Raw genomic sequence first — 218484 nt, 5'->3', positions numbered from 1 at the left:
TCTGATAAAGTAAAAATAAGAGGGAAGAGAAAATTATAAAGCGAGCAATTGAAAAACGGAATAATAAATAATTTTTTAAGAAAAATAATTTCATTATAGATTTCTCTATGCTACGAACATAAATGCAAACGCGATAGAGTTGTTGACATCTGGGAGACTGACTTGTTTTTATCAACATCGCAAAACAGAAAATTTAGTTTGCAAATTTTCAAATGGCTATCACGTTCAGAATCCAATCAGGTTCTCCTTTATTACTTGATGACTTCTTTAAAGATAAATAAGCCCGCGGACCAAGAAGTGGGTACACTGGCTCGGTTAACTCTCTCTGTCCAGAAATTTCACTACTGAAAATTTAAGATTGTTATTTGGGGGCGGGGAGGAGGATGCAGAGGTCTTTAGGACCCAGCAGGCGGCGGCAGGCGGCAGTTGTGTAGATCACTGAGAGACTACGAGGGTCCGGTTCAGTTTTAATTCTGTCTCTAATCTCTGCAACAGCGGCGCTTCCTGGGTCCCGCGGCTCCCGCGCGCGATCTGCCGCGGCCGGCTGCTGGGCAAAAATCAGAGCCGCCTCAGCCCCATCACCCATCATGGAAACCCTCCAGGAAAAAGTGACCCCGGACACGCGAGCCTGAGGATTCTGCACAAAAGAGGTGCCCAAAATGAAGACCCTGATGGTGAGTCAGTTGTGGCAACTCCACTGGGCAAAGAAGGGGATCCCCGGGCTCAGGGTCCGCTGGACGCACCGGGGAGACTCCGGGACGCCTAACCCTGGGCCGCGAGGTCGCCTGTTACAAAGGGACAACTTTCTACCCGCTCCGCGTTCCCTCCCGATTCTCCAGCTCTGCCTGGCTCGGAATCCCAGAGCCAGGATGGGAACCCGGGTTGCCTCGCCTCCTAGATCTCCGGCGAGAGGTCCGAGGGGGTGGCAGAGAGCTGCAGGTGGGATGGAGGAGTGGGCAGATTGCTCCAGGGATGGGGGTACCCAAAAGCAACAGCCTGCCAAAAACTAAGAGGGACGGGGAGGAGGGACCTTTGCAGACTTTCTTCGTTTTCTTGGATTTCAAACTTGCAAGGATTGCCAAGGGAGAGCCCCAGGGCCCCAGGAAAGGAGAGGTGTTAAGGACTCAAGATTCCAGCAGCTTGGCTGGGGTGGCTGAGGCAGACGGACCCTTCCCCAAAGTGCAAACCCACCCCTGCCCTCGGCCCCGGCGCGCTCCCTCCCTTAGCCTGGGGCCGTACACCACCTGCCCTCTACCGAGAGATCTGGGCGGCGGCGGCCGAAAGCAGCGACGCGCCCGGAGCATCCCTTGCGGTACGCAAGGGTACGGTGCTTTCTGTCCCAGTTGCGTGCGGCGGGGCTGGGGCCCAGGCCGTACCCCGCGCCAAATCTCCCCCACTAGTGTGACCACCGCGCAGGTGTCCCCGCTGGGCGCGCTCCTCCGTTGTCTGCACTCAGCCCCTCTCCTCTCCTCTCTCCCGCCCGCCCGCAGCGCCATGGTCTAGCAGTGTGTTTAGCGCTCACCACCATGTGCACCAGCTTGTTGCTCGTGTACAGCAACCTCGGCGGCCAGAAGGAGCGGCCCCCGCAGCAGCAGCAGCAGCAACAGCAGCAGCAACAGCAGCAGCAGGCGTCGGCCACGGGCAGCTCGCTGCCGGCGGCGGAGAGCAGCCCCCAGCCGCGCCCCGGGGTCCCCGCGGGACCGCGGCCACTGGACGGATACCTCGGCGTGGCGGACCACAAGGTGACAGCATGCCCGCCAGCCCGCTGGCCACTCACCCTGGGGATCCCACACACCTGAGCCTTTCCCCTTTCCCGGGGCTGGGAGGCGCTGTGAGTAGGTGCCGTTCGCAGGCTGGAGGGGAGTGGACCTTCTGGGGTAGGGTGGGCTAGTTCCAACTTGGTATGAATTCTTATTTAGAGAAAGACACAAAGTTTTGTAGAAAATAGGGGTGAGGTGAGTGGACCCCAAAGTCTAATTTCCCATCAGAAATCGGCCCTGGAACTAGAACTCCCTGATCCCCAGAATTGCAGCTGTGGATGGAGGTCCGGTTCCTGAAGCCTCGGGTTTGGCTGCCGAGTCGCTCCCTGGTGGGAGAAAACTGGGGATGGCGCGGGTACCAGCCTGAGCGTTCCTCTGACCCGGAACCGGAGGGTGAGCGCAGCCAGCCCGCGGCCACTGCTCAGGATCCAACGTTCCCCTCTAATCTCTCCAGCGCATTGCTTTGGGCTGAATTCTCTCAGCCCTGGGGAGCGGTGCCCAGGCACGCATGGAAGACTTGAGGCACAAACTCAGCTTCCATTGGTTTGAAACTCATCGTTGTGAGCCTGTCTTCCTCTGCCTTCCGGGAAGCTGCTGGATGGCGTGGCTAATAATTAATACGATGAATCTTTTAAAATTGAGCCTCTTTTCCCTGGAATAATAAATATCTGGTTTCAGTGTGTGAAGCCTCTGGGAGAATCCTAATCAAGTTGGCTGATTCTGAAGATATTTTAATACAGTTTAAATGTATCCCTCATTATTTGAAGTTGCTCATATGTTTTTATTAATACACAATTCCACTCAGCTTTATAAAGCTAGAGGATTTCTTGAAATCTCCCAATTATTCTTTTTATTTTACTAAATTTTATGGTTGTGAACCGAAGTAATATATAGTAGATACTCCTTTTGTGTGAAAAGGTCGCTCTAACCATGTGAAAAAGCCAAAGTTTTTAAAAGTGGCATTCAAAATATTGCCACACACTTGTTTAATGCATAATGCTAAGGATTTGAAAGGTATAAAAGAATTTAAGGCAGGACCCAGTCTTACAGATCTTTAAATACCTGAGGACAAACAATATACTATGAAATGTGTGTAGAGAGATAAACCGATAGATAAAAATGTATAATAAATGCTAGAGATGAACAGTACTGTAGAGGTGCAAAAATGAGAACGATGACTTCCCTGGAAAGATCAAGGAAAGCTGCTTTGAAAAAGTGGAATTTTGCAATGGGAAGAATTCAGGGAAGTAAAAAAGGAGGAATCAATTTCATCAGGAAGCGATTATTTATTTATTTATTTACTTATTTTTATGGCAGGAGTAGAGGTTGGGGGTGTTAGTAGACTTAAAATCCAAAAGTAGATGGCTATCAATTTTACAGTTACGGCTTTCGTTTCCTCTCTTAGTTGTTGACTTATTATATGCTTTGTATCTGCATGTGGAAGCAACCAATAAGGGCTGGAGTTCTAGGAAAGTTTAGACATTAGCTTCTGACTGTGGATGGCTGTGGTGTTTATGTGTAACTGGTGTATGATGGATATACTGAGCTCATGGATTTCCATGGCTATTGTTTGGTGGAAATTACTATCTAACACTTGAGAAGCTTTGATTAATGGCAGCATCAAAAGGTAAATTTGCTGAAAGTTTTGATCAGCTTTTGGGAAGAGATTTCTCATACTTTTCTTCTTGTGTTATTCTGCTGGACAGACACCAGCTAACAATATTGATAGCTTAATGCAAAGTATAATACCCTAAGGTTTATGTTCAAAACAATGTTTATTGACACAAATATATTTGATTTCAATTTTTGTTTATCAGAGCCTTATTTTACTGAAACAAAGAACCGTCCTTTTCTATTTAGTGGGGGGGGGATGTTGATACTCTACATGGGAAATTGAAATGATATGCAGTAAAAGGGTTTTACGAATTGTGAAGTGCTATATGAATGATAAATATTGTGTGACAGTCATTGGAATTCCTAGTAGAAGAAGGTCTTTGGAGATAAATATGAATATCAATGAAATTATTTCATGGAACACCAACATCTCACAAAATTCTATACCCAAATGTTTTGAGGGAGTTCACGTCACCACAAGCAAAGGAACAAAGGCATATCTTAAAGTGTATGTCTTCTGTTTAGACATTATCCCAATTGTCCCACTGAACTAAATATAAACTTCTCAGAATGCATTAACTGATTCTCTTTACTGCTACTATTTAGCTGACAGGAAATTGGGCAGAGTTCCCTTACGGATGGTCATATGAAGGTGCATATGTAAAATGTTGTTTATATTCTCTCCAAAAGTTGCTGTTTAATTAGATTTATTTGAGATCTTTCTATAGTCTTGCAAAGGCAAAGGTGGAAGACATTTGTTAGAATATTGCTAGGAATTTTTTTTCCAATTAGCACAGGACAGAGTAAGAAATGAAAGCTTTTATATTCTTATTATATTGCCAGATGATACTCAGATTGCTTATTTTTCTTTTACCCTCACATCAGGCCTCAGAAAAATGATGGAATATGCTGGATGTGATGACCACCAAGCCATATGCTGCTGCATATTGAATCAGAATTTCAACAGCCTTTTTTATCTGCCATTGATTTACAGAGTCTGGAGAGAGTTACAGATATTATTTAGGAAAATGTTCATACCTCTATAGCTGGAGGCCCCAAAGACTGATAAATATGTAGTGTTTATGCTCAGTTACATGATGTGGTTAACATTAACAGTTCCAGGATTAAATTCAACAGGTGGTCCTAATCCCCAGCACCTGAATTTCACAAATTACAGCCTGTCTGCAATGATGGTCTTGTCTCATATGGCTGCAGACTGAATTACTGTTGAGATTAAATCACTATGTGCTTTTGTTGAAAGATATGCTGCAAGTCAAGTCAGTGATGAGCAGCATGTGTTGAGGCTTAAAATATCACTTTTCATGGTCATATTCTCTACTTCCTCTTTCACAAACTATGTGAGCTGCAGTTGTAATTTCAGTATCACTAAATGAAGGCTACATGGAGTTTCTTGTCATAATGAAGGCATTTTCTGTTAGAGTCTTTCTCTTCTTTCCCAATCCCTCTCCCCAGACCTCTTCCCACAAATGTTCCACCAACTCATTTCCCTCGTGTTACATGTCTGTCTCTTCAGGTACTATACCTGTATTCTAACATTACTCTCTTGGTCCCGATTTTTGGAAGCCAATGATAACAAGATTGCTTAGGTACAACTGAAGAAGCCAATTTTCATGGCTTTGGGAAACTTCTGTATTTAGAACTGCAGCCTAATGTATAACCAAGCTCACACACACACACACACACACACACACACACACACTAAATCAAGAAATCCTTAGAGGAAAGCTCCAAGTCTTATAGCAGAGTGGAAGGGAACTTGGAATGCAGTTCAGTTTCCAGTCCGGATCTCGTTTGGGTAGATGAGGTCATTTGCCATCTGGTGGACCCTGTAAAATGAAACTGTGAGCTAATTCCCATTTCTAGAGGATAGGCTCTTATCACAGAAGGCCCACTATCACCCAGGCTACCCTTTACTGAAATGGCTTATGAAAGGGCAGTGATCAAGGGGGTCTAGAGCTGAGCAGCTATCTCTTTGCTTCAGAAGTATCCCCCAGGGATGGATTTTACACATACCAATAACATACTTGTCCTTGGTTCTTTCCTTTTTTAGGCACTCAGTTATTCAGACAAATCAAAATTGCTTAGTTGTAATAGTACTATTACTATTAACTGGTAACTATCCAGTTGGAGTGGTAAGACAAGTCAGTGCAAAAATTGAAAAATAATAATCCAAAACCAGAATTTGGATAAATGCCATCTAACTTATTTTGAAATTATGGAATGAGTATTCCTCCTTTAGAAAAGTGTATAAATTCTCAAATACAAGTTTACATAATGTATTTGACCATATATTATGACATTTGAGTTGTGAATGAATGACTGAAATGAATGCTAAATCATTTGAATCTCAAGGAAATTCAAAGTGAGCTAATTTTCAATGTTCAGGTATTATAAAATGTAATTTGCCAATGATAATGAAACCCTGTTACCACAAAGCATCAAACCCCCAAAATCAGAAAAAGAACACTATTTCACAGGTGAGGAGTTGCAATAATGTAGTTGCTTTTAACAGGATAATTTTTTTTATAACATTTATTAAAATACTTAACCTTCCTTAAATATGTGACAGCCAGGATAATTTTTCCAGCTTCCCACGGGATAATTTCAAGATACCACTATTCTCCTGTAAATGGCAGATGAGTTTGACCTGGCTCACTGTTAAATTCCAGGTATGCTGACTTTCCTGCTGATCTGTGAACATTCATTCTGCCTCAGGACCTTTGCACATGCTCTTCTTGCTTCCTGGAAAGCTCTTCCCCAAGTCTTTTGCATGGTTGATTTCTTCTGGTCATTCAGTCATCAGGTCACATGTCATCTTCTTGTGAACCACATTCTTTAACTAGCCCCCTCTTCAACAGTCATTCTCTGTCATACTCGCCTGTTTTATTTTCCTTATAACACTTAACAATATCTGAAATAATCTTAAAGTTTACTTGTCTATTTTCTGCCCTTCCCCCAACTGGAATCTAAGTGCTGTGACAGCAGTGTCTTTTTACATCTTGTTGAACAGTTTAACTCCAGGACCTAGATCAATATCTAAAGTTTAATGGGTGCACAGTAAGTATGTATGGAAAGAAAGAAGGAAGTGAAGGTGGAGGAGAGAAGAACAGACCTACTTACCTATGTCAAATTTTTTCTCTACAAGAATCATCAGTGCAGTCTCAAGACCCTAGTGTGTCTCATTTTTCCTAAATTTGTTCTGCCCACAAAAGTAATTCTAATAACAGGAAGGCAGAGGAGGTAATGATTTAAGAGGAAAGACAAAAGAATCTTTGGGAATGAGATTTAGGTATCCATGTTTAACAAGCTTCCTTTTTAAATATTGCACACATTAAACTTTGAGAAACATTGTTTGAAATGTTTTTAATCATCACAATGTGTAGCTCTGCACTAATTCATTTCTAGGTTTTTGAACTAATCATAGCCTTTGGTAAATACTTGTTGAAGGCCTAATAGTTTCAAAATTGGGCATTCTTGAGGAAGAACACAGTCCCTACCCTCAAAGAACCTTTGATCTAATAGTTGCAGAGAAAAGACAAAGAAGCAAGAAAAGTTCAATAATAAGGCAAGCAATGAATAATAATTTGAAATCAGGAAGCAATAATTCAAGGCACTGACTCTAAAAAGAAGATAATTTCTGTGATCTTTCTCCATCTATAAAACAAGTTAAATTATATTATTACCTTAGAAGTTTGCAAAGCTTTCAAACTAGTATTCCACACCTTATTAGCCTCATATCTGTTCATGCATGTGTGCAGGATATCCAATGAATAATAAGTGAACAAATTGGATATCAAAGCAACTTCAAAGTGGATTGATTTTAAATTCAAAATATTGTCTCTTTATGATTTTCCTTTGGCATGACATAGGGTCTTCTGCACTCATGAAGTTAAACCTTCTTAAATGTCTCTGTAACATATGGCGACCACCTTAACCAAGCTAAATCTCATAACTGATTCGATTAGTCAGGGTTCTTTAAGGAGACAGAGCTAATAGGATATGTATACACACACACACACACACACACACCCCTGGGAGTTTATTAAGTATTAACTTACACGATCACACCTTCCCACAATAGGCTGTCTGTAAGCTTGAGGAGCAAGGAGAGTCAGTCTGAGTCTCAAAACTGAAGAACTTGGAGTCCAATTTTCAAGGGCAGGAAGTGTCCAGCATGGGAGAAAGATGTAGGCTGGGAGGCTAGGCCCACCTCGCCTTTTCACGTTTTTCTGTCTGCTTTATAGTCCCTGGAAGCTGATTAGATGATGCCCACCAGATTAAGGGTGGCTCTGCCTTCCCCAGCCCACTGACTCAAATGTTAATCCCTTTTGGCAACATCATGCAGACACACAGGATTAATACTTTGTATCCCTCAATCCAATCAAGTTGACGCTTAGTATTAACCATCACAAGTCCACCCCTTGTCAACTTGAACCCATACACATCTCCTGAGATCATACACAATCTTCAAATAAAGACAATAGTGAGGTCATAATAATGCCTAATATAATATAACTATCCTTCATACAACTGGAAACACACCAACCACCAACCCAAATACTATTACATAAAGTTAATACTTAACTGCTGATATGTGGTCAATACATCTTATGTCACATGATAAAGGAAAAGGAAATAAAATGAAGATCTTTTCTTAGTACAAGTGTATACATGCACAAACTGTTTTTAACAGAAGAAGGAGGGAATACTCATGACAGTTACAGTCCTCATTTCTGCAGCTGCTCAAGTAGCTAGTAATGATTACTACCTTCTTCTACTACCCATTCTCTATTCCCTTTGCCTTCAGCAAGCACCTCAGCAGGTCACGGTTTTTTTCCTGGTGGAGTGACCCAAACCTTCATTCCTGAAGGGTCATTTGTAGTCCTACCTGGATTGGGCAGTTGTAGTTTCCCATTGACTTTAGTCACAAAGCATGATAATATCCTAATGGACACCCTAATGGATCTCCTGTATTCCATGCATACTCTTCCTTACCTCTGTTGTGGAGTAGTGGACTGATTTCATCTTGATAGTCTGGATCAGTCACCCTAGCCAACAGTGTAACTCCCTTCTTGGCCTGTTGACTTAAAGGTAGGAGCAGCCCAAGGTGTCCAGGTGGCAATCTTAACTTCAGTTTAATGGAATCATTGTGTCTCCAGGTGGCAGCGTTCCTGTTTTTGTAGCTAAGACCTCTAGGACAGCAGAACATAATGTTGCAGGAACAGGAAGCAAAAATTTTGCTAGTGGATCACTAGGGGTGATGGTGAGTTGTTCCGCTTCCACTTCCACCCCTTGATTCCTAGACCCGTGAATCCTGGCTATGGGAGAAACAGTACCATATATGGGACACTGACGCAGAGCATACATCCCTGCCACCATGGCCTTCTGGAGAACTTTGCCCCAGCCCTGCAAAGTATTGTCACCTAGTTGGCATTGTAATTGTGACTTCGAAAGGCCAGTTCACCATTCTATAAATCCAGCTGCTTCAGGATGATAGGGAACATGGTAAGACCAGTGAATTCCACAAGCGTGAGCCGACTGCCACACTTCTTTAGCCAAAAAGTGAGTGCCTTGGTGAGAGGCAATGCTGTGTGGAATACCATGATGATGGATAAGGCGTTCAGTGAGTCCATGGATGATAGTCTTGGCAGAAGCATTGTGTGCAGGATAGGCAAAACCATATCCAGAGTAAGTGTCTATTCCAGTTAGGACAAACATCTGCCTTTTCCATGATGGGAGAGGTCCAATATAATCAACCTGACACCAGGTAGCTGGCTGATCACCCCAGGGAATGGTGCCATATCGAGGGCTCAATGTTGGTCTCCGCTGCTGTCAAGTTGGGCACTCAGCAGTGGCAATAGCCATGTCAGCCTTGGTGAGTGGAAGTCCATGTTGCTGAGCCCATGGTTAACCTTCATCTCTGCCACCATGGCCACTTTGTTCATGGGCCAATTGGGCAATGATACGGGTGGCTGGGGAAAGAAGCTGAGTGGTGCCCACAGAATAGGTCATTATTTAAATCCTCCTCTGCTGAAGTCACTCCATGTGAACACTGACATGGGATACAAATATCTTCACATTTTTTGACCCCTCAAAAAATTCCATCCACATACCTCTTCCTTAAATTTCTTTGTCACCAATTTTCCAATCATGCTTCTTCCAAGTCCCTGACCATCCAGCCAAACCATTGGCTACAGCCCATGAATCAGTATATAATCATACATCTGGTCATTTCTCCTTCCATGCAAAGTGCACAACCAGATGTACTGCTAGAAGTTCTGCCCACTGGGAAGATTTCCCTTCACTGCTGTCCTTCAAGGATGTCCTAGAAAGGGCTGTAGTGCTACAGCTGTCTACTTTCAGGTGGTGCCTGCATACCATGCAGAACCATCTGTGAACCAGGCCTTAGTCTTCTCTTCTCTGTCAACTGATCATGGGGAACTCCCCATGAGGCCATCCATGGAGGCTGAGGGAGAAGGCAGGGTGGTAAGAGTGGAGACCATGGGCATTTGAGCCACTTCCTCATGTAACTAACTTGTGCCTTCAGGACCTGCTCAAGCCCGATCACATATATACCACTTCCATTTGATGATGGAATGTTGCTGTGCACAACCCGCTTTTTGGCTGAATGGGCCAGAAAGCACTCAGTTCATGATGGGCAATTCAGTTTGCATGGTGACTTGATGACCCATAGCCAAATGTTCAGTTTCTACCAAAGCCCAGTAACAACAAAAGGAGAGTAGTTATCCGCAGAAGATGGCAGGGCCTTCCTCTAAAATCTTAGAGGCCTCTGCGGTGATTCACCAAAGGCTCCAAACAGCATCCCTATCTGCCACTGACACCTCAAGCACCATTGAATCTGCTGGGTCATATGGCCCAAGTGGCAGAGCAGCTTGCACAGCAGCCTGAGCCTGTTGCAGAGCCTTCTCCTGTTCTGGACCCCACTAAAAACTGGCAGCCTTTTGGGTCACTTGATAAATGGGCCAGAGTAACACACCCCAGTGAGGAATATGTTGCCTCCAAAATCTAAATGGGCCCAGTAGCTGTTGCGCCTCTTTCTTGGTTGTAGGAGGGGCCAAATGCAGCAACTTATCCTTCACCTTAGAGGGAATATCTCGACAGGCCCCACACCACTGGACCCCTAGAAATTTTACTGAGGTAGAAGTTCCTTGAATTTTAGTTGAATTTATTTCCCATCTTCTGGCACGCAAATGTCTCACCGATAAGTCTAGTGTGTTTGCTAATTCTTGCTCACTGGATCCAATCAGCATGATGTCATCAATGTAATGGACCAGTGTGATATCTTGTAGAAACGAAAAGTGATCAAGGTCTCTCTGAATAAGATTACGACACAAAGCTAGAGAGTTGATATACCCCGAAGGCAGGACAGTAAAGGTATATTGCTGGCCTTGCCAGCTGAAGGCAAATTGCTTCTGGTGGGCCTTATGGACGGGAATGGATTTGCCGAATCAATGGCTACATACCCGGTACCAGGAGATATGTTCATTTGCTCAAGTAGTGACACCACATCTGGTACAGCAGCTGCAGTTGGAGTTGCCACTTGGTTAAGTTTATGATAATCCACTGTCATTCTCCAAGATCCGTCTGTCTTCTGCACAGGCCAGGTGGGAGAGTCGAACAGGGATGTGGTAGGACTCACCACCCTGCATCTTTCAAGTCCTTGATGGCGGCACTAATCTTTGCAATCCCTACAGGGATGCAATATTGTTTTTGATTCACTGTATTTCTAGGTGGAGCCATCTCTAATGGCTTCCATTTGGTCTTTCCCACCATAATGGCCCTCACCCTACCAGTCAGGAAGCCAATGTAGGGGTTCTGCCAGTTACTAAGTATGTCTATGCCAATTATGCATTCTGGAACTGGGGAAATGACTACAGGATGAGTCTGGGGACCCACCGGACTCACTGTAAGTCAGACCTGAGCAAAACTCCATTAATTACCTGACCTCCATAAGCCCCTACTTTAATGGGAGGACCTCAATGACATTTTGGGTACCCTAGAATCAACATCAGCTCAGAGCCAGTGTCCAGTAGTTCCCGAAATGTCTGATCATTTCCCTTTCCCCAGTGCACAGGTACCCTGGTAAAAGGCTGGAGATCTTCTAGGGGAAGGATGGGAAAAAGAGTCACTGCCTAAATTGTCGGTAATGTAGTAGGGTCCTTCCTCAAGGGGATCCAAGCTCCCCTTCATTCAAGAGGTTCTGGGTCTGTAAACTGGCTCAAGTTTGGAAATTGATTAAAGGGTGATGATTCTTTGTTTTTACAATTCAAATTAGTCTTTTGTCCATTTGACTTTGAAATTTTCTGCTTGTATAAATTAAGTAGAAATGCAGTAGGCTTCTTATAAATTTCACTTCTAGGAACACTTTGATTAATTAGCAAATGCCAGAGCTCTACATGAATCGGGCTATTCTGATTGTTGCTTTGCCTCTGCTGTCCATTACGGTAGCTATGCCCACATTGCCTTTGATGGTTGAGTGCCGCCACTTGGCCCTCAAGATCCAATTATTCCCACTATATTTAAATTTTATAGTTGACTGACTTGGTTCCCACTGTTAGATCTGACATACAGAAAAGACCAATTATAGGACTCTTCAAAAATGCGGGTGCTGCCCTCATAAATCTATTTCACAAGGCATTGTTCAAGGGTATATCTTCTGGACCCCCCCAGATGGGTCTAAAGTGACAAATCCACTCCACCATCCCAGTCTCCCTAAACCTTTGGGTCCCTTCCTCTCCATTAAATCAGGGGAGATCAGACATTTCCAGCTCACTCACAGTGAGTCATCTTTTAATCCCTATTTCAGCTAACCAAGCAAATAAACTATTAGAACCTTTTTTAACTCCCGGAGCTGCAGTATTAAAAGCAGAGTGGGCCCAAATCAATAAATTCAGCCTGATCCAACTCTATGTTCCTTCCACCATAGTCCCATACCCTTAATATGCATTCCCATGCCTATTCTCCAGATTGCTGTTTATATAAATTAGAGAATTCGAACAGTTCTTTTCAAGTGTAGCACACCTCCTATTGGGTCACACTCTCAACCTCATCTCTAGAGGCCCACTGGGACTTTAGTCTAGTTATAGGTCTAGAAGCAAACAGGGGTGTTGGGGGTGGCTCCTGAGGAGAATCAACACTATTTGGCCTGGCAGCTGCCTCAGGGGAGGCCATCACTGTTGCCTCAAGCAGTACAGGGTTTATCTCCTCAGACAGAAGTGGAAAGGCTGATGGCAGCATGGGTCTGGGAGGGGATGTTGCCACTACTGCGGATTGGGAAGCTGTTCCTTCTGGCAAGTAAAGGTTCATCAGAGTTTACAAACTCAGTGTCCCCAGCTTCACTGGGGTCTTCCACATGTCCCCATTCCAAGTTGCAGGGTCCCATTCTTTTCCAATCAATGCCTCTAACAGTAGACACCTGGTGAGGCTGTGCACATACCTTTTGTTGCAAGTCAGCCACTTGCATAATAAGAACTTGTGTCTGTTTTCCACAATTTCAGCTCTTTCTCTACAGGAGATAAGACTTTCACTCAGGGCAGTCTTATCAGATTTGAGGCGCAGTATCTGCTTCTGAAGCCAGGAAACAGAATCCCTGAGTTCATCATTTTCTTTCATCACTTTGTCAACTGAACTTAGGAACAACCAACCAGCTTCATTATGTTTCTTGGTTCTCCACATATGATCAAAATTATTACATATAGAGTCACTAAACTCCTTGCCTCTCACGAGCGGTGAATCAGGAGTGTCAAATGCATTTATTTTGCATAACTCTCTAAACAGTTTACACCAAGGACTATCAGTGTTCTCCATAGTATTAGAAGTAGAGTCCTTGGCATTTTAGGGTCTAATCATATTAAGCAGCCAACTTCAGAAACCCCAAAACCAACAAAAGAACTCCATCCTTAATATTCTTTTCCTCTAGAACCACTCCTGCTAACAAAATCTGTATGAGTCAGCATTCTGTAGAGAGACAGAACTAATAGGATATACATATATATAGGGGAGTTTATTAAGTATTAACTTACACAATCACAGGTTTCCACAATAGGCTGTCCGCAAGCTTGAGGAACAAAAAGAGCCAGTCTGAGTCTCAAAAATGAACTTGGAGTCCAGTGTTCAAGGGCAGGAAGCATCCAGCATGGGAGAAAGATGTAGGCTGAGAGGCTAGGCCAGTCTCGCCAGCTTCGCTTGAAGCTGATTAGATTGTGCCCATAAGATTTAGGGTGAATCTGCTTTCTCCAGCCCACTGACTCAAATGTTAATCCCTTTTGACACACACATACCCAGGATTAACACTTTGTATCCCTCAATCCAATCAAGTTGACACTCAGCATTAACCATCACACTCATGCTATGGTGAATGTGGATATAATTGTGTTGGCCCCACAAGACAGAGTATTTGCAATCAGGTCTGTCTTAGAAACATGATACCTGTTACAAATGAGAATTTCCATAACCTCTAGGGTGAAGTGTCAGTATAGTATAATTTCTGCTTTGCAAATACTAGGATTATGGAAGATTAAATATGTGAAAGGACTTTGAAAAATTAAAGCATATCATTAATCAACAAGTCATTCCTTAAAACCTCTTATTCACCTATTATATACTCTTTGGACAGCTGTGTAGGGCCTTAAGTATAGAATGACAAGGAGTGATTATCTCTTAAATAATATTGTCATCCATACCCCAGAACTTGATCCAATGGAAGAACTCTCATGGGAGTCAGTGAATTTATGATCAAATGATTGGTAAAACTCGGAGAGGTATGTGCATTTATGAGATGTGTTAAAATTCTTCTCCATAAGCTCTGAGTCTTAAACACTTAGTCCGGGCCTGGGACAAATAAATATTTTTATTGCATGCTCTATTCAATATGTCTTTCCAAATAAAAATCACAGGAATGCATATTCTCAGCGTAGACAGCCCATCTGCAGTGAAACCTTCCCTGACTTATAGCCCAGGTTTGATCTGAGCTGTATGTTTTGTCTTCATAGTTGAGATCCCATGATAATACTTATTCCACTTTATTGTTATTTCTTGTCTAAAATTGTCCGCCTTCCCTACTAGACAGCCAGCTCTTGGAGACCAGGCATTTTTTTCTCTCTTTTTCTGTCATTGTATTCCCAGCCTTTAACATAATGCCTGGTGTATAATGAGTCTTCTATAAATACTTGTTGAATGAATGAGTATATCTACATAAAGATTTTGTATTTCTTCTAAAATAAGCCTACCTCAAGAGTTTCTAACCATTTGGAGTTACTGAAAAGGAATAGCTGCACGTCATAAATATCAATTCCTCCTGCCACAATTTGTAGGTCTTAACTAATTCATTTCTACCTTCTTGTACTAATCAGATCTCTTAAAACATACTCAGAATTTCAGAGCTAGAAGGAAAACTTAAGAATTATCAAAAGGAATTCCAGAGTGGTTGTGTGATTTGCCCAAGGTCGTGCGTTAGTGGCAGAGCTGGGGTAAAATGTCGATCTCTGATGTGAACATCATTACCATAAGGGAAATTCAGTGCCAACATCTTCTAAGGAGTGACTCAACATTATTTGGACAGAATTTATTAAAATTAGGAGCCTGGGCCTACCCAGTTATTGAAAAGTAATAAATTTTTAAACACCTTATTATTCTGAAATGAATATGAGAATATGCCTCTGGATAGTTAAAAAGAGTCTTTCACCAACCACCAACTTTGCAATGGTTGTTTCAGAGACCGCATATAATGCATGGTACTAATTAATTGAAACAATTTTCAAATCAGAGTAGATTTTTGCCTTTAAAACATAAACCAAGCCAAAAGGAGTGTCATGTTTAATTATTTGCACAAAATTTTCTGACCAGAGCACTCATTTAGCTGAATTATCTTCTCCACAGTGGAGACTTAGTTAACCAAGTGTTTGAAGAACTACCATTCTGCAAATATCATTGACTCCCCCTAAATTCTGAGATGTAATACTTACTCTAGGCTGGAATTACTTTAGGCAAATAAGAAACCATTTTACCTATCATAGGGAAAATTAACCTTGATCATTGCTATAGCTATGAAAAGGAAACTTTTTTAGTATATTCACTCTTACTGACTAAGGAAGTGTCTGTAGAGTTCCTGGGAAACTGCACAGATTCTGAGTATTCTCTGGCAGACTGAAATGCAGTGTCAAATACTTTTTTAATAAGAAAGCATATTCTGGAAATTGATTGCACATATGAGCCATCTCCACTGACTGAACTGCAAGCATGACTGCATTTCCAACTTACAGATCTTTTCATGTTCCTTGCATGTTTCTTATGGCTTCCCATTGCCTACAGAATCAAGTTCAGACCCTCAGGAAGGCTTGCAAGGCCCAACAGGATCTTGCTGGCCTAATTCTCCAACCCTACCCCCACCGCTGCCCTCAGCCTAGGCACCATGAACCCAGGGAACATACCTTACTGTTTTGTTCTTATCTGCTTTTGCTTCAGCACCTCCTTTCTAAAGTTTTCCCAGATACAACATCTCTGCAGAGTAGACCCAACATTCTCTTATGTCAGCTACACATCAGTCAGTCAATCACATATTGGCTGAGAACCTACCATGTGGCAGGCACAAGGGAGGAAACAAGATAAAGGACATGGTCCCTGCCCACAGGAAAATCAGTGGAGTAAATAAATGTTATAATTACTACACCTTGGTAAGTACTAAAATATTCTCTGTATCTTACACATGCTTCTAATCACACAATGTTGCAATTATTTTCCACATGCATGTCTCCCTGACTAGGTTTTACCTTTCTGAGGCTAAGAACATAACTTATTTATCTCGGTATCCACAGAATTGAAAACGGTATCTCAGACATATGAAAGCTAAATAAATATTTGTTGGATGTTGGGTAGGCAAAGTTCTATTTTAATTATATGTAGTATGAAGAGATTTCACCAAGTCTGGATAATAGACTCTTAATTATAGGAATGGACAGAAACGATAAGTAAGGGCAGAAGGGCTTCAGGTATCTGACATATACATCTTTAATTTCTGTTTCCCCTTTGAATACAGAGCAGCATCTCCTGACCTTTCCAGAACAGTTGACCAGATGTGGAGATGCAATGATGCCCATATTTGAAAACAGTATAGTACCATGAGAGGCAGGCAGGCCCAGGCTGTTTATTTGTTGTGAGCTTTTTCAAAAGTCATAACTTCTAGGCTTGATCCAGTTTATAGAAGAGGAAGTTAAATTATATTCATTCATTCCCTCATTTATTAAATAATATTGTGTTTCTACCACATGCCTAGCATTGTGTTCAGGACCCAGGAAGCAATGAACAGTGAAAAAAGATGTGATCCCCAACTCCATGAAACTTACATCTGTTGGGAGAGGCAGAAACACACATAAAATTTCAGTGCAGATTTGGAGAAGTGTTATATGCTGTGGAGATTGAATTTTATCCTGAAAGCATTGAGGAAGTCTTTAAAAGGTAACTTAGAGGAGTAACTCCATCAGATATGTGTGCCAGTGGATCACCCTGGCTTCCGTGTGGCATGGGTTAACGTAGCCATAGGTTGTAGGAAGAGGGACCAATTAGCAGACTGTTGCTGTGGTTTGAGTAAGTGGCACAGCCAGAGGATGATGAAGAGACCTCAGGTTTCTACCTGCTAAGTTTCTGTGATTGGCCACCCTCCTGTGTCTGTGCAGACAGTCTGAATGCAGCTCCTCCACCAGCAGAAGGTTTGTGGTTCAAGATTGCCTCACAATAGCTGGTAAAGAGAGCTGAGGATGATCCCAGATGGCACTTCAGCTTTGTCTAATTTTGAACCTTGCTGTGCATCTGAATACCACATACTGACTTGAGCAAAACAGTAGTATTATGGTGAGGGCTGAAGCAAGCTGTTTGTCAAGACTCCATAATGCATACTGGTGGCAACAAGAATTAAACTCTCCACCTGCAGGAAAGCCAGCCAGTGGGGTGTAGAGTAAGTGTGCTGGCAGAGACTTTAGTATGTAAAAGTGCCACAGGGAAAGGGGGCATACTTTATTCTAGAATAATCTTGTCAGAGAGATTGTTACATAGTAAATTTTACCAGGTATAGATCTGTTGGAAGTATAGGGTAGAGAATGGTTTTCTCTCCTTTCATTTCCTACATAGCTATAGACAGAGCAGTTATCATTCTTTCAAATCACTTAAGTTTGTTAACAACTTCTAAGGAAAGTAAAGTTTCCATTTCACTTGCATCAGAAGGAAATTGGCCATAAAGTAATGTAAAATTTGTCAAGAGGAGCCTGGTTCCTAATTCATTCAAAAGCATTTGATTGGGAACACAAATGTATACATCTGAATGAACTCCAGTTTTATGGGGCATATATTTGGAGTTATATGGCAATGTCTCGCATCTACCAGGCTGCTGTCAGGGATGTAGCCAAGTTGTCTCTCTTTACCTGAAGTGGTATCTGTCTCTGCTCTGTACTGAAAATCATAAAGCTGGTTTATTTCATTTTTATTCCGCTTGTACGAGATTTGAACAATCAGAGCGCAGGAAGTGATAACGTGCCACTTGTATTCCAGAACACAGAAAAGGGAAAGAGCACTGTAGGAACTTGTATGTATTCCCCACTACCAAATCCCAGCCACACTGACTGAAGCTCCCACCAACACTGATCCCTGGAAGAATTATGCTCATTACTCTCAGTAGAAACTGTGTACGATTTGGGGCTCAGGTTGAAATGTGATGGGCTTTTAATCCAAAAGTTCAGAAATAAAAGACAAAGATGTCATGGAGAACAGGGTAACCCAACTGAATGAGCCTGCAGCGGTGAAAGCTTATCTTAGTTCATCTTGTGTTGCAATAACACAGTACCACAGGCTGTGTAATTTACAAAGAAATTTACAAATTTACAAAGAAGTTTATTTCTCACAGTTCTGGAGGATGGAAGTTCAAGATAAAGGTGCCGGCATTTGCTGTCTGGTGAGGGCTGCATCCTCCAGAAGAAAGGAACGCTGCATCGTCATATGGCTGAACTCAGAAGGGCAAGAGAGAACGAACTCCCTCCTTCAAGCCTTTGTAAAGACATCCAATCTCATTCACAAGGAAAGGAGCCCTCATGGGCTAATCACCTCTTAAAGGCCCCTCCTCTTAATATTATCAGATTAACAGCATCTGAATTTTGGAAGACCCCCAATGAAACCACAGCAGGTAAAGATATTATAATTAGAACCAGAATCAAGAATAAGTACTAGAGTGAGAAATGACACCAGTTTCCTTCTTCCCAGTATTTGAGAGTGTCTCTTTCTGGCTACACAGACATGAAATGTTGATTGGGTTCCAGAAAGGCAAGAAAGGGTGGCTTGTCATGGGCTTTTCAATGTCTACAAAGGACTCCACAGAGATATAGACCAATGTAACAGAACAGAGCCCTCAGAAATAATACCACACATCTACAGCCATCTGATCTTTGACAAACCTGAGAGAAACAAGAAATGGGGAAAGGAATCCCTATTTAATAAATGGTCCTGGGAAAATTGGCTAGCCATAAGTAGAAAGCTGAAACTGGATCCTTACCTTACTCCTTATACGAAAATTAATTCAAGATGGATTAGAGACTTAAATGTTAGACCTAAAACCATAAAAACCCTAGAAAAAAACCTAGGTAATACCATTCAGGACATAGGCATGGGCAAGGACTTCATGTCTAAAACACCAAAAGCAACGGCAACAAAAGGCAAAATTGACAAATGAGATCTAATTAAACTAAAGAGCTTCTGCACAGCAAAAGAAACTACCATCAGAGTGAACAGGCAACCTACAGAATGGGAGAAAATTTTTGAAATCTACTCATCTGATAAAGGGCTAATATCGAGAACCTATAAAGAACTCAATCAAATTTACAAGAAAAAAACAAACAACCCCATCAAAGAGTGGGCAAAGGATATGAACAGACACTTCTCAAAAGAAGACATTCATACAGCCAACAGACACATGAAAAAATGCTCATCATCACTCGCCATCAGAGAAATGCAAATCAAAACCACAATGAGATACCATCTCACACCAGTTAGAATGGCAATCTTTAAAAAAATCAGGAAACAACAGGTGCTGGAGAGGATGTGGAGAAATAGGAACACTTTTACACTTTTGGTGGGACTGTAAACTAGTTCAACCGTTGTGAAAAACAGTGTGGCAATTCCTCAAGGATCTAGAACTAGAAATACCATTTGACCCAGCCATCCCATTACTGGGTATATACCCAAAGGATTATAAATCATGCGGCTACAAAGACATGCACATGTATGTTTATTGCGGCACTATTCACAATAGCAAAGACTTGGAATCAACCCAAATGTCCATCAGTGACAGACTGGATTTAGAAAATGTAGCACATATACACCATGGAATACTATGCAGCCATAAAAAAGGATGAGTTTGTGTCCTTTGTAGGGACATGGGTGCAGCTGGAAATCATCATTCTCAGCAAACTATCTCAAGAACAGAAAACCAAACACCGCACATTCTCACTCATAGGTGGGAACTGAACAATGAGATCACTTGGACACAGGAAGGGGAACATCACACACCGGGTCCTATTGTGGGGAGGGTGGGGGAGGGATAGCATTAGGAGATATATCTAATGTAAATGACGAGTTAATGGGTGCAGCACACCAACATGGCACATGTATACATATGTAACTAACCTGCACGTAGTGCACATGTACCCTAGAACTTAAAGTATAATAATAATAATTTTAAAAAAGAGATGTTACATTTGAACATGATTTTGATGTGCTGTTTGATACAAGAACATCAATGGGCAAAAGAATCACTTAGTCAAAAACAAGTTCTTCTGACTAGGACTTACGACAGCTAGGGAAGAGTAGCAACTAGGCTTTTTTCTGGCATAAGCACTATAGTGTCCCTCTATGATGAGCAAGATCAGGTCCTCCAAGGAGTTATACATCACAATATGGACTGGTCTGACAAGTAAAAGACCATTCTTAGTGCCCCCACAGAGCATGCTGTTGGTATCCCAACCTTTGGAAGGTTTAAAGGATGGAATGGCACCCAGACCTTACTTTATATCTCTTCCAGGGTTTTGTGCCAACCTATCAATATGAAAACTCAGCAGTGTAGCAAACTATGCCTGTAGACCATATATAAGAGTATGGAATGGTTCTCTCTGGGAAGAGTTTCCTCTGCCTCATCCCCAGTATAGCATGTCGAAAAGAAATAAGGAAGAAGAAATCCAGGATGCTAGTTTTGAAAAAGAAATTTTGCTCCCTTCCCAATTTTAAATGAATGTATACTCATTGTCTTCTCAAAATGACAAAAGGAAAAACAAAAAGAGGAAAGTTAACAATTATTCATAAATCTACCAACAAATTGTAATTACTGTTGATACATTAATGTATTTTCATACAATCGACATGTGTATATATGACATTTAAATATATTCCTTCTAGTTTTTTATGCATCTATGTTGGATATGTGGGGTCTATGTGTATATTAATTTAGCAGTGCTAAATTAATATTTAGCGTGATCAGTGGTTTAAATATAGCATGATCAGTGGTTTAAAGGAAGGATGGCTTTGCTGTTAGATCCCAGTTATAAAGAGTTATCTTGTTTAATAGTTTGAAACCAAAATCTATTTCAATTAGAGTTGGAATAATTAGGAAATAGTCTTGATGCTTACACTAAATTATCCATTTACTAACCCAGAAGATATATTCATCCCTCTAGTAGCTTAAAAACCCCTTTCTTTCCCTGCTGTTTACAACCCTTAGCACTTTTCAGTTGTGGCATGCTTCCATCTCTTTCATCCCCTACCTGTATGCTCAGGCACAGAATGTGTTCAGGCAATTTTCAAGTTTTGTAAATCATTCCCAATAGTCCCTTAATCCTTCTTGCCACTTTTCTCTAAATCCCTTTCAGTCGATCAGTAGCTACTTGGATGGTATGGCCCGCGATAACCTCACACAGGCTTCCAGGACACTGTTAGAGATGATCGCCATCTTCATGGGCAGTGGGGCAGTCCTTTGTACATATGCAGCCTCACATTTGCCTTTATTTTCCCGGCTTTTGCTCCGTGATTCAATTTCCTCTCCATAAATGGTGCAGATCTAATTCCCTGACCACATATAGTAAAAGTTTACTTCGACATACTGTCTTTCCTAAAAAGAAATTGTACAGCACAAATAGCTATAATTATCACATTTTTCTTAACAACCTCTTTTGTATTTCTTTCTCATCTTCCAGTTTTATAAAAAATTTTCTTTATCTTATTTTAACCCAACTTACTGAATTCTATGACCATCTTCTTGATTCCTTTTTTTGTACTTGATAAGATCTCTGAGCTCCTCTTTATTGCTTAGATTTTTCAAATATGTGGTATTATATCTTAATTTTGGTGTAATCTCAGAACTCTAGCTATTCTTCCAGTCCATGGGTAGAATAATTCCATCATTAGAGACACTGGAGCCTGCCTCTCCTGTGATGGCCAGCTGGCAGGGGATGTATTTTCTATGTCTTGGTTGATGGCTTTCAAGTAAAAGGGTGAGTCTAAGAAGACCAGTGCTCCTTGCCAACAAGCTCTTTATAAAATCAATTATTTTATTTTGCTGCCTGAGCTCTCCTTTAGCCTCTAGATTGAACAATCACTGGAAGTTTCCTAAATTTGTCATCAGCCCAAACAGAGACTCTGTAATATTAAGTAATAACTCCTTATTTTCCCCTTCTACCAGTCCCTGGTAACCTCAATTCTACTTTCTGTTTCTATGAATTTGGCTATTCTAGATATGTCCTGTAAGTGGAATCATTCAATATTTGTCATCTTGTGTCTAATTTTATTTAGCATAATGTTTTAAGGTTCATCTGTGTCATAGCATGTATCAGAACTTCGTTCCTCTTTAACACTGAATAATATTCCATTGTATGGATATACTGTACTTTGTTTTTCCAGTCGTTAGATGATGGACACTAAGGTTGTTGTCACCTTTTGCCTATTAAAAATAATGCTACGATGAACACTGGTGTTCCCGTTCATTTTTTGAAGTAACCCCCTCTTTTTTTCTTCCTTCTCAGCCACATGGTAGCACTTGAGTCTCCAACTGTCATATCCATGGAGGCTGTCCTACTTCCAGCTGTTCCCACCTCCACACACAAAACTAAAATAGAAATTTTTTAAAAGGGAGAGAAGAAGCTATTAGTTGCCCTAATTGTATTTATTTGTTTAAAAATTATGTATATTTTTGAAAAATATAGAAAAAATAGGAGAAGGGAAATGTTCCCATACTCCTACCACTTTGGTGTAAGTAATGATAGAATTTTGGTTTATTTCTGCCAGTTTTTGGTATTACATTCTTTTTCATAGCTAAATGTGAGCATGTTATGTGTTCAGAAGTCTAAGTCTGTTTTGTTTTTGTTTTGCTGAAATTAAAATAGCCATTAAAATTTCCTTTGGTCAGTGTTTGCCTTTTATGTCTTTTTCCATCCTACAATTTTCAGTCTTTCTGTGTACTTATATTTCATGTATGTCCAAGTCTGCTCATAATATTTGCAGAGCCTGAGGCAACAATACAAATAGAGGCCCACAAACATCCTAATTGCTTTATTCAGTAATTATATCTTCATTTAGGAAAGATTTTTAAATTACAAAGGTCTCATCTGACCGATTCCAGTTACAAATTAGATCAGAATAATTCTCTTGCTCACTTTTATTATTTTGGCTAGTAATTAAATCTTCATTAAATATAAAATGTGTTGTTTGAAAATTTTTTATGATGAATGCTTGACAGAGATTTACCCACTTTCATTATTTCTAGTTTTTAAAAATGTCAGTAGACTGCTTGTCTATTTTATTTTTTTGGCTTTTTTCCTCCTGAGATTTTTTTTCATAGGTTCTCTTTTATCATAATCTCAAATTCTTCTTGTTCTATTTCCCCTCCCACCATATACACTGTGAAGCAGTGACTAGCTCCTTCTTAACTGCAGTACAACCTACAAATCTTTATGGCATTTGAACACAGTGACCATTTGCTTCAAGGATTTAGGGCAAGGAAATGTGGAGAAGTACATTTTCTGGAATGTGAATGGTATTAGACACAACCATGGATGTTTAGGATTATAGATCATGCTGTGACAGAATGAGAAAGGTGTCAATGTGGTCTTTAATATAATTTGTGTATTATAATCTGTGATATGATGTGCCATTTAAAGCAGTGCTTCTCAAACATTAATGCTACATATGCATCACCTGGAGAAGCTTCTTAAAATGCAGAATCTGAATCTTTAGATCTGGGATGGGGCCTGACAGTCAGCATTTCTAACAGGTGCCTGAGTGATGCTGTTGCTGTTGGTCCAAGATCCATCTCTTGAGCTTTAAGACTCTGAAGCATAGAACCTAGATCAGGGGTTTCTCTCATCTGATATTAAGAGTAATACTGTGTATGTCCTATATGAATACTATATAGCTGGAATTGATTTTTGATTTAAAATTATAATCATTGCCTTTTAAGGGTCATGTTTAGTTTATTTACATTTATTGTAATTTTCATTGTAAGTTATTGATATATTGGAATTTTTTTCCCCTATTATTTAAACACTGGCTTTGCATTTTATTCATTCTGTGCTTTGGGTTTTTTTTTTTTAACTCTCCTTATCCCCTGGACCATTTTTTCCCCTTCTCTTATTCCATTTTTAGCCTGTACTAGTTTAAAAATTAAATACTTGATTTCTATTCTTTCAACGGCATTCTTAAAATTTTAACGTGCATACTACCAAAGTCTTAAATGAATTAATTTAATTTTAAATTTATTTTTAATTGGCAAATAAAAATTATGTATATTTATTGTGTACAGCATGATGTTTTGGTATATGTATACACTGTGAAATGGCTGAATCAAGGTAATTAGCATATGTATTGCCTCACATACTTATCTTTTTTTGTGGTGAGAACACTTAAAATCTACTCTGTTAGCAGTTTTCAAAATACAATATATTGTTACTAACTATAGTCACTGTGATGTACAATAAGTCTCTTGAATTTATTCCTCCTGTCTAACTGAAATTTTGTATCCCTTAACTAACATCTTCCCAGGTGCATCCCCACCCCTCTGGTAACCATCATTCTACTCTCTAGTTGTATGAGTTCAACCTTTTTAGATTCTACCTATAAGTGAATTAATTAATATCTTTGTCATCTTTCCAGATAATTCAAGGACCTTAGCATTTTAACTCTAGTCAACTCCAATCTTACATTCCATTGTATCGCAGCATTTTAGTCCTCTTCTATTAAGCCTTACAAACTGGATATTAGCATTATTGTGGTGGTTGTTTCAGATAGTCAATATTGGTACAGATTTACCTGAATATTACCCATGATTACCATCATTCCTTCTTTCTACTTAGATCTCCATCATTCTTCCTCCTGAAATATAATTTTTAAAAGGTCCATTGATGAAGTTCTGTTGATGGTAAATACTGTTTTACTTTCTTTGAAAATATCTTTATTTTGTCCACATCAGTTATTTTCTTGTTCAGCATTAAGAAAACCTAATTCCCGTGTTTTCTCCCAATCATTGTTAATATTGAGTTGTTTGCCATCAGGTGAATGTCATTACTTTTTAGGTATTCTAAACTGTTGTCTCTTTAAGTAAGTACATTGTCTCCCTTTAATCTATTCTCTTCATAATGTTTTATTTATTTGTCTCACTATGATGAATTCTGGACAGTTTCTTCTGATCTTTCTCTCAGTTTGCTAATTCTCTATTCAGCTGTATCTAATTTGCTATTTAATTCATCCATCAAGTATTTTTTCCTTAGTATTTTATTTTAATAATTTTATTTACTCTTTCTAGATTTTTTCCTAATCTTCCTGGTCTTTGTCATAGTATCTTCTTCTTTATATACATTTTATTTATGTATCTGATGACATTAATAACTTAAACCTTTGTAAGTATAAGTATGTTTTTAGTTTTTGTGCTGATTTCGTTCAAAGGAACATATTTTTTACGTGTGTTGTTTGTGTTCATGCAGATGTGTATGTTTATCATCACTCTATGTTCATCTGGACTATATCTTTGAGAATTCTTCATATTCTATATTGAAAATGCACTCCTTCAAAGAAAGATTGCATTTGCTTTTGCCAAGCCCCTAGAAGCTCTACTAACTAGAACTAAAGCTTTACTAAAATAAGCCCAGACCTTGTGCACACATGCCAATGGTATGAATGCAAATCACAAATCTATATCATTTTTGTGAATTCTAAACTTTTATGAAGCAGAGAATTTTTTTTATTCTTCACCCAGAGCCAAGGACAAAACAGACACATTTTCTTTTACTTTCCCTGTGCTGGCTGGATTTTCTTTTTCTAGTTTACTCATTCCTTAGGGTCATGGTTTTTCAGGTCTTCCCTCATTGCTTAGGCTCAAGACTGTGCCTCTTGTCCCTCCACATGGCTGTTGAAATGCAAAACTCTAGGTTAAAGGATCAGCAGTTACACTTAGAGCAGCCACTGTCTGCAATGCTCATTCATTATGCTAGATTTTTACTTCAGGTTTTTTTCTTTTTCTTTTTTTTTTTTTTTTTTTTTTTTGAGCTCTATGGATTTCCCTTACTTAACTGTTAACTTGCTTAATAAAAACAGATTTAAGAAACATTTTGAATGTTTAAATACCAGCTTTTCTTGGTGTTCTATAATGTGAGTGCTTGTATCAATGACAAATTTTAAAATACTATTTGTAAATTAAGTGGTTAATATGGTTGATTTAGAAGTGCAGAAAAATCGAAAAATAAAATAAAAAATTTTAGGAATTTTTTAAACTAGAGATAGCATAGCCATTATAAACATGTTAGAATTTAAGATTTTTTTCCATATATGTTTTTACATAAATGAGATTACACTACATTTATCGATTTGCGCATAAGATATTCTCAAGTGAGAAAGTGAATGATTATATTGAGAGGTTGGCAGCAAATAATATCAAGTCTTTCCAAATGAAAACCTCAATTATCATATCATTAAATATAAATTTTTCAATGTAGTAATAATTCATCATGTATATTTTTAACAATAAAACTTTCCCTTAAGCAATCCTCTATTTGTGGAAGTACAAGTTTGACTAGGGGACACATGTTTTCACCTTTCCGGGGTATATACCTAGGAGTAGAATTGCTGTATCATATGGTAACCTGAGTCTTAACCTTTTATGGAACAGTCAAATGGTTTTCCAAAAGGCTGTACCATTTTACAGTCCTGCCAGTAAGAAGAGGACAATAGGACACAAAGACCACGTGAAGATACTTTGCCAACACGTTATCATCTGTCTTTTTAAATTTTAGCCATCCTATCAGGTATAAAGTAGTATCTCATTGTAGTTTGAATTTGCATTTCTTCAATGAAGAATGATGTTGAACATGTTTTTATGTGCTTATTGTCTATTTGTATATCTTTCCTGGATTATGTCTATTCAGATTCTGGGCCCATTTTTATTGGAATTTTTTTTATTTTTGAGTTGTGTTTTTAATATATTCTGGATACAAGTTCATATAAAATACATGACTAGCAAATTATTTTCTCCCATTCTGTAGGTTGTCTTTTCATGGTGTTCTTTGAGGCACAGAAGTTTTTAATTTTGATGATGCTAATTTATCTATTTTTGTCTCACTTATACTTTTGGTGTCTTATCTAAGAAACTGTCACCTAATCTAAGATCATGAAGAATTACTCCTACGTTTTCTTCTAAGAGTTTTGTAGTTTTTGCTTTTACATTTAGGTCTACAACTCAATTTGGATTAATTATATACATGATGTGAAAGAGAGAGTCCAGCTTCATCTCTTGCATGTAGATATCCAGTTGTCCAAGCATCATTTGTTGAAAAAACTCTGCTTTCCCCTATTCAGTTGTCTTGGCATGCATTTTTATAAAAAATAAATTGCATATCTATGTATTTTAAATTCAGTTATATATACTGTCACTAGCCACACCAGGCGTCATATGTACTTACAAGCTTAAGACTAGCATGGAAATGATTATCACTGGCCCTGGCAAAGAATAATGATCTGTTATTTCCAAAGATTCTGTGAAGATGACTGTGCAGCTGAGAATTTATTTGGTTTATACAGACTAATATTCCATCTGCTTTGTTCACTATTGAGTTAGTAGCTAAACGGTTGTAAAATTTCTCAAGTCTCTCAGAGCTCACACTTGCAGGAAGCTTGATTTCACAACTTGTACATGACAGTCTCACATAAAAGCACTCTCGTGAGAGTGTTACTATGGACAGAAAAAAAGACTATACCTCTTTTATGACTGCTGTTGTTATTTAGGGCTTCTTTTTTCTTGATGTTGTTTCAAAAAGTTGCATTTTGCAATAAGCAGCAACACCTTAAGATAGATCTTAAACAGAACCATGTTTAGGGTTTTTTTTTTTCTCCCCTTCAGTCACAGTGATTTTCCATTTTCCCTGGAAGGCATTCAGCATTACTTGTAAACAGCAAAGATAAATGTGAATTCTGATATTCATCTTTATGAATAGTTCATATGTTTATAAATAGGAATAGAACAAAAAGTGCTGTCCCAAACTTTCCTTTAAATTCTAACCAGTATTTTAAATATTCCACCGCATTAATCTCACTTTTAAATAAAACATTGCATGTCTAAGGTGAAAAAACAGAAGACTCTTTGGCAATGCCACACAACTGCATATTTTTGAAAATAGGGTGGTCACTTTTAATTGATATAGAGGAAATTTGGGAAAGAAGAAAAGTAATCAACTTTCCTATATCTGGAGTCCTTTAACCAATAAACAGACAAACCAACATAAAGGACACATGGTAAGCTCAGCACACATAACTGAATTTCTCTTTTTAAGTTTTTGCACCTCAACCTGTCCAGTTGCACAAAGAAGGCGAGGAGAATTAAATACGCAACTGAGTAGCCAGGGCCTCTAGCTGCTGGAAGTTCCTCAAAGCTGTACGTCCCTCCCTCACCATAACTTGTTTGTTCTCTCCAGGAAGTATCATTTACTAGGGTGCCCAAATTCACCTCTGTAGGCCCAAGACTGTGAGGTTCCTAGACAACAGAATTTTGCTCTAAATATCATCCATATATTCACTCTTTCATTTAGCCCCATCTTGGCAGGCATAAGGTGTAGCACAATGAAAAAATGTAGATCCTGCCCCCAACAACTGTGTAAGCTGAGGAGACCAGCACTCAGAAGATATTTTAGCATAGAGTAAGTGCTCAGTAAAAGTTTGTTAATAAGGAAGGAAGGAAAGCAAGAGGAAGGGTGTGCAGGAGGGAGGAAGGACAAATTTGGATTTCATAACTCATACCAGAGAAAGATGAAAGCAGCATATTGAGATATAGAAGTGGTGTAAAAGACAAGAAGAAATCAGTTTAGGAAGGCATAGGAAACAGAAGTGGAAAATTATGGTATAATGCTTCAGTGTCTTTGGAGACAAATCGGATTTGAATCTTAGATTTGCCATTTGCTGGCAGTGGTTTTGGGCAATTTACTTTATTATGTTTGATCTTCAATCCACTCTATGATGTGTAAGGAGTAACAGTATCTACGTCATTGGAATTATTAGGAAGATTTAGTAAGATAATAAGTGTTACCAATTTAGCACAATACGCAGCACATAGGAAGGACTCAGGAAATATTAGCCATCAATAGAAGACACTATTTATTTATTTATTTATTTATTTTTGAGACACAGGCTCACTCTGTTGCCCAGGCTAGATTGCAGTGGCATGATCTCGGTTCACTGCAACCTCTACCTCCTGGGTTCAAGCGATTCTCCTGCCTCAGCCTTCTGAGTAGCTGGGACTACAGGTGTGTGCCACTACATCCGGCTAATTTTTGCATTTTTAGTAGAGACAGGGTTTCACCATATTGGTCAGGCTGGTCTTGAATTCCTGACCTCGTGATCCATCCAGCTTGGCCTCCCAAAGTGCTGGGATTACAGGCATGAGCCACCGCTCCCAGCCTAGAAGAGATGCTATTTATATTCGGGTTTTCTTTAACCCTGAGATGTGGCCATGGCACACAAATGTAAACATTTTCAAATCAGTCCCAGGTGGTAGGCTTCTAGATTTTTGTTTTTTACCTTTGAAATTGGTTCAAGACAATGCCATTATGGAAAGCCTCTGTAGAAGAAACTATTTTAATTGTACCAATTGCCTTTCTAAAATCTGTCAAATCTCTTAAGTTTCTCCCTTGACCTTTTGGAAGCTTAAACAGAAACTGAATCATCGTAAAATTTTTTAAGTTTGTCTTGAATCTACTTGGGAGCTGCATGAATTGAAATCTCTTGGTAACTGACCTTGTGTTGACCCAGATAGGCCTGTTGCTGTGTACACCGCCCACCTGCCACCGCCCCTGTGGAAGCAGTGTTCGCGAGCCTAAAGAGTTTTGGGTGGGGAGTTATGCCAGAAGTCAGCCAAGTGTAGGTAATGATGTCAGGTAGCATGGGAGGTTGGAGCGCAGGAAGAGGCAGGGGGGAACTTTAGGCAAGGAACCCTTGTATCCAGCTGTGCCAAATGGGCCTTCCCTGAGGACTTAATAGGCACCCTATTGTCACTTGCAACTCAGCAATTGAGGTCACAGTCCAAGAAAAAAACCTTTATTTTTCACAATGTCATCTTTCAGCAGTGCGGCTTCATAAGCGAAGATGGTGATGTTCCAACAGTTCATCTAAACTCTTTAAAATCCTACCAAATCCGTTGCAGGTGGTTGGTATGTAGGAAAGGTGGATAGGAGGAGGGTAAATATTGAAATCTGTTTGAGATGTGAAATTACATGAGTAAGGTTTGGTGTTTTCACCACAACCATTCATAATAACCAGAACTTTATATTCTTAGCTACAATTATTAAAGATTTTATAGGTTACAATACACTGGGATATTCCTTTCTCAAAGAAACCTTTAATGTTATCCCAGAATTAAAATATACTTTTGCAAAATAAAATGTTTATCAAGTCTGCCAAAAAGAGAGCCAATTATTTGGGTTTCTCTCTAGAATTTTAATAAATTCCTTTGATACCCAGTCAAAGCAGTTGAGCATCCTCACATTGAACAAAATGAAAGCAAGGAAGCGATCAATCTCATTTCAAAAGTGAACACACATAAAAACCATTATATTTTCAGATTTTTCATTTTTACATTTTGCAAATAAGAATAACCTTTCTTATGTTTCTTACATGTTTCTTATTTCCTCAGTAATTTAAAAATCATATTTAGATACATTTATTACTAGTGAATATTTTTTCATAGTTTAATCACATTGATTTGTTTAGAATTATCAGAATATATAATTATTGAGATGAGGAACTGTGAGATAAGACAGTCTTATGGATTAATATGTTCTCAGAACATCAGTGTTTTAACAAATAAGATGTTATTTACAGTTAGCACATTGTTAGCCTCCCTAGATGTCAGTGTAGTTCTCACGTAAGTAAATATTTTACATAGTTCCTCAGTAGTGTTGAATGAGAAGATGTTTTGCTTTAGAACTTACAGATTGAGGAGATGGAATAGTTGCAATAAGCGTTTGTGGTACATTAATTCCAACATCCTTCTCTGATGAAAACACATAATTGGTAAATTTATACACATCAATTCAGAGCCACAAAATATTCCAAGGATGTTAATAATTATGGATTCATAGGATACATTGTGCTTTCTTAGTCACCAATGTATTCTCTGTAGAATGAAAAGTCTTACTACACATCACAACATACTGGTCAGCCTTTTAGGGCTTTTCCCAATTGCAAAGGGAGCGTGGTTACTCCTGCCAATACCTACCTATGCCCTCTCAGCATCTGCCATGAGAGGGCAGCACTGAGATTGTCTCCAGCCCAGGGAGCAGTGGGCACTGTTTAGTATGGGTTAGCACTTAGGTTTTTATGTGGAAGCATTCAAGTCAGGTTGTGGTGATACATGTTCTTAGAGTCTACTGTAGTATCATTTTAGTGCTTTTATTACAAGTCATCAAACAGTGTATCTGAGAAACATGAGGATAAAATATGGTACTTTCAAAAACTGCTGATAAATAACAAAGAAGAGAACAGGATACTTTGGGAATATAAGGCCTTTTGCATGAGAAATGTTTTGTGCTACCTATGAGTGAATTTTCTACATGCGGAGAAGTTCCATTTGGTCCTCTGAACTGGTTAACATTTTCTTGATTCTTTGCTTAGTGTAACAAATAAAATTCTGTTTATTCTTTTTGAGAGTTCCCAAAGTATCTTTATTGATTTGGATTTTGCTTTTTCACTTTATTTTATAGTTGATTTTAAGTTTCTCTTGAGTGTGTACATGAGATAGCCATATAAAATGGGACAACATATTTGTAATAGCAAATATTATGCATGATATCTTTTTGGACAGCCCAGTTGCACAGTCAACTCTGAAAGTGGAACGTATCACTCTCCTCTTAATTCCTTTTTCATGTTTTTCCTCTGGATCAGAAAATGCTACCTTCTCATATCCAGAAAAGTGTTATAAAATGATACATTGAGATCATCTGATTCCCTCTTTATTGTGATTGTTTCTTTAAAAGAAAAAAAGCAAAAAGGGGCCATGAACTTATAAAGAAAGTTTTAAAGAATACACCAAAAATTGTTAAAACAATAAATGATTTCATCAAGGTTGCAGGGCACAAGATCAACATACAAAAATTAATTATATTTTTATATAATTGAAATAAATGATCTGAAATGAAGGAAATAATTCTATTTACAATAGCATCTAAAAGAATAAAATATTTAAGAATAACCATAACAAAAGAAGTGTAAGACTTATACTCTGAGAACTATAAAACATTACTGAAATAAATTACAGAAGATCTATATACGTAGAAAAACAGCCCATGTTCCTGAACTGGAAGATTTTAATCTTGTTAAGATAATAGTGCTCCTCAAATTGATCTACAGATTTAGTGCAATCTCTGTTGCAACTGGGATTCTCTAGGCCAGTTGGCTTCTTTGTACAAATTGGTGAGCTGATCCCAAAATTCATATAGAATTGCAGGGAACCCAGAACAGTCAAAACAATCTTTAAAAAAAAGAATAAGTTGAAGGCCTTTCAAATTTCACAACTTCCCAATTTCAAAACTTACAATAAAGTGACGATAATCAAACATATGTTACTAACATAGGGATAAACATATAGATTAATGGGATAGAATTGAGAGTCTACAAATAAATCTATATGTCTTTGGTCACCCAAATTTAACAAGGGTGCCAAGGTTATTCAGTAAAAATATTTTTTAAACAAATGGTGCTAGGATGATTGTATATCCACATGTAAAACAATGAAATTGGACCCTTACTTCACACAATATAGAAAAATTAACTCAAAACTGATAAAAGATGTAAATCTAAAATGTATGTACATATAAATCTATAAAACTCCTCGAAGAAAACTCAGGGGTAAATCTGCATGAGCTCAGATTTGACAATGAATTCATAGGTATAATTCCCAAAACATGAGCAACAACAGCAACAAAAAATTAGTTTTCACCAAAATTAAAATTTTTTGTGCTTCAAAGGATGCTATCATGATGTAAAAAGACAACCCATGGAATAAGAGAAAATATTTTCAAATTATATATCCCCTATGGAACTTGTATCCAGAATATATAAAGACCCATACAACTCAATAATAAAACAAATGAACTCAATTTTAAAATGGGCAAAGAATCTCAATAGACATATCTCCAAAAAAGACATACAAATAGACAAAACACATGAAAAGATTCTCAACATCATTAGCCATCAGAGAAATGCAAATCAAAATCACAAAGAAACAACTCTTCACACCCCCTAAGATGGCTGGATTCAAAAGATACAATGATAACTTTTGGCAAAGATGGAAAGAAATTAGATCTCTCATACATTGCTGGTGAAAATGTAAAATGATGCTGTCACTTTGGAAAATGACCTGGCAATTCCTGAAATGGTGACACATAGAGTTACATGCGTCCCAGTAGTTCTACTCCTAGGTATATACCAATATAAATGAAAATATCTAGCTACAAAAACTTGTAGACAAACGCATTATTCATAACAGCATTATTCATAACAATCATAAGGTAAAAACCTAAATGTGTGTCAACTGTTGAGTAGATAAGCAAAATGTGGCATAAAATGTGGCGTATCCATACAATTAAATGTTATTTGGCCATAAGATGCAATGAAATACAGTAGTTAGTGATAGATGCTACAATACGAAGGAAACTTGAAACCGTGAAACCATTATGCTAAGTTAAATAAGACAGCCACAAAGGACCACATATTATATAATCCCATTTATATGAGATGTCCGGAATAAGCAAATCCATACGAACAGAAAGTAGATTAGTGATTGCTCAGGGCTGGGGGTGATGTGTGGATAGAAGATTGATGGCTAAAGGGCAAAAAAAAGTTCTGAAGTTGATTGTGGGGGTGGTTTCACATATCTCTGAATAAACTAAAGTCATCCAGTTTAGTGAATTTAGTGGGTGAATTCACACAGCTGTGAATTTTATCTAAATTGTAAAAATGAAACAGGAATGTGATGCTCTAACCAGCATAGGCCCAAGCTGCATGCTTCTGGGGAAGAAATTTCACCTGAATACTTGGGCTGTAAATAGGTAATTTTCCTGGGAAAAGGATGAATAGACACCAGATGGTAAGAAGGGTGAAAGTCTACTACACATGTCTGTGAGGTCAATAAGGGATCTGGTCTTTGCAGAGGAAGGTTATATTAGAGCTCAGTTGAGAAGAGAAAGAGAAAGGGAAAGGGACTCAAATTCATGGTTAAGGGTGCTGTGACAGGAATCCATACCTTTAATAAGAGACATGTACAAGAATGTTCATAACAACACAGTTTATTAGCCCCAAATATCCATCAATATTTGGACAAATAAATTGTGTTATATTCATAATGGAATACCATATGGCAACAAGAATGAACAAACTACAAAAGCACACAATATGAATGAATCCCACAAACCTAATATTGAGTGAAAAGAGTTATTCGGCCAGGCATAGTGCCTCAGGATTGTAATTAAGCATTTTGGGAGGCTGAAGCGGGCAAGTCACTTGAGGTCAGGAGTTTGAGATCAGCCTGGCCAACATGGCAAAACCCCGTCTGTACTAAAAATACAAAAATTAGTTGGGCAGAATGGCTCATGCCTGTAATCCCAGCGACTTTGGGAGGCTGAGGCAGGAGAATTGGTTGAACCTGGGAGTCAGAGGTTGCAGTAAACCAAGATTGTGCCATTGCACGCCAGCCTGGGCAACAAGTGACACTGTCTAAATGAAAAAAAAAAGAGTCATTAACAGACATACAAACTATATGATCCCATTTACATAAAGTTCAAAAATAGGCTAAATGAATCTATGCTGTAGGAAGACAGATTAGTATATGTCCTTGTGGGGGGTTGTGAATGGGCGAGTGGAGGAGAGGAAGGACTTTGGGGTGCTGACAGTGTTTTGTTTCTTGATCAGGGTGCTGTTTATATGAGGTGTTCACTTTATGAAAATACTTTCAGTTGTGCACTTGTTATTTATGCACCATTCTCTATGTAACTTAGACTTTGACAAAGGTGAAATGAAAAAGAAACTAAATAGCCTTGTTGTTGTTTACTTTCCCTAAAGACAGCGAGCACATCGTGTTTATTTCTAATGCTTATTCAAAGGAGTAGAGACTCTGAGGAAGGGTGAGGTGGCAGGATAACCCCTTACAAGAGTCAGAGTTATGGGGCTACGATTTCCTGGGCATGGAAAGAGCACACCCCTTCCAGCCTAGCCATTTCGTTCTTATTATCTTGGAAGCAAACTGTCCAGCTGTTCTTCCTAATGTCAGGTTAACGATGATTGTGGCCATTCCCTGCTGCATGGGTCAGGCTGTGAGACACCCTCCCCTCAAATTTACTTAGAGACAGAAGGTATAGATGGGTGCAAATGGGAAGGGAACAGTGTATTTCTCCACTGTATGCTTATGTCCAAATCAGAAACCAGCCTTATTCTTGCTTATTAATTATTAAGGAAAATAATTTTAACTATCAGGGCACTGTTCTTCAAATGGTGATTGAGTGAAGGGGATTTTCTTTGAGTTCTGTGAAATACTAAAAATGCTATGTGTTGATAATGACTAAAAATATATTTTCCACTCGTAAAGACAAAACTTCCGTATTGCAAAGTTATTTTCATAGAATAAAATCTTAGTTTCTTGAGTCAGTCTTTTGCAAATAGGGGTCCATGTATAAACTATCAAGAAAATATTTCCAATAAATGCACTGGGGTATATTTAGGTTTATTTGACATATACAGGAATATTTGAGGGAAGGGAGCAATAAATTCATCTCTTTAATTTGCTGCAGGCTTTCTTAGAGGGAGTGCTTTTTTAGCTGGTGTTAAGATGGAGAAAGGTGCCTTCTATCGTGCTATTGCTGAATTCCCTGCTCCAGAAACATGCAGAACATTAGCATGACCCAACTGCTTGAAAGCAAACAAGATGCTCTTGTCTTAAAGAGCATCATTTCGGAGGAAGAAAAGCCATAATGAGCCCTTCCTTTTTCTTTTTCTTAACTGAGGAGTAGCAAATGGTATTTAAGCTGTTATCTGGCAACAAAATATTTCAAGTAATGTTTTTTTAAAAAGCCTGCCAACACTTCTTTCTGTTGGGCAGTGATATATCTGAGTTAAAAGCCCTTTCAAGATGGAGAATATGACAAGAAAAGTTGCATACCCCTAACCAAAGTGGGCTTTCCAAGAGCTAGAATAAAGCCACTTCATTAAAGTTTCTCACACTGGTGTTTTTTGGCAGCATTTTTCAAGAATCATTTCCTCTATGGGGGAAATGAAGTGGCAGTGTCTTTCCTGACTGTTGCTAAAGGTGAAGTAAGCATTTGAATTGAGAAAGGTGGTTAAAATAGTATCTGAACTTTTGAACTTCCTGATCAGATAATTATTCTTGAAAGTCTGTATAAGATGGAAAAGAGAATTAATGCCACTTAAAATGTTTAATTTTAGAGGGATATCATTATTAAATAGTAATCCTTCTATAATTTTTTGATTGTTGAGTACAGGTATGACAAGAATTAATGAAGATACTTCTGATTGATAACATGGGATATAAACAGAAAGTTCTCTTAAATAGGAAGGTGTATATGTTTGGAAATTGAACTCGTCTCTTTTGCTTAGAAGTGTGTATAAATTAATGCAAAATATTTGTCTATATCTCAACCCCAGGTCTCCCTCCTGAGCTGCAGATCTGCATATCCAACTACTTACTAGACACTCCCCTTGAATGCCCCATAGGTACCTTATTTCAACATATTCTAAGTAAAACTCATCATCTCAGCCTTCTCCTGCTCACCCATCTTGGCCCTTTACCACTATTTTCTCATTATTTTTTCTATTAATCATTGTTAAGCCAGTTTCCAAAATCATGCATCTAGTTGTCAACCTTGGATTCTGCCATCAGTGATGCCACACACCCCAACAGGCCACTTGCGATTTATTTCCTAAATCTACTCACTTTCAGCAATCCACTGTTGCCCATATAGAGGGACCACTATCATTCTACCATTCAACATTCTGCTAATGAGTCTTCTTGTAGCCCTTCACTCTTTTGCCTCCTTCAAGCTGTTACCACGGGAGGGATCCAAGATTCAACTCTCATTTTTTCCATTTCTATACCAAAACCATTCTTTGGGTTTCTGTTCTTAGGATGAACTCCTCAACATGGTTTGTAAGATTCTATATACTCTGATCTTGACCCTGCTTACTACTCTCGCTGATGTGAAGCCTCCTATTCCTATTATCTCTGAGCACACCCAACCCTGCTTGTTGGCAGTAGGGGACAGAAAAAGCACTTGAGGCAGCAGGCTGTCACATTTGCTAACAGTGCAAGCCAACTTAGAAAAACCACTACGTCCAAGACAAAGGCTCTTTCTGTGAAGTAACAATGACAAGTAGAAGAGACATTTAGTCAGTGTTCACTGGCTGTACCTGTACTAGTGACGGAAAGTCCTGCTCCACAGTTTCTTGCATCACTACACTCTGGGAAGCCGCTGTACTTTACCATGCAAGTGTAGGCCCACATCTTCTCACTCTTTGTCCTGAGTTTAAATTCCTCCAACTCTACCCAAGGGTCCACATGCCCCTATCCCTGGATTCCATGTGTTTCATTGACATGAGGTTTCCTCCTATTAAGCAAGGAGGAGTCTTATAAATGGCGCTGTGAGGACAGATACTTGCACTTTGTCTTGACCTCTGCTTCACCTAGTGTATTCTAGCTACAGCCTTAGCTCACTTAAGTTTTAGTCTCAAGATCGTCCCAGTCCCCTCCTCTATAGTTGGTTCATGTTTTCATATATTGTTAATCAGGAATGTTAAAAATATTAATTTGATGAATTATATTTATGGGAACACTTGAGATGTTTCTAGCACGCAGAACCACCTGCAGAATCTCTGGAAGGGTTTATTTCCTACATTCACAATTAGCACAAAACCTTTTTAATAAAATAGATTTTTTTTGATGATACTATCTATTACTTACCTTTTAACATTTTCCTTTTCCCACCTATGGCTCCAAGCAGACTAAATTTCTCTCAGGTTCTTATTTTTGTTGTGCTCTCTGTCTTAGTCTGTTCAGGCTGCTATAACAAAATATACCATAAACTGAGTGGCTTATAAACTATAGAAATGTATGTCTTACAGTTCTGGAGGCTGGGAAGTCCAAAATCAAGGCAGTGGCAGATTTGATGTCAGGTGAAGACCTGTTTCCTGGTTCATGGATGGGGGCTTCTCACTATGTCCTCACGTAGTGGAAGGGGCAAAGCAGATCTCTGGAGCCTGTTTCATTCATAAGGGTGCTAATCCCATCCATGAGGACTCTGCCCTTATGACCCAGTCACCTCCCAAAGGCCTCACCTCGTAACCTCATCACATGGGTGATTAGATTTCAATATGTGGATTTGAGGGGGACACAGCATTCAGATCATAGCACTTTCTTTCAAGACTTTTACACAACAGGTTGCCTCCAGATCACAAGGCTGTTAGCTCTCTTTTGTGCTTGGCTACTTTATAGCATCCGTTTAGACCTCACTTCCTTCAGGACACCTAGGTTAGACCTTTGCCTGAGTGCTTCCCTAGCACTCCCTTCACATAGCACCTAACACAGTCTGTTGGGTTTCTCTGAGGTAAGCTCTGTAACAGCAGGGCTCTTGTCTTTGTTGTTCATCCTCGCGTCTTCAAAGTCTGCCACATCACCTGGCCCAGAGCAAGTACTTAATGATCATTTGTTAATGAATTAATAAATAGATTTTTCCATTAATCATCTAATCAGTGAATTTACAATTCTATGCAATTCTTTGATGCTCTAAGAAATTGAAGTTTTATTTTCTGAAGTTATATATTAGTTTTATTTCCTAAGGAATTTGATTTATCCTTACTTGAAATCATCACTACCCAGTGGTTATTATAGCTATGCTGCCATATGGTAAAACACATGAAGCATCTAATATTGCCTTAAGAAAGCTGTTTCACAGTAAAAACTCTTCAGGCCTTTCTCTCAACACTTTTCATTTTATGTTGAAATTATTGGTGTTTGTATCTCTCTTACCTGTAAGACATTAGGTGCCTCAAAGGCAGTGACCATGTGTTATTCACCTTTGTATCCTCACAACGTTGTATCTAGTGCAGTGTTGGAAATCAGAAATGTCTATATAAATGCTTAAGATAGGCCAGAATCCACATCTTGGCTCAAAAACTGTATAACTGCCAACACCTGTCTCTGTACTTACACTCTCAAAGCCTCAGTTTCTACACCTGTAAAAATGAGGATTCTGCTGTTATAAAAGATCATCTTGCAGGGTTGTTATGAAGTGTTACATAAAATATAACGTAAATAAGGAACTCAGCATAGTGACTGAAACATAGGAACTATGAATAAGCTAGGATGGGGACAAATCTAAGTTCTTTTGTGAAGACGTATGGTGTGTCAAAATGTTAATTTTTCACTGCCACAGGCTGGCAAGACACGGTCGTAGATCTAGTAAAATTGTTGCAAAAAGAAAACAACGAGGCAAACTTTCCAATTTTTATGTTAAGGATATTTGTCGGGCCCCAGAGAAAGCCAAGTGGCCACCGAGCCGGCAGAGACGGGCGGAGAGCATAGGCGGAGGGAGCAGCGCCTGGGCGCATGCGGGCACCATGACCCAGACGCCTGCCTTCGACAAGCCCAAAGTAGAACTGCACGTCCACCTAGACGGAGCCATCAAGCCTGAAACCATCTTATACTATGGCAGGAGGAGAGGGATCGCCCTCCCAGCTAACACAGTAGAGGGGCTGCTGAACGTCATTGGCATGGACAAGCTGCTCACCCTCCTGGACTTCCTGGCCAAGTTTGACTACTACATGCCTGTTATTGCGGGCTGCCGGGAGGCTGTCAAAAGGATCACCTATGAGTTTATAGAGATGAAGGCCAAAGAAGGTGTGGTGTACGTGGAGGTGCGGTACAGTCCGCACCTGCTTGCCAACTCCAAAGTGGAGCCAATCCCCTGGAACCAGGCTGAAGGGAACCTCACCCCAGACGAGGTGGTGGTCCTAGTGGGCCAGGGCCTGCAGGAGCGAGAACGAGACTTCGGGGTCAAGGCCTGGTCCATCCTGTGCTGCATGTGCCACCAGCCCAACTGGTCCCCTGACGTGGTGGAGCTGTGTAAGAAGTACCAGCAGTAGACCGTGGTGGCCATTGACCTGGCTGGAGATGAGACCATCCCAGGAAGCAGCCTCTTGCCTGGACATGTCCAGGCCTACCAGGAGGCTGTGAAGAGCCGCATTCACTGTACTGTCCACGCTGGGGAGGTGGGCTTAGCCGAAGTAGTAAAAGAGGCTGTGGACATACTCAAGACAGAGCGGCTGGGACATGGCTACCACACTCTGGAAGACCAGGCAGGCCCTTTATGACAGGCTGCGGCAGGAAAACATGCACTTCGAGATCTGCCCCTGGTCCAGCTACCTCACTGGTGCCTGGAAGCCGGACACAGAGCATGCAGTCGTTCGGCTCAAAAATGACAAGGCTAACTACTCACTCAACACAGATGACCCGCTCATCTTCAAGTACACCCTCGACACTGATTACCATATGACCAAATGGGACATGGGCTTTACTGAAGAGGAGTTTAAGAGGCTGAACATCAATGCAGCCAAATCTAGTTTCCTCCCAGAAGATGAGAAGAGGGAGCTTTTCAACCTGCTCTATAAAGCCTATTGGATGCCACCTTCAGCCTCTGCAGGGCACCACCTCTGAAGATGCCACCCCTCCAAGCCTTCGCCCTGTGGAGTCATCCCAACTCTGTGGGGCTGAGCAACATTTTTACATGTATTCCTTCCAAGAAGACCATGATCTCAATCGTCAGTTACTGATGCGCCTGAAGCCTGTGTGTCCATTTCTGCACACACGTATACCTCGGCATGGCCGTATCACGTCTCTGATTATGTGCCCTGGCCAGGGACCAGCGCCCTTGCACATGGGCATGGTTGAATCTGAAACCCTCCTTCTGTGGCAACTTGTACTGAAAATCTGGTGCTCAATAAAGAAGCCCATGGCTGATGGCATGCAAAAAAAAAAAAAAAAAAGAATATTTGTCTGCAATATAAAACAAAGTGAGAAATTCAATGCAAATAAAATACACTACAGGAAAATTTATAGAGCTCTCAAATGGATGAGTTGCATAATTTGTCTTACGAATATTCTTAACTAAAAGCAAAATAAATTGGACAAATAACATTCTTAGACTGTGAATCATTGAAAATGATATATACAGTTGGAGAAAAGGACAACAAAATCATAGCAGGACCTGCTCTTTCCTAATTACAACTCCATAGAGTTGTCTGTAGTGTGTTTGCTTTTCATTAATTTTGTGATTATCCTTCCCTTTTCTTTGAAATAACAATAAGAAAACACCAAGGAAAAAGGTTCTGTAGTCATAATATGTTTAGGAAAGTCAAGACGTTAAACATTCACATTCTAGGACTGGGAAACAAATTTTAAGGGAAAAGAACTTTACCCTTAAGCCTTAAGCCTCAGGTCTCCCAGTGTAACATGTTTCAAGTTGTTGAGACTAAGGTGTTTGGCTGGATTGTTTGCTGTTGTCTGGTTGGGTTCATCTTAAAGTAGTTTCTAATCTTGTATGGGTTTGTCTGACAATTTTCATATCATTTAGTGAGAATTTGTATTTTTTTCAATTGTTGCCTATTCCTCTGTAATTATTGTAATTGCATCTTATTTATATAATTTGTGTAAATATATGCAATCATGAAATTAGAAAACGCGGGTGGTGATATGCAGTGTCACAATTGCAGTGGTTAAAGATGTGTGATTTTTTAATCTTTGAAGAAAAATAAAAGCTAAGTAAATATTGTAATTTCAGGGGAAAGCATTTTAGCTGTCTAAAACTGATTGCCCAAAGAAATCAACCAAACATTTTTATTTAGACATAGATAAGAGGTTTCATATTTTTGACTGTTCTAACTCAGAGATTTGGAAATCTTGGTTTTAAAATATCAGTTTGATGACTGCTCAAACACTTATAAAGTTTCAATATTAATTTTAAACTATAAAATACTGATCATATGCTTCTAATGATACCTTTTCTGTAGGTTGTTATCAATGTGAGTGTGAATAAGCATTTATTAATACCGTGAATAGGATGCGTATTATCAGTATTAACATCTGTATCCATACAGTTGGAGATATTTATGTTGATGTAAAGACACAGACAGTGGTAATTTACATGCCTTTCAAAATCCCAGTGATTATAAAATTCTGCTCCTCTGACTATACATTAGGTAAATGGTATATTTAAATAAGTGGTCAAGGCCAAAAAAAAAGAGCATAATTCAAGTTCAGCACCCACTACAATTGTACATGATAAAAATGAGGCATTCATCAGGCTAATCCTTTCGCCTCTAGAATTTCATGTGCACTGAGAGAAAAGTCCATTGATCTACATTCAGCTCTTAAAAACTGCACTTTCTATTAGAAGACAGAACATACGCTCACTTAGGAAATACTTCAGGCTGATACTGCTAAGATTTTAACACATTTATAAAACTTCCTTGGTGGTAATAATAATCATTTTTTCTACTTGAGAATTTGGAATGTTAACAGAAGACATGTTTTCTACCAAAATAAAGGCAAGATTGATCTAGCCATCTGCATTTTAAAAAAACCTCATTGAAATACTCCTGTAGAATAGATCGCTAACTTTTCCTTGCTTTTGTAGTTCATAGTTTTTAGGAAAAAAGTATCTTTTACCTTTAAACCAAGAAGGGAATCCAAATTTTGATTGAAAGCACTCCTGTACCTGTGTTCTCATAAGTATTTCTGAGACACGAGTTTGCAAGTAGGAAGCTGGCACGGATGACACAACTGGGAGGGACGGGACTAAGCCAGCCTCATCCAGCTACATGCAGCTGCTTCACCTTTGTCTCCAAAGGACTCATCCCTTGTTCCACATTTTAAAAGCAACCACACATTTACAAAGAAATTCTCAATCTTCTTGTTTTCTCTTTAATTCTCTTTAAGGAATGAAAAAAAAATCTGTATGTCCTATTCAGATGCTATACATTGGTCTTAGGGACTAGAACTGAAAACTTTTATGATCAAAAAATTTTCTCCTCCAGTTGTCATCCTGTTCTAAATTTTACTTTATTTTTTGATGTAGGGATGTTTCTTTAAACATCAAGATTTTAGTTTCCACTAGAAAACTAATGAATTATTAAAGGATGGGAACTTGAAACAATCTTTAGTGCTCAATAAGGAGAAACCACAAGGCTTGAATAAACTGTTCCATATTTCTCTTTTAATGCTCCGTTTAAAATCTAGACAGTGTGTCATAAGCCTTTAAAAAAAAAAAGGATTGTGTTTACCAATATGGAATATGAGGTTTTTGTTTCTTTTTAGGTACTTTTCTTGTAATTAGTATATACCTTGATGTTACCATGGCTATGGCTTCATGTTCCAAACAATGAGTTTTTTCTTATGTTTGGTTCAACCAAAATAATGTTAGTATAATTTCCCTGTAAATAATTCTTTGTTGATAATCAGTGTTAATGCCACTAAAAATTGAGTATAAATATCAACAGAGTACATTGGTAAATGATTAACAGGACAAATGAAAAGAAAAATAGAAATTCTAAACAGAATTGCTATACTTCTCCAGAATTCGTTCCTCCTAGAATAACTCCCTCACGGTGAATGAAAAGTCAGGTGGGCAAGGCTATGAGTTCCACTTCCTTCAACTATACAGGTTTTGATTTGGAAAAGGAAATTTTGACCTCATTATTTCATCCTGCCTTGAACCCAGTTTTTATTCATCTACTTTATTATTGCTCTTTGCATGTACATTAAAACAAATATTTTATTTTGACTTTAACCTAGAATGAGCATTACAGTTATAAGCAATTGACACAAGATAAACCTAAAAGAACTAAAAAAACACATAAGAGTAAGGTTCATGATAGACAAAAACTGACTTGCTAGCAATATTAAACATTGCTAAACTCAAGCAAGGAAAAATTAGGCTAAACATTGTCAATATTATCAAAACATCTATTCATTCATAATCTATTATTGATCTAGGATAACTAATAAATCTGTACACTACGATTCATTTTTTTGGAAAACTGAACTCCCAACTTACACACAATATTCTAGTTGCCTCTGAGTAATGAGGTTATAAATAATGTAAAATTTTGGTGTCTTGTTTTTCTTTAGTAGAAAATTTATTGCCTAGGTATAGTAGTGTATTAGTCAGGGTTCTCCAGGAAATCAAAAACAATAGGCATTATATATAAATGTATATTTATATTTGTATGTGTGTATTTATTATAAAGAATTGGCTTATGTGATTATGAGGCTAAGAAGTCCTAAGATCTACAGTCTCCAGGCTGGAGACCCAGGCAAGCCAGTGGTATAAGTTCTGATACAAAGGCTAGCAGGCTGAAGACCCAGGAAGAGCCAGTTTTTCAGTTTGAGTCCAAAGGCAGGAAAAGACCCATGTCCCAGCTCAACAGTCAATAGTAGGTGCTCCCTCTTACTGGGCCTTTTGGTGCTATTCGGGTCTTCAACTGATTGGATGGGGCCCACTCACATTAGGGAGCAGAGTAAGCTTTACTCAGTCTACCAATTCAGATGGTTATCTCATCCAGAAACACCCAGAATAATGTTTGATCAAATGTCTGGGCACTCCATGGCCAAGTCAATTTGACACGTAAGTTAACTGTCACACTAGGTAACATATGAAGAATTATTTTTTAAAAATGTTAATCAGCTCGGTGGAAATTACCATCTTTCTAGAAAATAGAGTTGGAGAAGAGAACGAAGCTGATAATGTGCCTGACATCTTTTTTCTGGCTTCTATTTCAGTCTGAGAGTGAGGAAAAGAAGAGATCTCTAATGAAAATGCTTCTAGTGTGTTGGTCATTTTTACCACAACATCAGTAATAGAAGAGAAAGTCAAAAGAATGAGGCTCCAGGCCAGGTTTGGTGACTCACACCTATAATCCCAACACTTTGGGAGGCCGAGGCGGGCAGATCACGAGGTCAAGAGATTGAGACCATCCTGGCCAACATGGTAAAACCCCGTCTCTACTAAAAATACAAAAATTAGCTGGGCGTGGTGGCACATACCTGTAGTCCCAGCTACTCAGGAGGCTGAGGCAGGAGAATCGCTTGAACCCCGGGGGGCAGAGCTTGCAGTGAGCCGAGATCACACCACTGCACTCCAGCCTCGCAACACAGTGAGACTTCATGTCAAAAGAAAAAAAAAAAAAAAAAAAAGAATGACACTCCAAGCTAAGCACCTGGGCACCAGGCAGTCCTCATCCCTCTCACTGCTTTGGAGTTTGCCAGATTTGGGTACTTTGATCCCTAGGGAATAAACACTCCTTAGCTGGACAGCAACATAGATAACTCTTAAATGAACTGTGTCTGTTACATACACACAGGCGCACATAGAGTTTCAATGAGGTTTACTGAAATAAAGTAGCCTCTACACTGAAGAATTGTAAGGACTGTATTCTATCCATTTCCTGTTTACTTCTCCATTTATTTGTATTCATAGATAAGGTTTACTAGCACATCACTAAGATACTGTAAAACAGCATTAAAATCCTACCTTTTAATTTCCTCAGGTAAGCATCTCTCTTCTTGTCTTAGCAATGCCTCGGTTCTCAAGCCTTGGTTATCTTACTCTGTAATTGTGAGTGAAGAACTTTCTGAACTGGATGACTGCCTCTGATTTTACCCCTTCAAATTCCTCTTCCTTGCAGCTGATTGACTGATCCCTCTGGTGAACAAATATGATCATGCCCTCCCAATTTAAACAGCTTCCAGGCTGCCTCGATAACGTGAAGATTGAGGGAAAACGCCTCAGCCTGGCTCAGACAGTGCCTCCTGTCTTGGGCTGCTTGGCTCCTCTCTTCCCATTCAGCCTTGTTACTCTCCAGAAGTACCAAGCAGCTTAATAGGTTTTCATATGCCCCAAGGAATGTGTGCGCCATTGTTCACACTGTTATTGCTCCTAGATGGCTCCCCCACTCGCTGAAAATCCCCACCTTGTTCCCTTAATGGGTGTCGATTTAGTCTTCAAGGCATGACTCAGGCATGTTCCTTTCCCAAAAGTTTTCTCTGACACTCCCTCTATTAAAGGACAAGGTGCCTTTCCTCTGTCTTTCAGAGGAAATTTACCAGTGATCGCACTGAGCGTACATCCAATAGTCTCATCTCCTCGGCTATAAAGTCTTTGGTTTTAGAACCTGTATTAATTCATCTTAACATCCCCTGTGCCTAACAGAGTATAAGTGCTGAGTGAATGGGGGCTGAGCTAAGCTAAATTCCAAAGATCAAGCCAAGAGTTCTTAGTTACTTTAAAAATAAAAAAATAAACTTCTGACTTTTCTTCATTATAATCTTGGCAAATCAGAATACCCTTGCCCTAAAATAACTGTAATCAGGGAGTTGACGCTAAGGTGATAATGAGAACTGCAGTATTACTACAGTAATGAATTACTACACTAATGAATCTTTTAGCATTGTACAAAAAATAATAGAAAAGATCCATAACCAGTTTCACAAAGAACTGCTAATAAAAATCAGAGAAAACACTATAAATATGGCATTAAATAAGGTAGAAAGCTGGGCTGAAACTTAAAGATGGAAATATTTGCAGAAAACTAAGGCAGTGAGAAATAATGTCCTGTATCATGTTTTGATGTGTTATATTCATCTTTCTGGTGATGACTTTATTTCACATGTAAATTAGGAAAAAGGGAAAGGGAAGCGTATCCATATCATTCATGTCCAGGGAAGGAAAGTCAAGTATCTTAGAACAGCTTTTCAAGTCAGCTCTACATAGCTGGGCTTTTGAAGTGCTGGTGAATTTTTTTAATCTCACCTTCTACAAAGAAATAACAAAACTTAGAAATTTAAAAATCCAGGCTACTGTCAATTCTGTGACTTTCCATGAATCAGTCTCATTATTCTTTGACATATTAAAAGAAAACAGCCATATGACTGATAAAATTTGGTGAATTTCAGATGCATATGCCATAGAAACTGTGAAGAAATTTAAATCTTAAAGTACTGATCTTTGGGCTTTTTAAAAAACCTTCCAGTTCAGATATAATGTCTGACACTGAATAATCAACTTATCTACTTTACTAAAAATGGCCAGTACCCCAAACTAACACTGTAAGTATACCCAGTTGGGAATTTTAAATTGTGGTATACTCTGAGTGCTTCATAGAAGTTCCCACTCTTACCTCCTTCTGAAAAGTTTTTTATGCATAGTCACATGCTGTGTACCTGCATTACCTTCTTATACTGGTCACAACGGATTGGATCAGGGAACCGTGGCTGGCCCAAAGTCAGCCTATGGGCTAATCTTATAAGTAGATGTGGCCAATCTGATATTTATGCTGGAGAGTAACTGACAAGTCAATCAGATACTCTCTTGAAGAGTTTGAATATGGAAACACAAATAATAGAGTAATGCCCAAGTCCCCAAACAGAAAACATACGGTAGAAAGAAGAATAGAGAGCTCAGGGTGGGTTGCTGTAGTGTAAACCATCATTTAATCATAGTTAAGGCATGGCCATGAGAATAGGAAATAGCCATAATGAATGAGAAGTGAACTGCTAATGGCAGAGAATGTAGACTACCTGCTTGAGAGATTTGGTAAAGGAAAGAATAAAACAATATTTTAGTGAGAATTATGCCTGAGAGACTTTATTTAGGGTAGACTGGTAGTAGGAACAAATTTAGAGTCTAAGGCATAGCTTGAAGATGAAAGAAAAAAGAAAGTTACAAATGTGGCATGGCCCCAGAGGAGAAAACTGAAACCAAACTGGGAAGACAGAATTTATCCTTGGAAAGAGGGAAAAGCACCCTTTCTCTAACACAGAAAGAATGGAGAAAAGATAGTGGAAGACACTAAGAACTGGAAAGAAAATGAGTGAAAAGGGGCTCTTCTTTTCCTATCTTGGGGATTGATCTTCAGTACAAAGAAAAGTAAGATATATAAAACAAGAAAACAATGGAGAAAAATCAATGAAACAAAAAACGGATTCTTAAAAACAAGTCAATAAAACTGATAAACCTCTAGTAAGACTCACAAAGTTATAAAACAAGAAGACAGAAATCACCAACAGCAAAAATAAAATAAGGATTTCAATACAAATTCTGCAGTCATTACAAGGATAATGGGAGACTATGAGCAGCTTTACATTCATAAATTTGGAGAAATAGACCAATTCTTTATAAATTACAAACTACCAAGCCTTGGCCAGAATAATTCTATAACCATTAATGAAATTGAATTTGCAATTGAAAAACTCCAGAGGTATGCAATACTAATTCACCATTTGGAAGTCAATAAATCATTAACAGAGTAAAGGAGGAAAACATGAGTATCTCAATTGACACAGAAAAGCGTTTGACAGTATCCAGCACCCATTCATGAAAAAAGCTCTCAGCAAACTAAGAATGAGAAGGGAACCTACTCAACTTGATACAGAACATCTACACAGAAACCCATACAGCATATATCATACCTAACAGGGTAAGACTGAATACTTCCCTTTAAGATCAGGAACAATGAAAGGACATTTGGTGTCATTCTTATTAAGTATGGTACTGGAACTTCCAACCACTAAAATAAGGTAAGAAAAAGAATATAAAAAGCATATGTATTGTAAAGGAAGAAATAATGCAAAAAAAAAAAGAGTAAGTGGACAATGAGGAACAGAGAATGGAGACCTACAGCAATTGGACAGGGTTTGGGACAGTCCATGTGGAAGGTAATTGTTTGTCAACTGGAGATGAATAAAAGGATTACCCACAGCCAGGCACTGTGGCTCACACACTTTGGGAGGCTCCCAGCACTTTGGGAGGCTGAGGCTGGTGGATCACTTGAGATCAGGAGTTCAAGACCAGCCTGGCCAACATGGTGAAACCCCGTCTCTACCAAAAATACAAAAATTAGCCAGGCGTGGTGGCAGTTAGCTGTAATCCCAGCTACTTGGGAGGCTGAGACAGGAGAATCGCTTGAACCCAGGAGACAGAGATTACAGTGAGCCGAGATACACCACTGCATGCCAGCCTGGGAGACAGAGCGAGCTAGACTCCATCTCAAAAAACAAACAAACAAACAAACAACAAAAACCAGTTACATCACTAGTCCCACTGAGGTTAGATCTCATGGATTTGCAGCAGAACAATTAAGTGTATTTGGAAAAGCATGATCTCAAGATAGGATGACTTCATATCACATCTCATACATACTATATAGATATTCACAGAAACTATAAAGTATCAGCTCCAACATCTTAAAAATTAATGGCCATTCCAAAGAAAATATACTGCATGCACTTTCCTGAGCTTTTGCAAATGCATCAAATGAAAGTTCTATTGAAAATATGGTCAAATAAGTACAGCATGACGGTACAAAAATGTGATGCCAAAGAGTAGGAGGGACAGATTTCTGCTGGATTGTCTTAATCTGTTGAGCGTGTGTGAGTGGGTGAGTGTGTGCATCTGTGTAAGTTGAAGTGTGAACAAAGGACCTTTACCTCCAGATAAAGAAGTATTATTTCTATCTACAAAGCCCACAAACCAGATTCTGTTCAGTAGCATTGTTTTCCCATTCCACTAAGCCGTTCCATTCCAATTTCAAGTGCAAGACATGAAATGCAGCACACTGAAGAGATACTCTGAAAGTATCTAGAGATCATGCTTCTATTGGGAGGAGAAGATTAATTTGAATTAAGTTTCTGGAGGGCAGGTCCATTTCATGCATCTTAATATCCCCTCCACAGTTACTTTTATGTAAGAACACACAAGTATCTTCTGAGTGACTGGATGAATATACTCCTTTTAATGAGCTCAAACTTTGTGTCTAACATTTATTGGACTTAATGGAGGATACCAAGGCATTTAATATGCTGTTCTTTCCTTAAAATATTCATAACCAGAATTTTTGCCTCTCCCCTTTTCTCTACAATGACAACTTGATGGAAGAATTAGTTCAAATGTGTTTCTTTGTTTCCTCACATACTTTCATATATGTACCGAAGTTCCATTTACACCATATCCTTGGTGCACAACGACTGGAGCATCCACAGTTCTATGAGCTCAAACACCTATGGTTTCAGACCAAGGGCAATTTCAACTAAGGTAACCAAAAGCTTCTAAGAAACCCTGAAGAAATCTGTAATCCTTTGTGTCCAAACATTCCTGACCTGTACAGACCCATGAGCAGCAATTAGATTTATTATTCAGTGTTTTGAAACTAAGGAGAGTAAGTAATTCCAGATGGCCTGGTGTGTTAGTTTGTTTTTGTAATACTATAAAGGAATACCTGAGACTGGATGATTTATAAAGAAAGGAGATTTAAGTGACTCACAGTTCTGCTCACTGCACAGGAAGCATGGCACTGGCATCTGCTCCTGGTAAGGGCCCAAGGAAGCTTACAATCATGGTGGAAGGCGAAGGGGGAGCAGCACATCACACGGCAAGAGCAGAAGCAAGAGTGAAGGAGGGGAAAGGTGCTACCTACACTCTTTTAAACAACCAGATCAGTCTCATGAACTAACAGAAGAACTCACTCATCACCAAGGGGATGGCATTAAGCCACTCATGAGGGATCTGCCCCCATGATTCAATATCCCAGCAGGCCCCACCTCCAGTACTGGAGGTCACATTCCAACATGAGATTTGGAGGGCACAAATACCCAAACCACATCACCTGGTTTTCTTAAAGCAATCTATTTGAATTTGCCAATTCAAAGCCAAAGACACAGTTTATTATTACCATCAGAGTCACTCAATCTTGAAGACAATAGGGCTGACAGGATCAGAGCTGAGTCCATTTTCCTTCCTTCAGTCATCACTGCACTGAAATTAATTCAGATTAAAAAGAGTGAGTTCTTTGCTTTAAAATTTCAAATGACAGAGTCTCTCATGGAAATGCCTTCAGGAGTTTCAAAGCCTCCATCATTAGGTGCAGCCATCCAAGGCAAAAATTTGATACTTAATGAAGAGAACAAGCAATAAGAAGATATGTGTGTCCTACACGATACATTCCATAATGGATGATATGTTTTAAAAATATATATACAAATAAAAACCTAGATTCTATTTTTTTCTGGTATTTCATTAATAAATATAAACATTTCTTGCATCTCTTGAACTGTGGGAAATACAAATTTCCTTTTCAAAAAGTCTGTTTTGCAGTTCTCAACTTTAAAGAGGCAATATTTTAAAAGGTAACTAGTGACAAAATTCTCTAGAAGCGATGGTTGGGACCTAAAAGGACATTTTGATCCATAAGCCAGCAACACTGAAACCAGGACTTTCAACCCACATGCAGCTCTTTAGGTACCACATGCAGATTTGACGGGCTCTCTGGTTACAGAAACCTGGCCAAGTTCACAGAACTCTGACAGCTCCGTGCCTCCCACTCCAGCTGACACACTTGTGGGAAAACTGAGCAAATGGATCTGCCTTGCAGGATCAGAGGAAGTAGGCACCAGCAATTCCATGGCTCTTCTCTTCCTTGTTGTTTTATTTTTCTTGTTATGAAATAAAGCAAAGTCATACAAAATGTATAAAGTACAAAGCAAAGAAAATGTTAAAAAGTAATGAATGCTCTAAAAGAGAAGTCACTTATAATTCCACTATCAAGTGTGAATCACTTTTATCTTTGCATATAAATCTTTTGCGAAAGTTAAAATAGCATGCTTATTTAGAAAATTAAACTATCACCCAGCGGCAACCATTACTAATCTATTGGTAATTACTCCGTCATCTCTTTATTCATACCTACACACACAGATGTCTCTGTAATTTATGTAGGGGTCACGCTATATCATGCCTTGCATCTGGCTCTTTTATTCAGTTGAATTTCAGAGAGATCTTTCGATTATCAAGAAATATGAAAAAAGTATTTTTAATTGTTGCAGAGAATTTCTTCAAATGGATAGATAGATATTCTAGAATGTATTCAGCTAATCTCTCATTTATGAGTATGTAGGTTGTTTCTAGGTTTCTTTTCTCTGAAATAATGCTTCAGTGAAGCTTCTTGTACATGCATTCTTGTGCTTAACCTAATAGTTCCTTGAGACAAATTTCTAGAAGAAGAATTACTGGTTCAATTTTGATATGTATTTCAGGATTGCCGAAATAAAAGTTGTGAGAATGTATGCGCTCACTAGCAATACAGGAAAAGATGGATTCTCCATACCTTTATCAGTATTACTAATATTTCTCTAGGAGAAATTTACTAGGAGAAAATGAAATATTAACCCCATTTGTTAGGTAAAAATGATGGGCCATTTTTACAGGTAATTTTTCATTAATAGTACAATCAAACATCTTTTTGGATATTAATTTACCATTTTATTTCTTTTGTGAACTGCTCATTTTTAAATTGTGATTTTTATCTTATTTGAAATTGCTTTGTAAAGGTTTACTTTATATTATACCTATACACTTCATGTCTATCATGTATTGCAAATATTTCCCCAATTTGTTATTTGTCTTTTGATTTCTGATGTCCTTTTACTGTACAGAAGTTTTTAAATTATGTATATATTTTAACACCTTCAAATAACACATAATACATAATTTCATATCTGGCTTTTGCATTTTTAATATTGTATTGCTTTTGTTTTTCCTTGTTATTCAGAGTTCTAAAAAGTATTTTAATGATATATAAAATATATTTTAGGAATGTACCATTATTTTCTTAACATTGGCTATATTTATATTTTTTTCATTTCTCAACACTAATAGTGCTGTATTGGAGGACAGTGAGGCGATGAAGAGAAAGAGAGGGAGAAGTAGCTGTGATTCAAAACTCTAGTAAGAAGAGACAAAAGCAAAGTGAGACTGTTTCCTTTATCACTATTGGGAAAGGGACAAAGATTTAGCAAAGCCCCAATTTTGATATCTCGAAAAAAATGATGAGAGGCATGTTAAGAAAAAGTAGCCCTAGGGGAAAATAAATAATTCTTTCTTCTGAGTGGCAGAGAACTATAACACATTTAATTTGTATGTTTTAGTAGACTTATAATTTTAATTAAGCCTCTGGGTTTTGTCTTTGTGCTTGTCCCTTTTGTTTTAATGGGACATGAGGTCTTTTCTTTTTTTCCTTATCTGTAGAATCCCCAATGACCTCTATTGCGTTTTGTTACTCTTGGCAACAATAAAATGTATCTATTCTCTTTAGGCTTGTCTAATAAGTGGCATTATTGCATTATTCAAGCATTTAAATTTGATTGATGAGTTTATCCATAAGGTTGTTCATAAATCTGTTAAAGTCATTTATTTTTGATTCTGATATAATTGTGCATGCCATTATTAATGCTGCTTTCCAGAAGAGTAACCATATGTTGTAGGGCCTAATTTCGGATTCAAAATGGAAAGTGGTGATCTTCTCAATGTGTGATTTATTGGAGGAAAATGGAGCTTGATGGGGACAATCTGGGAGTACATGGTTGGGAGGGAACCCCCAAATAGACCTCATGTTACTTTGCTGTTACTCAACAGTTTGCATTGTGGGACTTCCAGCGCCAGTCAGGGTGAAATATAGTTCCATATTTTACTACCACCTCTATTGTTCCTCTCTATTTTCTCTACTAAGACCAGGAAACAGAACATAAAGGTCAACAGCTTTATCCTAATCTGAATTGTTTTGAATACTGCGCTTGTATTTTCATCCTTCATTGATTTTTAATGCCATGTGATGTATTATAGCCATATTCATTACGGTGTGCTGCACCAAAATTATGCTTTTGGAAGTGTGGCTTTTAATAAAAGGAAACACTTGTGATTATTTGGGCCATATCAGCTGTGTCACATCAAGTCCTTAATATACGTAATTCAGTAGGGGTTCTTTTCCCAATTTCATAGCAATAAAGGTAGCATATTGGCTCCATTGCCTTACTTAGGTTTCAGAGTTGTTTTGAAATATTAAGGATTTTGATTTTAGTTTCTATGCCATTTCATTTACATCAGATGAGTAAGTCCACCCCAAAAAATGAGTTGGGTACATATTTGGACAGCTACAATAAGTGAGAAGGCTGCCTTATTTTGCAAATGGGCATGTCTACTCCTGCCTAGCCTCATCATCTGTCAACTTTGCTCTTTAGAATGTGGCTTCTTGCCGCCCTCACTCTACTATCCCCACCCTCTGCCAGAAGCTGATTAATCACTCCCAAGGCTGTTTAGGTTCTGTTCCATACCTACACTGTAATGTTAAAGTATCTGTTTCCGTTATGTGCACCTTAAGTTCAAGATCTGGGCCTGTCATCTGCATTTCCTTCAGGGCTTGGTGCTCACCATAGGCTCCAGCACAAGGTAACATTTAATGGATTCAATTGAGTGAGCCTAACGTCACCATCTTAACATATTGAGCCATTAATACATGCAATTGATTGTTAAAATACCAAGTCCAGCTTCCTTCAAGCCTTCCTTTCTTTCAAAAATATTTGTTGAATACTTGCTGTTTTGTGGATGCTGTTTTGGCACAGAGAACATAGTGGAGAGATGATAGAAATAACCCCTGGCTTCAGGGAGTTGCAATCTCATGAAATAATTCATTAGTCTTGTTTCTCCAATTCACATCCTTTCAAGTTTCAGGTTGAGAAAACAAATCAAATATCCCCTTAAACTGAAATACTGCATCTGGATGGCCAGGTGCAGTGACTCGCACCTCTGGTCCCAGCATTTTGAGAGGCCAAGGCAGGAGGGTGGTTTGAGCCTAGAAGTTGGAGACCAACTGGCCAAGACCATGAGACTTATCACTATAAAAAAAATAAAAAATAGATAGGCACTGTGTTGCATGGCTGTAATCCCATCTACTTGGGAGGCTTAGACAGGAGGCTCCCTTGAGCCAAGGAGTTTGAGGCTGCAGTGAGCTATGATCATGCCATTGCACTCCAGCCTGGGCAATAAAGTGAGACCCCATCTCTAAGAACTAAAAAAAAAAAAAAAAAACCTGCATCTGGAGCTTTGCTACTGAGAGCATAGTGTAGCAAAGATGCATGGTAGAGAGCTATGCTGTGCATTACAGTAGCTGCTAGCCACATGTGGCTGTTAACACGGCAATGTGCTAGGTCTGAATTGAGAGGTGCTGTCACTGTAAAATACATAACAGGTCTTGAGGATTTATATATTAAAAACTATTCATCATCTCAATAATTTGTAGATTGATTATATGTAGAAATAATATTTTTGTAGTTTGGATTTAATAAGGTATTATTAAAAGTGGGGCCAGGAGTGGGGGCTCACACCTGTAATCCCAGCACTTTGGGAGGTTGAGGTGGAAGAATCACTTGAACCCAGAAGTTCAAGACCAGCCTAGGCAACATAATGATACCTCATCTCTACAAAAAATAAAAAATAAAAATTAAAAAATTAATTACTCCTGGTTCTTTTCATATTTTTGTGGGATTACAAGATAAATTTTAAAAAGTAGATGTAGCTTGTGTTTGTGGCTTGAATTATTTTGCTATTCAAAAGTCCAAGTCTAGAGTGAGGCACAGCATAGATTGGAAGCACATTGCTTCACTTCAAATCCTGATCCTTCCCCCTACTCATTTTGTGGTCTTTGGTAATTTATTAAATGTGTCTTTTATTATTTGTCTTATCATCTTGTAAAATCAAGATAGTGATAGTACCTAACTCAAAGTATTGTTATGAGAATAGTTTATATGTCTAAATCATTTAGAACAGTATCTGGCATAGAGTGCATACTCTTTAAACGTTTGTTGAATAAGTAAATAAACCCACTGGTCATGTGCACCTTCACCCCAGTACGAAGAATTATCAAAGAAGTAATGCAGCTTTTAAATAGCAGTTTTGTGAATAACCTGTATTTTTCTAGAAGCAATAGTAGCAATTGTAGACTAACATGGTGAACATTTTTTATGGTTTATTAGTTTAATTCCCTTCTCCCCACTTTCTTCTCCCCCTAGAACAGGTGGAAGGAAAAAAGCAAAACTCAGATAAATTAATTACATTACTCTCTAGTAGACTCTTTGGGAGAATGATTCTGAAAAGGATGGCAAATCCAGAATTTTTTTCTTTGCATTATGGCAGTTTCCTGTTACATTATGTAGGGTACCTTGAAAGAAATCTAATATATGAAAATCAAGCTTCTACGTTAGGGAGTGGATTCTTTGGATCCAATGAAGAGCATTGTCAGCAACTATCCAGACACCTCCATGTATTCAAGTATTCATTAACTAGAGAAGAGACACTATGAAGTCAATCAAAATTTAAAATATTTATGACGCCTATATATAAAGGGAAGATATATTGGTTGTGGCAGAGATACTCTTAAAATGGCCTCCAATCCTTGTCTCCTGGTGTTCACACCCTTGTGTGAGACATTCCTCTTGTGAGTAGGCAGGACATGTAACTTGCATAACCAGTACAATATGGCAAACAGGATGGAATCTTCATGATGACACATATGCAATAACATGACATAAGATGGTAGCACCCATGCTTCTGGAGTTTCTCCTTTGCTTGATGGCTTTCAGAAAGTATGAAGCCCTGCTGGGGGACCTGCATAGCAGGAGACTTCTGGCAGCTTCTAGTGGCTGAATGTGGTCTCTGCCAACAGCCAACAAAACACTGCCAAGAACTAAGTTCTCCTAACAACTGGATTAAGCTTATAAGTGAATCCTTCCCCAGTCAAACCTCTGATGAGACCACACCCTGCCAACACCTTCATTTCAGCCTTGTGAGACCCTATCAGAGGACTAGGTATAGCAGTGCCAAACTCCTGGCCCACAATAAATATGTGTTCTTTTAAGCTGCTAGTTCGTGGTATTATTGTTATTCATCAATAAATAACTAATATACTGGGCATTTTTACTTGCCCAAATTTAGCCTCCAAGCATATTTTATGGCAAAAGAAAGATATATGCATTGAAATTATTGGGTGATTGCTCCTTTTCTTCTTTTTTCTAGCATCGGAGGGATTTAAGTGTATGATACTTAGCAATAGAATCAGTCACTATATTTATAATATTTCACAGCATTTAAAACAGTATACACACAAAAGACTTTAGGTTGGCAGATGATGATTCAGTTATTCATATGTTGGTCTGATATAACTATGTTGTTAGGAATGTATGAGGCACATATATTTGGGTTTCTGAAGACAGATATGAACTGAAGATAATTTTTTCAAGTTATTAGCATCTTCCAGATGGTAGTTGGAATACTGAAATGGATTAAATCACCTGATCATCTGTAGACATTAAAGAAGGCTAAGGAAGAGTCCCCAAAGTAACAGCATTTAAGGATCATGCAGAAAAAGAATCAGCAAAAGAAAAAACAAACCAGGAAGGTAAGGAAGATTTAGGAGAGTGATGTCAGAGATGGAAAGAGTTTCAAGATGAAGAGAATACCAAAAAGGAGAAGCAAAAATGAGACCTGAGTTAATTTAATTTAGGAATTAGGAAGTGACTATTGACTTTAGCAGGGTGGAGTGGAAGTTGGATTTTAGTGAATCACTAAGTTAGGAATAAAGAAATAGAGGTAAAATATTCACTTAGGTAATAACTAAAAGGAGACATTGAACTAAGGAAAGAGTTGTCCTTAAATGATGCAAGAGATGTTTATGTCTGTTGGCCTTGACAAGTTACTAAAAGAGGTTATCACATGGGAAAGCAAAGGAGTAATTGTTAAAGTGAGTTCCGGGGGTTTGAGAGGGAATATGCTGAGTGGTGTCATAAAGAATTAGCCTGAGATGGAATAGAATACATCTTTCTCTGACTAGAGGGGAGGAAACTAGCCTACATGGGGAAGTAGATGAGTTACAGGTATGGGGGATAAGTCAGAGAATGCACATGTCTTCAGTTTTCCCATTTGCTGAGAGTAACTGTCATAGGGTTGAGTAGGGCTTTCAGTAAGCATGTAAGTAGGTAAAACTGCTGATGGCAATTAGAGGGAAAGCTCACTAAACACAAATGAGAGTCTTGCTAAGTAGAAATGAACTTCTAAGAGGCATTGAGAATTTCACCAAATCTGAAAATAATATCATTATGAAATCTCCCTTGGAATTAAAGGTGAAGGGATTTTGGTTTATGTCCAGCGAAGTGAGATAACTGAACTTGGGAAGTACCTTGCATCCCCACTTCCAAGCTGTTGCCAAGGCCATCCTTCTTGCACACATGCAGACTATGCTCATGCTTCTTGGCTGACAAACTAGGCCTGTGTTGTATTTTACGTTAGCATAGTTAGAGGAAGAAAAAAATTAGGATTACGTCTTCAGATTTGAAGTAACAAATTCCATATGTAGGAGATGCTCTTTGCAATGGGGTGTGGCATGCCCACTTTCTTCACTAGAGGGTGTATTGCTGTTTTGCTCTCTTCTTCCTACTGGAAATATATTTTCAGTCACCATCCCTGTTTTCCCCCAATTTAAGTGAAACAGGTAAGAGCCATCCCTCATCATTCTCTCAGACTGGTTCTTTTGGAAACTGCACACATTATAATTCCTAGGGGTAACTTTTTTTAAAGAAGAATCTAAGACCGTAAAACTGGAATTGTTGTCCATTTAATTTCGTAAATGGAATCCTGAAATTTTGTGTCTAGGGAAATGTTCTATAAAAAAGGCATCCTCTATATCTAGATGATCTGTGTATGGGTGGAGCTTTGGCAATGGTTACTACAAGAGTCAACATTCAGATCTTCTGAAATTACTACAGCAGTTCATTCTTTCACTTAGTGTAATAATCAAATACCTGCTATCTGCCTGGTGCTATTCTAGGCTCCAGATAAGGACCCCTGCTTTAGGGAGCTAACACTGTTGTATGCACGCAATGGGGGAAAGGAACGAGAGTGAACCTGAAAATAAACAAATATAATATGTTTTTAAAAAAAAAAGATACATTGAATCATGTTAAGTGATAAGTATGAACAAATTAAAATGAAGAGAGGTGATGGACAAAGGCTGGGAAGAAGAGGTTGGCTTTAGACACCTAAAATCTACAGATTTCAGAAGATTTTTGGGTTGTGACCAGACAGCTAAACAGTCTGTGAGTACCTTGGCAAGAACATGAACTGCTGTATCCATATTTTTGAAAAGCTGACTCTAAGTCAGGAGAAATAAATATCTTCTGTGAAGCCGGGAGAAGACACGTATCCTTGACATCAGCTGAGGTCAGTATGGTCAGTCAATTCTTTTCTCTGCCCTCCTCCCCGCCAAAAAAAGCCCAGAAAGCCAGGAAAACAAGAGGGCAGGAGCCTCATAGATGAGGAAAATCATATCTTTAAAACACAGTTTCTTGTTGATGAATAATCCTCTTACTGCATTGGCAACCAGGACTCTCTCCTGCCGCTCCCCCTTTGTCTTACATTCTTAATCAGTTGATTACATACCACTAAAAATACACATAATGCCATTCCTCCTTTCCTGATCACAGCCACAAACCTCCATTTTCCTTTTTTGTTGTTGTTTAGGCTTTTGGTTCTGAACTTTGTGTTTTTAACTACATTTAGACTCTGGTAAATGGAGGTTTCTGAGGTTACCTTTGAAACATCTTTGAGTGACAGGCTCCCTTTGGCCACACAGAATTTCAAAAGTGGAATAAAAAATGTGGATTCAGTTCAAACTCCAGTAGCTTTTTTCGGCTCAGAAATGGAATGTGGCTTTGACTAGCCCCAGGGAATGTAAACAGAACCCTACCTGTAATTAACCTAGGGCTTCTCTTGTTCTCAAAGCAAATGGAGTTATAATTGTATTTCTTTTAGTAGAATAGAAAGCCTGTGTTTCAGAGGGGAGCTGGCAGTTGAATAGAGGACAAGTTATCTGTCTAACTGTGACAGCTCTCTCCTATCTCCTTCTAGAAAAGCTGAATGATAATAAAACTGGAGTTGCATTTGATGTAAGACATATGGTAATTACTATAATAATATTATCACCCGGGTTCTGCAGTGGCTTTGTCAGTGAGGTGCAATTTCACATATTGTCTGCGATAAAATCCCCGTTTTTGGTTATTGATAGCCATGCCTTTCTCAAATGCTATAGGTATTTTGTGACAGCTGCGAAGTTCCTGCTTCATATCCAGGTAATTGGGTTGAGAATAAGGCCTGCATGCTAAAACCTGACGATGTGAGAAGCAGTGAAAGCCCAGGGAGTACTGTGAATATTTTGGTAGTTATTAACAGACTAAACGGGAAGCCTTTGCTAGTCAGTGCTTCTGAAGCAATCCTAGAGAAAAAGAAAGAAAAGAAAAGAAAGGCAATCTCCTTTAGAAAGCCTCTGTTGGGTCTTCAACAACGATTTGCAAATTTTGAGCTAATCAATTATATTATGAATCTATAGATAATATTTAAAAGCTATATACAGATTCACAAATTAATTACTTTCACATCATTCTGCTATTGATTGTTTCATAAGTCAAATTTTACTTGGCTTAATTATGGTTTAATAGAAGTTATTTCAGCATAATAAGTATGTGAGCATGTAATAAACATTTTTATTTATTTGTCACAGAAGGAATTGGTCCTATAGTATATTAGCCTGAGCTTAGCTGTATATGTTTAATTTCATGGCTGTTTCCAGGGAGCCAAATTTTGAAGACACTAACAGCATGTTAAAATGGACTACTATAAATCCTTTTTTAGAAATATGTGGGAAATAAATAATAAATAACGACAGTGTGTCAAAGCGATTTTATTGCTTAGATTAATAAAAGGAAACTAATACAATGTCTGGATAGGGGAAAAAATCAGATTATGGATTTTTTTTCCTTGTTAATGTTATCCCTTGTGCAGAATTCATTTTTTAAAAATCCCACCAAAGACCCATAAAACAGTGAGCTCTATTCCAGAGTTATTATTTAGGCACCAATAATCAGTAGTGGCAATATTCAGTGAGTATGGCAGAGCATACTCTTGTTGAATCAAATAGATACATATATGTAAAGGTACAGATTGACAAGTTAATTCTGCTATGAAGTGCTAAATAACTAGAAATTATGTTATTAATTTGGGGATAAAATTGGTATTTTACTGGTTTGTTGTCATGATTTACATTCCTTGGTTAATTCCTTTTTTTCCTCGTAAAGGGGAAAATGCCCAGTTTTTGAATAATTGAACTGCAAAGTTAGCACAAAAGCTGAAGACCTTTGGCCCTAGATTTTATGGAAAAACACTTGGGATTTCTATTAAAAACCTATAGCAATGTGGTAATTTAAATCATCTTGATGCAATTCAATTCAAGGATTACAATTATTAAACGCCTGCAAAGTCCAGTCACTTTCTAGCCCTTGGGATACAGCAATGAACAAAATTAAATTCTACTTCCATGAGCTTACTCTGATTAGGCATGGCTTCTGTGCCAGATTATGTGTGTATTACAATATCTCAGGTATACTTGCTAATCACACCAGATGAAGTTGAGATTCTGAGTGGCCATTTTTTAGTAAGAGAAAGAACCAAGAATTAGCTCCTGTTTGACTCCCCAAGCACTCTGAACCCTAGTGTAGCAGAAAGATTATCTTCTGCAGAAGTAAAAATATTCTGGATTTCCCAAGAGAAGTTTGCTAACAAAACAGGCAATAGATACCTCTAATTGGGTGGCACAGTTTGCACACGTTTGGTAACTCACTGTATTATTTCCTCCTCCAAATTGTTCTTTGACCATTTTCCAGGGGTTTTAGCATTTTTACATTCATTTGAAGCTCATTGTATAATTAAGGTATTAAGCCTTTTTCATGTGTACCATAACTAGTGTTCCCACCTATGATTTTCTTTATTTTGTTGGTGCATACCTTTTTAAAGCAAATGTCTGATTTATTGTCTTTAATTTGGAGCAACAGACTTATCTTCAGATGGAAGTAAAAACTCAACTTGTAGCTTATTTGGTTGTTCATAGTCTAAAATGTAGTAAGAAAAAGGTAAACCCCGAGAATACTGGCCAGTGTGAATTAGCCTTTCTTCTTGGAGAAAAGATCACAGGTCAGTTTCACAGAAGAGCATTCTTTCTTTGAGATTTTATACACATGTGCTACTGAAATCTGAAGGAGAAGAAATATTTTCTATGGCATAGTTCCCTTTGGAGGGTCAACCCTTAATTTACAGATCATTATTATTAGATAATTCAATAGTGTTTGTGAGCTTGTCCAAAGGGAATAAATTTTATAATCACTTATCTTTTGAAATTGCATTAATTGTTGAACTACTGATAGTAAAATTTAGATACTAAAGATTTTTTCTAAGGCAGAGATTATGTGGTCACATGGTGGAAAGAGCATTGGACTTTGGACTTTGGACCAGAGGTTGTGGATTTTCACCTAAAAATGAGGTGATCATACTAAGACTGAAAAGACAATTCAAGTCAGGAGACTGGAAGAGAAGCATGGGGTGTGTGTGTGTGTGTGTGTGTGTGTGTGTGTGTGTGTGTGTGTTAGAAAGGGGAGCTATAAGAGACATATTTTGGACATATTCCTCAGAGATGCCATGTTGAGATGTTTTGTAGATAACTGAACATCATCTACTTCTCAAGAGAGTGGTATGGCCTAGAGAATATAGGTCTGTTAACAACATAGCAGCACTAACAGAAGCCAAAGAGAAAAACAGATGACTTAGGGAGAAGGTGTGAAATGTAAGCCCTAAACTGACCCTGCAAGTGGTTTTTATTATTTTCCTTGTTGTTTCTTTTGGTTTTTGATGTTTGAACATAACATCTTTTCTCAAAGACAAAATTTTGCAAAATCACACAATATAAGACATACTAAGTCCAATAAATAATAGGACTTGGGGGAAAATTGGGATGTGACGGATCACTCAAAAGTCATAGATGTGTAACCATAACACTAACAAAAATAACAATAACCTTATTAAATTATCAGCATCGTCAAAAAGCATGTTAACTTCCTGATGAATTTTTTAGAAGAAAAATATTTGACAACTTGCTGGAAGATGGAGTAAGGAAGGGTTGAGGCCTCTGAGTTATAGAGGGAAGAGCAGAGGCAAATACTCAAGGCACTTCCAAGTCAGAATACACACACACATAAAGGAAGGATGGAAAACGAATGTAGTCAGCTGGCTAGTGCACTTTGTGCTCAGCTTCTGTTACTTGCTGGAGCAAGATGTAAACCACTGTGAACCTGTACCTCACACTGATGTTAGCACCATTGTTACCAGAGGAGCACATGGAAGAAACACACTTTTCTTTTCCTCTGACCTGCCTGGCCAAATAATATTTATAATTCATTACTTTCAGTAAGGCCAAGAGAACAGAACTTTCTGTATTCCAATCTATTTGCCATGAGATCCACCATGCCCTATTGTCTTATATCCCCTCATCTCCTATCCATTTCATACACGTATGTTTCCTGTCTTTTTTCTGTTGGATTTAGTTTGCACACCCTTGTGTAGGGAAGAAAAGAACTTAGAGGAAAAGGTTGCATTTAAGGGCAGGCTCTAAGAACTGATCATTAGAGAGATAGAAAGAGCATCGAGAAGAAAATGTTAGATTGGAAACAAAAGGAGGAGAGAATTTCAGAGTAGAGTTGTGAGTATAAGATCCTGCAGAGAGGTCCATTGAGATTATGGTGTCTCTCCAGTAAGACAGCACTGGTACCTTTGGGAAGAAAAGTTTTTGCATGGTGTGGTGAAGGCAGAGCCAGGCTGCCATACCAGGGAAAGGGAGCAGCAAAGAGTGAAGAAAGGAATGTGCTCCACTCTTTAAAGAAGTTTGATGTGGAAAGAAAAGAAAAAGGAGGACTGGCTGCTTTTTAGGGAGACATGCTGAAAGAGTTTTCTTTGTACGGCAAGGAACACTTAAACGTATCATTTGTAGATGGAAGAGAAGTAGCTACTGGGGAGGAAAAGGAAAATGATTGAAGATGAGAGAGCAAGAGTAAGAGAAGAGACTAAATAGAACGACTCTCCAGGGAGCTTATTTCCATTACATAATTCACTCTACAAACGTGGGCTCATCTTTGTTGCATTTCTAGCTCCTTCTGACTGGAAGTGTGATTTCTGGCAACATATTTATAGAATCTCCTCTGCCCCCCTTCAAACACTTTTCAATAAATGCTCCATGTGGTTCACTTGTAGAGCTATCTCTACTATAGCAGTTTCTACCAGAAGTCATCTGCAGATAATGCAATTCACCAAGTCGGCAGGAAGGGTTGAATCCCTGGAACAACTAGGAATTGTTGCAGGCTATTTCTGCTGTGACACAGCCCTGAAGTGGCTAGCAGATATTCAGCCTGAGTAGACCCCCTTTATTACTGATCTATTGCCTGCCTAATTGTGCTTAACATTCCAAACATTATTAATTTTTAATTATTTACATTTAATTATCTGCATTGCTTAAGCATTCGAATTCCACAGCTAATGTTCTCAATGAAATAGTTACTAAAGAGTCAAACCTCTTGGATTCCACAGAATAAAATGTTTTCGATTTGCAGCAAACCTTTCCTCCAGGAGGCATGCTTGGCAGGCACTGTAGTGTTCTGGAGGTGGCTGCAGTCTGGGTGGTCATGGCTTCAGCCTTACCAATCCTTTTCATCTCAGGGACACTGTCAACTCTAATGGGATGGATTGCTCTGCTTGGCATTAGCATTAGCAGGTTGAGTGCCGTTGGGACACTCATGCCATCTCTCTTCCCATTTCTCTTCTGTTAGGTTCAGAAAATGCATTAACAACGAGCCAGTTCTGGTGATAGGAAAGCAAAACAATATTATCGTGGTCAAAAGGCAGAGGCATGATGAAAACTAATAATAGCTCCTACAAGAGATGATTACTCACAGCTGATCAGCCAGAAAGCTTTTCCAGAGCAAAATCGGGACCCACTGTCAATGGAGATGCTGTTTCCAGAACAGAGGCCAAGGAAACAGGATTATTCACGCCAGCATTCTTGACATAAATATTTTACACCTCCATTATCCTTTGTACAGAACGAGGGGTCCCATGGTCAACAAAATGTGAATTGGTTTCAGTTCATTTTCTAGGAGTGGAGATGGATGGAATTGTGCTGATGTACCTATGCTCACTAATGGTACATCTCCCTTGCCACCAACTACAAAATCACTGGGAGGGTTGATGATGTGATCTGTACGCATATAGTGGTTAAGACTGAGGGATATACACTGGACCTTCCTTCATTCCACAACTATTTACTGATCACCTGCTCGATGCCAGGCACTGTGCTAGGCACCTGAGAGATGGAATATAGCAAGACAAACATAGTTGTTTCCTTTATGGAACTTATAGTCCAGTAAATACAAGACTCCCTGGATTTGAGTCACAATGGCTGCCTCCTAGCTGAATGACTTTGGGGAGCTTACTTAACCTCTTCAGACCTCAATTTGCTTATCTTTAAAATTGGAATAATCATAGTGCTTTCCTCATAGGGCAGTTATGACTATTGAATTGTTGATATGGGAATGCATGTGAAACTCATAAATCGCAAGACTGGCACTTACAGGTTGTTTCACTGGGTTGTTGATTAGGTGTGCATGTATGGTTTCACTAAAAGCTTGTACTTGAGGCCTAACAAAATTAGCAATTTAATTATGAGTATTTAATACATGCTATAATTACTGGACACAACTCTAAGTAGCAGAAGATATAGCTGGGGTGAGCAGGCAGATGTTAGAGAGTACAACTTTCTGAGTTTGGGTAACAAGTAGACACATTAGTCTTATTCCTGGTATGAACTAAGTGTTCAATAAATGTTTGTTGTTGTTACAGTTGTTATTATCATTATTAGGCCTTCATATGAAGCTGAAATTCATGTGAGTTTGTGCCTAGTAAGTAAAACTGACAAAATGGAGCACTGGCGTGGTACTTGTACATGTCAAACAGTAACTGTTAGCTGATGCACACGTGCACACCCACACAAGCACATACATGTTAGTGTGCATTTTTATTACAGGCTATTAAAAGCATTTGTTAACCAGAAGGGACCTTAGATATGATATAGTATGGTTCCCTCAGGATGATGAAACTTGAGGCCTGGAGAAAGGGAAGCAACTTGCCAGGCCACACAGTGAGTGGTAAACCAGGGACCAAAATCTGGTCCTTTGTCCCAGCTAGAGAAAGTCTGCTGGACCCCACCCTGCCTCTCTTCTAACTACTTTACATCATGTACAATAACAGTGACAGTAAGTAATATCCACACCCTGCTGGCAGTCTGCAAACGCCTTTCTCTTTCATGGCAAGCTGAATTAGAAGCTTTGGAGTATACTGATTTTGCCTTCTCTGTCTCACCACCTTCCTGCCACCTGTCTTTTTGCATTCCTAATGAAAATAAAACCCAAATGCATAAATCATATGACTGATAGTCATAACTGGTTTTATTAGATTGCTGTAGCTAAGTTATGCATGTATAGATTCACTGAAAACTTTTTTTGACACCTCATAAAATTAGTATGTAAATTGGAGGTAAAATTGAATACCCCTGATTTAAATTACTGGGCACAGTTCTAGTTAGGTAGCATTTGGAGACAAGGCTTGGAGACAAGACATAGAAGATGTGGCCAGGGTGACCAGATGTCAGGACTGACAACTCTGTGAGCTTAGGCAATGGGTTCAATGTTTTTAAATTCCTTGTTCCCACAAGCCTCATAAATACTACCTTTGTGCCTTCTTAAATATGCAGTGTTTTGCTTAGCTGTGTGCATGAGGCATGCGACAGACAGCAATATTTAGAAAGTTAGGGGGCAGCACCTTCCAAAATGGACCTGGATTTATCTTTTTATCGTGTTTTTCTCCTGCTGAGGAGTTCACATTATCATCAACATAATAAGCACCTCATCACTGATTATTTTTGTGTGAGGTAATCCACAGAGTTTTGTTTGAACCCCAAAAATCGAATTAAGAGAACTAGCTGCTGTTCTCACTTGCTACAGTGGGTGTGTCCCCAAAAAATATCCCACCTCCTAATCACTGGAACCTATAAATGTAGCCTTTTTCAGAAAAACGGTCATTGCAGATATAATAAAGTTAAGGTTCTTCAGATGAGATCATCCTGGATTACTCAAGTAGACCCGAAATCCAATGATGAGTGTCCTTATAAGAGACAGAAGAGAAGATGACAAGGATACAGAGAAGAGGAGAAGAGGCCATGGGAAGACGGAGGCAGAGATTGCAGTGAGGTAGTCACAAGCCAGTTATGCCTGGGTCATCTGAAGCTGGAAGAGGAGCCTTTAGATGGGGCAAGGCCTGGCCAACAACTTGATTTCTGATTTCTGGCCTCTAGAACTGTGAGAGAATAGATTTCTCTTGCCTTAAGCCACAAGGTATGTGGTAATTTGTTATGACTGCCTCAGAAAACTAACATACCTGCCAGCTGCAAGGTGGCCCTCTGAATGCGAGGCATTAGAAGGGACAGTGTCTCTCAGAGTCAATTCTGAAAAACACTAGTTGTGTGGGTGAAGAGATAGGTGGGCCTTAAATGGCAGAAGGAGTGAGTGAGATGAAAGTATGAAGAGACCAGACACCAAGACACCGGAGGGGGGGATTATTTTCTGCATAGGTGCATCACTTCTAAAAGTATTGTTTGTTTGCTTGTCTTCACACACATGCTTCCATTTATTCCCTCTTCTCATGTATGTGGTGGAAGAACACTCAAAATTGGCCTTTTGTCTTCTAACCTGTAACATAAGAACAACTTGAACTTCAGAACCAGCCATTTCAGCATGCAGTATTCCTGAAATTGGTTTTAGTTATTTCAATTAGGTATTTAAATCAGCATTCGTTTCTCTTTTACCATTCATTCTCACACATTGGTCACACGAAGTGTCAATGTTCTTTTAGGTTTGGGAAGTTCACTTGCAGTAGATAAATCAGTCACCTAAAAGGTTACTGCCCCAAATCACTGGAGCAGTTGATACCACCAGTATCCATGACTGAGTGCATTCCTTCATTTGGTCTATGGAGATACTTATCAAGCCCTGTGTGTGCCAGACACCGTGTCTGGCATGAAGTGAAGAGTGGGGCACAGAACAAATATGATTTGGCCCTTCTGGAGCTCTAAGTACAGCAGCACATCTTCTAGATCTCGGCTGACTCTGGACTTGGTGTTGCCCAAGATCTCTTCAGGATCTAGCTGAGTTGGTTTTGTCTTAGACTCTTCTGTCTCCCAGGCTGAATTAGAGAAACCAGACTCGAAAAGGCAGCTGTATGTGGTCATCTATCGGTTTCTGGGGACATGGGATGATGTGTTTGGCAGAAGTCTCCTCTCCTGTCATTCTCCACCTCCACAGACATTTAGAAGAGCTCCGTCCAGCTACATATCTAGACAGAACTTAACTTGACATCCACAGTATCTGATTTGTACTGAATTTGCTACAGATACATAGAATCTGAAGCTTCCCTTCTAAAGGGGTATTTTGTGCCATAACAAATTCCATGAAAAACAACTCTATGTCCTCCCTAAGTGATAACAATATTAAGAGTGGAAATTGTCACCCACAAAGAACTTGACTAACAAATTCCCATTGTTTCTTATAGGCAACTTTTGTCTCCTCTCCTTCCTCTAGCCACAGTTAATGTTTGCTGAGATGTAAATTCACCCTCCACTGCTCTAGATATATTAGAGGTATCAATTCATTTGTTCTTCATACAACCAGAGATAGGTGCTATTGAGAGGTGACAATGTGCTAGCAGCCCTCACTCTTGCCACCTCCTCGGCCTCGGTATCCACTCTTCAGCCCACCACTGCACTGTGGGAGCGCTCTCTGGGCTGGCCGAGGCCGAGGCCGGAGCCGGCTCCTTCCGCTTGCCAGGAGGTGTGGTGGGAGAGGCGCGGGCGGAACCGGGGCTGTGAGCCCCACACGCGGGCCAGCGTGAGTTCCAGTGGGCGCAGGCGCGGGCTCCGCCGGCCCCCACACTCGGAGCGGCCAGCAGGTACCACCGGCCCAGGGCAGTGAGGGACTTAGCACCTGGGCCAGCAGCGGCGGAGGTTGCGCCGGGTCCCCCAGCACTGCCGGCGATGTGCTCAAAATAATCGATGGGCCTCAGCTGCCTCCCCATGGGGCAGGGCTCAGGACCTGCAGCCCGTGTGGTGCAAGCCTCCATGATGGGCGCTGCCACCTGCTCCATGACACCTGGTCCTATCCACTGCCCAAGGGCTGAGGAGTGCAGGCGTGGGTCAGGACTGGCGGGTGGCTCCGCCTGCAGCCCGGTGCGGGATCCAATGGGTGAGGCCAGCTGGGCTCCTGAGTCTGGTGGAGACTTGGGGAACTTTTGTGTCTAGCTAAGGAATCGTAAAGGCACCAATCAGCACTCTGTGTGTAGCTCAGGGTTTGTAAATACACCAATCAATACTCTATGGCTAGCTCAAGGTTTGTAAATGCACCAATTGGTACTCTGTATCTAGCTAACCTAGTGGGGACTTGGAGAACTTCTCCGTCTAGCACTCTGTGTCTAGCTCAAGGATTGTAAACGCACCAATCAGCAATCTGTCAAAATGGACCAATCATCAGGATGTGGGTGGGGTCAGATAAAGGAATACAAGCAGGCTGCTGGAGCCAGGCAGTCGGCAACCCACTCGGTCCCGTTTCACACTGTGGAAGGTTTGTTCTTTCGCTCTTTTTAGTAAATCTTGCTACTGCTCCCTCTTTGGGTCCACGCTGTCCTTATGAGCTATAACACTCACGGACTAGGTCTGCAGCTTCACTCCTGGCAGCGAGACCACGATCCCACCAGAAGGAAGAAGCTCCAGACACATCTGAATGTCTGAAGGAACAAACTCCGGACACACACTCACTGCGAGGGTCTGCAGCTTCATTCTTGAAGTCAGTGAGACCAAGAACCCACCAATTCTGGACACACTATTATTCCCATTTTACAAGTGAAGAAACTGAGGTAAAATTACTTGCCCAATTTTCAAGGACATTATGTGTAAGAGTTGGGACTCAAATTCAGATCGTTTGGCCCTAGGGTCCGCAGTTTGGGTCCGCAGTTTTTACCATTATGCTAGACTACCATCACAGAATCAGATCAACATGCATTGTTAACCTCTCTGTGACTGATGGTTGTTTAGCCAATGAGTAACCAAACGGCAAAGAACCTGAGTTCTTCGACTACAGGTATTAATGTCTCTACTCTGAGCCATGTAAAAAAATAATTGTAGAAGAGAGGGAAATTGAAGATTAAAGTGTGGGGGTATTGCACTGAAGCCGCACATTTACATGAGTTAAGAGTCCCTGATCACAGAGCACCCTCTCCAAACCAGCCTCCCATCCCCTGAAGGATGAGACCCCGCTGACTGACTTCTACCACAGAACATGCAACCTTTGAAACATTTCCAGAAACAATACAACAGTCCTTCATAACAATGTAGGAATGAAGCTATCTAATTCCCTATATCAGCCATCAGAGGTACAAGTGACGTGAAAGTTTAACTGGAATCTTTGTTTCCTTATGTCTCAATGCATACTTTGCACTTTTAATTCAGCATTGTGACAAGTTCATACATCCGATTCATGGAAACTACTTATAAAATATGAAGACACGTTAGCAACTAAGATTTGGTTAATACACATTTCAAATGTTGTGGGATTTCTTTGGAGTACAACAATACCTAAATGTTGCATTCTTTAACAAATTTTGGGGTATGGGTTTGTGCACACAGGGTGCCCAGCAGGTAATTTATTTCGTGATCATTTCCTGATGAGCACAAGGACCCGATTACAGGCAGATCAAAAGAGGTAGGACTATGTCCCAAGTGTTGCTTCTCTTACCCCAAGGTTGTCCAATGCAATAGTTTTCATCCTGGTACATGCAGACATGTTTCCTCTAAGGTGCAATGCCAGAAACCTAGAGGAAAATGTGTCTTGGTTTTGTCTGAGAAAACTGGCAACAATTCCTTTGGAACTGATTCCTTTTTTTTATTATTATTTTAAAGAGAATAGATGGCTATTATACCACTTCCGCAGCTAATAGTTTGTAGGTCAAGATGATCTAGTGCCAAGAAATGTGACTCGTTAAGATACAGCATGAAAAAGAGAAAGTTTTGTTTGTAAAGGATGTTTTTATTAAGTCACAGGCCCAAGGGAGTACAGAAAGCTATTTAGGGTACCAAGAATAAATTGGATGGCCCCTCTCTATTCCCTTTTTTTAATCCCCCTAATTATTTATTCTGCAACTTCTCCCCCAACAAGAATGTAAGCCACATTAGGGCTGGGGTTTTTGTTTATTGTGGCATCCCCAGTGGTGGTACGTATTCTGTATTTAAAATATATTAATGAATAAGTGAATGAATGAATGAATGAATTTCATCTGAAGAATGAGTCTTCCAAGAGAATTGCTTGTTAAAATAAGCCAGTGCGTTGTCTATAAAGCAGCTTCTTTGATTGAGGGGCAGGCTCTCAGGTTAATGTGAGATAAGAGTTTCTGATTTCAGCATCCAGCCAAATGATACTGTTCTTTGAAACACACTCTCTTCTTCCCTCCACTAGTTTTTCTTCCCTAGGATTTGTTTTGGATCTGTAGTTACAGCATTTTCTGCTCAGAATTCACCCAAGGAAAAAAAAATGTGTTTTGAGTTATACTCATTAAGGTGAAAATCTGACCATATTTTGAGAAATAAGGGGTTTGGAAGCTCAGGACAGACCATCCCACAGCTCTCTTAGGGACATTGGGCCGCTGGAGCCTGGCCTAAAGAAGGTCTCCTGGGAAATCAGGACTGAGTCTGGGCACTGCTAGAGTCATTGGGTAAAATCGCTTTGGGGTGTGGCACACATAGTAAGGGTCTGTAGAGCCCTCCATATTGACCTGAGCCTGGCCTGAGGTAGGAGTCATCTAAACCTAACAAAAGGTGTCTAGGGGACTTGGGGTTAAGGCCGAGTTATTCTTCAAGTACGCAATTATGGTTGCCAGTAGAATGAATTTCATGCTTGAGGTGATATTTGTGGGAGAAAAAAAAAGGAAGATTAAAAAGGCTGTGTCAAAATAGTGTTTTGATTAGACCAGAAGCATCGTTTTAGAAAATGCAAAATAGGAATGCAATAAAACAAACAAAACCCAAACAAACAAAAAATGCTTTGGGCATGTCTTTCAGGGATGAACGATGAACCAAGGTCATAAATCATCCCCCTGTATTCTATTTTTCTATTTTTCAGGCGTTATGTTTCTCTATTTTGTAGACTTTCATGTTCTACATTGTGAAAAAATAACTAATGCACAATCCCTTATATATTTAAGCTTGTATGATTATATTTGTCATCTTTTTAATTTGTAGAGGATATTTAATTTACTCTTTTCTGGAATATATGATAATCCTGTGCTTTACTTTCTCATGAAGGAGAGAGAGTAAAACAATATGCACCTTGGTTTAAAAAGAACTAATTAGCAATTTCCCTCCGGTTCTCCAGGCTTATGGCAAATAACTTTCTTCCTGACAACTGAACTTTACAGCCCAACCTCCATTAGTCTTAATAGAAGTCATGCATTCTCTCCCACTTGCTGTGATATAAGAATAATTTTTCCTCTGAGTAGAATAATGGTTGTGTAGTCATTTAGGTAGTCTTAGAAAAAAATAGCCTTTTATTGTTGTTGGGTTTTCTTTGATTCTGGGAATGAGGCTAAGAGAAACCTTGTTCCATTTTACCGTAAATACTATTAATCCAGAGATGTGTCCTTAGTTTTCAGAAATAATTGATTTGCATTTAATGAGTGAATATTCAGAGTTTCTAGACTCAGATAAAACATCAAAATTATCCAGTGACCATGACTACATTTTAGAGTTACTACTTAGGTGGCCTAAACAAAAGCTTATATTTTCAGCACGACTACCATCTGAAAAAAAGAATGAAAGCTACCATCCACCATTCTGATGTAAACTAGACACTGAAAGTATACAGTTTACCTCCACTATTATTGATTTATTCATTTCTGACCTCATTCCCAAGACAGCTTACTCATTTCCTCCACCAGGTCCAGGACCAATATCTTACTTTAAGTAAAAAGTTTTCACTCAGAAAAATCTGGTTGACTTTTATATTTGATACAGTAGAAAACAGAGTTATGGTGCTGTTTTAAAAGAACTGGAGAGGTCTGATTCACAATCTACATAATAAGGCTGTCTTTAGCACTGTGCATTAGCAGCAAGTAATTACCTCCAACTAGAATGAAATGAGGGTCAAGAATGGTTCCAAGTAATCCAGTGGAAGTGTTACTTGCTTTATTGAACATGCTAATACAAAGCTGTATTTGGAAGAGTCAAAGAAGAAAAAATGCCTCAAACTCAAATTGCCTTATGAGCTTTTTCACAAGAGCAGTCCAGAGTGGTTTGTAAATGATAAATCTAAGAGTTGCGGTTATTTAGTTTTACCACTTTAAATTAATTCACCTAAGAATTTAAATGATTTTGGGTTTCTGTTTTTGTGTCTAAATTTAATGATGCATTCTGTGAATATAAGGATAAGCACACCCAGATTTTTATACATGTAACCAACCTACTTTCAAATAGGTGTGCCTATTCCTGAATAGATAGATTGGTGTCCTACCAGATTACAAATTAAGTAGACATGATTTATGTGGTTTTAGTACGTGAAAGTATTAGCTGATGCTAATTTCTTCTTTTGAAATACTAAGCAAATGAAACATATTTACTAGAACTCAAACAAACTATTATTGATGTATAGTCATCTATAGTTCTAATCTGGATGGGTGACAATTCAAAGTCATAACAATAATTTATTTATTAGCAGCAAATTAGCTTTGAGAACAAAAATGCAATCAGCTCCAGAATTCATGCATTTTTTTCTTTCATTAGACATTAATCAACCAGAGTTTAGGGTGAATATATTTTATACATCTAGGTCAATAATAATACAAAGAATGCTGACCTAACAGCAATATCTTGCAGCTTTTTTTCCCTTCTAACATACAGCAGAAAACACGTAGAAAATAAGCTCTTTCAACGAAATAAGTAATTAGAAATGATGGATTGTTCAGATTTAAATTAGAGGATGATTATTTAAAAATGACAGAAGTATTGGAAGTTTATCATTCAAACCACCTTAAAAGTTTTTCCTAGTATACACTACAACAATAAAAAAAGGAACATTACAAAAAACTAAGACTTTGAGAGGCCAGCCATGGTGGCTCACACCTGTAATCCCAGCACTTTGGGAGGCTGAGGTGGGAGGGTTGCTTGAGCTCAGAAGTTTGAGACCAGCTTCAAACTTAGAGAGACCCCATCTCTAATAAAAAATGTTTAATTAGCTAGGTGTGGTGGCATGCGCCTATAGACCCAGCTACTCAGGATGCTGAGGACGCTGAGTGGGGAGGATTGCTTGAGCCCAGGAGTTTAAGGCTATAGTGAGCTATGATCATGCCGCCGTATTCCAGCCTCAGTAACAGAGCTTGACCTTGTCTCAAAAAAGGAAAAATAATGATAATAAGACCTTGGGAAACTTTTAAAGCAGAAGAGAAAATGTGGTCATATGTATAACTTCTCCTCAAATCCCTCTATCCTATGCTGACACATTCATATTCTTAAGAAAGATAGCCGGAGAGAATTGCCAGACAAATACAAACTTTTTTTTATCCTGCAGAAGTTTCCCGTCCTGCATTCTTGCCTTCTTGTCATCTTCAGATGAGATGAGCTTAATAGATCAGAAAAGTCAGGATACAGTAGGCTATGTTCCAGTAACAAATAAAACCCAAAGAGTGAATTGTTTAACACACTAAGTTTATTCTATACTCAAAAGTCCAAAATGAATCAGATGGCCCTCTTCCATCTTATAGCCTGCAAGGGTGCTGTATCAAGAAAGAGAGAGCTAAAAGTTTCCGTGAGATGTGTCTGTAAGGGCCAGGTTTAGAAGTGCCTTGTGAAACTGCACCCCCCGCCCCCTCCGCCCCGCCCCCCTGCCCCCCGCCACCACATTGCATGGTTCAGGGCCTAGCCTTGTGATACCCTCCTAAGGCAAGGGAGATTGGGGAGTGGGTGGCCCCCAAGAGGATGTGAAGTGGATCTTAACACTGTCCCTGCTGCAGGAGACCTTCTAGCTCCCTTAAGCTCATCAGGCTTAGCAGCCAATTCTGTTTTCTCTCCTCAGGGCTGTGCTGTGGGCCCTCTGATTCTCCAGAACCAACATCCCTTCAGAGAAAGAAAACGTTCAGTGAAAGAGGAAGAGAGAGAGATGGAATGAGAGCACTAACTCCCAAAAGCACAGGATTCCAGAAAGGAATTCATTCTGCACATCATTTTCTTCAAGGGGGGAGAGAGAGAGAGGTATGGGAGTGGGTACAGAGAGAGAGAGAGAAAACTATTGAAATAAGAATACACCCTTACACTTGAAATCAGTAAGAATATAAATAAGAATATCCTTCTCACTCTACTTTTCTTCCTCCCATGTAACTACTCCCACCATAGTGAATATGATAAAGTATATATCTGATTCCTTTACTCCAAAAAGATACCAAGAACCTTAAGCTTTCTTTCTGAGCCACTCCTCACCAACCTTATCTTCATTTCATTTCTTTTTTTTTTTTTTTTTTTTTTTGAGACAGAGTGTCGCTCTATCTCCCAGGCTGGAGTGCAGTGGCGCGATCTCGGCTCACTGCAAACTCTGCCTTCCAGGTTCACACGATTCTCCTTCCCCAGCCTCCGGAGTAGCTGGGACTACAGGCGCCCACCACTGCGCCTGGCTAATTTTTTGTATTTTTAGTAGAGACAGGGTTTCACCGTGTTAGGCAGGATGGTCTCTATCTCCTGACCTTGTGATCCACCCGCCTCGGCCTGCCAAGGTGCTGGGATTACAGGTGTGAGCCACCGCGCCCCGCCACCTTATCCTCATTTCTTAAAGTATAACTATAGCTGGGCCATTTTACATTCTACTGAATATTCTGTCACACTGTGGTCACCAGCATGAACGACACTTTGGGAACTCATCTAACCAATATTTTGGATGTCTCCCAAGTGCCAAGTCTTGTGCTAACTCCATCCTGAGGCTGTACTTCTCTCAAAGATCTTGTGTGTTCTAGCTGTTGACATCTGAATACTGACATACATTACAGGAAACACAGCTACTGTTGCTTGTAACCCACACCCTGAGGTGTGTTGCTGGGTATATGCCCAGCCACACATCACACACAAAAATGCCTTCTGAGATACCAGTTGTGCACTGCTCTAGAGTAATCACATCCAAGATGGGATGGCACATACATTAAAGACCAAAGCTTTGCTCTTCTCCTGGGTGTTAAGAACTGGAAATTAGTTTCTTCCCAAGGCCAACTCTCACAGTCTTGATCTGTCAGAACTTACTGGGGTTGAGGAAAAAGGCGATGTTCTGTTTGGGCCTATTTGGGCCTGTTTGGGGCTCAGTTTTGCCATCAGAGATGTTCCTTGCAGGCAGTGGCACTGGCCCACAATGGATAGAGCTGGCATGAGGAGCAGAAGCTGTAAACCAGGACCCAGAAGTTGCCCTTTTTAGACCCAGCTCTTCTACTAACTCACTCTGTGACCTTGGAAATGTCCTTTTGGCCTCTGAGCTCCAGTTTTCCTCATGTGTAAAATCAAATGTTTGGACTAGACAAGGGCTTATCCAGCTGTGACACCCTGTTATTCTGGGCATCTATGTTCCTGCCTCTGTAATTGAGGTCATCAGTCCTATGTCATACTGGGTCTGCAGGGAGGATGAATTGGAGCAGAGTCACCAGGTTGATCAACTCGAGAGGCATCCCTCCCACAGTGACTCACCAGGAGAAAAACCATTAGACCCATCACCTCTGGAACTTCTTCACACTGATTTTGGTTTTTTTCTATAACTTCTAAATGCTCACAAACTGAAGAAGGCAATAACCCTTTTTCAGTCAGTGCAACTACCAAAATGGAATGCAAGTACCTTTGCACCTATTGCTGAGCTAGCCTCTCCAAAATGTACTTAGCCCATTGCTAAGGAAGTCTGTGGGTTTAGAGGGAGGACTTTAGAGAAAACAGAGCATTGCCTGTCACTGGAAGCCCAGCTTAGCATGAGGGGACTTGTCACACAGTACTGTGGTATTATGCACTTTCAGAGCTACCAATAAGCTCAGCCTTCTCCTTACCTTCACACAGATTTCTTCACACACACTTTACACACAGGGAAGTGAAGCCCAGAGAGGTTGATTAACCTAAGGTCATGCACGGTAGGAAGGACTGAGATGAGAACTGGCATCTTCTGACTCCTGACTGTTCGGCCAGTGCTCTTGCACTCTACTGCACTACATAATTCGTAGACGCACTCACCGACACAGGAATCTGGTATCAAGAACAGTGACATGATAACGGTATAGCCAATAATGGTACTTACATATACCACATATTTATTTTATATGTATATAATATGTACAGTATATATAATACATATTCTTTAGCCCCAACTTATAGGTAAGAAACTGAGACACGTAGACATGAACTAATTTATTCATTTGCTTACAGCTGACATATAGCTCAGCTGTTCCACTGAAGCAATTTTTTTAAGTGCTTGTCATGAGCAGGCATTAAACTAGTCACTATGATGGAATTTAGAGATAAATTAGAGCTCTGCCCTCAAGGAGATGATAGTAATGTATAACCTAAACCACAGACATGGGTAACAGTTATGTAAGGGAGAGGTGGGACTGATGTCAGAATAGAGAGCTGGCTAGATTTGGGGAAATTCAAAGAAAGGGATGTATTTTTTTTTCCAGATTGAATGGATTAGAGGAGGAAATACAAGGGAAGAGGTGACTCAACTGAATCTCCAAAGAAGAGTAGGTTGTAGGGCATAGAATAGGGAGTGAAAAGCCAGAATGGGACTAAAATCTCTGCATGAAGCCAAACAGCACATCAGTTGAGAAGTCTGATCTGTGACAAGTGCGCAGCCACAACCAAGGGATAGCAAGTGTAAAATGTTTAGTAGTAGGTGAAGACTGGGAATGTGACTAATCTCATGAACCACCTGTGATAAAGAAATCTTTGCTTTCTGATTTTGTTACACCAAAAAAAAAAAAAAAAAAAAGAAAAAGAAAAGAAAAAAGAAAGAAAAGAAAAGCCATTAGAAAACTTGTAAACCTGGTGTCTAAACTACAAGCAAATTGAAACTGACCCAGCTCACTGTTAAGAGTCTCTTTGTGAGAGAAACTAGAGCATTTTCCTGTAAAGTCGACAGGGTTTACAGTTGTAATAGGCCATTGATTCTGAATACACAAATCTGAGCAAACCAAGGGTCAAATCAGTCTCCCTGAAAGACGGCAGCTGCAAAAGGTAAAAGCCAGATGCAACAGAGTTAACCTACATCACCACTTTAAAGAGGAGCAGGGCTGTGATTGTCTCCACTGAAGAACAAAATGAAGATTGGGTTTAAACCAGTGTGTGCTGGTAAATATTTGAACACTAGCTCTGTTTAAAAATGTGTGTGTGTCAAGAACAGAAAACCAAACACTGCATGTTCTCACTCATAAGTGGGAGTTGAGCAACGAGAACACATGGACACAGGGAGAGGAACATCACACACTGGGGCCTGTTTTGGATCTGTAGTTACTGGGGGCCTAGGGAAGGGATAGCATTAGGAGAAATACCAATATAGAATGACAGGTTGATGGGTGCAGCAAACCACCATGGCACATGTATACCTATGTAACAAACCTGCACATTCTGCACAGGTACCCCAGAACTTAAAGCATAATAAAAAAGATAATATTTTAATGAAATATTAAAATTAAACTGCCAAGAATGTATATTTTTAAAAGTGTGTGTTTATTATTAGTTTTCCCAATAAAGAGCACATAATTTACAAATAACAATAAAATGTTCAGTGTTCTTTGTTCTAAATTCCATGTACCCAATTGTTTCTTTAAGAATGTTTTTATTGATTTTTGCCAAATTATTGTATCTATAGCTAACCTATGGTGCAACTTCTGAATGAATATAGTCCCAAAATAATATGGTTAGTATTTTTGGTTACCTTAGTAGGTAAGAAGAAGGTGAAACCAAAAAGACCTGTGTTGGAACCTCATTTGCTCCTCAATAATATGAGTAACTTCCTTACTGAATCAAATAACAGTTTTCAAAGAATAGACCACCACTATTTTTCCAGTTTTGTGCTTCTCATGATGTAATGTCTACAAACACAACACACTTTGAAGTTTAATCTGTAATATTTACATTTTCTCCATCTGTTTCTAATAATCAACAGTATAGCAAATCAAGTCCTGATTGGTGGTGTTTGCTTATTTCTGTGGTACAAATACTTCCTTATAGCTGGTTTCCAGCTACCCATCAGATATCACTGAATGCAGAGCTGGGAAGAGAGGTACAGTAGCAGACCTTACATTTTCACTATTATGAATATGTGCCTGTGTGTCCCCAAGTCTATGTGTTGAAGCCTTAACTCCCAATGTGATGGTGTTTGGAGGCAGGTCCTTTGGTAGGTAATCGGATTTATGTAATTAGGTTTAGGTTAGGTCACAAGTGTGGGGTCCCTATGATGAGATTAATGACATTATAAAAAGAAACCAAAGTATTCTATAACACTGTAGTTAAATATGAACAGAATTAACAGTAATACATATATTTAAATAGCTAGAATGAAGATATTGAATGGTCTCAACCCAAAGAAATGATCAATGTTTGAGATGATGGATATGATTACCTGATCTGATTTACTGATTTACCTGATTACTCTGATCTGATCTGATCACTATGCATCCATTACCCTGATCTGATCACTATCCATCATGTATATTGCAACATCACTATGTACCCCATAAACATGTACAATTATTATGTGTCAGTTTTTTAAAACTAAAAAGTTTAAAAAATTAAAAATAAATGTAGAAAATAAAAACACCACGGTCACAAAAAAATAAAAACTAAAAAAGAAACCAGAGTTTGCACTTGTGCACTCACTCGCCTGCCCCATCACTATAAAGGAACGCCCTCCCTGTGCTTCCTCTTTCTCTTGTTACCACTGACTCCCCATCCTGTCACAACTGCTAATCTGTTCTCCATATCTATAGTTTTATTTCCAGAATATTATAAATATAGAATTATATGTACATTAACTTTTGAGATGACTTTTTTCCACTAAGGATAATTCCCTAGTTTCATCTACATAGTTGCATGTATCATTCCTTTTATTTCTGAGTAGGATTACATTGTATAGATAAGCCAGAGTTTGTTTAACCACTCCCCCATTGATAGACATGTGGGTTGTTTCCAGTTCTTTGCTGTTATGGATAGAGCTGCCATAAACGTTTGTGTATTTTGTACATAGATTTTATGCGAATGTAATTTTTCATTTTTCTGGGATAAGTGCCTCAAACTGATTGCTGGGACATATGATTGGTGCAAGAAACTTCCGAACTATTTTCCAGAGTGCCTGTATTATTTGACTTTCCCACCATCCTGTATGAGAGATCAAGCTTCTCTGTATTCTTGCCAGCATTTTGTGTTGTCACTGTTTTCCATTTTAGCTGTCCTAATTGCTATGTGCTGACATCTCATTGTGGTTTTAATTTACATTCTCTAATGGATAACGATGTTGGACGTCTTTTTATGTGTTTATTTGCCACCCATATCACCTCTTTGGTGAAATGTTTCCTCATGTCTTTTACCCATTTTCTAACTGGAGTTTGTTTCTTTACTGTAGAGTTTTGAGAGTTCTTTATATATTTGAGATGTAAGAACTGTGTCAGATATGTGGTTTGCAAGTTTTTTCTCCCAGTCTATAACTTGTCTTTTCGTTCTCTTAAAAGAATCTTTGGCAGCATAAAAGTTTCAGATGTTGATAAAGTTCAGTATATCAATTTTTGCTGTCATTTCTAAGAACTCTTTACCTAGATTTACATCCTTTATATTTTCTCCTATTTTAAAATAAAAAGTTTTATAGTTTTATATTTTCATTTAAATCCATGATCCATTATGAATTAATTTTTTATGTGGTGTGAGGTTTTAAAGCAAGGTTCATTTTTTTGCTTGTGGGTGTCCAATTGTTCCCGTGCTGTTTGTTGAAAGTTATCCTTTCCCCAATGAAATTTTTGTTTTTAATATAATTCACTTCATTATATGTTTTAAAAATAATGCCTGTGCTTAACAACTGGCTCACAAAATTCATAAAAATTTATCAAGCAGTTCCGGGAGCCAGCACAGGATGGCTCCAGCACTTTATTGGTTTAAACTATATTGTATGTTACTGATTAGGAGGGAAAAAGCAGTCATAGGGATGATTAGAAATGATGAGTGTTTACCTAAATGCCCATCAGTGAGAGACTGGACAAAAGAAATGTGGTACATATATACCATGGAATACTGTGCAGCCATAAAAAGGAACGAGATCATGTCCTTTGCAGGGACATGGATGGAGCTGGAAGCCATCGTCCTTAGCAAACTAATGCAGGAACAGATAACCAAACACTGCATGTCCTCACTTATAAGTGGGAGCTGAATTATAAGAACACATGGACACATGTGGGGGAACAACCCACACTGGGGCATGTTGGAAAGTGGGAGGGGAGGGAGAGTATCAGGAAGAATAGCTAATGGATGCTGGACTTAATGCCAAGGTGATGAAATGATCTGTGCGACAAGCCACCATGGCACACATTTACCTGTGTAAAAAAACCTGCACATCCTGCACATGTACTCCTGAGCTTAAAATAGATGTTGAGAGGAAAAAAAGAAATAGTGAGTGTTTGTAAATAAATACATATTTAAAACATTATAAAAACATAAGGGCCCAGAGGTAGCATTAGTATCATCTTGTAGAAAATTAAAACTCAGGTTTGAAAGTCACATTTTACTAGCCTCAGAGGGAGGAACCAGGAATGGGATGTAATTCATGCTATTACTTTGAAATTGCTTAATTAATAGATTGCTTTCAAACTAATTGGGTGGCCAGGAAACTTAGTAGAATAATCATGGCCTCTGTGGTCAAATGGAGCTGGGTCTGAATCTTGGCTCTGACATTTACCAGCTTTGAGGAAATGCCTTATTCACCATCAGTTTTCCTTAGTGTTAAAATGGAGAGAATGCCAAGAATCAAAAGCTGTGTTTATTAATTCAACAAATACTTGATGAGTTCCAGTCTATGGAGAAGGGATTGGGGATACAGCAGTGAGCAAAACAGTCATGATTTTTACCCTCAAAGAGTTTACAGTCCAATGAAGAGGTGGACAGTGGACAAATAAGCACATTAGTGAAATGGTATTACCATCGTGATAAGTGGCATGAAGGAGAAAAAGCAGATGTAGTGGTTTAGACAGACAAACCCAACACTTAGCACTTTTCCCAGCACACAGAGTTTGCTCAGAGGCAGCTATTCGTATTGTTGCAGATTCGGGTAAGATTACTGTGGCCCAGGCAGAGGTTTGGAGGCCTGTCTGGGCACCTGACCACTGTCATCTATGTTGCATATTGTAGTGCTCATTTTGCATATCAAGCTGAATTGGATGTGCCTCAAGGTGCTCCTCTTACTCTAAAAATCTGTGTCCCTTAGGTGTATCAAGCAGGGATTAGTTTAATTTCTTACAAAAGGTGAGGGTAAATTCAGCAATCAATATGGTAGTCATTGAGTCAGTTGCTATATGTATTTACATTTTAATAATGTTTTTCTGTTATATTCCCTACTCATTATGCCTTTTTAAAAATGGAGTAAATTATGAAAAAAGACTTAAGGAGCTAGAATCCTATGACAATGAGATGACTGCTGAAAGTGTTTACCAACTTTGCTTCCAACTATTGGCACACATTGAGTTTTGTTTGGACGTAAGTTATTGTTAGTCAATGTTTTTTTGTAATGAAGTCCATAAATCCACATTAAATACACATCCAAACTTGTCGAGGTCCTTTTGATTTTGCATATTTCATCAGAATAATTCACTAAACTCAATCCGAGTCTTTTTCGTTTTAAATTTTTGCGATTTTCCACTAAGTGTCCTCTAACTTATTGAGCAGCAAGTGCAGTGTTGGCTGCCTGGGCAGGGAAGGGAACAGCAGGGGCTATGTAGGCATCTGAGTGATTCAGCTTCTTGGCTCTTGTTCTTATGGTTTAAAATAGAAGGAATAATCTTTTCACTACTGTCTCCACCACCTCCGTTTTTCAGTGGGAAGATGAGGAGTAAGAGCTATATGGTTAGTTATTTTCTGTTTCCTTTCTCTAATTTCTTTTATTATCAAATTGATACTGCCTTATTGTAGGAAATTTGGAAAATAAAAACTACAAATGAGAAAATAAAACTTATCTATAATGTTACTTTTAGGAGTCATCGTCTCCCATACTTTGAAACCAGATGTGATAATTCCATAATTTCAGGGTTAGACTCTATTAAAAGTCCCTACTTATGCCTCTACAACACTTTGAGACTAATGGAGGAAGCCATACACCTAAGTGAGGCCCAAGATCCAGAAAAGAAAAAAAAAAAAAAAGCCTGGGTAAGAGCCATATAATGCTGTGTTACAGGAACTATTCTAAATACATTGCAAATATGTTTCTTACAACCACACTCTATGGGTACTATTATTACCCTCATTTTTCTATAGTCACAAAAGCAGTAAGAGTTAGAACCTGAATTCAGGTCCAGCAAGACTGGCTCCAGAGTCCACAGGCTGACAAACTTTGTAATAATACAGAAAGCTGAGTAACCATTTCCCACTTCCCTCCTCCCCTCGCTCATTCCCTCCTGTAGGAAGTCAACACTTCCATTGTTTCTTTATCTCACTCATGGCCCAGTATTGACTTTGTTCCTATTTTGACTTGTTATGTGATGTTGTCTGTCACTCCTGTGAGTGGAGGAACTGTTTTGTCCCATTATCCTCTTTCTAGAACTTTCCCTCCACTCACTTTTACTGAAGGCCAGCTGTATTTCCGTGACCTAGCAATATAACTCACAACTATCTCCTGTGAAAATCTGGCAGTTTTACACAATAACCAAAGTCACATACAATCCTTAGCATAGATTTGGGAAGAACGGAGGGAGACGATTAAATGCAGTGTTTAACATGGGGTCGGGGAGGTTTTGTGAGGTCACTGAGGGGCCGACAACTCCTTCAAACCATCAGGGAGATAACCTCTATTGATTGGTGTATTTTTCTTGAATTTTTTTCTATGCATACACTTTTCTGAAGTTTATTTTATTTGTTTTTATTTTACCCACCTTGTGATTTTGAAATAACTCAAACCTGTAGAAAAATGGAAAGTATTTTCACTGAAGACTTTTTACCTTTACCTACTCTATTAGTTTCCTGGGACTGCTATAACAAATTACCACAGACTGGGTAACTTAAAACAATATAAATTTATTGTCTGACAGTTCTGGAGGCCAGAAATCTTAAATGGAGGTGTCGGCAGGGCCATGCTCCCTCTGAAGGCTCTAGGGAAGAACCTTTCCTTTCCTTTTCCTACCTTCTGGCAATTGCCGGCAGTCCTTGGGTTCCTTGGCCTGTAGAGGCGTTCCTCGAATCTTTGACATCACATGGCCTCCTTCCTCATGGTTCTCTCTGTACCTCCTCTCTTCTTATAAGGAATGCAATTGTGTTGGATTTAGGGCCCACCCTAATTCAGTATGACCTCATCATAATTTAATTACATCTGCAAAGGTCCTATTTCCAAATAATGTTACACTCTGCTGTTTTGAGAGGACATTACTTTTAGTGGATATTACTCAGCCCAGTACACCTGTAGTCACCAATTATTAACATTTTGACACATTTGTTTTATTTTTAACTCCATCTGTCCACCCACCCACCAACCCACCCACCCATATACACACACAGATTTTGTTGATCCATTTGAAAGTACTAGACACGACACTACAACCCTAAATACTTCAGCTGCTGGTATCTAGCAGGCAAAATAACATTTTCTCTACATAACCACAATACTACTATTATCTCATATTTAATATGAATACCATAATATCTGATATAGAGATCATAATCATATTTCCCCATTTGTTCTAAAAACATTCTTTATAGCTGAAGGATTTTTTCTCCACAAATCAAGACTTAATAAAGGATGAAACATTGCACTTATTTATTATGTTTCTTTATTCTCCTTTTAGCTAGAAGAATACTTCCCCCCCTTTTTTTTTTCATGATACTCATATTTTTGAAGAGTCTAAGCCAGTTGACTTTGAGAATGTACCATATTCTGGGTTTGTCTGATTATTTCTTCATTATTAGATCGAATGAAGCATTTTTGGAAAGAATTCCCCGCAGAAGACACTGTCTACCCCAGTTGCCTGACATCCTGAGGCTCACGATGCCCGTTTGCTCTTCCGGTAGTGATGCCACATACGACAGCTCTGCTGGGGTGCCGGCAACTGCTTCTCTGCACAGTCATGCACATTGTTTCCCAGTTCTTTCAACTCCGGCTTCACATCATCTTTTTATTTGTCCTTTTTTCTTCAGAGCTTTTGGATTTCTGATTAGAAGTGTTTAGAAAATATATATATTTTTTGTAGACATTTAACTCAGTCCAGCGGTAGTGTTAGTTTTCTTCTGCTATGTAGTTGTTTGGAAGAAAAGAATTTTCACCTGCTGAAATGTTTTGACTCTCATTTTCTAAAGTTTTATAGTGGCTTTGTGGGGATGTCATCTGCTGTTTTATGTTTTAATTGTCTTGCATTTTCCTGTACCAACAAAACCAGATGATTCTGTGTAGACAGCAATAAAGTTTTGGAGAGACTTAATTGATTTCCTGGGTCAAGAACACTGTCTTTTGTTGATATAGTGAAGTTTGTTTTTTTGTTTTTTAGTAGTAGATAGCACATTTTGTGTGACGGGATGGGGATGGTAGTGTGCTGTCTCTTCTTCCTGAACACCTCTTAATTTCATGACCATCGTATCTCCCCTGCAAGGTAAGTATGATGTCATATGGCCTCCTTCCTCATGGGTCTCTCTGTTTTGAATGCTTACTTTCTTCTACTGCTTCACTATTTAGGCTCCAAGGGCACGTCCAATCCCAAAAACGCCATGCCTGGACGTGCATTCTCAAGCCTCCTCCCTTCATGCCCGAGTAGCTCTGATTCACCAGGTCTTTGACTTTTCTGTCTTTACCCTCTTGGGTGTAACATTTTCTCACCGGGAATGATTTTATCTGTGCTCTTCCACTTGCTAGGCCCCACTGCCTCCTCCTCTTTCCCAAGCATTCTCTGGCTGACTTTCGGCTCCAGCAAGGCCTTCAGCGCTGGCTCTGCAGGTGTTAAATTTTTATTTCCCCACCTCTGTGTAAATTGAGATTTGTAGCATTCTCAGTCTCTTAGTTATGTTGTAGACAGGGGTTATGGGTGGTTTTATTTGCTGTCCTTGTTCATCTCTGTAGGTTTCAGAAAATATGTGTGGAGAGATCCATATTTAGTTAATGTCTAGAAACTCCAAGCCTGCGTATATTTATTCTTGCTTCTTTGATGTTTTCATGTAAATACAATTGTATATTTCACGTTTTAAAAATCTGACATGCTCCTATTCATAGTGTTGGAAGTTCTGGCCAGGGCAATCAGGCAAGAGAAAGAAATAAAGCATATTCAATTAGGAAAAGAGGCAGTCAAATTGTCCCTGTTTGCAGATGACATGATTGTATATTTAGAAAAACCCATCATCTCAGCCCAAAATCTCCTTAAGCTGATAAGCAACTTCAGCAAAGTTTCAGGATGCAAAATCAATGTGCAAAAGTCACTAGCATTCTTATACACCAATAACAGACAGAGAGCCAAATCATGAGTGAACTCCTTTTCACAATTGCTTCAAAGAGAATAAAGTACCTAGGAATCCAACTTACAAGGGAGGTGAAGGACTTCTTCAAGGAGAACTACAAACCACTGCTCAATGAAATAAAACAGGACACAAACAAATGGAAGAACATTCCATGCTCATGGATAGGAAGAATCAATATTGTGAAAATGGCCATACTACCCAAAGTAATTTATAGATTCAATACCATCCCCATCAAGCTACCAATGACTTTTTTCATAGAATTGGAAAAAACTACTTTAAAGTTCATATGGAACCAAAAAAGAACCCACATTGCCAAGACAATCCCAAGCAAAAAGAACAAAGCTGGAGGCATCATGCTACCTAACTTCAGACTATACTACAAGGCTACAGTAACCAAAACAGCATGGTACTGTTACCAAAACAGAGATATAGACCAATGGAACAGAACAGAGGCCTCAGAAATAACACCACATATCTACAACCATCTGATCTTTGACAAACCTGACAAAAACAAGAAATGGGGAAAGGATTCCCTATTTAATAAATGGTGCTGGGAAAACTGGCTAGCCATAAGTAGAAAGCTGAAACTGGATCCCTTCCTTACACTTTATACAAAAATTAATTCAAGATGGATTAAAGACTTAAATGTTAGACCTAAAACCATAAAAACACTAGAAGAAAACCTAGGCAATACCATTCAGGACATAGGCATGGGCAAGGGCTTCATGTCTAAAATACCAAAAGCAACAGCAACAAAAGCCAAAATTGACAAATGGGATCTAATTAAACTAAAGAGGTTCTGCACAGCAAAAGAAACTACCATCAGAGTGAACAGGCAACCTACAGAATGGGAGAAAATTTTTGTAATCTACTCGTCTGACAAAGGGCTAATAATATCCAGAACCTACAAAGAACAAGTGAAAAACAAGCAACCCCATCAAAAAGTGGGCAAAGGATATGAACAGACACTTCTCAAAAGAAGACATTTATGCAGCCAACAGACACATGAAAAAATGCGCATCATCACTCGCCATCAGAGAAATGCAAATCAAAACCACAATGAGATACCATTTCACACCAGTTAGAATGGCAGTCATTAAAAAATCAGGAAACAACAGGTGCTGGAGAGGATGTGGAGAAATAGGAACACTTCTACACTGTTGGTGGGACTGTAAACTAGTTCAACCACTGTGGAAGACAGTGTGGCGATTCCTCAAGGATCTAGAACTAGAAATACCATTTGACCCAGCCATCCCATTACTGGGTATATACCCAAAGGATTATAAATCATGCTGCTATAAAGACACACGCACATGTATGTTTATTGTGGCACTATTCACAAAAGCAAAGACTTGGAACCAACCCAAGTGTCCATCAATGATAGACTGGATTAAGAAAATGTGGCACATATACACCATGGAATACTATGCTGCCATAAAAAAGGACGAGTTCATGTCCTTTGTAGGGACATGGATGCAGCTGGAAACCATCATTCTCAGCAAACTATCACAAGAACGGAAAACCAAATACCACATGTTGTCACTCATAAGTGGCAACTGAACAATGAGAACTCTGGGACACAGGAAGGGGAGCATCACACACTGGGGCCTGTTGTGGGGTGGGGGGAGGGATAGCATTAGCAGATATACCAAATGTAAATGATGGTTTAATGGGTGCAGCACACCAACATGGCACATGTATACATATGTAAAAAACCTGCACATTGTGCACATGTACCCTAGAATTTAAAGTATAATAAAAAAGAAAAAAAATCTGACATGGCATAGTATAATTATATCTATCTTTTTTGTGGTTTGCTTTTTACATTTAACTCTTTAATTCTTCTGGAATTATTCTTTGCTTTGGCTTGTTTATCTAGACCTTCTGTTCTTGCCTATGGGCACAATAGAACATAAGGAAACATGGCCTAGTTTGCTTAGCAATGGACAGATGCTTAGAGAAATGAGGGGCAAGCTCGGGCCTTGTGCAAATGTGATCCAAATGTGGTGGATGCTTGCTGAAGCACAGAATGGACAAGACCAGGGATGACCTGACTGAGAGTTTCTTAGGAAAGTTGAGTGTCGGTCTCTTGGCACCTGAGGCTCTCATTTCTACAGAATTTTTCAAGGACCAACTGTCCATCAATTCTGGCTGCTCTTCAGATGCCTCAAAACAGCTTTATGGCTTGTCACATTCTTAGTCACTTACTTATGCCCCAAATTCTCACTAACATTTCAACTTCTCATGAGTAGTGACTACTTCCTTGTCTCGGAGGACATCCAGCTGGAGCCTTGCCCAAAGTGAGTTCTCAGAGACAATTCAGTCACCTTTGAAAGCTCCTATCCTGAGATCACAAAAGGTGTTACAAGAAAAGCAGTGTATTTTTCTTTGGAGACGGATAAGAAAAGAAAGACACCTGGGCAGGAGTGAGTAGAAAAGGTGCTATGCAGCCTCTATGAGGCCTGACCCTGTGACATCCTCAGGTCCTCTCCATTTTGCTCAAGAAGAACTGAAAAAAAGGAAGCCTGTCAATACCCCACTTTTAAATATACACTATGTTGGTATATTCACCAGCAGCCACCCAGATCCTGCCCGAAGTTGCCCATAAAGCACTTTTGGAGAGGCTGATTATGGATCCAATTAAGAATCCGTGTACTGCAAATTCTAAAGGTCTGGCATAGAGTCCTGTGAGCTATCCTGTTTACAATTGTTACTAGCAGCACACACATGTCTCTGGAATGCAAAGAAGAAAGAAAAAAAAAGACAAGGAACATGAAAATTGGGTGATGTTAGCCTCCCTTGGATAAAGCCCATCAATGATTTTTGTTGTCTTGGGGTGAGGAACAAATCCTTAACAGAACTAATATGATCCTCCATGATCTGCCCATGCTGGCTTCTCCCGCATCATTTGCTACTCCAACTCCCTTGCTGCCTGTGCACCAGCCCCTGGCCTCATTTCAGTTTCTCAAACATTCTGAGCTTCTTTCCACCAGAGGGTGTTTGCATATGCTGTTCCCACTCCCTTGAATGCAGCTACTCCCTCTTTTTCCTGAGTTAATGCTTGGATATCTTTCATATCTCAGGTCAAATTTCACTTCTTCAGAAAGTCTTCCTTGATTGTCCCTCTTACATACACTTTCTCATAGCAACTGGTATTTCTTGCAGTTGTAATTTTACATCTTTTGCAGAGTCCTTTCACTAATAATGTTCTTCTCCCTACCCCACCAGGCTACAGTCTCCATGAATGCAGAAAAAGAGTTTATTTTTGCCAACCATTGAAATCCATGTGCCTAAAATAAAGACTGGCCCACAGAAGATGTTGAATAAAATGTTTGTGGTGTGCATGAATGAAGTGATTAATGTAAAGCAACTGGTGAGGGCTAAATGTCCAAAGTGAAATGAACACTGAACAATCATGTAGGCAGATAAACAGTTGGCTGATTTTTTTTAAGAAGTCATTCTTTGGTAATCTCTGACAAAGATGCTGAAACAACTGAATATATACATAGCTGAGAGACAGATGGAATAACTAAGACAAAAGTTGAGGAAGAAGACTGAAGAAAACATGAAAAAAATTCAGAGCTATTTGCTGGTTGTGTCTGAAAGTAGTGTTCATTTCTAGTTATATCACTGCCATAAGGAGTTGAAAGACAGTGAGGAGAAGAACCTAAGAAGGGCAGCATGGATGACCCCAGATTAAATGTCAAGCCACTCACAGAAAGTTTAGAGACTTACAGTAGAAAGTCAAAAGGACTTGAAGGAGATGTAATTACAGATTCAAAGCTCCATGACTGTATGTGATAATGTCACCTGCTTTCATTTTTACAGAGACCTATTTACACAACACAGATCCTAAAGCCAGATTTGGAAAATTCCAAGTAAATTTATGAAGGGTTTTTTCAATAGCAACAAAAGGACCTAAAGGCATAGGGTAGTGGAAGGTATTAAAGTTGCTATGTGAGAAGAAACACTTGAATCTGTGAATGAATTCTCTTTCTTTTGCCCTCACTCTCTGTCTCTGTCTAGTGCATGTGCACACGCATTTATATTTTAAGAAAAGTATTTTTAAAAGGAATCTAACAAAGAGATGGTGTTAATTTGGATCTTTTAAACCAAAATACTGCATATTCATTTTGCATTTTAATCAGATTTTTTCATAATCTGAAAGAAACAGATATATGGCTGCTGTCTTCCACTCATTAGTATATTCTATTGACTCCAAAAGTAAAGGGAGATTTATAATTCTTTACTGTTTACCAAGAGCATTGAAGGAAAAAGCTGAACATTGACTTTTTTTATAGAGTTGTTATATTACACTTCATACGGGTATGGAGATGGAATTGGCTTCTCAAAGCATCATCCGTGATATTTATCTCTTCCCTCCCTATAGAAAATTTGTGCACAGGATTATTAGGGACATTTGTGGAAGGTCTGGTGAGAATAGAAAAGCAGGGAAGTGGGAGGATGACTGGGAACAGACTGAGCTAAGGCAGGGTTAAGTGAGACCCTGATAGTAAAGAGAGATTGCCTGTTAGCTAGAAGTTATTGAATTACTTATCACATTAAAGACTGTGGCTAAAGGCTCAAATAGCCGTATTTTTTCCAGCTAGAAAATAAATCAAATTTAACATGACCAGCCAATGCTTTATTGATAATAGGCTAAGATCACACAGCAAGTGCTCTGGCTAATAGGATTGCTATGCACTTACAACCATTGCTATTACAGCAGATACAACTCTGCCTGCAAAAGCACCATGGAATTGTTCATGACCAAAGACTTGAGTTGTCCTGAATATCTTTGACCTTGAGAAGAGGAGATAAATAGGACTGAGCAACATGGGGACTAAGAAAGACATTCAGGACAGACCTGAATTGAAGAATGGGGTGTCCAAATCACTAGCCTGGTCTGGTTTAGGTGACTATCATATACAGAGTGGATTGGGAGTCTTAATTTAGTAGGTAGGTGGAGGCTGCCAGAAGCACTCGGGCTGTTTCTCAAAAGCAGGTGAATACTTTGATTATGTCCTCTTTTGTCCATTTTCACCTCCACATTTGTGGTAGACAGAACAAAGGTCCACAAATATACCCATGTCCTAATCCCCGAACCTTTTAATGTGTTACCTTACCTTACCAAATAATTTACCTTGACTTACTGAAAGGGACTTTGCACATGTGATTAAGGTGAGGGGCCTTGAGATGGGGAGATAATCTTGTATTATTCCATTGTGAACCCAACCTAATCATATGAATCCATAAAAGGGGAGAAACCTTTCCAGCTGAAGTTGAAGTCAAAGAGAGATATGCCTACAGGAAAATGCAATGTTTTTGAAGATAGAGGTGGGGGCCATGAGCCAAGAAATGTGTGTGGTCTCTAGAAACTAAATAAAGCAAGGAAATGGATTCTTTTTTGGAGTCTTCAGAAAGGAACACAGCCCTGCCAACACTTTGATCTTAGCCCAGTGAGGCCTGCTTTGGACTTGAAACCTGTAGAATTTTAAAATAATAAGTTGTATTGTTTTAAGCCCCTGTGTTTGTGGTAATTTGTAACAGCAGCAATAAAAATAATAATAATAATAATAATAAAGTCTCTTAATCCAAGTTGCCAACACCACTTGTCTGAAGTACTTACTGCAGTAATCTTCATACGGGTTTCCCTGCTTCCAGTTCTGTCCTTCCAAAACCCACAATTGTTCAGAGTTGTCCTCTTGAAAAATACCAGGTCAGTGATATTTCCTGGCTCAAAACTATCCAATGAATCCATGGCCCATAGAATAAAACCCAGAATTCTAAATGGCCCCTTTCAACCTCTTATCACACTACTTTCTCTCTCATGGGCCCAGAAGTTCCCCTCAGAGATAACATTTCTGACTTTTATGATTGCTTTCTTGACTTTTTTTCATAACATGATTGCCTATGTATAATTTGATTTTGTCAGGTTCTTAAAAATTATGTAAGTATGATAATACAGTAACTGTTTTTATTATTATACTTTAAGTTCTAGGGTACATGTGCAGGTTTGTTACATAGGTATACATGTGCCATGTTGGTTTGTTGCACCCATTAACTTGTCATTTAAGTATTTCTCCTAATGCTATCCCTCCCCCTGACCTCCACCCGACAACAGGCCCTGGGGTGTGATGTTCCCCACCCAGTGTCTAAGTGTTCTCATTGTTTAATTCCTACCTATCAGTGAGAACATGCAGTGTTTGGTTTTCTGTCCTTGTGATAGTTTGCTCAGAATGATGGTTTCCAGCTGCATCCATGTCCCTGCAAAGGACACGAACTCATCCTTTTTTATGGCTGCATAGTATTCCATGGTGTATATGTGCCACATTTTCTTAATCCAGTCTATCATTGATGGACACTTGGGTTGGTTCCAAGTCTTTGCTATTGTGAATAGTGCCACAATGAGCATATGTGTGCATGTCTTTATAGTAGCACGATTTATAATCCTTTGGGTATATACCCAGTAATGGGATCACTGGGTAAAATAGTATTTCTAGTTTTAGATCCTTGAGGAATCGCCACACTGTCTTCCATAATGGTTGAACCAGTTTACGCTCCCACCAGCAGTATAAAAGCGTTCCTATTTCTCCACATCCTCTCTAGCATTTGTTGTTTCCTGACTTTTTAATGATTGCCATTCTAACTGGTATGAGATGGTATCTCATGTGGTTTTGATTTGCATTTCCCTGATGACCATTACCATTGATGATGACCATTTATTCATATGTCTGTCAGCTTCATAAATGTCTTCTTTTGAGAAGTGTCTGTTCATATGCTTTGCCTGCTTTTCGATGGAGTTGTTTTTTTTTTCTTGTAAATTTCTTTAAGTTCTTTGTAGATTCTGAATATTAGCCCTTTGTCAGATGGGTAGATTGCAAAATTTTTCTCCCATTCTGTAGGTTGCCCATTAACTCTGATGGTAGTTTCCTTTGCTGTGCAGAAGCTCTTTAGTATAATTAGATCCCATTTGTCTATTTTGGCTTTTGTTGCCATTGCTTTTGTGCTTTAGTCATGAAGTCCTTGCCCATGCTTATGTCCTGAAAGGTATTGCCCAGGTTTTCTTCTAGGGTTTTTATGGGTTTTAGGTCTAACATTTACGTCTTTAATCAATCTTGAATTAATTTTTGTATAAGGTGTAAGGAAGGGATCCAGTTTCAGCTTTCTACATATGGCTAGCCAGTTTTCCCAGCACCATTTATTAAATAGGGAATCCTTCATCATTTCTTGTTTTTGTCAGGGTTCTCAAAGATTAGATGGTTGTAGATGTGTAATGTTATTTCTGAGGCCTCTGTTCTGTTCCATTGGTCTATATCTCTGTTTTGGTACCAGTATCATGCTGTTTTGGTTACTGTAGCCTTGTAGTATAGTCTGAAGTCAGGTAGCATGATGCCTCCAGCTTTGTTCTTTTTGCTTGGGATTGTCTTGGCAATGCGGGTTCTTTTTTGGTTCCATATGAACTTTAAAGTAGTTTTTTCCAATTCTATGAAAAAAGTCATTGGTAGCTTGATGGGGATGGCATTGAATCTATAAATTACTTTGGGCAGTATGGCCATTTTCATGATATTTATTCTTCCTGTCCATGAGCATGGAATGTTCTTCCAATTCTTTGTGTCCTGTTTTATTTCATTGAGCAGTGGTTTGTAGTTCTCCTTGAAGAAGTCCTTCACCTCCCTTGTAAGTTGGATTCCTAGGTATTTTATTCTCTTCGTAGCAATTGTGAATGAGAGTTCACTCATGATTTGGCTCTCTGTTTGTCTGTTATTGATGTATAGGAATGCTTGTGATTTTTGCACATTGATTTTGTAGCCTGAGACTTTGCTGAAGTTGCTTATCAGCTTAAGGAGATTTTGGGCTGAAATGATGGGTTTTTGTAAATATACAATGTCATCTGCAAACAGGGACAATTTGACTTCCTCTTTTCCTAATTAAATACCCTTTATTTCTTTCTCTTGCCTGATTGCCCTGGCCAGAACTTGCAACACGATGTTGAATAGGAGTGGTGAGAGAGGGCATCTTTGTCTTGTGCCAGTTTTCAAAGGGAAGACTTCCAGTTTTTGCCCATTTAGTATGATAATGGCTGTGGGTTTATCACAAATAACTCTTTATTATTTTGAGATACATTCCATCAATACCTAGTTTATTGAGAGCTCTTAGCATTAAGCGCTGTTGAATTTTGTTGAAGGCCTTTTCTGCATCTATTGAGATAATCATGTAGTTTTTATCATTGGTTCTGTTTATGTAATGGATTATGTTTATGGATTTGCATATGTTGAACCACCCTTGCATCCTAGGGATGAAGCTGACTTGATCATAGTGGATAAGTTTTTGATTGCTGCTGGATTCAGTTTGCCAGTATTTTATTGAGGATTTTTGCATCAATGTTCTTCAGGGATACTAGTCAAAAATTCTCTTTTTTGTGGTGCCTCTGCCAGGCTTTGGTATCAGGATGATGGTGAACTCATAAAATGAGTTAGGGAGGATTCCCTCTTTTTCTATTGATTGGAATACTTTCAGAAGGAATGGTACCAGCTCCTCTTTGTACCTCTGCTAGAATGGAGCTGTGAATCCATCTGGTCCTGGACTTTTTTTGGTTGGTAGGCTATTAATTATTGCCTCAATTTCAGAACCTGTTATTGGTCTATTCAGAGATTCAACTTCTTCCTGGTTTAGTCTTGGGAGGGTGTATGTGTCCAGGAATTTATCCATTTCTTCTAGATTTTCTAGTTTATTTGCATAGAGTTGTTTATGGTATTCTCTGATGGTAGTTTGTATTTCTGTGGGATCAGTGGTAATATCCTCTTTATCATTTTTTTATTGTGTCTATTTGGTTCTTCTCTTATCTTCTTTATTAGTCTTTCTAGCAGTCTATCAATGTTTTTGATCTTTTAAAAAAATCAGCTCCTGGATCCATTGATTTTTTCAACGTTTTTGTGTCTCTATCTCCTTCAGTTCTGCTCTGGTCTTAGTTATTTCTTGCCTTCTACTAGCTTTTGAATGTGTTTGCTCTTGTTTCTCTAGTTCTTTTAATTGTGATGTTAGGATGTCAATTTTAGATATTTCCTGCTTTCTCTTGTGGACATTTAGGGCTATAAATTTCCCTCTCACACGGCTTTAAATGTGTCCCAGAAATTCTGGTACGTTATGCCTTTGTTCTCATTGGCTTCAAAGAATATCCTTATTTCTGCCTTCACTTCATTATTTACCCAGTAGTCATTCAGGAGCAGGTTGTTCAGTTTCCATGTAGTTGTGCAGTTTTGAGTGAGTTTCTTCATCCTGCGTTCTAATTTGATTGCACTGTGGTCTAAAAGGCAGTTTGTTGTGATTTCTGTTATTTTACATTTGCTGAGGAGTACTTTACTTCCAACTATGTGGTCAATTTTGGAGTAAGTTTGATGTGGTGCTGGGAAGAATGTATACTCTGTTGATTTGGGATGGGGAGTTCTGTAGATGTCTATTAGGTCTGCTTGATGTGGAGCTGAGTTCAGGTCCTGGATATCCTTGTTAACCTTCTGTCTTGTTGATCTGTCTGATATTGACAGTGGGGTGTTAAAGTCTCCCATTATTACTGTGTGGGAGTCTAAGTCTCTTTGTAGGTCTCTAAGGACTTGCTTTATGAATCTTGGTGCTCCTGTATTAGGTGCACATTTATTTAGGATACTTAGCTCTTCTGGTTGAATTTATCCCTGTACCATTATGTAATGGCCTTCTTTGTCTCTTTTGATCTTTGTTGGTTTAAAGTCTGTTTTATCAGAGACTAGGATTGCAACCCTTGCTTTTTTTTTTTCTTTCTATTTGCTTGATAGATCTTCCTTCATCCTTTTATTTTGAGCCCATGTGTGACTTTGCATGTGAGATGGGTCTCCTGAATACAGCACACTGATGGGTCTTGATTCTTTATCCAATTTACCAGTCTGGGTCTTTTAATTGGGGCATTTAGCCCAGTTACATTTAAGGTTAATATTGTTATATGTGAATTTGATCCTGTCAGTATGATGTTTGCTGGTTATTTTGCCCATTAATTGATGCAGTTTCTTCCTAGCATCGATGGTCTTTACAATTTGACATGTTTTTGCAGTGGCTAGTACCGGTTGTTCCTTTCCATGTTTACTGCTTCCTTCAGGAGATCTTGTAAAGCAGGCCTGGTAGTGACAAAATCTCTCAGCATTTACTTTACTGTAAAGGATTTTATTTCTCCTTCACTTATGAAGCTTAGTTTGGCTGGATATGAAATTCTGGGTTGAATATTCTTTCTTTAAGAATGTTGAATATTGGCCCCCACTCTCTTCTGGCTTGTAGAGTTTCTGTGGAGAGATCCACTGTTAGTCTGATGGTCTTCCCTTTGTGAGTAACCTGACTTTTCTCTCTGGCTGTTCTTAACATTTTTTCCTTCATTTCAACCTTGGAGGATCTGATTCCATTCCAAGATGGCTGAATAGGAATAGTTCCAGTCTGCAGCTCCCAGCGTGATCAATGCAGAAGATGGGTGATTTCTGCATTTCCAGCTAAGGTGCCTGGTTCACCTCACTGGGACTGGTTGGACAGTGGGTGCAGCCCATGGAGGGCAAGCCAAAGCAGGGCGGGGCATCACCTCACCCAGGAAGTGTAAGTATGCAGGGAATTTCCCTTTCCTAACCAAGGGAAGCCATACCTTCACCAAAGGCGGTACCTGGATAAACAGGACACTCCCATCCAACTACTGTGCTTTTCTATGGGTCTTAACAAACGGCACATGAGGAGATTATATCCTGTGCCTGGCTCAGGGTGCAACAGTCCGAGATCGAACTGCAAGGCAGCAGCTTGGTTGGGCGAGGAGCATCTGACATTGCTGAGGCTTGAGTAGGTAAACAAAGCAGCCAAGAAGCTCAAACTGGGCAGAACCCACCACAACTCAGCAAGGCCTCTGCCTCTGTAGACTCCACATCTAGGAACAGGGCCTAGCTGCACAAAAGAGAGCGGACAACTTCTGCAGACTTAAAAGTCCCTGTCTGACAGCTCTGAAGAGAGCAGTGGTTCTCCCAGCATGGAGTTTGAGCTTGGAGAACAGACAGACTGCCTCCTCAAGTGAGTCCCTGACCCCCATGTAGCCTAACTGGGAAACACCTCCCAGTAGGGGTCAACTGACACCTCATACAGGCTGGCGCCCCTCTGGGACAAAGCTCCCAAGGAAGGATCAGGCAGCAATATTTGCTGTTCTGCAATGTTTGCTGTTCTGCAGCCTCCACTGGAGATACCCAGGCAAACAGGGTCTGAAGTGGAACTCCAGCAAACTCCAACAGACCTGCAGCTGAGGGACGTGACTGTTAGAAGGAAAACTAACAAGCAGAAAGGAATAGGACCAACATCAACGAAAGGACATCCACACCAAAACCCCATCTGTAGGTCACCAACATCAGAGAACAAAGGTAGATAAAAGCACAAAGATGTGGAGAAACCAGAGCAGAAAAGCTGAAAATTCTAAAAACCAAAGTGCCTCTTCTTCTCCAACGGATCACAGCTCCTCGCCAGCAACTGAACAAAGCTGGATGGAGAATGACTTTGACGAGCTGACAGAAGTAGGCTTCAGAAGGTTGGTAATAAACTTCTCTGAGCTAAAGGAGGATATTCAAACCCATTGCAAGGAAGCTAAAAACCTTGGAAAAAGATTAGACAAATGGATGACTAGAATAAACAGTGTGGAGAAGACCTTAAATGACCTGATGGAGCTGAACACCATGGCATGAGAACTACGTGATGCATGCACAAGCTTCAATAGCCTATTCAATCAAGTGGAAGAAAGGGTATCAGCGATTAAAGATCAAATTAATGAAATAAAGCGAGAAGTTTAGGGGAAAAAAAGAGTATAATCTGAAAGTGACAGGGAAATGGAACCAAGTCAGAAAACTTGGTTTTATCCAGGAGAACTTCCCAACCTAGAAAGGCAGGCCAACATTCAAATTCAAGAAATACAGAGAACACCACAAAGATACTCCTCGAGAAGAGCAACCCCAAGACACATACAGTAACTATTTTTTTTTTAGTATGACTTTCACTCAACACTATCATTGAGAATCATGTGTTGCATGTAGCTGGAATCTGTTCATTTTCATTCTAATGACTCATCTTTGAATTCTTTTGGATGTGTTACATAATTTGTAGCACTACATAATTTGTAGATGATACAATTTACAGATAATTACATCATCGGTAATAAGAAAATATTTGTTTTCTTCCAAAACTACTTGTATTTCTTGTTCTTTCTTGATTGCACTGTAAATTAACTCAATTATTATAGTGAATTAAAATGGTAATAGCCACTGTTTTTGTCTCGTTCTCAATTTCAGAAGGTCATTATTAGGTACGAGCTTTATTGAAAGTTACTTTTTGTTTTGTTTAGATTTGTAGATAGCATTCCTCGGAGTAAGGAATTTCTCTCCTGTATCTAATTTGCTAAATGTTTTGGCATGGATGAATGCTGAAATTTATATAATGATTTTTCTATATCTATTAAGATGATTATATCACATAATTTTTCTCTTTTAATGCTATGATCTTACAAAATGGTTTCTCTTCTTTCCAATTCTATATTTTTCCCTGTTTTTTGCCTTTTGTTCAATTGATTGCATAGTTTTTATTACTCCATTTGGTCCTTCTCTGAGCTTAGAAATCATATACTCTTTCAGAACACTCACATTAGCCTACAGTTGGGCAAAATAATCCAACACAAAGCCTGTTTTGTAATAAGTTGTTGAATATCTCATGAAATTTATTGAATACTGTACTGAAAGTGAAAAAAAGAGTTCTATGAGTAATCGAAGTATAATTTCCACTGACTCAGTATCACTTTCACACTATTGTAAAGTCAAAAAATCTTAAGTTGGAGACTGTATACACATTGTTCAAATATCAGAAAGTGTAAAACAGTATACAATGAAAAGTGCTTTTCCTGCTTTAGACCTTCATTCATCCAGTCTCCATCCCTCTCCACATAATGTGTAACTTTTGAAAGTTTTCATACTGATCTTTCCCAAAACATTTTATGCATATATAAGTCAATATAAGAATATTGTATTTGTTTGTTCTCACAGTGCTAATAAATAAATATCCAAGACTGGGTAATTTATAGAGGAAAGAGGTTTAATTGACTCACAGTTCCACTAGCTGGGGAGGCTCACAATCATGGTGGAAGGTGAAGGAAGAGCAAAATCATGTCTTACATAGCAGCAGGCAAGAAGAGAGAGTGTGCAGGGGAACTCCCCTTTATAAAGCCATCAGATCTTGTGAGACTTGTTCACTATCATGATAACAGCATGGGAAAGACCCATCCCCACGATTCAATTACCTCCCACCAGGTTCCTCCCATGACACGTGGGAATTATGAGATCTACAATTCAAGTTGAGATTTGGGTGGGAACACATCCAAACCGTTTCAACTATGTTACAACTCTTCCATTTTTATATAAGCGATGCACACTTTACACATGATTATGCATCTTCCTTTTTACCTTATATCTTTAAAGCATTTTATAGCTACACATGGAAAAATCTTTATTTTTTCAATAATGTATAGGTTTGTCCCATATTATATATTATACGTAATTCAATCAAGCCCTTATTTATAACATTTTGTGTTGTTTCTGATCTTTTGTTTTTATATACCTGCAAACATAGTACAGATGTCATTTTGCACATGAGAATTATAATCTGTAGAATGAATTTCTGGAAGTGAAGTGCTGAGTTTACAAGCAGGTGTCTGTCATCTTGATAGATAATGTCACTTGCGCTCCATATGGGTTGTACCATTTTGCACTCCCATCATCAATGACGCAGGACACTGCTTATCTTCACCTATCCTCACCCACAGTGCCTAATACATTTAGATTTTTGTCACTCTGAAACTAAGAATGATAATTCTGTGTAACTTTATTTTTTATTTGTAATTACGAGTGAGAGTGATCATATTTTCATAAGTTTAAGAGAGATGTGAGACTATTCATCTCTTTTGCCCATTTTTCCATTGGTCTGTTGGTCTTTATTGAGCAACAAATGATTATTCTGTAGCAAGGATATTAGTCAATTGTCTGAACAAATGTTTTTCCTACTTCATGAAATGTATTTGAATTTTTTGATGGGTAGGGTTTCTCCTGTTTTGTGTTATTTGCTTGTTTCTGGTTTTGTGTGGTATATAGACCATTTTTCTTTGTATATGGTAGAATTTTTCATAATTGCTACAGTGTTTGTCAGTGTTCCTCAGACAAACAGAACTAATAAGATATATATAATTATATAAAGAAACTTATTTAAAAGGAATTAGCTCATACAATTAACGAAGTTGGAAAGGCCAAAATCTGAAGGATGGTCTAGCAGGCGAGAGGCCCATGGAAGAGTGGATGCTGCAGTTCCAGTCTGAAGATTGTCTACTGGCAGAATTTCCTCTTACTCAGGGAGCAGTCAGGGTTTATTATTATTATTATTATTATTATTATTATTATTCAGGCCAAGTAATTGACCCATCTACCTTATGAAGGTTAAACTGCTTTACTTGAAGTCCACTAACTTAAATGATAATCTCATCCAAAAACACCCTCACGAAAACATCCGGAATAATGTTTGACCAAATATCTGAGGACTATGACCCAGTCAAATTGACATATAAAATTAACTATCACACTACCCTTTATGGTTTCTGAATTTTTGTGTCATTTTTGGAAGATCCACCCCTACTCCCAAGTTATACAAAAAATCTCATTTTTATCTCTAGTGCATTATGATTTCATTTTTAATATGTATATCTTTAATTCTCATGAAATGTTTCTTGTATGTGTAACCAGACTCAATTGTCCAAATATTGTGGATTGAATATAATCATGATCATCTTCTCCTGATTTAAGATGCCAACCTTTTCCTAAAGTTTCATGTGCATTTAGATCTCTTTCCAAGCTTTATGTTCTGTTTGGATTGATTTATTTGCCTTATTATGGAACAGAACCAGACTGCTTTAATCACTGAATATTTATAGAATATTTTAATTTCTGATAAAGTTAGTCCTTGCTCTCTTATTTGGTTTCTTAACTATTCTAATATATAAAAATAAAAAAACCAACTAATTTTATTACATGAAAATGTCATGTACCATATTGGTGTTTTTATTAGATTTGAATTAAAATTACAAATTAGTGAAGATTGACACCATTTTTAAATCTTCATTTCTAAAAATGTAGTATGTCTTTTCATTTGTTGAAGTATTCTTTTGTATTTTTTTTCGCTTTTTTTTTTTTTTTAAAAGAAATAAGGCCTCACTCTGTCACCCAGGCTGGATTGCAATGGTGCAATCACAGCACCTCAAACTCCTGGGCTCAAAGTGATCCTCCACCTGGGCCTCCCAAGTGACTAGGACTATAGACATGCATCACCACACTCAGTTAATTTGTCAAATTTTTTTGTAGAGAAGAGATTTCTCTATGCTTCCCAGGCTGGTCTCAAACACCTGGCCTCACACCACCTTGGTCTCCCAAAGTGTTGGGTTTCAGGCATGAGCCACTCTGCCATCCTTCTTTTGTATTCTTTAGACCTGTTTCAGAAGCTTCTTTCTTCTTAATATAAGTCTGTAAATTTTCTTGGTACATTTTTGCATAGTTATTTTATTATTTTTGTTGCTGTCATAAGCGTGGGTCTGGTTGAAGGTTATTGAATTATGTATGGTAGTTTATAACCTGATACATTTCTGCATTTTCATACTGCTTGTGTAAGTTTTTAGATATACAATCTTATAATTTCTTCTCCTTTCCAATTTTTATATCTGTAAGTTTTTTCTTTCTCTCTTTTTTTTTCCTTAAAGACAGAATTTTGCTCTTGTTGCCCAAGCTGGAGTGCAATAACATGATCTCGGCTCACTGCAACCTCCACCTCCCGGGTTCAAGTTATTCTCCTGCCTCAGCCTCCCAAGTAGCTGGGATTACAGGCATGCACCATCATGCCTGGCTAATTTTTTGTATTTTTAGTAGAAACGGGGTTTCACCATGTTAGCCAGGCTGGTCTCGACCTGCTGACCTCAGGTGATCTGCCTGCCTCAGTCTCCCAAAGTGCTGGGATTACAGGCATAAGCCACCGTGCCCGGCCTTTTTCTTAAAATTTCATGAGATTCTAAGTCTAGTACATTGTTAAATAATAAAGTTAATACTTAATATCCTTTTCTTATGAGGGTACTTCTAGTATTTCTCCATTAATTTTAACACTGGCTTTGGGACAGAGGTGGATACATTATCCCATAGTTAAGCTACCATTCATTGATGACTGTTTTCTTGAGTGTTTATAAAGAATGGATTTGGATCATTAAAATGGCTTTTTGTATCTATGGAGATTATTGTATTACTTTCCTTTTTGACCTACTGAAATAATAAGTTATATCTATAAACTTCTTGATATTGAACACCACCTTTCCGTATCTGGAGTAAGCTGCACTTGGTGAGAGTGATATTTTTAATTCAGCAGGGTGAGAATGTTTAGTGCAGCATTATACATTCAAAAACTTGAAATAATCCAAAAGTTCATCAACAGATAAATTGAGATACTTTAATAGGTGGATATATGTAAGTGGAATTAATATTGTATGTGAATGGAAATTAACAGATTATAAACATATGTAGCAAGGTAGATAAATCTTATAACTTTGCATTCTCTGCCCCTTCCCAAAAGAAAACCAGACGCAAAAGAATACGTACTGTGTGATATCATTTGTATAAAGTTTAAACGTGAGAAAATTTAAATGATAGTGTTTAGGAATGCATATTTTTAAGGAAATAATTATCATAAAAATCAAAATATTAGTTACTTTTAAAAAACAGAGTGGGACTGGGCACGGTGGGTGGCTCACACCTATAATCCCAACACTTTGGGAGGCTGTGGTGGACAGATTGCTTGAGTTCAGGAGTTCCAGACCACCCTGGGCAACATGGTGAAACCCTATCTCTAGTAAAATACAAAACTTAACTGGGCATGGTGGCACATGTTTGTAATCCAGCTACTTGGGAGGCTGAGGCATGAGAATCGCTTAAGCCTGGGAGGTGGAGATTGCAGTGAGTTGAGATTGTACCACAGCATTCCAGCCTGGGCGACAGAGCAAGATCCGTCCCCCCACCCCCCCAAAAAAAGACAGAGACAGAGAGTGATTGGGCAAATGAGGGACTTCCAGGGTGCTGATATGTTTAAATTCTTGATCTCAGTAGTATTTGCAAAAGCATGTGCTTTATAATAATTCATGGAGTTTTACATTTATATTTAATGTATTTTTCTCCATATGTGTATGTTGTATTATGAAAAGAATTTAAAAATTATTTGCTTATAAAGATTTTCATGTCACTATTCAGGAGTGAAGATGTCTATAGTTTTCTCCTGTTTTTATTCTTTTTTTGCGGTTTGATATGTTGATTATATAAAAAGAACTTGAAGATTTCCATTATTTGTCTTGGCTCAGAAAATGTTAAAAATCACTGTATGATTACCCGTTCTTTAAAGATTTAATGAAAGTTCCCTGTGCCTTCATCTGAGCTTGTTGCTTTTCTTGTTCATTGAAGAGATAGTTGCTTCACAACTATCTGTGCTTTGTTTGTAAAATTTAGCCCATTTAGGTTTTCGCAATACTATCGGTCACATTTGGATAAACTTCATATTCTTAGAAAATTGTCTGTTTTATCCAGGTTTTGTATATTTGCATCAAAATAAATAAAGTAGTCCTTTTTGATCTTTTAATTTCCTTATTTTTATAGTACCTCCCGACCCCCCATATCATTTACTAGTTGTGAATTTGTACCTTCTCCTGTTGCCCCTTGATTAATGACACTAACAGTTTTGGGATTTTTTTTTTTTTTTTTTAAAGAACCAACATTAGCCTTTCTTTATAATTTAACTGATGATTCGTCTAATTCAATCCTTCTCGAACTTTGATCTCTATACAAATCACCTGGAGACCTTGTTAAAATACTGATTCTGATTTAATAGGTCTGAGCTGGGGCCTGAGATTCTGCATTTGTAGCATGTTGCCAGTGATCCCAACATTGCTGGTCCATACTTTGAGTATTAAGGTTCTAGCACATCTATTTATTCTTTTATATGTTTATATCTATGTTACTCTCTTTCTCCATTTATTTTTCTAATTTCCTGAAATCGATATTTAATACATTTCTTTTCATTCCATTTTATTTTTCATTACTAATAAGTTTTTTATTTATAGTTGACACAATAATTGTATATGTGTATAGAGTGCAGTGTTATGTTTTAATGCATGTATACCTTGTATAATGATCAAATCAGGGTAATTACCATATTTGTTACTTTAAACATTTATCTTTCTTTGTGGAAATATCATGCAAAATCTTCTTTTTTGCTGTCTTGAAATGTACAAGGTATTGTTATTCATTATAGTTGCCTAGCTGTGTTATAGAACACCAGAACCATTCTTGTCTAACTAAAACTTTGTACCCACTGACCAGCCTCTTCTCATCGTGCTCTGCCCTACACCTACCTTCCCCAGCCTCTGAAAACCTCTACTCTCTATTTCTATGAGGTCAACTTTTTTAGAGTACACAAATGAGTGAGATCATGCAGTGTTTGTCCTTCTGTGCCTGGCTTATTTCAATTAACATAATGTCTTCTAGGTTTATGCTGCCACAAATGATAGAATTTCATTCTGTTTTATGACTAAGTAGCATTCCATTGTATACTATTCCATTCTATATACCACATTTTCTTTATCCATTCATCTATGGATAGGCATTTAGATTGATTCTATATCTTTGCTATTGTGAATAGCACTGCAGTAAAAACAGGAGGGTAACTATCTCTTTGACACAAATGATTTCATTTCCTTTAGGTATATATAATAATGGGATTGCTGTATCATATGATAATTCTATTTTTAATTGTTTGAGGAACTTCTGCATTCTTTTTCACAGTGACTATATTAATTTACATTATTACCAACAAGGCATAAGAGTTCTCTTCACATTCTCTCCAGTGTTTGTTATTTTTTATCTTTTTGATAATAGCCATTCTGACTAGGGTGAGGTAATAGTTATAGCAGTTTTGATTTGCATTTCCCTGATTATTAGTATATTGACCTTTTTTTGTCACATACCTGTTGACTATTTGTATGTATTCTTTCAAGAAACATCTCTTCAAGTCTGTTGCTCATTATTAATCACATTGCTTGTTATTTTGTTATGCATTGAGTTCCTTATATATTCTGCATATTAACCCCTTGTTAGATGCATAGTTCACAAATACTTTCTCCTATTCTGTAGATTGTTTCTTCACTCCAATGTTTTCCTGTGCTGTACAGAAGTTCTTTAGTTTGATGTAATCCCTTTTGTCTATTTTTGCTTTTGTTGTCTGTGCTGCAGAAATACTCAGCAAAATACTAGCAAATCAAACTCATCAACACATTAAAAAGATTATTCACCATGATCAAGTGATTCATCCCAGGGATGCAAGAATGGTTCAATATATAGAAGTTAGTAAATGTAATACATGACATTAACATAACTAAGGATAAAAACTCTATGACCTTTTAAATATATGCTGAAAAAGCACGCAGTGAAATTCAACATCCTTTCATAATGAAAACTTTTAACAAATTGGGTATCAAAGGAACATGCTTGAACACAGTAAAGGCCACATAGAACAAATACATAGCTAACAACATACTGAACAGGGAAAAATTGAAAGCTCTTCCTCTAAGACCTGAAACAAGACAAGAATGCCCACTTTTACCACTTACATTCAACACAGTACTGGAAGTTCTAAGCAGAGTCATTTGGCAAGAGAAAGAAATAATGGACATCCAAATCTGAAAGGAGGAAGCCAAATTGTCCCTGGTTGCAGATGACATGGTCATATTTATAGAAAACTCCAAAGATTGCACCAAAAAACTGTTAAAAACTAATAAATAAATTAGGTAAATTTACAGAATACAAATCAACATATAAAAATTAGTAACATTTCTATAAACCAATAGCAAACTATATGAAAGAGAAATCAAGAAAGCAATTTCATCTGCAATAGCTAAAGGAAAAAACCCAGGAATAAACTTAACCAAGGAGGTGAAATATCCCTATAGTAAAAACTATAAAACACTGATGAAAGAAATTAAAGAAAACACAAAAAATGGGAAGGTAACCTGTGATTAGGGGTTGGAAGAATTAATATTGTTACAATGTTCATATTACTTAAAGCTATCTGCAGATTCAATGCAATCCCTATGAAAATACCAAAGACATTCTTTACAGAAATGGAAAAAAATCTTAAAATTCATATTGAAATGCAGAAGATTCTGAATACTCAAAGCAATCTGGAGCAAAAAAATAAATAAGTAAAGCAAGAGGTATCACAATACCTGATTTAAAAACATACCACAAGGCTATAGTAATCAAAACAGCATGGTACTGGCATAAAAACAGACGTATAGACCAGTGAAACAGAATAGAGAACCCAGAAATAAATCTATGCCTTTACAACCAATTGATTTTCACAAAGATGCCAATAAACATACATTGGGGGAAAGAGCAGCCTTTTCAATAAATGGTGCTGGGAAAAGTGATTATATTCAGAAGAATGAAACGAGACCCCTACCTCTCATGATATGCAAAGATCAACTCAAATTAAGACTGTAATGTAACACTGGGCATTGTAGCTCACACCTGTAATCCCAGCACTTTGGGAGGCCAAGGCGGGCAGATCACCTGAGCTCAGGAGTTCAAGACCAGGCTGGCCAACACGGCAAAACCCTGACTCTACTAAAAATACAAAAATTATCTGGGTGTGGTGGCAGGCACCTGTAATCCCAGCTACTCAGGAGGCCGAGGCATGATAATCACTTGAATCTGGGAGGCTGAGGTTGCAGTAAGCTAAGCTCGCAACATTGCACTCCAGCCTGGGGGATAGAACAAGACTCCAAAAAAAGACTGTAATGTAAGACCCAAAACTATGAAACTACTAGAAGAAAAAATAAGGGATATGCTTCATAAAATTCAACTGAGCAAGGATGTTTTTAAGAAGACCTAAGAAGGACAGACAACAAAACTATTTTATTTATTAATAATTTATTAAATAAGATTAATTTTAAAAAGTAACTTATGAAATTAATGATTTCTTAATATAAATGTTTCTGTGAATTTCCACAAGTCCTACTTTAATAGTATGTAGTAGGTTTTGACCTACATACTCTGGTATTTTTACCATTTCTTTTTCTAAATATTTTGATATTTCAGTATTTGTACCCTCTCTGAACTAAGAGTGGTTATAACAGAAAATTTTTTAACATTTAGGTGCTATTGACCATTGTTTTCTGAATTTTGTTAATTTTTCATTTTTTGCATTGATCATACTGTTTCTACTTCTTAAAATTTATTGAAGTTCTCTTTGAGGCCTAGTGGGTGGTTAATTTCTGTGACTGTTACACAAAAAGAAGGCGTATACTTCATCTTCAAGGTATATTTTGAGGCATATCAATTAGACTATCTATGTTATTTAGCACTATATATTTTGCTACTTAGTACTTCTGCACCTTGACTAATTTTTCCCACTGGATGTGTCATAAACAGAAAGAAGAAAATTAAATTCTCCTTTAAATGGTGGGAAGAATAGGTTTTTCAACAAATGCTACCTGGACAACTGCATATCCATATGAAAAGAAGGGAATGGGACGACCTTTCCACACCATACACAAAAACTAACTCATAATGAATCAAACAGCTAAATGTAAGAAATAGCACTATAAAATTCTCAAAAGAAAATGCAGGTAAAAATCTTTATGACCTTGATTAGGTAATAGATTCTTAGATGTGATACCAAAAGCACAAGCAATATAAGAAAAAATAGAGAAAATGGAAATAATCAAAATTTAAAACTTTTTTCCTTCAACAGATAACATCAAGAAAATACAAAAATAACCCAAAGATTCAGAGAAAATTTTAACAAATCATATATGTAATAAAGGACTTGTATTTAAAATAATATGTAATGCAAAAGGGGGGCACATTCCAAGACGCCCAAATAGGAACAGCTTCAGTCTGCATCTCCCAGCGTGACTGACACAGAAGACAGGTGATTTCTGCATTTCCAACTGAGGTACCTAGTTCATCTCACTGGGACTGGTTGGGCAGTGGGTGCAGCCCATGGAGGACTAGCTGAAGCAGGGTGGGGCATCACCTCACCTGGGAAGCACAAGGGATCAGGGGATTTCCCTTGCCTGGTCAAGGGAAGCCGTGACAGACTACCTGGAAAAACGGGGCACTCCTGCCCAAATACTGCACTTTTCCCGAGGTCTTAGCAACTGGCAGACAAGGTGATTCTCTCCCGTGCCTGGCTCAACAGGTCCCGCGCCCACAGAGCCTTGCTCACTGCTAGCACAGCAGTCTGAGCTCAATCTGCGAGGCAGCAGCCTGGCTGGGGGTGTGTCACCTGACATTGCTGAGGTTTAAGGAGGTAAACAAAGCAGCCTGGAAGCTCAAACTGGGCAGAGCTCACCGCAGCTCAACAAGGCCTACTGCCTCTAGACTCCACCTCTGTGGGCAGGGCATAGCTGAACAAAAGGCAGCAGACAACTTCTGCAGAGTTAAACGTCCCTGTCTGACAGCCCTGAAGAAAGCAGTGGTTCTCCCAGCATGGTGTTTGAGCTCTGAGAATGGACAGACTGTCTCCTCAAGTGGGTTCCTGACCCCCGTGTAGCCTAATTGGGAGACACCTCCCAGGAGGGGTCGACAGACACCTCATATAGATGGCTGCCCTTCTGGGACAAAACTTCCCAAGGAAGGATCAGGCAGCAATATTTGCTGTTCTGCAATGTTTGCTGTTCTGCAGCCTCCACTGGAGATACCCAGGCAAACAGGGTCTGAAGTGGAACTCCAGCAAACTCCAACAGACCTGCAGCTGAGGGACCTGACTGTTAGAAAGAAAACTAACATACAGAAAGGAATAGCATCAATATCAGCAAAAAAGTCATCTACACCAAAACCCCATCTACAGGCCACCAACATCAAAGAACAAAGATGATAAAATCACAAAGATGGGGAGAAACCAGAGCAGAAAAGCTGAAAATTCAGAGCACCTCTTCTCCTCCAATGGATCACAGCTCCCTGCCAGTGACGGAACAAAGCTGGATGGAGAATGACTTTGACAAGTTGACAGAAGTACACTTCAGAAGGTTGGTAATAACAAACTAAAGGAGGATGTTCAAAGCCATGGCAAGGAAGCTAAAAACCTTGAAAAAAGATTAGATGAATGGCTAACTAGAATAAACAGTGTAGAGAAGACCTTAAATGACCCGATGGAGCTGAACACCTTGTCATGAGAACTTCGTGATGCATGCACAAGCTTCAATAGCTGATTCTATCAAGTGAAAGAAAGGGTATCAGTGATTGAAGATCAAATTAATGAAATAAATTGAGAAGACACAAGTTGAAAAAAAAGGGGGAAAAAGAAAAGAACAAAGCCTCCAAGAAATATGGGACTGTATGAAAAGACCAAATCTACATCTGATTGGTGTACCTGAAAGTGATGGAGAGGATGGAACCAAGTTGGATAACACTCTTCAGGATATTATCCAGGAGAACTTCCCCAACTTGGCAAGGCAGGCTGACATTCAAATTCAGGAAATATAGAGAACACCACAAAGATAATCCTTGAGAAGAGCAACCCCAAGACACATAATTGTCAGAGTCACAAAGGTTGAAATGAAGGAAAAAATGTTAAGAGCAGCCAGAGAGAAAAGTCAGGTTACTCACAAAGGGAAGACCATCAGACTAACAGCGGAGGTTTCAGGAGAAACCCTACAAGCCAGAAGAGAGTGGGGGCCGATATTCAACATTCTTAAAGAAAAGAATTTTCAACCCAGAATTTCACATCCAGCCAAACTAAGCTTCATAAGTGAAGGAGAAATAAAATCCTTTGCAGACAAGCACATTCTGAGAGATTTTGTCACTACCAGGCTGGCCTCACAAGATCTCCTGAAGGAAGCAGTAAACATGGAAAGAAACAACAGGTACCAGCCACTGCAAAAACATGCCAAATTGTAAAGATCATCAATGCTAGGAAGAAACTGCATCAATTAACAGGCAAAATAACCAGCAAACATCATAATGACAGGATTAAATTCACATATAACAATATTAACCTTAAATGTAAATGGGATAAATGCCCCAAGTAAAAGACACAGACTGGCAAATTGGATAAAGAATCAAGATCCATCAGTGTGCTGTATTCAGGAGACACATCTCACATGCAAAGATGATGTGCATAGGCTCAAAATAAAGGGATGGAGGAAGATCTACCAAGCAAATGGAAAGAAAAAAAAAAAAAAAAGCAAGGGTTGCAATCCTAGTCTCTGATAAAACAGACTTTAAACCAACAAAGATCAAAAGAGACAAAGAAGGCCAATACGTAGTGGTAAAGAGATCAATTCAACCAGAAGAGCTAAGTATCCTAAATAAATGTGCACCTAATACAGGAGCACCAAGATTCATAAAGCAAGTCCTTAGAGACCTACAAAGAGACTTAGACTCCCACACAGTAATAATGGGAGACTTTAACACCCCACTGTCAATATCAGACAGATCAACAAGACAGAAGGTTAACAAGGATATCCAGGACCTGAACTCAGCTCCACATCAAGCAGACCTAATAGACATCTACAGAACTCCCCACCCCAAATCAACAGAGTATACATTCTTCCCAGCACCACATCAAACTTATTCCAAAATTGACCACATAGTTGGAAGTAAAGTACTCCTCAGCAAATGTAAAAGAGCAGAAATCACAACAAACTGCCTTTTAGACCACAGTGCAATCAAATTAGAACGCAGGATGAAGAAACTCACTCAAAACTGCACAACTACATGGAAACTGAACAACCTGCTCCTGAATGACTACTGGGTAAATAATGAAGTGAAGGCAGAAATAAAGATTTTCTTTAAAACCAATGAGAACAAAGACACAATGTATCAGAATCTCCAGGACACATTTAAAGCAGTGTGTAGAGGGAAATTTATAGCACTAAAAATGCCCACAAGAGAAAGCAGGAAAGATCTAAAATCGACACCCTAACATCACAATTAAAAGAACTAGAGAAGCAAGAGCAAACAAATTCAAAAGTTAGCAGAAGGCAAGAAATAACTAAGTACAGAGCAGCACTGAAAGAGATAGAGACACAAAAAAACCTTCAAAAAATCAATGAATTCAGCAGCTGGTTTTTTGAAAAGATCAACAAAATTGATAGACTGCTAGCAAGACTAATAAAGAAGATAAGAGAAGAATCAAATAGGCACAATAAAAAATGATAAAGGGATATCAACACCTATCCCACAGAAATACAAACTACCATCATAGAATACTGTAAACACCTCTACAAAAATAAACAGGAAAGTCTAGGAGAAACTGAGAAATTCCTGGACACATACACCCTCCCAAGACTAAACCAGGAAGAAGTTGAATCTCTGAATAGACCAATAACAGGCTGTGAAATTGAGGCAATAACTAACAGCCTACCAACCAAAAGAAGTCCAGGACCAGAAGGAATCACAGCTGAATTCTGCCAGAGGTACAAAGAGGAGCTGGTACCATTCCTTCCGAAAGTATTTCAATCAATAGAAAAAGAGAGAATCCTCCCTAACTCATTTTATGAGGCCAACATCATCTTGATACCAAAGTCTAGCAGAGATACAAAAAAAAAAAAAAAAAGAGAATTTTAGACGAATATTCCCAATGAACATTGATGCAAATATCCTCAATAAAATACTGGCAAACCGAATCCAGCAGCACATCAAAAAGCTTATGCACCACGATCAAGTCGGCTTCATCCCTGGGATGCAAGGCTGGTTCAACATATGTAAATCAATAAATGTAATCCATCATACAAACAGAACCAATGACAGAAACCACATGATTATCTCAATAGATGCAGAAAAGCCCTTCGGCAATATACAACAGGCCTTCATGCAAAAATGCTCAATAAACTAGGTATTGATGGAACATATCTCAAAATAATAAGAGCTATTTGTGACAAATCCATAGCCAATATCATACTCAATGGGCAAAAACTGGAAGCATTCCCTGTGAAAACCAGCACAAGACAAGGATGCCCTCTCTCACTACTCCTATTCAACATAGTGTTGGAAGTTCTGGCCAGGGCAATCAGGCAAGAGAAATAAAGGGTATTCAATTAGGAAAAGAGGAAGGCAAATTGTCCCTGTTTGCAGATGACATTGTATATTTAGAAAATCCTATCGTCTCCGCCCAAAATCTCCTTAAGCTGATAAGCAACTTCAGCAAACTCTCGGGATACAAAATCAATGTGCAAAAATCACAAGCATTCCTATACATCAATAACAGACAAACAGAGAGCCAAAGCATGAGTGAATTCCCATTCACAATTGCTACAAAGAGAATAAAATATCTAGGAATCCAACTTACAAGGGATGTGAAGGACCTCTTCAAGGAGAACTACAAACCATTGTTCAATGAAATAAAAGAGGACACAAACAAATGAAGAACATTCTATGCTCATGGACAGGAAGAATCAATATCGTGAAAATGGCCATACTGCCCAAAGTAATTTATAGATTCAATGCCATCCCCATCAAGCTACCGATGACTTTCTTCACAGAATTGGATAACTACTTTAAAGTTCATATGAAACCAGAAAAGACACAACCTTGCCAAGACAATCCTAAGCAAAAAGAACAAAGCTGGGGGCATCATGCTACCTGACTTCAAACTATACTACAAGGCTACAGTAACCAAAACAGCATGTACTGGTGCTAAAACAGAGATATAGACCAATGGAACAGAACAGAGCCCTCAGAAATAACACCACACATCTACAACCATCTGATATTTGACAAACCTGACAAAAACAAGAAATGATGAAAGAATTCCCTATTTGATAAATGGTGTCGGGAAAACTGGCTAGTCATATGTAGAAAGCTGAAACTGGATCCCTTCCTTACATCTGATACAAGAATTAATTCAAGATGGATCAAAAACTTAAATGTTAGACCTAAAACCATAAAAACCATAGAAGAAAACCTAGGCAAAACCTCTCAGGACATAGGCATGGGCAAGGACTTCATGACTAAAACACCAGAAGCGATGACAATAAAAACCAAAATAGACAAGTGGGATCTAACTAAACTAAAGAGTGAACAGACAACCTACAGAATGGGAGAAAAATTTTGCAATCTACCCATCTGACAAAGGGCTAATATCCAGAATTCACAAAGAACTTAAACCAATTTAGAAGAAGAAAACAAACAACCCCATCAAAAAGTGGGCAAAAAATATGAACAGACACTTCTCAAAAGAAGACATACATGAAGCCAACAGACACATGAAAAAATGTTCATCATTGCTGGTCATCAGAGAAATGCAAATCAAAACCGCAATGCAATACCTTCTCACACCAGTTAGAATGGCAATCATTAAAAAGTCAGGAAACAACAGATGCTGGAGAGGATGTGGAGAAATAGCAACACTTTTACACAGTTGGTGGGAGTGTAAATTAGTTCAAGACAGTGTGGTGATTCTTCAAGGATCTAGAGCTGGAATTACCATTTGACCCAGCAATCCCACTTGGAATCAACCCAAATGTCCATCAATGATAGACTGAATTAATAAAATGTGGCACATATACACCATGGAATACTCTGCAGCCATAAAAAAGGATGAGCTAATGTCATTTGCAAGGACATGGATTCAGCTGGAAACCATCATTCTGAGTAAACTCTCACAAGGACAGAAAACCAAACACCACATGTTCTCACTCATAGGTAGGAATTGAACAATGAGATCACTTGGACACAGGGCCGGGGAATATCACACACCGGGGCCTGTTGATGGGTGGGGGGCTGGGGAAGGGATAGCATTAGGAGAAATACCTAATGTAAATGATGAGTTGATGGGTGCAGCAAACCAACATTGTACATGTATACCTATGTATCAAACCTGCTTGTTGTGCACATGTACCCTAGAACTTAAAGTATAATAACAAAAAATTACATAAATAAACAAAAACAATAATAAGAAAATTTTTAAAAATAAGTAACTGTTACAATTCAATAATACAAAGACAAATAACTCAATTTAAAAAATGAGCAAAGGATTTCAACCGACATTTCTCCAAAGAAGATACGAAATTGCTAACAAGCATTTGGGAAGATTGTCAACACCATTAATCATTAGGGAAATGCAAACCCAAATCACAATGAGATATCACTTGACACCAATTAGGTTGGCTATATTCAAAAAGACAAAAAATAACAAGTGTTGGCAAGGATGTGGGAAAATTGGAACTCTCATACATTGCTGGTCGGAATGTAAAATGTGGCAACCTCTTTGAAAAGCAGCCTGGCTGTTCCTCAAATGATTAAGCATAGAGTTATTTTATATCTACCCAAGAGAAATGAAAACATGTCCACACAAAAGCTTGTGTATGAGTGTTCATAGCAGCACGATACACAATAACCCAACAGTGGAAAAAACCCAAATGTCCATAAATTGATGAATCGATTAATAAAATGTGGTAACCCATATAATGGAATATTCTTCAGCAATAAAAACAAATGAAGTACTTGATGCTTTTGCCTCACAACTCTTAAGATTATTTCGTTTGTCTTGACTTTAGATAATCTGATGACTATGTGCCTAGGTGATGATCTTTTTGTGATGAATTTCCCAGGTGTTCTTAGAGCTTCTTGTATGTGGATGTCTAGATCTCTAGCAAAGCCAAGGAAGTTTTCCTCAATTAGTCCCTCAAATATGTTTTCCAAACTTTTAGATTTCTCTTCTTCCTTGGAAACACCAATTATTCTTAGGTTTGGATGTTTAATATAGTCTCAAAGTTCTTGGAAGCTTTGTTCATTTAAATTTTTTTTTCTTTGTCTTTGACGGATTGGGTTCCTTTGAAAGCCTTGTCATCAAGCTCTGCGGTTCTTTATTCTGCTTCTTTGATTTTATTGCTGAGACTTTCCAGTGCATTTTGCATCTATTTAAGTGTGTCCTTGATTTCCAGAATTTGTAACTGTTTTTTATTTATGCTATCTATTTCACTGAAAATTTTTCCTTTCTTATCCTGTATCACGTTTTTGATTCTGTCACTATCTTCTGTGTCTTTGCCAATATTTTAATTAAATTATTCACTCTGTGGTCAGTTATCTTCACTTTATTTTCTCTGTGAAGTTATATTTTGGTGCTCTTATTATTAGTTATCTTTATAGCTATAAATTGATCTTAGTCCTCTAGTGTTTGTTTATTCTTACTAGTTATAACTGTGAATATTATTATATTTCTTCCTTTTCTCTCCTTTTATCTCTGGATCCAGCAGCATACTGTTTTTAGTCAATAATCTCTTTTCTAGTGTTTGCTTTGATATAATTGTGTTTCTGATTTATGACTTGATTTGCCAACTTTAAATGAAATCCTTTGACTTCCAGCTCTTTTAAATTAAACAGTAAACACATTTTCTCATCATTCCAATTTCTTTCCCTCTTTCTCAATGTTTCAGTTATGTTGTTTCTGCCACTCTAACTCACATTTTTCTAGTTGTAGTGATATTATTAAATATATAGTCTCCCTCAGTCTTCTCCCCAAAGTTATTGATTGACTGAATTCTGTCTTTTATTGGTTCCCACAAAAAGACATCAACAAAATAATATTGCTCCAGTTTTTGAACCTTATTAAAACTATTGTTTGTAGCCGTTATACTTCAAGAAGAGTTTGCATATATATTCTTATCTCAAACTCTCTTTGCTTGAGAATCTCATGGGATTGTATCTGGTATTCAGTGTTGCTGTGTAAAAATAGGAAGGCAGCCTGAATTCTTCCTTCTTATAAAATTGACCTGATCTTTTCACCTGTCTGCCCAAAGGATTCTTTATCTTTGAAGCCCAGAAACTTTATTGGGATATGTCTCATTAGTCATTCTGGGTCTTTCTTTACTCTATCACACGAACTTACTCATTCTCATCCTCTGTGAATCTACTGTGCTTTTTATACTGTCTGATTCTTGTGCCCCATTTTGTTTTTATTTCCTTAATTCTTCTATTTTTTTTTCTTGGACTATGCCTTTCCTTAGTTGTGCAAGCTCATATCTTATCTCTTCCTGCTATGCCACCATATTTTCCTTGAATTATTCCGTTACTGCATTATATATCGTCTTTCATCCAAGTGATCACTTTAATTTGAAGGATTTTTTTTTCCTCCAAATTCATGGCAAGACATTTGTTCATAACATTCACTGCTATGGTAATATTTTATAGAAGGATGTACTTTATTAATAAATTTTTTGCCTTTTTTCCCTTTGTCTTGGAATATACATATAATTTTTATTATTCATCTTTGAATGGTTTTCATTTTCCTAAACTCTGTATTTATAAGGGTTTCCTTGAGGCAGGACCAGTTCAGCTTTCCTGTCTAGCACGCTTGCCCAATGCAAAGGTTCTTCTTGCCACAGTCTCCACAAAGATAGAACGCTTCTCAAAAAAATGTGCCTTGTCTTTCCAAATCTTTATTTGGCCTTGCTTCTTCATTTTTATGAAATTAATTGTAGTCCCACTGGGGTAGAAAGTCACCTCCTGCTTCTGCCACACTTTTGCCAGCAAGGGGTACAGCTTCTGACTGTCAAGGTATACCCATCACTTTCGGGAAGGAAATTGTTAGTGGTGTGTTCTACGATCTGTCATGGCTGGTCTCCTACAATGGAGGTCTTGAGGTCGCTCTTTAGCCTCTCCCAAATTCTTCCCAGAAGAATTCAGTTGCTTTTAGAAAATCTTAAAAGTATGTTGAGTTAGGATAAATACTTAAAAGTATTTAAACTCTCTCCTGAAGTTTATTTAACAATTGAGTTTTTGTTTTGAGTTTTCCATTCTTTATTTGCCTTCGGGTGGTTCCAGGGAGAGAAGTCTGGAGAAGGCTGCATGATGCAGCCATGAGTATACACTGGGAGTTTCCACTCCATCCCCAATCTCCACCAAAAAAGACGGTGCTTCTAAAGGTATTTTTTCCTTCTAATGCCTTAGTTTCTTTATATAGTGGCCTAAAATAGTACAAGAATATCTTCATGGCAACTACAGGCATTGCTCATTGTATGGCAAGCTGATTGATGGAACTTTTCCACCACAGAATTGATGGTTCTGAGCATGAACTCAAACAGCAGTTACCTGAAAATCCAGACACAAGAGGTCTTATCCCCCAATCTGTCAGTTTTGTCAGGGTGAAATATGCGCCTTCTCAGCCTTCTGCCGTCTTTGGTGCTCATTGCTAAATGGGTGAGTAGAAATGCCTCAGAGGAATCATCTTGGTGCTGGCTCCAAGGCTCTGTGCAGTCAGCCAGGCTACGAAAAAAGGCAGCCTGTGCCTTCTCCAAACTGATTCCTGCTCCCTCCTCAACCTAATCTTCTTGAATACACTCTCCACTCAAGAGCTGATGGAAAAATGGATCACTGACAAATAACGAATTATTGTATGAATTAACCTCTTGCTGGCAACTGGACAATTTGATAGTAGACTCAAACTGGGTGATTTGAGAATTTAATAAAAGGACTACTAATTCATCCTATGTGAATATGAACCCTCATTTAGAGTTGAGAGAGAGTAGCCAAGGGATAGTGCAGTTAGTTGGGGATTTATAAATGGCAGAGAGCCTTTACCATTTCTTGACCTGGAGGGGCTAAATGGCACAGGAAACTCCCAAAAGTATTGCATAGCGAGGGCTTCTGGAAAGGAGCTTTGGCCTTCAGTAGCAGGTTGTAGGCTGTATAAGGAGGGAAGTAGGGAAAAGAATCTCACCCTCTCTGTGTCACCTTCTCAGCTCCTGCCAGTGCTTCTCATTGGCCAAACCAAATCAAAAGCCAGATAGCAAATGGAGCTACTTGATCAAGTCCTTCTCCTATGATGCGGGGAAGACAGTGGATCTGGAGGGGCAGAATAAAAATAAACAACCTTCCAGGGATCCAGCAATTGCTTGAACAAAATTTCAAAGCTGTTTTATTCTGTACCAAACACATTGCAAATATTGTTGGCTTGCAGAAAGCAAATATAAGATTATTCTAAAGAAAACATTAAGCCTGAGGCCATATATCAATTACAAGGTGAATTTTAGGGCTCAATACAGTTATATATCATCATGTTCAAACGAACAAATGCCTGGATTTGAATGCTAAGGCATAGGATTATTTCAACATGCACACACTGAGCATTTTCTGAAAAGTATCAAGCTTTTATTACCATTTTGTCCTAAATCCCCTGACCACTTCTCATTCAATTTCCACGAACAGGCCTCCTCTTTCCACCCTTACTTTAATCCTGGGGTTTCCTAACTCAGCCTTCTTCTCTGCTAATTCTACTCCTTCTCACAGACAGGTATTTTTTTTCTGTTCTTTGACATCAGTTTCCACGTCTTCTTTAGTGAGATTTCATACTATTTTTTTAGCTCAGCCCTCCCTTATGAATTCCCAGCTCGTAGACCGTAGCTGCCAACTGGACATTTTCACCTGGATGCTTTATAGACATCTTAAATAATGTTGAAAAACTAACTCATTATCTTAAGCATTCCCAAACAACCTCCTAACACACGCGTGCATGCGCACACACACACGCAGACACCCTTCCTATTCCTGAATTCTCAAACTTATTTAATATTTTATGGCCTTCATTTTTGTTTTCTACCAAAAATAGATAAATGTATGGATGGAATTTCTTTCTTGGCAGAGAAATAAGTAAATATTTAAAACATTTCTTCAGTGTTTTCTACAATGAAAACGAAATCAACAATTTCTATAGTCTATGTAAGAGTCAGTTTCCCAAAGCTATGGCCCATTAGTAATCATCAACACCTTCTCCCTCGTGTCCCATATCCCGGTGGTCATAAATTCATGGCGAAGACACATAGCTTATGTCTTCCTTGCTAGGAACTGTATGCCCATGTCTGGCATTGAAACAGCTATTTCTTGAATGAATAACTCTATGTCTTTTAGCTCTACCCTCTAACTATCTCCACTGCCAGCCCTGCTTCATCTATTTTAGTCAATAATTTCTTTTCTGGTGTTTGCTTTGAGGACCTATGTCAAGGTCTGCTGCCAACACCTTGACATAGGTTCTCAGTGTCTTTGTCCTATAGCACCAAAGGGCCTTCCAGAGGCTTTCCTGCCTCCAAATATTCCCTTTCTAATCCTTTCTCTTCACTGCTGCTAATTACCTTTCTAAAGAGCAATTGTGGTCCCTCTTTAATTTTATTTTATCTTATTTTCTTTAAGACTGGGTCTGGCTCTGTCACCCAGGTTGGAGTTCAATGGTGCAGTCTCCGCTCACTGCAACCTCTTTCTCCCAGGCTCAAGCTGTCCTGCCACCTCAGCCTCCCAGGTAGCTGGGACTACAGGTGCATGCCACCATGCCCAGCTAATATTTTTATTTCTTTGTAGAGATGAAGTTTCACCATGTTGCCAGGCTGATCTCAAACTCCTGAGCTCAAGCAATCCACCCACCTCGGCCTTCCAAAGTGCTGGTATTACAGGCGTGAGCCACTGAGACCATAAATAATAATAATAATAATAAAATAAAACTCTACTTCTGCCTTGCTGGCTGGGCCACAGATGATTCCTGTGTATTTGCCAAAACAGTGTGCACACACTTGCATTTGCAGGTTAGAGACAAAGTATGTCCACTCTAGGTTCCTGCTGCCCTTGAGCTACCTTCCAGTTTGCTACCTCCTATCTACAGGACTAAGACCCAAGTCCTTAGCATGGAAATCAGTTTTCCGTTTTAGCCTCACTTCCTGCCTTACCCATCCACTCACTTAGAACTTGGATTCTTCAACTTCTTACAGTCCTCAAAAATGTTTTCTGTGTGCCATGCCCCTTTTTGCTTCCCAGGAGTTCCTATTTATGCTTCGAGAAGCATCTCAAATATCATTCCCTCCATGACGCCTTCGTGAACTCTCTAGCATTAGCTGCTGCATCCTCTGATGTTGTCCTATTTTTGTCTATCTCTATGTTGTGCAATAATTACATCTTTACATTTCTGTTGGCCCAGCACAAGCCCTACAGGCCAGGACTGTATTGTAGTTTTTCTTTGTCATCCCATCCACCAGTGCAAAATTTGGAAAATAGCAAGAACTCAATCAATAGATGCTAAATTAATGAACACTTTATTAGCCTACATTTATGGAGCATTCTTGGTACCCATGAAACACTTTCATCTCTCTCACATGTCAGTGTTATGTTTCACTGCAGCTTTCTCTAAGGAATTTTGTGAGAAATATGGAGTATTGCAGCACTATTCTTTGGTCATGTGGGGGTTTAATTCCTATTTATACTTTTCTGGTATTACTAGAAATAATGACTGTAACTACTTATCTGGCAAATCTCTGAAATTTCTTTTTAAGGAAATTGTTATTGTTGGAGAAATTTGCAAAGCTTGACTCTGCCGGGGCTCTATTCCTCTTATCTAAGCAGTTAATTCTCTACTACGTTATGTTTAGCTTTTGGCTCTGGAAAACACTCTTTGAACGCCTCCTTTGTGCAGATTTATCCAACTGTCTCCTCTTTCTTTCATTAAGCTTGCCCAGTAAAGCCATGTTCCTTCTGTTTTCAACTGCGAATTTATTTCCACTGGAGCTTTCTGACTTAGAATCTATTTGAACTTCTATAGAAACTTTGGTTGAAAAGGAAAAAAAGAAAAAAAGGCCTGTTTTTAAAGGTTTTCTCTTTCACCTAATATTAGAGGGGATTTCTTTGTGATTAAACAAGTTTGTTATAAAGTAACACACACTGTGAAATATCCAAACAACTACAATGTCTTTATAAATATATTTTTCTTATCGGAGAAGGCAACAGGCAGATCAGCCACTCTTGCAAGGTCATATTTCACAGAGACAGCTGAATTCACCCACCGTTGAATTATGTTATGCAGCCAGTGATTTAGCATTGTCATCTATTTTGATTGACACCAAAAGCCTTCCAGGACAGTAAATGTAAAGATGTTAGAAGAAAATCACTTACAAAATGGCTTGATAGTTCCTGTTAATGAGTTTTAAAATGCGGTATAACAACTTAATCAAATCAGACAGCTCCATAAAAGAATTAATCTGGTCATTGGCTCTCTTTCCAAAACGACTTTGTTGTACTGAGTAAGGTGAGAATTTTTCTGTGGCTAAAACATTCACAACTAGATTCTAAATGACATGACCTGGAATAAGTTATGGATTACCCAAAGTTTCTCAGGAGTTATTTATATTGTGGCCTCTTGTTAAATGAGATGCATGTCTTTTCTAAAGTTTCATTTTAATGAAAAAGAAGAGTATGAATGACATGTATTAAAGACCCTGGGCCTACACTTAAAAATCTCAGTTTTGGATAACTTGTGTGTTGCTGTTTAGAAATTAGAGTGACATTGAGATGCTATTATGGGTTGCCAATGGGAGGGGATTCAGGAATATCTCCATACTGCCCCAGACCACGGAAATAATTTTCTGCAATGTCAAGAGAAAAACACAGGACAATAACCAGTTGAAAGCAGCAAAGTTCTGCATTATTTTTTGCTGTCCTCTTGTTCAAGCTCTAGAGGAGATTATTAGAAATGTAGTATCTCTCCCTGTAGAATTATGGGCTTATGCCAAGACTAGAGACCTAAGGAGACTCGTTTCTTGTCTACCTGGGCTCAAACACCAATCTCTTTAGTGCACCTCCAGACTGAAGCTGTTTCTGAGGTCAGCTTTAAGGAGAAAATTACATATAATCAGAATTACCCTCCAAAATTCATAAATCACCTTTCATTGGTATAGATCACTGTCTCTCGGATTGAGCAGCAGATTAAGTAGTCAGATTGCATTTAGGTTTACATTATATAAAATTTATTATGTTTTGGCTGGGCTTGGTGGCTCACACCTGTAATACCAGCACTTTAGGAAGCCAAGATGGGAGGATGGATAGAGGTCAGAAGTTTAAGACCAGCTTGGGCAACAAAGCAAGACCCCATCTCTATAAAAACTTTAAGAATTAACTGGATACAGTGGCACATGCCTATAGTCCCAGATACTGGGGAGGCTGGGGCAGAAGGATCATTTGAGCCCAGGAGTTTGCAGCTGCAGTGAGTTATGATCATGCCACTGTACTCTAGCCTAGGTGACAGAATGAGACCCTGTCACTTACAAAAAAAAAAAAAACAAACAAACAAACAAAAAAAAAAACCCTAGTATCCTTAAATACTAGGAATCACCTTCAGAATGGCATTGAAAGGCAGGAAGTCTGCCAGGCAGTGCATGAGGGAAGAGCAGAGTCATAGACTCTCCCTCAGACTATCTTATTGACAGACAAGTTACGGGCACTTTTAAAATCAGTCTCTCCTTTCTTTCCTCTCTCTCTCTTTTTCTCAGCTTTCTGTCTCTCTCCTAGAGTTAAATTTTAATGAAAAAGAAAAATAATGTGAATTATTTGTGTGTTAAATATGTATAACATTTCTATATATTTATATTATTAATATGATATAATAGTATAATATTTGTATTATTAATATTTATTTAAAACCATCAGCACACACTTAGAACCTCCATTTTGGGTAATGTAGTTATTACCACCATTCTTATCTGACATTTATTTGTGTATTTGTTCAGTGTACATCTGTGCATTCTATGAGACTGTGGGGTTTATGAAGAAAGGGACCATGTCTCTTTTGGGTCACCATTTCATTCTCAAAACTAGCACGGAGCCGAAGAGGAGCTGAAAACATTTGTATTAAATGAATGACTAAATGAGAGAGGCCATTAGACATTACTGTCTTTGGAAGTTCTCTTAGTGACTGTGGCTTAATCATGTTGCAGTGTTATAGACACCTTTATAATTTACAAAGAGCTTTCACAAACATGGCCTTATTTTAAAGGTGACAAACATGATTGTCCCCCACCCCAGCTTGTAGAAGAAGAAACTGAGACTTGGAGAGACTAACCAACTTGTCCAAAGTTGCACAGCTAACCTGTGGCAGAACTAGGTCTTGAACCCCTGTCTTCTAACCCTGAGCCAGAACAGTTGGAGTTCCCCATCCCTAGTGACCTCTCCTACATTTATGGGGACTCTTGTGTATCAGAGTTTGTGACTCTCTGCCCGCGTAAGGCAGTGGTCACATCTTGTCCCTCATAACAGGAATGTATTAAGTGCCTACTATGCACCAGACAAAATTTCCAGGACACAAACATGAATGAGATATAGTTCTTGCCATCAAAACAACTCACAATCTAATGCAGCATAGTACTAAACATGCACATTTTTAATATACTGTTGAATATGTTTGTGGATGAAATCCTATCCTGCGCGTGCAGTTGCAATAATATGCAGGTTAAATGAAAGGAAAAGCAAGCCTTGCTGGTTTGCACATATGTTAACAACTATTAGTTCAAGTTGGAAACAAGAATTTAACCATTCTGCACAAGTGTTAAGGAGTGCGTATTTGCAGAGCTGAGGCCAGGAGGCTTAAATTTTAGAAACAGCTGTGGAACTCCTTTTAGTATGTACAGTTGGAAGGAGGCTGGCATTGTCAGGGAGTTGCTCTGGAAAATACAGGCAGTGAATATATTTTATCTTTTCCCTTATTTCAGTGTTAGTCTCCCCATAGAATTCCAAGTGAGAAAATAACCTGCAAAGGTGTGAGGTGGGAATCATATTACAACATCGAAGCAGGTGAGATCCTCAGAGATGAAAGGGGAAGAAAATGGCACTTTATTGCATGAGAGTAATCTTCCAGGATTTGTACCATGATGTGTTATATTTTAACAAGAAGAGTACCCAGAAGGGTCAGTTTCAGGAACATCACGTGAACCCCTGGAGAAAAGTAAATGGTTGATTGGCTGTCACACTTACAGTTTCAATATGCTGGGTAAAGCAAAGCAAGGAAAGGTGAGGTCTCACCAAGTGCAGATTACAAAACAAATGCATTTTTTGTGTGCTTTTTTCATAGTAGATGACTTTGAAACAAAAAGAGAAAAATAACCCTGTAAGTAAGTAGAAACTCTGGAAGTAACACTGAGTGATAGAGGATTAGTTTTCACATGTAGGTGATACACAGAGTTTGTACAGTTTTCTAGTTACAAGACTGGGTAGAATTAATACTCAAAGAGAAGACTGTTACAAACAATGGTTCAGAAGGAAGAATGAACTTGATGAGGTTGTGAGGGATCGAGAAGGAATGTTTTGCTTGAAACATGGAGTATGGCAACAATGAACTAGCCTAGTTTTGAATCAAAATGACCTGAAAAACTTCTGTAGAAAGCTTCCAACCAAGCATTGCTATATTATGGAAGAACCTACCATATCCATATGGATTGAAACTTTTCTAGAACTTTTAATAGATGAGCCCTCGTAAGTAAGATCCAGGCTACCAAATTACTCCTCTTTGAATGCTGTTGTGGGTATCATGTCAAGATCCAATGTTTTCTTTCCATGTTATACTAAAGAAATAAAACTTAATATCTATAGTTCAAGTTATAATTGAAACTTACGGTTCTTGATTGAAGCTAGTATAAAAACACTCTGTAGGCTGAGCATGGTGGCTCACACCTGTAATCTCAATGCTGTGAGAGGCCTAGGCTGGAGGATCACTTGAGGCCAGGAGTTCAAGACCAGCCTGAGCAACACAGCGAGACCCCATCTGATATGGTTTGGCTCTGTGTCCCCACCCAAATCTCACCTCAAATTGTAGTACTTCCCATGTGTTAAGAGTGAGACTAGGTGGAGATAATTGAATCATGGTGGCAGTTTCCTCTATGCTGTTCTCATGAGAGTGAGTTATCATGAGATCTGATGGTTTTATAGGGGGCTTCCCCCTTTGCTCAGCACTCATTCTCCCTCCTGCTGCCCTGTGAAGAAGTGCCTTCTGCCATGATTGTCACTTTCTTGAGGACTCCACAGCCACGTGGAACTATGAGTCAAGTAAACCTCTTTTCTTTATAAATTACCCAGTCTTGGGTATTTCTTCATAGCAGCATGAAAACAGACTAATACAGTAAGTTGGTACCAGGAGTAGTGGATCACTGCTGAAAAGATACCCAGAAAATGAAAATAAAAAATTAGCCAGACACGATGGCATGCTCCTAAGGTCCTAGCTATTCAGGAGGCTGAGGCAGGAGGATCGCTTGAGCCCAGGAGTTCGAGGTTACAGTGAGCTATGATTGTGCCACTGTACTCTAGCCTGTGTGGCAGAGTGAGACTTTGTCTCTTAAAAAGTATAATTTAAAAAAACAGAAGGAAAGACTCCATGAATGACATTTTAAAGGGAAAAAATGTTTAGGACAATTACATTGTGTATTCGAACAAAATGTATTCTTATGTCACAACCAGTGAAAATCTGCACTGACTGGAAGAGAGATGAATTATGGTCACTGAGAAACAGAATGTAAAGCATTATTTTCGGGAAAAGAAAACCTAGTTTCCTTTACATGCCACTCACATACTGATATTTTCTCATTATTAGATCTTACATTTTTTTAAGTTCAGAGTTTTAAAATTCCCCAGAGACTTCTGCAAAACCTGAACCATCATTGAGTAATCCATCAAAAATCCAAAGGCATTAAAAATTCCATGACTAATACGTGTGAAATGTTTGAAGATGAAACTCTCTTTTGTAATTATAGACCGCGGAATGTGGAATAGTTTCTGCCGTTTGAATTACCTACCTGAGGATACTACTTGAAAGTTCCATCTTCCGTAAATAACAGTCAGCCTCTTACAGAAGACAGGCAGTGTTTTCATACCTGGCATAGAAATGATTTTAGAATCATTTCCATGCAACATTTTTTCATTATTACCGGGATCTGGTGACTATGAAAGGGAGTAAACTTACACAGCTGGCTCTTTTCAGACAGAGCGATTCAATTTATTCTTGCTCCAGTACTGTAGGAAAATAAAAAGGTTAAAATTACCTTTTGGATTCAATGTGGTATTTTCCCTAGATACCTAAACAAATGGAAGACAGGCAGCTTTCCCAGCTTTGGAATAGGGGACAGTAAGGGATTTCCCTTGCAGCGTGTTGTGTTTTATCTGAAATCTGGTGCTTTTCCATAATTAAAAAAGGGATTTAGATACTGAATTTCATCCTTAAAACAGTCAATATCTTGTAAATTTTCCAGGTATTTCCCTGGTTCATCACGAGGGAAGAGACTTACTTTAATTCTGATCTAATGTGCACATACCTTTTAATTAGGTGCTAAAACAATTTGGGAGATGGGATGGTTTGGTACAAACTTGCTCCTGCCATGGAAATGGTGACTTGGTTGATCTGTGTTCTGGTTCAAGAATGTGCAGGTTTGGGTTTTTTTATGATGTATATTTTTATATCATAAAATGTACATATTATAAAATGTACCTCTTTAATTGTTTTTAAGTATACAATTCAGTGGCATTAAGTACACTCCCATTGTTGTGCAACCAATATCACTATCCACAGGCAGAACTTTATTCTCATCCCTAATTGAAACCCACACTCATTAAACAGTAGCTGTCCATTTTCCTCTTCTCTCAGCCCTTGGTAACCACTATTCTACTTTCTGTCTCTATGAGTTTAACTATTCTAAGTGCCTAATATACATGAAATCATACAGTGTTTGTCCTTTTGAGTCTGGGTTGTTTCATTGAGCGTGTTTTCAAGGTTCAGCAATGTTGTAGTTTGGATCAGAATTTCATTCCCTTTCAAGGCTAAATATGTTCTACTGTATGTTATACACATTTTGTTTATCCATTCCTCCATTGATGGGCATTTGGATTGTTTCCACCATTTGGCTTTTGAGAAGAAAGATGCTATTGACATCGGTATACAAAATTTATTTGAGCCCATGATTTTAGTATATATATATATATATATATATACACACTAAAATATATATAATATATATATTATATATATATGAATTGCTGGAGGATATGGTAGTTCTATGTTTAATTTATTGAGGAATTATCATACTATAGAAATGTGTAGATTTTTGTTGTTGTTGTTTGTTTGTTTGTTTGTTTGTTTGTTTGTTGAGACAAGGTCTCCTTCTATTGCCCAGGCTAGGCTTCGGTGGCATGATCACAGCTCACTGCAGCCTTCACCTCCCAGACACAAGCAATACTACCACCTTAGCCTCCCAAGTAGCTGGGACTACAGGTCCATGCCACTACGCCCAGCTAATTTTTTATGTTTTATTTTTATTTTTTTTTTTGAGACAGAGTCTCACTCTGTCATCCAGGCTGGAGTGCAGTGGCGTGATCTCAGCTCACTACAACCTCTGCCACTCAGGTTCAAGCGATTCTCCTGTCTCAGCCTCCTGAGTAACTGGGATTACAGGTGCCAGCCACCAAGTCTGGGTAATTTTTGTATTTTTTTTTTTTTAGTAGAAATGGGGTTTTAACCATATTGCCCAGGCTGGTCTCAAACTCCTGAGTTCAAGCAGTTTACCCACTTCAGCCTCCAAAGTGCTGGAATTATAGGCATGGACCACCACACCAGGCCAGAATGTGTAGTTTTTTTTTGTTTGTTTGTTTTGTTTTTGTTTTTTTTTTTTTTTTTTGAGACAGAGTCTTGCTCTGTCACCTGGGTTGGAGTGCAGTGGCACGATCTCGGCTCACTGCAAGCTCTGCCTCCCAGGTTCACGCCATTCTCCTGCCTCAGCCTCCCGAGTAGCTGGGACTATAGGTGCCCGCCACTACACCTGGCTAATTTTTTGTATTTTTAGTAGAGACGGGGTTTCACTGCGTTAGCCAGGACGGTCTCGATCTCCTGACCTTGTGATCCGCCCGCCTTGGCCTCCCAAAGTGCTGGGATTACAGGCGTGAGCCACCGCGCCCGGTGAATGTACAGCTTTTAATCAGCATTCCAGGTAATGTTATAATCAGATAATCTGAGAAACATTTATTTGTCAGTTACCTATAGCTATGCAACAAACCACTCCAAACAATTAGTAGCATATAACAACAACCATTTATTTAGCTCACAATTATACTGGGTGGCTCTTCTGGCCTGGGCTGGGTTCCTCTGGGTCTGTTGGCCTAGCTCATGTTTCTGTGGTCACTTGGCTGGTCATTTGGGTGCTGGCTGTCCTCAGATGGCCTCAGTCATGTATCCAGTGGTTGCTTGGCTGTAGGCTGAGGCAATGGTTTGACTAGGCCTAGAACCTTTCCTTGTTTAGTAAGCCAACCCCAGCTTGCTCTCAGGGTGGCAGGGTCCCAAGAGCAGCAAGTGAGCAAGCTCCACTGCATAAGCTCTTTTCAGGTCTTTGCCTATATTACGCTTGCTTGTCTATTGGCCAAAGCCAGTCACCTGGCCAAGCCCAGTGTCAGTATAGAGGACACTACCAAACGATGTGGATGCAGAGAGGCAGAAAAGGAGCTGGGACCATTACTATCATTATTCCACCACAACTTAACTGCTTAATTCAGTATTCTCATGTGAACTCAGGGTTATCTGAAAACTTTCTCCTGCCATAATAAATCTGTGAATGCAGCATAATCATGTCTGAAGTTGCATAGAGCCCTCTGAACCATATGCCCCAGCACCTCTATGATGCTTTCCATTTGAGGGTTCATTCGTTAATTTAATAAATACTTATTGTGAACCTACTGGTGTCTGGAACTCTTCTAGGACCTGGGGATATAGCTATCAACAAAACAGTCCAAGTTCCTCTTCTCTAGGGACTTACATTCTACTGCAGGTGGAAAAGTTTTAGGAGTGAGAATAAATGTCTGGATCCCTGGCACATATCCAGGAAGTTTTGTGGTTGTCATTGTTGTTTAAAGAAGAAGAAGCTTGGAGAATGTTCTTTATTCCCTATTCTCCACCACTATGTGCTTTTACTAATATTTGAGTAGAGGAAAATATTTTCGTTAATTAGAATTTCCAGGTATTTAAATGCCAGAAGGCAGATGCAAACCTGTGTCAGGACATGAGAATTGACTTTTAACTTGTAATCCATATAACTTGGTGCAAAAGTAACCGTGGCTTCCTGTAACAGTAAAAGCCGCGATTACTTTTGCACCAACCTCATACAAGACTGATGGATTCGCATCTCACTTCATTTATGCTTTCTGCAAGGCTCTGTGGCTAATACTTTTGGCCCCTTAGCTACCTGAGGAAAGGCTACTGATCTTTACCGCTCAAAGGGCACTGAAGAGTCACACTCAGCCGAGTAGTGATGGATGGCTACAACAGACTGGATACTTCTTTATTTTATTATTATTATAGTGTGTGTTTAATCCTATGGGAGTAGACCAGCATTCTATATTTTTAAAGTAGCACTGATTTGTTGGAAAACTTGACTTTTATAAACTGAAAGTGTATGTCATCAGTACCTGGAGATGAGATGGGTTTAATGTCCAGCTGATGCTCAGAGGGGCTGCGACTCTCTGCATGGGTTAGTTTGCCAACTAAAACTCACTTCATGCACAAGAGCTGTCATTGAATAACAGTCAAGCTTTGCTTCAGTGTAAGCAGATATTCCAGTGGGGGAGAATTAGGGGACAGCGTGTAGGAGTATTAAAATTAGGATCTTTAGAGTCAGACAGATGTGTCCGTTACTAGCATGGACCTTGGGCAAATGACTTAACCTCTCTGAGTCTCAGTTTCTTTTCTACAAAATGGGATAATAGCACTATCTGCCCCATGAAACTGGAAACACTAACAGAAAGCATGCAAAGCTTGTAGCATAGTGCCTGCAGTGGGCACTTGATTAAAAATGTTAGCTAAAAGTTGTTATCTTTTTTTTTTTTTTTTTTTTTTAAGATGGAGTCTCACTCTGCCTCCTAGACTGGAGTGCAGTGGCACAATCTCGGCTCACTGCGACCTCTGCCTCCCTAGTTCAAGCAATCCTCCTGCCCCAGCCTCCAGAGTAGCTGGGATTACAGGCGCCCGCCACCACGCCTGGCTAATTTTTGTATTTTTAGTAGAGATGGGGTTTCACCACGTTGCTAGGCTGATCTCGAACCCCTGACCTCAGATGATCCACCCACCTCAGCTTCCCAAAGTGCTGGGATTACAGACATGAGCGACCATCCCTGGCTTAAAACCTGTTATCTTAATAAATGCTGTTCTGATCTACAGTTACATCACCACAAACAGGTGCCTTTGGCCTGGCTCACAGTACCAGAATGTGAATTATAGGGGAGTTACTCTTGGGACCACCCTAGCACAAATCCAAGCTGAGAAAAAGACATTTATGAAACTGATTTGCCATTTATGTGTAGCCAGTCAGGAATTCCTACTTGGACTCTTGGCCACTATTTGAGCAACTTTTCTGTAACACTGAACCATAGAAGCAGTCCATCCACCACCACAACAATAAAAACTAGCACTTACCTGGAATGATTTTAGGGGTGTTAGAAAGAGAGACCCAAAATATCTCCTGTGTAACTTTCCACCAGACTTTATGGAAGAGCCCACTACCAACCTGTAAACTGATTGAATATTGTATTTTCCTCTGTGGACTTAGCTGAAAGTAGCAGCTGGACCCAGTGAGAGTTTAGCTGGGAGTAGATTTTGATGGATGGGAACAGGAGTTTCATGAGGTAAGAGGAGAAAAGAGAGAGAATTTTGGTTCATGGATATAGGAGCCATGCAACTTGTATAATTTCATCATAAACATGGCACGCAGGGAGAGGGTGAAATGCCCCCAGGTAGCCAGAAGAAATTGCAAGGCTTTGGTGTTGGGGAGACCAGGGAGATAAAGAAATTAGGGGTAGGAGAGGGATCCAAAGGGGAAATATGAAGGAGAGTGAAAGGCAAACTTTTCAGCTGAGTTACATGAGCAACATCATCTGTAACACAGGGTGGAAAAATCCTATCTTCCTGTCCTCCCCCATGTGACAGGAAGCTGATCTGCCTTCTTGGATTTATTTCCTTCTGGGGCTGTATTTCTCTCCTTGCGCTTTGTCTCACCTCCTTACCTTGTTATAGGCGATCTTTCTCCCCCTGAGGAAATCATAATTCTATCACTGTGGAAATTGAAGTGTCTTCAGCTTTCTTAGCAGTCTTAGAGTATTTTCTTAGGACAAATTGCCAATTTCCTCTTTTATGGAAAATACTAAAATACTTTTTTTTTAATAGAGTGACCTTGATTCTTTCCCATTTGCTATTCTTTCTAATTTCTAGACTGGAGCTAGAAAAATTGAATGAAGTTGTCAGCCTAGTGGCAATAACCACATTAAAATGTTTCTCTGAAAGTCTTTGGAGCAGAGTCCTTGGGCATTTTTACCAGTGACCATCCATGAAGTGACAGCACTATAGACGCAGGGTTTTATTGTGCCCACAGAACTTTCCACCAGCCCTTCTGGTATGATTTACTGTGTCTGTCTTATCCGGGCCCTAACACAGGGCTTGGAGCACAATCAGTGATCAATAAATGTTAACTCAGTGACAGGACAGATGGTCACTGATTTAAAAATAACAACCTTGGCCAGGCGCGGTGCCTCACACCTGTAATCCCAGCACATTGGAAGGCCAAGGCAGGCAGATTACCTGAGGTTAGGTGTTCGAGACCAGCCTGGCCAACATGGTGAAACCCCATCTCTACTAAAAATACAAAAATTAGCCAGTCATGGTGGCATGCACCTGTAATCTCACCTACTCAGGGGGCTGAGGAAGGAGAATCTCTTGAGCCCAGGAGACAGAGGTTGCAGTAAACCGAGATCATGCCACTACACTTCAGCCTGGGCAACAGAGCAAGACTCTGTCTCAAAAAAATAAAAATAAAAATAAAAATAACCTTGCCTCATACTGTTGGGGTACACACTTCCAAGAAGTGGCCCTTGGCAGCTCTGGGAAGCTCTGAGACACTGTTCTTCCTTGGAGTAGTCCCTCTCAGCCTGAGACACTGTCCATCTAAATCTGCGGCACAGGTTCTCCAACTCTAGGAGGCCAGGAGGCGCGGTGTCTGACAATCGTTTGACCTTGTGGCTCCAGGACACCCCAACACTCTGGACTGAACACTGGAACACTCCTGTCCTTAAAGACATTAAAGATTGTGCTCTAATTAGTTTGGAAATGGAATTTCTTAAACTATTTCTAAAAGCAGTAGCAGCCTGCGGACAAATTGATTAAATTCACCAGTTCTCCTGAAAATGATATTTGAAAGGAAAGTTGAGCTGCTTCTATCTTCCCAGAGAAATCGACATGTCATTCAGATGTTGGAGACCCTCAAGAGGCAGAAATGTCTTCATCTCCTGCTGTTCAGGTGCTGACTAAAACCGTTGATCCTTTTCCTTGAAGTATGAGGTTCAGAGGTTGGCCTCAGAAAAGCGGGGGACAGAATATTCTGGAGACTCTGGCAAGTAGAGGACCCCTTGCTGGGAGTAAGCTTCAGCCTCTTCCAAGGTCTGCCACAACAGAAGCAGTAACATGAGAGCGGCACTCAGTAGGACAAAGACGACGAGGCTAATGAGAGCTTTTGGCCGTGAGAAACACTGCCTCCAAGCAGCATTTGGATATGTAGAAACAGTCTTGTTTTACGTGCCGTGGTGCCTCGGGCCTGTACAAGGTCACCAACACATTCAAACTGGGGTGGAGAATTGGGGATATAAAAATGTGATTGCTGAAGACAGCACCATCTTAACCCCTGGAGTCGTCGAGTGCTCATTTGCTGCTACGGGACAGAAAAGCCATTAGAGATATTCCCTGGGTATGTAGCCCAGTTATTTTTGTTTTTTAACATATACTCCAAGTGATTCAAGAGCATGGCAAGGTTTGGGAATTACAGTCCTTAAGCACAATCTCCCATTGGAGGTTACAAGGTTATACTTTAGACTAATTGAACTTGTTTTATTTTTATTTTATCTGTAATAATATTTGATATTCATTTTGTATATAAAATAATTTTGTTTTTATATTTTGTATATGTGGTATGTAATACAATATAATTATTTTGTTAGTAATATTTTTATTTTGTAATATAGTGATAATAATATAGTAACTGCATGTAAGTGCTTATTATATACAAGATATTGTTCTATTGTAATACAATATAATTATTTTGATAGTAATATTTTTATTTTGTAATACAGTGATGATAATAATATAGTAACTGTGTATGTAAGTACTACTTCTTATATACAAGATATTGTTCTGAGTGCTTTTACATACATTATCGCAATTAATCTTCGCAATGACTTTTTGAAGGAGATGGTATTATTAACATCATTTTACAGATGAGAAAAGAGAAGCACAAAGAAGCTAAATGATTTGCCCAAGGTTCCATAGCAGTCAAGTGGTAGAGCTTGAATTTACACCTAGACCTGGCGATTCTCAAGTCTGAGACTTTTAACTACCACACTGTGATGATCCAAGTGACCCAAAGCTTTAGGAAATTTGATTAGAGAGAGTTGCATCACTAGGTAACAGAGAGATATAAAAAGTCTGTGGGAAGGGAAAGAAAGATGCTTCTCTGCAGAAATAACGTTTAAGAGTTTTTTGAGCCTTAAGTAAATTAGACCATCTGTTTGTGGCCAGGAACATACTCAGTGGAATAATGTCCCAGCCAATAGAAAAATAGATTTTGCAGAACCCCAGCAGTCAGTTGCTGACATGAGTATGAAATCCACAGGAATTCCAGGTCACTCCTTGCTCCAGAAATAAGGAAAAGCATTAATACAAAGCAGATCTTGGTTTCACCCAACCTGGGAGTGGGAGTATGTCTGCCCCTGAATGCCAGAAAAAAACTATGGGTAGTAGGGGACACGCAATGCAAGCCGATTCCTCAAATCTCCGCTTGAAAGCCGGAAAGCTTCACTATGTATTCTGCACTGACAGGGAAAGACGGGTCCTAATTGGATTGACTGATCCTTCTCTTGGTGGGAGAGGCCTTGGCCTTTGTGAACCAAGGAAAAGATTTTTATGACAAACTGTTCTAGATGCTTTTTAGCTGATGTTAAACAAGATTATGGGTGAATTAGAAAAGGGATTTACAGTAGATCTTTGGATTAATTTATTCATTCACAAACATTTATTGAGTGCTTTGGCTGAATTAGGCAGTACTCTAGGGGATACAGAAATGAAGAAAACAATGGTTCGTCCCCAAGAATCTTACAACTGAGTGGTAGAGACAGATGGCAAAACCAGCAAGAGCTTAATGTGGTGTTTCCATAGACATGTTTGAGAATTCCTATCGTTTACGAGGCAAGGGCACTTTAAACTTCTTAAGGGTGGGAAAATCAAGTGCAAAAAACTCCCCCAAAGAAGGAGGCCTTGCATTATGTCACAAAGTAGTTGCAGTTGCGCAGGCTGATATGCGAAGACCTCCCTGGCAGAAGGAGCAGTGTGTGCACAAGAGGACAGAAGGCAAGGGCACCCCACGGTCCTGCAGGTGCACGGTGAGCAACCAGAACTAGCCAGCTGTTCACCCAATTCATGTCCTCTTTTGGTGGAATCTCCACATCCAGCTCTATAACCTCAAGAATCCCAAGCCAGGGTCTAGGTCTCAACAGGAAGTCAGACTCTGTTTCTGAAGCCTACTCTGTGATTCTGTGCAGTTTCATGCTGATATTCACCTGGACAATGGAAGGCATGAAAAGTCATTCAGCCTCTTTTGTGAAATTAGAATTGTCAAGGAAAGCAGCTGATACTTCTCAAGTAATCAGGCATGGGGCTAAAGGCTTTCTGGGTTTTGGCCGGGAGATTGTTGTTTGATTTTACGTATCGTCTTTATTATAAGCTTTCTCACCCAACTGTTGCTGTCTGTCTTAATCACTGAAAAGCGTCCTCTCCTAATCCGCAGTCATGTTATGATTTGTTTTCTCCTAGTCTCATATTTTCTCTGGATGCATTTCATCCCCCCCGTGTGAGGAGAAGCCATCCCTACATCCTAACGCTACATTGTATATTTCTAAGCACTTGCCTCAAGGCCCCACTCCCAGCAGCTATTGATTCCTGAGAGACTATTACTTTTATTTGCATTGACACAGTGGCTTACCACCTTAAGTGAAAGGATAAACAATTAATGTCCCAGCTCCTGGAAGTTGGATGGCCTTTCTGGGATGCCATTAAGACTTGTCTTGGAGAGGGCTATTTAAAGTAGCTGCTCAGACTGAACTTTAACTAATTATTCAATCAACGATTTGGCAGGTCAGTCAATGGGAAATGATGTACAGTCTGCTGAAATTGATCACACTTCATTTCCCATCAATTGTAAAGCCAAATTGTGGATAAAGTCATAAGTAAAGGATCATTGCCTGCCATTCTTAGGACCATGTTTCCCTATCCCTTCCACTTACTTAAACCCTAGCCTCATCCATAAAAGCAAGAGAACTTTGCACTTACAGGGGGAATCAGTATAAAATGTTTACCACCTTCTGAGATGGAAGGGGAAGGGAGAGTGTTTTCTATTTCATAATTGATGTGTTGCAGCCACATAATCCTCTAACCTTTTCAGGCAGCTCGGATGTGGAGGCTGGATTTTAAGTCCCATGATCCATTATGCATCACTTACTTCCACATCTATTACCATTCCATCGGCCAAATGACAGGATTCCTCATCAGGGCCTTTGACTGTGTGGGGCTCTTCAATTTTATGCTGACGGATAAGCATGTGGAACTTCATACATGGGTGATTTACAGACAATTAGCAGGAGGCAATGGCAGATTTAGTGTAGCTTTTCTGAAAAGTTATGAAAAAAGGATATAAAAAGGAAGGTCCCCTCACCCGGCCCCTTCCCAGGAAAAGGCTTGGAATGATCCAAGCAGTGGATTTTATGACAGTAACTACCACCCTCTCAGAAGATGCAAAATGGAATGTGTGCTTGTCCACATTGATTGACAGCTTCTGAAAGCAGTCACTGGCCCAGGTCAGCAGAGCCCCAGTGGTAGGCCAATAGATCATGAAGGAAGCAGAGACATAGACTCAGATTTCCACATAAGCTTCCTCACCAGCTCTGTTCTCCCAAGCCAACTGGCCTTTTTTCTTACACACTGGGACCTGATAAAAGCCTCTGGGATCTGAGATGAATCACTAGAAAATAATCAGAGTGGAATTTTCGGGGAATTGTGGCTGTATGAAAAAAAAAATGATTTTCCTCACAAGGTGTTGCAAAGTGGAAAGAGTAGTATTTTAAAATCTGTATTTTGTAGCAGAGAAAACTAAGGTTTAAAAATTTGAATGACTTCCTTAACAAATATTTATTGAGAACTTACCACGTGCTAAGCACAGTATTAAGCGCTGAGCTTACTCAGTATTAGTCAGAATTCTCCAGAGAAACAGAACCAATAGGGCACACACACACACACAGACACACACACACACACACACACACACACACACACACACAGAGCTTCATTATGAGAAGTTGGCTCATGCAATTACCAAGGCTGAGACATCCCGTGATCTGCAGATTGCAAGTTGGAGACTCAGGAAAGCCAGTAGGGTAAGTCAGTCCAATCTGAGACCCAAGGGAGCTGATGATATAAATCCCAGTCCAAAAGCATGAGAAGATGAGATGAGATGTCCTAATTGAAGCACTGAGGCAGAAAAATGGGTTGTTAATCCTTTGCTTAACTCTTTGTCCTGTTCAGGCCCTCAATGGATCTGATAATGCCAGCCACACTGGGTAGGACCAGCTACTTTATTGAGTCCACCATCTCAAATGCTAGTCTCATCCAGAAACACCCTCAAGACGCATCAAAAGTAGTGCTTACTCTGTGAATACTGTAGCTCAGTCCTCAAAGGGCTCACAGTCCACCCGTAAATATGTACATATATTATGTATCAATAAAAATGGTTCTAATTGTTTTTATTAAAAATAAAGAGCTTGCAGACCTGAATGCAGGCAAAAATGATACAATATGGACAGAGCTGAAGCGGTTGAAGTGGAAGTGCTTTGAGGGTTCAGAGGAGGGGCACCTGCCTCAATCTTGGGGTGGCAGAGGTTCCGGCAAGGTCTGTGCTGAGGAAATGACATAAGGCATCAAGGACAGCAGGAGTGAACCAAGTGGAGAGGGCGTTTCAGGCAGAGGGAACAGCATATACAAAGCCCCAGAGGCAAGACAGGGCTTCACAGGCAAAAGGTTAGAGCCCCAAACACAAGGAGGAAAAGAGGAGAGGTGGGCTGGAGAGACCCAGGGGCCTGTTAGGGGAGGCGTGTGTGAACTTGTAAGTTGCTTTCTTCTCAGAACCAGGCCTCTGATCCCAGCATCCTGAAAGGTACGGGGCTCAGCTTCAGCTCTAGCCAAATTCACCCTCCTCCATCTCCTCCTCCTCCCCTCGAATCTCCTCCACCTACCCCCGCATCCCCTCCTTCTCCATGCCTCCCCCTCATCCTCCTGTATCTCCTCCCTCTCATCCTCCTGTAGCTCCCCCTCCTTCTGCATCTCCTCCCCCTTATCCTCCTCTATTTCCTCCCCCTCCTCCTGTATCTCCTCCTCCTCCTGTATCTCCTCCCTCTCCTCCTGTATCTCCTCCTCCTCCTGTATCTCCTCCCCCTCCTCCTGTATCTCCTCCTCCTCCTGTATCTCCTCCCTCTCCTCCTGTATCTCCTCCCCCTCCTCCTGCAGTTACCCCTCCTCCTACTCCTGTATCTCCTCCCACTCCTCCTCCTGCAACTCTTCCTCCTCCTCCTTCTAGTCCTCCTCCTCCTCCTTCTCCACTCATCCTCATTCTTGCTAGAAGGAGAAAGATTTATTTGTTTTTTATTGATACATAATAATTACACATATTTGTGGGGGGTGTGTGCTATTTTGAAATTTTCCTTTCAGTCACTGTCAAGCACTTCTGGAGGTAATGCCTCTTCTACAAAGTGCACAATGGTCACTGCACACTCAAACATCCCCCAGCCCCCTGCCCCCTGAAAGAAGGCCATATGGGCTAAGTGATCTGATCAAAGTCACTTGGTGCTAATTAGAGATGGAGCCGGGATTTAAGGCCAGGCTCTCTGTCCCAGCTGCTTTCATTGTGTAAACTAAACGCTGACTTGGCCTCTTTGTATGTCACTCAAAAAACTCACTGGGATGCACACCCTTTTAAATGACATCTTTTTCTTTTTAGAATTGTTTCATGTTGGAGAAAATAACATGGTTCTCAAGCCTTTCAACGGTCCTACATCCACAAAAGGGGAAAGGGACACTGCACTGAAATTAGAATCTTCAACAACTTCTTCAGTCTTTCCTGTTGAATTTCGTGAAAGTAATGTACTCATAATTATTTGAGAAATGATGTGATAAGCCCCATTATTAAGACCTCTTATTTCTGAGTGACATGAGCAATTTAAAAGGAAAGGAAATTAACAATGGCATGAATGGTGCATTGTGTGCTCCAAGTTCGGGTACAATCATTGAACCAAAGGAGAGGGGGCAGGGGAATGAGACTGGGCTTTCTCGTAATATTTCTGAGTTGGTGAGCATGAAGGGAGAAAAATCCCTAGTCCTAGCTTGTGTTACAGACTCTGTAATCAGGAAAAAAAAAAAAAAGTAAACACACAGTATCTTTCCTTTCCTTCTCAAGCAATAAACACTGGGGGACACTTGTAGTGAGTGCATCTGACATCAATTTCTATTTCTTCAGCATCGGAATATCAATGAAGTAGAACAGGGGATGTTTCCACAAGATATGAAGATGACAGACAGTCTTACTCTCTGTTCACTGGAGAGTAGAGTTGGTAGCTTTCCAACTGGTATGATTTTAGGGGGTGCAAATACGAATGCCTTGGGGAACCAGGGAGGAGCTATCCGTGTGCAAGGCTGGCGTGGGTGAGGGTCAAGGGCATGGGCACGTGGCCTCTCTGCACATCAGGGCTGCTTCTCTGCTCTGCATGACTGTCATCATAAGCAAGAGGGACCCAGGGATCCAGGTCCTCTGAGTTTTCAAGGGAGGCCAAAGAATTCTAGGTTTTATGTTTATGTTTTTAAATGAGAAACCTCCTCATTTTGAAATGTTGCAGTGCTGTTGACATGTTACTAAATAAGGTTTGTGTTCTTATGTTGTAGAAGGAAAAGTAATGGTCTGCTGAATATTATTAAAAGTTCTTATGTAGGATTTTGTAAATCTGGATAGTATGAGAAAGAATGAATGTGAGATAAGGATTTGGTATTAAATATTGAAAACTTCAGAATATGGAGGTCATATTACAGAGATAATATGTAAAGAGACATAATATGGTACAATGGAAAGAACACTGCACATGGGATGAGAATTACTCAGGATGTCCACAGACAAGGGCTTCATTAGCCCTGCCTCAGTTTCTACATCTGGAGAGCCAAAGATTCGATTCGCAATCTATCTAAGCTCTCTTCTAACCTTAGCCTTGGTGACACCCCTGGACCCACACTGAAATCCATCAGAGATCCTCCATTTGTGCTGAGCAGTTTTTGTTTCATTCTGAATGATGGAGTTCTTTTCCATTAGGCAACTTCAGGCAAGAAGAAGAAGAAGATTGTATCAGAGGTTCACAAAATAAAGACAAAAGAAAGAAGGAAGGAGAGTTCTAGAAAGAGCCACCCTTTAGAAAAATTCTGGTACACCTTCATCTTCTCACCATCATGATACCCCCATTTTTGCTTCTGAGTCTTTATAGATCATAAGCCAACTTCCTATCAACAGTTAAGAATCTTAACAACAGTTAGAAATTCAGAATCCTAGCAACACAGCCATCTTCTGACTACTCACCATGCACGAGGCACTGTGCCACTTACAAACATTCATATTCTTCACAACAACCCCAAGCGACAGGTTTCTAGAGAACTGTTACTGTACACATCTTGCAGATAGGAGAACTGGGGCTGAGGAAAAGCCATTTGTGCAAATCCACACAGCGAGGAGGAGGCAGATCACCCAGCACTGACTCCATAGCCCTTGATCTTAGTCACTCCCAAGAGGCTGAAACATGTGGTACACCATTTGGGCTCTGGGAATCTGGCCTCAGTTTAAATCCTGCGTCTGCCACACAGTGAATGTCCTTGAAAAAGTAATTTAACCTTTTTAAAGCCTCAGTTTTCTGACCTGTCATTGAGAGGATGAAGTAACTGCCACAAGTTTTGAGGATTAGTGAGCTCTACATAAGGAATGTCAGGTACATTATAAGTGTTCAATAAATGGTGATGATTATTGTCATGAGTCAACTATCATTCTCAAATGTCTTCTTTCTTACTGAACTGCCAGGAGTTGCAAAGCCATCCTGTTAAGCAGGAAAAGCAAGGAAACCACCTAACAGATGCCCATGGCATTTCACAAGGGAGTCAGACAGGGGCTGAGAAGGGACTCAGGTGGCTTCAGCCCAGCTCCTAGCTGACTGGACAGATCACTTCCTTGAAGCCTCTAGAGGAAGCAGTGAAATGATATCAATTCCCCTGAGCTTTCGGGAGGGAAAAAAAATTCAATCTCCCTTAAACTGTTCCACTGTATAGAAATCACATGCTTTAGATGTCAGGGCAGTGGGGAAATACCCCTGCATCTTCCCAAAGGTCATTTTTTGCAGGCAGAGGGATTAAATACGTCCCACTGCTTGCTGGCATGGAACACTGAGAACACATCTTCTCTCTAGATAGAATACATGAAACAAAAAGGAGCCCCCTTCTGCCGCCTGAGTGAAATTGTAGGGCAGTGCACTTTGTTGTCGCCATGGAAGTGCCTGGTAGAAGAGGTGACATTGGGCAAGAGAAAGCCCTTCAGTGCCAGGTTTGTTTTCATCACTGTGTTCTGTTCTCAACATATTGTGGTGTGAGACTCGCAAAATCTCATGCATTCTCACCACGGGAGCCTGCATCTTCATTGCTGAAGGGAAGTGGAGAGCTCAAAGTAGTTCATGCAGGCAGGAAATTCCTCCAAAAAGTTCCCCAAACTATCTGGAGCATCATCACATTCTCCACTTCAAGTTAATTCCACAGGCTGGCCTGGAGGAACTTCTGCACAGAATTTATCATTAGCCCAGCTTCATGGAACAATCAGGCCCGAGTCCTTTGTTCACACTGATATGAGTAGCAGAAGGGTTTCTGCAAGTTCTTGTCCAGTTGCAATTGAAGTGTTTAGGCGGTTGGTTCTTTCTGCCAGAAAACTCACCTTGGGTGTGCCTGCAACTCTGGCACATGTCTTCAAAAATGTGCTTTGTCACATTTAAATATTGATGTTTTGCTCATAGTTATGGAAATGTAGGAGTGTCTGTCTGATGGTTCATTTCTAACCCTCAAATTCCTATCTTACACTTTAAACTGCCCTGAAAATTAAAAGCCCTTGGAATCAAACTCCAGATACCCAGCCACGTTGCCAATACACTACTTTAGCAAAAGATCCAGAACATGTGTTACATGAAAACCTGTCAGACTGGTTTTTTATTGTAAAAATAATGTAAAGAATTGAGCCAAGCACCCATGTTATTCTGACCACGAAGAAAACGAATGGTGCTAATAACACGAAGCAGAGTCTTCAGCAATCACTCTGAGCTGTAAACTGGGGATGCTTTTTCAACTGTGGAGCCTCCTTATGAGGTATATGAAGATAACAAGCACACTTTTGAGGGGATTCATGTGTAATTGACATTTTTAAGTGCCTAGAATGTGGTTCTAAGAGACATTTGAGACTAGGGTCTTGCACTCATCAGGCGGTCCAAAGTATTTCTAGCTTCCTTCTCATTGGAGAGCTAGCATTTGGGGTGTAGGGAGAATGACGCTTATGCCATGTTTTTGTTTTGTTTTGTTTGTTTGTTTGTCGGGGAGTGTGGGGATACAGGATCTCACTTTGTCACCCAGGTTGGAGTACAGTGGCACAATCTCTGCTCACTGCAACCTCCACCTCCCAAGCTCAAGCAATCATCCCACCTCAGCTTCCCAAGTAGCTGGGACCGTAGGTGTGCACCACCACACTCCTCTAATTTTTAGAGATGAGGTCTTGCCATGTTGCCCAGGCTGGTCTTGAGATCCTGGACTCAAGACATCTGCCCACCTCAGCCTCCCAAAGTGCTGGGATTACAGGCCTGAGCCACTGTGCCCAGCCTTATGCCATGCCTCTTACTGAACGCACCTAGTAACAAACTACCCTAAACTTGGTAATCGTTTATGATTATTATCTCTCAGAATTCTGAAATTTGCAGTTAGATGGAGGCTGAGGCGGGAATCATTAAAGGCTCCCTTACCCCTCTGGGGGCTGATGCTGGCTGGTGGCTTGCACCTCAGCAGCAGCTATAGGCAGGAACACCTACAGATGTCCTCTTCATGTTACCCGGGGTTCCTCACAGCATGGCTGCTGGTTTGCAGCATGGAGCGTCCCAAGACATAGAGCCAGGCAGAAGCCACATCACCAATTCTGATCTAGCCACAGAAGCCACACAGTGACACTTTCCACTGCATTCTGTTCATTGCAGGTGAGACACTAAGATGAGCCCATATTTAGGGCAAGGGAAATTAGGTTCTACCTCTTGATGAGGGAAGTGTCAAAGAATTTGAGGAGATGAAAAACTTCAAATCAGTCTTTTTAAAAAATGTAGTCAAACCAGTCTCTTTTTAAAAAAGTATTCAAACCTTTCTTCCATCCCCTGCTTATAAACTCACATCCTGAGGAATAATGACTCGAATACTTCTACCAGAATCCAAGAAACCAAATTGGTTGGGGGCAGGGGTATGTTGTTTTTGTTTCCAAGATGAAGTTCTCTGTGAAACTAGAATGCGGTTCCTCTTATAGAACCCTGTGGAATTAGCAAATGATTCCCAAATAGTACAGGTAAGACTCCTGAGTGTTAATGACTTCATTACGTTTTGTTACCGCCATACCTCGAGTCAGGATGCTTGATGGCTTGATGTGATATGTGTGTGTCTCCTCCCATTCTCCTTAAGATAAGCAATAGGCAATATCCAATTGTGTGAGAACCTGCATTGTTCACATGAGCCTTTGTCCTGGATAACAGCTCCTGTTCATCAATATGATACATTGCACTCTGACTTTCTACTTCAGTATTTCTTTGTGGATATTCCTTTCTCCTCTCTGATTGCTTTTTCTTCTTAGACCATTACTCTAGTTGATAGTGCCAGGTTATCATTGGATCCCATCTCCCTCTCCAATAAGCCTGTGATTGATACTAATCTTCCTCATGGGACACATTTTATAGGATGCACATTGGAAACCACTCTCTAAATCTTAGCTTTCTATGTGCTGACAATTTACAAGGTTGCACCTCACACACATCTCAGGAGGCTTAAGGGGAAATTTGAGAGCCATGTAATCAGACCGCCTAGTAAGAACAGAAATGCCTTTCATACACAGATGCTGTCATGCCATTCAGCAGTCTGTGTTATGCCCCCGTTTGTCTTTTTTTCCCCCAGCCAACAAAATGCACATCTAGGTAAGTGCTATCTGGGATGTCACCAGTTCCTAGAAGCCCAGCATGAATCATTTCTCTCTTCTGCAGGAGAGTAGTGTTTTAATTATTCTAATGAAAGCTTTCACTTGCCATGGAATCCATAAAAGCAGAAAATTAAGGTGGTTGCAAACACCTCTCTGAAGCAGAAACCTTGCTTTATAATTTATCTGCACCTTTCCTAGCAAAACTGGGACCCTGAGAAATTTATAGACACAGGATGTTACCCTTCCAGTTTAACATATGCTTTGGGGTTGAAGTTGTACCTTTCCAGACGCAAGAAAGTATTTTGTGAAAAGTTTTAATTTCTCACGTGAAGTTTGTACCCTTAAAATATGCAGGCCAAGAAAGCCAATATAATGCAGTATTTGCTTGCAACAGTATTAGATTCAGTGTGTCCTTTAAATGAAGGCTTGTGTCCAGAAAATAGAGGGAATCATGGGACTCAAAACTTTTAAGCAACCTAGGTTAGATTCATGATTCGATTATTAGTTTACAGGAAACTCAAAGGAGGACGCTGTGGTCTCTCATACCTCAGTAAGGTCACACTATGGACCAGTAAAGTTTAAGCATTAAGAAACCGTGTTTGTTTTGCATTTTAACTTAAAAATTCAGACCCAGTTATACCTATTGTGAAAAATAAATATTTAAAAACTTGGGTTTTCTTGAATTGCTAGACTTCATTCCCAATTTTGTTCTCACCTCTGAAAATGGGATACTCCTTGTATTGGCCCTTTGAGGAGAAGTGACATCTCAGAACCCTTCTGTTTTTCTTCCTCTATCGTCTGTGTTCTTTATGGATATGTATTTCTTGGCAAATTTGGTGTCATGGGCCAAATTGTATCTCCCCAAATTTGTATGTGGAAGTCCTAATTCCTATCACTTCACCATGTGACTGCATTTGAAGATGCAGGATGTACTTAAGGAGGTAATTAAGTTGAAATGAGGCCTTTAGAGGGACCCTCATTCAATATGACTGGTGTTCTTATGAGAAGGGGTTGGGACACTGAAAACACAGGCCAAGGGACCATATGAGGACACAGCGAGAAGGCAGGCCCCTGCAAGTCAAGGGAAGAGGACTTAGAAGAAACTCAATCTGCCAACACCTTGATCTTAGACTTCAGGCTCTGGAACTGTTGCGGGGAGGGATTCTGTTATTTAAGCCACACAGCCTGTGGTATTTTGTTATGGCAGCCTAGCAAACCAATACATTGGGGATTTCTCCTGCATACAGTAGAAACTCATTTTTCCATATAACAAACTAAAACTCCCTTGCGCATCCCTAGGTACAGCTCTGTCCATGGTGACAGTGGATTAAAGCTGTAATACTCTCCATGACTTAGCTTCAGGGCCACCGGCACCAGGCAGAACCTGGAACCCGATAAGAACAATTGAAGCTCTTCCAGCACGGGTTCCCACTGAGAGGCAGGCAGAGCAACTGGAGGTTTGTGCTGACAAAGCAGCATGGAGCTATAACGTCCAAAGCCACTCAGAACTGCAGGATGGCACAAGTCAAGAAGGAACTGTGTCAGAGCAGAGCTGAAATCTGGGACAGCTCAGAAATCTTGGCACTGAAGGAGGCAGGAGCCTTCACGGTTAGATTGAGAGTGGGCAGTTTTTTCTTTGTCTGCTGCACTTTATTACGTTGTGTTTATTATTATTATTATTATTATTATTATTATTATTATTATTATATCCAGCGCCACAAGGAAGGGTGAGGCTGAGCACAGGGACCTGGTGGAACTGGGCCATTGTAGAGCCAACTAGAAGAGTGTGAGCTACAAAGCAGGAAGAACAGTTTCTCAAAGGGCCGAATGGGGGGAGTCACTGGGGTGCCATGGGCAGGTGTCCTGTGCTGATGCTGGCAGATTAAGCCCGCATGGGTTTGCTTTACATTTTAACTTCAAAATTCACCCTCAGTTATATCTACTGGAGAATATACACATGAATAAAAGGGTCACTGTAAAGGAGACAGATCTGAGAGAGCCCAGATAACAAGCTGCAGCCAGGCCCCAGGCAGCAGAGGAAAGGGCTGCTTGGTTAGTATGGGCCTGGAAGCTTGGGAGCTTCCCAGAAGCCAGGACCACAGCTTTATTCCAACACCCCGCAGCTGACCCAGTGTGCTCCCCACAGAGAATGTTCTCATTACACCTTGTACTTTTCTTTCATAGCGTTGGCTGCAGTTGTAATTTTGCATTTGTGCAATTCTCTGGTTAATGTTGGTCTTCCCCACCAAACCGCATGTTGGTGAGGGCAGCTGTGGCTGTTTTACTCTCCACCGTATTCCCTGTACCTAGGTGGTCCTTGGAAAGAGCTGACACTCAGGATATTTCTTGAATGAATGAATGAATGAATGGATTCATGTTAATATCACCTCCCCTTCTCCAAGTACTCAGAGCCTTGCTACTGGTACAGGAACTTGTAAGATGCACAGAAGGCCAGGGACAGGAGACAGCGTCTCCCAGGGGCTCACTGAAAAACCTGTGCCCTTCTCCAGCTTCCAGGCTTCAGATGGCAGGTGCCTCCAGGCAGGCTGGGAAGCATCTCACCTCTGCCTAGCACTGTGTGCTCTGGTTGGCCAGGGAAGGTCTCCAGGGCAAGACCTGATTCTAGGGATTTCACAAGGGACTTTGATATGTGAGACCCAGAAGCTCCCTGCAGAGAACAAAGGGGCAGTGTGGACTGCCTGTGGAGTCTGAGCCAAGATATGATCTGGGCCTAAGGAGGCACCATGGCATGGCTATTCAGCAGTCCCCCGTCCTGCTCTGGAGCAAACCAAGACCTAATCATTCACAGAGCAACAGAATCCCCAGCTAGTCAGTTCAGGGATTTAGAGAAGCTTCCTTTCTCCCAACTCCATCTGCTGTGACCCACCTTCCTTAGTCAGCCCCTCACCAGGCAGGTCTTCTTTCTTGCTTCTGCCCTTTCTACCTTCTTCTGTATCCTTCCCCTGGCCCCAGCTCTCTCTTTCTGTGGATTCTCTTTGTCCTGGGCATAGGCATAAACATAATAGGTATCAAGAGGTGCTAGAAAGACTCATCGATTCTGAAGTCTTGCACTCCCCCGCCATCCTATTAAAAATTTTTAAATGCCTGATATTCCACCACCATTATCCCTTTAGGCCTTAGAAATTACATTCTTACGCCTGGACACAATTTACTTTGTGAGAATCAACTCTCTCTATGACCCTGAAATAGTCTGTTAAAAATGGATCATGGAGCCTGGGTGCGTTGGCTCACTCTTGTAATCTCAGAACTTTGGGAGGTCGAGATGTGTGGATCACCTGAGGTCAGGAGTTTGAGACCAGCCGGGCTAACATGGTGAAACGCCCTCACTACTAAAAATACAAAAATTAGCCAGGTGTGGTGGCAGGCGCCTGTAATCCCAGCTACTCTGGAGGCTGAAGCAGGAGAATCGCTTGAACCCAGGAGGTGGAGGTTGCAGTGAGCCGAGATCACAGCATTGCACTCCAGACTGAGCAACAGAGCAAGACTGTCTCGGTGGGGGGGGACAAAAACAAAAGGATCATGGAGTAGATCAATTTTGATCAGAAAATGTCATGAGGAAAGGTCTGAACCAGGCGCGGTGGCTCACGCCTGTAATCCCAGCACTTTGGGAGGCCGAGGCGGGCGAATCACAAGGTCAGGAGATCGAGACCATCCTGGCTAACACGGTGAAACCCCATCTCTACTAAAAAAGTGCAAAAAATTAGCAGGGCACGGTGGTGGGTGCCTGTAGTCCCATCTACTCAGGAGGCTGAACCAGGAAAATGGCTTGAACCCGGGGGGTGGAGCTTGCAGTGAGCCGAGATCGCACCACTGCACTCCAGCCTGGGCAGCAGAGCAAGACTCCGTGTCAAAAAAAAGAAAAAAAGAAAAAAAAGAAAGGTCTGGAACATGGGTGCATCTGTAGCCACACGAGATCCTTGGGTAGCCAGGAGGCTGTGGTGGGGTGACAAGTTGGGGGTCACATGGGAAGGAGGCTTGGAAGAAGAAAGTGAGAGAAGGGGGTCAATGGAAAGACATAGGTCAGTGGGCTCACAGTGTCCACTGTGCTGGGTCATCAAGGCCCACTCAGGCTCCCTCCTTCCTGCTGCCCCTCCTCCAGGCAGTCTTCTCCCCTGCAGCTACAGGGCCCCTGCAGCCAGGCCACAGAGACCCACCTACCCTCCACAGGCAGGAAACATGAACACAGGCAGGTCAGCTCAGTCTTCTATTACAAAGCTCACATACGTAGGGAGACCCAGTCTCATCCAGGGCTGATTTCAGGAAAGAAGATTATTCTTCAAGATTTTCTCTTAGGAGGCAGCACCACAAAATGGAAGGGGAACTGACTGTAAGTTCTAACCTGAATTCTAATCTTGGCTTTGGCAGTAACTCACTGGGTGACCTTGGGCAAGCTCCTTCGCCTCCCAGGGCTTCTCTTTCTTCTATGGCACTTATGTGGTTTATTTTAAAGGTCGTGCATGCTATCTTTGACCTGTTTGCTGCCATTTTCACTGGAAAAAAAGAGCCCTGGGAGATATGATTAAGGAGAGACTCCTGGCCTGTTAGCCAGGGGAGCCCTCCTGCCCAGACCCTGTAAGCACTCTGGATCAGCCTCTGCTCCTCTTATGTTAATTTCCTCCTCTTTCTCACCTATCCTGCTGTCTCCATATAAGGGCACAGCACGGCCAGTTGCATTTAAAATTGCCTTCTAAAAGGCACACACATGCATCCTGGCTGGGCAGCCTTTGTGTGGAGCTGGGACTGATTCATCTCAGGGGCCCAATTCCAGCTTTTGCACTGGCTTGTGGAGGTGTCACTGAGAAGGGTTCAGAGGGCTAAGCTTACCAGCCCTCCAGAACCGGGTAAACGTAGCCTTGGCTACACGTGCCAAGCAGCAGCATAACATGCGGGGCTCTGCAAAGTCAGCAGAGAAAGGATGGCAGGTGTCAACCACTGCACGTATTTTACTTATTTATTGATTTACAGTCCATCTTCCCAGTTTGTATGTAGCCTCCTTCATAGTAGAGATTCAGCCTCATTACCTGTCTCTGGTATCCTTAGCCTGCAGAATGGTGCCTGGAACATAGTGGACCACTAAGGAACACTTTTTGACTGAATGAATTAATTAATTAATTAATATGTGTTGGGTACAAGTGTTGTGCTGTGGAACACACTCCTGGAGTCTGGCTCCTGCCCCACAGGCTTGTCTCTAAACTGATGAAGAGCAAGGCAGGCATTGGGCACAGTGGTTCCAGTCATCAGCGGCCCAAGAACGTTATCCCCAGTGTAGGTGCTCCCCCCAGTTGATGGGAATCTGGGAGAGGTGGTACTGACAAGAGAGTTTCTTCACCTCCACTCCAAAGACAGAAAGCAATGAATGTTAATGACAGAGGCAAGCAGCAGGCGCCAGTGCCAGCTCCACTGCTCAGTGCTTCTGGATCCTTTCATGGTTCTGTAATGTACTCAATCCCCAAAGGTATATCTCCTGCCTTCTAATCACTTACAACAAAATACATGTTGCCCTTTACACCAAAGATAAATTGAAACGTGTTCAGGTTCCCTTCTACCTGGGTTTATGACCCAGTCTCAGAGCACCTACATTTGGGGGCAGGGGTGAAGTATGCTTTCCCATTGGCCTCTTCCAGTTGCTGGAAGTGTGAGCTTACGATGGGTGACCATTTATTGAGCGTCTACTCTGTGTGTTGAAAACTGTGCCAAGCTCTGTAAGTAAGACAACATCCCAAGGCAAGGCGACTGTAACCTCCTGAAAGATGCTGGCAAACAAACCACCATTATAATTGAATTGGAGTCATTCAGGGCAGAGATGGTGGAGGGCTGGACTGAGGAGCACAATGGGAACTGGGAGATGCAGAGTTGAGAGAAATTGAGTGTTATAAGACTTAATGGTTGATTTGTTGCAGAGAAGGAAATAGACGGTTTTTGTGACTCCCAGGTTTCTGGCATGGGCAGCCAGGCGGGGTTGCGACCTTCACTGCATGGAAGACAGAGTGGCAGATCTGGGGAGACTGAAGTTGAGTTCAGCTTTAGATGTGTTGGTGGTGATGTTCTGATGTACCATCCAAGTGGAAAAGTTCATTAGGAAGTGGAATTACTTAATACCAGGTATCATTCAATGAATGGGGGAGTTTTATTGTTTTTAGTATTTTTAACTTCAATTATGTTTTAGAGAGGCACGTCCTCTTTGTGTTTGACAAAACACTGATTTGCAGTTCTGGTATCCCTCCTGAGTAAGTCTTATTTTTGAGATAAACATCACATCAGCCCTGAGTGCAACTAAAAATGAGCTGGGCCAGGGCAGTGGGGACTGCAGTCTGTCAAGGCTCTGTATTTAACAATGCCTTTCTCCAGTGGCCTCTGCCCTGTACCTCCCACACTGTCAGCTCCAAAGGATATTTAGTCCTTGCAGCTTCAAATTCTTTAACCCTTCTTTGGCCTCTCAAGACAAGCCCTGGGTGTCACCGAAACCTCAGGCATGTCCAGAAACAAGCACAAAAGAAGAATGTGACCGCTTCTGCTTAACCTGGCCAGAGCAATTCACTAAGCTTTGCACCTGAAAAACTGAAACAAAACTTCCTAGCAAATCAGGTCCCCACAATCAAAGGGTGGAAAATTTCACTGAAGGTTGGAAAAATGATCAGAGCCTCTTCAAAACTTCAGGACATCCACAGACCTCACTGTACTCTTATCGGAATTCAAGCTGGAAGGAAACATCATAGTCCTCCAAGTGACGCATGAATGAATGGAAAGCTGAAACCCACTTTCTACAGCTTCAGAAATTCATATTGTTATTCATTCAACCAACATTTATGGAGCATCTTTTATATTTAAAACACTTTGTGGGACAGTGTGGGACACAAAGAAAAAGAAAGTTATTCTGCCTCCCCATGAAGTGACATACAAATGGCTGAGTTTGGTGAAGAAATAACTGCAAAGAGTAGTGGGGTTTGCTAATAGCAGTGGAGGAGGTGGAAGCTCCTCTACAGATTAACTCATTGAACCCTCACAGCTTTATGAGCTCGGGTCTAGCATTACCATTATTTTATAGGTGAGTTAACCAAGACACAGGGAAGTTGAGAGATTTTCCCAGAGTCAACAGTTGGTAAGTGATGGGATTTGAACCCAAGCAATCACTATTAAAGACAACTCTGCTGAATAAGTAACCTTTACATGGGACCTGGAATGTTGGGTTGGCTGTCAAAAACTGCAGCTGGGACAGCAGGGAGTGCATTCCAGAGGAAGGCTATTCTAAGGGGAAAGGCAAGGACAGGGTACATTTGGACACGTGGATGGTGGTCCAGTGTGGGCATGTGTAGAGTTCTTGAAATGAACTCTACACATTTTACAATTTTTTTTTTTTTACATTTTGAAAATAAGCTATAAAGTGGCACTTTTGGAAATGTAGACATCCCTCTTTAGGGAAGAGAGGGTTACAGAAGATCATTGCGTTGGAGTGACATGATCAGAACTGTACTTTAGAAAGAACATATGACTCCTGCACTCTAGCTACTTAGTACAAAAAGTGGAAAAAAAGAGAAAGTTTCTTGGCTTCTGAAACAATGATTGTAGTTGCATTGGCTGCTGTCACAAAGGGATCCCCAAACGTGTAATAGCTCCAAAATGACAGCTTTTGTCTTGTTCACATGGTCAAAAAAGTGGGAGTTTCTACTATGTCTCATCCAAACCTGCTGTTTATTTGTGTGAAGTGCAGGGATGGCTGCTAGAATAAGAATAGATAGCAGGAGGGCCAGTACGCCTCCTAGTTTATTAGGGATAGACCGTAAGATTGCATATGCGAACAAAAAGTATCACTCAGGTTTAATGTGGGGTAGGGTATTTAGGGGATTGGCTAGGGTGATTCAGGGACTTGGTCTCCTTCTGTTCTTTGTCTCTGTCACCTTCTATGTGTGGCTTCCAATGTTACTGTGCCATGCGTATCAACGTGTCAGAAAGGGTAAGACTGGAGGAGACACCTGTTTCTGAAGTTTTCCAATGACCTCTGCTCCCGTTCCATTAGGAGGCACAGGGCTCTCCCGAGAGGCATGGGGACTAGAAACGAAGTCCCTGACTGGGCAGCCACTTACATCTGTGACTTCATACTGTGAAAGGGAAGCATGAATTTTGGTGGAAAGTGAGTCATCACCATCATACCTGAGTGAGGAAAGAAAAACATACTTACCCTTCAGCAGTAACTTTTCAAAGTAGTCTGGCACCTCATTTTGAAGCCTGGTTGAGAAATAAGTTTTACGAGCAAATGAGGCTTAAAATAACATAAGCACAGTCCCGTTTAGCACCAAAGCTTATTTGTCTAAATTATTGTTGAAGGCTCCAAATTGATTTTATACTTTCCTACCTAAGTGAACAAAACTTAATTTAAGCTTTTCTTGATGACTTAGGATCACCATTATGAATGTCATTTATGGGAATGCAGTGTGTTGTATACCAACAGCTTCTGAGTGGTGTGGAAATGTTAGTTCCTGGGCTGAACGCCTCCCGAATTCTAGGCTGCTCACTAAGTCCCTTTGTCAATCTCTTGGGTCTCTTAGAATTTTTACAGTCACTGTGTGTTCTCAATACCTCCAATTTCTATGTTTTTCTGCTTTCTGATTTCTTCTGCCATTTTTATTATTTACTAACCCATTTATGTAGGTTTTCTTTTTTCTTCTTTAAGACTCCCCAGGCCGGGCACGGTGGCTCAAGCCTGTAATCCCAGCACTTTGGGAGGCCGAGACGGGCGGATCACGAGGTCAGGAGATCGAGACCATCCTGGCGAACACGGTGAAACCCCGTCTCTACTAAAAAAATACAAAAAACTAGCCGGGCGAGGTGGCGGGCACCTGTAGTCCCAGCTACACAGGAGGCTGAGGCAGGAGAATGGCGTAAACCTGGGAGGCGGAGCTTGCAGTGAGCTGAGATCCGGCCACTGCGCTCCAGCCCCGGCGACAGAGCGAGACTCCATCTCAAAAAAAAAAAAAAAAAAAAAAAAAAAAAAAAAAAAAAAAAAAAAGACTCCCCAATCCTCTTTTCTTTCCAGTCCTTCCACTGATTTTGTTTTGCATATTATGGTGGAAAGAGCATGCACATATGTGGGAGTGGCTTTGGCCTCAGTACTGACACAAGCTGTGCCGCAGAAACTATGACCTTGATCAATTTAACCCCGAGCCCCTGTTTCCTCAATATAAACTAAGGTGGTGATATGGATCTTACAGGCTTACATTGGGATTAACTGAGATGCTAGTAATAATACAAAAATTCATCTGTAAAAATTGATAGTCATTATGACTGTTATTTTGGCACTTGGACTTGGTTTCTATTGTCATCGTCAATAGAAATAGAAAGAGTTCATAGGACTCCAGGGAGTTGGAATCCAGACACGAACAGGGGAAGAGCTAGAATGCTCGAGACATCTCTACAGAGTGGACAGCTAAAGCCATGAGTCAGGCTCCTGAAAGTCTCCAAGAGGTTATAGATCTACTAATGTGCTTAAGCAGAATCTAAAGAAAGGTCTGATATAAATGGATGAAGCCATAAGAGGAAAATCAAGAAAAGAAGACTGGATAAAAATGTTCCCTGTTTCTAAGAAAAGAAGAAGTTTTCTAAACCTTGAAACTCTTTTAAGCTATCAATCCTATCTGCCTTCATTCACTCCCAGCCTTCTTGAAGGAGCAGGGGGCCTCCATCTCTTCTTGCTAGGAATCTGCTTCTTGTATTTTACAATTTCTTGCCAAATCTGGGCAGAGTCAGCGGAGTGAAGGCAGTTGTGTCTGGGCAGTCTGCCTAAGAGGTTCCATTATATAAACAGTAGGTGCTTAATAACTTGCATTGTGCACATAAAAGGGAAAAAGAAGAAAATGTGATTTTTCACTGCTACAGAGCAAACCATTCTGTGGCCCCAGAGGATGCATCATGTTTAGCAAGATTAACGCAGGTGGCAAAGCGCCTCCCCAGTGGGTATATCACAGCTAATGTCCATCAATGGTTAGCAAATGAGTAGACGGTGCCTGTGTCAATAATCCTGTTTCTACCCTCATGCTTTATTTATTTAACTAATGGCTGCCTCACTGGTAGCTCATCAAGATGGTGTTTACTGAGCTTGGCAAAGTGAAAAATTATGATTTTGTTTACTCATGTGTTTCCAGCTGGGGTGCTGAGTTGTTATCCAGGCAGCTGATGACCGTTCTTCCACTCTCAGAGCCCCTAACACAGGCAGTTCAGTAAACAAACCATCAGCCTGAGAACCAGAGCGTCAACACTGCCACAATCTGGTTATTTGCTATTTGGCAGTCGTCAGTGTCCAGAACCTCAAAGGATGACTCATTCTGGAACCTCCCTTATACTTAGATATTAAAACAAGTATAAGTCAGATTAAGTGTAATCGGTGTAGTTTGAGCTATTCAGTCGTTTCTGAGAAAAAAAAATGAGTATTTGCTCCAAATTAAATATTTGATTTGGGATAGATTTGTCTCTTGCTCTATACTCAGGCATGTAAAAATAGAATGAAAACCCAAATAGAAGACCTGAGAGAGGTCATCACTCTGGAATGGTTCTCACACCTGCATTAACTAATTTAGTTACTTGTACAGCAAATATTTAGTGAGTACCTACTGTGTATTAGGTCCTGGGGATATTGTGGTGACTTAAACCCAATACAAACATGAACCTAGTTCTTCAGAACCTAGCAACTTTGTAGGAAAGAGAGACATTGAATCAGTGATTGTCAATATGATGAGAATTATAAAGGGAGAAACAGGGTGCTACACTAGTCTTGGGAGTTTAGGGAAGGATCCTTGAGAAAGGGATACTTTGAATGGGAGATGAAGGAGTTCCAAAAATCATAGACAGGGAGAGGCAGAGAGGGTAAGTTTAAATATTATTATCTCAGTTAAGTCACAAAATAACTCTGCGAGGTTGGTATTATTTAGCTGTGGTTTACAATTGAGGAGACTTGGGTTCCAGAGGAAGCATGTGCAAAGACCTGAGGCCAGACTTTATGAATAGTGCCACCTGGAGCTACAAGGTCGAGCAAAGTCAGTGTGGCTGGAGTAGAGAGGAACCATGAGAGGCATGAGATACAGAGGGACTTGCCAAGGAGTTCCTAATTAAAAGTGCATTTTAGAAAGCCCACTCTGGCTGGTATGGAGAATGGATTGAGGTGGATGTGGGAGGACTGGCTTTGAGGCATGGCAGTGACTGGGTGAAGATGATAGTGAGTTGAACTAGGGGTGGAGTCAGGGGAAGCAACCTGCAGGAAGATAGAAATGATTAAAGTCAACAGACACACAGGAGGTTGGGTCAGCAGGGTCACTGAGTGGCTGGATATGAGGGGAGAGGTACTGGCAGGTTATTCCACAAGGCTCTCTTTATATCTGTAACAATTAAGCCATAATAATACTAATAGCTACTGCTTACTGAGTGTCTACCATAGTCATTTTATAGACGAGAAAACTGACACTGAGAGTAGGGAAGTACCTACCAATAGATGACTGAACTGAGATCTGAGCCCCAGCCTGACTCCCAAGCTAGTGCTCTCTCCACTCTAATGCTACACTTACAATTCTGGTCAATTCAATATTTTTCTCATTTGGTTGACTGAAACCTCAGCTTTTTTTCCCAATTTAATTCAGCTATATTTACGACTCCAAGTTCTCATAATTCTTTTGCCTTTGACCATTAATTCTCAGTTATCCTCCAGATTTCGAGCCATGCTATGTTTATCTTAGGGACATTTCAAACAGCGGAGGCCAAAGAAGCCAGTTTCGTGGAATCGGGCTCGTCGGGCCACATTAAATATCACCTCACTCTAATGAAAATGCAGCTCTTTGTTTGTTCTAATGAGCGCAGGGGGCCTTTATGTCCAATCTCTTCCTAGAGGAAGTAATTGCATACGAGTGACCTTTGAAGGAAATCACATCAGGGAGTTATTTGAAGGCACTGAGGTGAGCCAGTGTGTAACATCAACCAATGTACTAGCGTCCCAGAAAAGAAACAAATAGGCTTGTCCCACTGACAACTCGTCCATGCCCCCTTTGGACAGAGGAAAATCATCTACTGCTTGCTGAGAACGTGAGGCACTGAGGCACAGAGCTTTCTTTAACTATTTCTTGAACACCTGCTGTATGCCGTGCACTGTGCAGAATCGCTGCCTCATGGTGCTCCTGTGGCAGGGAACAGACAATGCAGAAATTAAAAAAAAAAATTTAAATCATTAAAGATTTTGATAATTACCAGGAAGGAAACAAATCGGGTCATGAGAGGTGGCAAACTGTACCTCAACTTCCTCATCTAGTTAAAAAAGAGAGAATAGTGGAATTTGCCTCTCGGGGCTGTCTTCAGGTCTAGGTTAGATAGTGTAGGTATTGGGCTCGGAAGGGGTCCTGGCACATTAGTTGAACACTTAGTCAGTGTTATGCATGGTTAACATCTTTATTATAGAATAAGTGGGGGAGGCAGTCAGGAAGGGCCTCATGGAGGAGGGGACATTTAAGCTGAGACCTGAGAGATGAGAAGGAACCAAGCTTATGAGCAACTGGGAAAGCAAAGGCTGGAGACCAGAGAAGGAATGCCTACTGTCTCCCAGGAACAGAAAGAAGAGGGAAATCAGCCAGGCCAGAGAGTAGAGAGTAGGGTGGGGAGTGAAATGGGTGAGGGCCATGAGGCAGACAAGATCCCAAACAGGTAATTAACTCAGTTTTATTCTATAAGCAAGAGAAGGGAGTGGTGTGGGCTATGCTTTGAAACCACACTCTGGCAGGCGTGCAGAGAATGAACTGAAGGGTGAAAGCTGCAAGACAAAGAAGGAGAATTACAAAGTCGAGGCACCAGAGGGAGGGTGTTAGGCAGAGGGTAGCGACCTTGTTGGTGGCACAGTATTAGTTTCTTAGGGCTACCAGAACAAATTATCACAAATCGGCTGTGCTAAAACCACAGAAATTTACTCACAGTTATGGAGGTTAAAAGTCTGAAATCAAGGTGTTGGCACAGCCTTGTTCCCCCTTCAAGCTCTAGGGAAGGATACTTCCTTGCATCTTCCAGGTTCTGGTGGTTGCCAGCGAATCCTCCACGTTCCTCACCTGCTAGACGCATCACCCCAGTCTCTGCCTCTGCCATCAAGTGGTGTTCTCTCTGTGTGTCTCTGTGTTTTGTGTCTCTTCTTATAACTTCACCAGTGACTGGATTGAGAGCCTGCCCTCATCCAGTATGACCTCACCCTGACTTACATCTCAATTACACCTGCAAAACCTCTGTTTCTAGATAAGACCATATTCACAGGTACCAGAGTGTAGGGCTTCAACATAGCTTTTGAGGGAGGCAGAAAACCTACAACAGCAAGTTGAGTCTTGACTGTCCCACCTCTAAGGGGCTGTGCTGGCCTGACAGTAACCCCCCATGGCCCAGCTTCTGGGGCAAGAAAAAACCCCAGCCATGCACAGAGGTATTCAGCATCTTTCCTGTAATTGGGAGTTGAAATGCTGTGTAGCTATTCCCAGTTGCTTATTCCAAATAAGCAGGCAGGTGGTGGAGAGGAAGGCAGCCCGCTGTGTGAGGGCAGCATATTAAACAAGGAATGTTCCTCCTTATTTATCTGTTTCCTTAAAACCACTTACACTTTTAGGTTGCAACTTAAGTGTACTATTATTTAATGATTCCTTTTCCGTGAGTACCCAGTGACTTTGAACAGTCTATGAATACAGGTGGATTGTCTTGGATTTTTGGAAGTGAGGAGACTTGGGGTTCATCCCAGATGCTATCTTTTGTGTATGGTTTTGGACAAATCCCATAGCCCCATGAGCTTCGGCTTCTTCTGTAAAATGAGAATGTTGGCCCAGCCCAGTGCTTCTCAACCTTGAGGATGAATCAGAAGCACCTGGAGGGCTTAGGAACACACAGATTGCTGGGCCCCATCCTGGAGCATCTGATTCAGAAGGTCTAGAGCAGTGCCTGAATATTCGCATTTCTGGCAAGTTCCTAGACTTTGTTGTTGCTACTGGCCTGAGAACCACACTGTGAGAATTACTGGCCTAGATCATCTCTGAGATTTCTGCAACAATATTATTCCATGAGTCTATGAAACTCATTTTAATGTAAATGACTAGGTGAAGTGAATTTTCTAACCTTAGCTAACAAAATTTGGATTCAGTATAAAAATATGTCTCAGCTACTGCTCACTCTATTTTTCACTTTGGGTTTATCTCTCTAGACTTAAGAGTGTTGTACAGAGAATAGAAAAAGAGATGGGCCATTTAAACAACACCCTTAAGTGTAGAGAGGTACCCAAATTTTGCTAGGTAACATTAGAAAATTCACTTCATCTCCTGTGTCTAGTGGGGCCTCCACATACAAGGCTCCCAGAGAAGTCAGCTGAATGTTGGCTCAGAGCTCAATAGAATCACTTAGCTTTAGTCGCACTTATTTAGGGTGGAGGGTGGGGCACAGTAGATGCAATTGAAAACCTGAGAATAATGGCATAAATAAGCCCATGAAAAGATGTTCATCATTAGTCACTCAGAAAATGCAAATCAAAAGCACAATGAGGTACTTCTTTTCACCCATTAGAATAATCAAAAGAGACAGTACTAAGTGATGACAAAGATGTAGAGAATTGGAACATAGTGGGTGGGAATGTAAAATGGTGTAGTCACTTTGGAAAGAAGTTTAGCAGTTTTTCAAAATGTTAAACAAAATTGTCATATGACCCAGTAATTCCCCTGCTAGACATCTATTCAAGAAAAAATGAAAACATATGTCCACATACAAATTTGTATGCAAACGTTTATAATACCGTTATTCACAATAACCGAAAAATGGAGACAAATCCAATGTACATCAAGTAATGACTGAATAAACAAAATGTGGTATGGACAAAACTAAAGTACTGACACATGCTAGACACATATGTATATATGTACAAGATGATGCAGAATTTTGATGAACCTCAAAATTATTATGCTAAGTGACAGAAGCAAGACACAAAAGACTCTATATTGTATTATTCCATTTATGTGAAATGTCCAGAAAATGCCAATCTTTAGAGACAAAAAGTAGATTAGTGGTTGCCTAACGCTGGGCATGGAATGGAGAGTGACTATAAATGGACATGAGATTTCTCTTCAGGATGATGGAAATGTTCTAAAATTAGGTCATGGTGATGGTTGCCCAACTCTGTAAATATACAAAAAAAAATTTTAATTCATGTTTTAAATTGAGGGATTTTATGGTTTGCAAATTAATCTCAATAAAGCAGTTAAAATAATTTTAAAAATAGAATGGAATTAAATTTAAAAAACTAATGGGATTTCCTGCATCTCCCTCTGAAGGTCATTTAGTGCTGAAGGTGGTTATGACATATGCAGATTCCAAATATTGGGCTTTAGAAAATATTATTCTAGTTACCCAGTGAGAAAATAGCAGGAACTGCTTACTGGAAGAATGGGGACACTTAAATACAATAAACACATCTATTTCACACTCGTTATGTGCCAGACACTGTGGTGAGTGCTTTACATGGCTTATCATTCACTTCCTCTTTGCAAAGTGTATTTGTTGAACGCTATGCGCTGGGCACTGTCCTTGGTGCTGAAGATACTGTGTGAACAAGACAAAGTCCCTCCTTTCAGGGAGCTTAAACATGTAGACATATAAAGATTATTTTATGTAGTGATACATGAATTTAAACAAAAACCTGGATAATGAGAGGTAGTTATAGTAGGTGGGAAAGGGGACTAGTTTAGATTGAGTGGTCAGGGAAAGCTTCCCTTGGGAGGCTGTCTGAGGTAACACCTGAAGGACGTGGAAGAGTCATCAGGCAGACATGAGGAGAAGAGTGGCTTGGGTGGGAGAAATTGCTAACATAAAGTATATCAGACAGCAAGGAGTAGAGAAATGACAGTGTAAGCAAGGGAGAGTTCTTTACAGGATGATGTTGAAAGGATACACAAGGATAGAAGCTGCAGATCTTGAGAGTCATGACACAGAGCTCAGTATAAAGTTTGTCTTTTCATGGAATAGTACACAACCATGAAAATGAAATCATGTCCTTTGCAACAAAAATATGGATACATCTGGAGGCCATTATCCTAAGTGAATTAGTGCAAGAACAGAAAACCAGATGCCACATGTTCTCACTTATAAGTGGGAACTAAGCATTGGGTAGTCATGGACATACAGATGGCAAAATAGACACTGGAGACTACTAGAGTGGGGAAGGACTGATAGGGGCAAGAGTTGAAAAAGCTATTGAGCATTATCCTCACTATTGGTGATAGGATCATTCATGCCTCAAAACTCAGTATCACACAATATACCCATATAAAAAATCTGCATGTGTACCCCTGAATCCAAAATAAAAGTTGAAATTATAAAAATAAATATAAAAATAAAGTTTGGTTTCTTATTCCAAAAGCAATAAGAAGCAAACAGTAAGATCTAAGCAGATGAGTGACATAATCTGATTTACATATTAAAGGGGATCCTGGGATCTACACAGGAACAGAAATATAAAAGATGGAATAAAAGAAGTGAACTTAAGAGCTAAGAGTGCTGCAAGAACTACAAGACAATGGTGGCTTAGATGAAGATGGTGGCAGTAGGGACGGTGAGAAGTGGTAGGATCAGGGGCATATGTAGTAGGATAGACCCAATAGGATTGTATGAGTTGTAAAGGGCAGAGAAAAAGAGGTATCAAGAAAGATCCTTGAATTTGGGCTTGAGCACCTGGGTAGAAGGTGCACCATTACTTGAGATGGCAAAACTTCCCTTTGAGTTTGACTTTACTATCTTCACGTCACAGATTAAAAATGGGGCTCAGAAAAGCTAAGCAACTTTGCTCCAAATTATCTATCTAATGAGTGGAAGAAGCAGAGTCAAAGCCAGTGACTCAAGAAAACTATCTTCTAAACCACTCAGTACTGCCTTCTGCCCGCGGATTTCTTGCATCCTTAGCCAGCCAGTAGATGGAAATCAGATGAGGTGGCATTCACTGGGTGGAGACAGGAAGACTTCTTGGCAGTGAAGGCTGGTGGGTGGGCTTGTCATTGAACAAAAAAGAAAGGAACAACTTGGAAGAGTAACATTTTCCTAGTGAATCACATTAAATAATCAGCATGGCTTATACCCAGTGTCAGCCTGAACTGAGATTGACAGCTAATAAAAGCATAGTAATTACAGAAAAACATCAGATTGGAAAGTGCAGAGATTCTTGAAACACCTGAAGCCATTTAATATGTCTTATGTTTGCTCCAGACCAACAGGCAGCTCCCAGAGCAAGACCGGTCTCATTACTGAGCTAATGGACATTGTGCTCTGAGGTACTTTTCCCTCTGCCAAATAAATCAGAATTTTAAAAACGGAAGCCTGATATTGCCATGCTGCAAATGTTTGCAAGGACATCGCTGAGTGGTTTAGGTGTCAAGTTTAATTTGAGTTGGCCTGGCCTATTCTCTTAAGGAAGGCTCCAGAGGCATCAGCTAGGTCACAGGGAGAATTCCTTCTGCTCTTGCTCTTCAGGCTGTGACAGATACCAGACCTTGATACCCTGAGCACGCTTCCCAAGAAGGGATTGCTCCTGTCGTCACAGCCCAAAGGAGTTAGTTGTGATGAAAGTTGTCATGCTTCCCTATTCCATGATGTTAGGTTTGTTTGGGGATTTTGTTGATGATGGTGCTGGTGCTGGTTTTTGTTGTTGTTGTTGTTGTTGCTGGGGGCAGGTGGGGGTGATGGAAGGAGAAACTCATTCACACATTCTAAAATATTCATGAGTCCTCCTCTAAACTGCAGATAGTGTCTTAGATTCTGGGATGATGGCAAATACCTAAAATTATCAAAGAACAAAAGAGACAGCAAAAATAAAATGGTAAGCTCTGAGTGTGCATGCGTGTGTGTTTCTGCACACTCTCTCTAGAGACCTGCCTCCCACTGGCTCCTGTACAGCATGCTGCTCCTGGGGGCCCAGGCTGTAGCCTTGAGCATCAGCAGCCTGGAGAACAGTCACTCCTCCATGTGCTGTGCATTTTCCTGGGCATTCTTCACCTCACAACAGCTCTAATGACCTTGGCATCAAGCTCTTACTGGGGATTAATAACTGGCTGGGCTTAATGGCCCTTACTGTGTCCTGGGCCATTTTCCCAGCCAGCCATTAATTCCAGGCAGTGCCCTGGACTCTGGTCATTATGGTTCCCTGGGCTGAGACGCTGCCCAGTGGCAAATGGCCGCAGCCTCCTCTGCAGACAGAGGTTTCCATAGCCCACCACCCTTTCTCTTTGTGGCATCTTTACCAAGGCCTGGGGTTTACAGACAAGTGATTGGTTATGGCACCACATTATATCTACTTTGTATGTGACAGGAGGTAGGTTTTGCAGAGGATGGATAAGGCAGGAGGTTGGGTTTCATTCACTCATTTATCCGTCCACATATTCAGTATTAATTAAGTGATTTTTTTAATGAGTCAGGGTGGAAGAGAGACTACTAAGCTAGGAGTGAACTAAGATAGAGACCTATGTTTCCTAAGAAGGAACAGAGTATCTCACCAATGAGGCTTTAAGGAAAATGTTCCAAAGAATGGAGGAGGCTGAACACTATGAGGAAGAAGTCGGAGAGAAGGCCTTGCTCGGCAGAGAGCCCGCTGGAGCCACCTCCCCTCTTGTGTCCTTGGCAGTGCATCATCTCCCAGGCCTACGGGCAGAGCTTCAAGTTCACCTCCCCGTGTTCCACTTAGTGATTCATCAACCCAGCATCTGAATGCTTAAGGGAAGAACATGTAAATATTACGTCAGGAATCTTGACTCACCAAGGCATGAATATTTCCACCCATATGATTAAGATGCTAAAGGTTATAATGGTACTGAGAGTATGGGAGCACACTTCTCTCACAGGACTGTACCAAATCATGAGAAACACAGTCACACAATTTGTACACTTTTTCGCCATTCTGCCTTCTAAAGTATCATCAGTCCCCCTGAATACAAGAAACAGACTTCATTTTGTCCTTTGGAAGTGGGTCAGCCTTTAGCACATGATCTTCTCAGCTGCTGGAATTGTAACATTATGTTTAGAACAGCTATTGTCATTTTATTGGCACCCCTTACCAAAAGCACCTAAGGCATAATTCAGACTTCAATCTTTTTTGCATCGTTTGATGCATCTGCACAACTCAAAGAATGGGTGTTAGTGTCTGAGGTAATCAATACCAGAGCTCAGATTTCTCAGGTAGCAGAAATCATGAGGGTGGCTTTTTAGAACTGGGCTGACCTGGCATGTTCTGGTGGTGCCCAGTAATCACAGAGGGTCAGTATGGCAAGGTCAGGAAACTTGGCCTTCTCTGAAAGAGTGTTCAGTTGGCCTTCTGTGGGCAAAGAGAAAGAAAAAGCACCAGGTCCTTGGAAGACCCCGAAGGCGATGTGCTTCACCTGCTAACCAGTCTCTGTTCTGAGAATCGAAGCAGAAAAATTAATTAAGGGGAAAGAGATGCTTCTGGGACCTTTCTTCAGAATGTTTTCCCTAGTAATAATGACTATAATAAAATTATAGATCAAACCGGAAAATTCAGGATAATTCTAGGTGAGCATGATGAGAAAAAGCAGCTTCCCATGGCCTTAGGGTCCACTGGGATGAATTTACAAAGCAACCTTATTAAGCAAATGTGCTGAGTTACACAGAACCTCAGGGGTGTATTGAGTCCTCAGTGACAGTCTTTAGAATGAATGAACAAATCAATGTTGTCTGGCCACAAGTATTTAGTGTCAAAGTCAGTCCTGCCATGCTCCACTGTCAACCCTCTATCAACTCTTTGCAGTCAACTGTAGTCTGTATTTCCTCAATCCAACCACAATCAGACTCTGTCACTTCTGTTCAGCTGAGACTATTTTGGCCAAAGTCACCAAATCCAAAGCCCACTCCCCAAATCTTGTCCTATGACACTGTTGACTACTTGCTCCTTTTTAAAATCGTCTCTTCTGCTGGTTTCCATTACGTAATCCTTTCCTGGTTGTTCTCCCACCTCTCTGGCTCTTCTGAATAGGCTTAAATGTTCCCTCCTCTTTGGTCTCATGGCCCCTTGTGCCTAATTGCATTATAGCACTTACAGCATAGTCCTGTCATGGTTTTTCTGGGGGCACCCTCAACCTAGACTGTATGTTTTGGTTTTTTTGTTGTTTTTTTTTTTCGAGAAGGAGTCCCGCTCTGTTGCCCAGGCTGGAGCACAGTGGCACAGTCTCGGCTCACTGCAAGCTCTGCCTTCCAGGTTCATGCCATTCTCTTGCCTCAGCCTCCCAAGTAACTGGGACTACAGGTGCCCACCACCATGCCCAGCTAATTTTTTTGTATTTTGCATAGAGATGGGTTTCACTGTGTTAGCCAGGATGGTCTCGATCGCCTGACCTCGTGATCCACCCGCCTCGGCCTCCCAAAGTGCTGGGATTACAGGCATGAGCCACCGCACCCAGCCGACTGTATGCTCTTCTATTGTGTTATTAAGGTTGGTGCAAAAGTAGTTGTGGTTTGGGGCATGCTTTTAATGGCAATTAGTTTTGCACTAACCTAATATCTGTAGCACCAGGTTCAGTGCCTGGTACATAATAGGAATTTCACCATTGAATAAATTATCATGGAACTCTTCCCTCTTCATCATTTATGTATGGGATGTGCAAGTAAAATAAGGGAAAGGAAAGTTAAGCATTTCCTCCATGTTTTGGCCACTGAAATTGCCTCTCATCCCAACAGTTCGCCCAGGGATTCAGGACTCCTTACTCCAGGTTTCGGTAGTTTTCTGAGGGGAACAGGGGTCACCTTCTGGACATCTGGAATGTGGTTCTTCCTGAAGAAGGTTTGGTCTCAACCACATTTCAGCACCATGTACTTAATGTTGTAGTTAGATGAATCTATTTCAAATGATCCTCAAAGGAATGGAGGTATTTGGTAGAAGATTCTTGTCACTTTACTGCATCCCCTGAGCCCAGTGTCCTCAGAGTGGTAACAACACTACTGATTAAAACATAGCATCACTGTGTTTCTAAGAGGGAGGAAAGAGGCAGGGAGGTGAGAAAACATCCCATCACACTGATTCTGCTTATTCTGCTGTACTACTGTGTTGTCATAACGGTGAATCCCTTTGTCTCTGCCGTCGGGGTTTTGAGGCTCAAATTTCAACACTGCCACCGCCTTACAGTGTGATCTTGAGCAAATTGCTTCATTTTTCTATCTTTCAATACTCTCGTTTGTAAAATGAGAGCGATAATATAGTATCTTAGAGTATTAGTTGAAGGATTAATGCAATGATATTTATAAAAAATCAGAACAGTGCCTAACACAGTTGTGGCCGAAAAGCACTCAATAAATATTAGCTGATTGGCCACTGTTTTCCTTTGTGCCCCCAGCTTTGCTGAGTTCTCAACAGCCCCTTACTCAGACTTCAGCAGGGCCTCCTGTCCTCATACTGTGTCACACTGTATTGTCCTCCTTTACTGACCACTGTCCCTCACTAAAGTGTAAGCTTTCAAGGCTGTTTGCCCCATTTTTGCATTCTGACTGCCTAGCACAGTGCCTGACATGTAAGAGTAATTAGATGTTGGGGGAATTATGAAAATTTGCAATGGTAGAACCTCCATTTCATAAGCCCTGCATCAATTATAAACCCTAAGTGTTCAGTGCTGATATCATGAGTACTTATTGTACAATTACTTTATGGACCCCTGCATTCTCTTCTAAATGGGTGATAGGGAACACTGGACAGGAGCAAAAGGCTCCACACTGACCAATAATCCTGATAGCACCTATCATTTATTGAATGATCTCTGTGACAATCCTATGCTAAAGGTTCAATCACATGCAGTTGCTATTTTTGCAGGCCAAATATTGGCAGTTTCAAAGGGCTCAATCTAATACTGTATGTATCTTAATTTTTTTTATTCTACCATAGTAGAGTGAGGTTTTAACCTCAGTTAGAGATGAGAAAACTGAGACTTGTCAAGGTTAGTGACTTGCCAAGGTCCCATAGCTAGTAGGTGGTGGAAGCAAGGCTGGGCCCATCCCAGATGCAGCTCAAAGCTACATCCCAGAGCTGATGCTTTGAGGCACCACAAGGCGAGGGAAGCTGGCTGCCCTGAGGTGCTCTCAGTGTAGTTCTGAAGACACAGCCATGTCTCAGGAAACTCCCAAAGTAAACACAAAGCTGAATATATGCAGTACTAAGTTGGATTCAATTTCCTGAGACAGTGAAGGAAGCCAGCGTGTCCTGTTCAAAGTTAACAGAGAAGGGCATAGGCTCTGGAAAAAGTCTAACAATGCAACATGCCTTCAGAACATCTTGATTGTCATTTTCTTGTACATTTTCTGGCCTTGGCTTCAGGTCCTAATTACATTATCTTCAAACAGCAACTAGAAATATTGCTCATTAAACATGAACACGGGAATGTTTAATTTGTTAGGATGTAGGTGTTTTGAAAGCAAATCATTGGTTCAGGGCATTGAACTGAGCGCTGCCATTGGAGTTGTCTTTGGTGAACACCATGTCCCAGCCAGAACTTCGCCAGGATGCGTATTCACTGCAGATGAGAGAAGAACCTAGGCCCTGCAATTCCTAGATGAGGTCTGTGCCTCTGAGCTTGAGGCTTTCTTTATGTTTACGAAAATGGGACAACTGAGTTTCTCTTCCTCATCCGTTAAAATAGAAGAAGCAATCCTAATTGTCATTTCAAAATTATGGCCTCTAAGGAGTTACAATCAGCATGTCATTTCCCATATGATGCTTAGTTGATGTTTATTTAGGATAAACATATTTGTACAGCATCCAAGAATTCTAATCAGTGTTTAACTTTCAATAAGGTGAGTTAAGAGCATCACAACTAGTTTCACAGCAATTTGCAGGATAGTCTTTGCTTCAACTTGGGAGTAACTTTGGACTCAAAAATACCTAGTTTTGAAAGCTAAAAGCACGACTTTATTACTTGCTAGGAATACAAGGCAACTTTGGACAAATTTGTTAACATCTGTATGCTTGAGTATCTTCATCTGTAAAATGACCACGAGAGCAACCTTGCTGGGTTGATGTGTCGATTTGGTTATTTAATATCAGTAAAGCCCTTAGTCCAGTGTTTCACAGATCGGTGCTAACTCCCTTTTGCTCTTGTCCAGTGTTCCCTGTCACCCATTTGGAAAAGAACACTAGGGTCCATAAAGTAACAGCAGAAGGGATATACTCTGACATGACGGGGAGGAGAGGAGAGATGGGTGCCCTTCTCCCAAGGCAGGGAAGTAGCCTGCTGGTACTGAGTGAGGGTTAAGCCCTTTGCCCCTGACAGTGTCCTTCTCCCCCTGCCTTCCAGCCCCTGAAAATGCACTGCAGGGACTGTGCCCTGGTGACCAGCTCAGGGCATCTGCTACACAGTCGGCAAGGCTCCCAGATTGACCAGACAGAGTGTGTCATCCGCATGAACGACGCCCCCACACGCGGCTATGGGCGCGACGTGGGCAATCGCACCAGCCTGAGGGTCATCGCGCATTCCAGCATCCAGAGGATCCTCCGCAACCGCCACGACCTGCTCAACGTGAGCCAGGGTACCGTGTTCATCTTCTGGGGCCCCAGCAGCTACATGCGGCGGGACGGCAAGGGCCAGGTCTACAACAACCTGCATCTCCTGAGCCAGGTGCTGCCCCGGCTGAAGGCCTTCATGATTACTCGCCACAAGATGCTGCAGTTTGATGAGCTCTTCAAGCAGGAGACTGGCAAAGACAGGTACAAAGGCACAGGGAAGAAGATGCAGGGGAGGGTGAGGATAAGTCATCGTTGGCTGACTCACCCAAAGCAAAGCTTTTGCTACAGGTTTTTGTTGTGGGCTCCACTGCTCATGTCATTGCTAGAGTTCACTTGTAGGGTCCTCTGTGTGACTGGGCTGCTCAAGCTGACTTTACAAGGCAAAGTGAAAAGAAGCATGGAGATAATTATATGGATATTTCAGGGCCTTATTTTTGAGGAAGAGGCTACACAGCTACTGGCCTTCATTGGTTAAAAGTGCAATATAACAGTTTTATTGCATTTCAGTTTACTTGCATGAACACTTACCAAAAAAAAAAGTGTGTGGGTTTTTTTTTTCCATCAAAGGCAAACATTTATTTAGTCAACCAATATTTATTGAGTGCCCACTACTTGCTCAGCACTGCTTGGTCCTAGGGAAACAGTCAAACACAAGAGCCCACCCTCCAAGTATATAAAGTCTTGGACACTTACCAAGTAGTAACCAGTGCACTGAGGGTCTTGTGAGGGAAGAAAATGGTGCTGTAGACATGCCCTGGGCCCCAGTCCGTGGAAACCCAAACTGTTAGCTACAACTCCATATTAAGACATGAAATCAATGTAGCGAGGCACTGAAAGATTTTTTTCTAAAGTAATGGGAAGAATGGGATAAAATGGAACAGAGTAGAATAGAAAATATATTATCAGCATTCATCCCACACAGTAAGTTAGGCAAGGTATTGTTTCATGAAACTTTTATTTCGGTTTGATAGAGATGGAGATAGATGGATAGGGATTTCTTCTCCAAGTGATGAAAATGTTCTGAAATTAGTGGTGATGGTTGCACAGTCCTGTGAATGTAAAATAAATATCACTGAATTACACACTTTAGAAAATGAAATTAAAACTGTGTGTGTGTGTGCCTCAATCACGATGTAAAAATGTATTTTTCACTATAGGTTGAAAGATTTTGGAAATTACTGGTCTGGGAGATGAGGAAAATGCTTTCTCAAAAAGATATACATAAGCTGAGACCCAGGGCAACAAGTCTTGGATAAAGTAAAGGATCTGGGAGCGGGAGGGAGAAACCTCCCTGGAGGTCCGGGGAATCAGGTGTGAGAGAACATGCAGTGGGTTGGAGAAAAGCCCCCTGTGGCTGCAGTCAGGAGAACTTGGGGGTGGGGGTGACACAAGGTGAAGAAGAGAGGTGAAAAGACGTCAGCTGGACAAATCTAGGTGAAGAAAGGACAATGAAGAATCAAGGGCCACTAGAGAGTACAGCTCTGGGTTGGAACTCTGGCTCTGTCACTCTCTAGTTGTGAGGACCTGGACAAGTTATCCAATCTTTTAGAGTCTCAGTGACCTTACTGTGAAAAGGGGATAGTGACTACCAATCACTGGAGGGACTGGTCTAATAATCAAATTACCTCATTTCTTTAATTCTAAAACCTGTACTGTTATACATTTATGTTGTAATTTATCCCTCTTACAAAAATTGTTACTGAGTCAATTGCTTATCTTTAAACTAAAGGAGAGTCAGACTTAGTGGTGCATGCCTATAATCCCAGCTACTTGGGAGGCTGAGGCAGGAAGATGACTTGAGCCCAGGAGTTCAAATCCAGTATGAGCAATATAGCAAGATCCCATCTCATAAAATTTTTTTTAAATAAAGTGATATGATAAATGCAATAAAGAATATAAAGTAATAAATCCATTATTTGGCTAGCAACTCATTATTAGAGAATAGTCTCAAAGAAAGACTTAAATCCAGTACCCCCAAATTCTTTGTGTAGAAGAGCTAAATAGTTTTTAAATCCTAGAAACCTTGTGACTAGTCAAGGGCTGGCCCAGGCAGGAGTGGGCATGGGTCTGGTGGAGGAAGGAGGAAGAGCTGGCTGTTGGTACTGCGGCCTTTCTCCCTGGAAGGCCCAGCAGACACCATGGGTAGCCCAGCCAGCAGATCACGTTGGGGATTCTGATCATCGCCAGCTGCCACAAAATCCAGTCGTGCATTGACCTTTGCAACTCACAGATAAGAGAGACTGTCACTCATTTGAATGAGTTATTTAATCAAGAAAACATTTTACAAGGAATCAAGAAGGAGGGGAGTTATTTCGTTTCATTTTTTACTTGTTGAAAAATCCGAAATAAGTAGAAACTGTCTCAACGGAAAACACTTCTCTCTTTGTAGTTTAATGGTTGATTGCTAAATAAGGATTCCTAAAACACTGCCGCAGTGTTAGCTATTTAGTATAATTAAACGTTGCTCTGGACTCCTTAAGAAATCATTTTAAGCTGATAAGTTAGATACTAAGTCATCATACCCTTTGGCCACTCAGGATCTTTAGGAAGCCATCTCACAGTAAGGCATATCCTGCTCACTAAATTCACTAAATTCTGACCAATGAGAAGCTTTTTCTCACCCGGTCTTTCTTCCTGGTCTTCCTGGTTGGTAAGGAGGGAGCCAAAGCTTTGTGGAGGGGCTGGTGGGCCTCTTTCCACAGACGTCCGTCTGCCAGGGTCCACGTAGTCCTACTCAGGGGAATCACACTTATGAATGTGGAGGATGCCAGAGTACACTGCTGCTTCCAGAAACTTTGTGCCTCTTGCCTTCAGGAAACCATCTTAAAGAAGCCAATACTCTATTGACTTAATATTCTTAACCTGTAGCCTGCTCCAAGCTGAAAGAAACAAGTCAGAAATGGCCCTTCGGGACAAAACTATTTCTGTAAATTAAAACCTAAAACATTTAGGGTGTAACGGTATTTCTCAATGCATGCTTCTCTTGAAATCCAACAAAACAGTAGCATCTGATACATAAAGTGCAGAATATCTAACTTGCAGATGTCATGATCAGGACTTTCCTTTTGGGTGAATATTTTGAAGAAATAGAGTCATTTAATGGATTGTGATTGATAGAAGTTTCACCCTCCCTAAAAGTGGAGAAATAAGTGGCTCAGGAACAATCTGCAGTTAAGAAGTATGACAAATGACTTAAGATGGCCAAGTGGTATTCTTTGATATTAAAAAGTAACTGTACTTGAAAATAACTTTATAATTGAATAAGGGTACATTAGGAAAATATGATTCAGAACCAATATTATAGTAATTAGATAAAGGAAGCATAAATGAAATAACTGCAGGAAGAATATTTCCATAGAGATTATAAATGAGATTCTGGTGGAGCAGAAAGGCCCTTAATTGTAATTTAGTGTGCACTATAGAATTATCAGCTCAGTGTGTTACTTCATCATATAAAAGAATATCTGATAATTTTCCCTAATAAGCACATGACAGCTCTTCATATTCTTTCATTACAGCTGATTAAGTATAAAAACAGTAGATATTCCTTTGTTAGAAAAAGAGTTCAACAAAGAGTTTTAGAAAGACAGCACAAAATGTTACATTTCTATAGCACGTGACCCCAAAAGGCTGTTGTTTAGGAAGTCTGGGGAATTTTAAGTGTCACTTTAAAGAACTCTTCACTTTAGTTTCTTTCGTCCTCTACCTTGCATTCTTCTCCCCATTTTACCCACAAAGCCTTTTCCTGTGCAGCCACATCCTCCTGTATTCAGGCTGTGGTTTATGATCTCTACTACATCACATAAAACAGAACCAGAGTTATGGGAGAGTTTCTGCCCCTGGAGAAAGTCCCCCTTCATGTGTCCAATAGCTCTAAAAACAGAGGGAGTATAAGTATGATTCCCAGATTAGGCTCCTGAAGCTGTAAGTGAGCTGTCATCCTCTTCCTGGGTTCCACATCCTCCCAGTTATTCACTCACCCGGATTAGGTCTAGAACACATGGCCAGTGCATTGTCATGGCCCATAGGTGAAAACAGCCTGTAACTTAAGGGAAGCCACTTCCTCTTCTTGCTCTTTGCCATTCAGTCAGCTCTACTCCGTCCCAGCTCCTTCAGTCTCAAAGGTCTTATGAATATATAGCCTTCGTGAGAAAGAAGGAAAATCATTAATACCAAATGTAGGCTGAAGGTTTCTGAATTTCCTAATTCCTGCCCTGACTACTGATGGTGGCCCCTACACAGCCCCCAGTAGCAGGGTGTTGGAAGAATTTTCTTCACGGTTGCTAAAAAGCACTGAAAGGAATGGTGAAATTATTTACCTTGTTTGCTCAACTTCGCAACTAAAAGAGGAGGAAGAGATGTCAATGTATCAACACAGCAAGCTTGGTGCTTTTCATGCATGCTTGCTCATTTAGCTCTCAAATAGCCCAGGGACAGAGATTCCTATGCCTCCTTTACAGATAAGAAATGAAGGGTCAAAGATCAACAATAACTTGCCTCAGGTCATCCAGCTGGTTATGATAGAAACAGGTAAGGTTCAGCCCATGTTATTCCCAGGAGCTTTTAAATGTGCTTCCTGGGATGTTACCAGGTCAAAATACAATGGAATAGGGGAATGAATGACCAAAGGGCTTAAGAAATAGAAAGTTGAAGCCATGATCCTCAGGGATAACTAAGCCACCCATGCTGTCAGGTATTGGACAAAATGAAGGACTCCTTCAAAATGTCCTTTTTCTCTCTCTCTCTCTCTCTCTTTCTTTTTTGGTCCTTATATGAAATGGAAATAATGATGCAAACTGATTGACAGAAGGTTTTCCTTCTTCTCAAGGATGGGTGCTACACAGTGCAAATAGAAAAGCCTTCCTGCACCTCTGTTAATCACATCACAAATGGTGCTATGGCTGGGCAAAGTCAGACAGTCTGACCTTGGGGATAAGGTGTTTGAAACTGGCTAATGAGGCATGCCGTAAGCACTGAAGGAAAAGTAAAAGCAGCAACCCCCGAAGAATTGAAATTAATATCCACAGCAGTGTAGCATGGTAGGCTGAGTCATTCTCACAGGGTCAAATTAGACCTTGGCGTTATGTCTCCACAGTTATCCTAAGGCGTAGCATATGGTAGAAGCTCATTACAGATGTCTGAATGGGAAAATTAATGAACGGTGGGGTGCACCAGTTCATTCCTTAAATTTTGTCAATTATTGGTCTCCTAATAAAAATTTTCTTATATGTAAAATGAAGCAAATATTCAGTTAAATAGAAGCATTCCTGTGGCTCTTTTCCTCTGGTCATTAGCCCATATCCAATTGAGTGTACCCTTCTTATGGAAAGACATTCAATCAAGATGTTGGTGTTAGTCTACTTGAAGGCAAGCTTTCACCCTAAGTTCAGTCAATCAACCAATTGATTAATAGATAAATACATGTGCATGTTTATTTATATTTAATAAGCTACTCATTATCTAGCCTGTTTGGCGAACAAGGAGAATTTCTAGTTACTCAAGTGTTCTTGTTAAGAAAGAGTTGTTAAACGGGGACTGTCATAAGAAATTGAGTTGTGGTAACATATACACTTAAACACTGAAACACCGATCATCATCTTTGATGATGCAGAAGTCCCTTGAGCATCTTTTATTGTCACAAATTCAACATGAGCATCAACATCAATTATGACTGTACTGTGGAATATGGTGATGTTAGTAAGAGATGTCAATTTGGCAAAGTTCCAGATATTTACCAAATGGAGGGAGAGAGGGAGAGACTCTGTTTATAGTTAGCCTTACTCCAGAAAGAATTAAAGATGGTAGTGGGTATAATGGTTACTTTATCAGCTTGCAGACTTAATTATTGTTCCTTCCAGGAAGATATCCAACACTTGGCTCAGCACTGGCTGGTTCACAATGACAATTGCACTGGAGCTCTGTGACAGGATCAATGTTTATGGCATGGTGCCCCCAGACTTCTGCAGGTAGGATTTATTCTGCAAGTGTAAATCATCAGCCGTGTTGTGCAGGGTTTATAAATATCTGATTCTGAATATCAACCATGAAACATGTCTAACTATCTTCTTGAAGCAATTAATTAGCATGTCCCAAGTTCTCATTCTAGAAACAACAAACAGCATTTAATTATGTGATATAAAATATTGAAAGTTTTTATTTGTACTGCTGGAGAATAAATCCATCTTGTGGGCTTCATTTATCCTCTGAATATTTATCAGCCAAAAGTAATGCAATAATTGGCATAATATTAACGATGAGCAAGTATTAAGAAATATTAGTTTTACTCTCATTTCAAAGGAATGTGATAATTTTTTAATGAATTAAAGAGAGCAATTCCGTTGACAGTAAGACCTTTTTTCTAAAATTAAAATATTCCTCTGAGCCTCCTTCCCTTACCACATCAGTGGCCTGGGCTTGCACTTCTAAGGCCAAAAGCAAAGGCATAATTAATTTGAGGTGTCATTTTAATGGGAACATGCACACATCTCTGCTGCCACCTTAACTTTCCTCCTGGCATGTGCCCAGGCAGAGTTCAGGGCATACCACAGATGCACTCGGCAATATTCAGGGCCTGATTTTTGGAAGCCTGCTTGAAAACTCACCTGTAATTTAAAATAGTGAGGCCAGAAATCCCAGAAAATATCCTAGTTTTTGGGAATGCCTGATGGCCTGCATGTGGCCTGAATCCTGATCTTCAAATGGCAAAAGCTGGGGTGGGGGTCATTTTAAACTTGCTTTTTAAAATGCGTGCTTACTTACACCATCTGGTGTTTTATTTGTTTCTTTTTTCTAACAACGTCTTGAAGGCCATGAGTCTTTAGGCAAAAGCTGCAATTTGGAGGTTTAAAGCAAAGATGAGAAACAGCATCTAATCATCCCATTACCATTTTGCCACTTTTCTGTCTTTTTAACCCAAAGATCCAACACAGCAACAATACTAATTGATATGGAAGACTCAGGCCACAAAGAAGGAGAGAGAAGTACAGACAGAGCAGACCTTTGATGTAAGGTCAGGGTCAGAAATGCTGGGGCTAGGCTACACAGGTGTAAAGCCTGGCCTGGTCACTTACCCACCTAGTACGACCTTGAACAAGTCACTTAGTGTCTCTAGGTCTCAGCTTCCTCATCCATAGACGTGGATGTGATAATAATAGACTCTGCCTCAAAGGCCTGTAGGCAGAGTAAATAAGCTAATACATGTGAAATGCTTGGAACAGCGCCTAGTAAGTACATGGCAAGCACAAGGCAAGTTAGCTTGGATCCTCACCCAGTGCTGCCTCACTTAATTCACTGGCCCAGTGTCCCTGCTTAACAATCTATACTCAAAAAAGTAAGTAGAATGGCATAAAAAAGCAAACCGCCTCCTCAAACCAACAGGCTAACAGAGACAGTGAGAATGGTACTTATGGGCATGCAAAGAGCCATCAACGTTGATGGTTATACAGCAGATATAATTAAGCAATATTGCCATTAGGATGCCAGAAAGAAAAAGCATGAATAAATTGAAATGTTAATGACTTCAAGTGTTCAAGGAAATATTCCATTTATTATGGAAAACAAATGAAAGGCAAGTTAACCTGTCATTTCTCCTACTCAGAGTTAGTTCATCATGACTTCATGTACGGTAGGATGGAAACAATTTATGGAAAATAATAACAAAGAAATTAAGATAATGTCAATGCTTTATATATTGCCACTGGCTCCGTGTTTCTCTTCCTAAGCCATCATCCCCAAAGGTTTGATAGTTGTTTGCACAAGACGGTTTCAGCAAGAACTCTTCAAAAGGACCCCTATGCCCAAGTTCTGTCAGAGAAGTGGAGAGTGTCATGTGGAGGAAGGGTTCAGTGCTGGAGACAGCTTCCTGCTCAGTCATAAAGCCTATTTAAGGAAGGGTAAGAAAGAAGACCAGGAGTGGCACAGATGAATTCCCCCGTTCCATTCATCTGCATTTCCAGGACATGTTGACTGGACCACCGGGCATCCAGTTTCGAATTGTGGGGCCTTGAGCCTTGTTTTCCTTGTTTGTAAAATGGGTATAAGAAAATAAGAAGAAGAATAAGCAGGTCATGGTGAGAATTAAATGAGATAATAGATGTAGAGTGTTGGATGCAGCTCCTAGCACACAGTATTCAGGAAAGAGTATCAATATCATTAATATTAATAAGATATGTAAAATAATTTATATTATTAACATTATCCCAAGCACTTGAGAGTTTCCCTGAAAGATACCAAGAATTTTGAGCAGGGGGCTGGGCGTGGTGGTTCATGGCTGTAATCCCAGCACTTTGGGAGGCTGAGGCAAGCAAATTGCTTAAGCTCAGGAGTTCAAGACCAGCCTGGCCAACATGGCGAAACCCTGTCTCTACAAAAAATAGAAAAATTAGCCAGGCATGATGGTGTGCACCTGTAATCCCAGCTACTCGGGTGGTTGAGGCATGAGAATTGCTTGAATCTGGGAGGCGGAGGATGCAGTGAGCCGAGATCGTTCCACTGCCCTCCAGCCTGGGCGACAAAGTGAGGCTCTGTCCCCCCCCAAAAAAAAAAAAAAAAAAACTTAAGGGGGCTTCAAAGAAGAAGACACAGATCCTTGCCTCCTGGAAGCTTATAATAAGCCTTAACCATGCTAGAATATAAAGAACACAGCAAAGCCACTTACCATGTGACTATAAAAAGAGGCAGCTTTTGCAATCTTCATCTAAGAGTCAAATGAGTCTGTAAACAGTACCTTCCTCACCACCAGAGAATGGAAAAGCAACTGGTATGGTAGTCTGCTACTCATCTGACCATTCCCTCTTTTATATTTATTTTGAAAGAAGCAGAGAACTATTAGGGGCTGAAAACATGGTGCATGTATCATGAGCTCCATGGCTTAAGGAGGTAAGCTATCGCCAGGGCCAAAAATGGTTGTGGATGGTTTTGTGAGGTGGCAGAGCTCACACTGGCTGGGGCCACTGGAATATAGCCTCCCTGAGAGCAGAGCTTTGTGTGTTTAGTTCAGTGTTTGAGACCTAGAACACAGGACAGTAGATATTTACTCTCCTGGCATATGGCAGATACTTCATAAATATCAAGGGAATGAATGGTTGTGTCCTCTGCTCTCTGTAGTGCTATAGTAAAGTGTGTTGTGTATGGATAAAAATAACCATTTCTGCCTCTCAGAAACTCTGACCTTGAGAAAGTTACTTGAACTCACTGAGGCATAGTGACTGATACTGGGCAAGTTACCTAATGCTGCATCTCAGAAGCCTTACCTGCAAAATGGTGATGACAGTTATCATATAAACTCTTGCATTGTGAGTTTATATGATAATTGCATGAAGTCATATACGAAGAATGCTTAGCAAAGTCCCAGGGTCTGTTCAGTACACAGAAAGTTATGGGGTGAAGGGATTCACTGATCTGCAATTGTAGATACTCACTGGCGCATTTTACGGAACTGGCATTATGTGGCCTCCAGCTCCTTTCAGGGCATCTCATGGGCTGCTCAAAGTGTGCCTAGCCTTTCTATAGCTTCCCTAAAGTTCGCAGTGTCTCACTGCAATGAAGAGCTAGCCACATGGAGCAGATTTTAGCAAAAAGAGAGCCAACTGTTCAGTTTGGGCAAATTAACCATTTCAGACCGTAAAACACAATTAGTACCCTCAAAAAAGTCACTAACTAAATAAACCACAAGCCTTTTATTCATTCCACTAACTCGTGTTGGGCACCAGGCAGGTAACCAGAGATGAATGAGACAGGGTCTCTGTCTTCAGTCGCCTGAGACTCACTTGACCACAGTTCAATCATGAGGTACAGAAGGTTACTCGAGGTGCCAGTGGGAGATGATGTTCACTCTCTGCCTGTCAGTAGCATCTGACCCACTGAGCTTTATTGGACCATCTGTCTCCAACTTTCAAACTAGACTCAGAGAAGTCCTTGCATTCCTCTGATTCTATCAGGTGGCACACGGATAAGAAGCTAGGACAACAGGAATATTGGACCCTTCCACCCTACTTGGTCAGGGGCAGACCCACTTGGCTCTGTTTGCATACGGGCTATTGTATAAGATTTCTTTTCAGCAGAAGATCCTTTGACAAATAAGAACTTTAACAACCTCTAGTCTAAGACACAACCATGCTGCTTTCCAATCTAAATCAAACTCTTTCACACTTTTCAGGAGAGTGGAATCATCACCTTCTTATTGTCCCAAAGAGAATGTCAGCTGTCATATGCATGGTGTGAGGGAGGGGAGGCAGTGGGACAGAGAGAGAAGAGCTGAATTATATCTTGGGGGTGCAAACAGCCAAGCAATCCGTGAGTGCCTGATCCCCAAGGGGAAGTATGGGTAGGCTGGAGAGTCATTTCCCATCTGCTGTCCTGGAGGTCTGCCTTCTCATCTCACCCAACGGGCCAGTGTTACTTCTAGGAGTCATTCATTGGCAAGAAAACTTCTGGTACCCACTTAAAGTATTAAGCCCATGGACTTCTTAGGAAGAAAGATAGCATCACATTTCATATTTAAAACCACAAATGGAAGTGGTGGACATATAAATGGCCATGGTGGCAGATGACAGACATATCTCATTCAAGATCTAGCAGAATCTAACTGACGCAAAGTCATTTGAATGGCATGCAGCATCTTTCATTTCGTACTGCGATAGCCTCCTGGACTGCTCTCTCCAACTCTTGTCTTCCTCTCCAAACATGACTGCCTTGCTAGATGACAAATCTAACTTCAGGGAGTTACTTAAAACTCCTGAGTGACCTCTTTCTGAGAAGAGTTCACACTCCCTATGTTAGCACACAAGACCTTCAAGTTATGGCTTCTGCATACCACTTTAGTCACATCTTCTCTATTGATGCAGATTTATGTGTTTATTTGTTTATTCAACCTTACTGAAAAACTCGTAAAGCAACTCACCCTACAGACACCTGTTCCTATGCCCTCAGTTTGGACTGCCCATCCCCTACTTCCTTAAGCTGGCTGGTTTCCCACCAGCTCTTCACTAATAACATTAATGGCTGATATTTGTTGTGCACATACCTCATGCTGGCTCTGTGCTTAACATGAACACATGCATTATTTCCTTGAGCCTTATAATAATCTTATGAGGTAAGCATCATTAATATCACCATTTTACGTAGAAAGCTTAAAGACATGAAACAGCTGCCCATGGTCATAGAGCAAATAAATAGCAGAGCTGGGATTTGAATATGATCTTCAGGGCTCAAGAGCCAATGCTCTTAATCCTTCAGTTCACTGTTTCAGATACAGCAGCCCTTCCTTCTCAGCTCTCCCTAGCCCTGTCTGAGTCAGACCTACTGGGCCCACTGGGCCTCCGTCTACCTCTGCCCTGTACCATCTCACTGATTGGTTTGTCCATCTCCTTTGTTTGACTCTAGGCTCCTTAAGAAGAGTCCCCTGTATCAATCCACATTTGTATCATTAGCACTTGTCATTGTGTCTGGCATAGAGTGTATCTTCAGTACAGATTAGTTCAATGAGAAACAAAAATAAGCCTTGTCCATGGGGGTGTTTAAGAGATTGATTCTAAACATTATTACTGCAACACCAAAAGTGCCAGGCACATTAAAACTCTAACTAGCAAATTCAGATTTTGAGGGGGCCCCAGAAGTCAATGGAGGCCACCTTGTTTTATTTTCAGCCAGAGCCAGCTCTGGGTACTCAAAGAGGGGCTCAGGCATCAGTCCCCCACCCTGCCTGTATCACCAGACTTCAGGCACATCAAAGTTCAGAAAGCTAGAGAAAATTAATGCCATGTTGCACCAGAGACAACATCAAAATATATTATTCTGTGGACAGTGGACTCTTAAATCATGCCGTATCCATACTGTAAGCCAAATTCATTCTCTCTAGATGGCCTATAAATTGCGTGAAAAGATCTGTTGTCGTTGCTTTCCAAACTAAGTTATGCTGAGTATTTAATCTCATTTTCCATTGTAAATTATTTGTGATAATAATGGGCCAAGCATTTAAATTCTACCTAATAATCTTATTTCTGGTCATACTTAGCACATTACCAAGTTTACAACTCTCTGTTACCCATCGTTTCTTGAGTATTAATTAGCGGGGTAATGATTCAGAGTGATCACTGTCATGGAACTAAATTAATATCTCATCTGTAATGTGAAGGACATCTCAAAGGTATCGTGAATATCAGAGAGTTGATGCTGCCAGAATTATTAGCTAGTGAACATTAATAAAGCTGCCAGCCTAACAGGGAAAGTTCTTACTTGGCGACAGTCCACCGGGTAGAATCGGAAGCTTACTTACAGAAGACGGGTGTGGAATGGCAATGCCACCCATGTGGTTTACGTTTTATGAAGTAGACTTAAAATATATGGTTGTGTTTCTTCCAGGGTGAGGGTGGGGCTTGGGTGATTCACTGTAGCTCTTTGTCCCATGAAGGGTGGGCAGCTGCAGGCTCTTGGTGCTCCATGCACCCAGACACACAATGCTATTCCATGGGCTTCCAAGGTATACAGCTCTTTTCCTCCCAAAAGAAGATCCAAGGACCAGAAATTAAGGCAGTAGAATAAGGGTGGCTCAGTGCACCTCCAGGACTGTGACAGATGCTTGGGAAGGACTGCTGCAAGAATATTTTCTTCTCAACACCTCATAGTGTCACCAAAGCCCCCAGTGCAAGCCAGTTGCAGAACAACCTAGCAGCTTCACAGCTATTAATTCAACTCTATTCTCTCTATTCTTCAAACATTTCCTGAGTACCTACTATATGCCAGGTACCGCACCAAGAATAGAAATGTGTTTAAAGAGAATGTCTAAGAGTTCTAGAAAGAGGCCGAGACACCATTCTTTCCTCAGGATATTTGCAGCCTTCTGCCTAGTCCAGCCCCAAACCCAGTGGGCAGGGTCAACCTAGATCATACTATAGGAGAGAAAAAGCAATTTCTTTTCCTCCTCCACCATAGGTTCTTTGCCGAGTCTCCTATGACAAAAGACAGATTAACGAGAGAAAAGCATACACATTTATTTAATATAAATTTTACGTGACACCAGAGCCTTCAGAAATGAAGAGCCAAAGAAACAGGGAGATCTCCTTATTTTTATGCTAAGTTTGATGAGGAAGTGGATAGTTGTGAAGAAGTAGGATTGGACAAAGAAGGTGTGATCTAATGGTAATAAACCAGGGTGGGTGGGGGGAGGTAGCAAGGTCTGTTTGTTCAGATTCTTTTTGGCATTTCCTTGTCTTTGAGGATAGGGATGTTCCTTTCCTCCGGGTATATGGAGGGTACCACTGGAATGAAGGTTTACGACCTACTTTAGAGGAGGGCAAAGAAATCTTTTATGACCTGCATCAGAGGAGAAGGGTGAAGGGAGGCAAAAGTGATCTCCCTGCTTCTGTTGTTTCCTCAAATGCCAAGGTACCATATTTTGGAGCAACATGTCCTACACCTCGTCAGTACCCAGAAATGGAAGTGTCTTCCCTTGCTTGTTAGGGTTATGAGGTTTTTTTCAGTTGTAAAACTTAGCTTTAGATGAGTCAAAAAGTGGAACGTTACAAACCCCTGCTGCCATTAGCACTGATGGGCAGAACTGTACATGAGCACAAAGCCTCTGTTTAACACCCTGAGCAGATCACAAGCACCACACACGGGGCTCCTCTGTAGCAAGAGCTCAGAGGAAAGCAGCAAGGACAAGCTGCTTTCAACCACACGCTGTTGATGCCCGCGAAACCTGGGTGCCGTTAGTACAGAAACCCCATCTGGGGGACAGGAGTTTTTCCGAGACACAGAACCTCACTCTTAAGAGTACAGAGTCTGGAGTCAACTGGCTTTGGTCCAAACCTTGGCTGCGAAACTTCAGTTTTCCTGTGCATGAGTTTCCTTGTCTGCAGAGTAGGGGTGCTAATAGTAACTCTCTGCTATAGTGTGGATATGTTTTGTTTGTTCCCACCAAATCTCATGTTGAAATTTGATCCTCAATGTTGGAGGTGGGGCCTAGTGGCAGGTGTTTGGGTCATGGGGGCAGATCCCTCATGAATAGATTAGTGTCCTCCCTGGGGTGGGGCATGAATGAGTTCTCATTTTGTTTGCTCCCAACAGAGCTAGTTGTTAAAAAGAGCCTGGCACCTCTCCCTTTCTCTTCTTCCTCTCTCGCCTTGTGATCTCTGCACACGCCAGCCAGCTCCCCTTCACTTTCTGCTAGGGGTGGAAGCAGCCTGGGGCTCTCGCCAGATGCCCAATCTTGAATTTTTCCAGACGTCAGAATCATGAGCCAAATAAGCCTTTTTTCTTTATAAATTACCCAGACTTGGGTATTCTTTTATAGCAACACAAAATGGACTGACACTCTCTTATAGGGGTGTTGTAAGGACTAAATGAGTGAGTATATGTGGAGTGCCGAGCACTGTGCTCTGAGCTGAAATGGTCAACTCCAGCAGCTTGGATGGACAATGAGTGAGGTTGTGTGCTGAAAGCCAGGCAGTGGACTGTCTCCCTGGGCGTCAGATGCTCCCTATCAAACGGGGGCTGCAATATTTGCCTCAGAGGGCTGATGGGGATGTAAAGGAGCTCACACCAGTTAAGCACAGAGGTTGAGCAGGTACTTACAAAATCAGTTGTCTCAAACTTGGCTGCATATTAGAATCTCAAGGAGCTTTCCACCATTAGAATCTTCTAAGGAGCTTTGTTGTTATGATATGTATTATTTAAAAATATATGTTTATTTTTGTTTTAAATCATCTTAGAGTTACAGCAAGATTGCAAAAATAGTATTGAGAGTTCATATAACCTTTATCCAGCTTCCGCTAAAGCGGATTTGCGTTCCTGTGGTCCAATTATCAAAAGTAAGAAATTAACATCAGTACAATGGTCAGCTAAACTACATTTTACCAGTTTCTCTACTAATGTCCTTTATCTCCTCCAAGAACGAATCCAGGTTCCCTTTGCATTTATTTATCAGGTGTCCTTAGTCTCTAAATCCATGGCGGTTCCTCAGGCTTTCCCTGCATTTCATGACACTTTTGACGAGTACTAGTCAGGTATTTCGTAGAATGTCCCTCAATTGGGGTTTATCTAATGTTTTTCTGTGCTTAGATTGAGGTTATGCATTACTGGGAAGGATACCACAGAAGCCATAGGCCCTTCCCAGAATCTCATAACAGGAAGTATGTGATGTCCGTATGTCTTATTACTGGCAATGTTAACCTTCATCACTTGGTTAAGGCAATGTCTGCTGGGCTTACCCATTGTAAAGTTACTGTTTTTCCCTTTGTCATTAATAAATAACTTGGGAGAGATACTTTCAGGTCATGCAGATAGCCTATTTCTCCTCATCTTTTTCCCCATTAATATCCCATTCATTGGTGCATCTTGCCTGCAACAATTACTGCAACGTTCTGAGGATGGTTTCCTAGTCCCTCATTCTTTCTACATTGTTTATTGGAATTTTTCTGTCATGAAATGCTGTTTCTTCTCCTCCATTTATTTATTCAGTTATTTATTGAAATTATCATGGACTCATGGATATTTATTTTATTTTATTGGTTTTATAATCCAATACTGACATTTTTTATTTTGATTCAAACCTAAGACACTTTCTAAAATACCTGTGCCTGAGTTCCTCTCCAAGTCATCTGAACCAGAGTCTAGGGAGATGGAGCATAGGTATTTCCTTAAAGCTCCCCAAGTGCACTAAGTGTTAGTTCCCTCACTCTCCCCACCTGCTCCCTCTAAAAAGAAAAAAAAAAAAAATTCTTCCTCACATCATTCTGCAGGGCTTGTTCTCAAACTGGCTGTCAGAATGTGGATGGCAGGCTGCAGCCACTTGGGGAACCGGCTCTGTGGTCATCTCCATTCCTGCCTCCCCAGCCCACATATCCTTTCCTTCAGCTTACCAGGCCCACAATGGGAACTTGAGCACCAGAATCCCTTTTACAACTGCTTCCTCATGTGGAAATTCTGCTGATGTTTATCATAGTTTTCACTGAGGTCAGGTGAAGGAAGAAAAAACTAGGGCAGCCTTTAGAAAGTCAGGTTTGAGAAAAGACCCAAGGAAGTAAGACCTTCAGCTAGGAGTGTCTTTCTAAATGGCATAGTGAATTTAGTGAATTCCAGCTGATGGCAGGCTCACAGCTGGGGGAGATGTTCCTGCAGTTTCCAGCTCTGCCTTCCGACTCCCAGAAAGCACTTTTCTGATGCTTAGACAGAGTTTTAACATGTGGAAACAACTCGCTTACATGAATAACTTATCTTGACACCTCTGAAATCACAGTAACCAAATATGTAAATTTAATTCTCCTTTTAGGGGATCAATATAGAGTCAGATAAGTTTTTTTTCCAAAGAGATGGTCTTCTTGAATAAGGAAATTGATCCTATAGCATCTTTAGCTGGTTTCCAATTACCCTCCACTCCTAGGTGCCAAATCAATCTCATGATATTTTTAGAAACCTAATTGTTTCTTTAGTCAGATTGATGCCAATAAAATGTCCAAAACTTAGATGAATCAGATTTAAAAAGTGATTTGCGATGGAACAAAAGCTTAACCCCAGGCATACCATGGCAACATGAAATTGGCATGGTTCCCCCAATTTATGCCATATGAATATGGGAAGATATGTCTCACAAATTCTTATTTTTTTCTTCGTAGTGGTCAGCTTCAACCTGAATTTTTGTTAGCAGGCATTCTCTGTATTGAAAACACATTCTATTAAAATTTTAATGGGATTCCAATTTCTAGGGTAAGTAAATTAATAAAATCTGCAATAACTAGTCAGGAAAGGATCCAGTGTTTCACTATAGAGCATAGAGATAATTCCAAGACAAGCATATTAGAGATGCAAAGTGTTAATTTAGCATAGCATCCAAGCCAGGATAAGGAATGTTTAGATGCTGCATGACAAAAATAAATCTCTCTTCCTGGAAGAACTTTAACCTAAGAGGAGAAACAGCTCAAAGGTTTATTGTTGTCAGAGCCACAAACATGACACCCCTCTTGATAAAAGACTTCAATCCCTGACCCCAGTAAAGTTGCTACTCTAAAAGCTATTTGTGTATTGATCTCCTCTGAAGAAAACAAATAGGTGTCTGGCAGGATGAGCATCTTTGGGAAACCAAGTTATTATACTTAGAGGAGAGCCCAGGTGACCAAAGTGGGAACCCTAGGGCATCAGGCTCTGAAAGATGATTTGCAAGATGCTGAGAAGCCTGGGTCTTCTCTTCTTAGTCTCTGCAACAAGGCCAGTTGCTGAGCATAGCTCAAATTAGGAGAGTTTGTCTGCCAAGAAACCTTGACTAATCTTACCATTCATTCTTCAAAAGACAGAAGAGGTGGGGTAGATTAGCCTATTATAGAAACCAGTCTGAGACCAAAACTCTTTGGTGTGTAAATATTGTATTAACCCTAAAACAAGGGCACCTACCACCCCCACATATTAACCCTGTGCACACATCTTGAAGAAATGAGCTAGTGTTTCCTGTTTGAGGCTGAGACAGAGATATAGAGGCAGAAAAACACTTGGAGATTCTCAGGCCACCAAGCAAGGACTGAGGATGTAGAGTTTCTGGACTAAAATACTGTAGACTTTGAGTACATAGGCCATCTGAAGTGCCAAAAGAAAAATTGTGGCCTCTTGCTTGCTGTCTTCCTTTTTCTCCCATAGGATCAAGCTAGGATAATCAACTTTCCATACTCAGAGAAGAAAGTGTCTTTAGAAATTTGCTGTTTAGCTGCTAATTCTATATACATTTCTTTCAACAACAGAATTTTTTAAATTATTTATTGAGCACCTACCAGGGACTATTCTAGGAATAAGACAAAACACTGCCATCATGAACACCCAATAAACAAGTAAACAGTAACAACAATTTCAGAGAGCAATTGATGCTATAAAGAAAATGAATTCAAGTGAGATGAAGTGAGGGGAGCAAGTGTCAGGTAAGGCCTCTCAGAGAAGGATATTATTTGAGCTGACACCCAATGGTGAGGAATGAACTCAGAGTATTCCAGGCAAGTGACTGCCATCAAGTGCAAAGGCCCTGAAGTAGGGATGAGCATGGCAGAGTTGACCGGAAAGGCCAGTATGGTGGGAACATAGTGAACAAGGCTGAGTGGATTAGGAGAAGACTTGGAAGAGGAGCCACATCATAATGCACCCCAGCAGACATGCTCTCTGTATAACTGGAAGCATCTGGAAGCTTAGTGTAGTGGGGAATGGGAATGACATATTTTGTTTTGGTAATATCTCTACAGCTGCATGTGGTAAATAGACAGTAAGAAAAGTGAAAATAATACTATTGTGACTCATTAATATGTAGGGTCTAACTCTGAGGAGACTGAATATTCTGCAGCTGATTTTCAATCTTTTTGATGAAAATGATGGTCACTGATTTTATTTCACCACCTCAAAACCTCTCCACTTCCTTACTGTGTAATCAGAAAAACCATTTGTCGAAACTCATTTAACTAGAAAATACAATTTGTGTTTATCAGCTTATTAAAGATAACATCTTACCTCAATCAGTCAAAGGAAAAAAATTTTCCTTTAATCAGTTATCTCAATTTCCTCCTACAGGGATCGCAATCACCCTTCAGTACCTTATCATTATTATGAACCTTTTGGACCTGATGAATGTACAATGTACCTCTCCCATGAGCGAGGACGCAAGGGCAGTCATCACCGCTTTATCACAGAGAAACGAGTCTTTAAGAACTGGGCACGGACATTCAATATTCACTTTTTTCAACCAGACTGGAAACCAGAATCACTTGCTATAAATCATCCTGAGAATAAACCTGTGTTCTAAGGACTGAGCGTGCCAGACTGTAATCCCAAGTATTCACTGCATCAGACACCGAGACCCTGAACTTCCTGAGCTACCAGACAGGAAAGGGTAGCAGAAAACAGCTTCACTCCTCAGGAAGTACCATGGACAGATGCCTACCAGGCGTGACAAAGCAGTGCAGTTGGATTGTAAGGAAAAATTCCAGAATTAATGCATTCTAATGAGTGTTGTCCCCTTCAATGGTGTTACTTAGGAGCTGAACACTCAATTCAGTTATACCACTATGGCTAAAAACATTTTGGATCTCTTAGTATTGCCTTTGAAACTGCAACATAAGCAACTCAACAATATTAGTTGCATTCCTTTATAGAAACACCGTGTCAAAGACATTTTTCTATCAAGTTGTATTCTTTCCTGTTCTATAACCTTTGTTATCTGTTAGACTGTGTATGTGTGATTTGTAAAAAGCAGGCTGAAACTATGGACATGATTTCTGAAGAGCACATCTCCACTGACTTTCATAAAGCAAATGTCCAATATTTATTTATTGAGAGTTTTTTAGTGCAATCTAGGCCAGTATTTTTATAGATTATGATTATGTGGTAATTTATCCTTCCTAACTCTTTAATCCTGAATGATGGTTGGAAATGGCCTAGAATTGGGTTACTCTGTTCACAATGCTCATTGTTAGCATGCAATTGGTATTTGACTTGGAAATGTTGTGTTGTATTTTTTGAACCCCTAGGCTTCAGGAAAACTGTTCTTTTATAGAAAGAATAGCAATGGCATTTTCTAATGTGCAGAAATGTTCCAAAAGGACGAAATTGAAAACCAAAACCTATGTTATTAAAACACAAAGATGCTAACAAGAGAAATTTAAAGGTAGTTTTCTTTAGTAATAATTGATGTGAGTGTCCTCTCTTGAGCCCTGGATTCCTCTTTGGCAGAATGATGTCACTGTACCAGAAAACCTCTTAGGTTTCATCCCAAATCTAAACTTGTGGCCTTCTGTTGACCCATTTGAAGACTCTGCACTTGGAGTAATGGGGTCCCAACCTTATTTTGGGGGGCCTTATCTACATTCATATTACTTATCTCACTCTTGTGGTTAAAACTACACTTCTTCCTCAGTCCACATGGGCTAAAATCTACCCCCTGCTTCTCTCGAAGCATCACCATCCACCTCTTCCCCAGCCTCTCAACACAAAAACACAGGATAGACACACACACACAAAAGGCATACTTCCAAGGGGTTCCCTGGCTACAAGAGCACAGAGCTGCCCTTCTGTGAGGAAAAGAGACTACAAGGACATGCCCTATCATTCGACTCATTGATGCTATGAACTATTTAGACTCACTACAAATCTTCTTAGATTATATTCATTACCATTCCATGGTCTGAAGGAGTATAAAGGACTAATTTTATTCAGAGCCAAGATAAATTCATATTACAGATTTTTATTAAAACAAGTAATATTGTTCAAAAATAGTCTCATAAATATACTAGTGTTTTCTTTACACATGACTCAGAAGGCATTAGAGAAACTAATTTGAAGGCACCAGCAAATATTATGTATGAAGACTGACATTGTTTTACAGACATGACCTGGCTTGTGATTAAAGAAGCTTTATCACATTACCACGTCTTTCCCTTTTCTTAATTAGTACACTAACTAGTACTATTAATTCTATGGAGTACTGTTGTTAAAATGCAAACATAATCAGGGTACTCACATAACATAATCAAAGTTGATATTGTTGAGTGTGACTTGGGCTGTTCAAAGCCAGTAAGGGTGAAATGGCTGTCCAAAACATACTGGAATATGTTCTTTAAGTTTTCTAATAGTTTTTAAAGGGACTATGAATTTTATTCCAACACATTGTCTTCCACAGCATGGACTCTGAACACATCGTATTTTATCAACATATGAAAAAGTGTATAAATTTTATACAATTTACTTATAGACCACCTTTATAATCACTTGAAGAGATTATGTTGCTCAAACATAAGTGGCTCCTTTGACAATTTCTGTATTTGTGGAAATTTGGAAAGGCATAGTTTCGATATGTAAGAATGTAATTATATTGCCTCATCTAATAATATCTCACATATCTGTGTATCTTCAGATTTTAGATTTTCTTTAAGAAAAAACCATCATGGTAGCTCCATCTTGTTTGTAACTTCTCCCTCTCAAATACTCAAAAGAATGAAAAGAGACCAAATTCGGAAAATCCTGGCTTCACTGGGAATGTTTTAAATCTACATGTAGCTAGGATATGTGATTTCATATTGTTAAAAAATGTGGTGTATACAAGTGTAAAAATTACCACTTGCAAAGTGGTTTTATTATAGCATTAAAGAAAATGACTAGAATTCTGATAGATTGTGCTGATGAACCTGGTTGTGGGCAACTGAATTCTTGTCTTGCCACGACCATTTCATGACTGTCAGTCTTAACACTATTCAACACCATTAAATATAAACTCTGATATAAAAGATGACTACAGAACCATGTTTATAGACCTCAGTGATTTCAGTGTCTGATTGTGTTTGAAGCCTAAGTCATACTCGTTATGTTACATACCTTTTTCCTCTCTCCCAGCTGTGTCATCAGCTCCCTCCTAGCTTTTAAGACCACAGTAATACAATGCCACAGCTGGCCGATCCATGGCTTCTGTTATTTCAACACAAGAACATTTGGCAGAGGCCATTACAATAGATAGCCATTATGGGCAAAGATACAGGAATTTGCAAACAAAATCAATCACTTCAAATGGCCCATAAAAAGAGGAATCTCAGATTTAATATTCTACAGTAAATATTCACCCAAGAAAGCATACATTAAAAGAACATTAGGAGGTAAATATTCAGCATGCTGCGTGGGGACTTAGCTGTGTGATTTCCATTACCGTTAATGGGCGTTTTCAACTAAGTCCCTGTGCTTCGCTAACCCTGGTGTGTACTCCTAAGGGCTACACATAAAACCTGAACAATTCAGGGACTTCTGAGGTCGTCAGATTTCAGAGTAAGATCTTTTCTTTTTAAAAAAAAATAGATGAAAGCAAAACACAATGTACTGTACCTAAAAGAGAAATTTGTGTAGTCTCTCACAATCCTTAGGTTACTACCAGATTTGTGTATCATTTGTTTTCTGAAGTTCTCTCCATTACTGATCTATTTGAATGACATGAGCATGGAGGGAAATAATCTCATTTTGAAATAAAAACTCTCCTCAAAAATTAAAATTACCAACTTAGAAGATAATGAATGCTGAGTAAAAGTAGAAGGAGAAAGTTGAACTTCTGTTAGGATTAAGACAGTGTTATTTAAAGGCATATGCACCCATTTGGTACCTGACTAAATATTTGTCCTTGTGTAAGAGCAAACTCATTTCAGAAATATATCCTGAATTCCACCAGGGTGATGCTTCAAATTGTTAAATAAACCTACTCTGAGAGAAGGGTCCATGTTCCTATTCTCTCTCTGCAGTGTTAGGAGGTGATGTTAACACTCTGTATGTTTTGTGTCTGACCCAATCATTTCTTCCATTCTCATTCCTTCTCTCTTAAACCTCATTGTATCTCTTTATTGTCATTTTCTCCCGATTGTCTTCTTTTGTCTACAGTGTGCTTTTTAAAACCAGCAAACTTTGGGACTGTTAAGGTCTTCCTTGTAAGTTTTTAAACTAAAAATCTATCTGGGGAACAGATTTGGGGTAGGTCCTACCAGAGTAATAACCATGGTAGGTGGGAGGACTATATCTGGCTACCATACCTGGTACTTCAGAAGTACCATTATGGTTTGCCCAGAGCCAAGTGGGGAGTGAAGAAGAGGGGTCCCCAAGACACAGACTTCAATGCTAAAACTAGGGAAGCCCTGGGCTCCATGACAGTGGCTCACACTATCAGAAGACCATCTCAAAGAAAACTATAATAATAAGCCCTGGAGGGCAGGATGTGTGAACCAATTGCCTAGGTGTTAGCACATGCCAGAGGTACTTTGGAATGGAAAGAGGTGAGAGTGTCTCAAGGTTTAAAAATGAGCAAGTGTAGCCCCTCTTTGGTAGCTCACTCATCCCACCTTCTCAGGGTATTGAAATGCAAATGCAAAAAGGCTGAAACCCTGTTTGTTTCTACTCAGTGCCCTAATATTATATACTACCTTGAATTGTCCTTTGTCTTTTTATGTATGTGTACTGTTAGTCTATTTAGATTGTAAGCTCCTTGAGGGCAGAGCCTCTTTCTCCTTTGTCTCTGTAGCCTATACCTAGTATAGTGCCTTGCACACAATAGGCGCTCAATAAATGTCTGTTGTTTATGATGACCTCTTAATGTTGACCCATTGGATTGGTAATTATGTATAAACACATCCTTCTATTTTAAAAGTATAAGAAATGCAATATGTTGTGACATAGTAAAATTTTAAGTGGGTTTTTATAGGGTTAGTTCTTAAACCTGTAATGTTTTTAATCAACAGAGCTGACCTAGATTTCAGTAGGATAATGTTGCTGAATTCATTATGTTTGCTAATGCTGGCTGTACTGAGCACACAGGTGAAGTAAAGTTCAGCAAGCTTTGTGTTTTCGCTGTTAGTGAACTGCTCTTAGCACAAATTAAATTTAATATTGACAAATGCTATACCATCTGCAGAAAGGCAGAAGAACAGCTTGGGCTCTGACTTCTGTGGTTCAACAACAAAAGGAAGGCTAAAATGAGACAGGTTATAACCTGCTTTAAACTTGACAGCTTTCTAAAGCTGCTAGGAATCCAACTGGTGGTTATTGAAGGTCTATAAAAATTAAGTATACATTTATCTTAAAAACTAAATGAAACAAACAAACCAAAAAACATTTTGTTTCCATGAAGCAGATCCAAAATGGTTTCATCTCACCAGAATATGAAGGGAAAGGAGAACCCTTGGGAAAAGCTGTCCTCAGGCGGAGCATCGCAGGCTCCTGAATCACCACCTGGCCAGAACTTGATGTTTGGTTACCTCCCAGCTACAGGAGAGGGCAACAGGCAGGCAGTAAAGGTGAGTCAGCTGCCACCTTTACTTCTACAAAGGACCATATTATTCCCTTCTTGAGCATGCGGACACTCTAGTATTCCTCTTTCATCATCTACTCTTCCACATACTTATTTAAATGTGCGATCTCAATTTCATTTTTTAAAGCATAGGAAAAGGGCTAGAAGATACTAAACCGAGAAAAGTGCTTATTTCTAAATGGAGAGGATCACAGATTTTCTAGCTTTTTCAAAATTTAAATTATATTCACAAAATGTTATTTCATAAAATTTTAAGAATGTCTTTGCTCACAGCGTAGGTTATCTCAAGGGTTAGTGTCTTTAGTTCTTTACCCTGTGACTAGCTCTTTAATTTCAAAACCAAATATAGGAAATCCATAAGGTTGAGTCAAAATTTTTATAATTATACTCTACCTACTGAATATCTTCTGTGTTTTGCACAACGTCTTTTGTGACATATATGTTATTTCACCATAATCCTATTATCCCATTTTGCAGACAAGCAAATTGAAACTACCAGAAGTTGTGTATCTGGCCCCCTGGGTGATGAAGATGAGAACAGGCATAGCATGTCTTGTACCGAACATTCTTCTATGTGCTTGACATATATAAATGCATGTAGTCCTCACAATAACCCCATGACATAGGTTCTTTTATCATTCCCCTTTACAGGTGCAAAAATTGAGGAACAAGGCACTTCAGTAACTTACCCAAGGTCATGCCTCCATTAAGTGGGAAAGGCAGGTTAGAAGCCAAAGGGTCTGTCTCTGGGGTGTCTGTTCTTTGTCACCATGTACTTCATGGCAGAAATTTAATTCTATGGGCAACAATTGCTATTAGAATATTCATTATATAATATTTGATACACACCAAATAATGTGATGAATATGTATATTTTGAAGGAAACATAAAAAGAACATTATCACTACTTTTGAAGCTACCTGAGTATTTTCCAATTGCCTTGAATTTTTTTATTTACCATTTTCTTGCTTTCTAAATGGTTTTATTACATACAGATTTATATAAAATTACTATATCATTTAGTTTTGTATATTTATAAATGTTATAAGCCTGTTAAAATGTTGTATATAGTCTTCTGAAACTTGCTTTTTCCCAAGATTTATCCATACCCTTTGCATATATACAAATCCAGTTTATTTGCACTACTGTATAACACCATCATGTGAATATACCATAATTTACTTTTATCCATTCTTTCAGTAAGTATTTGGGTTTTTTGCTTGTTACTAATGTGTACAATGCTTGTATGAATGTTCTTAGAAAATTCTAGTACATGTGTGCAAGAATTTGTAGAGTGCATACCTAGGGATCAAATTGCTGAGCTATAGAGCAAAACAGTTCACATGTGCATGATGTTGCCAAATTGTTTTCCAAAGTGGTTGGACATTTCATACTCCTAACAGTAGTTGTCCACATCCTTGTCAACACTTGGTATTTCCAGACTAAATTTTTGGCCAACTGGTGGATGTAAATTATATCTCATTATGATCTTTACGTGTATTTCCCTTATTTTTTATGTAGTTCAGCATTTTTTCCTATTGTTAATTCTGCATGAGTGTTACTTCATCTGTGAAATGGCTATTCATCTTTGTTCACTCTTCTGGGTTACTTTACTTTTTGATTTAAAGAATTCTTAGTATATTCTTGATACTATTTTTGTTGATTCTCTGTGTTATAAATATCTCCTTCCAATCTGTGGCTTGTCTTTTCTTTTGCTCTGTGGTGCCTTTCAAGAAACAAAAGTTTTACATTGTACTGCTTATGTCAATTTCATGTTTTCTATCTTACATCGTTAGAGCTTCTTATTCCTTATTTAATAACTCTTCTGCTGTTCTTAATCATTAACTATTTTCCTATATCTTATTTTAGAAATTTCAAAGATTTTGTCTTTCACATGGCAGTTAGGGATTTATTTTCTTGAATGATGTGAGGTAGAACTCACTTTTGTTTTTATATAGATACCAACTGTCCCAGCCAGCACAATTTACTTAAGAATTTGCTTTTTCCCTAGTGATTTGCAATCAAATTTTCATATATGTGGGAATTTCTTTCTGCTCTCTGTAATCTGTTCAATTCTAATCAAATTGACTATCTCTTTACTAATAAATTAATAATTAAGTACTATAACTTTATAATAAATCTTGATATCTTGTAGTAAAATTTCTTCCTCACCTTATTCTGCCTCCGGGGAATGTCTTGCTTATTCATTTTTTTAGTTATAAATTTTTACCAAGGTAAAATTTTCATTCAGTAAGTACACAAATCTTATGTTTATAGATTAATGAAATTCTATATGTCTATGCCCCTGAGTAACCACTACCAAGGTCAAAATGTGGTATGCTTCCGTTATCCTGGAGGCTCACTCATGTCTCTTCCAGTCAACCTTTCCATCCAGAGTAATCATCATTCTGACTTCTATCCATGTAGATTTGCTCTGCCTGTTTTAAAATTTCATACAAATGGAGTCATGTGCCATATACATATATATATATATATATATATATTTTTTTTTTTTTTTTTTTTTTTGAGATGGAGTTTTGCTCTTGTTGCCCAAACTAGAGTGCAATGGCGCACTCTCACCTCACTGCAACGTCCGCCGCCCAGGTTCAAGTGATTCTCCTGCCTCAGCCTTCCGAGTAGCTGGGATTACAGGTGTGCGCCACCACACCTGGCTAATTTTTTTGTATTTTTAGTAGAAATGGGGTTTCACCATGTTGGACAGGCTGCTCTCGAACTCCTGACCTCAGGTGATCCACCCACCTTGGCCTCCCAAACTGCTGGGATTACAGGCATGAGCCACCATGCCCAGCCCATGTGGTCTATTTTTATATCCAGCTTCTTTCAGTCAAAATTGTGTTTGTAAGGTTTTTTTCCTGTCAATAGTTATTCTTTCATTGCTGTGTAGTGTCACATTGCAGTAGAATTACTAATTCTAATATTCATGGTCTTTTGGGTTGCTTTCATTTTAGGGCTACTATGAATATAGTTGTTACGAACATCCCTAAACATGTGTTTTGGTGGACTGTCTTGGTCCATTTGGATTGCTAACAAAGTGCCATAGACTGAGTGGCTTCCAAACAGCAGAAATTTATTTCTCACAGTTCTGAAGGTGAGGAAGTCTGAGATTGGGTGTCAGCATGTTCAGATTCTGCTAAGAGCTCTTTTCCACATTGCAGAGCCATCTTCACATTTTATACTCACCTGGCAAAACCATGGCAAGAGAGCTATTTGAGGTCTGCTCAGGGATTCTTCAAGCCCAGTTCCCACTTTAATTTACTCCAACACACTGATTTTCAAATGTTAATACAAACTTGCATTAATAGGAAAAAACCCCACTTAGTCATGATGTAGTATCCTTTCAACTTTTTATATTTGAGCGCTGCTTTGTAAAGGATTTTTTACACAAGTTTTCACAAGATAGCATGGTCTGTAATTTTTCTTGCTTGCATTAACTTTTTCAGGTTTTGATATCAAGGTTATGCTAGTGTCATTAATGGATTAGAAAGTGTTTCCTCTTTTTCTATTTTCTACAAGAGTTTGTGTAATGTTGGTATTATTTCTTCCTTGAGTGTTTGAAAGAATTGAAGCCATTTGAAACTGTAATTTTCTGTGTGAAGAGATTTTTAATTATAGATTCAATATATTTAATAAATACAGAAGTAGATTTTCTATTTCTACTTCTGTCAATTTCGGTGAATTGTGTTTTTAAATAAATTTGTCCATTTCATCTAAATGAAATAAAATTTTTTGTGATATTCTTAGTCTCCTTTTAATTTCTGCGGGATAGCTTGTATATCTTTTTCTCTTTCCTGGTAGTGGTTCTCCCTCTCTCTCTCTGTTTAACTTGACAGGGGTTTCTTGTAGTAATTGTTTGTTTGTTTAACATATCCTTGAAATTTTTATATTTATTAGTGTTTTTCTCCTCCTGTCATTGGGTTTAATTTGTTGTACTTGTTCTAGCTTCTTGAGGTAGTTTAGATCTGTGATTTTTTTCATTCTTCTTGTCTAATATATGAATCTAGAGCTATAAATTTTTCTCTAAATTCTGATTTAGCTACATCTCACAAGTTTTGATATGTCGAATCTTCATTAACATTAACTTCAAAATATTTTAAAATTTCCCTTGTGATTTCTTCTTCAATGCATGAGTTATTCAGATATATGTTGCTTAACTTCCAAATATTTTGGCATTTTCTAGAAATGTTTTAGTAAATTTTTAAGTTTGTTCTATTGTGGCCAAACATCACAATAATACTCTGGCAAATAATACTCTGTGTTATTGCCATTCTTTTTTTGAAATTTATTTAGACTTTTCTTAATGGTCCATAATGTTGTCTATTTTGGTGAATATTCCATGTGTACTTAAAAAGTGTGTACTTTATTATGGTTGTGGATAGTAATCTTTATGTGTCAGTTAAGTTGATTACTAATGTTGTTTAAATCTTTTTTATACTTAACTGATTTTGTTGTCTGTTCATTCTATCATTTACTAAGGGGAATATATGGAATCCTACAACTATTTCTCCGTGAATTTCTGTATTTCTTCTTTTAGTCTGACTTTTACCTTCAAAACGTGTTATTAGGTGCATACATATTTAGGATTGTTATACCTTCCTTTAGAAGTGATCTTTTTGCCTTTATAAAAAGCATCTCATTATCTTTAGTAATGCTGCACTCCTTAAATCCTATTTTGCCTGGCACTGGTATAGCTACACTTGCTTTTATTAATGTTTTTATGTTTATATCCTTTTCTACCCTCTAATGTCCTTTTAATTTCAATTGTCTTGTGTTCTTTCATTTAAATTGTTTCTCTTATAAACAGCAGTAATTTACTTTTCTTTTTTATCTTGTCTGATGCAAGATATGTTTACTGAACATTGCCATTGTCTTCTTGTTTCCATAGTTTCGATTTTCATTGTATAAGCATTTATATACACACATATACATATATACATATGTCTGTATTTATACATATAAGTACATATGCATTTTATATATTTATATGTACAAAGAGAGAGGGACGTTCTATCAGTTTTGTTTCTCTCTGAAAAATCTTGACTAATACAGGTACTGTCTTAGGTTCCTTCACTCGAAAGTTACTCTTTTCCCCTTTGTAATTGTTAAGAATCTTGCAGGTTGACACTTCGAAAATATGCAAATATCCTGTTTTTCATGATACTTTCACTCACTAATGTTAGCATCCATTGAAGTTCCTTGCTGCAACAATTATTACTCTGGTGTGTACCAAATAGTGATTTTCTTTTTATTTTCGTAATTTATTCTATATTTTGTCTGGAATTTGGAATTGTACTGTAAGGAAGAATCACCTCTTTTCCTAAGTTATTCAGATATTTTAAATTTCCAAATATATAGGACTTCATTATTCTTTTTATGTTGATAGCTAAGTTAATTGCTTGTGGTTAGAGAATATGGTCAGCATTATGTTAATTATTTTACATATTTGAGACTTGTTTTATACAGTACGTTGTCAACTTGGGCAAGTGTTTCACGTGCATTTCTCTTTAAGACTGGGGCCCAGTTTTCCATAATATACCCATTACATCAAGCTTGCTAATTGTGTTGTTCAAATATTTTATATTTTTACTAATTTTAGTTAGGTTAAACAATAATAAAGAAGCAGTTTTTACTTACCTGATATAATATTGAATTTGTCATTTTTCCTCTATACATCTACAATTTTTTTTGCTTTACTTATTCTGAGGTATATACAAGTTTTTCATTGTTTTAAAGATAGTTTTTATCATTTGGTATTAACCTCTTGTATTCCTAATAACACTTTTACCTTACAGTTTGTATTTTTCTGTCATTAATACAGCTGAATGCTCTTTTTTGTTACTATTTTTTATGAATATCTTTAAATAACACTTTTTTGCTTTCAATCTTTTGTGCCCTTATATTTTAGGTATTTATTGTCAACAACATAAACAACATAATGTTTCTGCTTTCTGAAATCTGACAATCTCTGTCTTTTATTAGAAAGTTGACTTAATTTCCAATTTGGGGGAATTAATAATTTATTTAGACTTGTTACTATAATCTTATTTTGCAATTTCCATTCATTCATTCTTCTTCTAAGCCTTTATCTCCTTTATTGCCCATTTCTTCTAATTGGTTATGTTTATTGCTACTCCACTTTTCTCTTTCTGTTAGTTTGGAAGTTAGATACTTTTTCTGCTAATGGTTACTCTTGAAGTGAAATTTTATCATATATACTTAACAACTTAAGAAATTATATGATTAATCAATATCTTCAAATTCCTCCTCCCTGCTTGAATAATCAAGGACCTTAGAAACCTTTAATTCTCAATGATATCCTTTCTATGTACAGTCAATTAATTCTATACACTTCTTTTTCAATTCTACACATTAGAAATTAGTTGAATTTTATATACATTTTACTTTACTTTTTTTTTTTGTTCTCCATCCCTTTTTTCATATCAGAAATTTTCACTGTTTTTTCCTATTGTTCTTAAATTTTTTAGAAGCTTCATTGACAAAGATTTATTGTGGGGAAACTACCACATTTGTATGCATGAAAATGTCTTCCATCCTTACCTTGCTTTTCTGTATACACAATTCTAGGTTAATAGTGATTTTTTTCTCACCTGTTTAAAGATATTGTTCAACTATCTCCTGATTTATGTCACGTTGAAAAGTCTTCTGTCATTGCTTTGTTACTCCCGTGTACAGTCTCTGGCTGCTTGTATGATCTTGTCTATCTTCAGAGTTCTAAAGTTTCACTACAATATGTCTAGATATGGATTTTCTTTATTCTGCTAGTTATGTAGATTAATTCCTACATCTACAGAGGGACATCTTTTATCATCTCTGGAAAACCTTTAACCATGATCTCTTCACCTATTGCCTCTATTCTCCCTTTTAGGACTCGAGTTAGATGCATATTAGATCTTCTGTTTTATCCTCCATGTTCTCAATCATTTTTCCATGTTTTTCATCTCCCTGTCTTTTGTGTCACATTCTAGGTCATTTCTTCAATTCTATTTCCTCGTTTGTTATTTTTCTTTTACCTGGTCTAAGCTATTATCTAATTCAATCCGACCGTCTGACCAATTCAAAGCAATATCCTTTGGCCCAAACCTGTATTTCTGTTAATACATTTTTTTAGGATGCAGCATTCCTTTGTAGGCTTCTCGTTAGACATGTATCTGTATAATCTATGTAAAATCACAAAATACCAAAGGAAGTATACCAGCATACAGGAGATTCAACAGAAATAACAAACAACAATTTAGAAAGTTGAATTATTTATCAAATATAGAATATAAAATAATTACATATGGAATATTTAAAAATACTTAAAACGGATTTTTAAAAGAGCAAGTTATCACAAGATCAACTACAATTCCCAACAGCGTCTTAGTCAGTTTGGGCTGCTATAACAAATTACCATAGACTGGGTGGCTGAAACAACAAGCGTTTATTTCTCACAGTTCTGGAGAGTGGGAAGTCCAAGATCACTGGTGCTGGCAGATCCAGCGCCTTGTGAGGGCCTGCTTCCTGGCTTAGGGATGTCATCTTCTTAGTTGAATCCCACATTTCCTCCTCTTTTGAAAAGGGTATGGATCCCATTCATTTGGGCTCCACCCTCATGAGTTAATTATCTCTCAAAGGCCCCACCTCCAAATATCATCACATGGGAGAATAGGCTTCAACATGGAAATGTTGGGAGTGGGAGTGCACAAACATTCAGCCCATAGCAGCATCTTCTTATAATCCTGTATACTAAGCCATAGAAACCTCAACAGAAGAAACAATCATCCTAAATAAAGAACTTAACATTTATCTATGTTAACTGTAATTGTACTGGTGTCAGCTTGTCAAAATAATTTTAATTCTGTCATCTCTTGGACATCTAATCCCTTATTGTTTGTGCCACGTGTAAAGTTGATAAACATATTATTAGGAGATGGTAGGCCAGCCACGGATTCCCTGCAGGATAATAGAAAGCTGCTTATTTGGATGTGACTGATCCACCTGGTATCTGTTACTTGATCCAAAGCATATTTCACTTTATTTTACAAGGATGCAGTGGAAGGCTTTAGCAGATGTGTTGCTGAAATACAAACATTTTCTGACTGTATCATCCCCCTGGCCTGTCACCAGTCTAAAAAGAAAATCAAGTTGGTAGCTGGTGAGAGCTGCATTCCTTCTTGTAAGTTCTTGCTTCAAATGTAGAATTTTCAAAGCCCTTTTTTGGTGAGTCTTCATTTTACAGCATGATCCTTTCCTGCAGTATTCTACTATGATTTCAGCTTCCTCTTTTCTTGAACTGTGTTACAAACCATATTCTTTTGCCTCTGGTGCCCATATGTTAGCCTCCTTCCTTTTCTGATTTCAGACATATGAGTCTCATTTGAACTGGCCTGGTATTTTTAATAAGGGATTAAAACCAGACAACATGTTGGGAGGGTTACCTTGATTTTTCTCATGCCCTGCTGTATTATTCCACTCTCACGTTGCTAATAAAGACATACCCGGCCGGGCGCGGTGGCTCACGCCTGTAATCCCAGCACTTTGGGAGGCCGAGGCGGGCGGATCACGAGGTCAGGAGATCGAGACCATCCTGGCTAACACGGTGAAACCCCGTCTCTACTAAAAATACAGAAAATTAGCCGGGCGTGGTGGTGGGCGCCTGTAGTCCCAGCTACTCGGGAGGCTGAGGCAGGAGAATGGCGTAAACCCGGGAGGCGGAGTTTGCAGTGACCCGAGATGGCGCCCCTGCACTCCAGCCTGGGCAACAGAGTGAGACTCCATCTCAAAAAATAATAATAATAATAATAAATATAAAATAAATAAAAATCTGTGTAAACTCCAAATTTATATATTGATTTTTACCAGATGATTCACCCCCAGCGTGGACAGAGGTTGAGTCTATTGCCTGGATTCAGGCAACTTAGAGTCCTCTTAGAGTTTCTCTAAGAAATTGCTACATATTTCTGAAGACATCATGAGTTCAAAGTTGCTCTGGCATTCTCCATGTTCAAACATCCATCTGCCAGATAAGCACTTTCCAAAGACCCTCCTTTCTGCTGCCTTCTTTGACTACCTGTCTTTTAAGACTTGTTATTAAGTATTGCCTCTGATGAAGCGTTTCCAGTTCTTACCGCACACAGCGGACCTCTCCTCCCACTGCACTCTGTGCCCATGTCTCTCCCAGCACTTGTTAAATGCCTTACTTCCCACACTAAACCAGAGCCTCCCTAGGTTCAGGTCTAGCTGGGATTCATATACATATCCCGGCTCCAGCCATGGTGCTTGGATCCAAGTAGAGGTGCTTGTGAAAGAGGAAAAGAAATTATTTTACTCAACCTGAAGAGGTTCCTGTCACCCCAAACCCTCATCATAATCTAGTGGGTAATAAAAAATGCACATATGTAATACTGGATGGTTGGAATGAAGGTTCTGTAAGATAGGGATGAGAAGAATTCTAACCATAGGGCTTTAGGGAGAGAGACCTCTGGAGCCTGTTCGGTGACTTAGAATGTCTTTGTTTCATTTCATTTGTTGCAAAGTAATTGAACCATGTGATGGAATAGACTTCTGTGATGAGTTACATAACTATTCGTTTATTTTTTTCGAACAGGTGATTTCTTCCTTTTTGAAAAGTAAAGCTCTCAGGAATTATTTAATCTTTGTTTGAAGCCAATTAAATATTAAAGGATCTCTCCCGCCTTTGCATAAGTCAACAGAATGGAAAATTTCATGGGGTGATGGGATAGAGGGGCACAGAGCTTTGGAATCAATTCCTCTCCTTTCTCTACACTCACTGCTACCCTGTTTGGCACTCCATTAATACTTGCCTGGAATACTGTAATCTTCCAGGATTGTCTTTTTCCAATGCATTTCTGTCCCATTTCATTAATGCAAAGTTAATCTCCTACGGTGCTAATTTTACTTAAAATCTTTCTCTGAATTCTGACTAGCTGTTAAATTTAGTCTTCAGTCTGTAGCCTGGAAATCAGAACCCACAGGCTGCTTTATCAGCTCTTCACTTTATCTTCTCATCTTTCACTGCTCCTCAGTGTGTGTCCTGAAGCTCCAGCTACACCAGATGACATAAGGTGGCCCCAGGCCTCACTCATGCTGCTCCTTCCACCTACAGTGCTGCCCTTGTCCCAGGCTCGCCTCCCACTGACAAGGCTTCCCCACCACAACTTTTTTTCCTATCTCCATGTTGCATTTGAGGCTCAGGGGAGTAAGCACCTGCCCTTGGCAGCCCCACTTCCATTTTCCCATCTTCCAAGTCACAGTTCTCTTTATTTTCTTTGAAAAATCAGTCCTCCCGCTCTTAATCATGTGGGAGCTCCAGGAGTAGGCCCTGACTGGCTTACACCTGTTGGCATATCCTGTCTCCCAAGACACAAAAATTGGTTCAGGAATGAGAACATGACCCTAGGCAGACACATAAACTTTTCCTCCAATTCATGGTGCTCTAGGGTTTGGAACTATTATAGTTATATTTGCAAACACAAGGGAGCCACCTTGAGAATGGGGACGTTTCAAGGAAGCAGAGCTGAGAGATACATCTTAGAATATCTTTGAGTCCTGGATCAAGCTGAGCCTGAAGACAAATATCTGCTAAACATTCAGTTATGTAAATAAATTCTACTTTTTTTTTTTTTTTTTTTTTAGACAGAGTCTCGCTCTGTAGCCCGGGCTGGAGTGCAGTGGCCGGATCTCAGCTCACTGCAAGCTCCGCCTCCCAGGTTTACGCCATTCTCCTGCCTCAGCCTCCCGAGTAGCTGGGACTACAGGCGCCCGCCACCTCGCCCGGCTAGTTTTTTGTATTTTTTAGTAGAGACGGGGTTTCACGGTGTTCGCCAGGATGGTCTCAATCTCCTGACCTCGTGATCCGCCCGTCTCGGCCTCCCAAAGTGCTGGGATTACAGGCTTGAGCCACCGCGCCCGGCCTCTACTTTTTATTTAAGCATGCTCAAACAGGATTTTCTGTAGCTTCCAAAAAAATTATGTCCAACAGATACTCTCCATTTAATGACATGTAGAAACCCTTCTAGAGCCTCTTCACCAGTATCCTGGCTCCCCATCCCCTATCGTAAGCACCTTACAGATAAAAAATATTAATATTTCACAAATATTGGGGGAACAAAGACACAATGTATAGACCAGATCGACAATAGGAAGTAGTAAAGTGCGTTTTCATTACAAAGATGTTGTAGTGATTCTACCACCCTTTTGGGCACTTTCCTCGCCTGTGGCTCTCTATGCTGTCATTGAGTTGGCTTGATAGGAATCCTGGAGTTGCTAATGTAGGTAGATATAGCTGGGAAGCTGTAAACAGAACTATAATACAATACAGTAAAAGATGAAAAGATATGCTATTAAAAGAAAGAATATTGCATTGTGAAACTTTTAATTATATAGATACATACACATATGTATATTGGGACACAATGTTAAATGTATTTCTTAGTGTGGATGGAAGTATTTTTTTTTTCTTTTTTTGAGACAAAGTCTCAGTCTGTCGCCAGGCTGGAGTGTAGTGGCGAGATCTCGGCTCACTGCAACCTCCACCTGCCGGGTTCAAGTGATTCTCCTGCCTCAGCCTCCTGAGTAGCTGGGACTACAGGCGTGTGCCACCACGCCCAGCTAATTTTTGTATTTTTAGTAGAGACGGGATTTCACCATGTTGGCCAGGATGGTCTCAATCTCTTGACCTCGTGATCTGCCCGCCTCAGCCTCCCAAAGTGTTGGCTACCACGCCCAGCCAGCAAAATGTTTGTTTTTAAAAACCATTGCTCTAGCTCCCACATGAGACAATTCTGTAATACACAATACAAAAGAAAGCAACAGAGGGCATGATATTAGAGAGGGTATTTATTTTACAAATTTTATTTTTCAGTTATATAGATACATACGTATATATATGTATTGAGTCACTAAATGAAATGTACTTCTTATTGTGGGTAGTAGGGGAAAAGTTTGAAAACCACTGACTTGCTCTCTACCTGTGGCCTGAAATATTACAAAACAGTATGATTGTCTAAACTACAGTCAGCAACGTGAGAAGAAGAAGGAGAGTCCATAATAACCTCAGCAACTGGAGCTATGGAGGCAGGCAATATATCTGTAGAGTGATTCCTGGGCTTCCTGGCAAGCAGTGAAGAGCATGTCTGCAGGACTGCTTGCAGAGCCAAGGCAGACAACAGAGCTGGCCAAACCAGGGCATGTATCTTTCCAGCCTTTTTCCATGGCCAGCTCCTCAAGTTATCTAATTAAAGGCCATGCAGACACGGGAGACAAGAGCCTTTGGAGAAAGAGGAGCCAGAAGAGGTTAAACATTTTGAACTGCTTGCTACCTTTGGCTTTGGCCTAAAGGAACCCTGAGGGATGCTTTGCAAAGAACCTGGCCTCCCGAATCAAAAGTACAGAGACAATCTACTGGAATGTGTGGCTGCTTTAGTATTTGGAGAATAATAATAACAAAAGCCAGATGTCTTTAAAAAGAAGGTAATTTGCTTTTCGAAAAAATATTTGCTCTTCTCATGTTTTAAATTGTTCAGCTCTTGTCTTCTACATTTAAGTTGTTTTGTTCTCTAAATGTTTAGCACTTAGAGGATGATATATTCCTTTGACTAGATTTTTGCTTAGTTTTTATCTTTCTTTAAAAGGTTTCAGCTACCTGGCTTACTCTTTCTATTCCATTTAATTTTTTCCTTCATTGTTTTCACTTGAAAACATTGTTGTTACCTTTTCTCCTTAAGCTTTATTCGCAACTATATCCTCGAAATTCTACATTTCTGATTTTAACATCTAAAATTTTGATTATTTTATTCTCATTTTTCCCTAGTTATACTTTTAATTTCTGAGCCCCGGTTTTCTTTTCTTTAACCAGTTCAATGTGTTATCTGTATTCCTTTTATTTGATTTCTCTTATTTAAATCTCAATTTTTTTCCTCCACATTTGGTTTTCTTGGTTTATATATGTATTTTCTTATTTGTAATTTTAATCATTGTGTTCCTTGTATAGTGTACATTTATTAGGCTGACAAGCGACAGAAATGCAAAGCTTAGGCTTTTAACCTCTATACCATTCAGGCTTAATCTGCAAACAACTTTGTAGCTAACTAATCTAGAACATTTCCTACACCGATTGGCCGCTAACATGTTTTTTTTCTCTTTTGATCTATCTCCCTTCTTAGCAGGGTTACAGGAAGCTCCTCCTGCTCCTGAATCTTTCCATTTCCTCTACTTGTCAGAAGAAGCAAGGACAGGCTGCCTAAGCCAGAAGAATTCAGGGTTATTAAAATAGTCACTTAGACTCTTGCGGGATGGCTTTCACATATATGATACGTCTGTGAGTCACATAGAACAGATCCAACTCCCAGAACAGTGTCAGAAAGTGGTGCCTTTTCATGTCTTTTTTTAAAACTTTTATTTTAGGTTTGCAACTACATGTGCAGGTTTGTTACCTAGGTGAACTTGTGTCACGGGGATTTGTTGTACATTATTTCATCACTCAGGTATTAAGCCCAGCACCCAGTAGTTACCTTTATTGAGCCTCTCCCTCCTCCCACCCTCCACCCCCAAGTAGTTCCCAGTGTCTTTGTTGTTCCCTTCTGTGTATTCATGTGTTCTCATTCTTTAGCTCACACTTATAAGTGAGAACATGTGGTGTTTAGTTTTCTGTTCCTGCATTAGCTTGCTAAGAATAATACTTCCAGCTTCATCTATGTTCCTGCAAAAGACATAATCTCATTTTTTTTATGGCTGCATAGCATTCCGTGGTGTATATATACCATATCTTCTTTATCCAGTCTATCATTGATGGGCATTTAGGTTGATTCCATGTCTTTGCTATTGTGAATAGTGTTGCAATGAACATTTGCATCCCAGGGAAGCCCTCAGAATTAGGGAAGGTGGTCAAGAATGTGCTCTGACCCTTTTTTCATCTCTTTTGGAGAGAATAAGACTTTTCCTTAAACCCAGAGGAATAATCTGAACAATTTAAATGACCATGGCCAAGAATTTCATCATGTAATACTGAGAGATGGGACTACCTGGATTTCCTAGGTCAACTAAGAATCCCTAAGTCTAGCTGGGAAGGTGACTGCTTCCAGCTTTAAACATGGGGCTTGCAACTTAGCCCACACCCGACCAGAGAGCTCACTAAAATGCTAATTAGGCAAAACAGGAGGTAAAGAAATAGCCAATCATCTATTGCCCGAGAGCACAGCGGGAGGGACAAGGATTGGGATATAAACCCAGGCATTTGAGCCGGTTACAGCAACCCCCTTTGGGTCCCCTCCTCTTATATGGGAGCTCTGTTTTCACTCTATTTCACTCTATTAAATCTTGCAACTGTACTCTTATGGTCCATGTTTTGTTACCGCTCGAGCTGAGCATGCGTTTGCCGTCCACCACTGCTGTTTGCCGCCATCGCAGACCTGCCCTTGACCTGCATCCCTCCAGATCCGGCAGGGTATCCGCTGTGCTCCTGATCCAGCAAGGCACCCATTGCCACTCTCGATTGGGCTAAAGGCTTGCCATTTTTCCTGCATGGCTAAGTGCCTGGGTTTGTCCTAATTGAGCTGATGGTTCTCTTCCATGACCCACAGCTTCGAATAGAGCAACAACACTCACCACATGGCCCAAAATTCCATCCTTTGGAATCTGTGAGGCCAAGAACCCCGGGTCGGAGAACACGAGGCTTGCCACCATCTTGGAAGTGGCCCACCACCATTTTGGAAGCGGCCCGCCACCATCTTGGGAGCTCTGGGAGCAAGGACCCCCCGGTAACATTTTGGCGACCACGAAGGGACCTCCAAAAGCGGTAATATTGGGCCACTTTCGCTTGCTATTCTGTCCTATCCTTCCTTAGAATTGGAGGAAAATACCAGGCACCTGTCGGCCAGTTAAAAACGATTAGCGTGGCCGCTGGACTTAAGACTCAGGTGTGAGGCTATCTGGGGAAGGACTTTCTAACAGCCCCCAGCCCTTCTGGAGTGGGGACATTGGTCTGCCTGGAGCCAGCTTCCACTTTCAATTTTCTTGGGAAGCCGAGGGCCGACTAGAGGCAGAAAGCTGTCGTCCCAAACTCCCGGCAGTAGCCGGTTGAGATCATGGCGCAGCCAGAAGTCTCTACTCCACAGTTGCCCATGCGTACACCCCTACCTTTCCTTCTGACCCATACCTCCTGGGTCCTGACCACCACAATCTTGAAAGTGTAGCCCCAAAATTCTCCTTACCTCTGAATCTACTTCCTCTGATCCCTGCCTCCTAGATACTAATGGTTCAGACTTTCATTTCCTCTAGCAAGTTGTATCTCCAAAGGGATCTAAGGAAGCTCTAGGCTGCATCCTTAGGCATCTAGGCTATAAACCCAGGGAGTCTTATTCCTGGTGTCCCTCCCGATTTAGGTCTACAGCTCTCAACATGGGCAGTTATGTTGGACCTGTTCCCCACCACCCTTGCCAGGGCCCCAAGTTTGTAATGGCTGAGAGAGAGAGACTCGGAGAGAGAGAGACAGAGAGAGAGACAAAGAGGGAGTCCAAGAGAAAAATAAAAAGATAGAAAAAGTTAAAAAGTGTGCCCTATTTCTTTAAAAGCCAGGGTAAATTTAAAACCTGTAATTAATCATTGAAGGTCTTCTCTGTGACCCTATAACACTCCAATACCACTTGGTTGTCAGTGTAAATAAGGGCATAGCCCGAAAGCACTGATGCCACTGACAACCCAGAGCTGTCCTGTAAAAAATCCTTAACCCAGCAGATTTCCTAACAGGGGATTAAATCTTAATTACCATGCAAGGTCCAACCAGACCTAGAAGGAACTCCCTTCAGGATAGGACGATAGATGGTTCCTCCCAGGTGACTGAGAAAAAAACCCAATGGGTATTCAGTAATTGATATGAAGACTCTTGTGGAAGCAGAGTTAGAAAATTTGCCTAATAATTGGTCTCCTCAAACGTGCGAGCTGTTTGCACTTAGCCAAGCCTTAAAGTACTTACAGAATCAAAAGACTATCTCAATCCTGACTCAAAAGGTTAGCTACACCCTTTCTCAAATGAATTTGCATAAGAACTGTTGTTTATAGGAATGTATCTTGACGGGGCAGCTGGGTTGTTATGAAATACCCAGTCCAGCTCTAAGACTCACCCCTGAGCGCAAAGGCAATGTTGGGCACACTGGTAAAGGACCACTAGAATCCAGCAGCCCAGACCCCTTTCTTTGTAGTCAAGAGAGGCGGGAAAACAGGTGCAGGACTGCTACATTGGTGAGCGTAACTAATCCGATAAGCAGAGGACCATGAGTGGTTACGCACCCTGGAAAGGAACTCACCGCCGAGCGCAAAGGCAATGTTGGGCACGCTGGTAAAGGACCACTAGAATCCAGCACCCTGGATCCCTTTCTTTGTGGTCAAAAGAGGTAGGAAAACAGGTGCAGGACTGCTATGTCAGTGAGCGTAACTAATCCAATAAGCAGAGGTCCACAGGTGGTTACGCACCCTGGAAAGGAATAAGCATTAGGACCATAGAGGGCGCTCTATGACTAATGCTCATTGGAAAATGACTAGGGGTGCTGGCATCCCTATGTTCTTTTTTCAGATGGGAAACGTTCCCCCCGAGGCAAAAACAACCCTAAGATGTATTCTGGAGAATTAGGACCAATTTGACCCTCAGACGCTAAGAAAGAAATGACTTATATTCTTCTGCAGTACCACCTGGCAATGATATCCTCTTCAAGGGGGAGAAACCTGGCGTCCTGAGGGAAGTATAAATTTTAACACTGTCTTAAAACTAGACCTCTTTTGTAGAAAAGAAGGCAAATGGAGTGAAGTGCCGTATGTACAAACTTTCTTTTCATTAAGAGACAACTCGCAATTATGTAAAAAGTGTGATTTATGCCCTACAGGAAGCCCTCAGAGTCTACCTCCCTACCCCAGCATCCCCCAACTCCTTCCCCAACTAATAAGGACCCCCCCCTTCAACCCATTCGGTCCAAAAGGAGATAGATAAAGGGGTAAACCATGAACCAAAGAGGGTGAATATTCCCTGATTATGCCCCCTCCAAGCAGTGGGAGGAGGAGAATTCGACCCAGCCAGAGTGCATGTACCGTTTTCTCTCTAAGACTTAAAGCAAATTAAAATAGACCTAGGTAAACTCTCAGATAACCCTGATGGCTATATGGATGTTTTACAAGGGTTAGGACACTCCTTTGATCTGACATGGAGAGATATAATGTTACTGCTAAATCAAACACTAACCCCAAATGAGAGAAATGCTGCCATAACTGCAGCCTGAAAGTTTGGCGAATCTCTGGTATCTCAGTCAGGTCAATGATAGGATGACAACAGAGGAAAGAACGATTCCCCACAGGCCAGCAGGCAGTTCCCAGTGTAGACCCTCATTGGGACACAGAATCAGAACATGAAGATTGGTGCCACAGACATTTGCTAACTTGCGTGCTAAAAGGACTAAGGAAAACTAGGAAGAAGCCTATGAATTATTCAGTGATGTCCACCGTAACACAGATGAAGGAAGAAAATCCTACTGCCTTTCGGGAGAGACTAAAGGAGGCATTGAGGAAGCATACCTCCCTGTCACCTGACTCTGTTGAAGGCTAACTAATCTTAAAGGATAAGTTTATCACTCAGTCAGCTGCAGACATTAGGAAAAAACTTCAAAAATCTGCCTTAGGCCCAGAGCAAAACTTAGAAACCCTACTGAACTTGGCAACATTTTTTTATAATAAAGATCAGGAGGAGCAGGCGGAATGCGACAAATGGGATAAAAAAAGGCCACTGCTTTAGTCATGTCATGGCCCTCAGGCAAGCAGACTTTGGAGGCTCTGGAAAAGGCGTAAGCTGGACAAATCAAATGCCTAATAGGGCTTGCTTCCAGTGCGTCTACAAGGACACTTTAAAAAAGATTGTCCAAGTAGAAGTAAGCTGCCCCCTCGTCCACACCCCTTATGTCAAGGGAATCACTGGAAGGCGCACTACACCAGGGGATGAAGGTCCTCTGAGTCAGAAGCCAGCAGTAGGACTGGGGGTGCCCCGGGCAAGCGCCAGCCCATGCCATCACCCTCATAGAGCCCCGGGTATGCTTGACCATTGAGGGCCATGAGGTTAACTGTCTCCTGGACATTGGCGCAGCCTTTTCAGCCTTACTCTTCTGTCCCGGACAACTGTCCTCCAGATCTGTCACTATCCGAGGGGTCCTAGGACAGCCAGTCACTAGATACTTCTCCCAGCCACTATGTTGTGACTGAGGAACTTTACTGCTTTCACATGCTTTTCTAATTATGCCTGAAAGCCCCACTCCCTTGTTAGGGAGAGACATTCTAGCAAAAGCAGGGGCCATTATACACCTGAACATAGGAGAAGGAACACCCGTTTGTTGTCCCCTGCTTGAGGAAGGAATTAATCCTGAAGTCTGGGCAACAGAAGGACAATATGGATGAGTAAAAAATGCCCATCCTGTTCAAGTTAAACTAAAGGATTCCACCTCCTTTCCCTACCAAAGGCAGTACCCCCTCAGACCCGAGGCCCAACAAGGCCTCCAAAGGATTGTTAAGGACCTAAAAGCCCAAGGCCTAGTAAAACCATGCAATAGCCCCTGCAATACTCCAATTTTAGGAGTACAGAAACCCAGTGGACAGTGGAGGTTAGTGCAAGATCTTAGGATTATCAATGAGGTTGTTTCCCAGCTGTACCTAGCCCTTATACTCTGCTTTTGCAAATACCAGAGGAAGCAGAGTGGTTTACAGTCCTGGACCTTAAGGATGCCTTTTCCTGCATCCCTGTACATCCTGACTCTCCCTTTGAAGATCCTTCAAACCCAGCGTCTCAACTCACCTGGACTGTTTTATCCCAAGGGTTCGGGGATAGCCCCCATCTATTTGGCCAGGCTTTAGCCCAAGACTTGAGCCAATTCTCATACCTGGACACTCTTGTCCTTCAGTACATGGATGATTTACTTTTAGCCACCCGTTCAGAAACCTTGTGCCATCAAGCCACCCAAGCGCTCTTAAATTTCCTTGCTACCTGTGGCTACAAGGTTTCCAAACCAAAGGCTCCGGTCTGCTCAGAGCAGGTTAAATACTTAGGGCTAAAATTATACAAAGGCACCAGGGCCCTCAGTGAGGAACGTGTCCAGCTTATACTGCCTTATCCTCATCCCAAAACCCTAAAGCAATTAAGAGGGTTCCTTGGCATAACAGGTTTCTGAACAATGGAACAACTTCAGCACAGAAATAAACACCACTTCCGTTTTAGTAGGACCTCTTGTTTCCAATCTGGAAATAACCCATACTTCAAACCTCACCTGTGTAAAATTTATCAATACTATAGACACAACCAACTACCAATGCATCAGGTGGGTAACTCCTCCCACTCGAACAGTCTACCTACCCTCAGGAATATTTTTTGTCTGTGGCACCTCAGCCTATCATTGTTTGAATGGCTCTTTAGAATCTATGTGCTTCCTCTCATTCTTAGTGCCCCCTATGACCATCTACACTGAACAAGATTTACACAATTATGTCATACCTAAGCCCCACAAAAAAGAGTACCCATTCTTCCTTTTGTTATCAGAGCAGGAGTGCTAGGTGGACTAGGTACTGGCATTGGTGGTATCACAACCTCTACTCAGTTCGACTACAAACTATCTCAAGAACTAAATGGTGACATGAAATGGGCCACCAACTCCCTGGTCACCTTGCAAGATCAACTTAACTCCCTAGCAGCAGTAGTCCTTCAAAATCGAAGAGCTTTAGACTTGCTAACCGCCAAAAGAGGGGGAACCTGTTTATTTTTCGGGGAAAATGCTGTTATTATGTTAATCAATCAGGAATCATCGCTGAGAAAGCTAAAGAAATTTGAGATCGAATATAACGTAGAGCAGAGGAGCTTCAAAACACTGGACCCTGCAGCCTCCTCAGCCAATGGATGCCCTGGATTCTCCCCTTCTTAGGACCTCTGGCAAGTATAATATTGCTACTCTTTGCACCCTGTATCTTTAACCTCCTTGTTAAGTTTGTCTCTTCCAGAATTGAAGCTACAAAACTACAAACAGTTCTTCAAATGGAGTCCCAGATGCAGTCCATGACTAAGATCTACTGTGGACCCCTGGACCAGCCTGCTAGCCCATGCTCCGATGTTAATGACATTGAAGGCACCCTTCCCAAGGAAATCTCAACTACACCACCCCTACTACGCCCCAATTCAGTAGGAAGCAGTTAGAGCGGTTGTTGGCCAACCTCTCCAACAGCACTTGGATTTTCCTGTTGAGAGGGGGGACTGAGAGACAGGACTAGCTGGATTTCCTAGGCCGATTAAGAATCCTTAAGCCTAGCTGGGAAGGTGACCACACCTACCTTTAAACACGGGGCTTGCAACTTAGCCCACACCTGACCAATCAGAGAGCTCGCTAAAATGCTAATTAGGCAAAACAGGAGGTAAAGAAATAGCCAATCATCTATTGCCTGAGAGCACAGTGGGAAGGACAAGGATCAGGATATAAACCCAGGCATGCAGGCCGACTACAGCAACCCCCTTTGGGTCCCCTCCCCTTATGGGGGAGCTCTGTTTTCACTCTATTTCACTCTATTAAATCCTGCAACTGTACTCTTCTGGTCCGTGTTTTGTTATGGCTTGAGCTGAGCATTTGTTCACTGTCCACCACTGTTTGCCACCATCACAGACCCGCTGCTGACTTCCATCCCTCCGGATCTGGCAGAGTGTCCGCTGTGCTCCTGATCCAGCTAGGCGCCCATTGCCACTCCATATGGGGCTAAAGACTTGCCATTGTTCCTGCACAGCTAAGTGCCTGGGATTGTCCTAATCAAGATGAACACTAGTCACTGGGTTCCATGGTTCTCTTCCGTAACCCACGGCTTCTAATAGAGCTGTAACACTCACCGCATGGCCCAAGATTCCATTCCTTGGAATCTGTGAGGCCAAGAACCCCGGGTCAGAGAACACAAGGCTTGCCACCATCTTGGAAGTGGCCCACGACCATTTTGGAAGCAGACTGCCACCATCTTGGGAGCTCTGGGAGCAAGGACCCCCCGGTAACAATACCATCTAGTTTCTTTAAGGACTTGTATCAGTGAAAGTCCAATCAGGACACAGAAATTACATGGCAATTTGAAAAAAGAAATAAGAGTAAAGGTATCATGCGCGTCCATGTGAAGAGAACACCATACATGATTTATGTGAGCAATAAAGCTTTTTAATTACCTGGGTGCAGGCGGGCTGAGTCTGAAAAGAGTGTCAGCGAAGGGAGATAGGAGTGGGCCATTTTATAGGATTTGGGTAGGTAAAGGAAAATTACAGTCAAAGGGGGTTTTTCTCTGGTGGGCAGGGGCGGGGGTCACAAGGTGCTCAGTCGGGGAGCTTTTGAGCCAAGAAAAGGAATTTCACAAGGTAATGTCATCAGTTAAGGCAGGAACAGGACATTTTCACTTCTTTTATGGTGGAACGTCATCAGTTAAGGCATGAACCGGGCCATCTGGATGTATACGTGCAGGTGACAGGGGATATGATGGCTTAGCTTTGGCTCAGAGGCCTGACAAAAGGGGCAGTTGCTAGTGAGCGATAACAGGTACTCTAAAGAATATGGGAGTGGCAGGCACATTCTCTTGAGCTTTGCTACTTTGGAGGTCTTCGTCCCCAGAAGGGGGAATTCTTTCATCAGGAGACACAACAGTAATTTCACTGAATTTGAAGAGACGATTGCCAACTGGTCATTTGAGGCTGTTTATGTCACTAAATCAATGGGCCAAAAATAAGGAGCTGCTTCACTGGCGGAGTGATTGATCCCAATTACCAAGGAGAAATTTAATGGGCAGCCTCCTCCCCTGGGACTGAGCCAGAAGTCCAAGGAAGAAGCCAACACCTCCCAGGGCTGAGATCAGACATCATTGGAGAGGGCATGGCAAGGCACACTGGCAGAGAAGTTCACTGAGGTGTCATGTCAGTGGAGCTTGCTGGAAAACTGCCCCTTGGAGTGCTAAGGTAATATCTTCAGGGAGGAGCCATGTCTCAGAACTCACTGGAAAGCCACCTGAAGGAATGTGGGGAAAGTTGTTCAGAGGAAGCTGCCCTGTTAGCAGCTCTCTGCAAGGAGGTATGCTGGGGGGAAAATGTTCATAAGGATGTGCCCACCATCTGCACTTTGCTTAAAATGGCTGGAACCAGTTGCCTGAGGCAGCCATTCAAGTGAAGGTGTTTTGCTGGTAGCCCTCCCACTATAAAGTTGTTTACAGGAAGTGCTCTGTGCTGCCGGCCGCTGGGCACGGCAGAAAACACAGAACGTGTGCACAAGCACATGTACTCTCTCTATATATATATTTATCTCTCTCTATATATATATATATATATATTTATCTCTCTCTCTCTCTCTCTCTCTCTCTCTTTCTCTGCAGGAGATGATCACCAGAAACAAGAAGAAAAGCTCCTTCCTTCTGTGATCCTCCAGCACTGTCTATTGACAAAGCTTAGCAACATGTTCACTGTAAAGAAGAAATTCTTAAGGGGTTCAGCTCCATTATCCTAAAATGGTAATAAATGGATTGGGGGTTGAGACAATGAGTTGATAACTGGGAACAGTACATTCCTTTAGCTACTCACTTTCCATATTTACCCTTCACTCATGTGAGTTCTGTACAATGAAGCAGCTCTGTGTTTCCACCTAACAAGATATTGCTATTCTCACAAATGAAGAAATTCTCACCCTTCACAAAATAAAGAGATGCACAGTCCTAACCATCACTGTATCCATTGCCAGCTATAGTCATTACTCCTCAAATTCTATGATAGTTTCACTGATTATTTTCTTGCCTAAAGACTATTATGTATGGTTAAGCACCACTAGTTTGTGTAAAAATAAAAATGGAAAAAAGAGAAAGAAATAGCCTACATAAACATATAATAGCCAAAGAGACTACAAAGACTACAAATAACACAAAGCCACTACAGCCCTCATTTCAGTAGTGGGGCACAAGGCCATAGTTGATACCTCTGGCTTATATTTCTTTTGACCTTGGCCAGAAGCTCGGCGGGTCAATTCTTTATCCAGTAGAGTGACGTAAAACTTCCTTCAGAAGAGTGAAGTCCTTAATCGTCTGCCTTTTTTTTTTTTTTTTTTTTTTTGGTATAAGAACTGCTAATGGGCACCCCAGATAATCCCCTGGATTCCACATAATCCTCCTTCTCCTCAGTGTGTAGCAGCAACTCAATTTCCCCTTGAAAATTGAGATCAATCACTCCAACCAGTGAAGCAACTTCTTATTTTTGGTCTGTTGTTTTAGTGACACAAACAGCCTCAAATGACCAGGTGGCAATGTTCTCTTCAAATTCAGTGAAACTGTTGTGTCTCCTGATGAAAGCATTCTCCCTCTTGGCTGCAAAGACCTCCAAATTAGCAAAGCTCAAAGTTTCCATTGGATTTGGCAGTTCCATCACTGATAACAGTAAAGAGAATCATTTCAGGGGAGTAGTGGGAACAGAAACCAGATTACAAGAGGGTTTACGATGAAGAGAAGGCAAGGCAGGGAAGCCAGTAAGTGAATGCAGCCCACTCTTTCAAAAGAAAAGCTATGAAATTAAGCAGAGGAGAGCTCTGTAAAGCACTTAGGACACAGTATTTTGAGAGGAATTTTTAAGATGAGGAAAACTTACACATCGTATAAAATTCAAGTGGAAATTCTTCTATGTAAAAAGAAATTGAAGGAAGAGATGAGTAAACAAGATCCCAAAAGGGATGGGATCAATATACTCAAAGCATTGGGATCTCTGCCTCAGTCTCTGAGCCCAAAGAAGTGGGTAGGGCTGTGATGGGAGAAAATAAAGGCAAATCTGTAGGAGGTGGAACAGGAAGTTGAGCTGGTTACCTTCCCCCAGTTTAATTTTCAGATTACAAAGCAAAGCCTTTTGATGAAAGAACTGAGTTGGTAGAGCAGGAAGATTGAAGAAAATGCACAATTTTGAAAAGAACAATAGTGGAAAATAGAGAGGGACAAGGGATAGAGAAATCTAATCTTGTCTATAAATCATGACTCAAATTTTACTTCCTCCTTGATGTGTGCTCTGCCTCTTCAACTGATAGTAAATAAAAGATTAGTAATATCTCTATATAGCAATTAAAAACAGAGGTTTCTCTTTAAGTTCCTATCCTATAACTCTTACAGAGCACTCGTCATTTTCTGCTATGTAGTTTTTTTCCTTTCTAGAATCCACTGTAACTCTTTAATGTATTAGATGTTTGTATCCCTCATAAGCATCTACTAGAGTGTGTAGCTCATTAACACAGTGTTTCAATGACTAATTGTTGTACAACAAACCACGCTCTACTAATGGAGTAAAATAACAACCTTTTGTAATTATTCTCTCTCATGGTTCTGGGGATAACTAAGTGGTTCTCACTTGGGGGTCTCTCCTGAGGTTGCAGTCAGGAAACATCTGGAGGCTCCTGACTGCACGTCTCTGGAGTGTGATGTTGGCTCCTGGTGGGACCTCAGCCAGGGGGCTGCCCTCCGCAATACACATATGTGACTTCTCCATGCGGCTTGGGCTTCCTCAGGGGACAGTGGCTGGGTTCCGAGAGCAAGTGTCCTAGAAAAGAGCTGGGCAGGTGCTATAATCCTTCTTATGATCTCTGAAGTCATGCAGTAGTATTCTGTAACATTATATTTATTAGAATTAAGTCACTAAGGCCAGCCCATATTCAAGAGGTGGGGAGTTTAGACTCCATGTCTTGATGAGAGGAGTGTCAAGGGATTTGAAGCTACTACACATATAAATGCTAATTAGTTGCTTGTTTTAAGCATTTGTTGTATTTTGAAAAAGCCCCAGAAACAAAGAGAATGAGAGTGGTGCACAGTCTTACAAGGTCTGAATAGAAGTCAGGAATAATGCTAAAGAGTCAATTAACCCATAAAAGTGCTAACCATGGCTGCTTATTTCACTAGTGTTTGTAATCTTTTACAATCTCTTTTTAGGAGATAAAATTGAGCTGTTTGGTCTAGAAAGGTGTAGTAGGTCAGTGCTTCTGCTACTTTACGGGCACACAAACTCCTGGGGATCTTGTTAAAATGCAAGATTTTAACAATATGATGCCAGGGGCATCACATTCTGCATTTCTAGGAAGCTACAAGGGGGATACTGCAGCTACATGGGCCACCCATTGAACAGCAAGTTAGCAGAAAGTAATACGGGTAACTGCCTGGCTCCTGTGATCCCACCCTTCTCTGGGAGGAGCGCTAATGGGGTATGCCACCAGAGGTCCTTACGGGCTTACAAGACCTTAGCCCTCTGGCCTGTGAACCCGTGATGCCAATAAGGTTAATCTGTTCTTCCATAAGACTTGTAGAACTGGAATTAAAGGAAGAGAGTAATTTACCTCTCTCTTGTGGTAGAAGCACGGAATATGAGGCTCTATCCATCATGTCAGAAAGCCAGTTTCCCGGAGGAATAAAGGGAACACATAGAGAGAAGAGAATCCAGGTGACACTCCAGTGCCTGATGAGGCTCAGAACTGACCCCACTCTGAAAGATTATACAAAATATCCTAATATCGTTCTGGCAAATTACCCTCTTGGCCTAAATTTGTTCTACTTGGGTTTTTATCATTTGAAACTAAAAAAGCTCTAACAAAGGGTAGGGAAAGTAGGGGATATGTTCTCTTGGAAATGTAATGCTCACTGTTTTGCAGTGCTAGATGATTATCCAGACGTCTGCAATCTGAGGGCGAGGAAAGACTGTCCCTTAAGTCATGTTAAAGGTGTGTTCCCAACAGAGTGGACTGAGTATGAAAGACGACGACAATGGAACACTAAGGCCGAGGGAAGATGAGAAAAGTCTCAACCTACCTAAAATAGGAAAAACATCTAGAAAAGGGAGGCAAAGAGAGTCTATGGATTAAAATCATTGGATAGTATCGAAAGAAACTGTTACCCAAAAGTGATGCCTGCTGAAAACAGATGGGAAAAGGACAGTCTAGGAATAGCAAAGCTAATATTCTCTAAAGAGTGACCAGACCCTGGGCCTGAGTGGAAGTTAAAAGCCCAGCAAAGAACAAAACATTGACTTTTCATATATGTTGGACATTGTGTGATTTGCTTTACATTTATGACCTTATTAAATGACCCCCTAGGAAAGTTTCCCTCAGGCCCTCCCTGAAACTCTAGCACAGTCACAGCTGGCACTCCCACAGTCGAAAGAGAGGAAACCGAACGTGGATCATATCATGTGGTTCCCACCTGGCAGACCCTATGACTGGGTATGCCTCAGCAGGCAAATCTCAGAGTCCTCCGAAGTCTCAGAGACTGCAAGCTGTGCAGGTGACACAAGAATGACATGGCCACCTTTCCATGTTTGGAGTAAATTTTTAATAACCAGTTTCTTGGTTACAACTTCATCTATATAAATCCCCTTATTCTAGGATCTACACAGTTAAACCTAATATTTCACAGCACATTTCTAAAACAGTACATTTTTTACACTAAAAAAATAAAATAAAATAAAAGCCTGGTTACCACCAAGGTGTATTGTCCATGAATTGAAAGGCTTTCCTATTTAAGTAGCAGGTACATGTGTAAATAGGGCAGGCAGCAATAGAACAGCAATATTGGAGAACGCTTTCTTTGTAGTAAATGCCCTTGAGTATGAGATGTGACAATGAAGCAATAAGGCCAATTCTATAAAGCAAAAATGGATACTGATCTCCTTATTTTGTAGCCATACCTTATGGTATGTTTATAACGTATTTCTTTCACATGTTAAAACAGTATCTACTAAAGATGGGCTTAATTTTGGTAAAGTGAACTGAAAAAAGTTATATGTTAATGCAACATTTGTTGTAAAGATTCCAGAAACGCAGGAGTCAAAAATTCAAATTATGATTCCCACAGTAATTGTAACTCTGGTATACAACATACATAATGGAAGAAATGTTATCAACATATACCATAGTAGAAAATACTCAGTAAGCAGAAACAAGCTGAGTTATGCTTGCTGTGGGAATCATCATTTTCAACTAGCTGGGAATATATAAAAATCGAAACCATAAATGCATGCATTATTTTTTGCAGTTAATTCTAATTTTTCTTGATCCAATTTAATCAGCTTTGTATCCAAACTACATTTTCCCTTCACAAACTGCAAATGAATGTCTTTCGTAATTTTAAAATCCACATCATTTGATTTCTTTTTCTCACACAGGCTGCCTTTTGCAGGATGGCATCATTACACCCTGTCCCT

General features: G+C 40.0%; 1 protein-coding gene and 1 pseudogene across 2 annotated transcripts; both read left to right on the top strand.

Annotated features, from left to right (window-relative positions):
• The first annotated feature begins 463 nt into the window (after positions 1-463).
• ST6GALNAC5 (ST6 N-acetylgalactosaminide alpha-2,6-sialyltransferase 5) lies at positions 464-188670 on the top strand. The gene is made up of 5 exons (XM_001102189.5): positions 464-674; positions 1491-1742; positions 167220-167629; positions 173287-173394; positions 185963-188670. Exons 1-5 carry the CDS (start codon positions 660-662, stop codon positions 186192-186194), a joined length of 1017 nt encoding a protein of 338 aa, XP_001102189.1. The 5' UTR covers positions 464-659; the 3' UTR covers positions 186195-188670.
• On the top strand, positions 39510-43568 carry LOC144332829 (adenosine deaminase pseudogene; annotated as a pseudogene). Its single transcript, XR_013400997.1, has one exon. The product of XR_013400997.1 is annotated as an adenosine deaminase pseudogene (transcript).
• Positions 188671-218484: the final 29814 nt, after the last annotated feature.

This window comes from Macaca mulatta, chromosome 1 (genome assembly GCF_049350105.2).
Source record: "Macaca mulatta isolate MMU2019108-1 chromosome 1, T2T-MMU8v2.0, whole genome shotgun sequence".
NCBI lineage: Eukaryota > Metazoa > Chordata > Mammalia > Primates > Cercopithecidae > Macaca > Macaca mulatta.
Note: the sequence above shows the minus strand (reverse complement) of the source record. Positions and strands in the feature narration are given on the sequence as shown.

What these genes read in the sequence shown, in the direction of transcription:
- ST6GALNAC5 (XM_001102189.5), top strand. An exon ending in CAGGAGACTGGCAAAGACAG is followed by an intron (nt 167,630 to 173,286) that starts GTACAAAGGCAC and finishes TGTTCCTTCCAG; the next exon opens with GAAGATATCCAACACTTGGC. An exon ending in GTGCCCCCAGACTTCTGCAG is followed by an intron (nt 173,395 to 185,962) that starts GTAGGATTTATT and finishes TTCCTCCTACAG; the next exon opens with GGATCGCAATCACCCTTCAG.